This window comes from Buteo buteo, chromosome 20 (genome assembly GCF_964188355.1).
Source record: "Buteo buteo chromosome 20, bButBut1.hap1.1, whole genome shotgun sequence".
Taxonomy (NCBI): domain Eukaryota; kingdom Metazoa; phylum Chordata; class Aves; order Accipitriformes; family Accipitridae; genus Buteo; species Buteo buteo.
Genome location: NC_134190.1, coordinates 10,323,713 through 10,597,694, shown reverse-complemented (window position 1 = coordinate 10,597,694; position 273,982 = coordinate 10,323,713). Strand labels below are relative to the sequence as shown.

General features: G+C 44.6%; 8 protein-coding genes across 18 annotated transcripts; 4 read left to right on the top strand and 4 right to left on the bottom strand.

Moving 5' to 3' along the window:
- Positions 1 to 47,582: 47,582 nt before the first annotated feature.
- Positions 47,583 to 68,530, bottom strand: TFAP2A (transcription factor AP-2 alpha). 4 transcript variants are annotated; one of them, XM_075052251.1, is made up of 8 exons: positions 64,960 to 65,119; positions 60,196 to 60,253; positions 59,819 to 60,094; positions 56,800 to 56,851; positions 54,718 to 54,949; positions 53,682 to 53,800; positions 51,237 to 51,378; positions 47,584 to 49,668 (listed from the first exon to the last, which is right to left on the bottom strand). In XM_075052251.1, exons 1-8 carry the CDS (start codon positions 64,971 to 64,973, stop codon positions 49,380 to 49,382), a joined length of 1,182 nt encoding a protein of 393 aa, XP_074908352.1. In that variant the 5' UTR covers positions 64,974 to 65,119; the 3' UTR covers positions 47,584 to 49,379. The 4 variants fall into 4 exon arrangements, with proteins under 4 accessions (XP_074908350.1, XP_074908349.1, XP_074908351.1 ...); XM_075052249.1 differs by lacking the exon at positions 64,960 to 65,119 and adding an exon at positions 68,337 to 68,530 and having other exon boundaries at positions 47,583 to 49,668; positions 59,819 to 60,253; XM_075052248.1 differs by having other exon boundaries at positions 47,583 to 49,668; positions 59,819 to 60,253; positions 64,960 to 65,010.
- Positions 68,531 to 85,551: 17,021 nt separating this feature from the next.
- Positions 85,552 to 99,035, top strand: GCNT2 (glucosaminyl (N-acetyl) transferase 2 (I blood group)). Of its 2 annotated transcripts, none has more exons than XM_075052046.1 (5): positions 85,552 to 85,624; positions 89,815 to 89,946; positions 90,812 to 91,968; positions 96,680 to 96,772; positions 97,903 to 99,035. In XM_075052046.1, the coding sequence occupies exons 3-5, from the start codon at positions 91,047 to 91,049 to the stop codon at positions 98,091 to 98,093; spliced, it is 1,206 nt and encodes a 401-aa protein (XP_074908147.1). In that variant the 5' UTR covers positions 85,552 to 85,624; positions 89,815 to 89,946; positions 90,812 to 91,046; the 3' UTR covers positions 98,094 to 99,035. The 2 variants fall into 2 exon arrangements, with proteins under 2 accessions (XP_074908147.1, XP_074908146.1); XM_075052045.1 differs by having other exon boundaries at positions 85,572 to 85,624; positions 89,848 to 89,946.
- Positions 99,036 to 102,725: 3,690 nt separating this feature from the next.
- On the top strand, positions 102,726 to 106,464 carry LOC142042506 (transmembrane protein 14C-like). Its single transcript, XM_075052508.1, has 4 exons — positions 102,726 to 102,885; positions 103,250 to 103,351; positions 105,335 to 105,419; positions 105,645 to 106,464. Exons 1-4 carry the CDS (start codon positions 102,810 to 102,812, stop codon positions 105,700 to 105,702), a joined length of 321 nt encoding a protein of 106 aa, XP_074908609.1. The 5' UTR covers positions 102,726 to 102,809; the 3' UTR covers positions 105,703 to 106,464.
- A 704-nt stretch (positions 106,465 to 107,168) lies between these two features.
- Positions 107,169 to 139,391, bottom strand: MAK (male germ cell associated kinase). 7 transcript variants are annotated; one of them, XM_075052502.1, is made up of 16 exons: positions 139,287 to 139,391; positions 135,022 to 135,354; positions 133,641 to 133,664; positions 133,203 to 133,257; positions 132,140 to 132,261; positions 131,989 to 132,032; positions 129,057 to 129,189; positions 128,794 to 128,965; positions 124,321 to 124,488; positions 122,229 to 122,552; positions 120,987 to 121,177; positions 120,316 to 120,446; positions 118,519 to 118,650; positions 116,520 to 116,594; positions 113,657 to 113,785; positions 107,169 to 110,400 (listed from the first exon to the last, which is right to left on the bottom strand). In XM_075052502.1, exons 2-16 carry the CDS (start codon positions 135,120 to 135,122, stop codon positions 110,246 to 110,248), a joined length of 1,956 nt encoding a protein of 651 aa, XP_074908603.1. In that variant the 5' UTR covers positions 135,123 to 135,354; positions 139,287 to 139,391; the 3' UTR covers positions 107,169 to 110,245. The 7 variants fall into 7 exon arrangements, with proteins under 7 accessions (XP_074908603.1, XP_074908601.1, XP_074908602.1 ...); XM_075052500.1 differs by lacking the exon at positions 131,989 to 132,032 and adding an exon at positions 130,990 to 131,069; XM_075052501.1 differs by lacking the exons at positions 131,989 to 132,032; positions 133,641 to 133,664 and adding an exon at positions 130,990 to 131,069.
- A 6,680-nt stretch (positions 139,392 to 146,071) lies between these two features.
- Positions 146,072 to 150,868, bottom strand: GCM2 (glial cells missing transcription factor 2). The gene is made up of 5 exons (XM_075052404.1): positions 150,827 to 150,868; positions 149,303 to 149,555; positions 148,784 to 148,896; positions 147,183 to 147,308; positions 146,072 to 146,953 (listed from the first exon to the last, which is right to left on the bottom strand). Exons 1-5 carry the CDS (start codon positions 150,866 to 150,868, stop codon positions 146,072 to 146,074), a joined length of 1,416 nt encoding a protein of 471 aa, XP_074908505.1.
- Positions 150,869 to 154,528: 3,660 nt separating this feature from the next.
- Positions 154,529 to 181,434, top strand: SYCP2L (synaptonemal complex protein 2 like). Its single transcript, XM_075052263.1, has 32 exons — positions 154,529 to 154,564; positions 155,840 to 155,864; positions 156,866 to 156,951; positions 157,082 to 157,170; positions 157,271 to 157,305; positions 158,032 to 158,174; positions 158,624 to 158,676; positions 159,043 to 159,088; positions 159,809 to 159,901; positions 159,991 to 160,051; positions 160,482 to 160,627; positions 161,466 to 161,526; positions 163,913 to 164,031; positions 164,472 to 164,550; positions 164,709 to 164,754; positions 165,355 to 165,400; positions 166,423 to 166,511; positions 168,104 to 168,152; positions 169,286 to 169,341; positions 169,957 to 170,011; positions 170,568 to 170,724; positions 171,810 to 171,859; positions 172,953 to 173,049; positions 173,481 to 173,572; positions 173,737 to 173,800; positions 175,492 to 175,623; positions 176,338 to 176,462; positions 177,773 to 177,867; positions 179,346 to 179,445; positions 179,526 to 179,584; positions 180,063 to 180,132; positions 181,375 to 181,434. The coding sequence occupies exons 1-32, from the start codon at positions 154,529 to 154,531 to the stop codon at positions 181,432 to 181,434; spliced, it is 2,514 nt and encodes an 837-aa protein (XP_074908364.1).
- Positions 181,435 to 186,339: 4,905 nt separating this feature from the next.
- Positions 186,340 to 250,524, bottom strand: ELOVL2 (ELOVL fatty acid elongase 2). The gene is made up of 10 exons (XM_075052165.1): positions 250,384 to 250,524; positions 244,123 to 244,413; positions 241,759 to 242,211; positions 214,421 to 214,484; positions 208,781 to 208,968; positions 195,165 to 195,242; positions 193,855 to 194,026; positions 191,786 to 191,910; positions 189,537 to 189,671; positions 186,340 to 188,908 (listed from the first exon to the last, which is right to left on the bottom strand). Exons 3-10 carry the CDS (start codon positions 241,759 to 241,761, stop codon positions 188,780 to 188,782), a joined length of 894 nt encoding a protein of 297 aa, XP_074908266.1. The 5' UTR covers positions 241,762 to 242,211; positions 244,123 to 244,413; positions 250,384 to 250,524; the 3' UTR covers positions 186,340 to 188,779.
- On the top strand, positions 249,936 to 262,936 carry SMIM13 (small integral membrane protein 13). The gene is made up of 2 exons (XM_075052166.1): positions 249,936 to 250,436; positions 259,276 to 262,936. Exons 1-2 carry the CDS (start codon positions 250,361 to 250,363, stop codon positions 259,467 to 259,469), a joined length of 270 nt encoding a protein of 89 aa, XP_074908267.1. The 5' UTR covers positions 249,936 to 250,360; the 3' UTR covers positions 259,470 to 262,936.
- Positions 262,937 to 273,982: the final 11,046 nt, after the last annotated feature.

Below are 273,982 nucleotides of genomic sequence, written 5' to 3'. Positions count from 1 at the left end.
AGAGCACATCTTACCAGTAAAAAGTGTGATTTTACACAGGCTGCATTCACCTAGCACAAATGCCCTTTAACTTCCACTTAAACCCAAATGTGAAATGGGCCTAGCTGTACCAGAGGAAAGCGCCTTCACTAAATGATTAATAACACTAGTTTAAAAAATGATTTGAAGGGTTGTGACAGCTCTACCTTTAGAAATCGCACCTGGCTTGGGATTCCCATTCCCTTAAGTAAGGCAGCTACCCGCTGGCTGAGTGGGTACGGAGGGAACCCTCTCGTTGGGGGCTTCAGCTGCAAAACCAGGCAGCGAAGAGGGGGGTCCACTGAGCCACAGGTCCCCTTGTACCAGCCCCGCTGCCTCTTGGTGAAGGGGTGACATCTCACAAGGTTCGTCAGGACCAATATGACAGACCCTAAAGAAACATGAATGTTGTTTTCCTGTAGAAACTGTACTTCAGTTATCCAAGTGTAAAAACAGATGATGCTTCAAAGGAGTGTTTTATTGCTAAGTAAACATCCATCAGGTTTTTAGCTGCTACTGACACCAGGCTAAATACATCCCTCAGCAAATATATGCTTACATCCCTACATGTATGTTAGACCTATACCTAACCAGGAGTAAAAGCCTGGTAAACATTCCCCAGCACACACTACACATTGTCCCAGCAAGCCACATTTGCTGTACACTAGTCCATGTTTACAGCAATGTCATAACATTTAGCTGTAGGCATGAGAGAAGACAGTCACAGTGGAATTGTCAGTCGTGTTGGATGCACGGGGAGGATATTAAACCTGTGTGAATCTCCTATGTCACACATAAACACTGAATGGCCCTTTTTCAGACTTCATCCCTGGCAATTAAATCTACCACGGCCTTACTCAAAATGTCCCTTCTGATGAAATCAAACTCCCAGGGGCGTGGGACCCCTTCATTTCACATTCAGATCATGGACACAAGAAAGTGTGTGCTCGTATTAAGAGGTGTTTAGGAGCCTCAGCATTGCCTAAGAATATTATCTTGCTCCTTATAAGCAACATGAACCAGTCACCACAGGTGCCCAGATACTATACTCCCTAAGCTTGAAGATCATAACAGAGCTCTGAACTCTGTTGCATTCTACTTTCCTCTACACTTCTTTGCAAACTTTCCATTTACCACAGGAGAATAAATAACATACCATCCCCGCTGTGGAGGGACAGTTCGGTGCCCGAATGCCTTAAAGAACCGTACTGTCCTTTCTTGCCTTCTCTACAGTTAGTCATGGCTTCTACTTCATATGGCTGAACCATTAAGATAAAGGTTAATATGATGCGCTGTAACAATGTGTAGTTGCTCCACTTTAAGCTGAAATAGTTGGTCATATTCCCACCCCATATTTCTGTCATGCTATTGGCACTGGAAGCATTAGCTTTGTAGTCACAATTACATGAGAACCAAGTAAACTGCAGAAATTTGTAAACTGTTGCATTGCTAAATTAAATGCTGTTTTAACTAACAGTTAATAGTGTTTACTGCTGTGTAATAGTAATTTTCATTTTTTACTGTATCTAATGACTTTCTGATGACTCAAATTCTCTGTAGGGATACCAAATCATTACATTAAGGATGAGTGATTTTAGTATGCAATGACTGATCAGTACAATAATATGTAGACTCATGCTTCAGCTAGTAAATTAAATCATTTACACCAGAGCGTTTGTCAACCAGAAGAGTTCTATTACACTGCTGCATTATAATGTAGAGTCTGTTCAAAGTAAAACACATGCTATATTAAATCTGTGCTACTTTACATAAAAAAACCCTAAGGAGCAAGGGTTTATCATATAGTAAGGCCATGGAGAAGGACTGGTTTTCACATAGACTGGATAAATCCAGAAATTTTGTCATTAATTTGGAAAAGCACCACAGTAACATACAGGTATGAGCCTACTAAGTTGCATTAGGCATCCAAATATCACTTGAACACTTCATTTGGTACTAACAGGACCTACGGGAGTGAAAACAGCCACAGACAGAGTTTGTGAACTTTCCAATAAACATACAGGTAAGCCAGCATCAGAACTTGATGTGATCACTGCATCGTCCCCAGCCATCGAGAGCAACAGGGCAGTTTACTTCAGGATATAAACACTTGACAGGTAGGCTGAAACTGAGTAGTAGAATGTCTCTTTGGTGAATAGCTCATTATGATCTTATTTTAAGAGACTAGATCAATTCCTTGCTTGAATAGAACTTAAAATTCAACCTCTCCCAGCATTTAGCACAGTTTCCTAGTGTAGGTTTTGGGTTGGGCCCAATAATTATTTTGATGTCAAAATGTTCAGAAGAACTGAGAACATGCTTTAGTGTTTTAGAAACTTGTTTTAGGGTTTTGCATGAGACATCAAGGGGCCTAGTTTCCAGTAACATGAAAGCATCAGAGTTTCCATTCACCATCATTTGAGCGGAAAGTTCTCTACTATTTGGAAAAAATCAGACCCCAAAGTCTCAAGGTTATCTCCCAAAGGCCATGCACCAATGTTAAACCATTGACTCCATTGACTTTGACCCAGTCATACTCATGTAAATATATGCAATGAATCAGAACCCCAGTTTCTATCAATATACAATTATGCCAGCCAGAAAATACCTGTAGGGATATAGTGTTTCCTTGGATGAATTTTCCCTGTTATCTTGTGACACATCCAGTGACACACTCAGGAGAAAGCCTTGGACGACAGTAGGAGATGCTGCATCATGTTTGCTGAGTTCATCTCCCAGATGTGGCAGCTCTACTGTCAGCAGAGGACTCTGAACTTCTCATAATGGGAGAGAGTCGTGACAGAGGGAAAGGCTTGCTTTGTGAACATATTTAAACACACATGAATATATTGTTTTTCAGGAATTTAATGACTCATTTGATTTTTACCCTTGGGATATCCAGAGTCACAAAAACAGTGGTATTTAGACTTGTGAAGCCTTCATCGTAAAAATGTTTTCTGTGCTACTGCATAAGAATTAGGTTTCTCTGGCAAGAGCTAAAAAGTCAAGTTATCATGACTGGTTTACTACTTGGCATGCTTCACTGAAAGGCACTTAATGGATGAGTTTGGTAGCAAGTCAACAGTCTTCAGTGATGCCTTAACACCTAATTCAGTGGGCGTCTCTTGCGCAGAGCATGAGCCCACATCCATAGCACTGTGACACATCTGAGTATAACATACACATTCTCCTCAGCAAGACCTTTCATATGAGCCAACTCGGGCAAGATTGGCCCCTTGAATTTTTTGTTGTTGTTTGCCTGAGCATCCTTAAAAAAAAAGGCACAGCAAATGCTTTTGAGCTTTTTGTTTAAAATATAAGAGTGTTAAAATGTCCTAATAATCTGGAGGCTTGCCAGCTTCTAGGCAGGCACTAAGCGAGGTTTAATTTTTGCACAGAAATCAAATATTAGCAAGGGGAACATGAACACATACAAAAAGACTGCTCATCTGGCCAACATCTGGTTTGATGGGGCCATTATTTCAACAAGTACTTACAAGCAGTTTTTTGTTGTTGTTGCTTCCTCCCAGAGCAGCAACAAACTAGTAGTAGAGATTAAAATTTCCATATCATTCCCACACACAGTCATGCTGTACAAGTTGCCCAGAACTCCTAATACTTCCCCTTCCATTTTTTCTTTTTTTTTTTTTTTTTTTTGTTTAAAAACCACTATTCCATTTAAATAGATGGGAGGGAAAAGTGACAATAGCGGTTAAAATTGTTACTTTCCAGTACATTCATGCGTTACAAGTTATGACAGTGTTTATTACATGTGTTTAGCAAAAGAGCTAGAATGCAAACCTGAAAACTCTTCCTCCAGGTGTAGGCTGGGAGGTGAAATCAGCCATCTTAAGACTCGGTGGCTCTCAGTTTCACAGATGCACACATATTTGGAAGTTCAGGGTGTCCCATTGCTCATGCTGAGCCTATTGATCCCCGTCTGGAAAGGTGTGTCCTTTTCTTCCCCACCAGAAGAAAGGTATTCTTCCTGGAATCATTTATGGCAATGGGCAGATTTAAATGTGCAGATGTATCTGTGCTTGTTTCCAGAACCTCTCTTCTCTCTCTCAAGACAGTGGTAGGTGTGTACCTTTCTAGGTAAAGTGAGAGCCATTACCAGTCCTGTGGCTAAACCGAGCCTGTGACAGCCACATGTGCTCTGCTGGATGCTCTGTATCTACCAGGTCTTCCAGTGACGCAAAACTTTCAACAGCTTCAAACAACAGCCACGGTCTCGAAGTCAGTCAGCTATGGGGAAGCAACCAACCACCCTCCACATAAAGAAAAAATATAAAACCCAAGAAGAAACCTGTGTTATAGGTTGTAAACTAGTGACAGAAAGAAGAGCAGTGCTGGAGCCCATCTGTGTGCAAAAATGGAAATGAGAGATTTATCTCCATCACTGCCTTGATTAAGCTGCTTTTCATGGTAATGTCATTTTTTCTTTTCCTCTGTGGCGTGGATGTGACCATTTCTGATGTTTCCCTAACAACATAAGTCAAAGTTTTGGTTAGACTGCCCCAAAAGCAGTTGCATGGTAAGTATGGGCATCCATTTACTACAAGCCAGCCATTCCACACAACTTACAGACAAAAAGGGTAATGAAAGCTGGTCTGTCTTGCCACAAAAGCTCAGGACTCTAGATTCGAACTGAAGCTCTCACCTTCTATCTCAAACTCTCATCTCACCCAGAGCAAACCCCTCAGCTCACCACGGAGTGATGCAGACCATGTCACACTCCCTGCCCGCGGTGCAGCCTGGCTGTCAGACATCTGAGGCAGAGGGTCTCCTCTCCTCTCAATTCCGCTGGCTTTCTCCAAAACAGGCCAGATTATGGTTCTAACACTTTTTTTGGGTGGGGAGAAAGGAGACAAAATGAAACTGCATCGTTCTTCTTGTTCATTGGTTCGAGACCGTACAGACCTTGCCTTCTGAAGGTGCAGCTACATCTCTAACTGGTAATAAATAGTCTCAGGTTTGGGGAGAGCTGGCAGGTGCCTGTTTGTATGGAGAGGCTTGCATGGGGCAGCAGGTGGGAAGGAGACGACGTGCTGCTGCCAAAGAACATGAGAAAATAGACGGTATGTTCTTCCCACCCCAACCAGAGCAGCCACGGGGTCAGCTGGGAACACAAAACCTTGGCAATACGTGGCAGGCTGTTTCGGCAGCAGGAAGGGGATAGTGCAGCAGCAGGGCTGAAGCTTGGAAAAGAGCTTAGTGGCTGTCTCTGCAGGCCTGGGTAAGGCTCTTTGCTGCAGGGAAGTCTTCTTTCAGCCTTTCCTTGCATAAATAAACCGCGAACACAAGAGGCCCAGAACACGCCTGGGGATCAGCTTTTCTTCAACTGCCTTCGTACAACTTTCTACCCTTCACTCTCTCTCCGTGCTTTCAGCAGGCCGCCTCGCTGCTTACAGCAACTTTGGCAGCTCCGTCAGCGGCCAGCTCTGTTTTCTGTATGTCCCAGGAGATAATGAGTTGGTTATTTCTCGTCTCTGATTGACATAGCTCCTATTGCAGCGCAACACAGAACTTGTTTTTGTCACTTTGTGACTTTCTCAAGATGCCATTAGTGGGCAAAGTGACACTCTGTGAGGTAAATCACACAACAATGCCATAAACACAAGGGCAGGGCTGGAGTCACAGCTCCACTGCTGCAGGAATTCTGTTGAAATGAATCTTGTCACACATAAGACCGGAGTTGCCTATTCAGCCCACAGCATGGTCATGAGACAACACAATGGAAGAGCACTCATTTCTGTTACTAGAGAGCACTTGTGCCATACGACTGTATTTATGTTCTGTGAACAAGTCAAGATAAGGTAGAAATACATGCACAGAGAGGAACAGAGTTGGGGTTTCTATGGAAACTCAGAATTTCCTGACTTGTATAATTAAAATTAACCATATTCCTTGTTAATGGAGCTGTGGAGACAAAGAAATGTTGGTTTTTTGGGGTTTTTTTTACTTTATTATGTGTGAATATTTTCAGTTATATTTCTCCTCATCTCTCACCCTTACGTGTCCATGCCCAGTTTTTTACATTATATATATTTTATATACACTGTGCACTGTGTAGCTTTCCTAACTCCCAATAATATTAACAAGAGTTACTCATGTAAATCTCCCATTCATTGTTGGGACAATAAACCTCAGAGAGTGTGAAAGCACCACATTAAACTCATTTTTCTCAGTACTGATACGAATATAGGATACTAACATCCAGATGAAATGGCACACATAAACCTAAGGACCCACTATTGCTGGATATCATGCATCATGCACTTATCTTTCTGTCTTATGCAGTGCTGAGGGAGAATGTTTTTAACAAAATACATCTATATTTCCCACAGCAACATCCCTTGCTAGGAAGATGGAAGCAGCACCAACACCAGTACTTAAAAGCTTTCCAAACTAAAACACCCAGTGACTGCCTGTAGCTTACAACCTTTGGCTCCGATTGTGCCATATATCACATGCTAAGTAAAAGTGGGACTGATCAGAGCTTGGATAGAGGACCTCCAAGGAAAGCTTCAATACGGCAGAACATGGGGTTAGTGGCTCACTATGCGGTGCATATCCTTAACACTTAATATTGAACCAGTACTCCAGCTGTGACCCACTGGTGCTGGTGAAGGTGCTAGTTTTTAAAATAAAATCACAGCTCCAACCTTTTTTCAGGAGAAATAATAATATATTGCCTCCATTTTTGCACAGAGTTTGGCCTCAATTGCATTGCCATGTATAAGGCACAGAATAAGTGCACAGAAAGTCCATTAGTAGCTGTAAAGTACTGTCAGATAAGGAGTAAACTTCGGGACACCATTGCTTCCACCCATAAATGACCACAGACAGAACAATAAAAATCAAGAAATGGAAGGATTTTGATGCCCTGGAGTTGGGAAAGAGAAAATTCTTCCCGATAAAGTCACAGACATGGTCCTATTATCATAATAAGGCAGGATGATAGCCTTATTCCAACCTCAAATGGTTTATTTCAGCAGTGGGCATAAAGTGAGCCCTCGTCGTACCATCTGCCAAGTACCTTTGGGATCTGACAGCATGGAATGATCATTAAAAATGTAAGAAGTTGCTGTTTACATTAATAAAAACACAGGTTCAAAAACTGGGTTGAAAAAGCAACAACATTGTAAACATGCCTTTAAAATGAAAGCCATTTCCTCTTGTAGTGAAAGGCATGGTTTATTTTCATCTTTTAGGATGTGACTACGCCGAATCCGGCTTCTGCTTCCTCGCTGTGCCACTCTCTAATGGAGTTTGCGCTCACAGAAATGAAGTGTGCATTGTACATGGGACTGTCTCTGCTCTTTCACCTGGACAGAAATAAAAATAAAGCTCTCCTGTTAACTGTATTTCAACCCCTGTACCATTACTTCCAGCATTCTTATAATGAGGGTTGGGTAAAATTGAAGCCTATAACAAGAGTATACTATTCCTTTTTTAAAGGCTGACCTGCAGTTCTGGTTTACAAACCAAATGACTGTAGTCAGGCATATTAGTGCTTTAACCTTTTTATTACATTACATACATGAAAACAATTAAGGCTGGGATTCTTTCCAATGTATTATCATTTTCTGTTCCCTCTGGCCTTTTTCCATCCATTTCAAAGAGTGTACATAGCATCAACTGAACATTCTCTCATGTTTTATTATTTTGTTTCTTTTCTTCTTAACAACTGTCATGCTTTCAAGATCAGCCAACTATAGAGTATCATGCAACAGCAGCAGCCGACAGCAGTGGCGGCAAAAAACAACAAAAAGTTTGGGGGTTTAAAACTCCTCATAAAATTAAATCTGAGATTTAAATTCTCCCTCATATTTTATTGTCTTTTCTTTTCTTTTTCCTGTGGTAAATGGTAATTAGAGTCAATAATCTTTTGCTGAGAGAGCACCTTGTCCTCACAGTGTTTATATCATCATCATCAAAGATCTGCCTTAAGGCCCTGGCGTGTTAATAATTTAAGGTGTGCACAGCCTAGTTATAGCAGGAAGCCTAGTTATTGAGTTTGTAAACCAGCTGATGATTTATGGGAACACCTTGCATGAGTCATGCTCATTAAATAAAATACTTCAGTTTAATAAGGAACATGGGGTAAACAGTTCTTCCCGTTACAGGGTGACTGTGCAATTGGAAATTGCTGAGTTTTGTCACCAGCTTCGCCACTGCTATTTTGTCTTAATTGTAATGTCAGGGTCAGCTTGTCTGTATGCGTGTGCATGCGCGTGCATGTGCACACACATTTCCCCTTGAAGTACAGATAGAAAGTCTCTCACCGATGCTCTTTTTTTCTCCCTCCCTCTCTGTGTGTGTCTCTCTCTCTCCATACAGCTGTTTCATAAGTTACCCTCTGATAATGAAAATGTTAAATCTCTCTTTAAAAGGCTACTAATTAAGAAAACAGAAATGTTCACGGAAATAAAATTACAAGGGAAAAAAATCAATATATGGTTGTTAAATGTAGCTTGCATTTGAGAGCCATAACCATATTTTACTTTTAAACACTAGAGTTAACTCTGACTCATTAGAAATTCCTTGGGAAATTGAGGCAGTAAAAGCCCTACACATTGGCCTCTTCTGTTTTACCAGAAGCAAGCGCGCTCTGCCCACCGCTTTAGAAATCCACTGAATCTCCAAGAGATTTTGGTGGGATAAGGTAAAGCGTCAGCATCTACCCTCTCATGGCAAACATGCAGACAATAGCATCCTCTGCATCATCTACTCCTTATTGTCTGAATTTTTCAGCTTTTCGGAAACCAGGAGGCAGTTCCTTAGAGGCACTGGAATCCCCCCGTTCCCACCGAAACTGGTGGCATTTGAGCACTGGGAGCAGAAGGAGCCGGTGCAGCCAGGGCTGGAGGCTTTACTAGGTTGGAGGCTGCTCTGGGGCAAAAATAGCATTGTCTTCACTGGGGGGAAGGTGGGACTCTCGGATTTACAATATTTCTATGGAATAAGGGGAGAAACAAATGGAGGAATAACAAAACCAGTACATACACTTTTCTTGATGGATTTTAGTCTTATCACCCCAAACCAAAGGCAACTCAACGGGGTTTAGTTAAACTGATAAACAAACAATAAGAAATTAGTTTTCAAAAAAGCAGTCAACTTTTGCCAGCAACCAAGTATTAGCAAACATGCCATTACCCCTGCAATATTGATTTTTGTGTTCTTTATGGTTCCTTTTAGATGTACTTTTCTGTATTCTTTTCACATGGGTGACACAGCTGTAAGTTTAATTTTCTGACTAATAACTGAACATCCTCGAATATAGACAGCCTGCCTGTCAGGCATCATTAACAAATTTATTAGAGAATACTGGGCCAGACCCACTTGTGGTATAACTTTTTGATTTAGCAGCACTACACAAGCAAGTGATCTGACTGCCACTTGTAAACAATGGGTTGAGTCCTCCCTTTTTTCTGGGGAAAAAAAAGCATGATATAACAGGGTATATACACCAGTCAGGCCACCTCTTTGAGGTATGTAAATGCTTTCCATCACTCTAATATTTGCATTTCGCAATCCTTTGTTTGTTTTCACAACACTCATGCCAGCAGAGGGGAGTACCATGATCTCGTTTCGCAGTGAAAGAACAAGGCACGGCGAACTGCTGGCGAGACCCACAAATGAAATTAGGCACCCCAGCGGTGAGGGTTTCAGGACTTCCCACTGACCAATGCAAGGCAGATGTAGATGCAGAGGCAGAGCCCCTCAGAGATGGCACTGGCACCGGCCAAATCATGCAAATGATCAGCCCAGCTGGCAGAAAGACTCGGCAGCCACCCCACTGCAAGGGATGCAGCCCCGTGGTCCTGCTCCGAGGCGTCCACCCAAAGCCTTAAACAGGAACAGCAACATTTACAGGAGAGCAGAGCAGGCGAATGCTCACTCTGGATTCACCTCTTTTCCTATAGTCTGCCCCAAAACAGCCACTGCTGGTCAGTCGTTCTTAATAAGAGCACACGGAGCTGGTCAGACCTTCAGGGATTCGAGTTGTTCCTCCAGGCATTGGAGGGACACCCAGAAGCTGACTTCTTGGTGCAATAGGGCCTCAACCACCAAAACCAAAGGGTTTTTTTCTGCACAGCAGGCTCACGTAGGATTACTCAGCCCTCCCTGCAGAGGCTGCTGGTTGCACAGCCGCCACAGCCCCAAGTGGGTTGCGCAGCTCCTCAGCCAAGTCCAGGGGCTGCTCTGAGCCCCGTGCTCCTGCAGCGCCTACCTTGCATGCACCGAGGTGTCCGACCTGCAGCAGCTGTACTAAATTGGGTGCTTTCAGGTTTCAGTCGTCTCCAAGTCAGGCGGCAGCTCAGTGAGGTGCTTGAGAATGTAAATTTTGCAAGTAGTAGGCATGTCCTCCTCACCAAAAATGTCCAAGTCACTGACTCAGAGGCATACGAGGAGCCTGGGGCAGAACAGAGAGAAAAAATCAGCTTCTTCAAGGCCCAGAATAAGTGCCCTAATTCATAAACTTGTCTTCTAAAGGGAAAAAATCTTTACAATCTCTCAACCATGACTCTCCTTACTCCCGGAGGCTATAGCAAAGGTGATGTGGGAAGGAAAGACACTGGACTGGGGAAGGAGTATCATTTTTACAATTCAGTCATTGTATATGACTGCTTTGGACTTTTTTTTTTTTTTGCTCTTCAACTTTATACAGTGTGGGTTGTGGTTGCTTCTTCATAACCACACAAAAAACAAAATATGTTTCCTTCTTATCTTTATGCTGTGCTTAGTTGATGCAAGAATTGCATCAGCTTCACCTCCACTGGAGTGACCACCTCCTTCCCCAGCAAGCTCCTACAGATTGTATTCAATTGCCCTCTGCACTGTGAAGGTGCTGGCAAAACACATTCCTGATGCTACCTGTAAGTGGTATAGAAACTACCACCAAATTCAGAAAAGCAGTTTTATGGAGCTATTTCTATTAGCACACTGGTCCGAGGACATAACAGGTCAAGGGAGTTCACTTGGACAAGGGACTGGGAAATGCTCCCAAATCTGGTAATACAGACCCAGACTGAAGTATGATGCTCTTGACTCCATGTGTACTTCTGCCCATCTTGATTTCAGATTATATACAAATTGTTTAGATCCTATTAAAGTCAATGAGATCTTAAGCTCAAGCTTAACCTTAGGGTGAGCTGAACCAAGGCCATACAGCATCTCTAACTTCCAGCTCCCTACCACTCTTCACTTTTTCCTTCCTAATGCTAAGGCTCAACACCAAACCTAGCCATTAATATTTTGAACACCAGCAGATACTAAGATTTTCCATTGCAAACATCAGGGCTCCACTTCCCTCTTTTTGGCTGGAGTCAATGGCAAGAATTTTGGATGACCTGATTACTGACATCAACCAGAAAGAGCGATAATCTGAACTAACTGTCTCCCTCCCATAACATTAATACTGACTGCTGTGGGTTCCTGACCCTTGTCATGTAATAAAATGTAATCTCCAACCCTGCCCCATACCACGAGATTGGAGGCATGATTAGTTCCTGGTATCTCTCCAGAGTGACATTTTCTTATTGCCTTGTGCCCAGAAAAAACCAATTGTTGGTAAAAGAGGACCAAATTAAACCAATTGCATCCTTCTACCTAGAACTGGTAAAAACTAGCAGAGGAACTCATGCCCAAGGTGCACTAAAGAGGAGTACTTCCACTGCTGGACGCCAGTAAATGCCTTTAGCCAATCTGATTTGCTACATGAAAAACATACCATTGCTTCTTCCCCTAATGGTAGGTATGGTATGTGGGCAAGTGGCTTCCTCTGGAGATGGGCAAACCAGTAATTATGATTATTTGCACTGGAGTAATACCTAGAGACTAGATCCCTACTGTTCTAATCTATATAGCAAACAATCTGTACTGCCAATGTAAAGGATTTTCAGCCAAAGTATAGAAACACCATGTTTCACGTCTTGGAGGTTTCAGATGAGCTGACACAATTTTGGATGATCCTTTGAATTGAGGTCAAAAAGAGTCACAAGATGTAGAAAAAGGAACGAGCATGAGTGTGGAACTGAAAACATAAGAAGAGGAAAAGCTAAATTAGGCCACTAATTTATAAAGCAGGTATTGACTGGAAAAGGAATTTGGCAGGATCTGAGCAAATTGTGGATTATATAATGGAAAGATACCAAAACAAGGCAGTCTCCTATACATTCACAGGCAAGTTAACATACCTAAGCAAATTCATCCTCTAATTGGCTTCAGTTAAGTGCTCTATTCAGAGGCCTTGGGGATAATTCGGAGTGCCACTAGGATGCCTGGCAAGTGAAAAGCTTCTGGGAATTAAGCAAAAGAGTCACAGAAACTTCCTTAATGAAACATCTCAAGAGTAACAAAGAACATGATACAACCTCACCTGGTTTTGAAGGCTGTTTGTCAGCAAGGCACAGCTGAAACACAATAGATTGCACTCCAATGGAAAATTGAGAAGAAAAGAAAAAAGGGAAAAAAAAAAAAAAGAACCTGCTGATGAAACTCTTGGATTCATGAATATGGGCAGAAATAAACCATGGTAAAAATAAGTAAGTCCATAAAACACTGGAAATCGTATTAAGGACACCATTTATCATATTCTGCCCAAAATGCACAAATCTGTCCAGAAAATTGCAAAATGAGCTCATGCTCAATATAAAGGGAGGAAGGAATTTCAAAAGACTAATATGAAGCAAATTTTAGCCCTGCATTTCCTCATGTCCTGTTTGAATGAAAGTCAACTTACATCTCTGCTGGGGCAAACTCAGAACTTGACCCAACCTGACTGGATTTTGAAAGCACGGCTGCAGATGAGCAGCCAGCAGACAGGGTCTAGGTACCTCCAGATAAAAATCTTTCCCTTGGTTAACAGAAGATAAAGGCACCAAAGAGCATGTCATCCTAAAACAGTCAGAAACCTTAGTCATAGCCTTCAGTGTTCAGCTGAGGCATAAAAAACAGAGCTGGAGATGTTCCTTTGTAGATAGCAGTGCACCCATCAGAGATAAGATAACCGAGTGAGTGACTCCGTAATAAATAGCGGGACCAACATACAACAGAATCAGTGAAACAAGATATTCCTGAAAATTTTTGGTACATGACTGGAGGATACCTATGTGAGTTAAACCAGAAATGTCACCGACTAAGCTGCCTCTTACTTGCTGTCTTCTTCTGGCTCAGTTTTGGGTGTTTTGATAAGGTGTTGCACAGCACACAGCAATGGATTAACAAATTATAAATCCTAGTTTGCTTTACATGCATTTCCAGTTAAGTTAGAAACAACTAGCGTTAATTATAAGCGGTTCATCTGACCAATTCTTTTTAATTTATCAGTCAGGAACACCATGCCAAGCCTACTCTGCGCAACGTCAAACAGCATGGCAGATGGCAAATGATAAAGAACTTGATAACAGAAAGTCGTGGTTGATTAAAAAGGTTGATATGTGTCGTTGTTAAAATATCATAACACACCTCACAGCACTTTATTAGGCTCACCAGTTTGGGGCAAGTAGGCAGAAGGCAAACCACAATCCTGCCAACTTCTTGAGCAAATACAATTAATCCTGAGGTATAGTTACAGAAGAAGGTTATGCCAGGACAAAAGCAACATCCAAAGTTGCCAAATAGCTGCTATCTAAATAGGAGAGATTTCAGCGAGCAAGTATTTGGGAACCTGACATACTTACGACTATTGTGGCCGTGCCAAAGTCAAGTGTGAGCAGCCTGCGTTACAGGAAGGCCTGCAGGAGGACCTGGAGCTGCCGGCTGTACCTTGAGGACATCCCAACGCAGTTGGCATGGCTCCTGCGCTGGCAGAAGCGACACATGCCCACCCCGCTACTGACGACGAAAAACAAAATGTGAAGGCGACGCAGATGCCAGGTGCTGCTGAACAGATGCTGGGGATGAGGAACGGAGCACATGACAGGAAAGTCCCGAAGGTGCTCGGGATGTGGTTGCTAACCCAAGCCCTGTGAAGCTGAACAGCCTCTCGGCATCAAGGGGTTTCTGGTCTTCTCCCCCACTCCGTCCCCACATGCAGAATGTGTGCATTCATTTGAGCACGTGCTTTGGGGGCAGCAGGAGGAGGTTGCTGCTATTTTGTCACATTTGCTTTCAATTTTTTTCCCCTTTTCAGAGGTGTGGTTTAACAGCAGCCACGGGAGTGAACAGACATGGACCCTGCCGTGTGGCCAGGACATAGTTCTCCTCGCCCTGGCCCAGTGCAGGAGCTCAGGGCACAAGCTTAGCAGAGTTCCTCTCTGTCAAAGATATAAAGAGTGGCATCCTCCAAAGGCTGGCGAAAGGCATCAGCTTACGTGGCAGAAGCGGCAGTGTGATGGTTCAAGGCCTGAAAAAGCACTTACATCATTCCCAGACGAAAGGGACAGTGCTAGTGATCAGCTATTGCTACCAGGGAGGAAAAACAGCCAGAGAGTTTAGCTCTCAATTATTATTTTAGAGGACTTCCTTATAATCTGACATATGATAGAATGAAAAGTAAAATGTAAGGTTTTTTTAGAAAAAGGACCCTGAGAAGGAAACATTATGGCAGCCAGTTGGATCTGACCCACCGTTGTGCAAGCACGTCCCAGGCACAGAACAGGGACAGTGCTCTTACTATCAGCCATGTCACGAGCATGAGACACGCAGGCTGCAGCGAGGTCTGCACAGCTGCACCCACAAAAATACCAACTGCATTGTAAATCACTTTGAATTATCTTCCTGGAGATTTCTGAAGGATTGAGCTGCTCAGGGAAGGAAAAGCAGACAGGGACACGATTAGCCCAGAGTCCTGCGGGAAGAGCAGCCGCAGAGCATCACGGGGCAGGGATGGGGGGCAGCTTTTTGAGGCATCCAGCCAGGGAAGCACACCAGAAACCTGACAGGTCGTGCAGAGTGAACTGCATGGGGGTTGCCCATGCTGTGATCAGAATACAGCGTGCAAAGAGAAATTAAAAACCCAGTAGGTGCACGGCACGTGGTTGGGAGGTCGATGCCCTTGCCAATGCCATGCCTTAGCAGTTAGGGACACTCCAGCTCACTGGATTAAAAACTAATGCAGTACTTGTGCTGAGGTCAGACTCCTAGTTGCAATGCAGATATACTCTGACTCAGACTGGGGAAATAACTGACATGGGAACAATAATGAGAAAATCAATTGCTAAGTCAGATATCATTGACTGCAATGAAAATTTTGTGCATGGAGGATTTGCAGGATAAAGACCCAGGCTTTCTTTTAGGCTAGATGAGTTGGTAGAGATGCAAGAAAAGATAATGTGGTTAATATTGCTGTCTTTGTTCCCCTGTACTTCCAGCTGGAATTCAAAAGGAGCATGGCCTGACACCTTCCCGGGGTGGCTCTTCAGCCAAAGTTTTAGGCTGCGATTCTCAAAATGTTCATAGATGTGCACGATTCAGACCTTGTGAGACTGGAATGTTACACTAATGGTCTGGGCCACTGCACGGTTTCATTGAATTTAACATTAGAGCTAATGTATTGGCAAAAAATACAGCTGAGTGTCGCCCTGTATATCTCCGCATGCATGTGGGACACTTCACCGTATAAGGCCCACAGTTCTCGTGCTATTATTTGCAGCAGTTTGCAGCTGTACTCAAAGCCTTTAATCAGTGCTCCATTAACGCAGGCAGGGTCCAAAGTGTAAAAAACCCACCCTTTCCCCAAAATGAATACTATCTGAGAACACTTAATACCATCATGAGCCATTCCCTCTGTTTTGCACGATGTTATCTTCATCTTCTGTCAACAGTATCTCCTGAAAGATCGCTAGCCATCTTAAAGAAATGTTTATTATTGTCTTGCCTCTCACACCTGCCCCGTCTTACCTTTGCTCTTTGTCTCAGAGGCAGTAAAAGTGCGGCAAACTACAGCAGAGACATGCCTTCCTCTTACGGCGTTGTGGTTTGCGTTGCAGGATTACGGTGCTAATTAAAGACGGTGCGTAGATTCCCCCCCCCCCCCCAATATTTCTCGACTTGGAAGAGGGGAGTCTTCCTCCTCCAGGAGCCCCCTACAAAATAACATCCGTAGGTACTTGCGCACGCTTGACAGAGGCGTAACACAAAAGACACCAGGCGTGCTTTGAGCCTGGATGTATTTGCGACCACGAAGCGCTACGATTAAAATCTTAAAATCCTTAACACACCAACACGCCGCCTTTTGGGGTTCGCTCCCTGCGCCCACGCTGCGCGGGTGGGCCGGGCCGGGCTGAGCCGCAACAGCCCCCAAGGCTGGGGGGGGGGATAGCGGTGGAGGGGGGGTCGCCACCGGGACCGGTGTCCGTCCGTCCGTCCGTCCCCCCAGCCCCGGGGTCGGGCGGCGGCGCTGGCGGCCCCCGCCGGTGGGAGCGGAGAACAAAGCGGGGCCGGGCGAGGGGAGCGGGCAGCGGCCCCTCCTGTCCCCAAAAAAAGCCCGTATTCAGAAATCGGAGGCAAATTCTGGGCCTGACGTCATCTTATCGCCGGTATCTTTTTTTAATTAGGTGGCAGCTAAATGAAGAGTGATGTAGAACGTGGTGAATATAATTATCCATTGTGCTGCGGAGAGCAGCCTATAGATCTTTTTTTTTTTTTTTTTTCCCCCCCTCCTTCTCTGAAAACTCCCAAGAACCTGGGGAATTCAAATAATCTTGCGATCCCTGTGCGTGGATGGAGCCTGTCAGACCCTGTGCACGGGCTGCTGACAAACACAAAGGAGCAACAATAACTGCGCACCACTTACAGCACTGCGAGACTTATTCAGTCATCGTAACATAATAATTTTAGATGGTCGTTGAAGAGAAGCATATGTTTCAGGCGGACATCAAAAGAACAACCAGGCGTTTAGATAAGACAACTAAAACTCAGTTTTAAAGTTTCAGATCTAATCCTGGGTAAAGACTGAACAAAGAGTCAGAGAGCAGAAATTGCGTTATTTAAACTGACACTACCTAAATCGGATCCTTTCTTCTGCGATCTCACACAAACACAGCGTGTTCATCACATCCAGCCAGCTTCATTACTATTTATATTACCGTACACTGGCTGTGTGCAGTCAATTCATAATTGTCCAGTTTTTCTAATTAATCACAAAAGATTTTTGTTTTGCCTACAGCTAGTTCTGGGGTGACTCACAATGGCAAGCCAAAGCTCATACATCAAACACAGACCTTCTTTACTCCAGCCTTCTGCTGGAGGAGGCTGCCGGGCTCCCCTCGCCACCGCGCTGCTCAGGGGGCATGCGCGGCCCCGGGCGAGAGAGAGGAGCCCTGCGCTCTGTCCTCCACCGTGTGACTTGTTATTTTTATCTGATGCTTGCATTCTCAGCCCAAACCCAACCCGGAGATTTTTGGCAAGGTTGCTTAATTCAGAGCGTTTGATTTCCCTCTGTCTCTAATAGGCACGCGCATGCTCCCCTCTCCTGCTCTAGCAAGCTGTTCGAGACCTGTGCAGCTTCAAAAGAAGCGAGCTGGATCAAATATTGCATAAACTTCTGCGCTATCCGTATTTTCTTAATGAGCTCGACGTAACCCGTGGATGCTAGCAGAGAGGCTGAGCCAGCTGCTGGATCTCTCCAACTCCGAGAGCGACAAGGCTGGTTGGTGACATTTGCAGTAGGCCAGGTCGCTCGTGCCTCCTCCGCCCGCATCTCGAAGAGCAGCTCCTCAGATGAGTAAATCCTTTTGGCTGCGAGGCGGCTACTTGCGTAAGTCGCGGCTTGCCAACCTGAGCCAGAGGACAGTGATTTGACCTCTAATTCTTGTGCTGCTAGAGGTTTAGGCGCGCAGAAGCTATTCCATGAACAAAGAAATGGGGCAATTTGGCTGATAACGGCACAACAGTATGTTCTTTCTCCACACATGTCAAAAAAAAATGTGATTCTTATTTAAAAAACCTATCACTACTTTTTTTCTTTTTTATCAGTGATGAAGCTGGTAGTACCGAAAGTCAGCCCAGTTAAGATCAGCTGGATTTGTGTGAAGAGCAGAAAGCAATAGACCCACGCTGCCTCTAAAACGCACTCCAACTTAAGGCTACAAATGTTGTTCATTATGTGGAAGCTTTCTGGTAAGATGCATCTATCAATGCGATCTTCCTTGATCACATTCTGCCCACTGCTGGGTTTGCAAGGAGTCAGCACAGTGGTGGGAGAGGCGCGTTTTATTAATAAACCATGCACAGAACCCTGCGCTCAGCCTGGGTATTTTGGAGTGGAAATGGCTGGGAAGCCAAAGCTGGTTTCTGTGCAAGGAAGCATGGGCAAGCAAATAGCTACCGAGTGCAAAATAGGTAGGTTTTTAACAGCATGGAAGAGAAAAATGTGGTTTCGTATCTGATGACATAGAAGAAAGGGTATCTCTGATTTATTACAGGAGATTTCAAGTGGAGTTGTTTGGGCAAAAAATGTTACGTTTAGAAAGGCTGAAAAAATATGAATTAGCAAAAATCAATGTTTTCATGAACTTCTGTCATAGATTATTTAGCTGGTAGCAGACCTCTTTCTCTGCAGACTATGGAGTTCAAAAATATGGGGGGGGGGGGGCGGGGAGAGAAGGCTCCTTTTCTCAGGTCACCTCGGGGATAAATTGTAATGTACGATTTCTGAATGTACAGTCACTCCTCCCAGTGCGGCCCAGTTGAAGATACCCTGGTCTCCTTGCTTGGGAACTTAGAGTACCCCCAGTAACCTGCTGTCAGGGCAGATTCAAAGGCCAACCCATGAGAAATATTTGGAGGGAGCAAGCCAAACTGTTTTATTGCCAGTGCCAAACCCTAGTTTTCCACCACAGCGTCTGCTGTTTCGCGTGAATGTGCGCAGGGACTGCATGTGACAGGAACACGTCCATCAGCGGCCTCTCAGATATGCTGCTCTGATGCCAGGGACAGCCCTTCAGGGGCCACCGCAAGCCCTGACAGTGCGCTTTGCTTTCCCCTTTCCCACCCGCCATCCCAGGAATTAACGATAGCAAAGTCTCCCCTCCTTCTTGTCAGCCCCTTGCTAGGACCCCCCTTTGCTGTGGCGTGTCGGCCACCATCGCAGGTGACACCTGGGGCTGCTGAAACCCTGGTGATACCCTGGTGATAGCAAGGCTGGAGATCCTGTGCTCCCTCCTGGCTCTTTTCAGTCGCGGGGAGCCAGATCCAAAGCTCACTGAGCCCAGGAGAATATTTTTCAATTGGCTTCGGCAAGCAGGTGAGGCTCCCGTGGTCTATTGCCACCTCGCTGTAAAGACCATAATTTTGCTGGGACAAACTGCTTATTACCCAGTTGCAAGCTTAATAATAACCATGGGCTGTGATTCCTCCTAAGGAACTGAGGACCTGAATTAAGTATTATTAATACCAACAATATTGCGCTAACACAGGAAAAATAACGGTATTAATAATAATGTTATCTTAATGGCAGTGTAAATATAAGGTAAGTAGTGTACCTGGCTTCTGAGGAGTGTGAAGCCAAATGATGATTTCCTCTCAGGGCAGTGATAAACAACTCAGTCATACTGAGTTTACAGTTTTAGTAATAATTGGCTTGAAGGGAAAAAAAATATATAAAGCGCAGTCACATGTTAACTACATTATAATTACAGGGTGTAATTTCAGCCCCTGCTCCTTGAGTGGAAGGCACAGTTTTTATCTGATCAGCCTCCATGTGTAATTCCCTACTAGGTTTGGGGCTAAGCATTGCTGTGCTGGTTTTAAAAATGACTAAGCGGATATACAGAGATTGCAACCCGCCCCGGGTCACGGCGAGCTGGCAACAGGCTCGGGAGCGGAACCGTGGGCACACGGTCGCTAGAGAAAAAAATTGGTGTGGTGGCCAGCAGCACACGTGGGTCCCCAGCCCGCCTAGGCAGGGGTTTGGAGCTAAGGCTGGTGGTGTTGCCCAGGGTTCCTCCAGGAGTGCCCGGGCTCTGCGGATATGGTGGCCCCAACCAGCAGCAATAACAGGTCCTGTCTCCCTGCCAGAGCTGGGACAGGGTGTCTCCAGACAGCTTAGGAAATCCTGATGCCTGGTCACCTTCCCAAAACACTCTGCCTAATTTCTGCCGAAACCAGCAAATAATTGGTCACACCACGTGATTGAAAAAAGGGGCCTCCCAAAAGGCTTGCTTACGAGTAGCTGCAATGGGCAAAACTGAAAGCTGAGAGCGGCATCAGGCACCAGTCGTGACTTGGGTGATGTGTTCTGGAGAAAGGGTAGAAAACCATCTTCTGTTGTTGTTGCTTCTTGAATTTTCACACGGGCACTTTTCTATTTGCACTGGAAAGCTGATTGTGAAACCAAGCTCCAGACAGAGGAGGAGGGATGGAGGCTATTTGCGTTTTTCAGCTCACCAGCCCCTCCCCGACAGAAATCTGTTCAGCTTCCACAAGGGTCAGCCTAAAGCAGGGGGAAAGGTTACCTCTTTTGCCTTTTCCTTTTTCAACTGTGTCAGCCCACACGTTTTAGTTAGGACAAGTCAGACCCCTTTTAACGTGTTATCGGGTGCAGGGACACCCAGAAGCATCGGGTGGCTTTTCCTACTGTGCTCCCTACAAAGTCTCAGCTAACTTCCCCAGCCTCTCATGGCCTGCTGCACGCGACAGTAGATAGAGAGCCCAGGAAACTGAAATATCTGATTGTGCTCCAATTTCATGAGTTTGTCCCACGAGCTGACTCAAGGCATTGAGCAAGAAAGCCAAACATTTTCTCGTTACACAACTAATGCTTCTGTGTCTCCTTGGGGAAAACAGAAATGTTACAGAGGTGTGCAGTACCACTCCTCTCCTGTCAAACCCAAAACCTCTGTGTCAAGCAACGTCCCTCTGTCCCTCACCGCTGGCGCTTCACGCAGACTGCAAGGCAGGTTGGAATAACTCTCAGCTTCGCTTTCCAAGGGGCCGAAAGGCACGAGACGCTCCCTAGTGAGCAGAAACGTGGGTCCTGCGTTGCTCGCTGTGCAATACCAGAAACACGAGAAAGGTTGAGGGGAAAAGGGAAGCCCAAAATGGTAGAGGTGTCTGTTGGCCCTGTGGGGCAGGGTTATCGTTATTAAAGCAAAAGCAACCTCCCTATCCTTAAATGAACTGCACTGCAGACGGAAAGCTTACTTGGGAACCACTATAACTGCTTCCCAGGGGCATCATATCAGCTGCAGCGTTAAGTTATTCCCTCCCAGCCTCCGTGATTTGGCTCAGCGCTCTCCTTCGGGATGCCCCGGGTCCCTTCTTGCTTGGTCAAGGCAGGTCCAGACCCGGAGGAATTATTCTGGCAGTGTCAAAAGGTCCTGCTTGCTGCATGCTTTGAGATTGCTGTATTGGGGTTGCGTGCCAAGGTTTTGATAGCGGGGGGGCTACAGGGGTGGCTTCTGTGAGAAGCTGCTAGAAGCTTCCCCCGTGTCCGATAGAGCCAATGCCAGCCGGCCCAAAGTCGGACCCGCTGCTGGCCAAGGCCGAGCCCATCAGTGACAGTGGTAGCGCCTCTGGGGTAATGTATTTAAGAAGGAGGGGGAAAAACTGCGCAACAGCAACTGCAGCCAGAGAGAGGAGTGAGAAGGTGTGAGAGAAACAGCCCTGCAGACACCCAGGTCAGAGCAGAAGGAGGGAAGGAGGGGGAGAGATTCCCCTGCAGCCCGTGGGGAAGACCACGGTGAGGCAGGCTGTCCCCCTGCAGCCCAGGGAGGTCCACGGTGGAGCAGATCTCCACCTGCAGCCCGGGGAGGACCCCACGCCGGAGCAAGCAGACGGCTGAGGGAGGCTGTGACCCCGTGGGAAGCCCACACTGGAGCAGGTTTGCTGGCAGGACCTGTGGCCCCGCGGGGGACCCACGCTGGAGCAGTCTGTGCCTGAGGGACTGCAGCCCGTGGGAGAGACCCACGCTGGAGCAGTTCATGAAGGACTGCAGCCTGCGGGAAGGACTCACATTGGAGAAGTTCGTGGAGGACTGTCTCCTGTGGGAGGGGCCCCATGCTGGAGCAAGGGAAGAGTGTGAGAAGTCCTGCCCCTGAAGAGGATGGAGCGGCAGAGACAACGTGTGATGAATCGACCGCAATCCCCGTTCCCCATCCCCCTGTGCCACTAGGGGGGAGGAGGTAGAGAAAACCAGGAGTAAAGTTAAGCCTGGGAAGAAGGGAGGGGTGGGGGGAAGGTGTTTTAAGATTTGGGTTTATTTTTCATTATCCTACTCTGATTTGATTGTCAATAAATTAAATTAATTTTCCCCAAGTCTGGTCTGTTTTGCCCATGATAGTAATTGGTGAGTGATCTCTCCCTGTCCTTATCTCGACCCATGAGCCTTTCATTTTATTTTCTCTCCCCTGTCCACCTGAGGTGGGGGGTGATAGAACGGCTTTGGTGGACAGCTGGTGTCCAGGTCAACCCACCACAATTGCGATGAAGGAAAATGTTTCTCCAAGAGGCACAAAAGCAACTCTCCACATCCAGGCTAGCTCTGGTGATGGACAACCCGCAGGGAATGGGAGCAGGGACAGGAGTGGGGCACAAGCAGCAGCAGGAGACACCCCAGAGCAGAGCAGAGCTGCCCTCCAGAAAGGGGGAAGAAAGCACAGAATTTACAGAAGGACCTTTTTGTAACAATTTGGGAACGTCTACCGCAGAGCCACGTGAAACCGGCTTCCATATTTTCTTGACTAAAGCATCTTCTGCTTGCGCTGTTTAATAGGGAGCAACCCAACATGTTGTATAAGCTGGTAATAGGTGCGCTTAGTCCCCAGCATCTGTACCTGTAGATTTTTTACCTCCTTCTTGTACATGGGCAAGTCTCTGGGCATTTCCTCACCTCCTCTTGTCCTTTACATCACTTTTCTCTCAATCTTCATTTTGTGCTACAGAGAATCTCCATGAAAGGGGTATCCTTGCCCCATTTATCATTACCCTTGCTAGCCTGTTTATTTTGTAAAAGGACTTCAAAGGTTGACATAAAGAAGGCATTAATTTGAACAAGCCATAGCTGGGTGAGAACGAGGAAGCCTACTCAAAATGTTGTTATTTACCCCCTTGCTAAAGGCACTCAGGCAGCAGCGGAGCCCGCTCTGTCGTAACGCTGCCAGAACTGTGGGTTTCCTCTTATTTCTGTGAAAACCTTTCACAGGAACCCAGGTAGTACAAGCAGCAGGGGAAGTGGCTGGAAGTGACTTTCTGTCACTCGTGTATTAATGGAGTGGTAAGACAAATGTAACGTCTTGACATGCTGAACATTTTTGCCTGCTGGTGCTAAGCTGGCTGCTCTTCGACAGGGCTCAACTTGTGTAGGGATGCCTGCTGTGCTGTGTTTCTGCCTCCCTGCCCTCGCCCCCTCCCTAGTTAGTCGTCCAGTCCCCTTAACAGATTTTTTAAAATCCGGCATTTTAGTAAGACCCTTGGTCACACCTGGAGTGTATTTATATTGCCAAACACAAATAATTTCAAATAGATGGGGTGACTTGGGGAAAAAGCCGGGAAGAACTTCAAATGGACTCCAAAATAGCAGTATGGAGCTGTGGGGCAGGGAAGCCGCTTTCTCCAGGATGCTCAAGAACAGACCAAGACTGATGCACTGCCCAGAGAGAGCTGATTTGTGCCCTAGATGTACCCCATGAAGGATGGGGCGTAATTCTGGTCAACCCTTACATCGCTTGCAGTGCACACAGGACACTCCCCGCTACACTTGGTGTCCTTCCTTGGAGAGTAAGCCCTACGCTGTGATTTTTTTTTTTTTTTTTTATCAGGCTAAAGAGGATATATTTTATCATAATGGTTTCAAATCCAATGTGTACAGGCCAACACAAATAGGGTATTACAAGTTGAAGAACTGTACCTCAGGCACCATTTTATTAGAACTAGTGTTTACATCAAACAATACATCCTAAGTACTTCATATTAAGCTTGGACAAATCATTTGCCTGAGGATTAGGGTGTTGTGCCATTGAAATGTAATCCTTCTGTTGATTTTTTTTTTTTAAACTGCCAAACCAAACATGGTAAAATCAGTAACTGTTAAAAAAACAGAAGGGTGAAAACCTTAGCCTCAATTTGACATGTTAAATAAAACAAAGGAAAAATCACCAAGGTGGGTTTGCACACAAGTATCAGAACAGTAGGTCAGATTTTCCCCTGCATGGATCAGCAAAACTCCGTGGGGAAACAAAAAACATAATGGTGGGTTTCATTGTTCCGCCATGGGGGGTGAGGAGGGAAGAGGGGGCTGGTCCAGCTGCTCCCCATAATGCAAAAGTGACCCTAGCATGTGGGCATTTGTGCTGAGCAGAAAATTCAGGGAGCAGAGCCAGGAGCAGGAGCGGTGGCCAGAGCAGGCTGTGTCCCACGAGGCGATGCCTCGTGCCCCGGCAGCGTGCCCTGCCCCAGGAGAAGGGCAGGATGGCACGAGGGAGACCCTCACTCTGCAGGGGAAGGGGATGGCCCCTGCTCTCCAAAATGGAGGAGCGGGTGTTGAGACATGACTCGCAGATGTGTAACACCGGCTGTGAGGAGCGGTGGGCTGCAAGGACCCAGCCTAGCCAAAATTTGCGTGAATTGGAAGCAAGCTCATCCCTGCTGGCTTCGCAAAAGCAGTGTGTGCCCCACATACACACCTCATCCCTTTCTGCTACCCAGGAAAGCACATTTCTCCCCGTGTCTTACACACACGTGGTTTTGGTTTTTACAGGCGTGCACTGCTTGGGCCCTTTTTAACAGAAGGGACCCCCAACGGATGAGTCCTCAGGCACACAGGACACCCCTGGTGGGAGCTGCCATCATGTACTGGAAGGCCAAGCTTGACATCAAGTTGATCAAAAACACCTTCCTTCTCCTCACAGGGATTTAAGCTCAAGTCAGAGGCAATGGGACTATTACAGAGACGCAGTCCCTGAACCAAAAGCCATAGTAATGCTGTGGAGACTGTTCTCAATACAAGTCCCACAGCAATGGCCAAGGAGGATACATTTCCATCCCAGATAAATGTCTGGTTGTATTGAGAGCAAGGACTGGAACCCTGGCTCCAATGAAGGGAAAGAGAAAACTTCCCTGGACTTCTGTAGGACCGGCATTTCACCTGGGTGGTTTCTCTCACCTCCAGCAATGCGGTGGCTCTCACGCTCACCCTTGGGCACCTCTTCCCTGCTGTCCGTCCCTTCCCTCCTTCCAGAGCCAAGTCTCGCTTTCCCTGTGGGTGCCCTCCATCCACCCCCACACTTTTTCCCCAGCTGGGCACCCCCAGACCTTGCTACTGAGCTGCCAGCTGTTGGAAGCTTCACGAATCAAGAGGGAACAAGGGGGGCAGCAATTCCCTGTCCCAGCCTCTGCTACTCCTTTGCCAAGCAGCTTCAGGCTATTCAATCCCCCAGTTTCTCTAGAGAATCAAGAAGGCGGAATCGGTGCAATGTCAGAAATCAACATCTTGGTTTGCGTACAAGTGTGCCACTAATGACTTTTGTTAATAACTCCAGGGGAGTCTGTATTTGGGAAATCTAGCACCTGATACCTTACAGGAGTATGAGATAATGAGAGGTGAACTGGGCTGTGCAGCCACCAGCGAATGCCAATACCAGTGCACAGTGCACTGGTCACTGGCCTTCATGACTACAACTACAGCAAAGACCGGCTCAGAAGGAACTGAGACCAGTGAAACTGGTCTAAAGGCATCACTACTAAAGGCATCTGCACTACACAGCGGTCAGAAACAATGACATGGATTGCTCACAGAATATGCCTTGGGAGATACTGATACTTGGTATCTAAGCATATTCAGGTTTCTCTAAGACTTTACAGCCAGAATTCTCCAACAAATTACATTTGTATACTTTGGTTTTAATTACGTGTGTCTGTGTCTATTCATTTATCTGTTTGTGCGTAATACTGCGTGTTTGGGAATGGCACACTGAATAGATCTAGATCTTGAGAGAGATGTAGATACAGATATAGATATGAGACGATCTAGATCTTGAGAGAGATGTAGATACAGATATAGATATGAGACATCTATGAAGAGGTTACCCAGCACTGTGACAAGCGATGGCATGTGTGCACATCCAGAATCTATGGGGCCAATCCGACTGACAGGTAACTCCCAAGTTTTAAGCTAAGGACAAGTTTAAGTGTTTCTTGCATAAACAATTTAGCCATCACTGAGGCAACCACCTCCATCCCTTTGGAAAGAGAGTCACTGAAGATGACAAGAAAAAAAACTACACAAAGGCTTGCACTCTTGCATCATTGGGAAGAAAACCAGGGGTTATATCTAAGAAACTAACTAGTAATTTGCTAACATGCTCCCATATATGCATGTGCGCACACCAAACTTATTGTTTGTTTTCCCATCGTTTAAAAAAAAAAATAATTAATTGATGTTCTTCTACCAGCCGTGAGTTACAGGCATTGCTAACTAAACCCAGCAGCAGGTCTTTGCCTGCTGAAGTTTGTGGCTGCTGAGACATGTCACAGACCTGTGAGGGCTCAGCAGCTCAAGCCGGGTGTGAGAGCCACAGAGGTCTATCACACCCTGCAACGCACCCACCCTCTCACCAGCCTCGTGGGCAGCTCGTGCCTTGCCATAAGTGGGATTGAACAGAGCGGGCTGCAGAGTGCCCACTACCACGTACCACATCCCCATGCTTCTGTCTAGAACTTCTGGATTCACCAGATTTTGTGTAGGGGCACAAAGCTGCCAGTTTCATTGAAAATCCAAAAAGTTCTGCTCAGGCAACACTCGCATGGGGCATCTAGATGCCTAAGCATTTGAAAGTCTTACGGCTGGGATCATGCTTGCAGGATCTCCATCAACGCATCTGGTTTGACGGGGCTCCACAAGATGCAGCAAAAATGCTGCCCAGTCCCTGCCCATAAAGAAAAATACATTGATGAGTATCAGGGCATAAGAGAGCTGCAGCAGTGGCAAGTACCACAGTTTTCTTGCAAACAGCTCAGTTAATCTTTTCGAAAACAAATTTCAGGCTCAAAATTACGCTCTCAGACTCCAAGCATTTTTCTGTCGCGTCAGTGCTGCTGCGCACAGCTCAGCATTTTGTTAAACCAAGCCACGTACTGAGAGGTGTCTTGATATTTCCTCTCCTTATGGGCCCATTCAAGAAAGCCATGGCTCCCGAAAGAGCGGAGGAGAAGGGGAGCGCTGACTCGCTGAAGCAGGGCTCGTACTAATTGGATCTCCCAGTAGGTCCCATCCCGTCTGCAGTCTCAGCGTAGTACCTCTGAACAAGGCACTGCTTTAAGAGCCCCACTTCGCCGAGGCTCCAAGTAGCACTGGTGACTGCTGCTAACTTTGCTTTAAGCAGAAATTTCACAGAGATCACACATGGGTGAGCAGGTTCAAAAAAACCCAAACCAACCAAAACAAAAACAGGAGGTAGAACCTGAAAAATTAGGAAATTATAAGCAAATAGGGAACACAGGCAGGAGTATTGCACACAAAGGGCAATAAACATATGGAATAAATTAGGGGAGCAGGCAATGGAAGCAAGGCATGTAAATGAGTTCCACAGACACCTAGGCTTGTTGCTGGAGAAGGAGGGGATGGGGGAGGAGGATGGAAAAGCAGGAAGGTGGAATTAAAAGGGCCTTTTCCTGTTCCCATGGCCTTTTCTCCCGGTTCTTATACTCTTCGTATGCTTAGGTATTGCCGACACCCCGAATCAATAGGTGTGTGATATTTGTAGGCACCATATGTACAAGCATACCTAGGCACACAGTTTCTCCTGGTTTACATCAAACGCCCAGCCCACCTTCGAAGAATAGTATTAGGGTCTCTATTGGAAATTAAAATATAAGTGTCTTAATTTCCCTGAAACCTCGAACTCTCAATTTTACTGTCCTCCTGAGAGGACATGGGAGAGTATTGACATATCTAAGAAAAGAGAAAGCAGAAGAGAAAGTAATTCACAAAAGCGTGTTCTGACTTGAAAGAGCAAAATACAGTATGCCTATTCATGGGAGGGGAGCAACAGATTTTATAATAATAAAAATAGCTTGGTCACAAGATGGAGCTGCCAGAGGTAATCTTATAGCACTGGTTTTACTGGCACTTTGATGTCTTACCCAGAATTTAACACTACATTATTCACTAAGAGGTTTGTTCCCACCGCGGGACATACAAACATCACTGCTATTAGCACGAACAGGAGAGCCACATAAACGCAGCGGAGAGAATAGCCCCTTGTGCACATATACTTTTTACGATAATGCTGTGGAGTTAAATCTCGGGGGGCTTTTTTTTTCCCCTGGAGCCCCCCCAGGTCCACTTGCGGTGATGGGGTCGTAGCTGCGGCCGGGTTTGGCTCCTGGCCCCGGGCTCCTGCGCCAGGACGGAGGGGACGTCGTCCCGTCGGCAGGGCAGAGCCGAGGCGAGACAGAGCTGCCCGCTGCAGTGGAGGAGACGCTAAATATAGGCGGGCTTTCTCCTGGGTTGTGCAGGCATTTTAATTTATCCTGGTGCTAATAAAGCATTTACTGTAGCCCAGGCAGCAGGCGGGGCTGGGGAACGGCGGTGGCGGCTGCTGCAGACAGAAAGAGCCGGCCCGGGTTGTGTAAATGGAAGGTTTCACGTGCTCTGCGAAGAGTTTCATTTGAGCGATATAGAGAGGTAGGAGACCACCACAGACAACCTAATCCACGGCTTGCTGGAATGCCACGCCAGCCCTTTGCAAAGGGAGCAGCACTTTGGCACGCGGGAGGCTCCTCAGCACTGGCACTGACCGCAAGGCTGGACCCGTGCCTTCTGCAACGCAGGTGACCGGCGCTTCACACACTTCAGTTAATGCAAGCCTCACAGGTGGTACCTGTTTTCATGCACATTCTTACTTTCTTTTGCTACTAGGTGAATTTGGGATCAAATACAGGAGATTTTACAATCCCGTTTGAATTGCATCTTTAAAAAGCAAGCAGTGCAAAAGAAACATCCACCACCAGCAGCACCATTTAGGCACTGCCAATTCACACGTGAAGCAGGAATTAAAGTGGAATGGGAAACCTCTGTTCTCACCTTTTGCATTTGCAATACCCTTATATTTAACTTCCGCATGTCTTGAGCAGTCAATTTATAACTAGTCTACCTCCTGATATCAGCAATACAAGCACACAAGACTGGCACATTAGTGGGATTTAGTTAAAGCAAATGTTATTCATGATTCCATCCATGGGTACAGGCCAAATTCTTCTTTGCACCCAATAATCTAAAAAAACGATTACAAGGTGCTGGTATTTTGCTTCCTGAAAATTCACACCCTAGTGCAAACTCCTTCATACCTTCCTTTTATTCTGTATGTCTATAACACGCTTATTTCCCCCAGTGCACTGGAAATCCTATATCACTCTACAGGGGGAAGCAAAGAAAAGTGGTTTACACCACAGTTTGAAAGGCAAGAGGCTTGCATTTCTTTCCAGCTCTGTGTGGGGAGGGATGTTTGGCCTTAAACAACTCCTTTAACAACTCCATGCTTTTATTCCCATCTCACTGAAGGACTAACATCGGCACTGTCCTACAAGCCTGAGACGGAGGTGTCGTGTGCTGTAAATGCACTCATATGGCTTTCGTTCCTGCTGGAACTGCTCTAATGATGAGCAAAACAGCAAAAGCTCCCGCTTCCTCCCTTCAAGGCTGCTCCTCGCCCCAGATCCCAGACGGCCTGATCCCAAGGCCTTTTCCTGCTAACAAGAACTGCCCAAATAGAGGCTAATTTAGCGGTAAGCCACCTGAGTGGGATCTGCGGGCCGTACATTTCCCAGGGAAATTGCTTCTGCCTTCGTAAGCCCCAGCACTGGTGAAGTTTATCAGCTGTCCCGTCTAAGATGTATTATTGCAATGGGAGGAGGAGTAGCATGCTCAGCTGTGGTTGGGGTTAATCAAGTATCTCGGTGGACACTTCCCCTAAAACCTCTGCCCAATCACTGTGCCAAGTGCCAAGCTAGAGGAACTATTTTTTAGGAGACCATAGGATATGTGTGCTTTCTGCTGCCTCAAAAATAAATAACCATGGAAAACCCCATCCTTTTTTCCCTGTCTTCATTTCATACAATATCCTGTCCTGTGCTTAACAGTGGGTAAAATAAAGCCCAATCTTAACAGGATTCCTGTTGAAAAATGAATGGATTGACTGAAACACCAAGTAACAATGGAAAGAGAAATTACTTTTTTAGAATAAAAACTCCTTCCTACCTTGGTGGCAACTTCATGGTAATTGGCAGAGGAGTCACTTATGGATTTCGTCATACTGTTACTAACATATCCTGTATCTCCAGGTATCGACACTGTTGCAGAATGTACAGCTAGATGCAACAACAGCTCTACTCTTACAGTCAAGGTACCCACGGAAAATCACTAAATTCAGAGCCTGCCAATCTCCTAGCCCAAGATGTCAAAAGTCCTAGGGCCAGGGACACCAGAATATAACCCTAGACCAATACAGAGAGATACAGATAGACACGTTTAAAAGAGAACAGATATTTGTATCACCCACTCTACAGTCAGTTTTAGGTAAAACCAAAAAGAAGCAAAGTCTCCTGGTAGCGAGACCCCCTGACATCAGCAGGGCCGTCCAGCTGATTTCATGGGAGACACGCTGGAAAAGAAACAGGAGCAATTACGGGGCTTGGCCACCTTACGCTGCCCAGGTTACGAGCGCAGGTGCCGGAGTGTTGGCAGTACCCCCTGCACCCCAGCACCACGGAGGCTCTCGGGTCCATGGCTCCAGGAGCAATTTTCTCTCTCCAAGCAGAGCTGTGAGGGGCACGTAAACACTGCAAGCCAGCGCTCTCCTCTGACTTGCAGAACCTCTCCTTGCCTAGCCGACTTATCTGACTCACTCAGAACAAAATTTGGAGGCGAAGGGCTGATCATGCCCTCACTTGCCTGGGAGGCATTGCTGAACCATCATCGGAAATGGCATGATTGCTATGAACAAGGGGAAGCACATTTTGAAGAGGCCTAGGCAGGGATGCCAAGACACATCACGCTGCTCAGCTATGTCCAGAGTCCTTTTGTGGAAGTTCACAGGAGGCGCTTAGGGACAGGACGAAGGGCAACCGTTGAGGAACCACAGGTCTGTCCATCACTCAGAGGACCCCACGGAAAAGGCCACCAGGATGCGTTCTGCCAGCAAGATTCATGTCGAATACCAGCGACTGGGTCTGGGGGAGGCCATCGAGTTTAGGGACAAACAACCTCTTTGAGGAGCAGCCAGAGAAATGTGACACAGCCGCGGAAGAAACGCAGCAGTAGATGCATGCAACCATTCCCACCCTGGACACTGCCAGGGCGGCAGCGAGGAGGGAATCTGAAGTGACAGTACTGCTTTCTCGCTCAGCGGGGTGAATCCAGGACACAGGCACAGCTTAAAATGTGACTTCCCCGTCACTTTGGGTTCAAACTTCGGTGTTATTTATAAGCAGGGTTGGGGGGGTTGTGTCCTTTCCTTGAGAATTTTTCCTTCTCAACAATTTTATCGGTAAAACCAGAAGAGAAGGGTCTGTTGGTAAGGGTGTGAGGGATGACACGAAGCCTCAGCAGCTCAACCTCTTTGTGCGGATCTCCAAATGCTGAGGCCTGGGAGCAGCATTCCTAAAGTGAGGAGTCCCTCCCAAATTCAGTGGGTGCAGACTGCCCCATGTATCATCCTCTGCAGGATCCAGCTCTCCATCTGGCATTATTAGATGCTCCCCTGACAAATGTGAGCTTGAATAGCATAGACTCAGAGTACTCTTTTTGTCTTTATTTTCTAACTTATACTTAGAAACAGGCCAGTGAGTATTTTTGGTAAAATTTTCACCTGCTTCCAAGTCAGTTAGGCTGATCTTAAGATAAGGACATAGACACACAGGGAGCAGATTTTTAAAGCACTGAAATACCTGAAAGTGCAGAGAGACACCTAGCTGTTTCCCATTGCTCTCAGTGCAAAAGAACTGGGTGCAGACTAGTGAAATTAATCCCAGTACCTCTATACTTGAAAAATGTGAAGAACAAATCGTAGATTACAGAAGGGACACGGTGCCTTTCACTTCTCCAAAGTGTCAACAGCTTACAAGTCATGTTTTGCAACTCAATCCACACTAGACAGCCACATGTGTTAGGGACAATCTTAGTACAGGAGCCTGTGCTAATCAGTTATAATCAATTATATTCCTCAAACAGACAACAAAAGCGCAGTACCTGTGTACCATGGTATGATCCCATCTCCTACCTATTCCCTATGACAGAAGTAACAGACGAGAGTGTAGGTCTTTCAGGTCCCAGTCTGGTTCCCAGTCTCCCCAGCACCATCACCTCCATCCCCATCCCAGCACACGTACCAAGCCATCAAGCTGGCCAAGAGGTGAATGAGCAGCCCCACTAAAAATATGCCCATGCAGAACATGTCCTGAGTGTTTGTACTAAAATGAAATGTTGACAAGTTTGGGCCCTAAATATGTCAGCATTTATTCTTATGGTTTAACTGATCATTGTGTATAATGTTGGTTAAGAAAATTTACACTTCCCAGAGAGTCAGATATAAACCAAGACTCACATGAGGGCCAATTTTTACAAAAAAAAAACAGTAAAATGCTTCAAAATTTTACTGGCAATGGAACTGCATCCAGCACAGCAATTAGACACAGTGTTAATCAGATATGAGCAAAATGAACCAGAAGATTATTTTATTAGCCTGGGAAAGGTGATCAAGCTCCTTCTGGCTCTCATTTACCATTTCCTTTAAAGTGATGATGACGATAATTTTATTATTAGATTCAAATTCCTCTTGTTTTTACCTCGAGAGTCCAACTGTCTTTACAATAGTGCAGTTACTTAAGTCACTTTCTCAAGGAATTGTGTACAAAGCTGCTGCTGCACTGCATCGCTTTTATTTTCAAATCTACCTGTCCGTTGCTATTTTTAATGCACATAACTTGATGAGAACTGCAGCCGCACCTCCACACCATGCCTCACGCAAAGGGGACTAAGGAAACACTTCAGAGCATTTCTCCAAAATCAGTGTTCTAGGCTGTGAGCTTCACTTAAAGCCTGTTTTTAGGAGAGAGGCAGAGCACTGTGGGCACCCTCCTAGCTTCCCACTCAGCTCCTAAATCTCTTGGGCACCCTACCACAAAGAAAGCCATCACGGTGTCGGGACTGCCTCGCAGCACATAGGATGCTCAAAGCCCTGTCTGAAGTAGGACTTCTCCCCTTTCGAAACCTGATAGCATATCCTCAATCAGCGCAGGAGCCTGCACGCCCTGGAGGGACGCAGAGCAGCGTCCATTCCAGGGAGTGTGTGGGGAGCACCCCGGTGATGCCAAATGTCGGGGTTCAGCTCCCCCAGCTGCACTAGCCAAAGACCTCTGAAGGATTAAGTAGCGCGAACCTACACCTGCAAGCAGGAACACAAGCTATGGCATCCCTCCCTCTCCGGGCCAGCCAACGCTCCCTGCAAAGGGCAGTGGGATCGCTCTGCAGGTGTTTGCTGAAAACAGCACATAAATGTTTCAAACGCCGCTGCATAGGTGTCATTCCAAAGCCATAAAGAAAACAGAAGGTGGAGAGCCCCAGCTCAAGCCCTCAAATATCAGATATTCTTCTCCTCCCTATATGATTTTACAGGCTGAGGAGTGATGTTAGCTGAAACCTCTGTTTGACAGCTTTTTCTCACAAACTCGGCATAAAACCAGCCTTAGAAGCGTTAGCGATGTTGCCTGGAGAAGACCTCTTGGATTTACGGGCAGTAATTCATACTTAACCTTTAGCTCCAGTGAGGCAGCTGTGCTGCGGGGTTAGTAGGAGTCACCGTGTTGGTAAACGATAATTGGACTGCACGTACGGCCCGGAGCTGAGCACCCTACAATTATGGGGGGAGGTTTCCTGGGCCTCTTGCAAAGGCCCTCAGGGGAGGAAGGTCTCACCAGACAGGCTGGAAAGACCTTTCTTCTCCCTGCGAGACAGACTCTAAGGCCAGGGTGGCCCGGGCAGCTGAAACCTCTGAGGTAAGGCACAGACAGCATCTAAGAAAGAAGGATCCATCAGGCCTCCCATGTCCTGCTGGTAGCACAAGTCAGGGGTGCTCTCTGCTATGTTTTTATACACTGAAGCATATATTCAATACCTTAAGGCACTCCGAGTTGGTCCATCAGACCAGCTGAGGAGGGGATAAATGGGACACTGAGCTCAGGTATACTTTGCTCCCTGTGATTGCCATGGGATGAGAGAAGCACTGCTCCCCTCCCTCTCTGTTTTGACTTCCACCCCAATTATGTCCCTTCTCTGGGGTGGGAGTACCATCTGTAGGTGTCCTCAGCTGCTTTGACTGAAGGAACCCCTCCTCATCACTTGCCACGCTGGTGGATGGGAATACCTTGGGTGCAGCCCGAGATGCCTGCTGGCCCTGAGAAAATTGTCCTGTGAAGATGGAACAGGGTCCGTGGAGAGCAGCAACGCTGGTGACTCTTTACCGAAGACTCGTCTTCTTGACACCTGTCCAAGTCTGGCTCCTCTGGAAATAAAATAAACAAGCATTAAAAGAGGCTGTCTTCCATACGAGCCAAGGAAAAGACAGTTTGCCTACTGTTAAATATCAGTAATACCAGCCAAACGCCAATACCAGCAAAACACCACTATGGATATTTGTAAGAGGCCAAATCACAAAGTCTTGAATTCATTCATGAGTTATGGCTGCGAGGGCTTCATCTGACCTCTCTCCTACTGCAGGCTGTCGTGTTTTACCACGTTACCTCTATATTGAGCCCAGTCACTTGGATTAGACTCAGCCACATCTTCCGTGCGGACATCCACTCCTCTGCCAAAATACAGCGAGGAACAGGACCCACTGCTGCCCTCAGTAGTTTATTCAAGTGGTTAATCGCCTGCATGTGCCTTATCTCGCATTTGAATTCGTCTGGCTCCAGCTTCTGGCCTCCAGTTTTGGAGATGGTCCCTTCTGTGCGAGGTATTTTCTCCCCGGGGAGGTATTGTCATGCAGGGCACTTGTTGCTCACCGCAGGCTTCCCCTCCCAGCCAGCGGCACCAGCCCCAAAGGCAGAAGCCGAGTCACAACCTGACACTAAGTAAACAGCCCGGCTCCATTTGAATGGAAGGGCTGTGCAAGTGGCCTCCAAAAAAAAAAAAAAAATTAAAAAAAAAGAAAAAAAAAAAAGACTTGCGGGGCTCTGCCATATTTGTTTTAGTCCCCCCTTTGCTGTCTGGGGGAAGGGGAAAGGAGAGGACAAGGGCCCTTCAGCCCCCTTCTCCCAGCCCTTCCAGCCCTGGCCGGGCGCGCATCCATCCCACCCTCAACCCTGCGCCGGCTTTTGGCTCCCCTGGGGCTGAAGAGCGAGTAAGACCTCTCGGATCTGGCCTCTAAGCTGATAATTGCAGCCCCTTCACTGGCACAGGGCGGCTCTCATGCCATTTTGACCCAAACTATGTCTTCTTTCTGTATATTTTTAATTAGACTCAAGAATGCAGAAAAACCAGCGTGAGATCCTTTCATTCCCCTTTGTTTAATATCTGTTATTATGACATTAAGTGTAGGGTTTTGTTGTGGTGGAGAGTTCAAAATCCCCCTCGGTTCTGTTGCTGTAGCCATGGGTTCGTGTACATTAAAGTGGTCATTTTCGGATTAGCTCTTGCTTTCCCTTTGATGCATATGAAACGCTGAGCCAGTTAGTTGGAGAAGGCATTTTACCTCTTTTGTTGCCCTTCCTCGCAACCAACGGCAGGGAGAGGACGAAAGCCCCCTGGCTCTCTTAAATCAGAAAGGAATTTCCAAAGGGTTTAAAGCTTTAGTTGCCACTTCTGTCTGGGGTTGCCTGACCAAAAATAGAGCGGGTTGGTTTTCAAAGGAGCAGGCGACGAGGAGCCTCGCGTTTGCTGCTGCTGTTGTTGTCGTCGTCCTCGCTCGTGTGCCTGTTCCCTGGGAATTCAGGAGTCCCGAGAGCCGAACTGGGGCTGAGCAGCGGCACAGCTCAAAACTTTTCTCTGAGATACGTGTGTATTAGTGGTGGGAATCAGAATTTTGGGGCAATCAAAGTGGGGGTTTTTCTCTTGTCTCTTCCTTTTTTGTCTTTTTTTTCCCCTTTTCTTTTTGATTTGGCAGTTAATGGGAAGCAGAACGAAGGTTTGATTGAACAAATGCTAGATTTCACGTACGCTTCACATGACACCGACAGCCCCATGATTTCTTTCCATCTACATAAGACCTACACTCTGCATGGTTATTTCTGCGGGACGTCTGATATTTTCTTCCAAGGAGAGAGCATTTCCCAGCCTTCAGCCCTTCCCACCTTAACCATTCGTATCATTACAACTAATGCTAAGGGCTCCCGATTAAGATAAAATTGAGTCAATTGGGAAAAAAAATAGGGAAAAAATGGTTAACTAGAAAAAAAATAGATGCACACGCACAACTTTTCTGCCACCCTAGAGATCATCCCAAATATTCCCGTGAAAGTCGGGCAAACGGAGGGAGGGGGTAGAAGGGGGGGGGGGGTGTTTATCTCAACACCGCTCGGGGATGGAATAATGCGCCCCACGGTGAAGTCAGAGCCGCGGGGCGTGTGAAGTCACGACTTCTCCAGGTGACAGGTGCTGCAGCCGTTCCGGTGCGGGGGAGCCGCTCCCGCTCCCCTCCCGCCCCCGCCGAAGGCATCGATAACCGGGGAGCGGGGGCTGCCCCTGCGAACGCCGCTCCTCTGCTTTACATACAAATAGGGAAGCAGGGCTCATGAAATATTTCTGATCCACCAGAATTATTTTTACCTTGGGAAACCTGCTTCCTTCTCTCTTTTTTTTTCTTTTTTTCTTTTTTTTTTTTTTCAGGTGCTAATACGTGCCTAATCAGCGAGATATGTTTTAATTTAAAAGCCAATAGGCTGCAGCTGAACTACGCTACAGAAATCCGATGTAAGGATAATTTGGAGTATTCAAAACCGCTGAGTCAGCGGCGGAGCCCATCTCCATGGCTAGAATATTGTTTCTAACTCCCGCTGCTGTGTTTCGCTTACTGTTATACCGATTGTATCGTGTAATTATTGTTTGTTTTCCAAAAATGTAATTACTTTTTTTTTCTTTGTTTTCTTTGCAACGTTAAATCTGCCAAATGCCTGACTAAGGCAGCTCCAGAAAAATAAAAAGAAAAAAAAATTAAAAAGCTAATAAAAGGGGAGGAGGTCTCTTTCTCCTCAGCCAAAGATTTTCCTCTCTCTCAGGCACCTTCTTGCATCGACGGCTTAATAAAAATACCGGCACGTGTAGAACAAAACCTTTGGAAACACCCAGCCCGGTTTGAGGAAGGCATCGGCTCCGGGGCAGCCCCACGCGTTTCTCGGGTGGCTCTCCCTCCTCGCCGCGGGCACGGGGGTGGGGGCGGCGATTCCGCACAGAGCAATCTGCGAGGGGGTTAATAGTAATAATACCAATAATACCGATAATAACAATAAAGCCGCTGAGCTGTTTCCAGCCTGGCGCTGGGACCAGGCTGCCCTCCATCCCCAGGCGGGAGGCGACGGGGATGGGCGGAGATGCCGCCCGGAAAACCGGTCCCTCGACCCGGGTACCGGCCCCTCGGTTTTAAGTTTGAGTCCCGGGCCGAGGAGCGATGGAGGATGCTGAGCTGCCGCCCAAACGTCGCGTTGCTCTTCTTGGAGCGACTTTTAAGGGTCGGGGCGGCCCGGGGGTGTGGGGGGGGGGGCAGCGTCCCGAAACGCCGGGGGTCCCGCGGCTCTCCCGGTGTCCCGGTGAGAGCCGGAGGGGTAAAACGCCCGGACTGGCGTTCAGCACCGCGCCGGGAGAGGTTAACTCGCCTTCCCCTCTTCTTTAAATGTAGGATTCGGGAAGGTTGAAACCGTGTAAGCTCAGCTCTCCCCATCAATGATCCCCTGCTTTAGTCAAAACGGTGCAGGAGGGCCAAATTCCACCCACCCCCTTCCCGGCCAGCAAACCTCCCCTTGATTTCCCCCCGGAGCAAGGGCTTGCGGAAAAGCACCGGGCAGCTGGAGGCTCTTCTCCCCGCACCAGAGCGGCTTCGAAAAGGGGCGGTGGGGGGGTGCCAAGGGTGGGAAAGCTCGCCCGAGCCTTGCCTGGGTAGGAGGATGAGCCGCGGGAACTCCTGTCCTCAGGAGCGTGGGTCGGGGGTTCCTCAGCCCGGAGAGACAGATAGTCCCTGAAAGCGCAGATTTGATTTCTGGCAAACAATGCTCCCCCAGCCAGCGGTTGTGTGCGAGACAAGTAATTGTGCTCCCTTGCTTAAATAAATCATTGATGGGTGAAATTACACATGCTCACTTAAAATGTAATGTGATTAAGAGATTATGGGATCGCAGTTAATATGTTGCCTCACAGCTTCTGGACCCAATTCCTGACACCAGAAATCTATCAGCCGCAACTGTCCCTCCGTGCGGGGAGGCGGCTCCTCCTGCCCCCGGCAGCCGGGGGGGGTCTGGCCGGGGGGGTGGGGGGGGTCCTCCGGCCTCTGCTCCCCGCGGGGACCAGAGAAGGTGAGCGGGAGCGTCGGCTTTGCCTTCAAATAAATAAATAACTTGTTGTTGTTTGGGGGGAGGAGGAGGGGGAAAAAAAAGTTAAATGGAAAGGCAGGAGACCGGGGGGGGGGGGGGGGAGCGAGGGGCTGCGCCTGCAAGCTGATTACCTCTCATCTGAAAGCTGCTCCATTTCCTCACACATCGGGTAAGTCCTTTATCATGAGGTGGCACAAGCCCTGCCGGGGGCTATTGGTCGCCCCGAGGAAGGAGCCGGGATGGCAAGCGGGATCCTATCATCAGGCTGCATAATAACCCCGGGCTCGCCACAGCTGCGCTGTGACCCTTTGTGATGGAGCCGATAGCTCTCCCGTGAAATAATGTCCTCCTTTTGGGTGTGAAATCACCATGTTTATTAATTGAGCTAGACACGAGGGTTACCTTTTTCTTTCCAAGCCATGAAAATTTGCGATTCAGGGCAAATGGTTCCCCCTTCCCCCCCCCAAATTGTGTTGCCAAGGGGTTGAGAGAGCAGGACCAGCTGGGGAGAGGAGCTATTTTGGAGGCTGGAGCGGGACCGGGCTCCACGGCAACTTCAGAGCAGATTCACGCCCAGACACCCCCCACCTCGCTCAGCCGCCAAAGCAGCCCCTCACCCCGGGCAAGCACCGCGGGGAAATGCAAAACGCCCCCCAAAAGGATAACGGGGGCCGGGGTGTGCGGAGCGATGCGCGCCGCGCAGCCTGCCCGGGGATGCGCGGCCACGCCGCGGGCTGCCGCGTAACCCCACGCACGCACCGCGGGAGGTGGGTCGTGACGAAGGAGTACGGCTCTTCTCTCTCCCCACGCACTTTTTTTGTTCTTTTTTTTTTTTTTTGCGTTGCAATTAGGCTTGTAACGAGCTTATTGCAGTATGTGTTTCTGGGCCAATAATACTTGTATTTAACCTAATTAAAGCCGACCTTTTAAAAGATCTGAAATATAAACACGCCTTTTTTTTTTTTTTCCCCTCTTCCCCCCCCCCCCCCCTTTTCCTACTCTGGTTTAGCGATTTAACGTTTGAATCTCTGGGCTGGAACATGCAACCTTTCACCAGAGCACGGAGGGAGGGAGGGAGGGGGGGAAAGTAGCAAAAACCTGCGGATGAGGCGGAGGGACTGGCTTTGCCCGAGCATCCGCGACAGCCTTCCAGGTAGGCAGCTACCCCCACCCTCCCCCGCCTCCTGGGACCATATCCCACCCCCCACCCACCCACCCCCTTCCTCATCCTCCTCCTCTGGGCAGGAGGCAGCAGGCAGGGAGCAAACTGGGTGCCCCCCACTTCCCCTTCCCCTAGAAGTTGGGGTGGGCACCGCTGCCCTGCCGGGGACCCACGCGGGGACACCCAGTTCTCGGGGCGGGGAGTGGAGTGGGGGAAGAAGCGCTTCTCCCTGCGCGCCGAGAACGGCGCGATTTTCAGCCGAGCGCTGCCTGCCGGGGGGCGGGCGCAGCTGCGTGGGGGCAGCGGCCCCCCCCCCGCCTGCCGAGGTGAGGCTGGGGCAAAGCCCCTGAAATAAGGCAGCGAGGAGGGTGGGTGCATTTGTGCCTTTGACGCCCGTCACACAGGAACCGAAGGAGCCGATTTCCCGTGAAAGCCCACCCTCGCAAAATTTCAGCGAGGGTTTTTCCGATCTATGGGAAAGCTAAACTTTTTTTTTCCAGGGCAAACCCGAATATGCTAAATTTTTAAAATTTTTTATTTTACTTTTTTTTTTTAACTGGGTAATCAAAAGTATCCTGGGATTTTTATTTTTTTTTCCCGCTGAATGACATTACAAAGAATTTAGTTAAAGAAAGCCAGACTAATTGCTGCCAGAAGAGTCTTTTCATAGAAAAGTCTGGTTTTCATAAGGCAGTTTTCTGTGGGTGTTGCGGTTAAATCCAAACGTAGTGGAAAGGGGATTTTTTTTTTTAATTTTTTTTTTTTTAGGCGATTTTTCTCAGCAGCAGGAAAGACCCACGCTTTAGTTAAAAACTATTCAGGGACTCACGGGGCAAACATTGCGAGGAGAAAACGCCGGCGCACTCCGAGCCGTCGCATGTTTGCCGGGCGGCTCTCCCCTCTCCCCCCGCCGCAGCAGCTTCCCCGGTGCTCTCGGTGCCCCCCCCCCCCCCTCGCCCCCGGCCGGGCCGGTGTGTCCCGGCAAAGCCCCTCGCAGCTCCCGCGGCCGTTTCGCCCGGGTCGGGGCTCTGCGGGCTCCTGGGGCGGGGAGGATGGAGGGGCGGCGGGGGGCGATGTGCGGGCATCCCGGCGGTCCCCCGACACCCCGCTCTCCTGGGAAAGCTTCGCTTCTCACCTGCGGTGACCCCAAAGAGCTGATGGGGGAGGCAGGAGCCCCCCCCGGAGTCTCCCACCCGGGACGCCTGGCAGCCCAGCAGCAGCGAGGTGGGCAGGTTAGCAGGCACCCCCCCACCCCCCGTAGGGAGCGCAGCGGCCTTCCCGGGAAAGGTGGGCCCCCACGCCGGGCTGGCCCCCATCAGCCATCCCAGGCAGCTGCGCAAAAACAAGAAGTGAGAAAGAGCTAAACAGTCCCGCAAGGATGTAAAGATGCGCACATCTTTCTCCTTCCCCCCCCCCCCTAATTTTAGATCTCCCTCAGTTAACCATCCTGCCTTCCTCTCCTTTCGCTCCCTCAGCTCGGGGTTCCTAGGAGGAATTTTTAACCCTCTTTTAACTCCGAGGGTCCCGAGCCGGCCGGGGAGGGTGGGAGCATCCCTGCCCCCCTGCCGCGCCCAGCGGCTCTGTCCCGCCGGGTTAGGGCCGTCCCTGCCGGGCCAGGGGGGGAAAGCTGGGGTGAGGGCAGATTCCTGCAGCTCCCCCCTCTTCCCCTGGCCACGGAGAGTCGCGGGAGTTTTCCGGCCGCTAATTCCCAGCCCTTGCCCTCTCTCACCAGCAGCACAACTAACCGAGAGGTGGGGGGTTCACACGGTCCGGCTGGCTCCCGGAGCTGCCCCCTTCACCGCACCGGGGAGAAGAGCTCAGCCACCCGGCGGGATGGCTTTTCTTTCTCTTTTTTTTTTTTTTTTTTTTTTTTTTTCCTAGCAACAACAACATACTCGAACGCCTTTGCAGGCAGAGAGCAAAGTCAGGCCGGTGCTGCTCGGTGGCCCTTTTGTTCCCGGTGGGGGGACGGGGGGGAACCCGGCCGGGGCTGCGGGGAGCCCGGTCCTCCCCTCCCTCCTCTCGCCGGAGCGGGGACGTGATAAAAGGAGACAGGGCTCTGAAAGGATTTGATTGAAATGGCGTGTGCCAAGCTGATGGGAGCCAGCGAGGGACAAAGCGCCGAGGAGCCATGGACACTCGAGCAATTATTCCTCCACGCTGAAGGTGGATTAGTGCAATGGAAAGAAGCATATGTTCGGCCTGGGGCGACACTCCCCCTGGCTGGGTTTAGAGAATGAGAGCGGAGAAAGAGGCTGAACCTGGAATATCAACTATCCGGGAGACAGCCCACCCCACCCCCTCTTCTCCCAGCCTCTCCAAAAGTCTCGGGGATGGAGAGATAAATACACACGCCCATAAAGATAAATAGATAGATACGCACACACGCATGAACACCCATCGAGACAGATGCACGCACACCTCTACAGACAGCCGCATCTCTACACACCGGCACACAGACAGGCAGGGAGAAAGGCGCCCTAGGTGAAAAACCTCCCCGGGTACAACAATGCGAACAAATAAACAGCCGGCCTCCGAGAGGGTCGTAGCAGCAGCCAGTTCTGCTGGAGGCTCCAGTTTCCCCAGCCCTTTCCCAGGAAACTTTCCAAAAGCAGCTGCAGCAAGGGACGGGGTGATCTCCATCCCCCCTACCAGGGCCCTGTCCAGGCTCTCCTGGAGACAGAAGGCAAAAACCTCAATCGCCCCTTTTCCATCTGATTTTCTTCCAAGCCACATCCACCTCCGGCTTTCTCTCCCTTTCCCCAGCTCCCTGCAAAACCCCATCCCTTCCAGCAGGATAGCTGCAAGCTCTCACAGGGGCACGGGGATGGGAAGAAGCCCCAGCAGCCAGCTTGCCAGCCCCCACCCCAAACACCAGCACCCCAGGAACAGCCCGCACCCAGGCCCTGTGGCAATGAGACACCCATCAGCTTCTAGACCTGCGTCATCGACACCCGTACTAAGAGCCACAGGCTCCAAAACCTGAGCATGGATTGCAGGAGCTCCTTTTTAGCACTATGATAGTGTAGCTCGTTAGGCCTAATGAGGAAAGGAGCTCTGAGGCCAGGAGCAGACCCTGCCTTCCCCCCAGTGCTGCCCCACTGCCCTTCCCCTGCCTGGACACAGCAGCCTGTGCCACAGCGTGGGGTGCCTCCCCCAGCTATCGTCCAAGCTGCCCTGTTTGCAGGGCAGAGAGATAATCTCTGTCACAGGAGAGGAATGGCCACAGCATCAGAGGAGAGACAGGACGAGCACAGGGAGCAGCATCCAGCAGCAAGGGAGGGGGCAAGGAGGGCATGCTGGAGGGAGGGGAGGCTGTCTGCCGGCTTGAAAGGAGGGAGAAAGAGAGAAGGAAAGGAGGAAAGGGAAGGCAGCTCTCCCCTTCTCCTGGCAGTTCCAAAAAATATACTGCTCTACAACCAGAAATGTGCCCCAAATATTTCACACCTCTGCTTCTTTATCCTCAGCTTTGGGGATCAGGGCGGATCATACACAGAGAAGAGGGGGGCAGCTGTGCCCAAAGCAGCGCCGAGGCATGAAGTTTTGCAGGATGAACAAGCGGGTAAGAACATAACCAAAAACATCATGTAGAAGAAATATACATCCCCCAGCCTGTAAGTGTAACTGCACAGCCCACACTCCTGCTAGAAAACAACTCTCTATTCAGAGCCCCTGCATCTGCTTTCAATAGAGTATTACAAAGGGAATTAACTATACTACAGGCAACAACAGCAATGGGGCTTGAGAGCATCTCTGGATGGCGAAGGTCTTCGTGTAGATGCTGCAGATCTCCTATAGAAACTAGGATGTGCGTTTGTATGTGCGCGCAGCATGCTCGAGCAACGACGCGGTGAAATAGCTCGCACTTCGCACCCGGCAGTCCTCCACCCTCCTGCCCCGAACACAAGATAAATTTCTTCCTCACCTAGGCTGTGCTTTTCCAGTTTACCCTCCTTACCCTGGTTTGAAGGTGTCTGCGCAAACGAGCTCCGTGACTACAAACGGGACAATAACCATGGAGCTTAGAGTCACGTCAGGGCCCTGGTTTTGAGAGGGAGGGACTCACATACTTGCACGGGGAAACCACAGGCTTTGGGTGCTGGCACCTGCCTTGCAAAATCAGGGCCTGAAAGAAAAGTGCCACTGGGAACCAACCACCCTACCAGAAAGCTCTCGCCTGTCTGATTTCCACCCTGTGAAAGTGTGGTGCTCAGTGAAGGTGCTCTAACCAGTCTGTTGGCTAGATAAGAAATTTTGGCCCTCTGAGCCACCAAAGTTGAACTCAGCATCAGAGAGACGTGGCTACGGTGATTGTAAGAGGGAATAAAAGACCACAGATCTGTCACCTTTGTATCTACAGCACCAGGCACCAGACAGAGGAGCTGCAGTTCAAGGACACAAACCTTTACCACCACCATGAGCTATATTTTTATTTACCCTGCCCGAAATATCAGCTGTTTCAGCCACCCAAGAAAGCCTAGAAACTTCAACTAGAAAGAAGAGAAACAAGCCTATTTTGCTATTCAGAAGCCAGTAAGGTTCCGCTAGTAATGGGTCATGACAGACTTTTACTTTTCCTCTGTTTCCAATCACTTGCTTTAAACTACTTGTTTCTGGGAGTTTGGGGTTACTAAACTAAATATTGCAAACAGACAGGCTGCAACCTATGCAGAATAAATGATTTAGGAACTGGTCTTGGCTGATTTCTCTTTTCCTCCATATTGGAGATAAAAAGAAGGAGCTCGTTCTAGTAATCCCTGCTCATTTTCACGGCCATTCTTGCACCTGTAACTCAAATAATGAAGCCATTTGTTATTTATATTGCACTTTCCCCTCTATTCTAGATTTCTAATGATCTGACCCTATTTTATGGCCCTGACAAAGCCTGAAACCAGTGTGGACTTCCAATAATTGAACGATATAGGGAAAAATCTTTAGCTGGAATGAAGCAGATGTTAGCTTCATGCAGTCCCCTAACTTGATTATTCTTTGGACACGTTAGACAAGCATTAGTGATTGATAATGACGCTAATTAACCCCTTTCCTTTCCAAAACAGCAAACCAATGCCAGCAGGATTCTGCAAACACCACACACAAAGTACAGTGTATATCAATATCCGTTCAAAGTGGATCTGTGACACAACTTCATTGCCCACTGCTCGACAAAAATCTTCTCCCGCCGACGCCGAGCCGGCTCCAAATCCACTCTAAGAGTTAACTGCTCCCACTGCTTGCAGGGCAAGGAGCAGAGACAGAGCCCTTCGATTCAGAAAAGGTGCACGGGACAGAATCAGAGGCACCATTTATTTTTTACACTCCCGACCTTTCGTGATTTGATTATCGAGCCGGTTTAAATCACTCTGCCCTCACTAGCTGGGACGGGCGTCGCGTTGCTCCCCGTCGGAAGGGCGCTTGTTATTTTAGCTACACTTTGCGAACGCGAGGGCTGATGCTCTGGGAATCTGGTCTGGGCTGAGACATGCACGTACCGAGGAGGGAAAGGGAAGTGCACATTCTGGAATTTAAATGCGAGGCAGAAGACGAGTAAACAAACAAGGAGCTGATCTGATTACGCAGTCGAATTTATCATGGACAATAAAGAAATCGCCTTTAAATGTAAGGGTTTGGATAAATGAATACTCCTAGCAAGTGAATAAAATGTATTCAATTAACTAAAAACCTCGTGCACTTCTGAACTGAAGTGGAATCGACTGTAATTGATTTATTTGAAACCAGAGGTTAAGGACTGAATTAGCTAAGTACAACTGGGTATTTCAAGCCACTGACTTCTCAAATGTCAAATCCCTTCTATTTTAAATATTATTTCAGCTGCGGGGCATTGCTGTCCTGATGGCTGTTCCACCAGTTAAATCTCAAATTATATTAATATTCGATTTTTGGAGGGTGGGGTGAATTACGGTACAAAGAGGAGGGCTGTCCTTGTTCATGGTGAAAGAGCACCGAGCTGTTTTTTGGTTCACATGTAGGAATTAGCTTAGCATGGCAGCAACGGTCTAACATTCAGCCACCGCTCACCCTCATTTCAGCCAATCTGGGGGAAAAAAATAACAGCAGATTTTGTTTAGTGTATAAAAGCATGACCTAGAATTTCACTGCTGCGCCTTGATCACAACGTTAAAAACGCATCCAAAGAACGCTAAAGTAATTAGCACGTTTTAGTAACTGCATATTGGTCACAGCAGAAGAGGCTGAACCGAAGCTAGTCTGATTCCCATTATCGCCTGTAAAATCCTTCCTTAGAAATAATAGTAATAAAGAAATCTATGCAAGGTCATTTCATTTCTGTTTTCTGGTGGCTTGCTAATGCAGCAGCAGGATACTTAAAATGCACTCTCCTAGCATAAAGTAGCTAATTATATCTTTAAAACATTATTTATTATGACCTTATAATGTTCTAGCATAAGACTGCTTTATACATTGCCCAGTACAAAACGATTATATGGAGTACAGGTTTCAAAAAGTAACAAGCATCTGTAAATCCAGATATGAATGAATGGTATTTAATAAGATTGTTTTCGTTTAAAAATGAGTATTTATGTGTTGCTGTAGAAAGAGCAGCAATGTATTGCTGTTTATGAATGCTATTGTGCCTGAGGTTAGGATCCCACACACAATCTGAGATGCAGCCAAGAAAAACAGCCCTGATAGACAATGCTTCACTTCACCTGCTACAATACTGTGCATTTCATTTATGTCAAGAATATGTACAGTTAGGGTTCATTCACCTCATTATTTTGTTACATCTACTTTACAGTTAACCAGTCTCTCTTGGAAATAATAAATAACTGTTTTTAAAACAATTGCAGCTTTGCATTCAAAAGATCCACTTTCAATTTATAGGAAAAAAATATTCACCATTTTTATAAACTGGCTGGCTCTCGAAAATAGAATTTAGACTCCACCAACTCTCTTTCTGCTTGGCAAGATTGATTTTACACTGCCTTCCATAAGTAGATTACCAAAGCAAAATGAAACATCTTGGGCTTTATCTAATGCTTTGCTTCACCAGCCCTACCAAACGTCAAAATATATGAGCAAATGTTAATTCTCTTTGCAGCTTTATTGTAAACACCTCCCTCTTAACCTCCTCAATTTCTGCCTGAACAAAAAGGGGGGAAAGGAGAGGGAGGGAGGGGGAGAGAGAGAGAGAGAGACTCAGGGAGGGAAGGAAAGAGAAAGAGAGAAAAATCAGCCATCACCACCAAAATATCATCAGCACTTAAAGGAGACCATCTCTTTAAAATGCCTTTACATTCGAAACTGCATTAGCCTCCCTTCCTATGATATAATATAATCCAGCCTGATCCTGACTTCACCTACCCCCTGGGCCAAAGAAAACAGATTCAAAGTCTGAATTCTCACGTTTTTACAGCCCATCTTCAAGACGCACACTCCATTATTTTTTTTTAAGCAAACTTCCCTGTTTTACAACTGGTTTCCACAAGAAGCAACTCAAGATAAAAATTTCAGTCCCTTATAAACTGACACAACTGTCTCAAAATGTCAATCTGTGCATTCCACTAAAACACGAACCATCAATCAGAAATAATCTGTCTCCTGCAAGATTTCACTAAAGTTCACAACCGTGAGATGATTTTGTTGGCATCGACTATGGAGCTTTTCTTTTTTCTTGAGGGGGAGGGAGCGCCCGGCTCTGATTCACCAGTATATAATTTTTTTCATAGCACCTAATTTTCGGTATTTGCTCGGTAATGATTCTTTTTAAAACATCGTTCTCAAGATAATGTTTTTTTTTAATCTCCGCTCTCCGTTAGGACAACTACAGGTACAAAATTTTATAGGCTTATAATTCTGCATGCTATATATAAACATAAATAAAAACCTAGAGGTCAACATAAATAAAATAAAACTTTATTTTTTAAATAAAATTATGTTTTGGTTAAAGAAAAGATAGTGTGTCATTTTGTTAGTAGTACAGACAATTTTTTATCCAAAAGAATACATTGTGCTTTATTGTGTCATTTGTCTGAATACAGACTCAGTGGAATATCTAAATGATACCCTGCTCTGAACTCCAAGTTGAAAGTAAGTTTTTATTATACTTGAGGGAAACAATGGGTTCAGCTGCTTATTGCAAGGAGCAATTGTCAAGGGAGAGTTAAACTCAATTACTGTAACCATACTGAATAAAAAATACTGCCAAGAACAAAAATACGCCTGGGTAAAGACAGCCACTGAATAAAAAAATCGACATAAAGCGTATCAAATATTTATTTATCTGGGCAACAAAGGACTATGATACATTGATAGGCATGGAAACTACTGCCGGCACAACTCAATACAATACAACTATAACTGCTTCCAATATGGCCAGTGGAAATACAGGATACCAGGTGGTCCCGAATGTTTGAAGTTCTTTGGAAAAAAAAAAAAAAAAAAAGACAAAAAGGAGAAAAAGAAAAACAAAAGAAAGGGAGAAAGAAAAAAAAGAGGGGGGAAAAAAGGAAAGAAAAGCTGAATCTTGTTTTAAAAGACAATATTAATTTATTGCTCTGATGGTGCTTTCGGGAGAAGGACAGTGGATGAAAATATCTTCTTCTTTCATTTTCCACAACACATAAGGGTTGTAAAACCACTAACATGTTTAAAAACCTTGCCAGGGTCCAACATCACTTTATTTTATCTTCAATGAGAAACTAAATGTCATACTAATTATATATAAAAATTCATGGTTTTTTATTTGTTCAGCTGCTTCATTGTCGCCTTTAACATGCTACAACAGGGCTAAAAATGATGAATCCCAGAGAAAAACCCCCAAAAAACCTCTGATATCTAAATAAGTACCATGAACCACATGATGAACTAAGAGGGGAAGATTTAAAACCCACTAAACAAGAGGTAAACGAGATCACCAGATAAATAAAAAAAGGCTTAAAACAGACTCACCATATTTACAATTCCCATTAAATTACACATAAATAAATATATACATACATGAACACTGATTCCCTTATATAATAACCGTGAATCGTGTTGCAATAGAAAGTTCAAGTTGGTCGCTTTACCTTGGACAGGAAAAAGTTCTACAACTGAAGATATGACATGGAACTGCTTGTGTTTTGTGTTCAAGTTTATTCACAATACTGATAAAATGTCATCAGTCCTTTTTGCCTTTTGTTTGTTTGCCGTTGCTGTTGTAATTTTTTCGCTTTTTTTTCATTTTTAATATGGCTACAATCTTAACTGAAGTTTATGTAAGGGAAGGTGGTGATTCAGTCCGGTGAAGCTCATAGAATTTTTTAAGTATTATTTATTTCTTTTTGGTTTTTTTTTAAATTTTTTTATATATTTTTAGAAAAAAAGTCCTTTTCTTTTTTTGTTTTGTTTTTGTTTTTTTTTTCCTCCTTTTGTTTTATTTAAAAAAAAGTTCACAAACTCAAGACAGAACTTTTTTTCTTTGCTGGCTCCGTCCCCCTGTTCTGTTCTCTTAGGCTCCAAACTGGGGTAAAACGATGGTGGCAGCGGGGAGAGGGGGGGGAAGTTAAGAGGGAGCAAATGGAAATGTGGATGCTGGGAAGGGGTGTGGGGAGAGGGCAGAGCTGTCCTGCAGAGTCAGAGAACAGGATTGGCAGAAGGACGCTCATTCTGTTGCTGTAGCCTGGGGTGCTGGGTGCAGGGGAGAGGGAGGAGGGAGATGAATGGATCGATGGGCCACGAGGGGGAAGGGAGAGGAGTTGGGGGGGGGGGATCCTCACTTTCGGTGCTTCTCCTCTTTGTCGCCGCTTTTGGTGCTGTTGTCTGTGTGGCTGTTGGGATTGTTGCTGAGGTACATTTTGTCCATGGCCTTGAGCGCCTCGGTGAGATAGTTCTGCAGGGCGGTGACGGCAGCGCACACTGCCGGGCTCCCGAAGCCGTGCGAGATGAGGTTGAAGTGGGTCAGGCAGCTCTGGATGCCCGGCTCCAAAATGGGGTTGGGCCGCGAGTTCCCCAGGGGAGATCGGTCCTGAGCCAGCAGGTCGGTGAACTCTTTACAGATCTGTCTGTAGCACAAATGGAGCAGAGAGACAGAGGGAGGGAGGCAGGGAGGGAGGGGAAGAGAGAGGGGGAGAAATGAACCATCACTGGCGGCAGCAAAGCCTGTGTGCATGCTCCCTGCTAGATTACACAAGCCCCTGGATCAAGGGGGCTGCTGCCCCTGAGCGCACACGCGCTCTCTCGCCTCCCCCTCTCCTCTCGACACATCCTTCCCCCTAATTCTCAACACTTGCCCGGCATGCACAAACCTCTTCCCTCCGCCTTGCGTGCACACACGACTGCGCGCACGCATCACGCCCCGGCCAACACGCAGACAAATAACAGGCACACAGATACACACGCCTCCCGTCTACCCCCGCCGATCTCCGTGTCGCAGCCCCCCACACCCTCCCCACAAATACACGTCCCTGCCCAGCTGGGTTTTGGAGCAGACACGCAGTTTAAAGTTCCCCAGCAAGGCGGAAGGGAATAGATGGGGTGTGATATCCAAAGGGAGGTTCGGGGATTTATCCGCGTCTTGGAAGACGCTTTTTTGTGGAACCGGAGAGAGGCACGGGCCTCTTCCTTCACAAGGCTAAAATACGCCCGTGTGTCGGGAAGAAAGAGCGAGGGCAGAGAGGGGAATCGAGGCTTTAAATTAGGGTATTCGGAAACATTTATGTATGTACATCTATATCTCCAAATCCAAAGGGACCTTCCCACAGAGGGGAAGGCTGACGCTAACTGGGGTCTGGAAATTTCCTTCCAAGGAGGTGGGAAGAGAGGATACGAGGGCACGGTGCAGAAGTTAGCTTATATCATCCACTCGCTGCACAAATGGTTGGGGAAATAACACACCTTATAGCAAGAGAGCTCAGAGGCGTGTTGAAACAGTTTGTATTCTAAAACCCACGTTAATGTCTTCCAGCCATAAAGCGGCTCCCATCTTCTGCCTGCGCCCTCTGGCACTGTGCCCTTTGGTGACACCTCCATTGGTAATTAAGGGCTACTAAACAGCCCTTTTAATTTCCACCAAACATATCAAAACAATCATTTTCTTTTCACGCACCACCTGGAAGTCTAGGCAGCCCCACCAATGATAAACTCCGCTAGCATTTTAACTGCGTACAGATTGTCATTTAAAATATATTTTTAATATCCCTATATTCACTAAGTAACAGAGCTGCTTAGGCAGAAAGAACCATTGCCGATTTTAATGAACTGAAATCAGTTTAATGTGCCAGTTTTATTTTACTGTCAATGGGAAGCCTTCCCCTTCTACCTAAATTGATAAGCTAAGTGAAAAGGCCTGGAAAATGTTTTGCTCTGAAGAATCACTGCTTTTTCTTTAACTAAACATACACCCGCAATTTTCATGACTCGCTCTCAAGGTAATCTGCACAAACTGACTTGATGGAAACCAAGCTGGGTTACAGAGTTCTCCTATAGCAGGAGGGCAAATACACCCCCTCACAATTTGCAAAACCATCAGCCACTGGCTATGTGGTAAACGCTCACAAATAAAAGCCCCAAACCCGGGTTTGTCGCCCTCCCCTCACTTCTGAGCAACATGCCAGAAAGGTAAATGTCTTACTTTGTAGCTAGAAGCATGTTTTTTCTTGTGACTTGCTCGTTTGGATCGGAATGTTGTCGGTTGAGAAATTCAGCTACTGCTTTGGCAGGAAATTCTGTCTCACAAACGTACCCAAAATCTCTAGCGAGATGTACTGCTTCTCCTGAAAAGGGAGGCAGAGGTGGGGATGGGGGGGGGGGGGAACACACAGCTCATCAGTACACATCGCACAGAGGCAAAAATCCATTAGAAAAAAGAGCACTACATTCTACTTGGGCTTTTCTTCTAAAAGGCTTGGACTTATTTTCTTTGAAAAAGGTAGGGTAAGAAATGCTAATCACATCTTATCTTGCAGGAGTTTTCTTTGCTTCAGTCGAGGGCAATGCAAATGTGTATTTTCATGACAATCGTTACAAGTGAAATCTCGCATAAGAATTTTTTAAAGTTTACACTGACTAACAGATACTTTTAGACAGGCAGGCTCCATCCACCTAGAATGTGTGCTTAGATTTACATATCCATACCTATACACTGCCATTTACGTACATTTCATTCACAGCTATTTACTCTGGAAATGTTTGTTTGCCTCAGCCACATCTCTATATTCTTTTGCAATGCATCAATGATTAATATTGATCATAATTACTCCTAGAGCTCTTCTAAATAAAATGCATTAAACAGCTAAGTGTTTAAAATTTAACTTGATCGCATATAATTATATGTTCACCCCCAAACGATTAACCATGAGAATTTTAGGGTCATTCCACCGAGTCTGTCTGTTTTGTTGATTTTCAAATCTTTGGTTTTAATTTCCTGAACCAGTTGGTTTTTACTGCAGGGCTTCCTGCCATTAGCTCTAGCTCCGGAAGAACGCATGCGCCAATTAGAGCTTCAAAGCCTCAGTCCAGTGAGCTTGTTTCCATAAAATGGAGCGGATCATAAACAATAACAGTACTCTAGAAACTGCCTCATCGCTACAGGACTCAAAGACCCGGCAATGTTTATACTATCATCCCCCCAAAATTAGCCACCATCGCGAGTTATCTGGAGATCCGGCCTCCGGTTTTGTTTTTTTTTTTAAAAATCATTCTTTTAAAGCCATTGTATGTGAAAGCCAAACAGAACAATAGATTACCATAAAACCTTCTCCATATTCATTAACATCACAAATAATGTTAAGCGTCTACCAAATCTAGACTTTTTACAAGTTTTCCCCTCGTGATTTTTTACTACAGCGTGTCGATGCAATTGCAAAGCCTTTTCAAAAACACGAAGACGCAGTAATTTTCATGCAGTATAAATACAGTGCAGCCACTAATCCTGATGTTTAAAAAAAATGACGCTTGGCATTGCGCAGCGCTTCTTTCCCCGACCCTTTGAACATGAAACATTTCTCACAGAATGCGAAGCAACGACAAAACAAAGCAACAAATTCCCTCCTACACAACCAAACTTAAGCTAAACCTGTGCAGTCCGGGCTGAGCTTAAAAGCGCTTTACAGACTGAACCGGTCTAAAATGCAGTCAAACCCGTAAGTGAGGGGAAAGGAGGAGGATCTATTTACTGGCCTTGGGCTTAGTTTGTGCCAGTGTGACACAGCAACTGCTTCAAAACTAAATGACTGCAAACTCTTGAGCTTCCCGCCTCCTGGTTCTGACAACACAGGGCGTCCCAAGGTGTTAAAAGTAAGTCGCACCTTTTCTGGCCAGAGCAAAATAGAGGAGAACGATATAGCCAAGGGAACACGTGTTCTGAAAATGAGAACCAAAAGGGAGTGGGGGGTGGTGGTGGTGCAACTTTGAGGCTTTCAGGACACCATTAATTCATGGCTGAGGTCAAGGATTCCCAAATTAATTCAGGAAGTAATGGTCACGCATTTCTCAAATGCAGATGTCAGAAAACTTAAATGATTTACTGTTACGTGGCTGCGGGCTGGGAGGGAGAACAAACTTAAAGTAGCTGCAGTTTCTGACAATTAAAATTGCTTGGTTGTCCACCTGTGGCAGAAGGACGGCAGTGAAGCATTAGAGGCTCTGCTCCCCGTACCTTCCAACTTGACACTCAGGGGTCTCTTAGGGGCTGAGCCCCCATTCACAGGGATCCTTCCCATGCTGCTCCCAATGAGATCCGCTTACTCTAGGGAGGGATTACTCACTTGAACAAGGGAGCAAGATGGGGCCCTGAAAACATCTAGCTCAGAGACTTAAAAGCAAATGAATGGTAGAATGCAATGCTGAGTCTGCAGGACTCACAGGAGCCAGTTTCAGGTTAAAAAATAAAGCAAAGGCACACAATTAACATTTTTTTTTCTGAGGCACAGAAAATAACACCCTTCCAATTTCCAACAAGCAGCAATGACTCCGGGGGAAAAAAACCAAAACAACACAACACCAAGTCTTCTCCCGTTAAGCAAAAGCAACAGGCACATTTTCCAAACGAGCCCTCCCGGCTCTTTGAGTCACTTACCCTCCACGAGCGACGTGAGCAAAGTAACGTTAGCAGCTTTACGCCTCCCGGCTGGCAGGTTTAATCCTATTTTGTCCAGTTTCTCCCTCAGAGATCTCCCTCCGTTTTTCGACTTCGCCCTGCTCCGCACAGAAAGGAATTAAGAAACGGGGCTGGCCAGGGGGCACCTGCTCCCACCCACGGATCACCCCCCCGTGGAGGGGAGTAAAGGGCTTGGGGTGAGTGGGACGTGGTTGGGGGGGGGGGCTGAAGAGGCAGCGTTGCTGAAAGCTGAGTCTCGGGCCTAGGGATGGGGCTTTGGATGGCGCCATGCCTAGGGAACGGGGGCCCTCACTGAGGCCCGGATCAGCCCCCAGGGCCGGCGGGGAGCCCTGGGCCCGTCTGGACCCCCGAGGCAGCCACCTGAGCTGCCACGGACCCCAGGGGCAGCTTCTCCCCACAGCCCCCCCGGGGGCAGCGGCGCAGGCGTTACGGAAGGAGGCCGATTCGTAAGGTCGGCAGCCCCCCGTTACCGCCACGGAGCATCGCCTCCCTCACGCTAATCCCTCCGCGGCCCATCTGCGGCTTTTACACCAGAGCCTGGACCGAGCCGGGCCGTGGAGGAGGTGGGAGCTGGTTTAATTAATCCTGGATTGTTATTCCCTACCCGGGCGCTGCGTAATTGCCTGGGTGAGGTCACAGGGCCGCGGGCGGCAGGGTGGGTGCGTGTGTGTGTGTGTGTGGGGGGGGTTTCCCCGCCGTGACGGGACGGCGCGGCCGTGACACACACACACACACACACATCGCCCTCAGCCCAGTCACGGAGGGGAAGGGGGGCGCACAAGGCCGCGCGTTGCCATGGCTACAGCCCGCCACCGCCGCCTCACAGCGCTGCCCCGGCGGCCGCGCGTGCCCCGACCCCTAGCGGCGGGCGCCGCGCGCGCCCGCCCCCCCTCGCGTGGGCTCCCGTCCTCCTCCTCCTCCTCCTTCTTCCCTCCCTCCCTCCCGGCCCGGCCCGGCGGCAGCGGGCGTTATCGGGCGCCATCCCGCCCCTCACCTCCGGAGCACTCCGCCCAGCAGGGAGGCGTTGAGGCACTCGGGCGGCGAGAGGCGTCTCTGCACTTCCGCCACCGTGACCTTGTACTTGGAGGTGGAGCTGAGCAGCGAGAGGCGGCCCGGCACCGAGCAGAAGACCTCGTTGGGGTTCACCACCCCGCCGAAGAGCGTGTCCTTGTTGATGGGGATGGAGGAGACGGCGTTGTTGTTAGACTTGGAGAGGGACACGGGGCCTGCAGGGAGGGAGGAGCAGGGAGGTGAGGGTGAGGAGCGGGCGGGGAGGGGGTGATGGGGGGGGGGGGGGGAAGGCCGCCGGAGGGCAACCCGAAGCCGCTCGCCGCGGCCAGCCCCGGCCCCGCACCGCCTACGGGGCAGGAGGGGGGCAGCGGGGGTTGGGGGGAGTGGTGGGGGGGTGGGGGCAGCCCTCCGCTCGCCGGGGGGGGGGGGGGGAGAGCAGGGAGAGAGCGGGACAACCCTCGACCCGCAGCGACGGCATGAAAACAGAACCCGGCGGCCACCCGCCCTGCCCTGCCCGTCGGGGGGTGGGGGGTGGGGGGGGCAGATGGCTGTCGGTTAAAGCACGTCAGTACCGGCCGTCTTGGACGGAGGGGGGGGGGGGGCAGGCGGTGCCCGGGGGAGCGACAGCACCGGTGGGCCGGGCCTCAGCACCGCGCTCCGGTACCGGCACCGGCTTCCCCCCCCCCCCCCCTCCATTCCGCCGCCTCCCCAGCGCACAACTTTTAACGTGGGAAAACGGTAACGCGGCAAGGAGCCGGCAGGCGTCCGCACCGCCGGTACTCGGCGCCGGTCGCTCCCCAAAATACAGCCCGGGCCCTCCCGCGGGCGGTTTTCCCCGCCGTGCCGCCGGTCGGGTCCCGGTGGCCGGGTCCGGCACAGGGCGGGTGGTCGCCTTTCCCTTCCTTCGTCCTCCGCCCCGAGCCCGCCGGTCTTGGCGGGCGCAGCCCAAGCGAGCGGGGGGCTCCCTCGGTTTTGGATAGATCGCTTGTGACATTAATAGCTCTGGGAAGGCTAATAGATACAACAGGAGTTAAACGAACTCTTGAGATTACTAATAAAAGAGCCAATTATCATGTCGACTTGGAAAGAGCATCTCTTAAGATTTATCCCTTGCACATCTAATTTGACGTGACAAAGGCTTTACAGACGGGGGGGGGGGGGGTGAAACTTGGAGCTCGCTGGCTGTGCAACCGTTAGGGTTAGAGAGGAGAGCGGCTCTGCTCGGCACCTTGCACCGGCCGGGGTAGCCAGATTCCCGGCGGCTGCACAGCCGTGGCACCCCTCGGAGCAGGCAGGAGCTAGCTACGCCTTCAGCCCCCGACAGCAGGCGTTCCTCCCAAAAGCAGCTCCCTACAGGGGATCCGAACGCAAACCAGTCGCTTTCCACCGCGCACCTCCTTTGCAAACCGCCCCGTGCCACCTTTCCCAATCCTTCGCTCGTCCGAAGGAAGACGGGAAAAGAAAATCGAGCGTAAACGCGCCATAAATATTTTGCACCGTTTGGGGACCAGCTTCCAAGCCATTCGATTCCAAGTGGAGCAAAGCACACAAAGCCAACGAAAACCAAACCGCCCTGACCGACAGACATCAGTTTCCAGAAACTCGCCCTTTGCTCTCCGACAGCCCACCTCATCACCACCGTCATTTAAATAAGAAAACCCGAAGAAGGAGGAACAACGTTTTCTCTTTCACAGCCCAGTTTACCAACAACGATTAAACCCCGCCGCTCAGCCAGATGCATGGGGCAAACCATGAAACCGAATTGTTCGCTAATGCACTAAATTACCGGCTCGGATTTTCTAGATCATCTGCTAACATTTTACCTCGTTAACGACAACAATAATTAAAATACCCGGCAAACGTGGCCATTTAAGAGGGCGGATTTCAACCCGCATCGCCCGTTTTCTTTCTCAGCCTCCAACCTTTTGGCCACCAGTACGTGCCAGAGGAAGGAGCCCGGGGCCGGGGGGGTGGGGGTGAGGGGGGGGGAGGCCGGGTAAGTCGTCCCTGCGAGCAGTCCCCAGCCTGTGACGACATGTTTGGTATGCGCAAGGAAACGGCTTACCTTTCTTAATTACAGTTTGGTCTGGGATGTTAATACCGGGGTCTTCTACGTGCTGCAACAAAAGGAACAGGCAGGGATGTAAATGTACAACCACAACAAAAGGCAGGGAGGGCCGGGGTGGGATGGGGGTGCGGGAGAAGTTGTGTCCCCCCCCCTCCCCAGGCACGGTGCGGGGAGGGAAACAACAGATCCAGCGGGGGAGACGGGCTTTAGGGGGGGGGGGGAATTTCCTTTATCGGGAGGAATCCTGCTTCCCTCCCCGCTCTTCCCCCGTTCCCCAAGAAATAGTAAAAAAAAAAATAAAAAATCACCCCCACACGCCCGGGGCTTGCCCGGCCGAGCCCCACACCCGGAGCGGCCCCCAGCTTCTCTGCGGGCTCCCTCCTCTTCCCTCCCCGGGAAACAGCCCCGGCCCGGCCCTTCCCCGCCGCTGCTCCCGCTCCCGCGCCCGCGGGGGGGAAAGCACAAAGGAGCGGGGACCGGTGCGGTGCCGGGGAGGGGGGGGGAGGTGGCCCACGCACCCCACGCGGCCCCGGGCTCCCCCACTATTGTCCCCTCGCAGGTTCCGCGGTGGCGGCTACAGCTGGGGTTCGCGCGGCGGAGTCACGACGTGATTAGAAAGTCAAATGAAATCATGTTTTCTAATTCCAAAAACTGACAGGCAATATAATGTCTGGCTGTGTTTACAAATTAACACCAGTGCTGCTGAGATAGAAGATTTCGCAATCGTTACAAAACCCAGGCATTACCATTTAAAAAACTATTACTTCCTTCTCTAGTCTTTGTCCAACAATAATACTGATTCTAACATTTTCCATTCTGTCTTGGATTTATGCTCCTGTTAATTGTGCCTGATCTCAATGATTCCGGGTGGATGGTACTAAGTTGCTTTATTACAGGTTTTATTATACTCAATGCTCTCATTTGTAACTTGCCTAAAGTGCTTCTGGATTTAAGTATAATTAAATTGAGAAATGTTCAGAAATGACTACTGCTGCAGTTCTTGTGTTTTAACTATATGGGGAAATATGATCCCTTTATGCATGCACCCTAAACCCATAAAGTAAATGTAGTGTGGCATAATACTTTTATTTGTGTTATTTCTACACATATTCCATACAGGGAGGACTGTTAAGTTTAAAATCCCACAGAGATATTTATGATTAAATAATTTTCACCGTCTACTTGATTTTCTTAAATATTCAGCGGTCGTTTTTATTAAAGGTTAACTGTTGCAGCAACGGAAAAATTCAAAAACGACCTTTTCCCGACCCAGATTTCTGCAAAGGATTTTTTTTTTTTTTTTTGCATAACTAGATAAAATACTCTTAAAAGATACACCCTCTTATTTTTATGCTTTCCTTCATGCAGCCTGCTGATTCAGTTTTACAGAGAGAAGGAAAAAAAAAATTGGCTGGGCTGGTTTAAGGATTTAAACCAGATGGCATTTGGTTTTCACGAAGTATAGCAATGCTATTAATTCATAGATCTGCAGAGGAGGCTTCCCGAATCAGCCCACTGCCACGGTGCACAATTGAGGAGAGGGAGAATTCAAGAGAACATTTCAGGTCATGTTCCTCCTACAGCAATCAGGGGCTTGCAGTCAACAAATTAGTTTATTCTTACTATTGCCTCCATGTTATTTTATATCAAGATTAAAGAATCGACCTGCTTTTAACGGATCCAAATTGCTTACTAAATCCTCCACTTTGGGAAACGTATGCGTTTATTGCAAAACTGCTAAACATAACCAGCAATTTTCTGTGGCTAATTTAGCCAGATGAGGGCTGTAATAAATTCACTATTTTCCCCGAGTATAATTTACAAAAGATTTCAAAATGACCCCCAAAAATAGGTAAGTTCATCTGAACATTATCCTTGCAACACGAAACTGTACTCATTAAACTGTCAGCGAATATATTGTTGTAATATTTGATCCTGTAATTTGGGATGGCATTTCAGCAAAAATCACATCCAGATACCACAGTTCCCTCCTCCTCTTTCCTCCTGCAAGTCGAGCAGCTTCAGCCCCTCAGCATGAGCTCTGTGGGCTTTAATAAATTTATTGCCATGTTCTAATTCCATTTTCGGGGAGAAACTCAGAAAGATGAACTTTGATCACAACCTATCACATTGCATAAGGCCACTTTCCTAACCGAACAATAGCCCCGGCTTGCTTTGTAAATAGCCCGTGCGCTAATGTCATGCTTAATTAGGAATCATTTTTTAATCCGTATTTATCGATAACAGAATTAGGTTCCCCAAATAATGCACCCTCCAATAGGCTCCCAACATTTAATTTAATAGAGGGTGTAGCAGGTCTGCCTCGAATTTGATAACCTATAGCTAATGATTTATGAGGTCATCCCTTTGCAACGAAAAGAAGGCGGCAGCGTTTTAGTATACCTCTTTGCTGATTTGTCAATTAATTCCTTTAGAGAAGAGGATCTGCCCGTACCCTCTTACAACTTTGGATGTCGTTATCCCGCATGCCAATTCTGTAATCACGGGAAACCGATTTTTCCTTCTTAGGCCACTTTCACCCACTTTTTTTTTTTTTTTTTTTCCTTCCCCCTTTACGTTTGCCTGGGAGGACATTTAATGAGATCTCGCGTTTCAGACTCGTGTTTTTCCCAAGGCAGTGAGAAATCCCCAAATGCACGGCCCTGTGGTGATATTATATATTCTTCCAATCGTAACAGCTTATTGTCATTGAGGAGGAAAGATATTGTTAACGATGACAGTAATTTGATTTATTTATATTTTAGCGGGCACGTTAGCGGGGAGGCGTCGCGCAGGGATGAGCCGAGAGAACCTATTGTTCTAGGTGGGGGCTTCGCCTTTCTTCGGGGGGGGGGGTGTCTCATCTTCCCTCCCCCTTTTTTTTGGGGGGTGGGGGCGGGGGTGGGGTGGGGGGGTCCCCCTCCCTCCCCCCCGAAGTTCAGCTCCCGCGGGGAGGGGGAAAGAGGGGAGAGCGGGCCCCGGAGGTGGGACGGGGGGGGGGGGGCTCTTTGCTTACCGGCACGTCCTCGATGGCGTGGGGGATGGAGTGGAGGGGCAGGTCGGCCAGCCCCGAGCCCAGCCCGTGGGGGGCGTGCAGCAGGTCGTCGTGCCGCCGGTAGTCCCTGCGTGGGTCGAGCCCCGAAAGCTGGTGGGGTAAACCCCGGTGCGTGTGGAGTAACCCAGTCTCCTGGCTCTGCCTCTGTCCCGGCCATCCTGGGTGTTGGGGTTGCGGCTGGGCATGGAGGGGGTTGAGGCTGTAGGGGTCGTTCACGTGGGAGTAGGGGTCCTGAGACTGGGGGTAGATGGGTTGGTAAGGGGGGGGGAAGTAGGGGGGCTGGAAGTCGGCGTTGGGGGTGTGGGAGAGCGGCGGGGCGCTGGTGTAGGGAGACTGACCCACGGTCCCCAACTGGGGTAGCCGGGCTGTCCCGTTGCTGGTACTGTCGTGGCGCTCCTGAGGTTGGGGAAGGGGGGGGGGGGCGGGGGGGGGGAGGGAGGGAGGAGGGGGAGGGGGAAGGAGGGGGAAAAAAGAAAAACAAAGATAAAATCAAACTGTTTCTCCTCAAAATCGGCTTGCGAATTTCACCTATCTGGGCAAAGATGGGCAATTCGTCCGCTCCGAGGCGGAGAAGAGCAGATCTGGGGGTTTCTCTGCCTCCGATTTCCCTTCGCGCACAATTAAGAGGCAGTCTCGCTTTTTAAACAATAATAATAATAATAACGGCAATAATGATAACAGCAACGGCAATAATTATAACAGGACTGCTTATAATAATTAATAAAACATTGCGGCGATACAGCGTGGATTCCCAACAGATCGCGCCCCGGCATTTCAGGAGCGGGTATTTCCCACAAATAAAAAGAATAATTCATAAACGGGCATTATTAAAATAATAATTCTACCACGACCCCAAATCCCCCCACCGGCCCTGGCCAGAACCGAGCCAAATACTGTCGCCGGGATTACCGATAACGCATCCCAAGAAAACCCTGGAAAATCCAAGCCCACTGCCATTTTGTTACCAGAAGACGCCGAAATAGGCTCAAAACAAACCGCTCCGTTCCCCCCGCGAGTTTTACAAATGTTTCGGGGCGAAGGCACCGCCACCGTCCCCCACCTCCGGGGAGAACCCACCCGGTGCCCGGCCGAGCTCCCCGCTCGCCGGCGGGCGATTTCGGAGCGGAGGGGGCAGCGGCGGCCCGGGCACCGGGGAAGCGGAGGAATTCGCCGGGCATCCGGGGAGGAGAGCCGGGCAACCGACGGGCGAGAGGCACCGAAATGCGCCCGGGCGTTTCGGTACGGTTCTGCCGGCTTCCCGCAGCCGGGCAAGAAGAGCCCACAGGTATGTCCGGGGAAAAAGGCATGGCCTCCACGCAGGAGGAGGATTTAAGGGAAAGAGCCACGATCCCGAAAAAAGGGAAACGAGAAAGCTGAAAATATCCCGTTTGCAGGTGGCAAAGGGAGGAAATCGAAGCGGTAAGGTCCAAGCAAAGCCTTTTGCCGTTCGCTCGAAGCAGACAAAAAAAAAGGGGGGGGGCAGAAAAAAGAAAGAGAAGGGGGGGGGGAGGTAACCCACGGAATTTATAAAAATGAAGGAAAGGAAAAAAAGCCCTCTCCGGAAAGCTGGGTGCGAAACCCCGACCGCCACCGCCACCGCCGACAACAATAGCAACACCCAGCACACACCAGACCCCCTCCGAGAGAAACGGGAAGCAACTCACCATAGCCGAAAAACTGTGTACTAACATCTGCGAAGAGTCGGGGGTTACAAGTCAAGGTAGAAAAAAAAAAAAAAAAAGAAAAAAAAAAAAAAAAAGAAGGCAGAGGAAAGGGACCGGCGGAGCGCGCAGCCCCCGGCGGAGCCCCGCGGGTGCGGGCGCGGCGCGGGCGCGGAGGGAGCGCGGCCGGAGCCCGGCGCTAGGCGCGGGCGGCGGGACCGGGGCGCCGGGGCTGCTCCTGCACCGCGGGCGCGCCACTATAATCCATCAGAACTTGCACCGATCTCTGCTGCCCTTCATCGGGTGTTGCCAAGGCGAGCTCTCTATCCTGGCGTGGTGTGAGGAGTCAAAGTTGGTTGCTTTTTTTTTTTTTTTTTTGCCTCTTTTTTTTTTGTTTTGCGCTTTTTTTTTTTTTTGCCTTTTTTTGGTTTTGTTTTTAGCGTGTGTATGTTTGTTTCTTAATCCTTTTTTTTTTCCTCTGTCTCTTTCTTTCTTTTTCTCCTTTGACTTAGCTGCTGCTTCACTTGAGCTCCTAATAACAGATCTGCTGCCTTCCTGGAGACTCCTAATAGCAGATATTCATGACTATTAATATTACACGAACACTTAATAAGGGAAGAATGGCTGGAAATCGAGCGTGAAGCGAGAAGGCAACTCAAGGCAGAGCCTGTTCTAAATGACGTCCATTGAATGAAGAATCAGTGTATCTAATCAGAGATGGGGGAGAGGGAGAGAGAGACAAAAAGGGAGAGAGAGGGAGCGGGAGAGAGAGAGAGGGGGGACATGCTGCTGCGTCTGACGAATCACAGGAAAGGGGCAACATTTTAAAAGGTTGCAGGGCATGCAAAAGTGAAAGAGAAAGAGATCCGGAGAGAGGGAGAGGGTGGGAGCCGGGAGGGGGGTGCGGAGGGAGGCGGGGGGGGGGGGGAAGTGTAGGGGGGGGAGACGGGCAGAAGGAGAGAGGGGAGGGGGCGCGGGATCCCCCCTTCCTCCCCTTCCCTTCGCTTCCCTTCCCCTCCCTCCCCCCCCCCCCCCGCCGCCGCCTCCCCCAGCCCCCAGCCCCGCGGTCCTTCGCGGGCGCACCTCGGGCTGCGGCTGCTGCGCGTAGCCGGCCTCAAAGCCCAGGGAGGAGAAGAGCGGCTGCTGGCTCCCCGCTTGGCTCTTGCCGCCCTCGGCCCCGCCGCCGCCGCCTTTGCGCGGGGTGGGCTCCGCGGGGCCGCCCGCCGCCGCCGCCGCCGCCCCGTCCATGCCTCGACGGCGCCCCGCCGAGGGGCTCCCCGCGCCGCTGCCCCCGCGGCGGCCGCCGAGCCGGCTCGCCTCCGTGCCCGGCGTCCCGGAAACCGGCTGGGAAAGTTTTTTTTTGGGTGTCTCCCCTTTTGGGTGTCAGCCCTCCTCCTCCTCCTCCTCCTCCTCCGGTTCGAGCCCAGCGCCGAGGTCGGCGGGCGCCCGGGGCGGCGGCGGCGGCGGGGGGGGTTGGGGGGGGGGCTGGGGAGCCCAAGGAGCATCCGCCGGGCTCCCCGCGGCCCCCCTCTCGGAGGATCCGGGAAAAGACGGGGGGAAAAGGCAGGAGGCGGCGAGGCGGGGAAGGAAGGAGGGCGGGAGGGACGCGGGGTGGGGGGGGGGCAGAGGGAGCCGGGAAAAGAGGCAAGGCGAGCGCTTCTCCCGGCCCAGACAAGCCGGGGCTCCGGCGCAACCCGTCGGACTGGCTGTGCAACTCCCAAACAACTCCCTCAGACAGGCACGGCACGGCTCGGCTCGGCTCCGCTCGCCGCCGCTGCCCCGCCGCAGCCTCCGCGCCGCCGGTGCCCGGCCCCGCGCTCCGCCCGCCCGCTCCCGGCCCCCCCGGGCGCTGAGCGCGGCTTGCCGGGCTTTTATTCCGCTTTTTTTTTTTTTTTGTTCCTTTTTCTTTTCAAGGCAGGTCCTATCCCCGTCAGGGTACAGCCACCCTCTTTTCCATCCTCTCTACGAGTCACCTCGCATCCGCTCCCGAGGAAAACACGGAGAGCCAACCGTACAGGCACGCAGGAAAGCCGGCGGGCTCCGGCGGAGCGGCCGCTGCCTCCCTCCGTGTTTGGTAGCACCTCGGTGCAAAGTCCCATTAGCGTAAGGCAACAAAAGCCATTTGCGATGAAATCCACACGCTCGCACGTGTGCGCACTTGGAACACCGATCCCGGGGGGAGGGAGGGGGAGAGACACGCTTTCCTCCCGAAATCCAGCCGAGGAATATATATATATTATTTTTTTCCGGCTTAAAAAAAAAAAAAAAATTAACCGCCCCGACACCTCATTCCTAGAAACCAAGCATCCGCCAGCGAGTGGATCTAAGAGCTCAGCTCCCGCACCGGGAGACAGCTTTATCCCAAACTCCTCCATCCGGGACTAAACCACCAAATCGTTTAGTCGGCGGTGAGTCTGGCGAGTCCTCGGTCCCTTTCCTAAGCATCGCCCAAAGCAGCGGCAGGGTCGGCTGGGAGAGTGCCCTCCCCACCCCCCCACCGCCCCAGACATGCATGTCGGCAAGGCTCCGCCGAGGCTGGGGGGACCTTCCCGCGTGGGTCACGACCAAATAACTGCGTTCATTTGCCAAGTGGAGTCCTTTATTGCGCGGTTGAAACGCACTGCACAGGCAACTTTTGCGAAACGGGTGACAATAGTATTCGTTGGTTTGAGACTAGGCATGGGTCCTGGGCATCGCTCTTCTTTTTCCTCTTCTCCTCCTTTTTGTCAGATTAAAAGACACTCGCCTCTTTCTAAAAATATGGATGCACACGCAGACACCGAGAGAGATGCGCGCATACGATCTGTGCTGAACGGCTCCAAAACCAGATTAGGCGGATTCTGATTTTTTTTCAAGCGGTTAAAATGTTATTGCTCAAAGCCGTGGGAGTGTGGCCCTGAAAATTAGGAGTCTGGCGGAACACCGCTCCCAAACCCGTGATTTCACTTCGGCAGCTGACCCCTGCAAATTTGTGCAGCGCGGTATAATCAACCCGCAGCTACACCGAAAAGGCTGAATTTAAGCGTCGGTCCTGAGCCAATTTATTGGGATGCCTCGGGTACCTGGTGTGTAAGAATAATTCTCTTCCCTTTGTCTCTTTGCCCTTTCATTCATTCATTCATTCAGCCGTCCATTCATCCAGCCGTATGGATGAGTGTAGCATCCTACAGAGCCTTATCTACGGAGGATCTACCTATAGACCAGGCCTGCTGCTGGATCCTGTTTGCCTTTCCTCACACACTTCCGACAAAGCCGGCTTTCCACAAGCCCCGAAGTTCCTGGGGAAGGACCCCAGCCCCTCTCCAGCTGCAGGACCGCAAGGAAGCCTGGCGAAGGAGCAGAAGTTTTCCTAAACGAAATTGAGAGACGGAGGGATGCTGCAGGGCTCCCGCTCGCAGCTGCGGGGCCGGGGCTCTTGCCCCGGCCGGGGGAAGCGCTTACCTCACATTCCTCATACTTGATATTATCCGTCAGTTTCCAAAGCATTTTCATGGATTGGCGTGAGAGAAAGAGAGAGAGAGAGAGGATTTGGTTCTCCCTGCCTTTCCCTACGGCGGCGGCGGCGCCGGGCGGCGTGGGGAGCGGGGCTGGCGGAGGCTGTGCAGCGCTCCCGTCCGCGCTCGGAGATCTCCCTCTAATGGTGGAAACTTTTCCCTTTTCCAGCTCTTTACCCACCGCCTAATCGCCTCATTAGCATATCAACAACAGCCCAATTGCTCGCCAGCACAACAACCTGCAGCGATGGACACAGGTAGAAAGGACCCAGGAGCAAAAAGAACAAAAAAAAAAAAAAAAGAAGAGGAGGGGAAAAAAAAAAAAAGAAGAAGGCTTTCTCTAACCCGCCGAGCTCCGGTGCGGGGGGGTACCGGGGGGGGGGGGCAGCGGGCCCTGCCTGCCTGCGGGCGGGCGAGCGGGGCTCGCCGGCAGCCTCTCCCCCCGCGCCTCTGCCTGCCAGCGGGGAGGAAAGTGGCCAGCTAAATCAAAGAGGCGACCGTCCCTTCATCAGCAGAGAGTTTGGGGCTAGCCATGAAGCCATCCCCTATTTTGGGTTTGGGTTTTTTTTTTTCCCTTTTTTATTTTTTTCCACGGGGTTTAAAGAAACCAAAGCGAGGAGAAACGAGACTCGGGTCTTGCTCTAACGAGGTTATTGTCTGCGGAGGCTTCTGTTGCCCTCTGGATTTGATTTGATCTTTCTGGTGGATATTTGAAAAGCTTCTTTCTTTTGCAAACTATTTTGTTCCTCTCGGCTCTGTTGGCTATTGGTCTTCAAAAAAAAATAAAAAATACCAACACAAAAAAACAACCCAAACAAACCCAACATAACCTCCCAGATAGAAGTGGGCGAGCGGTAATGTGAATGCAGCAGGAGCCAAAAAGTCTTTTGCAAGCACTTGAGCGAAGGGACAAAACAATGACCATAATAAAACTTTGGTACTTTCTTAGGTGGAGCGCTTCGTTTGCTTAACAATGTGCCGCTGAGCGAGCGCTCAGCCTGCCCTCCTGGGGGGCTGCTTTTCCACCCTTCCCTTCTTTTATTCCCCCGGGTGCCCAGGCACCGAAAGGCGTCCTTTTTCCCCGATTTTTTCTCTTTTTTTTTTGCTCCCACCGATCCCGCGCCGCTCCTAACGGCGAGGCACCCTCCTCTCCGTGGGGCCGGCGTGTCGGGCCTGGCGTGGGTCCCCACGCCTGCCGGCCCCCCCCCCCCGAGCCGGGCATCCCCGCGGGGGGAGAGCTGCCCTGCCGCTCCCCAAAACTTCCCTCTGCCAACCGCAAAACCTGCCCTGTCGGCCTGGGAGACCCTCCCGAGGGCAACTCTCGACGTCGGGGGAAAATTTACTGCCTCCAGGAGCAAACGGCCCTTCCACTCGGTGGGGGACCCGCAGTGGGCTCTCGGGGCTGTGGGGGGGACCCGGCACACGCGTCCCCACGCCAGGAAGGGCAGCAAAGCCACCAGGCTCCCGGGCCTGCTCCTTCACACACACACACACATCTATATCCCCAAAACGGATTTTTTTTTTTTCTTTCCCCTTCCCCCCTCCTCCACCCCCCGATGCTCTTTTTCACCAGCGCTTTTGTCTGCAAGTGGCAGGAGAGTAAATTGTTGTTTTTACTCCCATTGAGGTTCAAATGGAGCTGGCAGATTAAGCCTAGTTAATGCCCCCGGGGGGGGGGGCGAGATGAGAAAAAGAGGAGGGGAGGAGGGTAACAAAGGGGCCCACCGTCCCTTAGAGCCGTCCTGGCGGAGCCGGGCCGGCCGGGAGAGCCTCCCACCCGGGACAGCCTCCCACCCGCGGCCGCCCAGGACTCCCGTGGGCCAAAGGCCCGGCCCTTGTCCCTCCTCTCCCCCGGGCCCGGGCCGGCTGGGGTTGCAGGGACAAGAGGGGAGGGGGTGGTTTTCCCCAGGAGACCCTCACGGGGCAGCGGGAGGCGGCTCTTGCGCGTCCGCGGAGGGTCCGCCCGGCCCGGCCCGGCCCCTCCGGCCAGGAACGGCGGGGGGGGAGGGGGGGGGGGTCGGAGCGCCGGGGAGCAGGAACAAGGAGGACCGGGGTGTAAGGAAAAGTCGGGAATAGATTTCAAGGCAGATAGCCCGTAAGTGCGATTACATAACAGTTGACTTCAGTGCAAAAAAAATAATTTTAAAAATCCTCTTTTGATCGCTTCTCCGCACCGACCTGATAAAAAGACGCCAGTTCTAACCGTAAAAATGATTAAAAAGATACTTTTGTTTACTGCATTTTCTTCCCCCCATTTTTTTTTTTCCAGACGATTTACTACTACGGAAAAAAAAAAAAAAAAAAGGAAAAAAAATTGAATAAGGCAGTCCGGAGAAAGACTTAGTCGAAAGATTTGAAAAGTTGGGAGCAGAAAAAGAAGCTAGGCTCCCGTCTTGAACTGGACTGTCCTGAAAAAAAAAACAAAAAACAACAAAAAACCCAAAACACCAAACAAACAAAAAACCCAACTCGTTCTCGGTAATAAAAGCCCGGGTGTTTGAACAGGACTGTTCGTCTTCCCTTTCATTAGCCGGCAAACCGCGGCGATCCGGCCCGAGCGGGCGGACAGCAGGGCGCTGCAGGGATTTCCAAGTGTCTCCCGGTTTGGGAGCCGCCGTAACTCCACACGTGTCGGCTCGCCCGTGGCGCGGGTGGGTCCCCCCGGGTCCGCGGGGCTGGGCGAGGCCCCGGCCGGCCGCGTTTTTCCCCGCCTGGCCGCTTTCGCCGGTGGGTGCCGCTTCTCCCTTCAGCTCATCCCCGCGGGAGGGCTTTCCACGGGCGCTCCCGGCGCGTCTGCTGCCGGCCGGGACCCGGCAGCGTTATTTTTTTTTTCCACGGGACGGCCTCGGGTGGGAGCTCACAGCCGCCTTTCCACCCCCCCCCCCCCGCGGCCCGTCCCCGAAGCGCGGAGGGCCCACGCCGCGCGGTCCCGGGCCCTGCCCCGCGTGGGGGGCCCGGCGCCCTCCGGGGGCAGCCCCGGGGCTCCGCGGCAGGACGGCCTCCACCAGCCCCGGGCTGACGGACGGCAGGCGGGCACAGGGCCGCCCTTCTCCGGCCCACGCTGCCGGACGGCTCACCCCCGGGCCGGGACACCCCCGGCGGCGGAGCAGCCCTCTCCCCTCCCGGCCCCGACCCCGCTCTCTACCTGTTGCGGCCGGGGGGCAGCTCCCAGCACGGGGAGCCGCAAAATCAACCCCAGCGCCAGGTTTGCCCCCCTCTCCCCCCTCCCGGCCCATCACCTTTCCCACTCCAGCCCTACCTCCCGTCCCAAAATAACAATACCCCCTTCCTCCCCCCTAACCCAGGGCAGGAGGGTCGCCTTACCTGCCAGTCCCCCATTTTGGCAAGGATAGACATCCTGGCTGCGGGCTCCGGATCCCCGGGTCCCTGCTGGTCATGGACTAAGCGAGGGCAAAGCCACCCGCCCGGGATGCCTGTGGGTAAATCCTCCCCTTACCTGCGCCGGGACTCTCTCACCTGGCCATAAAGAACTGGGTGCTCCCTGCCCGCGCCTGCGCGCTGCCTCCGCGCTGCCTGCGCGCTGCCCCCCGCCACCCGCACTCCCACGGCGCCCCAGCCCGGCCCCGCCGTCTGTGTGTCCCCCACCCCACGGGGCTGCCACCGTCGCCGAGCCCCCGGGGAGCCTCCCGGGCATGATGCAGCCGCCCGTTTCGCTGCCCCCCCCCCCCCCGCCCCCGACGCCGAGTGGGGGGCAGCTCTGCCCACCCGGGTGCCTGCGGCCGGGGGTGGGGACGGGCGAGACCCCCCCCCCCCATCCTCACCTCCCCCCGGGGTGGGGGGCCCGTAGGTTTCCTCGGGGGCGAGTTGCCAGCGAGTGCGTGCTCGTAGCGGCGATAATAATAGTAGTAGCAATAATAATTGCTAATAATAGCAGCAGCAGCCCAAAAAGACAAAGCACCGGGGGGGGGGGGGGGGCTGACCTAGCCCAAGTGGGTATCGGAGGTGCTGCAAGTGGCCGGGGGAGTCCAGGGGGAAACAAGGGCCCCCTCCTCAAGTGCAGACGGTCTTCCCAGCCCGTGGTACGTGGGGCGAGTGGCAGCGGCCGGGGGGATGCGGCACCCGGGGTGGCAGCACCCGGCGGGCCGGGGTCTGGGCTGTGCGGGGCGAGGGATGCTGCGGTCCCCCGGGGGAAGCCGGCCAGCGACAGTCCGTAGCCCTTGGACCTCTCGGTGTCCGCCCCCTTTTGTCCCCCCAGCGTGGCTTTTTTTTTTTTTTTCCCCTCGGGGATCCAAGTGCCGAAGTGCCCTGGAAAGTTGCCAGGGCGCAGCGCAGCTCTGATTTCACACCCCGAAAAAGAAGGAGCACGGCCCCTGCCTCATCTCCAGGGGCTGGGCACGGGGGGGGGGGGGGGAAGCATTGCTCCAGCTCCAGGATTTTGGGGGAGGGATGCAATGAATTTCCACTTTGCGGTTGCACAGCAAGCCCTTTGCATTTCAGAGACGGGGGAACGTGGCATCGTGTCCCAGCTGTGGGTCACTTTGAGGCTCCCTAAAAGCCGGGCTGTGTTACCCCCCGCTTATGATGCTGTGCTGGGTCGGGTCCTGGGGTCCCGGGCTGGTCTCAGCCTCCAGCAAAGGGAAGGGCAACGCACCCCCTTGCCCCAACGCTAAGAGCCTGGGGACAAGGACCTCGCAGGAGGGAGGTCAGGCCCTGTCTCCAGGCGGGTGGGAAGGGGGAGGCGAGAACCGCCACCCGCAGCCGTTCGGCCCCGGGGGAGCGCCGGGGCCGCGGGCACTTGAAGCTCCGGCTCCTGCAGTGCCGCGGGGCTCCGCTTCCCACCTCCAGCCCCCCCCAATCCAAAACGAGCCGAGGTCGGTGGCGACCGGGCCCCCTCCGCGGGCACCGGCGGGGCGGGACGCGGTCAATGGGCCGTGCGAGGCGCGCTTCGCACCGCCGCTCCCAGCGCCTGCCCGCGGTGTACAGTTAGCGTCAAATTACGGTAATTAGCCGGGCACCGGAATTTAATTACCCAGCCCTGCCCCTTTCCCACCCCCCCAGCCCCGGTCCCAGGGAGGCTCCCGCTCCGGGAAGACGCGGAGCAAAGACGGCCCCGTGGAAAATGGGAGAGGGATGGGGAAGATGAGCGAAGATTTCATGGCTCCGGGACTCTGCCGCCTCTCCTTTGCCCGCTTCCCGGCCGCCTTGCCCCTCCGGGAGACGGCAATTTTGGCCCCGTAACGACTATTTAAAATGTTCCTTATTATTATTATTATTTTGCGGGGAGGGGCGGGGAATTAATCCGATTTGAAGTTGGCCTTCGGCGAACCGTTCCCGGTAAACTTGGGTGCCACGTTTCTGTTGTCCTCCCGGTGGGATCTTTCCCCTCTCCCTGCCTCCAACCGCTCCCCACGCAGGGTTAAATCTCCCCGGGCAGGACTCGGTTCCCGCAGCCCGGCTCTGCCCCGCGGTACTTGGCAGAGAGGCGGCCCCAGCACAGCCCGCCTGCGGGGAGGGAGCCGGGATTTTGGGGCTACGGGGCAGCCCTGGCTCGCATCGGGCTCATCCCTGCCCTTTTTTTTTTTTAGCCCAGGGGAGGAGGGCATGGGCTGGGCGTGCTGCAGAGCCCGGGGTTGTGGGGCGCTCCTTTTCCCCTCCCTGGGGCGTTTGGTGACTGCACTTCGGGGGTTAATTCGGCTTCCCTGGTCCGGGCGTTTAGAGGATTCCTTTCCCTCGCAGCCTTGAGGGCTAATCCGGCACGTAAAGGTGTAGGGGCTGAAGCCACCGCACCCTGGACTACTGTCATCCCTGCGGTGCCAGCCCTGCGCGTCTCCCTCATCCTGCCTGCCCTGCCGCCTGCCTCCTCCCCGTGCGAAGGGAAGATGAGGCTGAGGAAACTTCTCTCCGCTGAAGAAACAGTCTCTTTTAAAGCAAAGACACGTGTAGCCATTTTTTTCCCTTTTTTTTTTTTTTTTTCCTCACCCCTCTTTGTCACACCGGCTGGTTCACAGCTCGGCAGTGATTTTGGCAGGTGGAACGGAGGGAGTCACGGCGGAGCTCCATCCCCTCTGATTTATTTCTGACGGACGCGCCGGGTCCGTCCCCAGGGCAAAGCCCTGCCCGCTCCCCTTCCCCTCCACCGGCAGCACCTTTTGGCTCAACCCCGCCGCGCATCTCTTCCCAGCCGGGAAGGGGGGAAGAGATGCTCTTGCTGGGGGGGGGGGGCTTTCCCCTGCCCGGCGTCGAGTTTCCCCAGCCGGTCGGAGTTACCGACAGGTCCTTGCACGGTGGGATAAACCCGGCTCCCGACGCTCTGCGGGGAGTTTAGGGTGGGTAATTCCTCGCACTGTTGCTTCTCCCTTCTCCCTGCCCCAGTGCCGGGGGGGAGACTCGGCGCGGCTGATTTCCACCAGCTCGCTGCCACAAAAATAACTTTTTTTTTTTTTTAATTAATTTTTGGCAGTGGCCGGCCTGAGCCCGTGGGGCCTCTTGCAGCCGGGGCTGTGGGGTGGGTTTGCTCCCCGCTGGGGTCGGGGGGAGCCTCCTCCCTCCTCTGCCCAGGCTGAACTCCTGGCGTCGGTGTTTTCGGAGGGAGAAAGGAGAGGTTCAGGTTGGTGTGGGTCTGCCTCGGCTTTACGGGGGTTGGGGGGGAAAGGGGGGGCAGCGACTGCCCCCGGGATGAGGGTCTCCTCCGGCCCGGGGACGAGGCATCTTCCCGGGTGCACCTTTGAGCAGAGGGAGGAGCAGAAGGGAAGAGGCAAAAACCGGCAGAACAAAAAAAAAAAACCCTCCACAACCCCAAACCCCAACACCCCAAACCCTCCAAAACAAAGACAAAAAGGAAAAAAAGAAGAAGAAAACAGACACTCCCCGCCCTTCCTTGCCTCGCACTTTGCGGTCCAGTATGATTCAATTAGTTTGGGGAGGCCGGTACCGGGGAAAGGGAGGTGCTGCATCTCGGGTGTTAGCGGAGAGGTTTGTCCTCGGATGGTTTGGGGGTTCGTGGCTGGTTTTTATGCCCTGCTGCGGGGGAGCTGGCTCCCGGGGTGGAGCAGCCTCAACCCTCTCGCCGGCAGATCCGGGGAAGCCCTTCCCACGCTCGATTTGGGATGGGGTGAAGGAGAGGAAAGAAAAGGATAAGAGAAGAAATCCACCCGCGACTGGCCTGCCCGCGGTGCTGTCTCCCGGCTCCTCATTCGAGCAGAGTTTGTTTTCCTTCAAGCCTGTTTCCCACGGGAGAGAAGCTCACCGAGTGCAACAGGTCGCTTCAGCCGCTCCTGTGGACCTCAGGAAACCAATGTCCCTTCCCTCCCCTTCCCCTCCCGCTCACCCCGTCGCGACTTTCCTCCGGGACACGCTTTGGAGGGGGATGCGGGGCGTCACGCGTGGAGCAGGCGCCAGGACGCGGCGTGGCCGGCGCCACTGTGCAGCCCCCACGGAGGAGCGGGAGGATGAGGATGAGGATGCTGTGCCCTAGTACGGCACTGCGGTACCTCTTCCACGCGTTTTCTGCTGCCCACCGCCGCCCAGAGACCCCCGGGGCCCCCGGCCCCGGCGTTTGAAGCCCCAGAGTGGGGGGGCTGATCAGCTTGGGAACCAGCTCTGCGTATAAATAGCTTTTTTTTCTTGTTTCTTTCCAATGCCAAATGAAGGAGCAGGAGGTGTGCCTGAGTTCAACTTCTTGGAAGCGAGACGAAAACTTTTTCGGGAGGGGTGGAGGGGAAGCAAAGTTTTTCCAAGGAGCCCTCTAATATTTGTTTGCTAAACTAACTACACTAAAGCAACTAAACAAGCAAAACTGGGAAGTAATTGAGAGTTAAAACTGAGCGCATGCTGCGGCACCAATGCAATCCAGCTACTGAGGACTGGTGGTGTTTGCATGAGCAACCACATGATACAAATTCCCATGCCGTAGACGTCCTAGGAAAATGTAACAGGTACATTCTGCTTCACCAGATACCTCTTTCTCAACCTAGGCCTTTTAGGGCTGGGTACTGTCATTGCTGCCTCCAGAAAACGAGCTCCTAAAAAGATCATCCCTATGAATAAAAGCATCGGTGGGGTAAAACTGCGTTTCAGCTTTTTTGGATGACTCAGGGAGCAGTTGTATGGTCTAAAATACGAATGTTTGTGAGGAATTTCTCTTTTTTGTAAGGCACAATAAATCCATGCTAAAGCCACCAAGCGCTTTTGTCTTTTTCTAAAGAAATCTGTCCACTGCAAGCATGTCAAGATCTGATTGTTTACTCCAACTTTTTCTGTTGTACATTTCATTTCCTAAACAGAAAAAAACCCACCCAGTTTTAAGAAAATAGTTGCATTTGCAGCTCGGACATAAAATTGGAGTATTTTCTGGGCAATTCTGACTGCTCACATGTCCTCCAAAAAAGCTTTTGCATTTGAAACACAGGCAACTATTTTGCCAACAATCTCGTAGCTGCAGTAGACTGCAGTTTTACTGACCATGCCACCCCAAAATAGTTACAAATAAGTTTTATTTGACATTTATTTTTCATTTTTCATCAATAAAATTGTCAGATGAAATCCAGAAAACAGTGTGCTGCCTAAGGTCCTTCAACATGACCTGCCTGATCAAAGCATTATTGCTAATACAAATGTTCTAGGAAGGGCTGCTTTTCTTTATGCAAAGCTTCACTGCCTTCACTCCCCCCAACTGCCCTAAAATCCACTGATGCAACCGCACATATCCACCCAACTGCACGTATCCTGAGTATGAAACACAAAGTTACGCTCTAGTGTTAAGTCTCTACACGGGGAGTTTTGCTTGGATTAAGATTTCGAAACTGAGCCCATAATAAGATATGCCATAAAACCTCAAACAACGCTCCTCCCCCAGGGTTATTTATCTTACACATTTAATTGCCCAGTAAAATAAATTCTGTATGTGTACACTTATATGAGAAGGATTTTGATCTGGTAATTTCGGTGTATCTTCTGATCTGTAGCAGCTTAGAATGAGTCTGTACTAACATCCTTAGAAACTGTGGAGAAGCAGAAACTGTACCCTGCTAAATAACACCTATTCAGCTGCTAAATATTTACACATAGGCAGGAATGAGCTTTCCTTGTAATGTTATCTCTTAACTATGTATTAGCATTCAAGAAGAAAAACAAATGAAAGTCATTTAAGCATAGGCCAAATCCCTGCTTCTGCTAAAGCAAATAACTGACTTGTATGGAGCAGAATGGGGCTCCTTCATGTTACCTTCATGTCATATTAACATGCCGTTTTTATAATGACTTCCCTCTCAAAGCACTCGCTACTGTATAATAAGCTTCGACAAACCCTCGAGAGGTGCAGTGTTATTAGTTTATCTGCTTTACAGATAAGTAAACTGATGTAAGGGGAAGATAAGGAATTTCCCCAAGGTCTCGCAGCTGGTTTGCTGGAGATCAAGGGAAGGGAAGGAAAGGAAACCAAGAATTGGGACTGAACTAACCACCAGACTACTATCTACTCTTCCTACTGCTGGTGACAACATGTCCCATAGCCGGGAAAGCAATATTAAGAGGAGCAGCAGGTGATCAGGATCTCTATAAACCAGGTCATTTCCAGTCAGGTGCCTAGTTGTGCTCTTTGACAGCTAAACTTGGGCACCCATGTTTGAGACTCTCAGCTTCTCTAACGATACTTTGCTGTTGCGTCCATCCTCGCATATTATGATACATTGGAAGTGGAATTTAATTCTTTAGTGCATTGAATAAAACACCCTAATAATTCCAAGGCATGTTTTAAAAAACAAAGCCTGGTATTACCCACAGCAGAGTTTAAATAAAATCTACTTTGATATGTCTATGCTAACATTAGAACTGCTGTCTGCAAGGCATATATTTTAAAGTGTTGAATAATTACAAAAAGCCATATTACTGGAAAATGACTGTTGGAGGCTCTGATGTCCAAAACAATATTAATCTGCACAAAAAAACTCTTAGTGATTTTTTTTAACAAGAAACTTCCAAAGCTGTAGTCTTTAATCTAGCCCAGCTTGCAGGCAGCTGCAATACATTTAGCCTTTAACATTAGCTCTAGCCATTGTCCTAGCACATGCCTACACCCCACGACACTTTATGGTATTAAAAGCAATGCTCTATGGCTAGAGCAACTTGTCACTAAGATATATCACTCGGTGGAGAGCAAAGCAAAACAAAACAGTGAAGAGCATGGCTTTTTTTCCATGGCAGCCTATACTACGGGTCTAGTTTGCTTGGCTCAGTTGTGTTTATGTGGTGTTTTATACCAACATCTCCTGCCTGCCTCCCGGACAACTATGGAGTAAAACCTCTGGAAGTGAGTGAAAGAGCAGGCCATGCACTAGATAATCTGGTATAATCGTTCCATATAGCCATTGAAGGAATACCAACCCGCTATATGTATCACCTAATGGCAGTCAAGAGCTGATGTAATCGCTTTTAGTCTCCTCCCTATGTCAAAGGGAAACGAGGGCGCGGTTGGAGGATGGAGGTTTTGGCTGACACGCACCCACATTACAGCCATCCTGGGGATTTTCACCTTGGCGTCCATGACAGCAGCTGCAGACACCACCACTCCAGATCCACCTCAGGAGGACAAACCCACCAGACAGAGATTCAGACCGTCATCCTCACACCCAAGAAACCAAACAGTTACTCGGACACTGGCCAGCAAACTTTTTATTTTCCCGAGGGTGGTACTACCGTGCTGATACAATGGAGCTTTTCCAGATTTAGCAGGGAAATTTGTTCACAGCAAGTTTGGGACCGTGCTTGCGAGTCTGTGCAAGAAGGGCAAAGGGGGTGCCTCGGCCTCCCACGGGAGTCAGGCCCCCCACACCGGAGCTCGCCCCATCCCTCCTTCCGCGGCAGCTCCGTAGGACTCCCCTTGGGAGAGGCGCAGGGTTGTTAGCAGCCAGCAGCCACCGAGCCTGTTTTCACCTGGCAAGTTTAAGCGATTGCGAAGCCCCAGCGCCTTTCCAAATGAAATCAGGCCCGGGCTGATAAGCTGCTCCCTTAACACCACCCGCTCCGCAGCAGAGCCCTCTCATTTCCCGGGGTGGGTGAGGAGCTTGCTCAGAAAGGAGCTATGCAGGAAAAGGCTCAGGCTTCTTTTCCTAAGTCTTTGGCGCCCCTGTGTGTCTTCTTTTTGGGAAATTCCGTGGCAGAACAACCCCAGAGTTTTCTTCCTCTAACCTAGCACCAGAAACGCAGGGCTCACACCTGGGAGAGCCCTGCAAGGGCAGCCTGGACAACGCTACCCAACAGCCTGACCCTAATCTGAGCTGTGCAATTTCCCCTCCTTCCCTATCCTCCTTTAGGTGCCGGAATTGCCCTCTTTGGTAACTTTATCCAAAGTGACTAATGTTTTTAAAGCGCCACTTCCTGGAGTCATGACATTTATCTTCATCATTTCTACATCCCTCTATCTCCCAGTACGCATGAGGTGCAGACTGGAAAGAGCCTTAAAGACAACCAGTAAAAATAAAGCATTTGAAGTACCTTAGGCTCTCAAGGGGTCAGATTTACAAATTGGACAGGCAATACGGTACTTGCGGGGAATACATGTCTACATGTCTGCACCAGGATTGCAATATAAGCCCCTGTGTTCTTCAAAGGTGAAGGCAGAAGCAGAGGAAATTCAGCAGAAAAACTTAGGAAAATCCTAAGAGGAACTGTAAATATTTTTCTGTGAGGTAGGTGGCATTATTTATCCCGTATCTTCAAGATAACTGGGACACAAAGGAACGAAGTGAGTTGCCTAAGGGTACAGGGATGTAGTGAGACAGCTGGACAAAGAGGAAGGAATCTCAGCCAGCCTGAGTTCTGGCAAGATTTACTCTGTTGGATGTCCTGGCATAAATGAGAACTGCAGAAGCAGTTCTCCTAAGTCTTTGCCCACTTTCCTGTCTCCCAGCTGTCAGTACTTATTTCAAAACACGTAAGAGACGTGCACATCTGAGGGGTGCAGTGCTTATTTGGGGCTATTCTGAAAACACACACACGCTCTGCAGAGTGTCACTGGAAAAATATGGCATGCAAATGCAGACAGGCTATCACTTGCCCCAGAGTCAGCATCACCTGCTTTGCACTTAACCTCACTAACCTGGAACAAGCCCTCATCTCCTGACACCCTTCCCTGCCTTTAGACAGATGGCCCCAGCTGTAGGCAATGTAGTTGTAGGCCTGTCCTGCCTATATTTATGGGTGGGTGGTTGACCTGCTTTTGTTTTCCACCTGGAGTGCTTGCTATTCCTTTCACCAGCTCTTCTGTGACAGCCTCCCTTGTTGCAGGTAAATCTGGCCCCTAAGGCCACAGCTCCCCACACCAGAGGAAGCTGTCCCAAAAGGTATCTCTCTGCCTCTCATTTCTTATTCTGTTTCCATCCTTTCCTCACTCAGTCTCAGGTTGCCCCACCAAAGCTCTTGGGGCAGCTTGGATGCTGCTGAAGTCAGGCAGCTGGCTTAAAAATAACCCTAGAGAAAAAAAGGAAGGGGGTGCTTAAATCAGGGGACTTGTCTTGAGTCCTTACACAGGACATCTGCTTGTTGCCTGCTTCCCTGCTGGATATGGGCATGTCTTAACCCCTGCCTGGTCTTGCACGCTGTGGGTTGCGTTTCAAAACTTGAGAATAAGCTACTTGTTCATCTTCTTTTACACCCATTAATGAACCTGAGCTTTGTTAATAGTCCAGTGCTCACGTGGAGCTTCCCCAGGAGGAAACCCTTTCCCTGTATTCCTGGGAATCCTGCTCCTGGCAGCATAAATGGTGGGACGATGGTCTTCATCTCAATGGGGTGAAGCTCTTTTGCTTACCTCCGTTTTGTGCTCTTCCTGCCCAGAGGGAAAGTGGTGCTTCTTCATTTTGGAAGGCCAGCATTGGTTGCAAAAACTGGTGGCTAATCGAGTGGGTGAGTGTGGGGTCAAACTCAACCTTGTGATCGTATGAAATTGATTTACAGCGCAGGAAAAGGGTTTCTATATTTTTTTCCCCTACAACAGGGCCCATTAGCTAAATAGGGGATATATCCTGCTTGTGAGGGAACACAGCAAAAATACAGCTCCTAAGGGCTGTAAGCCCCAACTGCCTACACTAATGGGTCATGTGTTGGCTTGACCCGGTTTACAGGCTGTTGATTGAGCATAAGAATTTAGAGCAGGAACAAAAAATTGTCCCATAAATAGGCTGTCTGCATTTTAAACTAAATTAGCCCCACAGTGAATGGCCTCCTCTACTGAATTACAGCATGACTGAGCCTGTGTTGGGGATTGAAAGGGATTCATGTGGCTGGTTAAGAGCAGCATTATTAAGATTATTATTGGGGGCTGGATCAGGCCCAATATGAACGCAATTATTCAGGACCTTTGAGCTACAATTATGTGTGACAGAAGAAGCCTACGTAGCTGATGGCAGAGAGTATTTGGCCTTTACGGCCATGTAACTCATATACAAGCAGACAGGGCTTAGGGCACTGACAGACGGGTTGTGGTGAAGCTTGCTGTGCTGGTTGAAGATGTTTCCATCTCCAGCCGCTCACTCCAGTAAAAGAGCTGGCAGAAGGGAATTGGTTCCTGAGCCTCAGTTGCTCTGGGGAGAAGCTCAGCACCTCGGGCTGTGGTTTCACACCACAGAGTTCAATGACAATAGCAGCCTTAAGGGATTCACACCCTCTTCCTCAGCCTCCTGTCAACTTTTTGCAGACCTGCTGGACTGATTCAGTTCATTAAAGACCATAAATAAAGGGGGAGTGGGGGGAATTATCCTCCCCTCCAAATGTAACCGGATCAATTCCTGAATCTGAGTATAGTCTGGCCCAAGCTCTCCAGCCCATGGAGTGGTGTAGGATGGGGACAGCTACCAATTGGGAAACCAGGGCCTTACCTTAGACTGCTGCTGACTGTGTTTTTTTTCCTGCCTCCCTTCCATTCCTGTGCCTGGAAGGCAGCTTGGCTCCTGCCGGTGCCCGCAGCCCTCCTTGGAGGACGGGAGCACTTGCCCTTGCAGGCAATCTCTTCTGGCTGGACTGTGCCCTGCAAGCAAGGAGACAGAAAACAGGTATGAAATCAGAGTGGAAGCAGTGTGGAAAAGAGTGTTTGGAACAGCAGGAAATTTCGCATGCGTTTTCATCTCCAAGTTCGTCCCAGCCGGTTTACACGCAGCAGAAAACACTACCTCTTTATAATGGGTGACTACCTACAATTTATTGGAACTGAGCTGTTGCTAAACACATGGAGTAGCGATGTATTAACACATTGTAAAAGGCTGTTTGATCACCATGGGATTCCAGATGAGCTAACAACAGAAAATAAGCCGTGATTCACAAATGACTCATTTCAGCATTTCTCTTTGATGCAGCAGTTCAAGCAAGCCCTGTCTATGCACATTCAAATGAGTTCACTGAATAGTCATTGAGCCCAGCAATGCCATGCTTACAAAGTCGTTTTTACAAAGTGTAAGTACAGTTTTTAAGTATAAAAATTGGGCAATTTCTAGCAAGCCGTGCCAATGCGTGACTCTTAGTCACTCCTGCAGGCAACCCCTTCCTACGCTTGAAAAACCTCGGCACCAGATATCAGCTTTCCGTGATTCAAGCCCTCCAAAAGTGGGGGTCCTGAGACATCACCCCCCCGCGAGTGGTGCATCTCCTGTCAGCCTGGAAGCAACAGCGAAGGGGGCGATGTCCCAGCGGGACGCGGTTTCCCACGGACCCTGCCTGTCTGCCGGCGCTGCGAACCTTCCTCCTCCTCCTCCTCCTCTTCCCCCAGACTCCGCTACCGGCCGCGAAACCTCGGCGATGCTTTAGGCAGCATTGCCATCCAGTGGTGCAGGGGACAAATGACAGCGGAGAGGCTTGCGAGTAGGGGGGGACACCTTCTTCGCTAGTTTAATCGCTGTACCTGGTGATGATGTGGCTCGACAGGTTGGCCCAAACTTGGGCACCAACCTAATGATTGGCTGTAATATATCATTTATTGATAGCTTGCAACGTCGCTGTTTAATTCCAGCTTGCTGTTAACTGGGATGTTGCAGTGAAGGCGGTGAACATTTCACTGAACCAGGGGATGGTGTGCTCACTGAAGGGTACCTGGCCCGTTTCAGAGAATGACTCCCAGTGGATCCTAAATCCTGCCTGTATTTGAAGTTGTGGTTTGGTTTTTTTTCTCTTTCTTTTTTTTTTTTTCTTCTCCTTTTTCCTGGTGTAAACTCCCAGTGCTTTAGTAGGCAGAACTTCGCTTTGTTATTGCTCTATATAGATTGCAGAGCTGAGTAAATTACAAACTGTCTCTCTCATGCTTTCATCTGGCCATAGAATTTTTTTCTGAGATGCTGCTAGGCAGGATGCTCCCCAAAACTTCAAACATTAAGTAACCAGTGCAGAACAATATTGGTAAAAATAATCTGCAAAAATATAGGGTCATTCTTTTCCCAAGAAAACTTGCAATATTTACATTGATCTGGTCTGGACTTTGGAACATATCTATCTATCGCCCACCTGCTCTTTGTGGCTTGGCCATGCTGTCATCTCTTGTTGCTCAGAGGGAAATCCTCTGAATCAGCTGGGTCACAAAAGACAAAGCTCAACCCAAAGAAGACAATGACAGTCATTTTCCACTACTAACTGGATAAAAGTCCAACCAAACCCTACTGCTTGGATTTAAGTGGTTGCATAAGAAGAGTCAAAAGGACTGTTTTCTTTTTGCAAAAGCCAGGTAGATGGGACAGCACAGAGGTTACTCTGCAAGTCCCAGTAGAGCTGCTGGCCCCATGTTGTGCCCCAGGTTCTGCTGCCACAGCGGAGATTGTCACCACAGGACAGAAGGTGCTGGCTGGTGAATGCCAAGGACAGACTGCTTGGGGATGGTATGGTGGCCTGCAACAGTTTTGCCAGAGAGCTGATACACAACCCCAGCATCCATGCAACTGAAACCAGGGTGAATACGTGATACTTAAGACCAGGCAGCCATCAGGAAGAGGACCACCCTCCTGGTGGCCCTGTGGAAGCAGTCAGGTCCCAGCAGAAGGTGAGAACCTGCAGAGGCATCAGCCGTAGCTCCCCAACTGGTTATGCAGTTTTCCACATTGGTGTGGCCACAGCAGGACTGGCTGAAGGAAGGGAGAGCAAGAACCCACCTTTGCAAGAGAAAGGTAAAGCAGGGGGACATCGACAGACATGCTGTGCTTCTAGACCCCATCAAAGAGGATATAAGACACCGCAGATTTCATGCTGTACACACAGCGGCATCACTAGAGCTCAGTCCCCGAGCAGGCTGGATATTAAATTGATCAAACTGGTAATGAAAGTGGGAATTACTCCATCTCAGCCGACACAAGGCAGGTGACCTTATTAAAAAATATGCCAGTGTATTTAATGGGGTAGGGCAGTTTCTTGGGGAATTCATGATTAATGTGGCTATAACTCTGGAGATCCCACAGCTAATGCCCCTGGAAAAAGTCTTACTTCCACAATGAGATGGCCCGGCTGAAATGTTTGAGATAGGACTGTCTGCATACAGGTGTGTGAGTTCAGCCACTATTTTCTGACAGAGAAGCCAAGTCACTCAAGAACTGCTGCATTGATTAGAGGACGTGGTGGCCTCATGCTGGATGCAGCAAGCTGGGTATGTAGGAAACCTCAGAGCCTGCTGAGGGATGCAATGTGCCTCTCTGCGGTCTGTTCAGGCTAACCACTAGGAACAACTCCCGTACTGTTTAGTCATCACCGAAACAACAGAAGCCACTGTCTGAGACACTGACTGCATGTAATGCCCTGAGCAAGATCTGACTTGGAGAAACCTCGGTATCCACTGACGACCAACGGCCTGGAGCAGGGTAGCGTTTGCAGCTGCCTTGAGCTATATGCATGTATATGAAAAAGATCTGAGTGTAGAAAAACAATTGTCTGTGCACCTCTGAGAGGGAGCAGGAACTTAGGAGGGTCATAACATCCCAGCCCAGTACTTTGTCCCCAGCAGGTGCTGAGGCCTATGGAAGAGCAAAAGAGCAGGGCAAGCAAATGTGGCATTTTTCCTGACACCCTTCCGGCCTCCAACTGTTTGCAGACCAGGGTCTTGTGAAATGCACATAGTTGTTGTGTATCCGAGAATGGTCCTCTCTCATGAACTTGCCCAGTCACTTGAACACAGCCCAGACAGGGATGGAGTAAGCAGAGGCTTAGGAGTAAAGCTGCCTGTCTTCCGCTTGCTGTAGGTGCAGGGACAAGAGGCCTTCATGTATGTTCTTTGCAAATAAAAAGGAGTATAGCAAAGACTAACTTAAATATAGGCTTGGGGTTCAGGCTAAGGAGTGTTATCAGTGTGAGGAACAGGCAAGAAGCTGTAAGTAGTTCCCAAGCAGAGAAATTGAGCCAAACTGGAAGAAAAGAAACAGACACTTGCAGAATTTTGAGACTGCAGAGTGGAATTGCAGTTCAAGGCAGGATCCAGGCACACTGCAAAAGGAAGGTCCCAGAAAGCACCGTGAAATAACTTGTCATGGGACAGAAAACCCATGCCAGGGTACCAGCTGCCAGGTATGTATGGTAACTGGGGAACCCAGTAAGAAAACCCTGGCCTCAGAGAGGCAGTTCAGCAGGAAGAGACCAGACAAGACGAGGCTGGCTGCAGGAGCTGAGGAATGTGACGTTGTGCAAGGCAGGAGACTTCCAGTAGTTTTCTAGCCTCTTTACAATCTTCCAGTGACTCGATATGGGGAGACTAGATTGTCCCAGCTTTGGTAATGCCATCAGGGTCTGTCTTTGACCCCATGGTGACTGGTGATTGCGGCCACTGCCCTTCCCGTAAGAGAGCCATAAAAAGTTTTTGTGTAAGCAGTAGAACAAGGGACCAAAACGTAAGCATGAGCCTCCGCCCAAAGCAAAAGCAAACAGGAAGGTGCTTCGCAATTTGAAACACCCGGGAGTGGAGTTTGGGGCTTTTGCTGAGCACTGTTTTAGGTGTGCATACATCAGGAGCTCTAGAAGATAATCAGGAAAAAGACGTGGAGATGGATATGAAAACTTGATAGAGCCTGAAGTAGGGCTCCCTCTGAAAAGGGTGATACTGGTTATTTGGTGTGGACGGCAAGAACAGGGGCAAAAAAAAAAAAAAAAAAAAGACTGTCTTCACAGTAGGACAGTGGCAATTTTAAGCACAAATTTGGGGCTTATGCGATGTGAGGCAGGTGTCTTACCAACACAGATTGCTTTGCCCAGACTGTTGGTTACGCAAGGAGGAGACCTTGGCATACAGTAAAGCCTCCGAAGGGAAAACAAAGCAACAGAAGTTGAAAGTCTTAGGCAAAACCTTAAGAAAAACATGGTACTTTGGGCTACTAAAGGCAGCATTTCTGCTGGTGGGAAGAAAACTGCAGCTGTGCAGCACTGGCCAACTTCTTCCCTAGGCCAGCAGCCAGCATTTGTCACTCGTCACAAGTTACTTCTGCCAGTGGCTTGTTGTTACTCACGACGAAGCTGGAAGGCTCTAATGGTCATGGATGTCTAACCTTATCTCCTGAGCAGGCAGGGAGTGCAGCATGATGGGGACACTTTTGATCCTAAAGCCCTTTGGGAGGCTCTGGAGCCCTATAAACCAGGTGGCACCTCACTGCTGCTCACAGCCTGGGGGGCTGGGAAAGGGACTTTTTCAAGGCAAGTCCTGGCTTGGTTCTGCCTAAACCCAATAAAAATCTGTCCCAGCCAGGAAGACTTTAAGAAAAACAGATACCTTCCACAGCCCTCTGAAATAGGATCCTGATAATTCACTGAAAGGAAACTAATTCGTGTTCTGATGAGAAAAGATGTGAGAGGTGTAATACCTGTCAATAGGTAACCAGTTACAGATTTATCATTTATTAAATGATTTTCCTTTATGCTTAGGATGAATCACAAAAGTATCATACAAATGCTTTTCCTTCTAGAGTGGTCCCGGACTATCCTGAGCTTACCAAAATTGCAATGCTGATGGTAACTAACAGAGATGACAAGCATCTTTCTAAGTGATGACAAAATCCTTTGTTAACAGTTCCTAGATGTAACAGGATCCCCAGCCCAGCTACAGCCGAACTAAGAGATACTGTAATACAGACAATCATAGGCAAGTGAGCTGGAAAAGACCTAGAAAATTACCAGGTCTGGACCAGTATGACCTGCAAAACTGCTCAAAATGCTATGCTTAACCTGCTCCTGAAAACCATCAGTGGGGAAAATTCCAGCCTCTCCAGACAATCTAATCCACATTTAACTGTTTATCACTACAAAGCTTCCCTAACGTCTGATCTTCACCTCTCCTGATGCTATCTAAGATGATTAGTTCTTGTCCTATGCACAGAGAAAGTGGAGAATCAGCTACTCCCTTTCTATTTGCATCAGGATTTGCTTCTGGTTTTGCTTTTTTACATATTTGAAAACTTTCTGTCTTCCTTTATTTTAAATGGCAAAATAACCATATATTTTTCTGTCATTCCTGACAGGTGATGTTTTCTAGATCCCTATGGACTCTCTGCTCATTTCATACCTGGCAACAAATTATACTGCCAGAATAAAGAGCACCGTAATGTTAAACGTTTAGTGGAGCCATCACAAGTAAAAGGAGCGATGCGTGTAGCTGCTCTCTCTCTGGCATAGCCAGACACCCAGTAGCAGCCGGCAAGGCTGTGGTCAGCCTTGCTTGGCAGAGCAGGTCACTCCCAACCTGCAGCTGGAGTTGCTTTACTCCTCCGGCTGCTAAGGCGCCTGCAGCTGGGAACGGGCCCTTGGCCCTGCAGAGACCAGGCTGCGGGCACCCTGCCCTGCCCTGGCACTCCCCGAAGGGTCTGACACCAGCTGCAGCGCTTCTGGGGAACACCTTGGGTTCACGTTCATACAGTTAGCAAGTGCCCCCATGTTTGCAGAACCCAGTGTAAGCTACCTTTGGACCCTCCTCCTGCGCAAATAATAGCTGCACGTGTACATTTGTACTTTACTGTACACTAATGCATACATTAATCTGCAGTAAGAAAACAGGTCTCTCTCCATGCCTCGACTACACCAGTGTCACCTATAAAATCCAGTCATATTTAACAGAAGAAAAACAGCTTCGCCACCACAGCCTGCCTGTCCCCTATTAGGACATGTTTAATTACGTCTTGCTTTCTCTGTGCAGGAGGATAAAGGAGCAGGGAAGAGAATGCCGTGCTGTTGCTCCTGAGCAGCTGATGAGAAGTAGTTTGCACAGAGGTGAGTACGTGTCCCTGTTGGAAATTAATTGGAGAAGGGAGCAGTAGAAGTGCTCTGCTTTGGCCCAGCAGCAAGTCTGACTTGCAAAATATGCTCTGCTAGAGACTAGGCAGCTTACCTATTCCTGAATCTTTTCTATCTAAAAGTTTACTGCAAATTCAGACAAGCAGTGAAGTTCCTGCAGGGTAAGAGGCTCTGCATCTGGAGCTTGAGAGCACCACAACACACAAGTGGATGTGATGGTATATTGTCTGGCCCCTGCTGTTTGTGCAGACAGATGTGCTCACTGGCTGCGTACGATTAGATTACGCAATGATTTTACTGGACCATGTGAGCTGAGCTAGCGTTTGCCTTGATGTGTCATTTCATCTCTCCTCCCATTTGCTGCCAGTGCTGCTGCATTGTGACTGTCCGGTGTCAGTGTGTCTGCCTGGGAGCTCCCGTTTCAGGTAGGTTTGTATTTTCTTCTCTTTTCTCAGATTATGCCTGGCTGGGAAGCGCAGGAATGCCAGTGACTGCTCTGAGCAGGAAAAAAGGGAAGGCAGAGCTGAAGAGATAGGAATAATCTTTAACTGCTCCTGCGCTTAGACTCTGCTTTCTCCTTCCCTGTGTTACACAGTGCACGTATACCCCTTTCACGACCTGACCAGCACGCTACCCTGGGTAGTACGGGAGGTTGTGGAAAGCTCGAAATCCCTTCAGAGTAGATTAAGGTGAAACGACGCTAAACAACCAATCAAATTGTTTATTGAGCACAAACATAAATAAAACTGAAACAATCATGCAATAACTCAAGAAATAGCTCTCTGCCAAGCGAGTCACAAAATCAAAGGGAAAGGGGAGGGGAGAAGTTTACCTGATTTTACCAAAATGATTCAACGTGAAACTTTTGTGTGTGAGAGAGAGAGAAAAGGTATCACCCCCCTAGGACCCAGTGACATTCCTGTTGATTGCCAGAGTCCTGGTCTTCTCGGCTGGGTGGTGGTGGTGTCCCCCTGCGTGTCGACCTGGTGATGGAGGTCTCCCCAGTTCTGTTCTCGATGATGGTGTCCTTTTATGCAGTCCGAGTCCCCAAAATCTCCGCCCAGTTCTAACTTGAGTAGTCAAGGCAATGGAGACCGACGTGACGATCGTGTGGTGTCTCCAGTCCAACGCGCGTGTCCCCGCGACTACCCGCCGAACCTTTGTTGCGCCTGCGCCGTCGAGATTGTGATGGATTGTGCCAGGCTCTGGGTATCGTTGTTGGGGTACAGGTAGACTGCAGGGCTCTGCTCTGCCCTCGTGGTTTCCTTCATGCCAGGAAATGTTTATACAGTCTCGTGGTTTCCTCAGTACTAAGAAATGTTTAAGACAAATGTCTGACACCTGTCCCTTACGACCTTCCAGCTCAGGCAGGGCACATAAGGCATGTGTTAGAGAAGATTGCTGCCAGGCAGGATTGTTCTAAGAGGAGAGTTTTGGGGAGACTGTGCACATTGCGCAACACCCCAGAGCAGTGCAAGACCAAAGAAGTTTCATCTTGGCGTGAGAAGTTGTGGGGGATGAGGACATCCTTTATTTGGGCACAAAACAGTGGACTGTTGCTACCTGTGCTTCCTAACCAGAAAAACCATACTTAGGAGAAATTGTTTGCTTGCAACAGCCTCGCTGTGATTTTAATGACAGTGCCAATTCAAACCAACAGCTTTGCATGCGAAGGTCACGAAAAGGAATGTCATGATACAGATGGTTTTGTCCTAACAGAAATGCCAAGTGACTCCAAATGGACATGAAATGCATGACATTTGTCACTACTGAGCGAGGCCAAAAAGGAACTCAAAACTGATGTGCATCTTGCTTTTTAATTAGCTAACAAATTAGCTGAAATCAATTACCTATATTTATTAAGGCCAGGAGCAGTTTACTGAGTACTAACTACATTCCTAAGATAATATTCTTGTTGACTGGAAAGACCTGTTCCCATTCATCAATAGGGAAGACATTTCAATCACTAATCCTACTGGGGAGTGTGTTTCCACTACAGGAGCCACACCAAAAGCTCCTTTTATGCTAAAATGAGAATTGCTACAATGCAGGTCCAGGGAACAATAGCAAGGAGTGGCACTGCAAGTATCAGTCGGCAAGTTTTAATTCTACCAGCACAGACCACTTTTACACAGGCTCTGTCAAATAGCATTGTAAATTTGGTCTTCTGTTATCTTTTTGTCCAGTAACTCCTGGGTTTTGCACACAAAATATGCTGAGGTCCGATACAATCTACAACAGGAGAAGCCAAGGGCATCATGAGGTCTCCTGCCACTTGGCTGCTTTTTCACTGACATTTGCTGTAATATGGTTCAGATTTATATCTAGATTTGGCTGTTCCTTGCCTCTGAACTTCAGATGAGTCTGTAAAATTGACAACTCACCAATACCTGAGAAAAAGTTTTTCCGTTGAGGTGGCTTATGTGACTTGTACACTCTATTTCTTTGTTTCACTGCTCTATTTTTTTTTCTTTTCCTTTTTTTTTTTTTGAGATTCCTGCCTTTAATCCAAGGCATGGATCTCATTTCACAAAGATCAGCACAAGGTGGAACTAGTAAAAAAAAACCAAAACACAAAACCCCAAAGGTTTTGAGAGCTTGCAATCCTTTGCATGTATGTTCTCAGGTTTTTAAATACTAACTGTGCCAGAGAACTGAGGCACCAGGATTAAGAAGTAGCACCAGGCATGCAACCTTCTTTCCCTGAAGGCTAGTAGTACCAAACGATCGTGGTTAGTCTGGATTGCTGCAAGAATGTTACAGCAATGTCTGTGCAAGAAAGAAAAAACAATGAAACACACCGAGGAAAAGTTAAATTTTGCATTTCACTCCTATGATGAGCAGGCCTATCTCTTGTTTTCTGCATGTAGCTTACTTGTCTGCTACAGACCATGCTAGTAATGCAAACTTCAACACATAAGAGAAAACAGTCTCCTTAGAGATGCATGTAGCTTTTAAGAACTCTCTCTCTATATATATACATATAAGTTTTCTTAGCTGTGTAGCAGGTTACACAGTACCTAAAACAGTTTCAAAAGCATCTTAGGAGTTTCAAAGGCATCTAAATGCCTTGGGGGATCTCAGCCTTTGGTACTTCAGAAAAGCTATCTGTGCTCTCTGCCCCCAGCTGAGACTCCCCCAAGGAAATCCTGGCTCCTGCAGGAATGCTGGCACCTACCCCTGGTTTTCCTCCTTCCACATTTTCCTAACTCTAGCTGGATGGAGGTCTCGTGTTAAGACCATGGTGCAGGAGAAGGAGATGGTCTTGCAGCCAGCTGGCCCAGTGTGCAGAAGATGTTGAGCTCAATGGTCTATGGAGCACCCAGAGGAGAGCAGGAGGCTGCTGGCCTTATGGTCACCTCTGGTCACGGCAGTTTGCGTTATTGAGGCGTCAGGTGGGTGAGTGTTGTTCGCTCCTGCATATAATTCACTGTAACAATCAAATTAGGAAGGAGCAGTGGTTTGAAGCACTCCGGGCAGGTCTGTGCTCCCTAGGACAGCATTCACCGGTAACCGAGCTGGGACATGTTTTCTCCTCGTGGCTGTGTTTGCTGTGCGTTTCCTTGCTAGACTCGGGTAGGGGGTCTCAGCTCATCTCTCTGAATCCTCTTTTAACAAGCTGTACTGTTAGGCTGTGGCAGCGTTTTCAGATGACTTCTCAGCGGTGTCAGGCGAGTCTCCGTTACTCCCTGGGACTTTGCACACCTCCTTTCCAGCCCCTCAGCTCCATTGGAGCCATCCTCCTTCTGAAGGCGCTGGTGTCCGTGAAGAAGGCTGCACTGGATCTCCACCATGACCACAGCTATCCCTACCTCTCCCTGCTCACTCCCTAGGGAGGAGCGGCTCTGCTGCTTGCCATCACTGGGGAAGCTTGACTGCCAGCTCTGTCCTGCACCGGTGCCCCTCTTGGGGGACATTCTGGCCACAAGACCTTACAAAGCTTCTCCAGTGCTCCTCTCCTCATTACAGCTTGTGACTGTACCTGAGCCAGCAGTGTGCCCAGGTGGCCAAGAAGGCCAACGGCATCCTGGCCTGTGTCAGAAATAGTGTGGCCAGCAGGAGCAGGGAGGTGATTGTACCCCTGTATTGGGCACTGGTGAGGCTGCACCTTGAGTCCTGTGTTCAGTTTTGGGCTCCTCACTACAAGACAGATGTTGAGGTGCTGGAGCGTGTCCAAACAAGAGCAACGAGACTGGTGAAGGGTCTAGAGAACAAGTCTTATGAGGAACGGCTGAGGGAGCTGGGGTTGTTTAGTCTGGAGAAGAAGAGTCTGAGGGGAGACCTGATCACTCTCTACAACTACCTGAAAGGGGGTTGTAGTGAGGTGGGTGCTGGTCTCTTCTGTCAGGTGGCTGGAGACAGGATGAGAGGAAATGGCCTCAAGTTGTGCCAGGGGAGGTTTAGGTTGGATATTAGGAAAAATTTCTTTACTGAAAGGGTTGTCAGGCATTGGAACAGGCTGCCCAGGGAAGTGGTTGAGTCACCATCCCTGGAGGTATTCGAAAAGCACATAGATGGGGTACTCCATAACATGGTTTAGTGGGCATGGTTGATGGTTCGACTTGATGATCTTGAAGGTCTTTTCCAACTTAAATGATTCTATGATGGGCTGAAGCCACTGCCTGCAGCCTTCAATCTGTTTGAACAGAGAATCCCGGAGACTATTTGGGGCCAGGACGGGAGGAAAGCGCAGCTTCTGGGAGGGACCTGCCAGCGCCTGAGGTGACTTGTCTGCATGAGTTGGAAGGTAGGTGATGGTATTTCTGCCTCTGTAGCATGCTGGACTGCCCAGTCAAAACATTTATTGGCATAATCTCAGATTATCTGATATTGCCTCAGCATTAATTTGCATTGGAGCGAAAGGACATGATGTTGGAAAAAATTTGTATGCCCCAAATGTGCTGTCTCATGGCAGGAGATCCACATGAACAGAGTCCCAGTTGAAAGAGAGAGAGTTACCAAGTATTTCACTTTAGTCAGAGCCATGCCACAAGCTCTCATTGCATAAGCATGTTGTTATACTAAATGCATGCACGGCTCTTAGAAACAAGAATGTCTCATCAGAAAGCCTAAGGTTAGCTTAAGTAGTTTAAATAGCAGGTTTCACTAACCCAGTTCCTTGTGATGGATGTAAGCCCGGAGCTCATCACAACTCATCCATGACACTTAGCAGAAACTATTTGGCAGATTTCAGATTTAGAAATGAAGAAAACATTGCTGCAAAACCCTGATGGCTCTGATATAACTCTACACAGAGGCAAAAAAGATTCTCCTGCTTCTTATACGTGAGTGTCGGTGGCCTTACATGGTAGCACGGTGTGCTGAACAAGCCTTTCATAATTCTGAAGCAGTGATGAATGATACACTTGGGTGGTTCAAAAAAAGTTCCTGTAAGTCAAAAAATAGAATAATACAAGAGGTAAATATGAGATTTTTCTGTCACGGAGTGTATACACAGGAACTTTTACAGCTATATGATACATGCAGGGTGAGGGGGGAGGAAGCAGTTAAGAACACACCCAAAAATTGAATTCAGGGACATTGTGAAATATGTAGTGCCGGCTGTTCATTGCCAAGCCAGTAATTTTGCAATATGTCTGTTTAATCTTTAGGGTGCTGTGCAGCAGCTTCCACCTACAAGTTGTTCGCTACTTATGCTTCTTCTACATCAATAATGACTATGAAAATATTAATACTGGAAGTAAGGACTGCAGCTGCGTACTATGCATCAGACGGACGTGTGTGTTCCCCAGCAGGAAGCAAGTGCAGCCAGCAAAACAAGCCGCTTGTGGTGTCTGATCTGACTTCTTTGCAATATTTCAAGTGAGACTCTTTCTCTGAGCAGCAATGAATACGCTCAGATATTGCTTCTTTGCTGTCCTGATTCTCAGCGTTTCACTTCTGTTTGTTTTCTATGCCGTCAATTTGCGTGCACAAATACCTCTTAGGAGGCTGAACTTCTCGGTGAGCTCAACGTTAGCAGAAGCCTGTAAAGCACTAGTTGAAGATAAGGCGCCCTTCCTGAAGGAAAACGCTTTAAAAACATCGTCCAGAGAATCCAGCTGCACGGAGTACATCACGCAGAACCGCTACATCACCCGCGCCCTCTCGGCCGAGGAGGCCGCCTTCCCCATCGCCTACGTCATGACCCTGCACAAGGAGTTCGAGACCTTCGAGCGGCTCTTCCGCGCGGTCTACATGCCCCAAAACGTCTACTGCGTCCACGTGGACGCCAAGGCGCCGGCCCCCTTCCAGCAGGCGGTCCGGCGCCTGGTGGGCTGCTTCCCCAACGCCTTCCTCGCCTCCCGGGCGGAGCGGGTGGTCTACGGCGGCGTGTCCCGCCTGCGGGCCGACCTCCGCTGCATGGCAGACCTGCTGGCCTCGGCCGTGCCCTGGCGTTACCTGCTCAACACCTGCGGCCAGGACTTCCCCTTGAAGACCAACCGGGAGATCGTCCGGCTGCTGAAGGGCCTCGGGGGGAAGAACGTCACCCCCGGGGTGCTGCCGCCCCCCCACGTCGTCGCCCGCACCAAATACGTGCACAGGGAGCAATCGTACTCTTTCTTTTCTTTCATGCTCTGGACGTTCGTGCGCAAGGCGCCCCCGCCGCACAACATCACCCTCTACTTCGGCTCCGCGTACGTGGCCGTCACCCGGCCCTTCGTGGAGTTCGTGCTGCGGGACCGGCGCGCCGTCGACCTGCTGGCCTGGTCCGAGGACACCTACAGCCCCGACGAGCACTTCTGGGTGACGCTCAACAGGATCCCGGGTAGGACATCAGGTCCGGGGAGGGCACGGGGGTCCCCATCCTGGCACCTGCCACCACTTGGCCGTCGCGTGGTGCCAGCTCTTTGTGGTGGCCGCCACGGCTCGCCTGTCCACGGAGGTGTTTCCAGCTGTGGGTCTTGGTGGTGCTCACCAGTGGGTTGTCGCCGCTCCCATTGTTTCACGTGGAGAAATCTCGAGGCAGAAATATCCAACAGCCCACGTTGGCGGCACTAGTGGCAAGTGAGGAAGGCATACTGAGCCTCCTTGAGTTTGATGTCCTGGAGATTTATCCACTGGGCTGAGTTGTTTTCTGGCAGGAACAGCACCCATGACTGGGTAAGGGAGGTCCCCAGGGGCAGTGGGCTTCGCAGTGTGATGGGTTCAGGGATGCCACATGCCTTCCTGCTTAGCAGCAGCTGCCCTGCCCCATGAAGACCCAGGGACGCAGCTTGGCATCCACTTGGCTTCCACCCTCTTAGGCCATACTGTCTCACTAGTCCCAATCTTGTATGATCTTGCTTCTCCAAAAGCCACCAAAGGGGTTTGTGAATTTCCAGGTGTCTCTCACACGCTGGTGGGCTGCGCGCCTTCACTTGTAGGGGAGAGGCTATGTATTTGCCCACCTATACGTGGCCCACCCCAAGCCCTGCGTGTTTCCCAAACGTAAGTACATGGCCCCAAAGTCCAGAAAAAGTTATTGTTGATTTCAACCAGGTCTTGCAGAATAATATGTGATATATACACCACTTCAGGGAGATTTCTGAAGTACAGACTCCTGGGCACCAGCTTATAAAGTGCAGGAGAAAAGCTCAGATCAGTTGGTGGCAGAGAAGTGTAAAGAAATTGTCCGCTTCCCTAGCAAGAGATGCCGATGAGGAAGCACGGGCTGCTTCAGGGGACTGGTGAAGACTAGCCTGTTGGCAGCTAGATTTTAACCGATGTGTTGGTTTGATCCTGGAATCACAGGTACGGGACTTGGAAGGTCGAGGCAAATCAGGCAGCCTTCTGTGCTGCGAGATTTCCAGCCCAGTGTTGGTGTGTGTGCACATGACAGAAATGCCAACGCAGTGGCTTATTTTGTGTAAGCTGTGGATGTTTGTCTTCATAATATACGGTAGTGATGGAAGAAGGAAAGGGAGTGGGCTGCCTCTAGGAGCCAATGCATGCGGATCAACACTCACTGGAATTACAAAGGCAAGAAAACAGGAAGGGTTGAGCAGGGAAGGAGGTTGTGTTGCCTTTATCCAGTGGATGAGGTCCAGGCTCTGAAGCAGTGTTTTTCCTGCCTCCAAACCTCTGCCACCAAGGGAAGATGTGAAATTAAAGGCATTGGAAGGGCTGGCCTGTCTTTCCAGTCACTTATGACTGTCTTCACACCTGAGCGGTGCAGTTCTGGTGGCAGGAAATTCGTTTCCAGAGCAGTGCTCAGTACTGCTGCCCACGAGGTGGCTCTTCCCCCCTCCTTGTTTTCTGGGACAAAACTCTGCTAACCTCTATGGCATGGGAGACAAGAGCTGGACAAAAGTAGAGTGAGCAACTCGTGCTGAAGTTTATATTAACTTTCTCCATCGGCACCACTTTTCAGACAAACTGCATTTATAAGAACAGGACCCCAGAACAGCTTCTGAATCTGAAATCAGTTGTGCAAACAAATATTTAAAGGAAAATGTGATAAATTCATTTTTTTTTTCCCCAGTGTTGAGCTACACTTTACCCACTCTTTAATTAACTTATAAAAATGCCTAATTTACTCAATTTGGGAGATGGCGAATAATGTGAAGTCAGTAGCTTTGTATTCCTTGAAGGCAGTGCCTTCCAGTGCTTTTGTGGATGTCCTGGGGTCATTCCTGTTTTGTCAGTCATCATTCTGCTTTCCCACTGTGTCAGCACTTTCCAAGTCTTTCTGCACACCACATTTACTGCCATCTGTTATGAACAGGTTTTTAATTTGGGATGGTAATGCATGTCCCAGGCCATTTAAAGTGTTTATCCCCTGCCATCACTGCCTCTTTTTGTCTTTTATAAAGTGTTATCTTTAGCTTAATGCTTTCTGCAGAAAAGTAACATTTTCTGAATTTTCCCCAGGACAAAACCACACTTCTTGGCACGTTATTTTATTTGATAACAGCCTAATATACAGAGGGGGACAAATAAAGTCATGAAGTTCTGGTTATAGCTGCCACATATCTCTGTTTATGGGAAAGTGCTATGGTGGTTCTGCTGTTGGATCATATGGTCTTTTTGCATCTGATATAGAAGTCATGACTTGGTATTTGCAAACAAACATCCTTATTTATCAGGAGCAAGCTATCCTTAAAAACACAGAGCAAAGCAAGCAAAAGAAAAAAATCCTGATGTTTAACTTTTCTGCCATCCAATTTCCCCCCCCCCCCCCGACATTATACAGTGCCTTTAGAGTCTTGTTTGTCCTTCACTGTGCTTCTCTTCAAGCTCACAAGCAAAACAGTTGCTGGGTTATGATAACTGTAGAGGTACTGTACTTGTTGCCATCTTGGAAAGGAACAGAAAAAAATGAAATAGTAACAAAACCTCACCTTGCTTTCACCTTTATTTTTCAGAAAACACCAAGGTTAGGATGATGACACTCTTGCAGCTACCATTTTGGCACTGAGGGCTTCTTATGTGTGCTGCAGTCACCACCTGAAATTGTGCTTTACAGAGCTGCTGGCAAATCACTGCAGTTAGGATTGTGGTTAACCAGCAAAATAAATAGCCTATATTAATACACATTTTAAATGAAGTTATGAAAATCAGGAAGATGGGCTAATTAGACTTAAAAAAAGAGAGAGGTCAGAACTGGAGATTAAAATGTCAATTTTATTTTAGATAAAATCATATTTGAAGGGCTTATGTTCCCTGTCTTTGCACAGGTCCTACAACTCCAAACCAGTGCTATCGTGCATTTTGTACAAGCTCTAAAAGGCTTTGTTCTCATCTCATTGTAATTTGAGCAAAATGGCTGTCTTTTCAGTATACAGAGTTAGTACAAATGACAGATAATAATACAAATATTATGAAAATGTTTTCATAAAAAGCTGCATGGTTCCCTTCCTGCACTCATACAAGTGTTTCCTTTAAAAGGAAAATAGGAGGAAGTAGAAATAACAGGCTTTAAATATCCCTATTAAAAATCTGGAAGAAAGCCACTTGAACTTGTTTAGCTGTTAAACAGCTTAACTTTTGCATCAGCTATGATTAGGCTATTACCAGGGGTTATTAGTGTTTATTAGTAGTAATAATACTTAACACCGTTATCACTATCGGACTCCCCACCTGCTGTGTGTACAACAGCGGTTGACAAAAATCACAGAGGTTTGCTAGCGAGCAGGGCTCTCCGCTACGAGGGGCTCTGGGGTTAGGGCTGCGCTTCAGCTGTGGGTGAGCAGCACGGAGCAGCGATGTCCCAGCTTGTCTTGTCACCCCCTCGGCTCCAGCCTCCCGCTGCGTCGGGGTGCGCAGGGAGCAGCCGGGTTGGTACAAAGCCTCCCCTCCCCGGTCACCGGTACCAGTCAGTGCTGGTGCTTCTGCTGCATTTGTTAAAAAGCTTGAGTCCCAGCTGCTCCTCAGCAGTAACGCTGCTGTAATTCCTTGCATTTGAGGCGGTCAGTCTTTTCCTTTGCTTTCAGCTTGGTTAGGAGAAAGCAGAAGTAACGTCTGCGTTTTTGTACCTGCTGGCATGCACGTTGGCTCCCCACACGTAGCCTGTTCTGCCATTTGATAGCTCAGGGGCAGCACTACGGTCATTGCTTTCTGGGCAGGAAAGAATAAAAGACGGTTAGTTTCATCCGAGCAGGCAAGTTACATACAAGTGTTTGTGCTACAGTGAGAAATCGGGGCTTTTCCAGCTTTTCTTAGAAAAGTGGTTTGTATGGCGGGTGGCGGTTACACAATCTGTATCACTGTTTTGTTCTCCAACAACTGATTGAGCCAATAAGAAAGAAAAATTGCTGAAAGGAATGAGTTCATAGAAAGCTTTTATTATTTTATACCTTTGCTTTTTTTTTTCCTGTATTCTGAAGAGCATTTTAAGAAATACTTCACCAGCATCTCTCCCTTAATTATTTAAAATGGATGTTTGCCAGGTTATAGCAGGACTTGATCATTTACTGATGAGGAGAGTTCCTTTTACCAGTTTATCTCCTAGATAGGCCCTGTGATCTGCCTAGACTTATATCTATCATTATATAACATTATAGACTATAATTGAATTTCAACAACTCTGTCCAGTTATATCATGCTTGAATTTGTAATGTTAGCCTCTTTTCTTAAAAAAAAAAAAAAAAAAAAAAAAAAAAAAAAAGAAAAGGAAACTATTTATCAGTAAATTCACATGAAGGTACTAGGTGTCAGTGGCCCAGTGTTCAAATAGCCCTTGGAGGGCACCGCTAGCTGGGAAGGTGACACGAGTGATTGTGCATGCATGCAGTATCATACTGAGGCTGTTGCAAAAGAGGGATTTTATTTCTCAAGTGAAATGTTTAGGTCTGTTGGGCTGACATCTTGTTTATGTCATGAAATCTGCTTTCAATAAAGAAACCTGACAACAAAGTTGGCAGCCAGGCATCTGTTGATGTATATTCCTGAGTGTTTCATCCCAGTTCTGTGGAGAAAGGTCCCAGAGAGTGAACATAAACCTGAATGCATAGCTGTTAAAAGAACTAATTATTTGATTTTCTGTTATCTAATTGCAGGTGTCCCAGGCTCCATGCCCAACGCAGCATGGGAAGGTGACCTGAAAGCAGTGAAGTGGATTGATATGGAAGAGAGCCATGGAGGTTGTCATGGTAATTGTGTACATTTTTCTCCATTTCTTCTTCCTGTTCATATAGTGAAAAACACAGCCTCTAATCATAATGTGAGACAGTCTCTAGACAGCACTTCATCAGAGAGAGAAGATGTTAAAAAGGGGTCATCTCCTTCATAGTCCATATGCGAATGATAGTAGCCACATGAACAGTGAGAAAGCTGGAACAGTTCCTTCTTCATCAGGAATTTTATAGGCTATATCAGTGTTGGAAAGGGGGATATTTGGCAGCGCTTAGGGCTCACATGAGTTAGCTATTTTCTTGAAGGCCTTGAGGGAATTTTCTTGCAGGTGGGTGGGAAGTGTATGTCCCACACCGGGATGCAGATGTGCTAGAGCCGGCAGCAGTGTGCAGGGCAGATGTCCTGCGTGAACTCGGACAAATCCCAGCTCTCAGCCGGGCACCGATGCCTGCCAGAGCCACAGCTGACAATCAACCTAAGGAACTGCAGGCTGATGATGATGGCTGAGCTTTGAGTTTTCCTATGTCACGTTACTTTACGACATGACATTAGCAGTAGATAATCTTCTGTATGGCACACTTAATTTTTCAGTCACTGGTTTATACATTGCGTACTTGTCCAAGTGGGACAAGAAAGGGAATACCAAAATGCTAATGATACAAATTTTATTTCAAGAATTTTTAATCCACAGCGTAGTTGTTTGTGTTGAGGAGAAAAATTTTGAGAACTTCAGTCAGCTTCAATTACAGCAGTTTCACCTTGGCATAACTACATTGAAATCAGTGAAATTACAGCAATATCATCCAGAATTAGTTAGTGGAAAATCTAGTATGAGTAAAGGTATTGGTTTCTCTTCACTGACAGAGGAAATTCCACTTTGCTGTGTTTCAGCCTTGTCTGAGAAAGAGTCTCAAGTAATAACACTTCCTTTCCTAAGCTTTCTCCTTATTTTGCGCATTATTTATTCTGAAGTAACTTTGCTTGTTTCAACCCATTGTTCATACTTATTCCCATTGCATGTGCAGTAGGCTTTTCAGCATGTTTGTTGTGCAGCAGATTATTTGTAGTGGCTTTGCAGATAAAACTTCTCAAAAAGAATCACTTGGATCTTTGATTCTGACCGCTTTTTTCCTTTTTCTTTTGGCAGGCCATTATGTCAGAGGCATTTGTGTATATGGAACAGGTGACCTCAAGTGGCTTTTTAACTCCACCTCTATGTTTGCAAATAAGTTTGAGCTTAAAACATATCCCCTGACTGTGGAGTGCCTGGAGCTGAGACATCGGCAGAGAACCTTGTCCCAGAGTGAGGTTCAGGTGGAACCCAGCTGGTATTTTTAGCTAGCAAAATCGCAGGCTACAGCATCAATAAAAACAGTCAAGAGAATAGCAGCAGCAATCTTAATTTCTGCTGTGCCAGAAGCATGAACTCATGAGATGGGTTTCTTTAGGATGTTCTGTAGATGCAACTTGGGTCGGCTTGTCTTACGCTGCTTGTAAACCTCACCTTCCACTTAACACCTGGAGGCCAAAGCGCAAGAGATCCAAAAAGAGACACCAGGGCAAAGCTCCTCATGCAGCTGTAGGTGCTTTGCACTTTTGCCTTTTTTAATGGGCTGTTTTCCAGCCCCAACTTTTGTCTTGCTACATTGTCATTGCTATCTTTTTCTATAAAAATATAAACTGAGTCATGCATTCCTGGCACTTCTCGTGTCTAAAAGACAAGTGTGCACATTTGGTAAGCAAAAAGGTAATGAGTCACAGTCAGCAAGATCTTAAAAGCAGGAACACAGCTGCTGGCTATGCATACAGATACTGTTTTGTCAAAGATACTAATAGTTACTGCAGAGAACTGACAGAAAATACTGGAAATGGAATAAAGACGCTGCACTTCCCAGATCTTACCTGTTCTTTAAATATTTGTCGGGACAAGGTTTGTAAGAGAAAACAGCATCTTTTACAAGATCAATGGGTATGGTTAGAAAAATCAGACAGGCTTTCAGGCACAGGAGCCCTTCTCCATGTGTGAAAAACAGGGACTTGCATATTTGTCTTACTTGCCCAACTAACAGAACTGGAAAAAAATAAAAAAAACTTCTCTACATGCAGATTTTGGCCCACCAGTGTCCTTAGATCATCATGTGTAAGGACACAGAGGGAGAGATGGAAAGAGGGGAAGGAATTAGCAAGATAAATGTCTTCAGGATTGACAGAGCAGTAACTGAGCTTTGCCAATAACTCAGTAATTCTGTGTCACAGTTTGATATGGCGTAAGCCTTCTTCCCAAGTTTACTTCCTTTCTTTTTAGTATCATGGTTAAGGCACATACTTAACCTTGGGGTTCACTTCATCACAGCCCTATTTTTATTCCCCAATAACAGCCACTAGAGGGAGGCCATCAAATATCTGAGCAGATTTTCCTTTCCAAGTCTACATAACCCTTTAAAGCACACAAAATCTCAACAGACTAGGCATGCCGCAGGGAAAAAATCAGTGCTTGGGAATGTTTTAGTATGGCAAACAGAAGGTAAAAGTTATAGGTATCGGTCATCGTGTCCTAAAACACAAAGCAAGGAAGCAAAACTATGAATGCTTCTTCCTGTAGCTGTGATGGTCGTATTTACGTGGCATTTTAGCAGCACTGTTGAGTGACCTAGTCACCAGCATAGAGGCAGTATAAATAGAGATGCCTGAATCTAAGGAGAGTGTGTGCTGCTCTCCTGTCTCTCTTCTGAACAAGTGATGATGGCTCAAAGAGTACCTCTTGAATAACAGCACTTTACAACCAACTTTATTAAAACATTGCTAATTTCAGGGTCTTTTAACAAACTGGATTGCAAACTGCAGCAGTTCAGAAACAACAACACATCATATTTAGATGTCCTGAAGCATGGCTGGTAAGCCTCAGGGAAGGTTCTGAACAGGCAGGATCTGCCTCAGTCAGCTTATTCTGCATTAATAGCTGCGAACACCTAATAAAGCAGATCCCTGCAGAAAGGCACCAAGAATTTACCTCCAGAGCAGAACTTTGGTGAAAAAGCTGTTCAGTTTTTTGGGGAGGGGAGAAGAAGAGGGCTTTGCTAACTTGCTGCCATGGTGGCAGCTGAAGAGAAGTATTTCAGAGAGAGTCATCCTTTGAAAGAGGGAGTTTTAGGGTGGCCAACTTGAGAGCCCTGGAATCAGCCCCCCCCCCCCTTGCTCTAACAAGCTGAATATCCCCCAAATTGAAACATCCCAAATAAAATAGAGGTGTTCGCACCATTTTATGTGAATATTTAAAGTAGCCCAGAGTACAAACAAGATTGTATTTCATTGTTCAGACTCCACAGGCAAATGGCAAAATATCACCCAAAAGCAGGAGCAATAAGGTTGGCTGTTTGAAACTACGGACATAAAAGGGTGTTGTACTCTGAGCCTGAACAAATATAGATATTTTAAGACTGGATTATATTACTTGTTTAAGTAAGAACCCAGAAAAACATCACAGATTTCTCTCCAGATGTGATTTAGTTGTTTTTTTGTTTGTTTGTTTGTTTTTCTTGAATGCTACTCCAGCTTATGTTTTTCTGTAGGTAAATTAATATGTTTTCACTGTGTGACTGATTTTTGGGTGCAACACCTGCTTCATCAGTCTCTTTTTTTTTTTTTTTTTAAAGAAAGAACATTACAGTTAATCACTGTAGAAGACAGAAAAGAACAATTTCTGGCAACCGAGCTTAAGAAATGCATCTAAACCAATAAGACTTAACAGTACTAGTGGTACTTTAGAATAGCAGTGAAAGACTTGAGGAGGGGGCTGGTAACAAGGATGTTAAACAGGGTTAGATTCCTGTGCGCAACAGTAACAACAGTGATTCGGTTCAGCAACTGTGGTGCAACTGAGTAACCCGTATCTGTACCTCCTGATTTTCTACAATTAGGGCAAGGCAAAAAAAGGCAAACTCTCCCAGTGCTCCTTGTAGCTGCCTTTCCGAATGAGTACAAAGAGAGGAGAAAAGTTTTCAGTTGTTCAGTCACTCACTGAGACGCTGACTGGAACAGGGCACACAAAGGACATGCTCTCTCTAATGGGATTTCCAAGCAAGTCAGACTTTCCACTGAAGTCAGCTTGACTTACTTAGACAACCCACTGGATGCCTTTCTGCTTATTGAGCTCCTAAAGACTTTTATACACCTTGCCTAAAAGGAGCCAAAAATCTCACTGTAAGGCAAGGCATGTGCCACCGCTGCCTTTTGAGGACAGTGAAACAAGGACAGGAACAGGCTGCGCAGAGAGGCCATGCAGTCGCCATCCTCAGAGGAGCTCAGGACCCCACTGGACAAAGCCCTGAAGTCATGGCAAGTACATCTGCACAGGCTGTCATCGCTTTGGGATTAGGATTCATGCTTATGAATGAAAATTGTCAGTCCCCTTTCCTCAACCTTTGTGCAGTCCTAACATTAAGGATGTTTTTACATACTGTATCATGCTGTACCAGCACCTTCATGACCCTGCAAACTTCTGTGCCTGTTCTAGATGCTGCAATGCTTTTCCTCCATTCCCTAGCATCTCAGATGTTCAACATGTTAAAAATGAAAGGGAGAAGCAGCATGCATTCCTTTTTTGTCACTCCATATGTGAGGTAGGGAGGAGAGGACGTTTGGAGGAGCTAGCATTGCACCTTCTGTCAGTGGTAGGGAAGGGATGTCACCATTGCTTCACCCCTTGCTTGCTATCATCTTAGCCTGGGACAAATCTTGGACTCATCATCAGGATTTGTTTAACTGGTCTATTAATGCAGGTAGGTAGTCGTGCAAGACATGGAGTACTCTGTGGCTCTGCAGCATAGCAGTTGGGCTTGCAATGGGACGTATGAGCTGACAGGGCTGGTGCTTGCCAAGTCTCAAATTAAGCAGAACTTTCTCCTACAGGGTTTCAAAGTATCTGTCGGGTGTGGGAGTTGAGAGTTTCTCCCCGAGCTTTCATCTTCCTAAGGCACGCTCTTTCGTCAGGTCCAGCAGGCGCCGTCGGGTGCTGGTTTCCCACCCCACCGTACAGTTAATAGGAGAGCTGAGGCACCAGCTGGCTCCCAGGTCCGCAGGTCCGGCCGGGCTGGTGCAGTCTGCGCTCAGCGTGGGCCGACGAGCGGAGCTGCTGCAGACGGAGACCCCGCGGCCACGCGTTCCCCAGAGCCGGCCGACACCAGCTGCGGTTTCGGCCTCGCGCAACGCGCGCCGCCGCAGGCCTGCCGTTCCCCGCTGCGGATAACTCGCAGGTTTCCCTTGCGGCTGAGCACACCCAAAGACTTCCAAAAATCCCCTTCCCGCCCCTAGGAAGACGCGTGTTCCTGCAACGCCGGAGGTGTGCGCGCCAGCCGAAAAAAAGTACACAGCAGCCGGGCGGCAGGCGTGGGTCCGAGAAAAGCAGGAGAGAGCGCCGGGCCTCCTCGCCTTCACTGCGGGGCTTCAGCCTGCTGCCGCGAACCAGGCACCGGGGACTCTCCTGCTGTGTTATTAATTGGCAACAGACCAAATGAATCTCCGGTGATTAAAGCACCGCAGGACGGGGGTGCGCCGCGGCTTCCCTTGGCCGCCTCACGGCTTCCCTCGGCCGCCTCAGCCCGGGCCTCGGCCTCAGCCTCGGCCGCCTCACGGCTTCCCTCGCCCGCCTCAGCCCGGGCCTCGGCCTCGGCCCCTTCACGGCTTCCCTCGGCTGCCTCAGCCCGGGCCTCGGCCTCGGCCCCTTCACGGCTTCCCTCGCCCGCCTCAGCCCGGGCCTCGGCCTCAGCCTCGGCCCCTTCACGGCTTCCCTCGCCCGCCTCAGCCCGGGCCTCGGCCTCGGCCCCTTCACGGCTTCCCTCGCCCGCCTCAGCCCGGGCCTCGGCCTCGGCCCCGTCCAGGCCTCGCCTCAGCCTCCGCGCTGCCGCCGGCCGCGCAGGGCCGCTGCCCGTCTGCCCGTCACCGCCGCCGGGCGGGACCTCCGGGGAAGGCGGTACCGCCGCGGGGAGGGCGGCCCAAGGTCGGAGCGGGGGGCGGCGGGCGAGGCCGGGCGCTGACCGCGGCCTCCGCTGCCCGCAGATGGAATACGACTGGCTGGGCTTCGGCTACGCGGCGCTGGTGGCGGCGGGCGGCGTCGTCGGCTACGCCAAGGCAGGTAGGTGCCGCCGGTGAGCCCGGTGCTGCCCGCCGGCCGGCCCTCCTCCGCTCCGCCCGGCCCCGGCCCCGGCCCCGGCCCCGGCCCCGGCCCCGGCCCCGGCCTGCTCGGCGGGTGTGCGGGCGGGAGGGCTGCGCCGCTGCCCGGGCCGGCCTCGGGGGAGCCCGCCGAGGCGTGGGGAACGGTGCTCGGCCGAGCTCTGCCAAGTTCCTTGCTAATAAAAAAAACCTCCTCTGCGGTATCTTTTGTTTAGATGGGGCTTGGGGGTTTTCTTAGTAACGGAAACCTGCAAGTGCTTTTGTTTGGGTGGCAGACTAGCTTTATATGTGTTCTACTAACTGCTTTATCTTTCATTTTATCCAAGGCAGCGTCCCTTCTCTAGCTGCCGGGCTTCTCTTTGGTGGCTTAGCAGGACTAGGCGCTTACCAGCAGTCCAAAGATCCAAAGAATGTGTGGCTTTCCCTCGGTAAGTTTGCTCAGCACCCAAGTACTAAGCCTTACTGGTGGCAGTGGGAATAGTAACCTTTTTTCTAGCGCGTTTCAGCTGACCTGTGCCCTTTTTCTTTGTATAAATGTTGTAAGCGGTGGCAGGACCTCCTGCCCGCAGCCAGGAGGTATTTGTGTAAGAGCACGGTGCCCGCTTCTAAAAGCCAGGTTGTGCATCTTGAAGCCAGAGTTGGTGAGAAATATCTATATCTCCTCTGCCAGGTTAGATGCCATGTTAAACTAACGTAGACACAGGAAACATACGTGAAAAATGTTTGGTTGTGAAGCAGCATTTTTAGCCTATTGTCGTGGAATAAGCATTTTTGCAATAGTGACAGCACTGTGGCAAGCAGTATGTGGCTTTAGTTGGCACAAGCATCTCAGAAGAGCAGTATATGTTTTAATGCATCATATGCTTTGGAAGAAACAGTCTGAAGTATGTAAAAGAAAGGAGGCAATGATCTATTACGCTTCCTTGCAGTAGATGGGACAAGAAATTATAGGTTTAGCTTGCAGTTAACCCTTCAGGTGAAGAAGGATAAAATGACAGTGCAAAGTATTATAAAGCACTGGAAGAGACCAGGTGAACCTCAGGGACTTGCATCACGGCAGGACTTAAATAGCTGGTTAAACCAGTATCTGGCAGGAATTGATCTTGCCTTTGGGCACTAGGTTAGCCTAGATGACCTCCTGAGGTTCCTTCTAGTTCTGTAACTATGTCATAGTATTATTAGTGTTACGATACTATAGCATTACAGTGATTTAAGACTATTTGAAACCCATAGGACTTTTATCACGTAATGTGCTGAAAGGCTTTATGAAGCCCCTGGTAGATACTGCAGAGGACCAAACTGCCTTGTCAGTAAGGAATGAAATGTAAAACACAGCTCCATGTGAAGCAAAGCTTTCATTTGTGAACTGTTTCTTCCACTCCAGCATGCCATGGGAGTAGCTGTGCATCTCTGGCATGAGTGTTTAGGCAGCATCATGACAGAAAGATGGGCAGCTTCCATGTATCCTGATGTAGTGCATGTACTGCTTTCAAGTGGACCTCTTGAAAGCAGCATTGTGTCCCAGTCTAGTACAACTCTTTATTCGTCCATTCCTCCTCAGCCCTGCCGCAATACGCACTTGTGGCTCCTGCTGAGCTTTAGGTTGGTGACAGTACATCCACGGGTAGAAATCCAGAAAAAGAACCTTGACAGAATATCTTTAGAATATCTTTTGCCCTGTCTGATGCAAATGAACTTGAAGCTTTGGAGAAAGGTATACAACACCTCCACCTGCCTTTTTTCTTTGAAGAAACAATGGCCCTGTAATTTTTATGTTAATATTGATGGGATTTTTTTTCCAGATTTGGAGATTAAATAATTTGGAGTGATGTTTAAAATGTTAGTCACTTTTTCAGTTTGATCCCTTAGATTGCTTTTTGCTTGCTAATTCATATTTTCAAGTGGGCTTGTTTCATTCCTGGTTGTAGTATTTAGTGCCACCCTCCATTCACTTCAGAATGTCACAGGGAAATGGGAACTGTAATTATATTTGCTTCCCACACATAGTGAACTTTGTCACCATGCTAGCTTTCTGGCAGTTTTGAGCCTATCTGTATTTGAGAAAATAATCATTCTTCTGCAAATAAGGAGAAACTGAGGGAGAGTTAGTGATGTGCGCAGAGGATTGGAGGTTGTGGGCGATTAGCCAGTAGTCTCAACCCTGATGAGATCTACTCAATTCTGAGCAGTGGAGCATGCTTACCAAAGCTGCTGAAAAGCTTGCAACAGCTCTACTGTTTAACAAAAACAAGTAAAATGTTTGCATACACTTCCTTCCAGAGAGGAGGGAGGGGTTCCTGTCTGTAGGCGTGGGTGGGCCTGTTTAGTTGGCACTGCTGAATGTCCAAGCGTCGCAGTGCTGCGCTAGGATTTCTGTTTCAAATAGTTCTGACTGGGCTTCTTTTCAACAGTGGCGTCTGGAACCTTGTCTGCTGTTATGGGAATGAGATTTTACAACTCCAGGAAAGCAATGCCTGGGATAATTGCTGGTGCCAGGTAGTCACCTGTCTTTTGTTCCTGTCTGTATTTTTGAATAGGCATTTTATTTAACTTATTTGTGGATTATATTGTTTTAAAAATGTTATGTGGTAAGTTCTGTGAAAAAAGAAATCTTCTGGTGGAGTTCAGCTAAATGAAATCATGTCAATGTTCTTATTCTTTATGGGATTTTTGCCTTCATTTTTTTTTAATTTATTTTATAACAACCATTCTGTTCAACAGTTTACTGATGGTTGGACGGCTTGGATTGCAGATCATGGAAAAGCCTATTAAGTCATAAGTCTGCATCAAGTCACTTGAAGATATGTGATTGAGAAGCCTGAAAATGCAACTGCCTAAATGTGCTACACAAAAGTGGAAAAGGCACTGCTGTCTATGCATTGTATTTTTCATATCCTAATGCACGTGGGTTGTGTTTTTAAAGGACCGACATTGAGAGCCCTTGTTATATCTTCCAAAATGGTATTTGTCTTAACATTTCCTGCACTGTGAAGCAAGAAAATATGAGTATAGCATTAGTTTAGCTTCTGGTCCTGCAGCTTCCTGTAGGCAAAGACCTCTTGGCACTTGCATACATTGTTGCAGGATTGAAGCTTAAATGTACGTCTGGACTTATCATTCTAAAATCATCTATACCTCTAAAACAAGGGGAGAGGAATTGCCAATTTGTCATTAGTAATTAATATAACAAATGTGCTTATTAGTTACTTCTCTCTTTCCTTGCCAGTTTATCCAGTCATGATGTTTGTCAATCAGGGACTTTGTTCTCCCAGCACTGTCTGTTAGAACCTGGTGCCACAAAACACAATCACAGAGCAGACTGTCAAGATTCTGCTGTAATGCAATGAATGCAAACCTGTTACTTGCAATTACTTGTAAACAAAAGTGTCCAGCTAATTGTCATTCATTTCACTTTTACAGATGATTATTCATAAATCAAAAATATGATTTATTAGATAATGCTGAATTGTAGGCATAGCTCTTGGCATTTCATGAGAATTAAAATGCTATTCTAAATAAACCAACAAATTATTATTACAAACTTTCGTGTTCTACACAACTATTTCTTTAATCGTTCATCTGGATTGATACAGTTTGATGCCTTTCCTGCAGGGTGTCTGGATATATTTGCAAACATGAATTGTATAAATAATTCCTATTCCATTCCCTGAATCTGGTGAATTGTAAATGTAAAAATCCCATGAACTAGGGAGAGGTGTAAAGAAAAAAAGCATACAGACCACATATTTAAGACAAGCGTTATATTGGTAAGTTTCATGTTGTGTGTTGTTTTGGTTTTTTGTTTTTTGTTTTTTTTTTTTTTTGAGAGGAATCTTCTATTTTAGATTTGAAAAATGCTCTATGAAAGTTTAAAGACCAAAGGGCTCAGTTTATCAGTCTTTGTCCTCAGTTGATTCCCTTGATGCCTGAAATCATTCTAAATATAAACCTGCTGTGCAGAAATAATCCTGGGAGCTATGCATTGATGGTAATGTATCTCTTTTTTGGTCTCATTTAACTTATGTCCCTTTCTGCACAGGTCCTGAGCTTTGATTTCCTCAACCTTTCTTTGGTGGCTGGTACTGGGAGAGATGGAAGCAGTGGGGTTGATCCACTAGATTGGTGAGACTCTGCAGTTGCTCAGAGTTCTCTAAATAGCAGGCTAGTACCGTAGCAGGAGGATGACATTTTGTGATCTTTCTTCCTTCCCTCCTTCCTTGTTGCAGCAAAACAGGCAGGGCAGTGACCTTGCGTTGCCTGAGCAGGAGGCGCAGAGCTAGTCTGATAGCAGTAGCCAGGTTCTGCCAGCAGGGCAGTGGGTTGCCAGGCAAGTGGCAGGGATGAGGTCAAGCCAAGATGCCAAGTCAAGCAGGTTGGGTTCCAGATCAGCAGGGACATGGCCAGGCATGGACACAGCTGCAGCACAGCTCTGGCAAAGGCAAGGGTCTCAACAGCCTGGTCCCAGGCCATGCAAGTTGAGTCAGAGCTGGCTTGAGCACAGACAGTGAGATCTTTTGAGGGGCAACTCTACTTGGGGCACCTTCCTAGAGCCCTTATTCATCATCCTGCAGAGTTCAGCTTCAGGTGCTCACCCATATTTGCTTTTCCCTCTTACCTCCCTGTGTAGAAACAAGGGGTGTGCAGGACAGCAGATGGTCCTTTTAAGTGTCAAATCCCAGGCTGTGGACCCAGTGTTGGCGGACAGGTGTCTGAATGCCTTTGCTCTAGCTTGAAAAGGTTAATAAGCCAGACATTGGCATTTAAGACACTTCTCTTTAAACTACCATATGGGTTATTTACCTCTTCACATTGCTTTTGAAGCAGTTATCTTCTGTGGAAGTAAGCTGCAAACATAAATGCATCTCTTGCAATAAACCGAGAACAGCCACAATCCAGCAGTTTTCTAATTGTATAATGCTGGTCTCAAATCAGGTAACTTGCAAATTTGGGCTGCAGTTGTCCTTTAATTGAATAAAGACAATGGAAAGCAAAGGGAATTGGACTGATAAGCTTTTAAATTCTTAGACCAAAGTGTTAAGCCTTGCTGCTGTTTCATGAGCTTTGGAAAGCAGTAGCTTGAATTGAAAACTGCTGGTAGAACTCCTGATACCACTTCTCATGTTCGGGAGAAACAACAGTAATCCAGACAAAAGGCAGAGAGAAAAGCTTTAGCCTTATGTACTTTTTACCCCCTTGGAACTTTATTAGCATCTACTAAATTTCTTAAGCATTAGATGGCATTTCTGTACTAACAGTTCAATGTGTATCAATGAAATGACTGTACAAAGCCTATTAGTCTCTTATTACTTTTTTTCTTGCTGTTTGCAAGAATATCTTAACACTTGTCATGCTTTGATTATGGACAAGTAAAGGCTGTTATGGTTACGTCAAAGCCATTTCAATGTTCATTAGCATGTGGTAAGGACAGCATGTTTCTTCTAGCTCTATTTAGTGCCATAAATAGTACCTATTTATTTTTCTGCTCTAGGTGACTTACGGACATGTGAGCTATGGACACATTATTAGTTAATTCCTTGACCAGACTGTGATTTTAACTAAGTTACTGGCATCTTGTACTACAGATGAATGATTCATTTCTCATTTTTTTAAAATTAGAAAACCAGTGCATATATGCCTGTTATAGAAAGTCTGAGGTTGTCCTTCATTGCCATAGCCAGTTACAGATATATTCTCCAGATAAATTAAGATGCATTTAAATAGCATAGGTACATGTGTTAGTACTAAGGGAATGACAAATACTGAAGCCTAGACCAATGGCAATTGAATTAAACTCTCTAGTGCATTACTAACAAGATATCCCTATCCCTGTATAGCTCTTTCAGTACTAAAATGGTGTTTTCTTTGGGTGCAATTTTCATAACAGAATACTCGACTTTTTGGTACCACTGTTGTAGATTAAATTGATTTCCAGTAAGTTAACATAACCCATATATTACAGCACATTAGGTCAACAACAGGAATTTAAATTTTTATATGCAGTTATAAAAGCCATACAAATAAATTTCTTTCTTTTTTACAATGCTTAAAGTAATCATTAACAGCTTTACATCTTTAAAGAACATACTAATTTTGTACTTTAAAATGGCAGGTTTAATGTAACTACTAAGTCTAAAGCATCTATTCTAAATGTAGAAGTAGCCTAGCTCAACATCCTAAAACCAATTTATTGTACATTGCAAGGTCATTTGCAGAATATTACTATAAAACTTGGCATAAAAGCCAGGGAAAGTACTGAATGAGCATATAGACAGTGAGGTATTAAAGTTTGTGTGTGTTTTCAGGTAAGTTGGCCTTTAAGATCTAAACCAGAAAGCAATGTCTTTGAGGAACAGCCCAATATCCTCCCTCATGTAGCTTATTCAACTTCTGTACTTAAGTTTGATCACCCAATAAAGGTATGTAAAACCAGGAGTTTACTGATAATTTATGCCTTTCTGGCTAATTCACCATTAAAATGACTGACAAGACTGCAGTAATTCAGGCTCCTTAAAATGTCACTATGACATTCCCTTGACAGGACAGATATAAATCTTCACAGATCTTCAACCAAAAATGGACATAAGTTAATTATAACAGTAGAATCTAATTTTTAGGCTCTCTACAGCTTGGTGAGGTAGGTCTAGCATTCAGTACTTGTTTAGGTATTTTCCAATATTGCTTTATCATTCTATAGCCATATATGGGCCAAGGCTTTAGACCTTCCTTGTGTAGTATTTATCAGTAGATTGCTTATATTCTACTACCAGGAGTTAAGTTCATATTGCTATTATAAATATTTGCACATTACAGACCTTAGGTAACTCTTAGGTAGAAGTAAGTTCTGAAATCCTTGTAGGAGAGCGTGGTGTTCTTCACAAACCCTGATCTGTGCTTTCACTCTCATCTTTGTGGTAAGGAACCAGCCTAATAACCTGAAAGCCTGGTGCTGCTCTGCTTTAGTCCTGCTTTTAGCTGCTTGTGTGCTTCAAGCATATGCCAATAGTGGACGTTGCATTGGGCAAACAACTGTAACGGTTGTTTTAAGAGTATGAGGCTAGGAGACCCATCTATAGAAAAATGTCAAGTGAAGTCTACTTCTCAGTAGTTTTGGCAATATGTGTTACTCAATACTTCAATAAATCCTACTTTATAGCCAGTATTTTATGTGGTATTACATGTATTATACAGGTAATAGATCACAAGGTCTTCTTTTCTTTACTATTGCATAGTCTTAGGAAAAGTTATAGCAAATAGGCATTTCAGGTTTCCAGTGCAGGAGAATTGAACACAGCTCACATAGTATCTATAAAGGATGGTGTTTTCTATCTGTTTCCTCCATATTTGGCCACCCAGTCTGTTCTTCCATGTACTGGCTGAATTGTTGGTGGGCGAGTTAAAATACTCATGTTCTTTGCTGCTGAGTTGAAAGTAGGACCTGGTAACTGAGCACGAGCAGCTTTGGTTTTCCAGGAATAATCTGAAAGGAATAAGAATTCATAATTAATTATGTCTCAGAAGGTATTTTACTCCTTTACAGATAAAAGAATGAGAGCTTAAAGGTGACTTGTAGTACTCAAGGATGCTAACACAGCAGGATGCTTTGGTCTCTGATATGCTGTCCATGCTTGTTTCCAGATAAAGTTAATGTTTCCTATAGCTTGTATATCTTATTAGTAATTCTCATCTACTGGGTACTTGTTTTGCAGCAATCCCTTGAGAAAACATTGAGGCTGAAATTCAGAAAAACTAATGTGTATGTCTACAACTCTATCTCCTATTACAAAACTGCTACAGAATGGAAGTGTTCTTTCCTCTATCTCAAATATTTAAAAAAGCATGTAATTATAACATTGATAAACTTATTAAGACCCAAACAGCCTAGACTGAAGGACAGCTTCTGGAGATCCTCTTGTTCCTTTTGAGATTTTACGCCTTTTATTCCTCTCCTGCTTAGCTGAGAACTCCTGGTGTACCTGGTGGCAAGTCCTCTTCATCTCTATTTCATGTTTCTCTATTGATTTCATAAGATCTGTTCCAAGTCCGCAGGTTTTTTTATCCCTTAATATTGGCATTCACCTGGTCTCAGGCACTGGGTGTAGTGCACTACTGTCTTCCTGGCCTCCCTACTCAGATTTCCCCTTTCTGCATTTCAGATGATAGTAACTATTTCCTCAAGCTTCATGTGATTAAAGTAATTGTCCTGCTGCAGGGGCTGACAGCTCATGGTTTTCTTCATGTTCATCACCAATTCAGCCATTTTCCCAATCTTTAAAGTCAGTCATTTGGGACGTCTCTTATCCAGACTTCTGCTATACCTTACCATTGTTTCCTTAGCATTCCTAAAGTATATCCTGCCCCTTCCATTCCTACTTCCGTAGTTTAGTCTTCTTTTTATAGGTATTACTGATACCTTTTTTTTTTTTAATTTAAGATGTTATGGATAAAATAATTTTGTGTGTGCGTGGCTATGTATCATTCTGTTTCTTATGGAAAACCACCTATTTTTGGTGGTATTTTTTGAATTTTTGGTGGTATTTTTCAACAGTGGGTTGAACCTGTTAAGGAACAGGTGAGAATCAAGACATTTAAAAAGGGAGGAATCTCAAGGAACTGAAACTGGGGGTCAGGTCTCCACCTCTTTGAAAACTAATACTGTTCCTTTTTATTGTAGGCTGACATTCCCTATCTTTTACCAGCAAGTAGCATTCCAGCCTACCCTCTCTTGGCAATGAAGGTCACTTTTCTCAGGTCTTGGCATTTTCCTCAGAGAGACTGATCTTTTATACTACATTAAATTATTTAAATTATGGCATTAACAAATGAAGAGAGCAAAAACAATTAAGAGCATAACTTATTTCCATTTGGATAATACAAAGCAAAGGGTCACCAAAAATGTTAATTTCAAATATTGACAGATAGGAGATAAAACCTGCCATTTGCTTCATCCTTATCTCTCTTCCCATGCAAGTCTGCAGAGTTTAGGCTAAATATGAGGGATTTAAGCAATAGGATTCTTGCTCTTCTACAGGACATGGAAGAGTCTCTTAATTGACCTCCATCTGCCAGCCTTTCAGACTTTCACTACACATTTTCCATTTCTAATTACAGATTAACAGTGAATTTATTTCCCTTTGGATCACCATACGTAATTCCTTTTCATTCTCACTATTCACAGCAGTCTAGAGATAGCTGCAGATTTTGTCCTCCTGTGAACTTCTTGATCCATGCACTGTGACAAATCAAAACTCTCGCTGTTGCGTTTCAGCAGTGAGTTGATAAGATAATGAAGTGCAGCTCCAGCCTTCCCTGGTGGGCTTGTGATGAACTCAGACTATGTGTACATTTAAGCATATTTTATATATGAGTGCCATATCCTTCCTTCCCTCCCTCTCCTTCTCAGAAGTCACCTGTTCCCCTTAGGAACTTGCAAGTAACTCAAAAGAGCAAGTCAGCAAAAAGACAACATCATTAAGCAGGACCATATCAGATCGGTCTGCCATAGGCCTTTTAGTTAAACAGTTCGTAACTAGTTTAGGGCCTTGCTATTTCCTCTGAAGTAACTAGAGAAGCGTGCTGTTGGGTTTGGATGACAGCTCTAAAGCTTCACGTACAGACCAGTTTCTCCTGCATCGTGAATACTTCTGTTCATCTTCTCTGAATTGGAAACATGTCAGTGAAGAAGGTGCTCAGAATGTCATCCATACCATAGAGGATCCAAGGTAACAGTTACATTCAGAACAGAGTTCACATTGTTTTTAACTGATGAATGGAACAGTCTTTTAATGTGTTTGTTAATATAATGTACAGCTACATCATTACTATATCATAGCTATTAAGAACTGGTCATTTGTATTCTCATTTGGCTTTTACCTTCTACAGTGTAGCAACATTGAAAGTTTCACTTCACAAAGCACTCATGGGTACAAGACTAGTATCATCTCTGTATCCACAGACTTACATAGCTGACACAGTAAGATGAAGACACAGTGAAAAACTGCCTTACATGACCACTGCAGAAACCACAGGGCCAGTAAATAAGAGAAAATAATTTTGATTTACTGCTTATACCATATCTGTAACATTATTTGTGAATTTGCTAAGTTGCTTGCTGAAGTTCTTTGCCTTTTTTGAAATTGAGGCCACTGTAAGCATGGATCAGCATCATTCAATTGCATTAAGTGACATTAAACTGATTAAAGACCCACACAAGACAGCCCCAAGCTACACAAAAGTCACTGTCAAGAAAATTCTTCCAAATCCACTCAAATATAAGACTTTTTTTAAAACTTGAATTTATCTATTTTGCATACTTACTAGTTGGTGACTGTATCAGTTCCTGCTAGCTACATAAATCATGGATTTTTGTGTCCAGTCTACATGACCATTTACTGTAGAGTTGTAGGGTTACGTATTTTTACAATTCTGCTTAGCCGTTCACCACTAATGAACAGTAGTTTAGCAAATGGTTCAAACCTTCTAGAATTACAAAAGGTTTGCACCTTTATTTTCTCTTTTTACCTAACAAATAATAGTAGCAATAGTTTCTCTAGCTATCAGGACTGCCTCTAGACACCTACATTCATTTCACTTATGTTAAGAACAATTTATGCTCAAGAATTTTATTTATAAAACTTGAGGAAAACCTTACTAAGGGTTAATAAGTCTTTCAGGAAGCATGGGAAATGAACATTTTTCTTTGTCTCAGATATGTGTAGTAAAAGGATGTTTCTTACCTGATACAGGTGCACCAAGAGGAGCTAGCTGTATCCGTTGTCCAGCTGATCCAACTTCTTTTTTATGAAAGGAAGGGATATATACTCCTGATGGGTTGTAAGTAGCACCACTTACAATGCCAGGATTTCCTGTTGACATTATGGAGTTTTAGTATTTTCATTTAGATTCAAAAAACCTTGCCTACTTTTTATAGTCACTTCAAAATATATTTGCAGTACCACAAGAGTACTAAGTAGGAGTGTTCTTTAAAAACTCCCTAGTGCTTGTCTGTTGGAAGAAAATACATATTCATTGTTTGCTTTGTATATTAGCTGGACCCTTTACAGCACTTAACAGGCTTGCTAAATTGCAGATCCAGTACATCTGATCTGCAGTTCAGCAGGAATAAAGACAACAGAGCAGGATGAACATTTCATTAGTACCTTCATTAAACTTAAACCATATAGAAAGGTTTACACTGAGTTTGAGAGAAAGGTAGGATCTTACCTTTTGCTTACAGCTACTTGCTTTACTGGAAGCTCATTTAAGTGCTTCAGTATATGAAAACTAGTGCTCAACAGTACTCCTGTTCAACATGTTTGGCCTAAATCTATCTGAAGTAATGGAGCCAAACTTCTCTTGTGGGAAGTGGTGCATGACTTGAAGTTGACTCGGCCGGTTCCACAGTTAAAGGCCTGCTATGAAAGTCAGACCTAATTACCCTCTTTTTTCAACCCCGGTTATAATTCTATTGTGCCTAGTTTTGGTCCAGATCTTTCTTTAAAGCAGTGCTACCTTGGGAAGGTTGACATAACCATCCTCATGTGGAAGCTGAGAAACATTGAGCATTTACAGACAAAATTAGTACTGAAATTATTGTCCAATGCCAGAGGGATCTGTTACAATACTTAGACTCCCTGCTCCAAGGAAATTTCTTACCTTCTCTATGTCTGTCATCACTTGGGACAGTGTTAAGACCATGCTGGCACAATGTCCAGAGAGAAATGCTTTTCTCTAGTGATGTGGTTCTATATTCAGTAGTATTAAATTTGTGAATTACAAGGCCATACACAGTAGTTTTAATTTGATCTTTATCAAGTGTGAGCATTTTTATATTAATATTCAGCATGGTTTCAATGGTAGTTTCAGTAAAACATGCAATATCTGATTTGACAGTTTTTCTGTATCCTAAACACCTGGCTTCAGTACAATCCCAAAACATTCCTCTTCACACAAACACTCCCAGTCCTCTGTGATAATTTCAGAGCTCAGGGCAGAGGATCTATAAGCTGCAAAATTGGTCATGTACAAACTCCAAAAGGTATCCTCAGCTAGTTACAGCTGTGTTCGGTCATTGCATATGTCCCTGTTCAGGAGCATTAACAAAAAGCATTCAGCTAACTCAGTTTTGCCAGTCTCCCCAAACTGTCACTTCTGTCAGTTCTGCAGATAGTTAAATCTCTTTGTGGCTTCCTTGTTTCCAGTTGATGCCAGTCTCCAGTACAGTAAAGAATGACACAAAAGTCCTGGTGAAAAATACAACTTTAATAAAGTATTCTAATTAAAATTTAACTTTCTTGTAGTCTTTAAGTTGTTCTTCCTTTTCAGGAATTTGCCTGAAAAACAAAACAACACAGTTTTAGTGGTTTGTTCACCTGCCTGTGCACATACACACACATATTCTATTATTCCCCTAGTTCCTAATTATTTCACTGGGAGTGGTTCATACCTCTGACAGTTCAGTAATATTCCTTAAAATTCTGAGGTCTGAAAATAAGAACATGACAGGCCTCAACTAATATAACCTCAAAAAGACTACTTCTGTCTGCTTCTTATCTACAGCTCAGCAAAGCTGCCTATCTGTCAAAAATTGCTCACCATTTTTTGGTTCTCCTTACCTCTCAGTGTCCAACATCCTTTATGAACCCTTCTGCAGGAAATGGAAGAGTGCAGCCAGGAGGAACAGTCTAGGTGAAACAGAGGGGTCTGGAGGGGTGATATTCTGTTGGATGAGAACAAGGGAAGGAAGAAATAAAAAGTTCAATATAACAGAATAACTACAAATAAATAAATAAAAAATCTTATTGAAAAGCACAATTCCTTACCTCTGACCACTACTGTGCAAAAGTTGCTATAGAAGTATTCATCCATCATGCATCCAGGAGGTCTGGCAGCAGGTGTGTAAGCAAGCACTCATGGCCATGTCAGCAAGTGCGAGCATGGCCCAGGCTGTATCCCCTACCTCAAACAACACGCACCTGATTCTTCATAAAGGATAAAAGTCCTTGAGTTGTTTGAGCTGGGTGGCAAGTTCAAAAAACTCTATGAATAGTCGCAATGAGACATACCACACAGGCAGGACACACCAGAGGGGCCAGAAACTCAGGGGGAGGTGAAACATTCCAGCAGCTTTACAACACTCCCAGCGAGCAGTGTGTTTAGACACTAACTAGGCTGCCTGGAAACCTGAGTTTCCACCCTCTTACACTAAGGTAACTTCACCAAAATCAATGCAACTACAGCGCTGTAAAATCAGTGTTACAGATAGAGAATCAAAAATGCAGTCAATGGTGCAAGTCCCAAGTGCTATTACGAACAAGCAGTCCTTCAGGAGAGATGCATATGCTTCTTCACGATCGCTTCTTCACCATTATCCAGCAACAATGCAGTGACATGCTGTGGATTATAATTAGGGTAATAAAATATTCTCTGTTTTTTAAAGCACAGTAAGTGCTAAGAGTCCAGCAAGGTTTGACAAAACAGATTACAACTGAAAATGAAGTATATGATTGTCTGGAATCTGCATAAGTGCACTTTTTACAAGAAAATGTAAAACAAAACAGGAAATGTGCAAAGAACCAGGCTATAATTGCTATAAATTACCTTTTGGATCCTCTAATTTTTCATTCAACCTTTCTTTGCATGATAGCTTTTCAATAGGTATGATTAAGTTCTCATCTGTAGACAAGGAAAATGAAAGGAAGAAAAAGATGGAAAGACAGAACTTTAGAAAAAGTGTATGAAGAACATGGCTAGGTGATGTAAAAGAAGTGAGGGAAAACAAAGCAAGAAAGAATAAATACCTGACATTTTTGTAACTATAATGTCTCATTCCTATGTTTTCTCAAGCAGGAAATGTTACTCTAACAATTTACTTTACAAGGTCCTTTCTAATAATGGAATAAAAATGTCATTTACCAACAATGCAATCACATTCCAGTCACACAAATACATAGATCACAAGTTTAAGCACTCAGGCATATCTGCAAATTTGACTGATCATAACCTTACAATTCTTCATAAATAAAGCATTTATAACTATTTGCTCTTATCTTGTTTCACCTTAGAGCAATGTTGTGGATGAGATAAAAAAAAAACCCAACACTTAAATAAACTAAACATAGTTACTTAAACAGTAAACAGCACAGTGTCAAGTTTCAGTTGTGTCAATATGACAACAGATTATTTACAGGTGTTGTGTTTTCGTGCTCAGTGCACCAGCCATCCTGGTTTCATGTGTGTCTGTCTTAAATGTTGTTGCCTCCCCAGTATATGAAACATCACATGCAATTTAAGATACTGATGGAAATAATACCAAGTATTTTCAAACATACAAAAATGATCAGGTTTAGAGGTTTTTTTAAACTTTCGGTAGATATCTAAAGCAAGCCAGTAAAACAACAACAGGATTTTTACCATTAGCATTCATCTTAATTTTATTTTCAGTGCAATTCAGTAGGAACACGTCTAGCTTATTGATGCATGCTTTTGGAAACAGCTCTTTGCTTTTTTGTGCCTAATTCTCTTGCAAGACTATCATTAATTACTTCTGAGGCACACAGATACTGTATTTCAGAAAACAAAAAGGTACATATGATGATTGCTTAAAAAAGTCTGTTCTATTCCATCAAAATTCTGGTAGGTGCTGTTATTTTTCCACTTCCTAAAATCTTTCATATAATTTCAGATGAACAACTTGCAGCTCGCCTGACTTTCAGAGGGAAAATCAGGTTTGTTGACACTGGAGAATGGCTATTAAAGTTCTATTAAAAAGGGGTGCAGCATCTGTATGTAAACAAACCTTCTGAAGTTCTTTCTGTACAAGCATGTAAGGCTTGGCAGTTTATTGGGATTAAAGTATTTGGGAGTGACTCATGCTAGCTGGACAATGACTGCAAAGTTGTTAACAAGGTAACTTCCCATAACAAGGTGATGGGACTGTGTACTTAAAGTGTAGGGCTTGGTGGTCAGAAGACAGATTTTAGTCTTGAGACTGATGCTTTCCTCAATGAAATCTTAGATAAGCTGTTTAACTAGTCTTAGTCTTCACTCTACAAAATACTGATAATAATGTTCTTCACAAAATGTAGTACCAAAAGGCACCTTACTGGAGGTTCCTTGCTGATGATAAGGGTACTTTTCATGCAGCAAAGTATTTAGGACAAGGCTAGCAGATTGTTAGAAGACATGTTTAGAATATTAGGCAGAACTTTTATTACATGAGCACACCACCCACTATCTTGTTTTCACATGTGAGACTGCTGTTTGATAGTGTTCCACGGCACGCTGACCAGGCAGTAATGAGGTCAAACTATTTGCTTAAATTAACACAGTAAAATAGTGGTCTAAGAGGTTTATGGACAAAGTTTATCTTGACAGAACTTTATAAAAGGGGCTGCTCTATCTTCCTTTATGCTCTGAAAGCAAAATACATAGTTTACATATGAAGAAGCTGTTATTTTAAGAGTCTGTCATTAAAACAAGAAAAAAAAAAACCTAGAAGCTAAGCCTGACAACAGAAGTTAAACCAGATGGTCTTAACTAAATTAGTTAAATAAAGTATGATGAGATACAACGTGACCACTTTTAATTACACTTTTACCTGTAGTATTTCTGTTGAAAGTCACTCCTCCTCCAGTATGTGCCAGCGGTTTAGGAAAGAAGTGGTTGTTCCAGGTTCCATGCGATGCTTCTCTATTGACTGCTGCTAAAGAGACACTCTTGGGGTTTACACCTTAGAAAACAAATTATGGAAAATGTTATAAATATTAATTTTCAAACATAATTCAACCAATGAAAAATTGTCATTTCTAGAACAGTAAAACAACACTGAATTCTTTGTGGTATAATGTAAACACCATTAATGTAAAAGAACAACGTCCATTGATTAGGTTAGATTTTTCAGCCAAACCATGAAAACTAGAGACACTGATTTAAGAACAGTTCTCTTGCTTTCAAGAGAACTTTTAAAAGCCTTTTTAGTACAGTTACTTGGTTTCTATAAAACCATAATCTCATTATTGATATTTTTGACTCTCAAACAATTAACACAAATTAACAATACCTATCAAAAACTAGGGTTCTCAAGGCTGAAAATAAACTATTTCTTCAAGGGATAAGTTAGAAAGCAGGACAAAGAGGTTCTTGTTACTTCAGCATGTTACGAGCATTACAAGAGTTAATGGGATTGAACAGCACGAAAGCAGCTCCTAGATCTAGTGGTAACAGAAATAAAGTAATATGGATAAATAACAAATATGCTCCTTGGAGCTATTATTCTCTTAAGTGCTGAAATTAATTATTTTTTACACCTATGCCTTTCTCATTGAAAACTCTACTAAAACCAGAAAGACATTAGAAGCATGCTTAAAAAAAAGATAAGAAATACAGATGAACTTCCCATTTGTGTTACCTTTAGCTAGGGAACCTCCCCCCCCCCCCCCCCCCCTTTTTTTTTCCCTGTTTTTCTTTTGGACTTAAAATGTTGAGTCTCTGGGCATCCTATATTTAACATTCAAGAAGTGATTTCATATTCAGAAGTCATTACTAGCCTAATGAATTCCTGAGAAATTAGTAACAAAACAAAACAACTTGCCTGACAATCGGGAATTCTCTGTGAGGCACGTAAATTCTCATACGTGGATTACAGTAGAAGTCACAATACACATACTGTAATTGTGCAAACCATCATGGTAATAAAGAAAAGATACTGAGACACCAAGGAAATCATTTGATTATAGACTATATTCAGATACTAACTGAAGGAAACATTCCCTTTTCTCTCTCCTCCTTCCCATTCTTATTCCTAGCAATTACATCATTTCATATTATTTTCCTGATAAAATCACCAGATTTAGACTAAGCTATCTATTTATTTTTAAAGAGGATGACTGCCTTGGGAAGGGAAGCGAGTGTGTGAATTGAGGGGCTAATAATTCTAAGCACTTCCTACCAAGAAGGCTAACTGTGCTTATCAGAACTTTAAGTTAAAAAACCCCCAAACCTCCTGACTCTGCAAAACTGAGAACTATGCACTATATGTAGTTTCTTTAGTCCTCAGATACACTTGCTTATGGGTCAATTAGGATATATTCCTAGGAGTCCGAGAGATGTTGCATTCATATTACTGAGGGTTTTACATGTTACTGGTCATAAGAAGGCCTGTGAACTTTTATGGTGTACAAGCAGTGTTGAGCTCCCTTCCATGTTTACATAGCCAGGAACTTCTGTAATCAGTTGTGATGAGATATGTTCCGGGAAAGGCATTTAGTCCAAAACTTGAAAATTTAGCCTGGTTATGAAAAACAAAATTATCCAGTGTGAAATCTAAAGTTTAAATGTACTGTACGTAGATTGTTCACAGCTTGTATTTTGCATATGTATTGACTTTTACCCTTACCAGGTAGATATCTTGATTGTCTTAGATAGTACTGTTTTGCTGATGTATTTGATCTTCCAGAATCACTTGTCATCAGAACCTTATTTTCCTCTCCTGGCTGGATACAGTATGAAGCTTTTGGTTCTGGCACACTGAAAAATCAAAATGTGCAAACAATGTGACCAACAACTCCAGCTCAGAATACCACAAGCTGACCCTAGCCTGAAGAGTACAGTGCTCTTCTCTTATGCTACTTTTATCAATAGAATTTATTCCCACAAAGTAACAGCCAAATCTCATACCTCATGAGAGTTTGACCTGGGACTTGGAAGAAAAACGTGTATCCAACACTATGGAATAAAAGCAAATGTGGATAACTGTGGCAGAACTTAGTACCAAACTTAACCAACAACGGAAATGAAGTTGGTATGTCTGATTTCAGTAAAACACATAGTTTCTTAATAACACAACAAACACCTAAACTGTACAGTGCCTGAAAACAAATTTGATTCATCTTGGATATTACTGGCACTGTATCAACACCACACCCAAAGCTGGTTTGCTCGTACAGCTCTTTGCATTCTTGCAGAATTCTGGTGACTTAAAATTTAGCAGATTAGTCTTAATCAATCTATGAAGCTACTAGACGTTATTTACTAAAAAAATTGTGATTTTATAATTATAGGACTTACCTGAAGAGACATTCCTTGTTTTTCTTTTCTTTTAACAGTGCAATGCTAGGCTTCTTTGAACATGACATTCCAAATTCAGTGTCATCCAAGTCATCCCAGCTATCCATAGCCTTTACCAAAGTCTGACCCCATCGTCTTCTGCAGCTTTTAGGACCTACTGCACCATTCTGAGGGCCGCTAGCTGCTTGCTTCTATTTTAAATAGGGGAAAAAAAGCTTCAATTCAATTCTAAAATTTTATATTTTGTATCTAGTTTGCTTCCTGACTATCGCTTAAGAACTTTGAGGGAATTTTTCCCATTGTGTTGTGCCTATTTTGGTCATAGTCTCAGAATGATTTTAAGCACAAAACATAACAGTAATGCCGGTAGGCATTTTGAGTGTAGCTCTTTTGCACTGCCATCCTTAAATTGCTCAAATCTACCTGAAGTAGTGAAGTTAATGTTCTGTTTGCAGACCCAGTTCAGTGCTCAGCCTCTGCTACTGGTACCTTGTTGAACTCATGCTCTCAACAGTGGTAGATGAACTGTCAAGAGGTAGGGCACAGTGGTGCAGAACATTCATGGCAATCATGCTCAGGATTTAGGAGTGCTAATTGCTGTGGCCCCAAAGTAAATATAGCAAATGAAAGAAATTAGTCAGGCCTTTCCTTAACATTCTCTTCTAAAGAAATTACTAGATTTTAAAACTATCCTTTCATCTGACTATAGTTTGCTTTCCAGTATTTTCTGAATATCTATTATTTTTAACATACTTTATTGTAGTTCAGTGAGTATAAGTGGAAAGCAAAATGAAGATTACAAACCAAAGTTTAATATTCATCTTGCTAAAAATCTTACTTGTTAAATTCTTACAAGCTTAGGAATTGGATGGACTTTCTCAGGTATTTTCCTGCTTGAGGCAAGCGGAGCTCTCCCTTTCCACTTCTCTATTATATACTAACAATATTTTTGTGAATAGTTTCTCCAAGGTCAATAAACGATAGCTGTCATAACTACATTACTACATAAGCATGTCAGTAAAGGCTATTATAAGTGAACATACATTGTTGTTACTAGCAATCTATTCTTCTAATTTGCTGTAAAATTTCAGTAAGTGGCCAGTTATATTCTTAATTAGTCCCTAATTTTATCTATCTGTATGCCCTCTAATAAAAAGTATGACAATTTTCAAGGGATCGCTTGGTTGAATATAGTAAGAATTTTTAATAAAACCACCCAAGTATTTATTGAAGAAAACTTACCGGTGATGAGATTTTATTAATAGCTGGAAAAAATGGTTGTGCCTGTTGCTGCTGCTGCTGTTTTGGTACTTGCTGGTTAGCTGTATTCTGAGGCAACTGAATTTGCTGGAGAGGCTGGTGGTTAACCTTTGACAGGGGTTGTGGCTGTGTTTTGTCAGGGACATCAGGTGAAGACAGAGGTTCTGGCTTGGATATAGCTTCCAGTTTTGGTAAAGCTGGCTTTGGCTCTGTCGGCTGAACTGGTTTAATAGGCATCTGCTTCTCCAGATACTGTGGAGGAGGTCCTAGAACCTGGCCAACTTGAAAGTAAGGGTACTTCAAAGCCTAGAGAAGAAGATACACTAATTTTACTTCAAAAAGTTGACTTTGGTAACCTCGTCAAGGATCTAGGCAGGTTTCTGAAGCATTTGAGCAAGCTCTACAGCACAGATGCAAGATGGATGCATAATGAGATCATATGTAAACAGTGTGTATTGATAACTGTCAGTTCTGCATTTTAAACTCTTCCCATAATATAATTTAGTAAGATGGATCCACTTGTACATGTTACAGCAGTCATGTCCTTTCTTTCCCTCCTTTACTTCTAGGTTTTGCGGAGTCTTTGTTTTGAGGTGCATTTTACATTCAACACCATTCTACATTCATGCAGTAACAAATTTCAGTCTTAAAACAGGTAGTCTCCACTACCTTTACCACATGATTTATTACATGTTGCCACTGCTAACTATGTTTTGGGAACTTGATGAACGGCTTTTTTTTTTTTTTTTTAAATGATTGCCATTTAATATTACTGGGTTTTACAATTAGAGGATGTTAATGAGCAAAGTTTCTCCTTCATTTTCTTATCACCAGCTTTCCCTGTTTTTGTTTTGCTTTTAAGTACATTAACTGTGGTTGCTGGGCCTTCATGGTGTTTATTAGGAAACTCCAGTGTCCGTCTTCAGGCAGATGTGTATTTCATTCTTTTTCTCTGACCTTTTCATATCCACCACTAGACACACAGCATGGACATATCTTACCACCACAGCTCCTCCTGTGTCAAAACAACACATTCTGCTACTTCTTCTGTGTAGGATCCTACTCTTGTTAGTTCTCAAAGAGATGTTTTGCCTCAGCTGCACTTGAGAATTGCTGCCTTTGTACACATTTCCATTTATATGCATTAAACTCTCCCTTTTGGCTGTGGATTACACAACTGCTGCAGCTGCTTCCTTGACAACTCATTTGGGCAAAAGCTGGTTATTTGCTTTCATAAAGCACCATGCAGTATTCTATGTAGGGATGTATAGCACCGGACTACAGTTAGATCTCAGTGACTGTAACAATAGATATACTTTATAAAGAAGAAAGAAACGGTTGCTGTATTTGGTTCCATTTGCTTAACCACTTCTGAATCACTTACATTACATCCACCTAGGATAACCTGCAATATGTCCTTTTTCTTTCACAATTGTATTCCCCTTTTATACCTTCTAAAGAGGATTGCATTAGGTATGAATACTAAAAAAAAATAAAAAAAAATCAGTAGAATGTAACCATCTTTGGTACTTGAAATACGTTTTTAAAAATTAACTTTAATTTTAACTGTGACCTTTGTGACCTATTGGTATGTTCTTCACAAAGTTCTTTCCTTATGACTTAGTACAGTTTACATCCCATCTCCAAGTAAAACTAATCCTTAGCTCTTTCATACTGCATTCCATCTGCAGCTTCACAAAAAAGCAAAGCTTAATTTTCAATATCCCCCTTTGTACAGATGGGGGAGGAACAAGAAAGCAGCAGAGGTGACTTAAAGTTACAATTCAGGAAACTTGCTGCCCCAATTTTTCTCTATCCTATACAGAGAAAGTTTTAGAATGTGCCAATACAGAAGACAACATTGCAGAAATAACGAAAGAGTTTATGAAGTGTGCTGAGCCAGGTTTAGAACTTTCTTTCCTCACTACTCAGTCTCATTCCCACCAAAGCATTCAAAATGAGGAGACATTTCTCTGGCCATCAGTGTTATGACAATCAATTGGTTTCTGTATCTACAATTTTTTAGCAATGCAAGAAAATTCAGTCTTATACTTAGTCATTCAGGTGCTCAGACCTGACTTGCTGTAGGTCTCTTCTTCGGATTCCAGTTCAACATATCACTCATAAGCTGTATTGCTTCATTACTTGCATTTGGGATGAGAGTTTTTAGGCTTATAGGGACACATTGTGGGAAACGGAAATTCATGGCAGAAGCAAGATGGTACCCTTCTGGCCAGTCACTCTGTTTCAAAGGAAAGAAAAATGAGTACCAAAAAAAGAACAAAGACTATGTACCTTTGATGTATTAGATCAAATTTAATTTTATGCATCTTGAGCCACACTTCATCTGCGTAGCTCCTTCCTATATAGTGGAAAACAGGCATTCCTGTTTTCCATTACAATTATTACGACACCAGTGAATGCAGCATCAGTCTCCAATGGCAGTCCTTCTCAAACTCTCCTGTAGGTAAAGGTGGAACCATCATTGTGGAAACCCTACTTGGACATATTCTATCTGAACAAGAGCGCAGCAGTACCAGGAGCAGTACAGAACATCCCATCTACTACAGAAACGAACTCAAACACCTGGCTTCAACATACCTTCTTTATGGGAATAGTAGAGCTGAGGCCTTTCTATCCAGCATACTATGGTTGTGTAACCATGATGCAGCCTATACAATACACCACTGATTCCACCTTTAAGATAGTCAATGATTAAATTACAACTAGATGCTATTGCAACAGAAAAAGCACCATGACCACCAGAAGAAAAACACTCAAAAAAAAAAAGAGTTAACTTTCCAAAAGTAAACCCTGAATTCCTTCATTGCTTGATAATTGCATTGTTTGAATACAGAACCATAGGATTATCAAAGACCTCAAGAAATCATCTAGTCCATGTCCTTGTCCCTGCCTGACAGGTGTTAAGTCTCAAAAAGCTTCCAGTTGCTGGCACTCCACAACTGCTCTAAACAGTCTATTCCAGTGCTTAATTATCCTCTAGATTAGAAAACCGTAGGTTTCTCTTATGACAATAAAAGACCATTGCTGAGTGTGCTATCATCCACGGATACCAAGAAGGACTATTTCTTTCTTCTCTCTAGAACAGCCTTTTTATACATTAGAAGATACATTTCTTTTTTATTCCGGTCTTCCTTTGTGTAGGCTAAAGGAACCCAAACAATTGAACTCCTGGGTCTAGGCTTTTTAAGTTTTTCTTCTCTGGACTCGTGATTTTTCTCTCTTGAAAGGCAAAACTTTAAACTGGATGTAATACAGCAAGTGGAACAGAAGGATTAGTTCACGTGTCAGTGGACAATACTCCCTTCTCTAGACACTGGTATGGTGTTTGTTGCAACAAAATACTGTTGACATACAATGCACTACATCCTCTTCTACCAGATGTCCTAGCTGGATAGTTATCCCCAGATATTTATGCGATTGATTATTTCTGCCTAAGTACAGCACTCTACACACTACTAAAGAATTTTTTTTTTTTTAACTATTAATTTTATAAAGAAACTGAATTCTAATCTTGTCTTCTAACATACTCAGTCCTTCCCAGCCTGCTATCTACCAACTTAGGAAGTAAAATCTATTCCATCAGAAGGCCTTTAATACAATTTTAAAATTTCATCAGATGCAGAGCCACTCAAGAGTCCTATTCAATCTTTCATTTTGAATGCTAACCAGTAAAGCTTAGTCTCTGAATAAGGCTTTCAAAACAGGTATGCACTCACCGTGCAGTTTGTTCATATAAATATGCTGATGAGAATGTTATGAGGGACAGCATCAGAAACCTTACTGAAGATAACGTATGATATTAGTGCTTCTCCTCTATACGCAATGCTTGTTACACTGCTACAGGAGTAAATTGGATTGATTTGATAGAATTTGGTCTTAAGATACCATGTTAGCTATTACTCACCTTTTTATGTACAACGGTTTTAGCTCTGTTAAAACAGTCTATGGTAATCAAAGAACTCAAATATAATTATAAACCACGTCTGGTTCGAATAAGTCTCAAGACTTCAAGTGACTTCCTATTCCACCTCAGAGAATAATTTGTTCATTTAAATTAATGGAGATAGACTCTTTCCTCCTCCGCTGCATCGCCCTCTTTTATTGGAGTTGGTGCCATCCTGTCTGCCAGAGGTAGTGATAAAGGAACAATTTAGAATGAAGTAGCAAGGGCTGTGTGTTGAACTGGTGAAGTACAGGGATAGGGTGAAAATAGTACAAGTGCAAAAAATGAAAAATACATTTCAATTTATAAAAAAATGAATTTGGAATTATTTAAAGTGCCATTGCCAACCTTCGACTAATGAAAATGCATTTCATTAATCTCTCCTTTTCAGATGGTCATCACCTTTTTCATTGAATTGGCATACTACAAGCACACCATCACTGCCAGTACTTGAATGGTGCAATGTATTTATAAACAGTGCAACTATTTTATAAATAAAGCAACTTCATTTATAAAATAAATTTTATTTTGCCTGTCACTATTTACAAAACCCAAACTCACATAAGTCATTAGTATGGTATTACGGACTTAAACAAAGGAAGGCAAATTGGAATGAAGGTAGCTTCTGGGCATAATTCCTGTAATTCCTTATTGCAGGATAACGGAATAAATGAAAATGTGTGTCTGAAAAAAAAATACTATTTGTAAAACTATCTGTAAAACCAGACTATTAAAATAACTGCTTATGTTTTTCAGAATGCAGAACAGTACTTCACTTGTAACAAATGCATCATTTGTTGCAATAATTCCTATCATAATATTTAAGTACTTTTCTTACACAGTGATCTCCCTGAAGAATGCCTTAGCATTATTGTAAGGAGATAAAATTCCCAAGTCTGCCCAGCAGATGACAGGGGGCACAAAGGAACTAATTACAGCTTCCTGATCCTAGAAGGCTGACTTACAGTCTAACCCTTAGGGTCTTTAGGAGAGACTACAGTTTTCTCTGAAATACTCAGCTGGTAATGCTCTCTGCTTTCCCAAGCAATCAGCTTGCTAGTCAGGGAACGACAGAGTGTAAATAGTTATGATTTGCTTCTGTTAACTACTTACAAGGTTAGAGAAGAACCACAGCAGTCAGCTCAGCGCTGCTCTGCTCCTACACACAGTGAAAATCTCTCTGATCTCCCTGCACTTCCAGAACTTGGTTATGTTATACGTTGAAAATGTTCCAGAAGCTAGCATGTTGCTCTTTCACAGATATTCTTAATATACATCAAAATGTTCTTCTTACTATCCTAGACTTGTGAGCTGCTCAAAAAACTTAACATATGTGTTTGAAAACTCAAGTCTTAAATACTGCCCATACTACACATTATTTCTGATGCACAATTGTCATAGCAAGCACTGTTTTACACATCATAGCAATTTTCACTTAGTCCTCTAGACTCAATTTTCACTTCCACAACATATCATCTGTAACTCTCCACCTCTGACCTTTTACTCTGTGCTCTGTCATGAGTTTGCACCTGTTTCTCAGTATGTTCTCTTGGACGCTTTTCCACCACTTAAAGCTCTGCATGTTCCTAGCTAAGCTTAATCTATTTCTGTTTTCTGTTCCTCACTTCTTTATTGATAACAGGTCCTTTGCTGGACAAGAATTATGCTATATTTTGTATCATTAGAACACTAATGAAATTGATGTTTTTCTCTCCCAACCTTAGGTTTTCCAGATCTAGATACTCTCTGTTCAGTTATTTCACCAAGTTATGTTTGCGCCCATAAAGTACTGATACACATCTGCCATCTCTTACATTATTCTCCAAAGAATACTTTTATTATATGGGGCTTTTTTCAATTTATTCAGAATTTTGAAGGTAAGCTTATTCTTTTATTGCATGTTCATATATCCATTTGCTAAAACAACTTTTTAGCTGAAGTAAATATAACTGCATACATTTTTATACACACTACCCAAACCTTCCTTGTAAGTTTAAATAGTATTTAGGCTGTCCAGAAAATAATTGTTTCCTCTCTAAAATACTGCACATTTCCCTGCATTACTTTTTATTGCTAATAATATTTATGAGAGATCTGTGTTTGAGATCAAATGTTTCCTTTATGCTTTAAAAGTAAGAAAAACATAATTTGTCTTATTTATTCTATCTTCTACAAGCTCCAAATTCTGGGTGCCAGCCTAGAAGAGTTACACTTTCAGGAAAAGAAAGCAAATTGGCTGTGGCAAAATGAAATCCTAGGAGACTTCTGATTTTCTTTCCAATATGCATAGCTTCAAAAAACTAAATTAAACAATTTTATCTGTCTTTCATCAAAGGAGAGCAAGGCTACACATAATGGTATGACATATAGCAGATGCTAATATACAACAACAGACTAGCATTACATGCCTTAATGGAAGCTTGAGAGAAATACTGTTGAGAAAACCCTAAGGCTGCAGGAAACTTACTAAACCAATAATTTATATGTATGTTCTGAAAGAGAGATAACATTCAATGTTTTATAATAATTTTATTTAACTTTCTTTTAAAATACATTCATGTGAGTTTTTCTAAGTCTTACCTTCTTTGGAGTCCCTAATACTTGGCAAATTTTGAAGATTTCATCTACTTCACTTGTGCCTGGGAAAAGAGGTCTTAGTGTGTATAATTCAGCCATTATGCTGCCAACTGCCCACATATCAATAGGTGAACTATAAATAGATGATCTTAGCAAAACTTCAGGAGCACGGTACCTATGAGGATGGAAAGAAATAACAGATAAACTAAAATAGTAAGAGAAAGGTAATTAATTAAGATAAAGTATTAACTTCTTAATATACTTACCACCTGGTAGAAACATAATCTGTATAAGGTGGCTGAGACCTTAGTTCTCTAGCCAAACCAAAATCTGCTATTTTCACAAGTTCTGGTCCAATACAGAGAAGGTTTTCAGGCTTCATATCTCTATGAAAAAATCCTGTAGAAGACCAGACAGAAAAGAACAGCAAATTATCTTGTCCTCACTTCTTAAACAGCAACCTCTAATAGAATAATCCAAAATTTACTTTGGGATGTTTTGGAAGAATATAGGGGTTTTTTTTGTTGGTTTTTTTTGGTTTTTTTTCAATTCAACATAAAAGAACAGTAACCCTTCCCCCAACAAGCACACACATTTTTCCTCCAGTGATTATTACACCAAGTGCTCTTAAATTAACAAATGTAAACTGAAAATGAATTGGCTATTGCAGCAACATCAAATAGCAAACCAATTTCAGACTGAAATCTTTTGCAAAAACTACAACTGCTTTGTCAGTTTTGGATAATGGAAAATCGAGCATCTGACACACTTGATTTATAAAATTCCTTGAATGATTTTTAACTAGTTTTTTAATCATTGTGACAACAATTTTCAGACACAGACATATAAAACACATCAAAATTCTGCTCAGGAATGCCAATACTAGTAATGCAGGCACACGAAGTTTGTTTGATGCTTGCTGCCGGCTTGAGCACCTATATACCTGGACAGCAATTAAGTTGCTAAGCAAATCAATTCTGCTGTTTAATTGGTACACACAATTTGTTAGAATATAGATAGATTTGATTGAAATCCACTTGCTACAATAAAGCATTCAGTTTCTGCATGCAGAAATTGATGACCACGGTAAGAAATTGGCTGAAATTATTAGTAAAATGTAAATGTTCAAATTTATCATATCCGTCATTCCCAAACACTTATGGTCAAAACAAAATGTTAAATATTGTAACTTAGAAATGGCAGTTTTTCTTAAATTCTAATTTTCTCATTTATTTCATGTAGAAATGAGGAAGGAAAACAGGATACTAATAATCAGAGAACAATATATGATCTTGATCAGAAAGACATGAAATGGCAATTTCTGGGTATTTGGTAGTACTGAACAGAACTAATTATTTATCTGAATTCATCAACAGGCTTCAGCAGGGTACATGAAAGCCCGAGATCACTGGGAACATTGTTTCTTATTTCATCTTCAGTTAATATTTTTGTTGTCTTTCGAAAGTTTTAAGGATACCAATGTGATGTGAAGGACAAGTATGAAATAAAAGAGTTGAGCAAGAAAGTAAATTACTACTTTTCTAAATGCAAAGGAGCTTAATACCAGTACTTCAGAATGCAGTTTGCAGACGGATATTAAACATGAGTATTAAAGTTTTGTAAATGCTGTAAAACTTGTTGTTGTTGTGAGCACAAAGCACCTCTTATTTAGACTGTGCTTGTAATTCCTAGAAAAGTCCCATCTCTTAAAATATTTAAATCCAGGTTGTATTTGATAAAGAGACTGTTTGAATTTCTTCGTGAACAAGTTATTTTAATATTGTTTTAGATATAGGGTATCATATTAGTTTTAGCATCTCAAGACAGGAGAAACTGCCATCTGTAAAGTATATCATAAATGCTCCTTAAATAGATCTTTTTGAGGAAACAGAAATGCATAGTATAGCACAGCATACAAGTTGCTTTAGTTTGTTTATTCATCTGGTAACTAAGGTGGAAAAAAAGTACTGAACAGTGCATGAACAGTACCCAACGCTTTCAAAAAGAAAGAGGAAAATCTGAATATAGGAAAACAAAATGTAACTTCAGGTGTGGTTTAAAAATGCACCATACTTGAAACAGGTAAGAATAATTTTTATTACAGATAATTAATAGCCTTTGCTAGATACTTTTGTTCCTGTGCATTATCTTACTTTCTAAAAAAAGTGCTACACAGTTAAACTCTAATATGAAACCTACCGTGTTTATGGATAAAAGCTAGCCCTTGTAATATCTGATACATCATGTTTCTGATGACTGACTCGGGAAACAACTTGTTTCTGTGAAGAAACAGATTAACAACTTCACATAATTAAAAAAAAAAGTGTATTTTCAGCACATATGTATTTCTTCATTTTGCACAACACATCATGAACAGATGAAAACAGACCCGTCAAGTCTTGCACACAAAGTAAGACAGATGCAACTAGCTCTCATCTCAAAACTTGCTTGCTGCCAGGCCTTAATTTCACTTACTTTAAGTGCTGTAGAGGGACTTCTCTGCAGAGAGGTTCATGATACTGTCTCTCTGTAGAAGGTGGTTGGCCAACAGTGCGCTCGACCAGATGAACGTGGAATGCACAGTAACGTAGCAAGGAAGAGACCGCACAGCACAGCACTGGGGTAGATGTGTTACCCAGTGGTACCCTTAAGGGAACCCTGATGGAGAGCAGTGCTTCTCAGCTGTAGGGTAACATTATGCTAATATTACTAGCAGCTAGCTATCTCGGGATGCGAAGCCAAGAGCTTTGCACATTAGGAGATAAAGGTGCATGACAATGTCTGAAGGAAACACACATTAAAGGCAAAAGAATTCAGCAAAGAAAAATGTTATTGAAGTGGCAGGTCCTATTCCAAAGTCCACCTTGCAAGCCTTGCTACGTACTGTTTGTCCAAGATTGCAACGTCACACAGTTAGTCCATATACAGGTCTTTCTTATAAGCATGCATGCGTGTACATGCAGATGACCATCCCCACCTTAAGCAAAATCCATGAGCAAAAGCAGAACGAACAATATTTATCCAATCCTTCATACATTAAAGTGAAGGCTAATAAAGGAAAAAAAAAAGTATTTGGAATTTCTCTCATGGCTCTACACACCAAAGACATGCAAACTGTTGTGTTAACAACAGAACAAACTTATTTCCAAAAGCATTACAATATGCAATATTGTAATGCAGAGCAATGCAGAATTCTACCCTCAGATAAGCAGGTGCAGCAACTCCTGTTCGCATCAGTGGGGCTGCAAGAAGAGCCAAAACCAGAAATTCCAATGTGTTCTTCAAGATAGCATAAGAATCATTAAATAAAGCATGATAGCACACTATTTGTTCTGTGAAAAAGACATACCTGTCCTTCATTAACTGATAGAGATTTTCCTTCATGTATTCAAATACAAAGTAAAGGTGGTCATTTTCTCGTATGACTTCTTTCAATTTTATGACATTGGCATGATTCAGCTTCTTCAGAGACTGTAATAGAGAAAAATATGTCTTCAGATAACTCGACAGTGACTCTGATTCCTTATCAGAACTAACTTTTTAACATGTAAAAGTTTCTAGCACAGAATTTACAAAACATGTCCATCTGATAGTCCATATTTATCTTGTAATCTCCATTTCAAAGAACAACAAAATAGTATTTTAAATTAATTTCAAAATAAAAGCAGCAACAATAGAAATAGTAGTTTAAAACATCTATTTCTAGGGTTTACATCATAGCTGGGGTGAAGATTAACACAAAAACCTAATTCCCTACAATGAAAGACAGTGCTGAAGCTGTAACAGCTCTTGCTTACAGAGCTGAATAAGAAAACCCAGCAATTTTTTTGTTATGAAACTTTCACGAACAAGGATTCTCTTACAGGAGTTCTTTTTGGAGATACTGATTATGTGCAATCTCCAGTAAGTCAAACCTAAATTGTGGATACCCAACTCTTTTGATAGGGAGTTTTGTATAGACAGAAAATCAGATGCCTGATGGGATGACTTGGAATTTAAGCCCAGGAATTCAAGTGTTATTCTATCATTTGACTAGCCAAAACTCCCAGTGCTTTCTACAAATGCCCCAAATACAGGATATAAGGACTGGATATACACCTAGAAATCTGCCATTAAAATGAAAGAGCAAGATGGAAAAACACACACGCACACACAAAATCAATTTCTATATCTTCTCTCAAAGGCAAGAGGCTTGGCTATGAGACATGGCCACTGCTTGAGAATAGTGGGATATTCCACAAAGCAGCAGGAGCTCTAGGAGTGCCAGCAGCTCATGGTTTTGTGGAATCCGTCACCCCCATTTAAAGAGTTCACAGAGTCTGGCCTTATGCTCAGGTATTGTAGATGCCCTTTTCCTTCATGCAAACGTAACCAGACACTTATTTTTAAATGTGGTGTGTTTACCACTTTACCTTGACTTCTCTCAAATTCATACATTCATCCCATGAATAGAACTTTCTTTTCATTCTGAAATACAAGTCCGAGAGAAAGTATTTTCAGTGAGCACTACAAAATGCTTTTAGAACAAAAAATCTCAACATGTTATTTTCCAAGTGTAGCATTAGCTGTATTAAACTCAATTTAAAACATTCCAGAATACCCATCAGCAACATAATTAAAAACAAACTCAACTCTTAGAATTGCTAGAAATTTAAGTGTTTGATGATTAATCACTGCAAACATATTTTTAGAGGAGTAGTTAGCCAGAGAGACCATGATACTCCAAGGTATTTATAAAAACATCAGGGACACAAAATCCCTTTGTATCATTTGACTTGTGCTCTTAATAACAAGGAAAGCAACAGTGACACTGCACATAAAACATGGCTATTTCAGAGCAGAAAAATCACCTCTTTGTGCCCAAGTTGCACATTCTAGGAAAAAGAGAAAATTATATTTTTGAAATCTGCTTATTTTGACTGCTTAACATTATAATTAAGCATCTGACTTGATCAGTCATTTTTACAAACCTGTTCCAAGGTATTAAGTACCAAATGAAAAAGGTTTCATTTTTTCAAGCAATACTCATATATATACACAACAGTCTCTAAACTAATCATTATATGCAACAGTGTAATACATTTATTTGTAAGTCATGCGCAGATAAACACATGGATATTCGGTGTTGCTCAGATCTTGGGACAGGGTTGTGAATGTCGTTATTTGCTGTGTTTCTGTGAAGTTCTAGTGCCTAGAGTGAAGAGATTTAAACCCAAGATTTTCATTTAAAATAAACACATCTTCAACCAAAACTGTCCCCCCTCAAATCCCAAACTTAAAAATCACACAAAAGAATTCCAAATCCTGAAATAATGAGAATGAAAAACACTTCCCACAAAATGTTGTTCCTTTTGCCTAAAAATAATGAAAATAATCAATTGCAGATTATTAAGCTTAGGTTAGTATTATTAACTTAGGTAATGGTACTAGCAGTATATGGAGAAACCTGAAATTCTCAGAAATCCTTAAAACAAGAGCCAGTCAATTACGTTACAATTATCTTTCTACAGTAAATCCAATATGGAGTAAAAAAAAAAAAATCTCAGCACATAGAATTTCTGGTATTTCAACTTACGCTTTACATCCTGCTTGCAATTCTGTAGGAATACAAGGAGAACTTCCCCACTCCTCTAGTACAAGTTTTGTTGTTTTGTAATAATCTTTTTAGGCAAGTATGACAATGCTGACGATTACGCACAACACAACTTTATTAGACCCAAGGAGACAGCCTTTGTTTAGCTGACCATACTGTTACTTGGTAGTTATCATTGTAGCAATATCTGAAACTTAATGCAGTACCTAAAAAGATTTGGGGGGAGGCGGGGGTGTGTAGGAAGGTATTTCTAATTCTTACAATTTGTATAAATAAACAAACTCCCTAATTAATCAACTGCAGATTCAGTTTTGCTTTTCCTTTGGTGTTAGCCTGACAACATTTTTAGAAGGAAGCATGTCTGAACGAAACAAAAGCAGCATGCAATTTTATAAGCCAAGATAAATCAGTAACTTAGACAAACTGATGTGTCTCTCTATTGATCTGTTAGCTGAAGTCTGACCCACGATCACCTTGTTAAGCATCTTAATTAAAAAAATTAATTTTGTTATGTTGATTTCCTTAAAAAAAGAAAAGGGAAATTTTCTTCTATTATACAGAGACAGCAGACAACAAAGTTAAAAGTGAGAATCTTTAAGCTTTTGCAAGTACCTTTGCTGAATTTAGATGTTGCATACCTTTTGATAGCCACAAGTTCTCCTGACTCATTGCTCTTCCCCATCAACACACTGCCATAGGTGCCATCACCTAGTTGTTTCATGATTGTGTAACGGTTCATTTTTTTGAGACCTGGATAGCCAAAAGTTTATGAATTCTAAATGTCCGTTTTATTAAAGGATTCTATACTCTTTGATTTTCTTAGAGAAATCTTCTTCCAGACTGTTTTACGTTGATGAATGTCTTCTCATAACGGAGCAGGATATTCACGAGTCTCCTCCAAATTACAGCTACTTTGAGATCCAGATATAAAGTTTAAGTGACAGAAGAACATGGTCATTCTCACATAGATCCTTACAAAAAAAAAAAAAAAGGAAAAAAAGGAAACATGTAATTTTACAGTATTTTAGGAAGGAGACACTCTACTACTTGTATCTAACAATAACAACCCCCAGATCCATATGTGTTCTTTAAATAGAACACTTCAATATAACTAGTTCCTTTAAATCCTTCAAACCACAGAAGGTGCCTAGTCTAGAAATTAGGGTTAGAGTAAGCAGGGACTGGAGAATCAAGCTCAAATCAACTGGCATCTATTGTCAGCCTACCTCTATAGGAGATGCAGAATTCAGCATGCAAATCCATAGTCCTTATCCTTATGCCTGAATTAGCTACAGGCTTGTGAGACTGTCCAAACAGATTAACGAACTCAAATTCAGCTGGTAACAAGCCTCAGGCCTGAGATTCACAGGCTTGGCAAAATTCACCAATAAAATTGGCCTCTTATGAATGTGAACGCAGCATTCTCAAGTAGACTAGTCTGCTGTGTAAAGGAAACATCTGTGTGGACAATACACCAATGTTTCTAAGGTGTTATTACTTGAAATGCTGCTTCCATGGAGGAGTCGTAACATGTACCTTGTTACACACTGCTGCCTCTATTACCAGGGAGGAATCTTACATCAGCTGTCAAGATGCCAATAACAAGTGACCTAGTGGACATCTCAATTTATAATCTTTGCACCAGACAACCACCAGTTTGGCAGTGAAAAATATAAAGAAGTTTTTATTCATCCCCCCCCAAAAGCCATCGCTACACTAAAATAAGATCACTGGTTGATAACGGATTCCGTAACAAAGCTAAAAAATAGATTTAACAAAAAGTAACAATCGTAGACAATTCAAATTATGACTGGGTTTTAAATTGGACTTTCATATATTTAGGTCTATTGTTTTTCTCAGAATTCAGCTTTATATCTTATTCCCCAAAGTGCCTGCATGGACTCTAGTCTTTACTACCTTCAGTAATGCCATTTCTTCAACAAGGCTATTTGTTGACTCCAGTAACAAGCAGATGATCAAGTGTTTATGCCAAGTTAAGATACATAACTTGCAAGATATGTATGTAGTATCAGTTGTTAGTTTTATATATATATTAAAAAAACAAACCAAACCAAACACTTCCTGAAAGTATTCTAATACACATTTTACAACACAGCATCTGCAACTAAAGCATCAGCAAAGATAAACTGTGTATGCATTTTGCATCTAAGTACACATAGGCATATAACAAGAAGTGAAGTTAAATGTAACAGGATTTGGGTGCCTGTGTTTCTCTGTTTCAACAAATATCATTGTACATTGTTTAAGACATGGTTTTCAGATGGGATTCAGCAATATCTGCCAAAGATGGCCCTGGCCTGAACTCCTAGAGTTACATACATTAAAAATTTGGAGAACTCGCATGCATTTCATGCCAACCTTTTGCTCTCTAACAAAGTGAACCAAAATATCAAGATTAAAACCTCTGTTTTTCTTGTCTTTATCACCGAGAGAACTCACATAGTGAGACATCGCCAACTGAAAACTAACCACACGCAGTGAAAAAAAGGACTGCAGGTATCACACTTAACTCAAAGCTCTTCTCCAACTTTTTAGAGAATTCATCCTTCGTACAGAAGTATCTAAAAAAATTGATAAGATTTCTACGGACAACTAAACAGTCAATTTTACGGCAGTGCTATGGCGTGCGGTAGTCCATAGGAAATGCTGGAGGGTGGCAGAGGTTTGCTGACCAAGAAGTTCAGCACTGGATCCTGCAAGACACTAACCGCCACCGTCCATCGATATTAGAATAAATGAGGCTGCCAAGTACTTGCGTTTATCAGCCTGGTGCGGCATCAGGGTCAGGGGCTTCTTTCGCTTTTACTGGAATTACAGAGCATGATGAGTTAGAACATAAATGCCCTAGAGATTCACATTTCACTACAACAGACTTTGGCACACTTTGTACTTGGCACCACACATACCCAGCTCAGGTGTGCAACTTTTTCTCTGTGGTCTCTTATTTTTTTTTCAAATTTGCAGTTCAGTTTTCTCTTTTGTACCAACCCAGGGAAAAACAATGGCTCAATCTAGCTTTTCTGGTTAACGCAAGCCTCTGAAGTGGCCTTTCCCATCCTAAAGCTTATATGATATTATTTCCTCAGCGATATGAAGCTCTAAAATGTAAAATTGTCATAATAGTCAACTACCAAACTGAAAAGAGAAATCCTACTGTAAACAACAGCTTGTTTTATACTCTTAATGACAGACTGTCCATAATCTCTTCACACAGGATTAAGGAAGGATTAAAGCAGGGGGCAAATAGAGGACAAAATACAATAACTTGAAAGAATCTAGTAATTTGTGGAAATTTAGAGAAGCTGAACAAGTACTAAATAATTTAAGCAAATTTTCACTTTTACTGTATTACTGGTGTTTTAAGCACTAGCAACAACTTTAAGTTATTTCAGATGCCTGAATTACATTTCAAAATGTAATGAATAACAGCAAATCATCTGCATTTCTGCTGTACAAGTATTATGCATTACCAAAAGTTTTACATTTGCATGCTAAGTAGGCTACTCTCAAATTAAAATACAAACTAGGATATATGACCTGATAAAGACCTCCCACACAGATAAGCAAGACACAGCCCAATTTCACCAACCTGTTTACAGTAACCGCTGAAATCACCAAAAGCGTTCACAGAGCATGGCACTACTCTCAATGATCCAAACTGGCAGTATTGCACAGTACAGAATGTATGCCGATACAAATTTTAGAAGTTAAACCCACAGCCACAAACCAACAAACAAATTGTTGCTACAAGAACCTGCTTTGTAGTGACTGTATGTTACTAAAGCTGACAGTAATCAGGTCCATGACAGGTGGACCCAGTTCTCGAGATTAACTACAAATCCATTACTCTAATCAAAGACCAGTGGTTATTTAAAAGCATGACTGCTCAGCTGCAAGCAAGAAGTTAACAACATGGTGATAAATATTTGTACTTTCAAATATAATGCCTTAGATACGTTTTTTTAAAAAAATCTCTTCAAAAGCCTACAATGTTGTTTTACTTATTCGTATCGGGCGTTCAGGATGGGGCATATCAAAAAGCAGGAACTCCAGTTTGCTGGAAGTATTTTCCCTTATGTTGTTCCAAACCGGCCTTGGCTTCGAACCCAAATGACCCACACCAACTTTTTCAGGATGTTTCTTAACAGTGACCCGCCCGTGCCGCTGCTCCGTGCCAGCAAGGTTACCTCTTCCCACCCCCGCGAAACCTCTTCCCGCAGTGCAACGAGCGGTACGGCCGGTTTCAGGACAGTAATGGTTTCGGGGAGACCTGCTGCCAGGCTTTCAAGTCTCCAGCCTCGGGCGGTGTCCAGAAGGAACACAGACGACTCATCTTTCAGCACCGCCTCACCCCTGTAAGTTTCCACGAATGCCCATTTCCATGCCAATTTTCGTTTCATTCGGTTACCTCTCACGAGCGTGCGGTTACCTTCCTTCAGACACGCTCACGGCGGAAAGGGGAGCGCAACTCTCCTCTCAGGCTACGAAACTCAAGACCGCCTGGCCTGGCAGTTTCACCCTGTTTCTCATAAATAAAAATTCGCCTCCTCTCATTAACCCTGAACATTTCAAGGCCCGGACCTGCCCTACTGGAGCCGCAGCAGGCGGGATCCCAGCCTCCACCGATCCGGAGCCCCCTTTTACTCCCGAGCCCAGCACGACAGAGCGGGCTAGCTCCTCACACACGCGGGGGACAGGCCGCTAGTGACCGGTCAGCCTGGGGGGCTGCCAGACACCGTCCTCTTCAGGGACGGACGACGCACCCCGGCCGCTCCCTTCAGCCCGGGGCCACCCCAAACCGCCCGACCCCGGGCAACACGGACGCCCGCCGCCCCCTTTGGACACCCAACCGCCGAATCCCCGAGCGCGGCCGCCCACTCACTGCGGTGCCAGCCGGGGAGGCCGAGACACCGGCCCGCCCGCCCAACCGCCGCCGCCGGGCCGGGCCGCTCTGCCGCGTCGCCGGGGCGACGGCGCCGGGGCCGAAGGGGGAGGGAGGGGCCTGCCGCTGGCCCCGCCCCTCCGGCCCTGGTCACGTGGCGGGGGAGGGGGGCGCGTGGGAGCGGGGTTGCGTGGGTGGAGGACACGGAGGGCGCTGGGTGTGCGGGGGGGGGGGGCAAGAGCCGCGCAGCGGAGGGGGGGAAGGCCGTGACAAGCCAAAACGGCGTGGGGAAGCGTGGGGTGTGCAAGAGGGGCCGCGCCTGACGGCGGGAGCCACGACACCCGTGTCCTGAAGGTGGCACCATGATAACACGAGATAATCACCTCGATCATAACTGCCACTGTTCATGGTAACGGTAATTATGTGTTAAGTAAAGCCACCAGCTGAGCCGCCGTGTAGTCGGGATTTGTAATATCCGTAGCGGTAACGAAGTCCGAAGTTACTTTTTCCCCTGATGGTTTGGTTTTTTTGTTTAATCATTTATTGTAAGCAATTTATTAAAATGCACGTTGCTAATACTGATGCAGGGGGGAACTTCGAATGCTATACGTACTCTAAAATATGTGTGTTTCTATTATAAAAATAATTGTGAATTTTCTTCTCAGACCTTTGTAACCCCCATTTTTCCAGTGTGTACAGGAAACATGGTTAATAAAAATTGCATATTTAGCGTCTGAGTCAGAGAGTAGTTTTGGCAGTGAAGTCTCATCGTAACCTTCAGTTCCCAACATTAGTTTCAACTTCCTATTTTTTAACGTTTTTGAGAGCGACAGGCAAGAAAAGGCGATCTTTTCAGCACGGTAACTACTAGTGGTACCATGGATGGAAAGGCAGGAAATTGTTTTAGAAATTCAGATTCATATCTGCTTCGCCAAGCTGGCAGCTCAGGCTTGCTGAGCAAAAATGGGAAGCTGTCTTAATTACACCTTTCCCCCCCCCTGCCCCCAGCTCCCGTCCTCATTAACTGGTGTGGTAACTTTGTGATGGTTTAAGCACTGTTGACAGATTAATTGGTTCTACCTCAAGTCAACTGGGTGGAACGTGGGGCTATGGGAATCGGTTTTCTGGAATCCAAAGGATTTGACCACTCACACGTAGTTTGCTGAAATGAAAGCACAAGAAAAGAACAGTATATTTTCTGAAACAGAATATGCCCATTTCCTTTATTGAAATAAAACATCAGAGGTGCCTCCCGGGTAAAATGGAAGTTCAAAGGTGAGACTTGGACGTGAGAAGGGAGAAGGTACCATCATCCACACGGGCAGAATTCAGGCAGCGATCCAAGAGGAGTTGATCCTACGTAGCAAAGCACTGAACCGTGCATTCAGCTGTAAGGATGTGTTTGAACGCTACTGTTACATGTATACGTTACGTGCATGGAAGTACCTCTCCACCGTCAGTGGAAACGGTGTGATGTCCCCTCCCTGCCCTCGTGTCCTTTCCTCTCCCTCTCCTCAGCTTAGCCTTGTCCCACTGCCGCCCTTCTCGCCCAGTGATGGGCTCCCTCCTCCTCCTCTGGTGCTGCCAGCCAATTTCCACAGATACCCCCCGGCTACCTTCCCCTGCAGGGCCGCGGGGCTAACGAGAGGCTTCCTGGGACCTTGCCGGGCTTGCGTACCTCAGTGTTATGTGGCCTGTAAGACTGGTTTGTGTAACTGTAATCCCTTCTCCAAGGCGATTACACCGTGGAAGGGAAGGAAGCTACAGCTGCTTTAGCGCTCCTATCTGGGAAGGCCGTAGAATAATGTTCTTGGTTGCTCCTGGGGCATTTTTAGTCTAATTACAGTCCCTTATCAGAGATCTGGCACAAGCAAGGGGTCTGATGTTTAAATAATTTCAGTATTAGTTTTTGCACAGGTGCAACACTTAAGTCTAAATTCTGTTGTGGGGACCTTGTGTCTGTCAATTGTTGGTGCTTTCTGTAACACTCCCCAGAGTTTCACGCGTGTGAAGACAGAAAGGCTTGTAGACAGCACTTGCCAGTGTTTAAGCCAAACTGCAACATGGTGCGGAGTTGCAGGACGAGCACTGCAACCCAGTCACTTAACACTTCATTTTGTCATAACGACAGGAGAGAGGTGCCGAGCTGTGCTCTTGCTATGAACCAGGAAACCAAAGGAAAGGCAACAGGCTGGAACAAAAAGACCCAGGAACTGCAGCCGCGTCTGTGAGCCTTGCGAAAGGACCTCCAAGAACATCCTCATGCACCTGCTTCCCTGCTCGTTTTACACAACAACATGAGCAGATCCACTGCTAATTTTCTGTTGAAAGAACCTTCTTTGGCTGTGGTCCTTAAAGGTGTTGATGCTTTGCTCAAATGCCAGCCTAAGTACCTGAAACTGGCTTCTCCTAAATGCCATCACAAGTGCCAGCATGCATGTTGAAGCTAATAGGGGCTGTGTAAACTTCATTTGGTTCCTGTTTGTTTGAGTTTAAGCCAAATGAGAGATGTTTCTGTGCAATACTTATTTGCACCTGTATCATCCCACTGATCTTCGTGTTGCATATGGACTCTTGTGAGCCCACAGAGGTGTCCTGCTGAAATGCATTCGTTTTGCACAATCCCAACTGTAGTGCTACATAAACTGTAACTGGTCCACCCTCCCCTTGCTTGTGAGTGACAGGCAGATATTTACTTTACTCAGCTAGAACACCGAAGGCAGTTATCCAGACATGGGATATCACCGTACACCGGTCTCGTTACTTCTCATGCAGAGGGGTTTTAACAGGCCTGGACTAACTTCTCACTCTGTGCGTTGGGAGGAATTACTCCAACATTAAATATCCCAGTTCTCCCCTTTTCATCTGCATGTAATTGCTACTGATAAGTGTGGGAATGACATGAACTTTCCTAAATGCATCTCTAGAAATGCATTGTGCATCCTGCTAAATGGTGTCTCTCAGGAAACACGATCTACTTTTGTGAATGGGAGGAGCTCGGTTGTACTAGAGAGCTTCCCCAAAAAAGACACAAAGAAAAACCCTAGAAATCCAGAAAAAAATCCCAGAAAATCCCCAGGAAAAAGCCCCAACCAGTCTCAGAAATCATATTCTGTTCTGTTGCATCATCAGTGTCTGTAGAATACCTCTGGTTTCCACCCGCAGAGCTCGGAGGAAAGCTTGCCTCTGTCTTTAGAGATGATAGTCTGTACCCCAAAATGAGGAGACCAACTACTTCAAGCACAGGAAGCCCAAACCAGCCAAGTTTCTGCGTGCCTTGTTTATAGCATTTAGTGTATTTGAAAAGCTCAGAGGTAACCTGCTTTTTGAAGAGGAGCACGGGCTGAGCGAGTTGCTCAGACTCTCACCGGAGATCTTTGGCAGGACTGGGTGGACACACGTGGCCGCGGCGCGGGACAGCGCGCCAGGCTCCATCCTCCCAGCACGAGGAGATGGGACCACAAAATGATGCCCACGTGTAATTGCACCCGTCAGATGCATGATATATGGCTGTGTTCGGTGGGTACGCGGTTGAAAAACATTGTCACACAGCCTTTTGTCTCTGGGAGACATCCATTCAACACTTGGGCTTTTAAACTTTGCCATTAAGAGGCTGCTATTTTGGTACAAAGGGCAGCCTCCGCGTGGGGACAGATGGCACTTTACCTCAGTAGGGCCCTTGTAGCCCATGTGAAGCCGGAGCCACAGGTGGCCAAGGTTTGAAAGTGCCTTTTCCCCTCATCCCTCTGTGAGTTGGCCATAACAACTGGAATTTTTCAGATGAAGACGTCTGCCGCAGTACAGGATGCGGGCGGGCAAGGGGCTCCTCTCATGCTCAAGGCAGGACCAGAAACCACGCTTGAAGGGGACGGTTAATGGAAGAGAAGATGCTTACTCAGGGACGGAAGGGAGCACATCTTTCTTCAGGAGGCTGCTTTGCTTGAGAAACATGCTTTTAAAGTCAATTCTGCAGCTATAGAAACCAACAAGGAGGCTTTCAATTTCAGCTTTTTTGTTACAGAAGCTCACATTGCCTTTACATTTCTATATTTTGGAGAGAAAATTAGGTACAACACTAGACTTTGTCCATCTGATCTTTTATCTGAAAAAGGTAACGCACAGATACCTTGTCCCAGACACTCGTATGTGAAAAGGAGCAAAGTGAAGAAAGACTGTAATAACATTTGGAGTGGTTTTATTTGTTCTAGTGTTACAGATGATGCGGTGAGGTAATAGCTACTGTAGCTTTTTACTGCACTTAAACAGTTGTCAAGTTTATTAGGAATAAGTCCACACCCAAAAAGTAGCATCTTAACACAATTGGCTGCATTTTAATTGATGTACGAGGTTCTCCTTAAACAGCTATGTTTAAGAGCATAGCATAACAATGTAAGCATACAGCTACAATGACAACTTTCATACCAGCAATATTAACAGCACAAAACCCCCACGGCTTGTCTGAATGTTTTAATACACTTGAACCTTGAGTTGTGGTTGTCTAACTCCTCTAAAGTTAATATAAATTGGAGCAATTTACAGGTTTAAAATTTTGACTTTTGTGTCTGCTCTGAATCATTCTAGACTTTTTAGTCATTTTGTTTAGCCTTATTCCCCTCCAACATGTTTCTTTTTCTTTTAAGCTTAGAAGGCTGTAAATCTTAATTTTTATTCTACACACCAAACACCTCAATATGGTTTGGAATACAGATGAGAAATCTCAGGGCATAGTGTTATATATTCCTAAACTCTAAAGCTTTGCATCAGTCTGGGCGGTAACTTTTTTCTTTTTGTTTACTGTATGCACTAATTATCAAACTGAGGCTGCTCACCTGAAAGGTCTTGTCAGTAATTTAGAACACCTGGTAGACAAATTGCCATAAGAGTTTAACAAAAGCCAAATGATGTATACAGCAAATAGCCTAAAAGACAAGGTGAACATGCTGCAGATGAATTCATTTAGTCTTTTTGTAAATTCCAGCTTCACATGGCTTGAATTTTTAAAATGCTGAACAATCCAGTGCAGAAACAGAATGCTATTAGCTAAATTCCTGTGGGGCTCAATTTCACATATCAGACTGCATACATTGTTTTAATAAAAAATACAAACAGAAAGAAAATAAGCTACAGCAGAAATAATGATTTTAAATACTCAGGTATTTGTACACTGTGCTTTGCAAGTAAGATTTGTTTACCAGTTTGATGATAGCGTAACAGGGTTCTGTGTGTTGAAGCCAACTAGCCTGCTGCTCACATTTGTTTACATGGTACTTCATTGTCAACCATGATTTCATGTTTATTGAAAGGGTACAGTACCATACCATTACTCAAAACATAGGAAAAATAAACATAAACCAAATATTTTTTTAAAAAGTGTCCAAAAAGTTAAAGATACATGGTAACTTAATAAAAAGAAGAAATTTTGTAACCCTGACCAATCCCCTGTGCCTATAAAGCTCCATTGTTCAGCACACATGGTTTGGGTACAGGTTCCATTCCCCAGTACTAGGCAGCTTTCAAAATACCTAAGTTTTAAGCCAGCAGTACCCCTCTGTTTCTTCTTCTTCCTGGCCTAATGGAGAATTCGTTCAATTAGCTAAGAATCTGGGGATGCAAGTCCCTATGTTTTCTTTGTTTAGCGAAGTGTGTCCGAAGATTTTGTTTCCTGACCTCTCAGTTTGTTGGTTGCTTCATTTCCAGGACAACAATGCTGTCATGGAGAGTTACGATAGCAGAGAGAAAAATGACTAGAAGTCCCTTGGAGGAAGGAAAAAGATCTAATGGAGATGCAGTGCAGAAAGGCAACCAGGGAAGGTGCGGTCAACACTGACCTGTACTGCTAAGCAGCTAGGATGTTCCATTTCTAGACAGGATGGAGTTGTATTTGTGGGTAAAGTGCATTTCTGCAGCGATACCTGTGCAGTATTGGTCTGACCAGCGCGCCAGACCCTTTCAGACAAGAAGCAGTTTCACTGCAAATTGTTTTCAGGACCATATACGTAACCCTGACACCCACACGACGCCAGGCGTGCTTGGTGGGGGTCACCTTACCCTTCTTGCCTCCAGGTCGAGCGTTGCAGGGGGTCGGTTCTCAGTGGCAGTGGGGCTATGCCTGGGCTTTCCTTTTTGCATAGAAAGGCTGGACAGTCTCTACTCTTGATGCAGGGGATCAAAAAGCGACACGAAGTCGGCGTGTAGGTTTTTCATTTCTCATTTCAGAGAAGCCTAGCTGGTCTTTCCATTCATCAAATGGGTTATGGCAGGTGAATGGACCATTCAGGTGAATTATTCTGCAAATTGTCTTGCTTTCATTTCTTTTATTTCTTCCATTTTCTGTCATTTGTTCAGTTGACTATAATCTATAGCTGCCTGCCTTCATCTTTTTTCCCCATTACCTGGTAAGCATTTTCTTTTTTACAGATGGAGCGTTTTCTCTCAAAGCTTGAGGCATCTGGCAGGGGTTGTGGCTATAAGCAGATCACACCTGCCGTCAGAGGAGGCTGTTGACTTCCAGAGGTGCTGTGTCTCCACCTTGCCTTCTCCCAGGTGTGTTTGGGGCTCAGGTCCTCATGCCATTTTAGAGATTAGGTGAGGCTGGCTTGAAATCATCTGCAAAATATATGTCATCCAGCATAGCTCCAGAAAAGCACTTTTGGGGAATAAGCTATCATGATGTACTGCTTCCTCACATCTCCTCAAATCCCAAACCACTGGGCTTAGCATGCACACAGTCAGCACAGGAATGTATTTTCTCATTTGCATGTATTTGCCAGTTAGGCAACATTTAGTCAATATTCAGCACTCTCAAACCTTAAGGTCTGACCTTCGTGCTCAGGATAGTTGTTCCTGAGCGGTGGCCCATACCGATAGGTCTCCACACCCTCAGCTGGTTTGGACTTTGTGGTGACTGGGTCGTGCTGGTAGAGCAACGCTGACTTTATCATCCCAAAGTCTTCCTGAATCTTCATTCCTGAATAGATTGCGCCCGAGACGTTTTCTGCCATCTGGGTATAGCTCTGAAGATTTTTCATATCGCAGAGGTCGTCGCTGTATTTCAGCGCGGATGGCTTGTAGGCCTGGTAGGACACCTTGGTGGTGGTTGTGATGACCGTTTGCAACGGTGGGGCTATGGGAGAGGGGCTGGGACCATACCTGCAGGGGTAGTCCCCACTGTAATAAGGGTGGTTAGCGCTCGTTTGCATCTGTCCATAGTCGCTCCGGTCTCCACCGCCAGTTTTCCCCCAAGCTGGTTTCAGCCCATAATGTCTGCCGGCGTTATCAAAGCTCTTATCGTGGACGGTCACAGCGTTGTAGTGAGATCCGTTCAAGCTGAGGGGGTCTGCGTCGATGGCAGGATTCGTCAGATCTTTGTAAAACGTTGGGTACGGGCTAGAGCTTATAAAGGTAGGAACCCCAAACTCATAGCTGCATGGCCTGGGCACATAGATCCTTGGATTGGGGCACTTTGGGTAGGGCGATAGCTGGTCCTCTTGGAAGCTGGCCGAGTCATAAGACGTTTTGTAGAAGTCAGCGTTTTGCAGCAAAGGGTAAGACTGGGCTGGAATCGAAAAATTGGTGTCTGTGATGCTACTGACCCTTTCTGGGCCATCCATGCATGGCAGATTCTGTAGGTTATCGGGATAACCGCCGCTGTCGTGGTACCTTCCTGCCTGACGAGGACAAGTAGATCTTTGAGATTTGGGAATCCATACCACCCCCACACACATATATGTCTCAACACTTGTGCTATTGCTCATTTCAGCCCCAAATGAACAGATGTAGTGTGGTGTAAAGCTTTGTTTTGCCCTGGGATCCCCAATACTTGCTTATGACACTTTTTAAACTGTCTAAAACCTTTACTTGTGACACCTTTTTAACTGACTAATGACTTTGACTTACCTCTGAGTTTAGAGGTCTCTTTTTCTGGGAATGGTGAAAAGAGGACATTTGCTTCTTAATTGCACTTCGTCTTGCCTCTGCCTCCAGTTTACTCTCTGGCCTGGGGTGGTCATGGACTCCTTTAGCCTAAATTAGGATTAACAAAGAATTAGGTGTGAACTGGAAGGGGGTAAGAGAAGAGAAAATGCAATAAGTAGAATGAGAGGTCGCCACAGCATCGTCTGTGGTTTGGCACAGGAGAACAGGGAGGAGAAACTAAACAACAAGGAGGGATTAAATGTAAAAGTAATAAATCATTATTTGCAGGTAGGTAGGAAGGAAAAAGTGAGGGAGAAGTCAGTGAGGACTGCAGAGCTGATGAAGGAGCAAAGGTGTTACCTATGTTTGTGACATTCAGGAGTAGCTAATTAGAGCCAAGGGAAAAAAAAAAAAAAGATTATGAATTTAGTTTGGTTGGTTTTCTGCAATCCAGGATCTCAGTTCTGCTTTATAGCAGCCACCGCTAAAACACTATAAATAGGCTTTAAAGAGGTTTCACGCCACCAGATGACCAATACTCGCTATGCTAAAAACAATAAACTTCTTGAATGGGACTGAAAAGTATATCCTGGAAAGCCATCCAAAGATGCTCTGCTATTGAAACATCTGTGGATATGCAGATCTGTGTATCCAAAGCTATACTGATATGTGCTGAAACAATATATTCTACATGTCCTTACCTGTTACATTCCCCTGAATGGGCCTACATATAGTCCCTAATGTAAAGTAGGAAACTTAAAATTGCTTTTAAAATGCTGCCGTTTCTCAAATAGAAATTAACTTCTAAGCGAGGATTTATCAACTATTTTGATGGTAAAGATCCTCAGTTTTCACATGTCTGTAAGATAATATCTTAATAATAATTACAATAATGCAGATGAGAATTTGGGAATGTGGCCGGTTTGCTTCCATTTACTGACTGGAGAACAGAATTCACTGCAGTGTGGGTCGGGGGGGGGGGGAATATCATCCAGCAGCAAAGAATGTAGTCTCATAGAACAGAATCTTTTTGTGAAATTCTTGTCCTAATGTTGCTAAAAAAGATCAACATGAAATTTCAGATTTTAGCTTTCTAAATTTCCTTTTTTTTCTGGCAAGTTTTTAAATCCTCTTAAAATTAAAAGATTATTTTCAGATGAAATAGAATTTTCACATTTCAACTTGTACAATTTAAGTAAGGATTTTCTTTCCCCATTTATTTATTTTAGTAGCAAATAAATACTATGTCCTCAGTGAGATTCAGTTGTCAGACACACCAGGGCGCAGGACAATGTTTTTGTTCATATTTGTGTACTGTAAACAGGACAATTTTACACCAATAATGATGTTACATTTAAAACTGAATATAGTTAACTCTCAAGTACTGTGTTTAAAAAGACAACCAAATGTTGTTATTTGTACTTGCCATGTTGGTACTACAGAGGAATTCAGTCATAGACCAGAACTCCACCATGCTCAGTGTGACAAAAAGAAAAAGGTGGGGGGAAGAGAGAGAGAACCACCTCTCTCTCTATAGCTATAACTCATATATATGTGTGCACATATGTATGCATGCTTTTTACCTGGAAAAATATTGCTTTGCCGTCAAGCCTCCAGAAGTTAGTGACTGGATAGCCACTGTGTCCTCGGCAAGGAATCAGCTCAAGGGCTGAGTTACAGTTTGGGCAGGCTTTCTCTGCGAATAGAGAGAAAGAAACTACTGAAGACGCTAGTTAAAGGCGAGGATGTTGTCTGAGAGTAAAATAGAGCTCGAGAGCGATATGATCAGCCTTTGCTGAAATTCAGATTAAAATATGACGTTCAAGGAAACCCAACATCGACTGCCAAGCATAACTGAACAGTATGAACTAGAGCGGCATACCCGATATAAACGCTAATGAGTTAAAGGCTTTTAGATACTTTTCCCCTTAAGTATTTACAGACAGACATCGATGAAACTTGGGAATAAATGTATTCATCACAGCCTTTGCAATTATGCCTTAGTCCGCACGCAAGCAAGGGCGATCCCAGTTCAGAAATCAAGCCCAGCTGAAAGAAACGGGGTCCCTTGGGCATCCCACCTCCCCCCGAGCACCCCTCACTTTGCTGCTTCTGCCGAGCCTTGTCGCATATGGCGGGGCGAAGCTGCAGCCTGGCCCCGTCGGGCAGAGCGCAGCTCCTGGCACACACCACCACCCCCAGGCAGGACTTCTTGAGGATCTGGCAGTTGTGGTTGTTGGTGTTGCGCATGGCCCAGCCGCTGAGGTGTCTCTGGGCATTCTTCTCCTCGCTGGAGTAGATGAGCCGCACGTAGCCGTCGGGCCATTCCTGGAAGGCATCGAAGTGCTTGGGCTCCTGCGGCAGGGGGTGGGAGGGCAAGAGTATTAGCAGGGTATCGCAGCCCGGTGGGTTTGCCCTGTTACACAATACGTAATGAGGAAAAAGGGCTTTTTCTATGCCCACCCAAGCAGCAGCAGAAGAAATATTGAAAGAATAGCTTATTTAGAAATGCTCTATAAAAGGGGAAAGCCCGTCTGAGCTTCCACATCTCAAAAGAAAAATCAGCATCCTTTCCTCTTTTGCATCACAGTCATAATAACACGGTCTGTTGTCACAGATGCCCCTTTGCAGTGAGGTTACCCAGCCGTAAGAGATCAGCCTTGTTACCAGAACTTACTGACTGGTCTACCAGTCGCACAGACAGGACCGAAGTTATCCTGCTCATGTGTACTATTAAGTTCTCCTCCTTGTAGGACCATGCACCTGCAGGATGGAAACTAGAAGTTTTAGCTAAGGAATGGTTCCTTAAAGGTCATCTAATAAGAGTTGAAAAAGGCTTCTGCCAAAAAATTGAAATTAAAAAAATTGCCATTGCAAATATACTTCCAATATATGCACAGTGGTTCAAAGAAAGAACATTTCAATTTGCATTTCACTGGCTTTCTGGAGTTCCTTACCAAAATATAGTTACCAGAACAAAAAAAGAACGACCAAGATTTTAGACTCCAAGTATTTACAGCGCAAGTAAAGAGTTCCTGTAACACTCATTTAACATATATATATATACACCACAAGTGAGCAATCCCGGTGAATGCAGGTAAACTACCAGCATTTACAGTGTTAAGCTATTCTGTAATTGCCTGGGCTCTGTAAAATTAAATAAACTCCAAGGTAAAAAAAAGATGCGAGTTAAAAATGCATTCAGAGCTCACAACTAGAAAAAAGTGAAATATGCATTGACAAAAAAATGTCACATCAATAAACCAATGAAATACTTAGGTAGCTCAAATTGTATTAGCAGAAAATAGTCAATCCAAGCTTCTCTTCAACATTTCTTTAAACGGGGAACGAGGGAGAAGGAAACTAGCCAAACGCTGGAGTTAAAGATTGGTTTAGGAAAGCATACACACCTGGCCCAAAGTTGTGTATCAAATCCGAATTTTTATTATAAGCTTCCCAAGGACTACTGCAGCCCCTCATAACCCATGGAATTACATTTGGCAAGCTGCAGGAGAAAGAAACCGGCCACAAAACAAAGTTTTGCTCAGGGGGAAATTTTTCCCCCCTGGCCCCGCGTTATAGCCGGCCGGGGATTTTTTTTCCACCGCCCCCCCCCGCCCCGGTACCTGCGGCAGTTTGGGGTCGTTGATGTCCCAGGTGAGCTTCATGCCGGGGGGCAGCGGCGGGCGACGACTCGGGCTTTTTTTAAGCGGTGGGGACGGCCCCGGGGCGGGGGGGGCTCCCGGCCGGCCCCCAGGCGGGGCAGCAGCGCCGGCCCCCGAGTGGGCTCCGCTGCCGTTACCTGCAGATGGATGGGGGGGGGGGGGTGCGTGTGTCTTGCTCCAATCCCCCCCAACACTGGGGAAAGTGACCTTTACAAATTTGGGGATGGTCTGGCAGGGCTCTGCCCCTCCTGCCCCCCCGGTGCCGGGGTGGGGGTGACACGCACCTCTGCCCCTCACGTTGGGTTTCGAGCGGGGGTCGGAGCTGCTTTTTGGCTTGGAAACCCCCCCCGGAGGGTGTCAGGGGGACCAGGCAAGTAACCTGCTCCTCCTTAAATGCACGCGCACACCTGCTCTTTACGTTTAGATGTGAACTAATTAAGCGTTAATAACGCTTTAAGGCACGTTCTTCCCTTCGCGCTGTGCTCCGCGACGCGAGGTTTAAAACACGAAGCTGGGGTCAGTGGCTTCTTATTGATCAGCATATTTTAACTTATTAGAAAGTTACAAGTAGCATTTTTTGCTACCTTCTTTTAGGAAGAGATAGCCGATTTTTTTAAATTTTTTTTTTTTTGGAGGAGGGGAGTTTGCTTTTAGCTCTAAACAGCAGAACGAAAAAAATTAAAGCATGCATAATATTATAGATACAAACCCGTTGAACGCCTAGTGCTGTAATAATCCTTTAAGCTATCCCACCTGTTCTGGAGAATTTTCCCATTCGCTTTCACCTCCTCTGGCCCCCTCTAAAAATTTGCTGAACTTTACCCTCAGTCGTGCAAAATAAAAAAAACAAAAACCAATTTGTAGCAAAAAACCACCAGCCGTGGCTGTGCCCCCCCCCCCCCCAGCTATTGGGCTCCATCTTTTCCACCCTCCTGCTCGGACCTGGGTGCTGGGGGGTCCCCTCCGAGCCACCCCACAGGTGCGGCTTTTTAGTGCGGAACTTGCCTTCCCTCCCCAATTCTTTTTTTTTTTTTTTTTTTTTTTTTTTTTTTCCTCCCTCCCTCCCCCCCCCCTCTCTAAGGGCTGGGGACAGAGTTAGGTTTGCTGAGGAAGGGGGAGCCGTGGGAAACACCGGCGAGCATCTCCCCTTCGCCCCAAACGCGGGTGTATCCAGCAGCAGCCGGGCACGGTCGTGCGAGGGTCGTGGGGAGGGGGTGAAGCAGCCCCAGGGTCGCCGGAGCCCCCCTGCCTCTCTCGCACCATGGCCCAGGTAAGTGCCGCTCCCCGCGGGGGGGGGACCCACGCACGGCGTGATCCCCCGTGGGGCTCCCCTACGGCTTCCATAAAACCTTTGGGGTGGAAGCGTGGGGTGGCTTTGGAACTCTTCTTAGGAAATAAAGGGGGAAAAATCAGCCTTTTGGGAGAGAGAGGGTGGGTAAACCAACCGGTCTTCAGTTTTGGGGCAGGAAAGAGCGGCTGTCTTTCCCTTTTCTTTTTAAAGGAAGAAAAAAGCAAAGAACGGAATACAGAGGTGAACGGCAACACAGCAGCCAGGGGAGAAGACTATGTAAATATCTTCTAAACACAGCCTTTGCTTTATCTTACAAATAGTTGCATATATGTTGAAAGGTGTATTCTTAAATGGATAGGGTATGACCTAGCATTTTTAGTAATTTAATGTAGTGTGGGCAGTGCAGCAGACCCCTTAATTTTTTCTTTAGTAAGTGGGAAGGAACGATTGTAATAGTTGTGGGACATGGTAAGGATTACAAACTGAGTGGACTAAAGGAGTTGCTTATTTCCTTGTTCAGTATCCCTTAAGATTACTCGGTTTCAAAGGTCCTGCCTCTTTTGGAGGTTAAGACTGATGCTTCACTTTCAGATGTAACAGTAAAATGAAAGCAGAGAAACAAATGAAGTAAAAATCAATAAACAAAACCCCTACAACTTTTAAAATAGCATTGCAAGTATTTTCTCATAATCAGTGCTGCAACAATCTAAATGCCCCCTTATTTCACTTGCTAGTTGTTTGCTTCCCCTCCCTCTGCAGCTGGAATCGCTTCTCATTGATGCTTTCAAAGGGAAGGGGTTTGAGAAAATAAGTGAACTGCTTGAAGAGAGAGAAATAGAGCCTCCCCAGAAATACAGCAAGTCTCTCTTCAACCAGCTAGACAAAGCACTGAGGAAGGCAAGTACCATAAATAATCTTAACCATCTTAATGCCCAGCACTATGGTTATCAGACTAACAAAGCACAGTGCTCTGCGTTTCTGTAGGAGCTGGACAAGAATGAATTCCAGAACGTTTCGCTGATGCTGAAATGTATTCAACTCTACGTTAAAAGTGATCTTCAAGAAGGGACAAATTTGTTTATTGAGCAAGGACTGGTAGCAAAGATGAGTATAACACTGTATACAATTTACTAATGTGATTTAAGGTTGCCTGCAGTGGGAAAAGAACTCCAAGGAAGTGAGAACTGGAGGATGGCTTGTTGGCCATGCAGAAACAAAATATTTTTTTAGTTTATTGCATGAGCTGAGTGGGAAAAAAATGCTTAATTTCATTGCATTACTTTCAGTACAGCAGCTAACATCATGGCTTCACTTATTACCTGACTTAATGGGTTTGTGGTGGTTTTTTTTTTTTTAAAGCTGGCAACGGAAGGAGAGGATGAGTTTTGATGGGTCCCATTTGTGAAATGACACAGAATTTCTAAATGCTCCGGCAAAATACAGTTTTAGTAATAGAATTGATGAGCAGTTTGTGGTTTTACAATTTTAAAAACCTGATAATACTCGTTATGATGGTCCCTTTCTAAATACATAGTAAACCAGCTGCATTTAATCTGCAATTGCATTTTATCTTCTGGCACAGTACTGATTTCAGCTGGTGATACTTGTAGTAGCAGAAATGCATTTGTGCTGAAGATGGATAATACCTGGACCTAGCATAGCTACGAGGGAACAGTTAACACTTGCTCACTGTTAGCAGAGTTGTACCAAGGCGTCCTCGGTCCAAAATGTTGTAATCTTGCCTTGTAATTATGCTTTTTGGGGGATACTGTTGTTCAAAATTCCTGCATGGAGATATTATTAATAAAGTTTCACCAATCTGAGCTCTGTACCTCCAGGGAAGTGTAGAGTTCTAGCTGGCCATAGGTGTGTGCTGCTGTGCAATATGTTTAGAAACACAAAGTATTAAAATAATGACTTTGAAAAAGCTTGATGAATTTTTATAACATTATTTCACTGTGAAATGTTATCCTCTAGAAATTTCCATAGGAGTTACGGTGCCACTAGCAGCGTGCGTTGTGTCAGAGAGGTCTGAGCACCACGAGTGGGTGCCTTGAGATGAGGAGGGAGGGCTGGGGAGGGAAGGGGGGGTAAGTCCTGCTGAGTGGATGTGAGTGGCACTTTTCATGTCCCCCTGGCAAAATTTGAGCTCCTTAATGCCGTGTAGCTTTTGACACAATACATGACTCAAGTTCAATGACTAAAAAAACCTGTCTATGTGTGTAAGTTTTCCTGCAGATATATCTAGTTTAAGGACTATTAACTCTTCTTCCCAGGTTTTAATTGATTCTTTTAACTTTTACCTGGTATCTTGGTTTGAAAGAGCAAGAGCTTTTGTGATCCTCATCGACCCAAACGAGAATAAGTTTTTGATGTTACTTCTTGAAGACTTCTTTGACGCTGCATTGGTATGTACGTGCATTAAAGGGGAAGAAGGGTTGCCTTTATTGGATAAGAAAGCTGTTCACAAACAGTTTTCTGTTAAAAAATAAATAGTTATGCAGACCTTGTGCCCTAGGACTGAGGCTGGGACGCAGCTCAGGTGGTGTGGACAGGCTGGCGTTAGGCTGAGATTTGACACACCTGGGAGAAGCTGCCGTGAGGCTGCACAGGGCTGCAGCGTTTTCTCATTTTCTAAGATGAAGCCAAGTGTTTGCTTTTTTAGGAAAATGTGCAAGAAGGTCTGATGCATTTTGTAAACAAAAGCTTCTGTGCTGAAGCCCTTATTTAAAAACTCAAGTTACCGCTGCTGAGCTGCACCTTACGTGCAAACGTGTTTGCCAAGGTGGTCCTGGCGACGTGTTCCTGTGGTGTTTGAAACGGCTGATTTACTTGTAAAGAATAACCTGAACTGCTTACAATTCTCATTTAGGTTTCTATTTCAATTATTCATAACTTTAAAGGTATTGGAGGCCCGGTGATGTAAATTTTCAGTAGGAAGAATACTTTCAGCTTCTTTCCCTGAGCTGTTCTCCCAGTCTTGTCTGTAGCTTCCTGAAACCGTGTCACTTTGTGCACCAGAATTTATTTGAATACTTATGACTCTTTTTAGGACACTTGATAAAAGATATTTGAGTAAAATAAAATTTTCTTCTTTCTCTACTAACCACATTGAAATTATATGAAATACTCTACAAATTATTTATTTGTCAAAACTTGATTTCTTTGTCTTCCTGGTCCATTTCTTCCATATGCTTTCACTGTGGAGGATGAAGTGTTGTTTTATTTGTTGTGGTTTTTTAAATTATTATTTTTAATTTTCCTCAATGGACTTTAACACTCTTCAGGTATCATATGTTATGATATCTAGTACTGTAGTGTGTAAACATCAAATATGTTTTTACATAGGCCCATATGTGCAATAAAAGTAACGAAGCGATGCGGGTTTTCCAGGGAACGTGAGGGCACCGCACTCTGGAGCGCTGCTGGAATCCCTGGGGGAACTGGGTGCTTCACTCCCTTTACCCTCCCTGCACAACGCCAACCTGTACGATTGGGGTGACCCTCTGTGGCATACCTGTATCAGGTGGCGTTGCTTTTCCTGATGTGGGTACACTAATGTTTTATGGTATTTAGTCCCTGAAAGTTGTAATGGTGGGGGCATAAACACCTCAGCGCTTTGAGTACTGCTGTTCTTGGGCCGTGGTGTGTTAACGAAGGCTTCCTTTACTTTTTTCCATCAGGTGATTTGCAAGTGCAGTAATGAAGGTCAGTATTTATTTTTTTTTTTTCCTTCTATTCCTTGATATTCTGAATCTCAGTCTCAGGAGCACATTTCTTAATTCTGCTTGAACTCTATCACCTTTCTCTTCTCCAGTCCCTACCTCCTCCTTCTTTCTTCAATGTTTTCTTAAAATCCTTCTGCTGATTTCTCTCCAGTTAATTTTCATTAACGTTTACATCAGAGCACAAACCCTTTTATTGTTTCTCTTTGCTTGTTTTGAATATGCTGGGAAAAAAATATCTAGGTGTGGTATTTTGTTTAAACGGTCGGCATCAAATATTTCACTTGGTCAGAGTAAGTGGTGCTTCTGACAGGAGTTTCAGGCTAGACCATCTGCTCTTGCACATCTATTCGTACTGGCTTCAGATGTTATTCCCTTGCTGAAGGCAACCACCTCTGCAGAATAACATGGTAACTCCTTCAGCCATCCTAATGAAGCAGAAGGATGTCTGTCTGTCTCAGTCACTTCAGCAGCAAGATTTTTGTCTGTGGCTGCAGCTGGCTTTCCATTAGGGCAGGGGAGCAGGTGCTTTTGGAAAGAGCAAGTATCTGTGTGCCCAGATATCCAGGCTCACAAGTAACGTAAAAATGAAGCATTACATTGTGGGCCGGGTAACTTGAGCTTATTCTAGTGGGAGCAGAATGGGCACGAGCATCTTCTGGTTAATACTCTAGTGGTTTGCTCTGTTGACTTTGACAAAAGCTGTATATTACGGATTTATCTCTTGTGGTTGGTAAGTAGCTTCTTTCTGTGCCTATTTAAATAGTTACCCAGGTCAGCAGTAAAGTATCTGGAGCTTTTTTTTAGAGAAGTTACCAGTTCCCTCTTCTGTCTAGGATTAGGTGGTTGGAAGCTTTGGTTTCAAATGAATCCATAGCTGGGATATTTTTACTCCTTCAACACAACAAACTGCAGTTGCTTCAGCTATCTTTTATATGGGTACCAGCCCATTGCTAGCTGTAACTTTTCAAATGATTTTTCTAGGGAAGAAAGAGCTGGTGAATTTATTTTTACCTGAACTAGGGCATCTAGTAACAGAAGCAAATATTTGCTGCGCTCTGCGGCAGGAGGTAAGTCTCCTAGTAGGAGAAGAAAAATTAGACACGTGCACGCACAAGTGTGTGTCATTAGATACAAAATGTGAAAAATACATTACTGAACTATTTCCCTTCCTTTTCTGCCCCTTCTGTGGGGGGAAAGGCTTTAAGGACCCTCAACTCTATACTTGACAGTGTCCCACGGGAGGAGAGAAAGAAATTCCCTCTGTCTGAGGAGATGTGCTCACTCACGTAAGTTGTTTTCCCTCTGACTCCTGTAGCTAAACACAGTCTCCTTGCAACAAGAGTTAAAGTTATTTCCACTTTAACTCATTGCATTATGTTGTTTCAGGAAAGACATTGCAAAAACTATACTGGAGGTTGGTGGTAAGAAGTATTTAGTGGTTATTCTTATGAAGCTGGGGTTCTCTGGCTTTACGTCATCTGCTTATTTCTTATAGATGAATTATAATTTAAATTATATTTCCTTGCTGAGACTTGATTTTGGGGGAGGAAAATCAGATGGTACTTTAAGAAAGTATTCAACAAAAATTGTTAGAAGCAACAATGCAGTAGTTCTTTCTGGTTAGTATTAGTAATTCCTATTAACTAATAAGAAAAGCTAAATCAATGTATGTAGAAAGGTAATTAGATCAGCTTTATGAACGTGTTTATAAAGTATGCTGGCTGTTAGTCTTTAAAAAATAAATTTTAACTACTTTGCCACAACGTGGACAAACTTCAGTGAATAAGGTTTATAGCCTTTTGAGTGAAATCTTTTTTGTTTTCTCCTAGCAATAACACTTTCTAGGGTGTTACTGTGGTATGCGAAATTAACTTAATCCCAGTGAGTCAGTGACGAGGCTTCACTCTGATCCCCAAGAACCTCTCCTAAGGCATGCACGTGTCGTGGTTAGCAGGGCTCTGCACCTCGACCGCGCTGAGCCGGGGGAGCATCCTCAGCTGTTACCCTCTGCTGTTTTCCTGGGTGAAACTGAAGCTAGCTGAAAATACGACTGTGTAGTATATAAGCGCAAGCAAGAGTAGCGATGCTATAACCCTCTGTTGTGCTGGGGGGGTGATATTTATCCTGTGCTTATGTTTACCACATAGATTATGACCTTCAAGTTGCCCTTTCAGAAGCACTTTGTAGGTTAATGACAAAAAAATGGCGGGATGACCTTGTTCACCACTGGTTTGAAGATAACTATCTTGCTGAAGCTTTCAGAGAGATCAAGGATAGAGAATTTGAGACGGTGAGGGTCCTTATTTTGAAAACAACATACTTGACGAGTCTGTATAGGGGCTAGTTTTGGCTGAGTTCAGTCAGGATGTCCTTGCAAGAAGTTCCTACAAAATGGATTTTATAAATGCCCAAAGTTATTTAGTTATTTGTAGATGGTGGTGTTTTTTTTTTTTTTTTTTTTATCTGGCAAATATAAAATGGCATATTATTAGAATAGCTCTTATTTACAAGTTATTTTACATCTAAAGCATAAATATGTTCATCTTTGCAGTTTATGTTTGGTGGCTTGCTGGTCATAAAGTTGGGTCCAACCTTTTGTAGCAACCTGAGTGTTTCTTCCCTGGTGGCTCTGACTAGTTAAAAGCTTATGGCTGGAGTAGAGGTTACACGGCCCAGCAGAATAACTCCTTGCAAAGGAAATGTAGCCTGATTTTTAATAAGATGTCATTTGTCTTGAAGGACTGCAGAAAATTTCTTAACCTGCTAAATGAAAGGCTTGGGGATGAAAGAAGGTAAGCGGTGAACCAACAGAATAAACTGGTGCCATTGTTACTGCAGGGGGCGGGCGGAGACTAGGATTGTAAACTGACTTGGGTCATATTAAAAAAAAATAAATTACATCACATGTGAATAATTAAGTTCTTAAGAAAAAGATCTTATTTTAATGGTTGTTCTTTTGAAAGTAAAATCAATGAAGACAAGGCATCACTACTAAAATACTGTATTCTCTAAGCTTCTCCTAGTTTTTCCTCCTTAATTTACCTCTAGGAATTATTAATTTTTTTGAACAATAAGATTAGTAACCAGTCTTAATTTTATCTCTCATAAAGTTGGACTCTGATGTTGAATGTATCATGTGAAGTCTGCTTTTCTTCCAGAGTCTATTCATTTCCTTGCATATCTGCTTTTGCTGACACGGATGAGGTAATAGTCCTTAACACTGTGACACCTTCCCTAGAGTGTGTTATCGCTGTTTAAATGTTACTTTCTGTGGTATAAGTTTTTTGGTTTTTTTTTTCTACCTGTTTTTCATTAAAGAGCTTAATTTTCTGGAGTGTAGAGTGTAACCTTCCATTCTAGCTGGAAAGTTTGCTTGTTTGTCACGTAGCTCCCAACTTACTGCTGCTGACTTTGCTTTTGTATCAGCCAAATGATAAAGGCAGTGCTTCTCTTCATGGTGATGACAGAAGAGAGATCTCTAAAAAGAAACAGGAGGACAGGACAACTCTGATTCCTCTGGCAGAGCTGCTCCCAGACTGCCAGAAAGCAAGATTAGCCTGATGCCCGTGTAGGAGAGGTCATGGTTGCAGTTATAGATCCTGCAGATTGCTTTACTGCTCGTTAAGTAAATGTACTTGTGGCACTGTTCCTGACAGTTATACCAAATCAAAACCAAGTTGATGGAAGCTGGTTTCACTGCTTCTGGTTATTTCAAGTGCTCAGAAACACAGAAGACTTTCACAGACTCTTTCCTACCACAAACATGCAGCTCACAGGTTGATCCCAACTCTTATTTCTGTAAGGGATGTGTACATACATACGTAGGACAACTTTTTCCAATTTCGTCCTGTTAGAGAACTGCGAATGAGACAGCAGTTGTGTGTTTTTTCTGGGAATGGCAGCACTGCTGTTGTGCTTCCCCAGGTGAAGAAGCCATCGGATGAGAAGCTGGAGGAATTCTGGATCGACTTCAACACTGGTAGCCAAAGCGTGACTTTCTACGTGGACAGTAACGAGGTAACAGCAAAGCCCACGTGGCTTTGTGTCAGCCTAACGCAGCGGGTGCTCGCTCAGCCCTTCTGATGTGGTGGCTTTGGTTTTTGAAGGGTGCTCTTTGGGACTCTGTGAGGCTGTCGAAAGAAGCAGTCAGCGGTTACAGCCTGAAGGGTAAGGTTTTCCAACCAGCATTATCCTCTGTTTGGCTGTGGGTCCACAAGACACATGGAGCCAACCTAAAACGTCACCATCACCAAAGAGGGGTCCTGTGTCTTCTCCTCGCTCCCTGTCATGCCCTTGGATCGTCACTTTGCACCACCTCTGCTTGTTGGACACTCTGTGGGCCCGTTTAGCACAGTGACCGACCCTTCTGACCCAAGCAGGACGTGTTGAGGGGTCAGTTTATAGATGTGCTGGGGAATGGCATAATCATCTAGATCCTATGAAAAAGAAATGGGTGAACAGAGTAACTGGAAATGCATGGGCAAGATGAAAAAGAGATTGTTTTAAAACAAACCCAAACACTTATTCAAATTTTTTTGTGGTGATAGGCTGAATGTCTTGCTCTAAAACAGATTTAACTGCCTTTTTTTTTATGCAGAGGGTGATGGAGAAAAGACTGTTAAAATTTACATGAAGATTCCTGCTACTCTTAACAAAACAGAAGCAACAAAAATCAAAATATCTTTCAGTGCTAAGTTTGAAATCTTAAGTATACTTAGAAAAGTCCTGGGAGATGAAAAAATGGTGAGCTCTTAGTATGAGTTTTTTTCTTTTCTAAACTGTATTTTACTTGATATATACTGGGCAAAACCATTCAGTGAGTTTTTTGGTGTTGTGCTTTTTTTTTTTTTAATGTCTGTTAATTAAATACCTGTCTTCCCTTTGAGGATTTGTGACTCTCCATATAGATGTTCTTTGCTTTGGCCTGAAAGAGAGATCAGAGACTTTATGAAAGAAGTTTCAGGGGACTCAAATTTATGGTTTAGAAGCTGGAAGGTTAAACTGGTTTGTTAATCAATACAGTGTGATATGATTATTTTTGCTGAGTTTCTGAAGTAGGAAATAAAGCCTATGGCATTTAATTGCATAACTTGCAGTATAAATGTTCTCTTACGTTAGCTCAATGTTTTACATAGTACAGGATGACACGAGAACCTGGAGAAAAGGGATGCTGCAAAACACAAATCTTAGATTGACTTTGTAAATGCTACTTCTAGATTAAAAGTAGACTACTTTTACAAGTTTTTTATAAGCTAATGTGAAAACATGGGGGATGTGTGTGTGTGGGGGGGGTTGGTAAAATTAATATGGTTAGTTTATTTATACTTGTGATTCATCCACAGACCATGGGGTTTGCAGAAAACCTTACATGACAGTAAATAGCCATAGTATAGCAGCTGTCATTTATCCTTGCAGGAGTGGAGACGTTTCCAAATGGTCAAATCAACTAACATCCAATGGTTTGCCAATGATTTGTTGCTGGCGATTAACAACTGTTATGTTACTAAGTAGCTGACTTTATTAGATAAAGATTCTACTTTTTTTAAGGTCACTTTCACATGAGATTAATTCACACCAACAGATAAATGTGGCTGAAGAGAAGTCTGTCCATGCTGGGAAGCAAGCCAGGCAGAATGAAGCAGGTGATTTTTTTTTTTTAATTTAATGAAATTTAAATTGTTCAGTTTTAAAATGAGTACCTTGCAGTCCACAGCTTGCAGTTAACCACATTTAAAAAAAAAAACAACAAAAAACCCCAAACCAACAACAAAACACAAAGCAACCCCCAAGCTCAATCTTCTGCTGTTCTTACCTCATGAGCTTGGTAGCTGGTGTCCGGGGTGGATGCCGAGTCCCTCTAGCCCAGGGAGTGAGGACGGGGCACCGTGGCCATGTGCTGCTGGGGTTGCAGGGGCAGGGGAGCAGCTCATGGAGGCTGGATCCGCGGGTGGCAGGTAGCCTGGCAAGGCGCATCTCAGCTGCTGGCAGACCTCTGAGACGCACAATGTGTGCGGCAGCGTTCCTCCGCCCGCAGCTGCGGTGCAGTGGGATGCACGCATCCGTCCTCCCTTGCTTGCCCCATGCACGGCTCCCGGTTTGGCTGCGCTCTCCGGGTGCCTGTGGGAGATTCCCTGCAGGAGGGGACGGTGGCATCCGTGTGCCCGTGGAAGCGCAGGTCCTCTGCTGGATCAGTGCCTGCACCTTGGCGCTCCGAGCTCTCCTCTGTGCAACGGGGGGGGTGTGTGGCGGTGCAGCCCCTACCAAGGCGTCCTGCAGGGAGGCGACTTCTGTTTCTTTCCGACAACATGATGCGACAGAACGGTGTGCTCCGGTCCCATTACCCCACACAAAGCGGGTGATGCCCTGAAGGTGCCAGGAGCTGTTGTGGAAGTGGAGCTGGGGGAGCAGAAAAGCTCACCCGCAGTCCCTGTTTGCAGAGAGACGAGCAGCAGCACAGCTCCTCTCGCAGGAGGGGACCCGCTGCTGTGTGCAGAGGCGTCGTGGGCGCTGCAATAAATACCTCGTGCCACGGGGCTGTCTCGGTGTGTGCCCCAGCTACAAATATAGCTGCATGCCTTGTGGTGGGAAAGGCTCTTAGCTGGACCCGCAATAGCCGTTATTTCCTTCTTCTCAACAGCCTACAGCCAATGCTTTGTATGTCTTTGAGTTGGGCACGTTGAATTTTCTGTCATCAAATGGTGTCGCTTCCCGTGCTGCTGGTGAACATCTTCTGCAAGATGTTTCCTTCCAGGATCGTTGGGTTGAGTTTAATTTTGTTCCAAATATGATAGATGTTGAGGGAACACAGAGCCTGAAGAACAGGCATGATGCTTGGGTGCCTGACCCAAAGGAAGGTCCAAGCCCAGCGCCTGTCCAAGGGGGAAGATAAAGTAGCTCCTTCCTTTCCCTCTACCCTTCCTGAAGTTCTTCTGTAAATGCCCACTAAGGCTGTGACCCATAGTTTGAGGAAAAGCTGTGTTCAGCACAAAAGCAAGACACGCACGATCAAAATTGGCCTTAAACAGGAAATGTTTCCTCAGCTCAATTTCAGGATCAAATTATTTGGGAGATGGCTTTTTTCTGTGTAGTGATCTTTTCTCTTGGAAGGCTGGGATATGTCCTTGCTGCAAAATCCGCTGTACTTCAGTGTTTAAAATGATGAACTTTGGTATGGTTTATTCCTTGGCGTAACTTGCTTAACAGATATTTCCAGGTCTTCTAAGACAATGAACTTGCAGCTCTCTTTCTACTGCTACCACCCACCATCTCAGAAAATTAATCACAAGTTTGAAGATCCCTTAGGTTAGGTAGCATTCTTTCTGTGCCTATGTTAAAAACAAATTTAATTACATTCCACTTAGTCACTGTGCGTTTCAGATTCTTCCAGGTGAACACCTGAAAGAACTACTTCCAGCTCTAGATGTCTGAGACAGTAACTTCTTCAGTAGTCCTTCTCATTTTCCTCCAGCTGCAACCCAAAATGAGCTAGAATGGAAGTCCTCCAGATTCTGGAGGTGCAGGTGAGGGAGAAGCTCCTTCATCAGTGCCCACCATGAGCACACGCAGAGGTACAAGGTGGGCACTACTGCTCGAAGCAGTCAAGGAGTAGAAAGGTAGTTCATCTGTAGTGAAACAAATTTTACAGTCCCTGGTGGAGATTCAATTGAGGGAAATGGAGGTGGTGGAAAATCCCGCTGGTCTGTTGCTTTAGCCAGACAAAAAGGGTTGTTCCGTGCCTTCCAGAGCTAAGAGTCAAGGTAGCAATAAGATGATAAACTTATGCGTATTCATACAGTCCGAGGGGCTTAGAAGGTGTAGGCTCAAGATGCTGTTTATTCAGTAATGCAATTCTGTACTAGGTGATTTGGAGATGTTTGATGTTTTTGTTCTACTAAACGAGATCTTGAGATGTTTGCGCCTAATAGGTTGTACTGTTATGCTTTCACGTATGTGCGTAAGAATGGAAAGGAAATGTGTGTGTGTGTTCGGTTACCACAACCACATTCTCACCCCAGTGCTGTTCTGCAGTGATACCCGAGTCCACCAATTCACAGGACAAGAAAGATCCTTCAAACTCTGAGAACATGGACTCTCTATCAGACAACTTAGCCTCTCAGCACAGCCAAGAGTTAACAGGCACGATACCAGTAAGTGTTTGGTGTACGGTGAAACAGTCCTTGTGCCTCTTTTCCCCCCTCCTCCAGTCTGCTTTTTTTTATAGGTATGGTTAAAACCTCCTTTCAAAGAAAACTAGTTTGTACCCACATCCAACAATGTTTTCAAACTCCATCTTATATTGGTGAGAAGTCAGCCCAAATATTTGCCTCCAGAGCTGCAATTTTGGCAAAACTGCGTTAAAAAGAAGGAAGAAATTTTACTCTCTCTTATAAGGGGATGGTGGGATGCTCTTAGCGAGAAGCTCGTGGTATCACTTATAAGCAGCCCAAAATGTTTTTGTGCGTGGCTAATGATGAATCTGTTATCCAGCTGTTGCCACAGGCTAGCACTGAAAAATATCTGTTCCTAAAAAAACCCCACTTCTTTACTGGTCATGTGCATGTTCTGTTTATGGTTTCATGTCTCCGAGCAGAACATGGTTAACTCTGGTGTCACCATGATTACAGTGAGCCAGCAGACCAACATGGAAGATGCTAACCAAGCCTCAGGTCAGGCATGGCTCCCTTCAGTTCCTCAAATCTGACCCAATTAAGTGTCACCCAGGTGACAGGGTGAAGGCTCTGCTTTTGTGGGCCTTACAGCAAAAGCAGATATTGTTTAACAGAAGCTCCAGAGGGTGAAGCTGTAGTTTCCTTGCCTCCTTCAGCAAGAAAGTCCAAAACTGCATCTCCAAGGATGAAAGCTAAGCATAGGTGAGCGTCTCGCAGACAAAATGTCTCGCTGGGGTTTTAATGTGTGCAATTTTGTGGTTTATTCCATCAATTATTAAATGGAAAAAAAGATTCTGTTTTGCCACCCTGACTAGCAAGGCTGGTTGCTCAGAGTGTAACTGCACGTTGCGGTTGCAGAATGGTGTTTAGTTACTGGCTGGGCTGCTACTTTGGTGTGACTTTTTCATCGTTGATTTAATCCAAATAAAAGATGAGCATACAGCTCTATTACAGAGAGCTCAATTTGAGCTGTGTAAAGAGAGCTCACCAGATATGTAGTTATTCCTAATGAGGACCATGACTTTTATGAAAGATTGTGTGAATTTGAGTTCACCTTGGACTTAGTAATACCTTTTTCCCAGAGCTTTGCAGGACAGCATTTCTTATAGTTAAGGAGTTGGACTTCTGTAGAGCTATTGATTAGCTTTCTTCCCTACACACCTTTTAAACCACTGCTTTGATGCTGATTGGTGCAAGTTGTTTTTTTTTTTCCCCTCTTAGTACTGCACAAACTGACTCTCTGGGCTTTAAATGAACAGCCCCTCAGCACTGCATTCCTCTCACGTGTTCTCTCGTCCCCAGTGAGAAGCCCCTAGAAGAAGAACCCATGGAGGAGTCAACGCCAAAGGTATGTTTACCTTGAGGTCCACCTGAGTGAAGAGACATGGGGCAGGGAAGAGATGCTCTGGTGGAGTTGCAGGAGAAAGCTGGGATGGGTTGACCCATTCCTGCCCTTGAGCAGTGTCCTGAGCCCATGTAGTGTCATATCTGATGTAACGTGCCATTTAGCACCAGGAGCGAGCTGTAGAGTCAACAGCTGCCAATCTTATTCTAGCGTGGTCCAACCAAGTAATTCAAGCTCAGCTGTTTATTCAGTGTATATACCCCCTGGCAGCAGTGTGCTGTGATAGTGTCCAGGAGCACAGCGTGTGGGCAACCAGCCCGGTCCCGTGTGGGACAACCTTGCGTGTCACAAGACTTAGGCATGGTCTGCAAGAGCGAAGGTTTGCTTCCTGAAAGGAAGCAAGTCTTGGAAGTGTACAGACACATTTGTTCAGTTTTGCATCTGAGCTCTAATGATCCTCCCACACTAGATCTGTCGCTGTACTCTTGGCATAGGACCTTGCAACCTGGGTAAATGAACAAGTAACTGAGAGCTATCTGTAGTTGCGGTTCTTTAGATGACTTGAGCACTTGGAAATTCCTATTGATGTGTCCAGGTATAAAAAAAAAAAAAAAAGATTTATGCACTACATGAAAGAAATTAAATTCCCAAAGCAATAAGTTTAATTTGGAGTAGGTACTTAGCTTATATAAGAACTCACATTTTAGACTTGTTTTTGGGTTTATACTTCCAGGTACTAGGTTTAGATATTTTTTTTTTTAACTGACAGTTCAATGGTTTTGTAACACTTGCCCACTGCACAATGAATTCAAAGCTTTTGAACTACTTCTTTCTGTATCCTCACCCTCTTGGCCCCCCAATTTCATCTCTGAGCATCCCATACTTTCTGGTAGGAAAGAACTGCAGGAAACAGTTGCACCTGGACAGTTGTTGCGATAGGAGGAATGGAGTTTCCTGGCATGCTTTATCTCTGCTTTCAGCAGGCTCTAGGATAAGAACGTGATTTTGCAGATTTGTGGTTTTAGATCCTGCAACTCTTTTCTTTTCAGGAGGATGTTACCTGGGAAAAGAGAAACAGAAAAAAAAGTTTGGCCAAGCAGAGGACTGAAGGCAGGTATGACATGTGAGCCCTGTGCCCATGCAGGGTCCGGTGTACCAGGTGATTTTAGACCATTTCTAGCACAAATGTGTGAGGGTGTGCCCACGTGGTAGGTTGTCTGAACAGAGCAGACAGCAAAACAAGCAGGAGGTTAGGAAGGGTCATAACTTGTCTCAGTGGGAACCTTTGGGCCCCCAAAGCAATAAAGACTGCAGAAGCTAACTCTGGTCTCCCCAAAATGCCCTCACCTCTGATACTATGTGATGTTGACTTCTCCATTCTTCCTCACCCAACCATAATCCTCCCACCTTTCAGTGAGTTGAGTGGCAGCTTCTTTCACAAATAGCTAAGCTTTTTTGGATATTGTCCCAGTTCTTTGGCATTATGCATCCTAGAGTTTCGGGATGGTCTCTTTCTCAGTTTTTCCTCTTCCCTCACAGCCATACGTCGGTCTGCTCGTGTTCAAAGCTAGTGGCACTGTGGGCAGAAGCACTCAAGGATTTGAGGGCCGTATGCAGTCTGAGGCACTGGAAGTCTGTGTGTTGCATCCTCCTCCTGTGCTCTCTGCCAAGTGTTGTGTGCAAGTTAATGTCTGCTGCTGGGCAGGAGAGCAAATGAACTGTACCGGAGGATCTCTGCTGCGGTTCGGGCTGTTTCAGGGCTTCCTTGGGTGTCCTGCTTCAGTCTACTGACTCCCTGCTTAAAAAAAACAAAACAAAAGCCAAGTGTTTAGATTAATTTTTTGATTGCTTGTAGAGAAGAATGGGAAAACTTGATGCAGGACTTCATCATTGCTACACATTCTGTGCTTTAAGACCAAATAACTTGATGCAGCAAATACCGGTTGTAAAACAGCAGCAGCAGTGTAGAAGTTCGAGGTGGAGAAGAACTTCTTAGTTTGGTCATTCTGCTCCCTCTAGTGTTTCACCTGAAAGTGAGCGTTTCTTTCTTTCAGGAAGTTTTAACGAGGAGCTCAGTTCTTTAGTCTTCCTATTTTTCACTAGTAAGAAGGGAAGGGTGTATTGTACGTCGAGCAATAAATGTAGGATTTTTAAAATAGTTATGAATTAGAGAAAGAAATAAAACTACAGTTAAGTTTTTAAATGTTGAAAGACATGAAAACAAAATCTAGGTACATACAGTGAAGTAATTAGAGAATAAACATTAAAAGTTAAAATTTTCAAAAGGGAATTAAATGGATCTTTTTTCTTTTAAATGCTTCTGAAATTATCTTTCCATTCATGATTTCTTTCTACCACATACTATTATTATTGATGATGTGGGAACAAAATGTCCACTGCATGAACAGGGATAGGCTAACTTGTATCTTCTGAATATTTCTCTTAAAAATTTACAGTTGAAAGAGTGAGAATCAAGACAGAAAATAACAGAGACTAAGTAGGAAAGAAACAAGTGTGGGGTTTTTAGAAGTTGAGAAAGCAGCATTTTTAGGCATATAAAGTATCTGAGTGTTTACTGTACAATGGAGTTCATAGGGGAGGGGGGTGGAAACAAACCATGTTATCTGCCCCCATATTCTTAGTGAAGTTCTATAGGGTTGACTCTTCACAATTGTATGTCACTGCCACATATATGTTGTCTTGCAGGAAGGAAATCTATGACTTTGAGAACTCAGACTCTGCAAGTCATGAAAAGGTAAAGTTGGGAGAGAAGCTGTTAGGGGATGCGCTAAGGTCCCGGTCCAGTGGGTAACAGAGTAGTAACTTGCAGCAGGGGATATCTCTTACTGCAGAAATGCAGTAAGGATGGACACGCTGTTACAGCAAAACCACTGGGAATCTGAGGTTTCTGTATTTCTGTGTGGTGCTATACATGGAAATATTTTGGGGGGAGTGGAGAGAGTGCTCATCACTTCGTGAATCTTGTGGTGGTACTGTATGATAAACCCAACTGCAATAGGAATTTGAGCTGTTGCTTGAGTGAGGCTGTGGGATACCTTTGTGATTGAAGGCCAACTTCTGTTTGCATTTTAATGAATATTGAAAGCAGATTGCTGAGCGTGCTTCACTTTGTACTCCTAGGCTAAAGCAGAAGAGACTGAAATCTGCTTTGAGCCACACTTGGCACATTGGGAATCCCTGTTTAAAGCCAGTCATTGCAAAACTCTTGTTGGAAATTCAGCTTGACTTATATTTCAAACTGTGAGGGAAAAACTGAATAAAAATTAGTTGCTCTGCTTTGAAATTTTGACCTCTGTGGGTTTTCCCAGGAAGCTGAAAACTTGCTCCTGATGGCTTCGTACAAACCCTTCGGCTTTCAACCTCTGCCTTGGTGCAGGTGCTGTCACTGCTGCCTCTTAATTTGGAGGCAATGGGTGCTTAGTGGGACATCCCAGATGTCTGTTATAAGGTGGACACTGTCCAGTCCTTGATACTGCCACTGGGTGTCAGCATAAAACCCTGCTTCATGGTACCCTGCCCAGCAGCCCTGCCCAAAGGCTGTCCAGGTACTGTGCGCTGCGTTGACAGCACGCTGCTGCTAGCTGTGTTAGTGCTTAAAATGTCATTTCTTATGACATTATTGCTTACAATGAGCAGTATTCATAAAGCAAGGAAAAGAGAAAGTAACTCCATTTAAGAAGACAAAAGTTTGTCTGTTTATGACACTGCTTCAATCAACAAATCCCACTCCATTAAAAAAGTTGAATTTCCATGCAGGACTTGTAATCCATTCCTCCTCTAGCCTTTTTGAGTCCTGACAGATTTTAATTATGTAGATTATTTTACAGGGTAATCAAACTTTAAGGCAAATACCTGCTTCTGTTTTAGGTCTCTGAAGCCAAAGGAAAGATTCTTGGCCAGAAAGTTTCTTCACAAAATCAGAGGTACAGGGTTATACATGCACCATTTATGAACCTTTTGCTCTGTGAAAGAAGAGTTCATTGCCTTAGTTAAACTGTTTTAAGTTGGGATCAAAAAGGTTGTGTGATATTTCTGATAAAATAGTTCCTCACTTAGCTGCCCCAGTATCTGTGGATGTTATCAATACTAATATTTAAACAGTACCTGAGAATATAAAAGTTACTAGAGAGAATAATGACTCCTGTCCACTTTGACAATAATAAGACTTTAACCCTTAAACATCCCCCTTCCCTGATCATCTGCCTAAATTACTGATTTAATTTTTGAAAAATGCTTAAACTCTCCGCCTTTCTTTGGTCACCTCCAGTTATAGCAAGCTGCTAGGGACTTGCATCTTCTAAGTATGTAGCCTAAGTTTTCTTTTAAAAGGTGTTGAATTTCAGGTATCCCTGATTGCTACTTTCAGAAACCAACCAAAGAAAAACTTGGCTAATGACTGCACATTAATGGTTTGGTGGTCTTGCTGATCTGTGAAGGAGCTCTGCCATTGCTATTTGGCTCTGCCTCTTCTGCACCGCTGCGATGTGCTGCTGCAGCATCTGCTAGTCTAACTTGGGTCTTTATGGGTTATTTGGCAGGAATTATGAAACGGAGAACAAGAACGGGGAATCAAACAAGCTGAAGAGAAGGCTGGTAGGTTGTGTGTGCTTTGACTGCTGTGTGTATCTGCCTGTAGGAATCAGTTGCGCCCTTAAAGAGGCTGAAGTTTAAGGCTTACCTAGTGCAGAGGTGGAGGAACGTGAGACTGGTAGCCTCAAAATAGTCCGCTTGTTGCTACTGAAAGGGTGCTCAGGGTCCACCAGTACTGCCAGACCAGCAAGTGAACGTCTGTGTTTGTTTTTCTCTCTCTCTGTGGTCTTGGCTGCAGCTCGGGCATGCTGAGCCTTTCCTCCTTGGAGAACTGTCTTATCCAGATGCAGGAGAGAGGGGGAGATGAGGATGGAGGGTGCTGTAAACCCCGCGTTGGCAAAGGGCAAGCATCTGCCTCTCACTGTTTTTATTCTGCTGATTTGACAGTCAGCTGTTGCTGTTTTGGCAGATTTCATGGCTTAAAATGCTTTAGGTGCTGCACTGTGGGGAGGAAGAGATGGAATAATTTGGTAGTAAATGAAGGGGAATGGCTGGGGGGGGCTTCTTGGTGGATGGAGGGAGCTGAATGACGAGGACTCACTCTTAGTAGTGTCTTTAGTCCAATTACAGGAAACATCTTTTCTCTGAAAGCAACAATGATAATACAAGCACTGGTCAGAGTGAAAAAAGCTGGATCCTTGATGCTCAGAGAGAGTCATTACCAAAATCTCTTGACTATACCCGGAAAAGATCCAGGGTGAGAAGTAAATTAAAAGGTAAGCTTGGTGCCCTGTTGACACATAGTTATGTATGACGTACTGTACTGCAGATAAGCAAATGCTGATGATGGTTTGAGAAAGGAGGATTCAGCTGAGTCCTGGTCTGAGTGGGAGCGAGCAGGCTCGAGGCCGGCAGCGATGGGTGCCCTGTGGAGGAGGAGGTGTATCACACACCCTTGCACTTGAAGAGCTGGGCTCCTGTCCCCTTTCTGGAGTGGGGTTCAAAGGTCCAGGTGGAAATTGGGCACCTAAATGTCTGCGTGGGTGCAGCGCTCTGTGTAATGGGGCTGAAGAGCCCATGGGTGCTGAGCTGATGGCTGTGTTGGTGCTTTTGAACGCAAGAGGACAAGATCTCTCTGGAGCTGACCTCCTGCCTACAACTTTCCGCTCCTCATCTCTCCAGAAATACAATTGACTTGGGGAATAAACCTTGAAAAACCACATGGTTTGCAGACCATGGCACTCTGCTGCCCTTTTTATCCACCAATGGGCCAGTTGTCCTCTGGGTGATCTACAAAATCAGATGTGATGATCTCTGATGGCATTCTCTGCTCAAGCCTGACCAATAGCAAACCTCCCCTGCGGCCATGCTCCATGGCTGTGTCAGCTGCTGGGACCTCCAAGTTCCAACTAAGTTGCCCTGGAAGAGCTGGAATGTCTCTGTCCCCTTCATGGAGAATGAGCCTTGTTCAAGTAGCTGTTGGTTTCTGTAGGGATGAAGAAGCAACAGAAGGTTGAGGGAAAAATTATGCTTTATACTGTGTTTCCATGGGAATTGTTGTTCTTACTCCAGTGCCAGCCTGTGTGTCCTGGTTGGGACTTGGGGACCATCAGATCAGCTGCTGAGCCTGCACCTTTTTTTTGGCAACTGCTCTGGATGCAGTGAGTTGTATATGTTTGCATCATTGCATCTAGCTTTGTTAGAAAGGGGTTTTTTGAAGCTTAACACAAGGATTGTGAAGTTTTCTCTTGTAAATGCCTAGAAAACCAAACTCAAAACTGAGTCAGCCGTGATGCAAACCTTAACTGGGTAAGGCAGGCGGTTATGTTGTCAGTAACCTGGTAAGCTTTTCTCCTTGCAGTGCTTCCAGTGTCTTCTGCAAGTAGTGGCAGTGACTACCAGACGAAGAAGGTAAGGAAGTGTCAAGCTTAGGTGCCTCAGATTTAAAAACATTACATATGCAAAATGTGTGCAAATGAATGGGAATTAAATAAACTGGTGTTATCTTTCTTAAATGTTCTGATGGACAAATGTGTCTGCTAAATATTGCTGAGACTGCATTGGTCTACTAGGGAGTGGGAAAACAAGGTCGTCTTAAGAAAACATGGGAAACTCCATAGAAACACCTGTGTATGAGCCCTAAGCATGTTGTTCTGAAACAATAATATTTATCTTTGATAGACAGAAAACTGGGCAGGAATTGCCTGGCGTGACACCTGCCTTGGGTGACGCAAGTGTCACTCCATTGGAGCTAATTTGGCTCTAGGGACCTGCCAAGAGCTAGAGCTGCCTATCCAAATACCTGCAGAGACCCCAGCCGGGTCCTACCAGGCTGTGTCCCCATGCTGTCCTCTGCCCTGTATTCTGCGGTGCCTTGGGAAAGCTCATGTTCATCTCTGCCTTTTGCTGGCAAATTTCAGGGCCTTTATTCTAAGTCCTATGCTCGCGCCGAGTCCTGGTTCACACACTGTTCTTCTCTGCTTTCAGCTATAGCTCTGGGAAAACTAACCGTGGGTTATACTGATGGGGGAGTTAGTGGACCAGACATACATCAAGCAAAACAAAACACAGTTTAGCAATGCCAGACTTTTCTAGTGCTCAGCTATTAAGTGCTATGTATCATATGTTACCGAAAGGTCCCCACATAAATAAAGTTTGGGGAAAAAACTCCAGAACTGGTAGTTGCATTGAAAGCTTTTATTTTCCCCTGGAAACCTTTTCTCTCTTTGATTCTGCTTATGAAAAACTTTATCTGCTATACAACTCTAATGGCTAAAGGGAGAACTTATGCATGCATTGAGCTTCAGGGCACAGATCTCCTTCAGTGTGGGAGAGAGCTATCAATATATTGGGCATATTTCAAATGTATCTCTGCTCTTAGTGGCTCTAAAAACCAAACCAACCAACCAACCCCCCAAAAAATAACCCAATCCCACCAACCCAAATCCCTACTTCTGTAGTAATGTTTAAATAAAATACATGCTTAGACTTGATTTCGTTTTAGGAGGGAGCATCAAGGCGAAGAGCTCGAAAAGAGATGCTAAGGAAAAAAAGCACATCCAGCCCCAAGGGAGACAATTTACCTACAGTGAATCTTGCTGGTATTTCTTTCTTAATCTTCTTCAATGCATTAGAAAAGTTGTTTTGATATGTGTGGGTGTGTGCTTTTTTGGGTGGGTTTTTGGTGGTTTTTTATTTTGCCTTTTCCCATCATGTTTTTCTATAAGCATTCTGTTTTGTCATATTTCTTGTAATGGCTGTGAGGGCTGCATGTTTTTTGTAGACAGATAGTCTCTTGAGCAGGGAGAACACTATCTGGGGCTAATGAGAGGTGAAGGAATGAATTTAACTGACAGCTGGAAATAAAACAGCCTTTGGACTGAGTTTGAGCCAGTATCTGTTTCCTGCATGAAGAGATAAAGGAGAGGGTGGTGGTTTCTTTTTCCTACGTATTGTCATTAAAATTGACGTTTCTAGTCAATACAGGATTCAACCTCTATTGCCTGTGTTGTTTGGCTGATCTCTTGTGCAGATGAAATGCTCTCAGAAGAGCTCAAAGGGAGTCCACTATTACTTGACGTGTCTGCCGAGGGCTACTCCGGTGATGAGGAGGTGGCCACACAGGTGTGCAGTTATACAGCACTTAAACTCCTTTTAATCTGCTGTCAGGCTACTTCTCATCTAAACCCAATGTATCATGTCACTTTGCTTCCTATAACTAGACAAGTCCCTGACAGCTTGTCTGCAGTGCAGGGTGGATACCTTCTTTGTTTTCCTTCTTTCCTTAGGAGTTTCACGATGCATCTGCCAAATTGTCAAAAGAAGAAGAAAGTGTTAAGCGGAAGGACTCAGGTTTGTTGGTCTTGGTAACATGGAAGAGTTGTTCAAAAGTAGAAATCAGTGTTGCCCAAGTTTGTCTTTTTCTTTCAAAGACAAATAAGCACTGAGTTTTTTAGATACTTTTTGCATAAGAAATATCTTCTATTTCTGTTTTGTATATCATGACAGACTACAGTAAGATGCTTTTATATACATTCCTGAATTCATCACTAACTCTTAAATCCTGTCCTTGATCACAGGGGAACTCATAGTGTAGCTATTAAGAGCTTGGGATTTACAAACCAGTGACCCAAGAGGCACACAAAAACTAATTTTTAATGATTTGAACGTACAGTGCAACTTCAGGTTAAAAAAACAAGTGTCCTTGAAAATTAGTGACTTTATACCTAAGAATATAGATGTAGATTGTTGTTATAAGCATTTGGTAAATGGTGACTTGTACTAATGCTTATTACTGCGGTAGCTTTTTTTAGGTAAGTGGCACTTAGGGACTTTTTTTAAAAGTGAAACCAAACTTGCACAAACTATTAAAAAATGCAGCACAGTCTCTGTGTGATTGGAAGGAATCGTACTTCAAGAAAGTTGAACAGTAATGGGCTCTCTTCATCCTAATAGTCTTGATGGTGAGATAGTTCTGAGAGACTGTCTTAAAGTTATTGTTGTGACTGTGGCCTGAGTCACTGAAGCTTTGGTTTTGGACAAAAGCATCCCCTTTCCTGCGAGCTGGCTGTGTTCATGTTCCCAATAAGTCTCTTACCTGTCCAGTATTTGCAGAATATACCTTCACTGCACCAACACATCTGCTTAATTTTGGGGGGAAGGTAAGTGCTGAGGACTTAATTTTCATCACTGTTTACAGTCTTAAAGTTGGAGAGGAGTTGATGCCATGCGAAGGTATAAGTAGCATTATGTTCAGAAATGTCAGGTGTGGTCTGTGACTGCAGTTGAACTCTTGCTCTGTGAACCCTAAATCTACTTCAGGGTGCTCCTCATGGTCCGACTGTCCCCTTGTCCGGGGCTCCACCACCTTCCTGCCCTCTGGAGACTCCAGAGAGGTGGTTGGTCAAACACACACACCTTGCTGAGCTCAGAAAAGTGGACAGTGAGACAAAGGGATGATTTTTTGGGGGTAGGTTTTCCTTAAAATACAGGCTGCAGCCTCCCTCACTGTGTTCCTAGGGGTTTTCCTGGGTTAAAAGCAATTGTATGGTAACTCTAGTGCAGTTGCAGAAAAGGGGGCTGTTATGGGTGTGGTTAGTTTTTCTCTTCTTCTGTATTTATGCATTTTTTAAATTTATTTTTTTAAGGAGCAGCTGAAATTGCTTAAGAACAAATGAGCATAAACAGATTGTGAGCTTGGGTTGGAAAAGAGAATGGGAAGAAGCTAGACAAGAGGATTTTTTTATGGTTAGACTAGTGGGCCAAGAAATGAAATTATCTTTAAGATTGAGATATGGTAGCTTTCCAGTTATCTGCATAGCACTAGGCAGTCTAGTTGCCTGCTTTTGTGAGGGAAGAGATTTGTTGGTGAAGTCTTATACTGTCCTGTAAGTGTGATGCCAGACCCTAAAGTGAAGTTGCCTGCTCTTCTGCAGCATTGGTAATTCCAGTGGTGTTTTCTGTGTGAGTAACTGGTAGGTACTGCCACGTACCTCGTGCGAAAGGACAGGTCTTTTCTGAAACATCTTCTGTTCTCTTTCTAGATGTATTAAGTGGCACTGTCATAAAAAAGCCTAAATTTTCCAGTTGGGAAACAAGTCATTTGTCCTCTGACACTTCCTATAAATCAAGGAAACATTTTGATTCAGTAGAGAAGGAAGCGGAGATCCAAACAGGTAAAGTCAGGCTGGCAATTAAGGTGAAGTGTTTAAATCCTTTCAGCTTTTCTTTTTTGATGGTAGAAATCATAGTCATGTGGAAGCTTGGAAAGAGGTATTTGGAGGGAGGGTATCTTCTCCAAAAGTAAAAACGTAGCAGAAGGTGTGTATTGCAGCACTGCCATTGGATGCCATGCGTGTAGAGTTGTGAATAAGGAAATTTGGGTTCCTTAAACACAGTCCACTTGGGAAGCCACTTAATAATGTCTGCACTTTCTAGTCTTTCTGAATAGTGATTGTCTAGAGCTATTAAAAAAAAGAAACTGAAAAAGGCATGCAGATAATGGACAAAGTAACTATAAAACACTGCTAACTCTGAACAGAATGGGGTTAGGCTTTCCTTGCAATGAGTAAGTAGAACACAGGAAAACAGTGGCCTGACTCTTCCCCTCCACCCCTGTGCTGTTCTTTTGCCACATTATCTGTAAATATGTTGCTCTTTGTGTTTGGTTAGTATTGTGCCCCTTCCTCCATGCTGCTTTCTAACAAGTCTTTCCTAATGCATTTTGGAGCAGTTTCCCTCCTGCTTGTGAGCTCTAGAAGAGCAAGACTCAAATTCCAGCTCTATAAAAAATGTTGTTCACATGAATGACAAACCTTTCAGTAGCAGGAAGCTTTATGTTCCACTAAACCCTCCAGCACAGTACTAACTGGGCATACGCTTTCTCCTAGGTCAGCAAATCGATGATAGTGTGGATGATGCATTTTTTTCCAAGATGCTGAGTGAAGACTTCAGTGATTCAGGGGTGATTACTGCATTTGAAAGCTTTATCAGCCGGCTAAAGAAATTGTTCTCGGTAATGTGGACTCTCTTAACATGTGTGCTGTGTGTGGCATTTTCTCATAGTATGCAAAATTACCTTTTTATCACCAGGAGAGTTGGTGCAAATATCCCATCTATATTTTGCACCCAAGAGCGGGGTTTTGGCTGCAGTGGCTGTTAGCCTGGAGCTCTTAGAAGTATTCTGCACAACCTGTATTGAGAAGTGTTACAGGAAGGGCATCAAGGAAGTTTTTTAATCAGGTTTTACCTTTTTTGTCTTATTTATATGTTGGAACATCAGATTTGGTTAGGCATTTCAAATACTTTCCTCAGAGGGAAGGGATCAAAGCTTTTTCAAAGGTAATCCAGTGCAGCGGCAGTGTACCTACATTGGACCTGTGGGTTGTTGTCCTCATGTGTATGTATCAAAAATACAGAAGCTCCCTTTTGGAGGACAGAGCAGTTTCACTGCAATGTAAGACTATGCAGTTTTTCATAATGAAAACCAGAAAGCAATACAAGCTGTACCTATTGACTAGAATATGTGTAGATTTATAAGGACACGCTTGCATCTTTGAGATTAATGGTATGTGGAGGTGTTGGTTGCACAATTGGTAGTATATAAGTTGTGTACTCTTGGTTTGCTCAACTGTATAGATATACTTGAGATGCAGTGCAAGCAACAAACTGCTACTGTTGATTTAGCTATAACAAGTAACATAGGCATTAAACCAAGTTTAATATGAGAGGACAGTATCTGACCCATCACAAAATCTTCTCATGTTTAGAAGCTTTGAACAAATCAGACATGGCAGAGCAGACTTATACTGGATCAGCACTTTGTATTGTGCAACCATGATTTTTTTTTGATTTTTTTTTTTTTTGAGCTGGTGCTAGGTGTTCACACTAAACTTTTGGCACTAAGTCCTTGAATCAAGGCTGGAGGTGGTGCATTTACAAATCAGTTATGATTAAAATGCACACAGTTTGCATTAATGCTGAAGTGGTGCTAACAAAGACCTGGTTTTGTGCAGTTAAGTGTGTTGGAGTATGGGTGAAGCTCCCTTCTTCGGGGCTAGGATAACATGGCCCTGACCTGAAGTTGCATGTGTTACATAGAGGTTTGTTGGTGTAACTAGTGTGGCTAAATGAAATCAGTTCATATTTGCAGTACCCTGCCTATGTGCCATCTCACTTCAGTTCAAATTTGACTTAAGATAGTTTCTCCTAAGCTGAACGGCAGCATGTGGAAGGATTTGTGTTGCAGGGAAAGGTTTTGCAAACTAGACTTCTAGGTTTTGGCTTGGGCCGTTGCCCATCCCTAATGGTGCATCCTATGGCTAGTCCCGCTACCAGAGGATGGAGACCAGTGCGCAGAATGCCCTGAGGACTTCGGAGAAGAACGTGTCTGCCCTCCTGAACCAGATACACAAGTGCAGGTAAGTTGCCTGTTGCTGGCTGAAAACAGCTTCAGCTTTGTGTAATTTTCATTGCTATGAAAAGGAATGCCTCTTTGGAAATGAACCTGACAGTAAGCCACTGCACTTATTATGGTTTGTAAGACAAAATAGCTTGTGTGTGTCCCTTTTTCTCTTCTGTAAGCAGAGTTTCAGAAGCGTAGCTCCTGTGATTTATCCTGCTTTTCTTGTAAGGGGAGAGTGGATGGATTAATGAATGCAAAGCAAGCTTGAGTTAGGAGCAGTTGATGAAGCAGTCCTTGGACTGTATTCTGATTGTCATCAGTGTTCACAAATCTGTTTAAAAATCCTCTTGTTACACTTAGTAGCTTCTCTTTCTACATGTTTTGAGAAAGAAGCCAGACTCTGATTTACTTAATGAAGTGGGGGAGAAAAAAAGTAAGGGGTCTGTTATAGACCCATTTCTGTAGATTGTTTCCATGTGCATGAAATAAGTGCCAGCTAGTGGACTTTACAGGCACTCACTAGATGGGGCTTTAAGGTCCTTTTACTCTACAGGTTGTCAAATTTCTCGGATAGAAGCTAGACAAGAAAAAAAAATCAATTATGATAGTTATGGATTTGTTATAAGTGAAATGCAAGCACAGCCTAAGATATAAAAGTCTAATCAGGCCTCTGTATCTACTACATGTTCAGTTTGCAGGATTTAGATCAAATGCAGTATGAAATAATAGCCTTTAAAATGCAAAATCCCTGGTATCAGTAGAATCTCTATGAGCAGAATTTGCCTGTCATTAAGGTACATGGAGAAGTTGGTGTTCCAAAAACAAAACCAGGGGATGTTTTGGGGTGGAAGATAAGAGTTGATGGCAGTGAGATGCTGCTGTGTTTTGATGTTACTAAGTAAGTAACCTGGAGCCAACCAGAGCTGCAGTATACTGGGGACAGAGCTGTGCCAAATCTGTCCTACCCTAGAAGGGTAGTTTCTAAAGTCACCGTCAGATGATGACTTGGCATCCCACTGTGAGGGGAAAGGTGGCAAACCCAAGTGAAGAAGGGTGCTGGTGGTGAAGGTTTAGAAATCACTGGTATCCTGTGGCAACACCATATATGTATATCAAACCCATGGTAGGAAAACCCATCGGATGTTTTTTGTGCCAAGATGCTGTCTTCGGCTTGGGAAATCTCCGCTGAAATCCCTGGAGGCTGGGAGATTATGCAGGGCAAGTATTGCACTGGGAACCCTGATGTACGCTCTGTCCTGGGCCTCTGTTCCTGACTGCTATGAGACAGGCTATTTGGCTAAACTCATCTTCAGTTTGACCTGGCACAGCTATTCATGTGCTCTGTGACATACCTGAGAACAAAACTGCCCTGTGTTATTTCAGCAAGGACATTTGCTTCTGCCTAAAGTCAGGTTTGGTGCTGAAGGGGTTTGTCATTTGCCTTGTGCTGCTGCGTATTAAAGTGTCAAACTTGTTTCTGTTCTCCATCACTAGGCTGAGTAAGCTGGAGACCTTCCAGAAGATTGTTGTTGAAGAGCTTGCCAGTCTTGAGAAGGAAACCCAAATGTTGGCAGACATGGAGAAGGACGCAGTGGTGTGTAGGACTTCTCGTGTGCCAACCGGCGGAGGTACCCCTTCCCAAATAATGAGGGTTTTCTTTGGGGCTCTTTTTAGGACTTCTGGAATGCACAGTTGCTCAAACTGAATTCTTTCTGCAACCAGCAAAAGCAAAGGTACGTGTCTACCAGCAGTCCTACATGCTCACAAGTCCTCTGATGGTCAAAGAGAGCACTAGTTAGGCTGGTGTTACCCTCGCTGGTATATGGGGAAGTATTCTGAACTCAGTATGGCATCTCCACTTGGTGTCCATTGATGAAGCCTTTGCAGCCTCATGGGGTTTTGAATTGGGACTAGGGTGCAATGAGGGACTCTGCATGGGAATTTGTGCAGGACAGGCACACGCTTCAAGAGACCTGTACCAGCATCTGGAACAAGGTGCACCCTCTGGTCATGTCTGTATTCAGGGGTCAGAGGGGGTGGAAGGAGGCGATCGTTTCCTATACAAAAGATAATGTCGGTGCAAATGCTGGGCAAAAAGCTGCAAAAGGGGGAATCCTCAGGTTCATTTTTATGGTAAATATCTCTGTTCAAGTTTCATCAGTAAGAACTAATGCTTCACAGATAAACTAGCCAAGTTCACTTTTCTTCCAGAATTCAGTCTGTTGACTCGGCCCTGGGTGAAACGGCAAAGAGTTTTGCTGACAGTATCCAGAATACAACGGTACGTGCAGTATATAAGCAGCTCTGTATGGGTGGTGGACTCTGAGCTGAGGCCTGACTGATAAGTGTTAGAAGTGAACAACTGAAGTCTGGGAGGGGAAACCTTTGGTTAGCTGATCTGTGGGGCTGGTTCTTTGTGGGTCCCCTGGTCCTGATGCACGGAAAGCATTGAGAAAGCAGTGTTTGCCCTGCTAGGGACTAGGGAAAGTGGTCAAAAAGCACTTGCCTAAGGAAGAGGGTAAGGACAAGGACCATCAGGTAGTGATGCTTCTCCCGTGTTTGTATCTTGAGGGTTCCTTCATCCTGAGACTGGTTTCTGCATAGTTAGTGACCCTTAATGCAGTTCTCTTCTGTCACTTTGTCCCACTTGCCCTTGGAGCTGTGCATCTGTGACATCCTGTGGCTAGAAGCTTTGCAGCCTAACACCACCTTGCATGCTTTCTCTCATCTGCTTTTTGGGTCTGGCAACATCTAGCCTTGATGACTCCAAGTCTGATTTCTAAAAACCAAATTTATTCATTTACCTTGTATCCCAGTTAAATAATCTGTTCAAGTTCTTAAACTCTTCGGAGTCTAATCACTAACTTATGCCCTCATTTCAATTTGTAGATTAAGCTGAAGTCTCTGTTAACTTTGATACAATGCTTAGTTTCCATCTTGTCCACCCTATAATGTGTACATATATTTTTGCTACTGCTGCTGTTCCAGCTTTTATGCGCAGATCTGATGGCTTTCGGGGTTTAGCATTCCTGCAAGGAGACTGATGGATTACTATGATGTATGTGATGCCATGTGTCTGCACTGCACAGAGCTGAAGAAAGCTCCCTGTGTTGAAGGAACAACTGTGCCTGTGGTCACTACAGTAGACTGGCCTGGGATTTTAGAAAAGATGCTGAAAACTAAGAGCTTGTTTCTTTTATCTGTTAAAGCTGGAATCCTGAGCCTTTCCATAGGGAAAAGTTTCCATTAGGAGCACTAAGTTGCTTAGGGACATAGACCTTTCCCTTACCAGAGGTCCCCCTCATGAGGGACACCTTTAAAGAAAGGCAGGGCTGAGGAAAGAGCGATCGTATCATGGGAGTGGCTCATCCTGCAGCACCTTGTTCCAGGGTGGGTGCTTAAGGATTAAAAGGTGAATTTAAATATGCTTCTAGAATCTCTACAGTTTCTGTTCTTATGCAATATAAATGTTTGTATAAAGTTTTGGAATGTTTTTAATGATCTCTTTTTTCCTTCCCTGCAGTATGAACACCCAATGAAGAAGGCAGTAGAAAACAACGTGTTCATTATTCCTTCTGACTAGCAAACCCCTGAATTCATTAGAGCTCTTTGACATTGGAGCACCTTATGCAGTGTAGAGAAGATGGTCCTGTGAAGGATGTTAATCTATTTTAAATGGAAAGGGAAAAAAAGGGGAGAAAAATCACATTGATATTGAGCCTTTTTCTGCTTAAAAAAATATACACTGCTGAGTGGTCCAGTTTTGACCCCTGTGTTGATAGCATCAAGTTTTTCTGCAAAATTGGTCCATTAAATATCAAAGAAATAGAAAATGAGCTAAACATCATGATTTAGCCACCAAACTGATTCATATATTGCCTTTCTTTGAGTATTCTGCTATACCTTTATCAAATGTAAAAGCATTTAATGATTGATTCTAAGTAAAATATTGTTCGCATAGGAAAACTATCTCCTCATTTCTTTTGAATTGGTCCACTGTGCGTGCCTGTGGGAAGGGACTCTAGAGTCCTGTATACCCTGCATAGGGTGTGTTAGGGGTAGCCTTTCTCATGTGCATCCAGCACTGTGGGAACTGCTGGCTTGAAACCAGAGGCACTCAATTGTGGATTGCAGAGATAAAAAGCACAGAGGGATATACTGGATATTGGCCAGGTACCTGATGGCAAACTGGAGACTGTGGAGGGCAAGAAACTTGGAGCATTGCAGAGAAAAATGGCAAGTGATGCTGGAGAAACTATTTTTAAACCTAGTGACTATTGGCTTCTAAGAGAGTTTAAAGTACAGTGAACAGTGTTAGGATTAGATAAACTAGCACCAAAAGTATCTCGAAAGTGAGTAGCAGTTAAACCATGCTATTTAACAACATCATCTTCTTTGACAGAGTTTCGTAAATCACGGTTGGTCTTCACAAACTGTCTTTAATGCTGTGGCAGACTTCATATATGCTCGTGCATCTTACTGAATTTGTGGGAACATGGCAAGTTTCCGAGCTCTGTCTTTCTATGTACCTTACAAAACCGATCTCAGACTGCTGTGTGGGTTGGAGTGGAGGGAGTCATTCCCTGCACACAATGTACCTTCATGACGAAAGTCCACTTCTGCCAGGGTTTGTTTCACCACTGAATGTCCTTTGGGGGGCTGAAACTGTTCCTTCTTGAGAAGATCATACAGGGTAATGCGACCATGAGAAGCTGTGGTTGCCATTACACAATCACTTTCTGGAGGTTATGCTTATTCCTTTAGCTTAAGTATTCCTGACTGGAGTTGGCATGAGTCAGGACTCCATCTTCATCCATGTCAAGGGATGGTTGGCTCTTTCCTTCTGGAGTGGTTTAAAAGAACAGGCCTCTTGATCCCTGCCCTAAAGCTCCAGGTCCATTCACCTGCTCTCTCCTGTTCACAGTGTGAAGGGCTGAAGCTGTGATTTTGCATCCACTACCTTGCATTTATTTCTGAGGGCTGGCCCTGGTGACCTGACTACGCTGCATCCTCCTGCTGCTCTTCAGTGTCTGTCCAGCTGCCATCTGAATCCAGTCTCTCAAAGCACTCAGCCAAGGTGGCTGTGTCTTTTGGGAGGTGAAACTGTAACTTCTGTGAACAGATCTGCTTGTGCCTGGTAAATCTGTTTAGATTTGCAGCCCATTAACAGAGTTTTTGGCATGCTTTATGTCCCACTGGTGTGGTGGTGGTATGCTGTGGTTGCACCAGCAGTGTCATTAGCCAAAACAGGCTTTAAGATATCAGCCTGAGTGATCTGAGCATCCCTTCCTATTGCCTGGCTGTACTAGGTCCAAAACAGAAACACATTTGGGGCTTTTACTACCTGAGTAGTAATGTCAAGGTGCTGGGTCTAGGAGTGTGGTAAGGCCTTGAGCTGCCCTGTTGCTTGTTATTGTAACCCAGAGTTCACAGTAGGGAATATAAAGGGATGCTTTGTGCAATGTTGCTCCCAGTTCTAAGTACCAAGGTGAGCCTTCTAGTAGTTCCTACATCCCATGGTTTTATGGTCCACAACCTGGCCAAACAGGATGGATGCAACCAGGACTACTGAGGTGCCTGATGTGAAGCAGACCTAAGAATTGAGAGGAGAGATCCATGCTGCGGCTGCTCTTCTATACTGAACTCTGCAAAGCCACAGAAATACCCTGATACCCTGCATCCCTGGGGCACGTGTCATCACCTTCGGGGTGGATGTTGCCTTGGCTGGTGTAGACTTGCTCACCTGCACCTCCAAGGAGCTTACTGCCCAAACGGAAGGCTTGAAATGGGAATAGGGTGAGATGTGATGGCTGTCTCTGGTTTAAGTATTATTTTTTTTAACTTGAATTTTTTTTCAAACTGTGACAATTAATGGTTGATCTTTCATTTCTGAGATGTTGTTTGATGGCTTCATTGCTCTCTGCATTAGAGCTGCTAAGCATTTAAGCTTTGTCAGCACAATGGAGTAGATGTGTAGCAAGTCTTGTTTGCTACGTCCCCCCACCTTTCCTGTGTGTTGGCAGAATGCTCTCTTGGCATCTCCTGTGACTAAAAATTTATGAACGTTTTTTATCGAAGTACCTTTGCTAGATAATTTACAGAAACAAGACTGATGCACACTGTATCTCTTACTGTTGAATTTCCATGTAACCTGTCACTACAAAGCCTGGAAGGTGGGTGTTGAGCACTTCAGAGGGCATGGATAAAGGAGAAATCAGGATCTATTACTCATTAAAAATTATCTTAATATTGAATGCATCTACACTTGCTTTTAACTGTTTTATTGGAAAAATCTGAACCCTAAAAAGCTGCTTTTAGTGATAAGTATGGTAGAGCAGAAACAGATGCCCTACAGATTAGATGTCTCTTATTCCTGCAGTTCTTTTCCTATCCCTTCATCTAAAAAGCTTTACGTACCAAGAAGCTCAGCAAGTTCTAGCTTGGTAACTTGTGAACTGCCTGAGCTGGGAGCACATGCTGGAAGTTTGGGGTTTTCTTAATGGTCTTTCCATCTGTAGTCAGTAGCTGCTGTGTTTGGAGACAGTATCTTGGACAGCCCATCTCATACTGCTTCCTGCACTGTTGGGTCAGTCCAGCATGTTTGAGCTAAAACCCCCTGAAGGCTGTAAGTCCATTTGGCTTCTGCAGATGATATTTTGGCAGCACAAACCTGTAACTGGGTTACCCTGACATTTCATTTTTGGAAGGTAGGTAGTTGACCTTGGCAGGTTTCCTTTGGCTGCTCACTTATGCTCTTTTAAGTGTTATTTATCTAGCTCTTTCTTTTATTTTCTTCCTTTCAGTGTAAATAGATAAAGCTCAATTTTCAACCTGTTCTTCTGAGCCAGAAAAACGAAGATAATGGGCATGCTGAAGTGCAAAAACCATGCATCAGTACCCAGAAAAAGAAATGGGAAATACAGAGTGCAAGTTAAGGACAACTGCTTCAAGCATTTTAAGCTCTTAACCAGTTTGACATTAAACCCTGTTATAACCCCTGCTATCTTTGTCATATCTCTTTCAGGGGATGATGCTGTGCCAAGTGCTTGTTTACCTGCATGTTCTGTATCAATGCAATGATCCATCCAAGCTCTATTGGGCTACTGTTACCTAGTGGCAAGGCTACATAAAGGTTGCGCAGTGCCAGCGAAAGGGGTGTCCTCTATGGCTGGAAAGGGGCAGAGTGACCAGAGGAACTGTGTGTTTGTGTTTGCCCTGACCTGGGGTCGGCTTGCCCTGCTCTCAGTAAAGGCTGCTGATGTGGGCTGGAGTGTGCTGGGACAGGTCCCACTTCTGCAAGTGGTAGGACTCTGAGAGTGATGCACTAGAAAACAGATGTGTTTCCAGGAAGAGCTGAGAGCTATTGTATATTGGAACCAAACACAGCAACAGAGCCCTTCCTGGTCGTATATTACAGGGTGGTTTTTGTTTGTTGTGAGCAAGAGTTGAGGAAGCATTACTTATAGTCAGACTGGTATTGTGCGTGGGACACCACAGAATGCATTGAATTAAATGAATAAAAACTGGGAGTCAAACTTGCTTGAACTAACGAGTGGGATGCAATGGTTGTTTTCCTGTGCAATATTTGGAAATTTTTCTCTATCAGAGCTGAAACTGCTCTTTTTACCCATTTATAATAGATGAATCAAAACAATCTCACCAGCCAAAGTCTGCAAGGCAAGAGAGCCTGGGAACAGGGAGACACCAGAGCCAGGATAATTTTAACAAATCTGTTTGGACTGAAGTTTGGGCTGAAGGTGCTTTTTCTCTGATCTGAATACCTCATACTGAGCTTGCTTTTTCCATCTACTTCATGTGTCTGAACTAAAATCCAGAGGAGCTAAGGGTGGGAGCCTGTTTTGCCTGTAGAACCACCGTTAAAAAGCAGGACTGTCTAGGAGGGATAGGGATGTTCAGTCTACCAGAGAAACGTATCTTAAGTAGGAAGCGTAAACATGCTGTTTCCTTGCTGTAGAAAACTGTTTCCTATCAACCTAATTAGTTTGTGCATGTATATGAGCATGATATGCAGAAATACCACCTGCCCAGTCAATGAGGTGGACAGAGTACAGCCAACAGTTGCACAAAAACCACAGGGGAGCTTTATATCAACACCAGTGAAGGTGGTATGTAAAGTTATGGAGGTTGTTTGTCAGTTTGAGCTGAATGCCCTAACAACTTTCTGAAAAAGTCTGAGAACAAAAGTAGCCTCAAATAACCAGTTCCCAGCAATTTGATGCCTTAAAGAGGAGTGGAGACAGCCTGATAGTAAAATTTGTTTATTTACAGTGTTATGTATTACAGGAAAATCAGATTAAAAAGTCAATGCTCCTCTTTCTTCAAAGTTGCAGCATTTTGAAGATGTTAAGACAGATCTGAAGAATTTTAAACATACCTGATTCCAGCCTTCCTGGTTGGATCTGCAAGGTGAGACTGTCTTGGTTTTTTCCTTTTTTTTTTTTCTTCTTTTTTTTTTTTTTTTTCCCCAGCCCTTTGAGTTTCAAGTAAGGCATTTATTTCTTTTTCTTTCTTTTTCTTTTGAATGAGGTTTCAACAAAACAAAAGACAGTATCCGTGGGTTTGGTTGCTGTAGTGAACTTTAACATTTAGCACGCTGACGCTGTCCACCTTGATAGTCAAATGCATGCTTTGCCATCAAAAGGTTACAGACTCCACTCGGCCTAAAATCCACACTGGGCCACGCAACCATTTTGTTGCCCACCTCAGATGCATGGTTCAGCTAGTTGTCTTGTGTGATATCTTGTCAGCTCTTCCGATTCCCTCTGCCTTTACCCTGGTTTCCAGTATCAATCTGATGTCTGCAGAGCTCTGAAGCTCTTCCTTAGGACCATGTACAACACCTTCAGTCAAACCCACTAATTTTTTATAACTTGTGAGTTTTACAGTATCAACCAGAAAGATCTGCAAAGCAAATGTTCTGGAAGGGCCACTGAGAACTAATATATGCACAGAGCATCCAGGCTTTGTGACTGAGGGTGGTTTGGGTTTGGGTTTTTTTGGTTGCTGCCTTCCCTCCTTATTGAATGTTATATAGAGCAAAACACTGCCTTTCACTGTGGCCAACTTCATGAAGAGGGAGAAAATGTGAATACACACCAGTTAGATGCATGTCTATGGTGGTGGTGTAAAAGCGTTTGAATATTGCAGTTATTTTGGTTGCCCCGTTCATGGGGATGCAGTTTAGCAGCCAGGCTGCTCAAATGTACTGTTTGTGCTGCAGCATTTTGGGGATTTCAGTTTTCTGCTGGAGCAGAAAGGTTTTGTCCACATTGTGACAGAGCTGGAACTGGCTGGAGACAGATGGGATCCGATGGGACTTTTAAGCACAATTCAGTCTGAACTCTGACTCGAGACACCCTTCCCCATGCCATTTTCTCCTCTTGCTTTTGCTGGACAAACCTATCTGTTCTTCCCCTGTACAGTACCACGTCCTCAGCCCCTTTCCTTCTTCTCCACGAGCCCCCGTGGCTGCGGTCTCTCCGGCTGCTCCTGGTGAGGCTGGCTGCCCCGCACCCCCCCCCCCCGTTCTCTGGGACAAACCTTTCTGCCTTTGCACCTGCAGCCTCCGAGACCCCCTGATGACAGCTCATCTAGAGGGGCGATGGAGAACAGTTGGAGGAGCAGGATTTGGGACAGCCTCCTCTCCACGTGGGCCCTCTGTGGCTGCTTGGTCCCTCTGCACTGGCTGGGCTGGGGTGACTCCAAAAGGTGGTTTTGTTGAGAGAATTTGTACATGCTGGGCTGGAAGAGACTAGAACTATTTCATTGTGAAAAAGGGCAAGAAAAAAGTCTGTGTCCACTTTTTAGTAGAGATTTTGAAAGGGGCTAAATGAGAAAAGGGCGAGGGCAGATCCCCAAAGCTAACCTTGGGTATTCTTCCTTTCTAACCATTTAAATGGGAGGTAAATGCAGCTAACAAGCAGAGAAGATAGTGACTGGCTATTGTGAGAGACGCACCATTACAGCTGCAGACAGCAAATATCTCCTTGCTTTCCCTACAGAGGATTGTGCCTCAGTCCCATCTGTCTCTCCAGTCAGAGACCAGTCTGAGTAAGGCTCACCTAGCACAGAAATTCCTATATAATGTGCTTTGCTCATTGCTGAATTCACTTTTAAGACTTTCTATGTCTTCCAGTCTATTAGTATGTGGCATGTCACTTTGCTTCAAATTAGCAGTGGTTGTATAGGATTAACCTTGTGCACATTTACACTCAGAGGATTTATCTTCATTAAGTTGTTGAGCTCTTATTTCTTTCAAAATCTATTTACTCAGAACTCCTATTAACGTAGCACATCCGAAGTGACTTGTTTTGCTCTGACTAGAGTTCAAAACCCCCTATCATCATGTGATACCATGTATTCTAAATACCACTGGTGTCTATGGGAGGGAGCGTGCTTTGGGGAACGGCTGGGAAGAAGCAGGGGGGTATGGTGTTGGAAAAGGTATGATTCTCAATTCCCGCCCCCCCCCCCCCCCCTTCCTTTTCCCGACCTTGGCCACAGTTTAGCTGAAAGCGTTGGGTGCACTGTGAAGCCTTGCCTCAAGACCTCTTGCACACACAGAACGTGCTCACTGTGTTAGTCTGAACAGAGTCCTAACCTGTTGAAGGCATTGATGGGTTTATCCATCAAGTGTTTTATAAGGCGTTTTTATGTCGTCAGCATTAGAGATCAGAAAGGTTTGCTTTTTCATATGAGAAAGATCTTGGCCGCCTTTGTTCCAATGGTGATCTTCGACAGGACAAGTAATTCTACTCGTTTGGTTAAAACCTAAATAGCAGTACATTAATAAGTGTCTGGTACAAAGAACTGATAAATGTAATCAAATAGGTTTTAAGCTAAAGCTTGTAATTCCGTCTTTTTTCTTCTTTTCTTTTTTTAGAAAAAAATCATAGGAAATATTATACTCATTGTGCTTTCTTATTGTTCAGGAATCCATTGGCAGCAGCAAAGTAGTCCTTATGGAAACCGTTCTTTATTTCTGTTGTGATAGGGGTTTCCTTTATAGCTGTTCTTGAAGGTGCTTTCCGGTATGTCTATAAAAGCAAAATCCAAAGTAAATACTTGGATTTATTTAGTGCCCCCCAAACACTACTTATGGTTAACTGTAAAATGAAGCTGTCTGGTGGTTGTTGATGCAGATGTGTATATTCGTTTCAGACTGCGTTAAGGGAACTGTATTATTTTCACTGCCGTGGGTGGTATTACCTTACTAGTATTACTGTAATGCTTCTTGATGTCAGAAGAGACTTTAAGCCTTTTTCACTAAAGCCCTACATATGCAGGCAGGCTGGAGCACTCCTTACTAGAAAAGGCTGAAATAAACAAGGCAAAGACAGAGCTGCTTGCTTCCTTTTTCCAAGGAGGGAGGAAGACTCAGAAAGTTGCCCAACAGAGCAAATTCAGACTTCATAAGTTCTGAATGTGGTACCTGACTTGCTATACAAGTGCAGAAGAGCTGAGCTGCAAGGGGAGGTCATCATTACTGAATAACTGCCTCTTGCAGACATTACAGTATCTATCATTCTTAACTGACATATATATTTTAATACAAATGTATTTTAAGTACTGATGCTTATTCTACATGTGAGTTCATCAAGACTGCTGTTGAAAAAATTATCCCCCCAGCCCCTCTTGTCAGAGAGCTCTTGGAAGACTGCTTACCTTAATGTAGAAGTTTATGAAGAGAATGACCAGTGTGGCCATGTAGGAGGACTGGAACATGAGGCAGCCAAATGGGAATCCACATGGCTTCACAGCTGCACTAAGTGTATGCACAATAGTGAGCAGAAACTGAATCTGTGGAGGAAAGATCATGCATGAGTATTTGCTGAGAAAGGGTCGATGCTAGCTATATCAGACATATGTCACCTAGTCCTGCTCTTTGAGTACTCTTGAAAACTATCCTTTCTGAACCTGTGAATGTACTGTGAGGGTTAAGTTAATGGAGCTATTATGAAATTTAAAAAACCCTAAGGGGTCAGAGATTTCTAAAAATTTGAGTTTATAGGCCTAGTTGGCAAAACAAAAGCTTTTTTTTTTTTTTTTTTTTTAATTAGGGGTGATTCTATCTTCCAGACCGTGTCATGCCAGGGAGTGCTGGCTCTGTTACTAGGCAGAAACTCGAGAAAACTCTGAAGACTCCAAGCAATAGCTTTAGAAGTCTGAACAGAAAATGGAAAACCCAAGTCTGAGGAGAAGTTCAGGTAGGCTGGCAGTTGCATTAACAGAGTTAAGATGGGGCCAAATGAAGCAAAAATGAACATGCCCTCAATCCAGTGTACTGGGGTGCATTTCAAACAGAGGGCAGCTTCTTTCAACTGCAGGGATGGTCTCAGCTCAAAGAAGCAGCATTTGCTAAACACATTTCTACACAGGTATTTTTAAGCTTACTGCAAACGTCTGAACCCCCAAATAATATTAACAGGCCCTAAGATAAAAAAGTGAAAGGAACTTAATTTCATATCAAGCCTTGTATCTTGTTGATAGAAGATTTTGATGTGGCTCAGCTCTTTGGGTACAGCAACTGCTGGAGTAGAGTTTTAGAAGTCAGACAACTTCTGTCTTGTCGAAGAGTTAGTTTACATAATTTTGCATTTTGTAGTTGTACCATGGTGTGCTGGGTTAAGCTTGGCTGGCTGCCAGGTGCCCACCCAGCTGCTCTCTTAATTCCTCTCTTCAGTAGAGTAGGGGGAAAATGAGATGAAAAAACTCATGGCTTGAGATAAGGGCAGGGAGGATAATTGGTAAAACTTACTAATTACCATTACAGGCAAACCAGACTTGACTTCAGGAAGATTAATTTAATTTCTTGCCAATTAATAACAGAGAAGCATAGTGAGAAATAAAAACCACCTTCTGTTCCGCCCCTGTTTCTTCCCAGGCTCAACTTCACTTCTGGCTCTTCTGCTTTCTCCCCTGAGTAGTGCAGGGAGATGGGGAATGGGGGTTGCAGTCAGTCCATATTGCTTTGGCTCTGCTGCTCCTTCCTCCTCATGCTCTTCCTCTGCTCCAGCATGGGGTCCCTTCCATGGGAGACAGTCCTGCATGAACTTCTCCAACATGGATCCTTCCCATGGGCTGCAGTTCTTGAACTGCTCCAGTGTGGGCCCTTTCTATGGGCTGCAGTCCTTCAGGAACAGACTGCTCCAGTGTGGGTCCCCAGCAGGTCCTGCCAGTAAATCTGCTCCTGCGTGGGTCCTGCCAGGGGCCTGCTTCTGTGTGGGGTCCTCCACAGGCTGTAGCTTCCTTCAGGGCATGTCCACTTGCTGCAGTGTGGGGTCCTTGACGGGCTGCAGGTGGGTATCTGCCCCACTGTGGTCTTCCATGGGCTGCGGGGGGACAGCCTGCCTCACCATAGTCTTCCCCACAGGCTGCAGGGGAATCTCTGCCCCTCCTCCCCTCCTTCTGCTCTGACCTGGGTGTCTGCAGGGCTGTTTCTCTCACAATTTCTCACTCCTTTCTCTCAGCTGTTCCGCAGCATTTTTTACCCTTTGTTAAATACAATATCACAGAGGTGCCCCCAGATTTGCTGATGGGCTCAGCTTTGGGCAGGAGTGGGTCCATCTTGGAGCCAGCTGGAGCTGGCTCTGTCAGACAGTTTTTATAACTTTTTAATCAGTCTATTTGCTGTGATTAAGTGGTGTCCATTTTCTATGCAGAAGATCAAAAATAATGGAATTTTATGGACTCTAGAGTTTCTACTGTGTTGTATAAAATATTTCTGAGTGTTGCTTCCTCTATTAAGTTACATGGGGCTGCACTAGTGACTTATTCTGTACGATAGCTTTATTATATTTGAATTCTAACTGGCTTAATTCTGCAAATGACAATGTTATCTATCAATCATTTTGCCCTCTCTGGCATTTTGAAGGATTTCTGGTTGTTAAATTGAGAGTAAAATAAATACATACCAATTGTGCCTGAGTGAGGTATTTCTTCCACCAGAGATACTTGCGCATAGAAGGGATGACTGACAGTCCATAATAAGAATACATAAGCACATGGATAAAGCTATTCAAAGTGGGTCCAAAGAAACCTATAAAAATCCACCAAGGAAAACATTTTTATATACCAACTGCTAAAAAGTGAGAGAAGATATTGCTAGCGATGTGTCTTGCACACGGTAAGTCTTCCCTTCATGCATATCCTTAGCTAAAGACATTCTTGATGTGAAGAGATGCTGTTGTAGGGACAACTGACAAACTGAGTGATACTTCCTAGGGGGGGTTTCTCATGCTGAATAGTTGTATTTTCATGCTGTATTTTTTGTCTGTTCTACTTTTCTATTCTGTAGTTTACAGGTCATTGCTTTTTTCCCCCTCCCAAATGCTATTTGCTTGAGTCTCTCCATTATCGCTGTAAGTTTTAGACACCTCTGTGGGTGACTGTGCTGCTGGTATCACAGCTTAGGGCCCTGGGAGGCACATGCTCTCCTGCTCCCTGATGCAGTAGTAAGGGCTTTACTCTGAATTAAACTAGCCTTGTGTGGCTGTGTTTGAGCACTGCTCTCATTTTTTTTTTTTGGTGGCTCTTCTGCTAAACGCAGATTTCCAGAATTTCACCCCAGATAAAACCTTGCCACTCTAATGAGCTACACTTAGTAAATACTAATTCTGGAGCAAATGAATTACCCTCTGTACCTTATAGACTATTGAGAAGTAGCAGCACTACTCTTTCTACTGTATGGCTGTATGCTCATGTGTTTGATGGCAGTGCTTGACAACTACAAGATGGTCTCACCAATTGTTTTGATTTTTCAACAGATTAATTACTTAATAATTACTGATTAATTTCTTAGCTACCGATTTTTCCACTCTGTTAATTACCATAGTGTAAAGCTAGTGCAAAGTATGGGGAATATGTTCAGACAAAATAGAAAGCACAAATCCCTACTAATTTGTTTACACCTCTGTTAGAAATAGCTCGTGACTGCGATGAAATCCTTGATCGCTGCTTCTACCCATAACAGCAATTTACTTTGATTTTGTGCTGTCCATAATAAGTGCCAACAAATGTGAATTCTGCTCTTTGTTCTGAAAAACACCTGCAACAAGTTGCTTTACAAAATATTACAGCGGACTGAGGTGACTCCCTTTAATAGCTCAAAGTAGGAAAACTGATTGTCTTCTCAACTCTGATAATAATCCCATAGGAAGCCTCTGGCTGTCTGAAGCCCTGGAAAAGCGTACATGTCGTGAGACGCCTGAAGTAGTCCTCTGCTGTTTGGATTTAGTGTACAAATGCCAAGTGACCAGCCTGTGGTACCATACGTCTTGCCACCTCAAGAGGGGAGATGATGGCAATTACCGTATCCTTCTAAGAGCCAAGACATTTAGAGATCACTGTTGCAAAATATATTGAACCCAAAATATAATAAGGCAAAGGATGCTGCTACTTCTGCTATTTCAATATGAAACGTAAGACCATATCGATCAGTTCTGGCTGTCCAGTAGTTCTGCTACTTGAATGAGATGTATTCTCATTTAAAACAAAATAAACTCAAACTGGCATTTTAATTAGTGATTGTGTAAGTAAAGTATCTCACTAAAGCAGAATGTCAGATTGATGTATACCGGAGTCAAACTCGTAAAAATACTATTGAGTTTATTTGTCGTGATTGACACTGACTTTACTAGGGTCATGATTTCTTCCTACATCTGCTTTTGGAGTAGGTCTTGCATGTGATCGCTCTTGCATACCACTCAGCAGTGTTATGCTGTCTAAAAGTGGTTCGAAGAGAAGTAAATATGAGAGGTTGTGGCAGCTAAGTGGAAAATCTGGGGCCTAACACTCAGATATTTTTGGCCTGAACTTTTAACCATGCTTTTAATTTTACTGCGGTTTTCAGGTGTTCAGCAGTTCTGAAAGGCTATGAATGTTAATGAAGCAGTCAGTGATATACTTGCTTTGCATGGTGATGTGATTCTCCACCACCAACAGGTGAGTTATACCCCAGGTGATGAAGCAAACACAGACTTACTTTGCCCACAAGGTATCCAGTTCAGAACACACCACCAAATGTTAAACATAGTGGCATGGTGATACACATGAAGGAAGGTGATCTGGCTGCTTTTCTTTCTCAGTACAAAGAAGATAGTGTCCGTGAATTCAATTACTTTGGAAAAATAATACCACCACAGCACCTTGGCTACCTGTACAAGCAAGAACAAAGGAGCAGGAGATCAATATCTGTCCATAAAAGGGCTTAAATATTGCTGTACTTCATCAGTCCCTAGGCATGCAATTTCCCAAAAGGCATTAATAGCCTTCTGAAGGAGGAGCACAAGCTCTTGTTTCAATTTTATTTCCCTTTTGAATAAGGCAGTTTAGAAAAACTGCATTATTTTTATGTGATTGTGTAAATATACAATTATCTAAATATAATTTAAGAAATACAAACTTTGAGGGTTTTCTAATTGTTCTATTTTTTCATCAGAGATACAGTTGTGTGGGTTGTTGTTTTTTGGGTTTTTTTAAGGGTGTTACCACTTATACTTTCTTGGTACTGAACAAATTTTGCTGGCAGCTGCTTCTTTTTAAATAATCGAACTTTGACACTCAACATCATAGACTGGATCTTCCTCTAGAGTTGAGACACTTTATCAGTGCTCAGGGTATGTCCCAGGACAGTTAAAGACAGTTAGTTAAAACAGAAAGGGGGAAATATCTTGTTGATGGGGAAAAGGTATTTAACTGACTCTTTCCTTGCCAAAACACAGGTAAATTTGGTGGATTGGGGGAAATGATACAAGTTAACCAATCTTTCTGTCTTTGAGCTCTAACTTTATCTGGAAAGCAAGCCTGAAGTGGGGAATGACAGACAGTTAATACATGGAATCTCTGTAATGCAGAAGTAAGGGTTGAAACTAGAGATATGCCAAGCCAGCACAATGTCGCTGCAGTTTTCCAAAGTTTAGAATTGGGTTTAAATCAGTTTCCAGCTAGAGCCCAACAAGTGTTATATCTTAGATGACTGATTTTTCTCCCAATTTCTTAAATGATCCATATTCTCTGTTTTAATAGGCAATGCTGTTTTGATCCCAGATCTTGATACACGGCCCTTCAAAATACTCCATCATGCATTCTACAGCAAGGATGCATCTATATCGAATCAGAAAGATAACGCTTCTTGTTTGCTACCAGGTGTTGGGCAACTGGATTAAAACTCTCATGTTACAGATGTCATCAGTAACATCCTTATAACTGCTGTGGGCACAGAAGCGTTGCACCGAGGACGCGGAGGGAAGGACTGCTGCGGATGCTGGGAGCTGAGGAGCTGCTGCATCTCACCCGGAGGTCGGCCTCCCCGGCGCTGTGGAGGTTCTGGCACTGCAAGTTGTAGCCTCCTTCCCATGTGGCAAGGATGAGCTGGAACAGAAAACGCAGCAATTACGTTCACGAACAGACGCAGCAGTTTGCTTTTACCCCTGCAGTTGTTCTGTGTTTATTGAAAAAAGCAGCACAGAAGTATGGTAAAATCCCACTCCTTCCATGAATTGATGCTCCTAAACCAGACAACTTGCTAGCATCCCCTGTTTTGAAATAGAAAAGGCATCAGGTCGTGTTGGAGATATACACTGAAATGGTATATCTTTTATATTTCTCTAGCTTTAGAACCTTCAAGGCATCTGTTGAAATCTCTCATTACTTAGTGCAATGATCCTCACTCCAAAGCTCGTGCTTGAATACTGTATCTTTGTCCTGAAGCAGTATGAACAGAGCTTAACATAACTACTTGTGCAAAACCAGCCTTGAGAGAACTTCCCTGACGCCAAGCAAGCAAACAGAAGGCAAATCTGAAGTAGTGCAATGGGAGAAATATTTCCTAATGCCATAAACATGTCTCTTTATCCTGCCCAGTTAAATGCAAGAGGAAGTAGAGGAGAGCGGGCGTAGTGCTGAATGGAGACGTGAATAGACACGCAAGCAATTTCTTAGATTTAGTGCATGTCATACTGGGAAGCAGACAAAGCAATGAAATGTGAGGCTACAATACTGTGATGGAACAGAAGGTTTCTAGACAGCCATATGGTGGATTCTGATGTGGAATATTTTTATAGTAATGACTACCTAAAGCACTCAGCAGCCCTTTTGGAAGACGGAGCCTAATCTGTTGTCTATAAATGCTATGTAGAGTCCATTGATTTTAAAAAGGTCTTACTTATTCTTGAATGTGTCAAAAGTGGTTTTGGGGGCCAAACTGAGCAATTCATGTTCTGGGGTCTGTCTCCCTCTCTACAGAGGATGCAGTGAGTGATGGTGGGAGAAATACATCAAAGTGTTATGCTGTAAGCAGAGTTGCAAGATGCTGTGAGAAGTGGGTTGCTTTCAACCCACTTCTTCAAGTCCAGGCTGGATGGGGCTTTGAGCAATCTGCTGTAGTGGAAGGTGTCCCAGCCCATGGCAGGGGGGTTGGAACTAGGTGATCTTTAAGCTCCCTTTCAACCCAAACCATTCCGTGATTCAACTCTGGCACTACATTCGTGGGGAAGGTGTATATCAGCATCTGTACAGACTTTTCACTCCGCTTCAGACTGACAAGTAGTCTCCTGTGTTGAATGTGTGCCTGTCTATACAAAAGCAAAGCAGAGATATTCTTAGTGATCGAACTGAATTAATTCCTAGAGCAAACACATTAAAAAAAGATTATGGAGAATATAATCTGGAGAATTAGCAAATAGCACAGAATGTCCATTATAAATTCACATTAAAAAGCAATAAAACCTGGAGAGCCAGGGGTTTCTATAATTTTTCCTCTAAATTGCAGTTCTGTGATTGTACCTGTAAGTCTAATGTAGCTGGTGTATGTGGCCAAAATAACCCATAGAGATTGCAGAGAGCTGAAAAGACAATAAATGTTTTGCAGATAACTGTTACTTAACAACCAAAACAAACCCACTCCTTTTTGGAACAGCCCATGTTTTGGTGGATTCACCTACCATGTGTGCCAGAGGTCACCAAACCAAACAGGATGCGATCTGAGTCTAAAACCAGGGGAAACCATGAAAACCCAGCTAGAGATCCTCATACAAATGCTCAGTGCAGCTGGGACCACAACTTGTCTTGCCAAACTGGCCTCTGTTTGGGTGTTGTGCCTGCAAATGTGCAGGGCTGGGATGTCTGGGCTCCTCTCCTTTCCCCACTGTGCAGGCGGGTGGGAAGGAGAGGCATGGGTCACACCTCTCCAACTAACTTAACCTAGAGAGGTGCTGAAGAGAAGGGAGTGAAAACTCCTTGAGAAAAGCAAATTATGCTACTTCATTTCCCTATTAGCTTTCAAAAAGCAGCTTCGTTTCTGCCCTCTGAGCAGAGGGCATGCAGCTCCCCAGCTGTCCCTCCTGTGACATGTCCTTGGTCCCCAGATCTGTGCCTGTGCTGTAGCTGGCAATGTGTAGCAGCTTCGTGAGGGATGGGGAGACGTTACTGCGTGGTTGCTCTTCTGGGTAGCTCCTCTTAGTGCCTTCTTTGTGAGCTCTCCTGCCTTGGATTTTTCTCTCCAAATGAGAGGTGACTGAGTAATCCCCAAACCGAGACTTTTGGAATAGGCAGGTACAGCTTCATCGACAGGCTGTTGTTGAAGATTTGCTCTCAACTCTGTCTTGTTGCTTAAGAAATGCTGAAGAAAATGGAATTGTCATCTTGTTCTTGGCTGGGAGCAGTATAGTCAGACAGTGCCGGAGTATCGGGAGCTCATCTGGAGGCAGAATCCTGGATGCCAGCAGGCTGCAGTGGTGGCATCTTGGAGCTTTGATAAGGCATGGCCTCAACCATGGGCACTAACAGCTCTGCCAGAAACCTCTGCTGCTAGTTCTACTCATAGGAGCAGGAAGAAAAGGATATTGTTTCTTGCTATTTTATTTTTCTCGCTCAGCTATAATGAAACCCTCATTGGCTTTATAGGTGGGAAGCGGTGATAGCAGGACCATCTCTAGCTCTTGTGAGTGCAGGGAGTTGAAATCATGACCCACAAAACCTCAAAACCCTAAAAACAAACGAAGGAGAAGAGGCGACTGCTTTTCTGTTCTTGTGCAAGGCAATGTCACAGACTGGGGAGGACCCTTCCTCCTGATTTTACTGAGGAACTATAAATTGCTATTGCAAGTGCACTCTATTGTTTTCTTAAGGTAAGAGATAAAGTTTGCATTTTGTTGCGTTTGTAGTTTACACGATGTTTTGTAACTTAGCTCTGTGATATAATGTGCCTACAATGTATTTTATCTAAAGATCTTAAACAATTTTACTTTACAAGAGGTTTGCAATTTTTAACATTTTTTCTCAAGATTAATTAAAACAATTTCACCTGATTGATTCTATTGCAGTCTATATCTGTAAATTAATACCTTTCCTATGCTTAAATTGGTCAAATTTGTTCATTTCTTTTTTAATGTATCTTTAGGAACCTTCTTTTTTCAGATTCCAATTGAGAAAACTCTTTATTCTTTCAACCTCTTTTTCTCTTCCCTTAACAACTAACTCATTTTTTTTGGTTTGCTGAACATACCTAATCTCAAAATTTCTGTTACAGTAGGTGAAACATTGGTTCACAGAAATTTGCTTGAAAAAATTGCTATTTTAAATCTTTTGATTAGTCTGTTTTACAAAAGTTCTGATTTGTGTATGATTACAATAGACTGATCCTCAAAAATCTCTTTTGTGTGTTGTTTTCTTATGTGTTAAAGGTTAGGAAACTTTTCTGCTGGTGCTGAACTGGCGTGCTTGGTCATATCTCAAGATTTTTTTCAGGTATTCCATTCATAGCTCTCATGTTGGAAAATGAGACGAGAAAACCCTTAAAGGCTCAGAAATAAACTAAATAAATATTTCTTTTCAATAGCACAAATTTTTAACATGGTGTTTGAGAAATCTGCAACTCATCACAATTGGTCAGCGTGCAAATGGAGATCAAGGTTTGGGGTAAGAATACTACTCTGACTGTAGGGTTCTCTTTGCGTTCTTTCATTTGCTGTTCCATGATTCTGTATAATGCCAGATCTTGCAGATCATACTATGTGCCTATTCCCCAGCCGTTTGACTTGGCAGAAGATTTCCCTCTGATTTGTGTCTGTGTTTCAAGAGCCAGCAGCTCAGAGCAAAGATCTGTTTTGACTCTCTTAACCTTGCTCTTTAACGTCAGCTTTTCTTTAGCTCAACATTTCTATTCTCCATCATAGGGACCTTATGTACTGCTGGGTCTCCTTTAGGGAAAAGTGGAGAATCCACTTCAAGTTTTGACTGCTCTACTTTGCAAGCTAATTTTCAAGATTTCTGGCTAACTTCCTAATGAAAAATTAGTGGGGAAACTTGGAAGGCAGACAGTACTTTTGGGATCCTGATGATGCTAGGCCATGACTTTCATATTGGGTATCAGTGATGTAGAAGGTAAGCAGCTTACCCAATGATACCAAATGAGCCTGCTGCATGTCGGGAGCAGAAGCTGGTACCTTGATACAAGATGTTCAGTTACTAGGTCTCTTTTTCTCTGATTCCGAACTCATATGTTACTTGTACTGTTTCAGTTATGTTCCCTTTCACATGCTGAACGCTCTCAACTCTGTAGAGCTGATGGTATTATTAATCATGCAGAGGTGGTGCAAGTGCAGGATGTATTAAAGAGATAAGAAATCCCCTCTATTTCAAAATACAAATACTCTCTCTCTAGAAAACAATGCTTTGAATGCTTTGCATTCTTGGCAGCCTATCCTGGAAATAATATTAACACATGTATTGTTTAAAGCTATTTGGAAAAGCAGATCACGTAAAGAAGGAAGTTCTGCCTTGTGAAAAATTTCTATGAAGTAGCAACATCCTGTTATTAGTTGCGTTTTCATATTTTGCTTGTTGCTCTAATGTTCTTAACAGATTACAGTTGTTACACCAACAAATGACCTTTACTCATCTGCTTGAGTATAAACAACATAAGGATTCATAATACTTGCTTTACTGTAGCTGTGTAACTCTTGCTTTTTTTTTTTTTTTTAATGGGAAATCACGTTGTTCAGGAATAAGAGCTGGTTCCTCTGTGAGAAATCTCAGCAGAGGGGGGTCAGCAGGTGCCAGAAGATGGTGCCAAAGCCTCTCACCTTGCTGAGTAGCAGGCTAAGCGCCAGCAGCCTGAACCCAGGGGCCTGTGCCCTGCTCACTTCAAGCTTTCAGCCTCAAAAATCTCACAGCTGTGGCTTGTTCCTGTTTCTGTCCTCTACAGGTAGGCTAAAAAGGAAAGCAATGTGATATGCTGAATGGATATTCCTATTTCTACTGGCTGCGATTTCTCTGTGTTCTCCGAGTTCTAGAAAAAGCTCTGTGTGTGTTGGGCTTTCTCAGAAAGAAAATGCCTGGAAGCAACAAGGTATTCCCCCTTGTCCCAGGGCAGGAGAAAGACAGAGAGTGAGGCACCAGCACTGGGCTGCACCTGGTTGGCAACTGGTCACCAGTGGTGTTCCTCAGGGCTCAATTCTAGGGCCAGTTCTGTTCAATATATTTATCAACTATCTGGATGCAGGAGTTGAATGCACCATTAGCAAGTTTGCTGATCGTACCAAACTGGGAGGTGCTGTTGACTCTCTTGAGGGTTAGGAGGCCTTGCAGAGGGATCTAGTTAGATTGGAGCATTGGGCTATGATTAACAGAATTAAATTTAACAAGTCCAAATGCCAGATCCTGCACCGGGGACGGAGTAACGCCGGGCACGAGTATAAATTGGGAGAGGAGTGGCTGGAGAGCAGCCCTGCAGAAAGGGGTCTGGGGGTGCTGGTTTGACAGCAGGCTCAGTAGGAGCCAGCAGTGTCCTGGGAGCCAAGAGGGCAAACCCCGTCCTGGGGGGCATCAAACACAGCATGACCAGCCGGTCAAAAGAGGGGATTATCCCACTGTATTCACCATTGGTGCGGTCTCACCTTGAGTACTGTGTGCGGTGCTGGGCCCCACAATTTAAGAAGGACGTGAAGGTCCTTGACTGCGTCCAGAGGAGGGCAACCAAGCTGGTGACGGGGCTGGAAGGCATGTCCTGTGAGGAGCGGCTGAGGACTTTGGGCTTCTCTTGTTTGGAGAAAAGGAGGCTGAGGGGCGACCTCCTTGCTCTCTGCAGCTTCCTGAGGAGGGGACGTGGAGAGGGAGGTGCTGAGCTCTTCTCCCTGGGGTCCAGTGACGGGATGCGTGGGAATGGTTCAAATCTGTGTCAGGGGAGGTTTAGACTGGGCATTAGGAAGTGTTTATTTACTGAGAGGGTGGTCAAATGCTGGAACAGGCTTCCTAGAGAGGTGGTTGGTGCCCTAAGCTTGTCAATGTTTAAGAGGCATTTGGACAATGCCCTTCATACTAGGCTTTAACTTCTGGTCAGCCCTGAAGTGGTCGGGCAGTTGGGCTAGATGATCGTTGTAGGTCCCTTCCAACTGAAATAGTCTATCCAGTACATTGTCTATGTGGAAACAGTTCAGAAGGGGAAGCCAAAATCTAATAATGGAATTAGTATTCAAATAATTGAAACTCCTCTCAAAAGTTCAGAGCAGGAGGATGAGTGCTAGTGTCCTTCTTGTGGAAAAAAGAGCAAGAAGCCTCTTGATGTTGTTATGTGTATGATGTTTTACTGGGTTTTTTCTAGGAGTCCAGTCCTCAGGACATTTAAAACAACTTGATCTGACTACTGTTGTCAAGCAATAGAGGTCTTGCTAAACTAAGTAAGGAGACTAATCTGTCAATGTAGTGGAAAGAAGGGTCTAATTTGCAGTGCTGTGAATCGCCTATTTCCCTTGGCTGTAGGAGGAGATTTTTATTAGTCCCTGTGAATGGCAGCTCCTCCCTGGTTCTGTAGACCTGGGCAAAACAGTCCTAAAAGCAGTTATCTGCTGGCCACATCCCAAGGAAAAGGAGTCTAAGCAAACACTCAGGATAGTGTCTCAGGAAGGAGAGAGGTATGGCTTTGTTTTCTTTGCATTTTTTATTTTAAGTGCATTTTAGAATGAAACACCTTGGAAGATTATCAGTGTCTAAAACCAGAGGCCAGATATTTATGATCTCACGTGACTTCCCTTTTTTTAGTTTTTAAAGGGAGAAATCAGCTTCTTTACTGTAACATGGCTCAGTTCCACAAGCATGCAATGTGTGAATTGTCTTCCCATCCCCAAGAGGCTGGGGCGAAGGCATGCTGCAATGCTACTGAGGCCATTGCACTTTTACATAATAAGTAGAGGAATAGAGGAAGGTACCATTAATCATTCTTGATTTATCATTAAATCAGTCTTAAACAATACCTAAAAAGCTTTCAGGCATGTTTTCTGGCTAGGATATTCAATTGTAAAATCATCTGTGAATAGTATTTGTTGAAGAATATCTCTCTACTTAAGTTGCCTATTTTTAGATGAGCCCCCAAGAATTGTGGTATAATCCCAGATTTTAGATGGATAGCTGAGATGCAGAACAGCTGGTGTTTCCAGATTGCTGCTCTTGTGTCTTGGAGAGCTCAAATAAGCTGTAGTCTGGCAAGACCATAAACCCTATAGGGAAGCAGCATGGGCTAGATTGTTCAGCCCAGGACTGGGGGATTCCGGGAGCCTCGTCCCAGCCCTAGTGTCAGTGTCTCGGTTTCCCCGAATGTAACAACTTAGTAGTGGTGTCATGCCAAACAAGAAAAAAGTTTTGAATAGGAAACGCCCCACAAGATTTTTCTCAATTAAATATTTTGTTGTCTCTCTATGATGCAGTCGAGAGATTTTTCATGGGAACAGAAATGTGAAGAGCATGCTTTGGGCTACTCCTTGGTGAGGCTCTCCATGGTTCTAGTTAAAGGTCCAAGAATTGCATGCATAGTGTCCCCCCAAATGATTGGCTGATTCTGTAATACACCAACTGGGGTTTGCTATCCTGACCTGCAATATGTACAGCTGGACTCCCTGTTGGATCTCTCATTCTGCTGGAGCATTGTAACTAGAAGGATACTGGTTATTCCAGAGCGGAGGAAGTAAGTGGTCCCATGCTTTCTTCTTATTTTGAGGTCAGAAAGTTCATATCACAGTGACAAAAAAAAAGACCCCCTTCCCAAATGAAGTTTTGATAAATGTCTGTTTGTTTGTTTGGGTTTTTTTGTCAAGAAGCTGTTTCAAACTTAAAGCCATGTTGTTGAGAAACTCCCAGCCAGTTCTATTTAATACCCCTTAAGTAAATGGGAGATTGCTAGAAGGATTAGTGAACTAGTGACTTCAAAATGACTTGAACTTAGTTATGAATGATAATTCCTTTGTGTGTTGCTGTTGTCTGGGATAGTGGAATAGGCTAAAATAAATCCCTTCTAGGCTTATTTCCACGAATCTTTGGCTACATCTCCTATTCTGAACAGCTCCCATATGTTACTTTGTGGTACCAGTGATGGTATCAGAAGCTTTGCACATGTGAAAAACCTCATCATATGAATTTTTACTCTTGATTTCCAATAATGGTCTACTGAATTCTGTTTGAATGTGCAGGTGAGATCCAGAGCACTGCCTTTTTGATGAACAGGCTAAATGTTCTACTGAAATGCGGAGCTCAGAAAGGTCAATAGGAAAGACAGAGAACTCGGAGGATGAAAACTGAGAAGCAAGGACAACAAGTCTAGCTAGAATAACTGCAGGCAAGGACAGCAAAGTCAGCTCCTCAGCTCTCCAAACAAATTATTTGATTAAGATAGAACACCTGGCAATTTAACTCTATTCAGACAAAGTCCTTGCTTGCTCAAAAAAGCTGTTTGCTTTTGTCCTTACACTTCACTGTTTTACGATGCACTCTCAGTGACCTTTTGTTGTCTTTTTTTTTTCTCACTTCTCCCTTCTTCCAAATGATAGAAAAGTACACCTGATCTCTTCTGGTTTCTTACTTTATTCTTTTCCTCTTGCTGCCATAAGGTTAAGACAGTCTTTTAGTCCTAATTAAAGAATTACTTCAAAGGAAGCCTTCACCTGAAGCACCAATCCATATGGATCTAGAATTATTCCTTACTTCTCTGCTAAATTTACATTTGTTAACTACTGAATGATTAGTGAAGGAGTAAACAATCATTTATTACCATCTTAAAAAGAACAAAATCATTATGTTGAAGTTGGATTTCTATAGTAAAATTCCAGGACAGTTCAAATCAGCTAGGATATGTGTCTCTTTTTACCTCTCTTCATCACCTGCTCTATTAAAACTTTACTTAGACCTTCTGCTACTCAAGCTCTATCTTTTTAACACTTGTGCAGTTAGAAAGCAAATCTTTCTGATGTCAGCCATTATAATGATGGAAAAAACCCAGAGTGTAAGTGCTCCTTCTATTTTTGGTTTGTTCCTTTCGTTTTGCCCACTGTTATCCCAAATCCAAGCATTATACTGGGCTTTCTAGTAATTTGTGAGATGTAATCCCAGTTGCAATGTGGAGGGTTAAAAATGGTGGCCAGTGGCTCTGACTGTGCCAGCATTGTGCTTCTGACCTTTCCCTGCTCTCAGAAGGTATAGAGAAGGTAATTCTGGTACTCCTGGGAATCCTTGCATCGTCTTGGCACCTATGGATCTGCAAGTTATGACTATAATTCAGAAATTGGACTTAACTGTAGGGTGAATTTTCAGGTCCTAGAAACAGGTAAAGTGAAGGTAATTTGCTCCTCTTTTCTAATCCTGTAAGGTAAAAGACTTTTCTTCTGGCTTCACTAGAAAGGTTAATGCACTAGGCTTGCAGTACTTGTGCAGTTCTGCTCTTTCCCCTTTGCTCTGAATCGAGGGGTCCTCACACGCTAGTCCTGCTTCCCCACATGGATGTGGTTGCTTGCTTACAAATCCTATGGATTTGTAATAAATCTGTGAAGCTACCTGGGGATACAGGCAGCTTGAGACATCACGCCACCCCTATGCTAATGACACGTATCTCTAGATCTCTTTTTTAATCTGACCCAGATGGTGCCAGTGTCCTGGTTTTCTCAGTGCCTGATCAACAAAAGGACTTGGGTGAGACCTTGATGACTAGCTGAGATTTAATTTAAATAGGGCAGAGGTGATTCTTACTGCTGGGGAAAGCAGCCTAACACCATGGTAGAGATTATGTCTTTTCCTATTAATGAGAGAGTATCCTTATCTGAGTAATATCACAATTCAGAGATCAGCATCGGTCTCCTTTGTTTCCACTTTTAATTTATCATTGTAGTTGTGATGGTTTTATCCCGTGGTAAACCTTATCTTTAACCTTATCTTGGCCTCTGGCATTTCAGACTGCATCCCTGGAGTGTGGTTTGTGAGTTGACTTGCACATGAAATAATTTTAAAATATACAGAGACCTGATTGCTTTTCACAGTAAACTGGTTTTCTGCTCACAGTTGGTACTTTTAGGATCTTGGGCGGAGATTTGTGTAGAGAAAAGGCATGTTTTTCTTCAGTGAAATTGCTAAAAGTTTTGGTTTTTATTAAAATAAAAAGGTGGTGGTTGTTTTTCTTTATGCAGATTTTTGGCAAAGTTACTAGAAATTGCTGGATCTGTAGACTTGATCTGGGTCTATGAACACTTAATGGTACAGAATAGTACACGACCAACAACAAACCTCTCATGCAGGTTTCTCTTGTAGCAGCAAGGGTGGAGGGAATTGTCTTCTGGCCCCTTGTCAGTGCACCTGCAGCCTGCCTGATTTAAGCACAGGACTCGCGTCTAAGCTTCAGGTACTTGAAAAAGCCATGCTTGAAAACCAAGTGCTCCACTTCTCCATTATATTTAATGGCAAGAGGTAAGTGCCTTTGATGATTTCAGGAAAATCTATTTGCTAATTCAGAAGTCTAAAATAAGGTCTAATAAACTGCCATTCTGGGAGGCCTTCAAAGGCACCTAACTCTTTCTTGACACACAAATGTTCAGACATCTCAGTAGGATGAGGGCAGCTGGGCAGAGCTGTTTTTCTTTGGACCTTGTCCTTCGGGGATAGAAGGGGTATCTGACCTTATGCTAATGGCACGTCTTAGAGTTGTCCTGGAGCTGTTCCTCCAAGTACTTTAGGGATTGGTTGACCTCAAAGCTCATGGAGCTAAAATCGGCTCCCAGATACTTCACGCCCATGGTGCAGTGCATGGAGCTCTGGCTCAAAAGAGGAATCTGTCCTTGGAGACTTAAAAACAGCCCTTTTGTTACAACTCCTTGCAATAACCTTTGCCTTCTTGCCTTGAGGTTGTACAAATCAACTGTAGTCAAGGGACAGCTAAACTAGGCCAGGAGATGAAGAATTGCAGCACAGGTACCCCTATCAGCTGGTTTACCATGTTTCTCATTAAAGCCATCGTGTGGGACAGTCTGCATTTGGAGATACACCCCTTCTTTTGAATGAGATTTTTTTCTTCTTTTGAATGTCTAAGAAGGACCCACTCCATTCTGGAGCTATCACAAGAAAAGGTGTGTGGCACCTTATAAACAAAACCAAGAACAGATAAGAACAACAATGCTAATAGCTGGTGGTGTTTTTTTTTTGTCTTTTATCTCTATTATAGAGCTTATTTTGTGATTTATCTCTGTTACAGAGACCAGAGGGGTTCAGGTGCAGTGGGAGGATGGAGGAATAAGACAACCGTTATAGACGTCTCTGACTAGGAATTAATCCTGAATCATACTCACTGGAGGGATCAGCTGTGTTTACATAAGAAACCACTGTGCAGAATGCTCTAAATATAGGTGACTCTTGCCTTAAAGAGCTTACTGTCCATAAAAGACAGAGAGAATAAGGGCCAGAGAGAAGCTTTGGAAATGAGACATTTTGAAACATTGAGTCACCTTAACTTTATTCAGTACTGAAGATGATTTCTGCTCTCCCATTTGCCTGTTTTCCTTCAGCAGGGATGTGCCAGCTACCTCAGGCAGGTCTGCAAGTCTTAACTTCCATTCTGTTCCTTCACAGGAGAAGCTGTGATAGGAACCAGGCAAGTAGACTATGAAAAAATACAGAGCCACTATTATGGAAGAGTGTTTAGTACAGTGTAAAACCAGCCTGGCTGACAGTCGAGAGCTAAGGGTAAAATCTGCAGGAAAACAGCTGGTGGTGCAGATCAGTCATGATGTCCTCCAGGCTCCTGAAAAATGCAGAATGTGGAGCTACGAGCCACTGCCAGCCATGCCCAGCTGCAGTCTGGGAGACATAAATCAGCGTCTTCCAGCTACAGAATCAAGGTGTAGAGGGGCTAATCTGAGGACTAACGCAGCTCGGTGATTGTCTGCAGCAGAGTTAGCCTCAGGAAGGACAGAGCGGTGAGGTGGCTGAACAGGAGCTGGCTCAACACAATTCATCTGAGGACGTGAAGGTGGCAAAAACCATGTTTGCTTCATTCACGTAAGTGAGACCTGCTAAAATTCTCTTTGTTCATTCATTTACTTGCGGCAGGCCAAATCAGCCTGCCAAGGGGAGGGGAGCAGTATTTTTGTTTTCTCTTCAGTTAATCCTTTTTGCTGAGTCCTGCTGCTGAAGACAGTTATCTGCACAGCTTCAAGCAGAATGGGGATTTAAACATCAAAGTGCTGATTTAAATTCCGGAGGACAATCAGTATGGAGTCATCAAGCCTTCCAGCAATTGTGCTGGTTTCTCCTTTGCTCTGGGCCTGATCCTGCACACTCAGATGCCCACAGCAACCGCTGAAGCCAGATGGAGCTTTGACCAGGATGAAGCTCTGTGTAGCACGACTGGTTCTTTGCACAAAGGCACAAACTTAAACTGCTGTTCAGTCTTTTGACCAGGCCAATCACCTCGTGTTTAGCTCAAATTAATTTCAAACTTGAAATCTTTTGGTCCTGTTTGGCTTCTGCAAAGTTTCTTTTCTGGCTGACAGAACAGTTGGTCCTTATTTTTCTCATGGAAACTGCTGTAGTGTCCGGCAGCCCAGGGAACAAGAAATGCTGTGACACTGTGCAGATAAGGCAGCAATGTCAGCTCATGCCTCCGCAGGTCACACTGTGAAATCAAGCACATCCTTCAGCCAGGGCTTCTGATGCCTGGGGTCACTTTTTAAGACAAGTTGAAAAATGTTTTGTGTTTTTTTTCTTTTAGTGTTTGTTTTTTAGGGCTGTATGTGATGGATGTTAACACTTTAGTATTAAAATACCTCAGTTATCACAAGGCTGATAATGGGAAGCTTTCAAATAGTATCAAAATAGTGACTTTTGGCTTCTGCTCCCCACCAGGAGGGGTGTGTGTGTGTGTGTGTGTGTGTGTGTGAAAACACATATGTCTTTGCTGAGGAGCACTGTTTGAGTCCTCTGCTGCTGCAAAATCGTCAGGTGCATTCGAACCTCTCTTCTGGTTCTGAATGGATCCTGATTTCTGTAAGCATGTTGCTTCCTGATAAGTACTTGGGAAATAATCTGCGTGACTATATTTAGCCTCCAAGTCCCACAGCACTTGCTTTTGGCTGAAGTGGCAGGTTTTTAACATCTGTCTCTTACTGTCTGACTATATGAGGAAATCTTCTTAGGAGAGCAAAAAAATAACATTGAATTGCCAATACCATAAATAAATCAGTACTTACTCTCATCTATAAATCTGTTCACATTTAAGTGTGGATATTTGTACATAGAAAAATCATTCCATAGACAGTCATAAAAATAAAACTCAATCCATGGGCATATTCATGGGTGCTGAAGAGTGAGGTGTAGGCATGTTTGAGCTGAGCAACTGCTGCAGATTCAAATTCAGGCTTGTAGACACTGTCCTGGTAGCAGCCAGCTGTCCCCAGGCGTGGACTGTAGCTCAGGAAGGACAGTCAAAATGTGCTGAGATCTAAGCTGAGAGAAGGTACTGTCCAGTTGCTAAGGGACTTGATCTCTAAATTTCCTTTGCTGTTGATGTTAAATTTCCTAGCAAAACTATCTGTTGCTGAGGTATTCCTGCGAAAAACTGTATATAGCTCACCTTTCTCAGCCGTGCTGCATGGAAGAACACTTACCTCTATAAGCATGTACAAGGAGAGCAGTGTAATCCCAAGGTTATATACAATGAGGTGAGCCCTGAGCGAGAAAGGAGGCCTGTCCTTCATGAACTTGTTGCCCAGCCATATGCAGAGTAGGTATGCTCCGGTAAGGAAAAATGTGGGAAGGTAAGAGTCCAAAAGGAACCATCCTCTGACCCTGGCATCTGAAAAGAAACACATGCAGCAGGCAATTAAGAAGACTATGGTAAAGCATTGCTAAAATAAGGCAGATCACATACTGAAAAAAGTCTGCTAAAAGCGCAAGAGGGAATCTGCCATGCTTTGCTCGCAAGAGTGATCCATTGCTTTTACCCTGCCCCGCCAAAACTGCATACTAATTCAGAGAATGTGTGCTGAAAACTGCATGGAATTCCCTAACAATTTAAGGTCACTTAAATCTTCTCCTTTTAAATGGAAAGAGAAAATGAAAAGAAGAAAACATTCCTATGTGCTTTTTAAAATTTAATTTAATGTTTTAACTTAATATTTAATTAAACCATATCTTAATCTGCTCAATCAGCAGTCTGCAGATAGTATTAAATACAAAGTATGTGTGCAAAGTTGCCAGTTCATATATTTTTTTAATTCTGTATCTGCCATATAAGTATGAAGGTATATAACACTTGCTAGAAAATATATATACAAGGGGAGGATTTTTCAAAAACATTAAAAATGAAAAACAAATGGCAAATGTTTACTTTGACTGTTATCTAAGATCTTTGGTAAGGCAAGGGCTTGCTTTTTCACAGTTTCTGTCCCATTTGCCTGGTCCTGAACTGAAATATTAAGGTCAAATCCTGCTTGCCTTATTCACACAAGTAATCCCATTGGCAGTAATCAGATAGTTCAGTGTATATGAGCAAAGCCTAATCCTATATGCCAATCTGGAGGCACCACTTTGTTGTCCTATGAGCAACTGGATGTCATGAGCAAAAGGAGTGTGGGGTTTTTTGTTTTTTTTGTTTTTTTTTTTTTTGTTTCCAAGATGGAGCAAAATTTAGAGTTAATTTTTGCACAGTAACAATCTTCAGACATTTATGTATAAAAAGAACAAGGGGCATCACGGCTAGTTTTTCAAAAATGTTACTCTAAATCTGTCATGATTTATGGAGTAAGTGAAGAAATAAGTCAGTGAGAAGCTATTATGCAGGTCACAGTAGTTCTTTCTGCTCTTAGAAACTGTTTTAAATAGCTTTAGTTTATTTTTTAGATTATTAAAAATTGTAAAAGAAGAAAAGATATTCATAGTGTATGGAAAAATCATTTTACTATTTTTCTGCCTGTGTTGATTTTGGAAAGGACTGGGCAATGGGTGATGCTCAAACCAAACGTGCCCAAGCATTTAACAAACTGTTGCCGATTGCAGGTTTGCTGTACTGTATTCTTTCTGACTATTCTTTCCTCAGAAATATATGCATACAGCTATACTTAAAGTGAGATTTTAAGTAAGTTAGAGTAATCTGCTTATGAACAGGGCTATGAACATCAGCTTTCTTTCTCATTACAGTATTCCTCCCCTTCCCACCTTGCTTCCATCACAGTGGCTGTAACGCTCATCTGTTGGATTTGGGCTCTGCATGGGATGTTATCTCTTTTGCAGGAAAGACTTTTAACCAGACCTAAGTTACCGTGGAAGTCCAGTACTCTCCTGGTTTTGACTCTCACTTCTGGACTCCCTAAAACCTCTAGGAGAGGAGAGGTGCAGGATTAAAGCAGTCACGACAGCACAACCACCTGTGACAAAGCACCATCCTTGGTTTAGGGTGGCCTTGCTTTGCTGTGCATTACCAAGCTAGAAGGCCTGTGTTCTGTCTTCAGATCTCAACGGCTACTAAAGATCATCTTGGTGGTAGAGTAAAACACTTCCAACAACCCTCTTAAAGTTCACAAGCCACGTGTGAAGCTCTGGAATAGTTTTTGAGAGAATTCTGCTCCCATGTGGGCTCCAAACAGGTTCTCCTCCCATATAGGCTCTAAACAGGACCCAGGACCCATGGGACAGGTAAAGGTTGTGTGTGTGTTGATCTAGTGTATGGTTTAGGAGCATAAGGATTTAATTTATTTAATTGGCATCCCAAATGAAGATGTAGAAAGCAGTCATGTCAGCAAGGCTGCTATCCAAAGAAGGGTCTCCCCATCTGAGGGTTGCAACACTTGGTGCATAAAGGTTACTTGCACAAAGGCCAACTGGCATCAGTAGATAACAAAACAGCATGTTTGCTCAAAGAGGAAAAACAATTGGAAGAGATGAGAATACAAGTTAAACAGCATTAAATGCTGCCCCAGTATGCCCTCTGAAAGTATTCACTCTGCTGTGAGTGGCCACAAGCAGGTGGGCTGATCCATGCAAAAGCAGAATTTGTGTCCTTGTTCAAATCAGCATGTCGAGTATTTTTAAGATCTATATTATTTTCATTTCAAGAGAAATTATTAAAAAGTGTACCCTTACTGATTATTTTCCACCCCAACCTTGGTACCTTGAAGGGTAAGATGGTTATTGGCAGAAAGTGGTTTATAAATGGCAGCCAAGGAATGTGACTATTTTGTTTCCACTTACACTTATCCCTGAATGACAAGAAGAGGGAGGCTTTTATGTGGCAGGAAGGGAGAGGAAAGGGAGTGTATTTCAAAAAAGTTACTGGAAGAAGGAGAGATCAAAAGTATTTCTGTTGACTGACAGTTTGATCTCCAAGTTCAAGTACCATAAAGGTACGCTGTCAATAGGAGAAAGGATTATTTTTCCAATGTTGAACCCACACAGCATCTGAATTTGAGACCAAGGCAGTGAATAAAGCCACAGTGTGAAAGCACTGGACTACAGCAGGGGAAGGAGCAGGCGCCCACAAGCTCCGATTGCTCGGTGAATAAGCTCATTCACAGTCACTGGCCACGATGTGCCAGACCCTTGGGGTGAAATCTTGGCTCCTTTGAAATGAGTGGCAGGCCTCCCAGGCTCTTTAAAGGTATCAGGCTTTTATCAGTGAGGTTTAGAAACATTTTGATTTGGGTTTCTGTGTAGCTTTGGCCAGCTGGCGTCTGAGTAGATTCAGACCTTCTTAAGTGCAGAGGATAGATGGTTTTGTACCAATGCCCTGCTACTGTTCATAGTCAATTGAGGCGAGGAGGAGTGCTTATTACTTTATCGTAACTTTATTAAAATATATTTATTCTTGACCACCTGTTTCTTTCACATAAAACAAGCAACCAATTAACTAGATTAAGCTCCTGCAATTCAATATTCCATAATTTTGTGTAACACCAAACAATACTCTGGTGACCCTGGAAAAATGCTCTCTTACCGAACAATATAGCTATTTCACTGTTTCTCATTTTGCCTTGGTCCTAGATAATCTACCTAGAATGTTATGGACCAACACCAAATTTTAAGACCACTTCTTAATAAGAGTTGCAACCGATGGGCATTTATATGGCTTCTATTCCCTGATTCAAAGGACTTGGTCTGCTAGTTCAAAAGCAAACATTGAGGTACAAAGTCCAGCTGACACTAGTGAACAAAGGCACAAAGTATGCCTATATATAGATCAAATTCAGATCTTTGATAGTATATCCCTTATTCTAGTAGCGCAGTACTGCAGCTGGTGTTAAGCTGGTACTCCCAATGTGAGCAGAGGTTGCCTCCAGGAACTTTTGGTCTCTTGTGTTCTCAGCCACATTGGGTAATGATGACTAAAACCAGTATAGTAATACCAGTACTTCAGGAGTTACTACCTAAAATATAACCCATAAATATGGGATTGATTTTTATAAGAGCACTGTTATCTATCCTTTTAAGCCGTCTTGCTGCTGAATGAAGTGTGCACTGTGGATGAAAATTGGTGGAGAGAAAGAAGGGGAATGGATTGCTGTGTTTTAGACTTTTGGGGAAGCTCTCAAGAATTCATTAGATTTTCATTTGTGGGATCGTTCTATTCAATTTTAAAATGCTTGCAGTTTATTGTGAATTATTTATGTGTATAAACACATTGGAGCAAGCTATGTTATTCACTAAATGTATGATACTGTGTCGTTATACCATCAGTTAAATTAAAGATTGTAGTGCAGAGGTATGGACAAGCAAATGCTATCTTCAGCATTGCTGTCTGGAGAGGGATGGTGATGTACTTGGCAAGTAGTACAAATAATACTTGTTTAACTAAAGTGCTTTCTAAAAGCCCAGAGGGATCTGTGTAGTATTCTGCATTGAATTAACTACAGTTCATGCCTTCAAACAATTTGTTCTGGACCAACAAAGAAAGAGGAATGAAGGAGAACATCATGTCCATTTGAAAAAACCAACCAACCAAACCAGAAAAAGTACCTTTATGCTTGTGATCACGTTTCTTTGTTAATATTAAAATGTACTATTGTAGAAGCCATCTCCGTTTTAATCACTTCTACTGCTGTTCCCAAGCTGTTCAGTTTTTCTTCACCAGAAATCTTTCTTTCACGCTTCACATCTACTGCAGAGATGATGGATAAGATTTTGCGGCTGGCCAGCTAGCCAGCTAAGAAAAATGAGAATTTCTTGCTTTTAAGAATGCTACAGCTTGCTTTCCCTTGTCCTCCTAATTAAGCAAGGATTGTTTCTGGGACCTGGAGAACATTATTGTAACAAAATGAGAATACATAAGCATATGTCCATCCACATAGGCAGCAGTTCTGGATTTAACCACAGGGAAAAGTTTGCAAGGCTGTTCCTGAAGTTGAATGTTTAAGCCCAGCCCTAGCAGCAGAGAGATGGCCTTACAGGGACTTTCTCTGAAGACTGTCTGCTGTCTAAACTTCTATCTTATCCCTTTCCTCTCATTGCTTGGCTCTCTTACCCTGACTTTGATGCTCCATCCTCACCTTGCCGTAGCCTTTTTCTTTATTTCTGTGATCCTATTTCAGGTTGGGTTTTTTTACTATTACTTTTTTCAGTCCTAACAAATCATGAGACACCTCCAAACTACAGTTATTCCAGTTATTCTTGTCCAAAGTGTTTTAGAAAGCAAAAGTAGGAAGTAGAAAGATGCATCTGTTCTCCCACCCAGGTTTACTCAAATTTTGGATGTGATCCTGCAGGGTGCTAAAATCCCTTTCCTGCTTTTGCTCTGAACATCCTTCTGAATTAGGCTGATAGAGAGCTGGACCAATCAATAACTGGATTATGAATGAGAATCAGCCTCAAAGCAGATCTTCCATTTTCAGAAAAACCCCAGCTTTCAATTTTTTTAACCTACATTAGGATATAAAACTGAAATCCTTTGATATTCTCAGAAACAAAGGACTGTCAAATCTAGTGACTTTTTTTAAGTTTCAGGAAAAAAGGTAATTCAGTTTCACTACTTCTTTCACCTTCAGTGTAATCTGTGATTGGTTTTGATTTGTATTACAGGTAATAATAATGTCAGTCAAAAGAAAAATGTATTGGCTTTCTATAAATGCAGTGCAGTGATAGATTTCCTCCAATAATGGTATGTTCCTGCAAATACTGTGATTCTGCCTAGTCCACATTTTTCAGTGAGAAATTATTCAGATAGAAGATTTTTGAATGCTTCTATTTATTAAAATATTTTTGAGTGATAATCTGGATAGGTATTATTTCCTAAAAAGGCTAAAAGTGGAGCAGCTTACCTCGAGGTCCAAACATATAGTCCACAAATGCATTTACTTCCCGGTCAAAAGCTTTCAGGTGCTCCTAAAAAATATAAAAAGGATATGTGACAAACATTATCTGATAGCTCACATAGAGATTAAAATTTAAAAAAAACCAACAAACTGGCAAAGAGCATGTCATGCTAAAGTATTTCCAAAGTATGCAACATCATGTCTACTGCAAAAAAGCCAAACCTCTTTAAAAATTAATTTAGGGCAGATTGTGGTCTAGATAACAATAGAGACCTCGTTACTGGAAACTGCCCAAACCAGAACTCTTTAGGAAGGGAAATTAAGGTTTTACAAATTAAAAAGCACAAGTATCATAGCAAACCTGTCTGTGATAGAGTGAAAACAACACCTAATAAAGATGCTTTTTTGTTTGTTTTTGCTATGTTTCCTCAAATGAAATAAATTTTTTTGCAGAGAAGAGCTGGCGCTTCCTTTGGTAAGCTTCACAAAGCTGCCTGGTTCCAACTGTGCATCAGTGACATTGCATCAGCTGAATATCTCGATGCTTTATAAAGGAAACCTTTGGGGTGACCCAACTGAGATTTCTCTAAATCGGGCACTGAGTTCCTAAAAAAAGTCTGCAGGAGAACACAGACCTCTTGTAATGAAGTTCAGACTATGGAGGGAGGGAGGAAGAAGAGGCAGGAGGAGGAGGGCTATGCGACAGAGGCATTGTGTTTTGAGGTTTAAGTCAACGGAGCTGCTCAGCTGGCAGGCCTGGCAAGTTTGTGTCTGTTTGTGACCGAGCTGGGAGCTAAGCCATGATGGGCACAGTCCTTCCCTCTGTCGGATGCGGTGGCCTCTCCAAAATACTTCTTCTCAGACTCCGGTTCTGGGCTGTGGCTTCCTGCATGCCGGTGCCTGAACAACTCTTTGCTACAAGCCTGAGGTCAGCCAGGTTCTTCCTCTGTTCCTTCCAACAACACCCTGCTGCGTTTGATGAATTAATTTCAGCACTGAGCAAATGCAGCCAAGCTGAGGAGAAAGACGCAGAGTGATGCTGAGCATCTCCATAGGGCGAGAGCTGCCAAGGGCTGTGTGTGCCTTTGAATGCCAGATATCTCCACCGCAGCCTGGGCTGCAGTCACCATCAGCAGATCTGCTTCGTGAAGAACCACATTTGCTCCCCAACATTCCCCTGCTGTGGCCGGATTGCAGTCTGGGCAGGCAGAAGCTCCTGGCACTCCCAAGCCCCTTGTCTTTCTTCCCCTCTTGCGTTTTGGTCCTTAGGATGTTCAAAGTGGATGGGTTTTGTGTGAATACATGGCAGCAAGAGGTTTTGCAGCATCCCAGGCTGCAAAGGTCTGTCTCTGCAAGATGCTGCTGTGTTCATCTTATCTTAAATAAAAACCCAACAAAACCCCCAAAACTAAAACTATGTGTAGTTTTTTTAAAACAAAAAAAATAAAGGACTTGCTCTGAAAGAGGACAAAATGAAGCTAACGATTCACGATACAAAAAGATTCCTCGTACTTTGCAGCACTGAGGAAATTAAACTAGCTTTTAGGAAAGGGTTCCGACTACTGCCCCTGGAGAAAGGTGTTTTCTCAATTTCAGACATTTTCCTCAACAGCCTAAGGATGTCTTCTGTCATAGGGGGTTGCTCTGTTTCCAGGTGTGGGACCTGTGCAGAAGTTCTGCTTCCATTTTTACATCCCGAAGCTATGTAATTTTTCTGCTATTATTTTATGATGAAGGTACTGCCATTTGGGGAATGCCACGCTGCTGTTTGTCTGTGGTATGCCCACTCGCTACATTAATTTGAAACAGAGCTACTCCTGTGCTTGATGGTTTTGTTGTTAGACTTAATGGACTGCTTTGGAAAAAATACTTTAATGGATTCAAGTGACTTGTAGGAAAGAGCATGCAAAGCTACTTGCTTTCATGCTTACATTATATAAACAAATCTTACGTGTCAAGAACAAAATAATAAACTGTGTATATTCCTTTTATATTAAAATGCTGTAGATAAATGTACTCTCGGCTGCGTTGAAATGAAAATTAGGGACTGAATTCTAACAGTTAGGTGGCAGAATTAGAGTTGTAGAATAATTATTAAGGAGAAAGAGCAGAATGAAGACTAAAAAAAAATAGAATCATAGAATCATTTAAGTCGGAAAAGACCTTTAGATCATTGAGTCCAACCGTTAACCTAGCACTGCCACGTTGACCACTAAACCATGTCCCCAGGCACCACATCTACACGTCTTAAATACCCCCAGGGATGGCGACTCAACCACTTCCCTGGGCAGCCTGTACCACCTTCTTTCGGTGAAAAAATTTTTCCTAGTATCCAATCTAAACCTCCCCTGGTGCAACTTGAGGCTGTTTCCTCTTGTCCTATCACCTGTTACTTGGGAGAAGAGCCCGATCCCCACCTGGCTACACCCTCCTTTCAGGTAGTTGTAGGGAGCGATCAGGTCTCCCCTCAGCCTCCTCTTCTCCAGACTAAACAACCCCAGTTCCCTCAGCCGCTCCTCATAAGACTTGTGCTCCAGACCCTTCACCAGCTCCATTGCCCTTCTCTGGACACACTCCAGCACCTCCATGTCTTTCCTGTAGTGAGGGGCCCAAAACTGAACACAGGACTCGAGGGGTGGCCTCATCAGTGCTGAATACAGGGGGACGATCACCTCCCTGCTCCTGCCGGCCACACTATTTCTGACACAGGCCAGGATGCCGTTGGCCTTCTTGGCCACCTGGGCTCACTGCTGGCTCATATTCAGCCGGCTGTCGACCAGCACCCCCAGGTCCTTTTCCACCAGGCAGCTTTCCAGCCACTCTTCCCCAAGCCTGTAGCATTACATGGGGTTGCTGTGACCCAAGTGCAGGACCCAGCACTCAACCTTGTTGAACCTCATACAATTGGCCTCAGCCCATCGATCCAGCCTGTCCAGATCCCTCTGTAGAGCCTCCCTACCCTCCAGCAGATCAACCCTCCCTCCCAACTTGGTGTCATCTGCAAAATGTACAAAGATTGCTTTTTGCACAGGTTACTGTTTTCATTGATCCAACTTGTGACAGTTGACCTCTGACACCTGGCTAAGGTGAGCAGACAGCATGCTGATGTAGACAAGCCAGCCTAAAGTTAAATCCACCTCCTTACGAATGTGCTTAAATGACACAGTGGGGACTTTTATCAGCTCCCAGCCCTGTTCCAGTCTATCTTAATTAGCACTAGATCAATTCAGTGCCTGGTTTGCTTTCATAGGTAATTTGAGTGTAGAAATTTTTCTAGGAGGTGCAGCAGAAGAAACAAATATACTTAAGAGTTGTCCCAGCATTTACCTCCCTTTTAGCTTTTTTACAGCTTATCTTAGTTTACAGGAACAAAGATAGATGTTTGCAGGAACAAAAATAGAGATTTACGAGATATAGCTTTACAAGGTTGTTAAAGACAATACATTTGTTTATATACCTAATACTAGTACTAATGTTTGGGAAAAAAAATTTCTTACTTTAAAACAGGTAGGTCATTTTGTGTGACTGATCTTGTCACCTTCCTGTCAACGCCGCTACAAGAGACCATACCATATTTCTGGGTTTTAGAACATGTCCTTAATAGTGCCTCTAGGCAGATTAGATGTGAATGTCTTGCTCTTTTCTAAAGAAAAGCAAATAAAAACAGCCTGAACAAAACCACATGCTCAGACTACTCACTTTTCTCTGCCTAATCACTATAATAGCCTTTATCAGTGAAGGTATTTGAGTTACGAGGCTAAAGATTAACGTGTATTTCATGTTTTTCCTTCTGTTGTACAGGACACTGCTCTGGGTATTGGCAATGCTAGCAGTTTGGCAGAATTTCACACAGATTTGTGGAAGATTTATATACCTACACCTACAAAAAAGACATTAGGTTATCTGAGCAAATCAAATCACCCAAATGGAAAGATGAGGAGAGGTCATAAAGCCAATGATGATAAAGCAACATAGAGGTCTCTAATGAGTTGCAATATCTTTGTAACAGAAATGGAAATAAGTGAATAAGTAGCACAGTGCGCACATGTGAATTACTGTTTTCATGCTGATTGCACTTAAAACACTATTTCAAAGTCAGCAGGTATGGGAGAAAAAACCACTTCTCATTCTATGCGTATACAGCTTTGCTAGTGTTGGTTTTCAGTGAGAGACCAATGTCTATTGGTTTCCTGATAGTTTTAGTAAAAGTAATATAAGCTATGCAAAAATTATGTACATGCTATCTAAACAGTGCAGGTATCAAAATACCTTTGATTTCTCAAAACACCAATGATCTGTCTTTAGGCATTATCTACTGCCCACTGAAAACATTGCCACAAGTGATTTAAATTTCTCTTTATATAGCAATATAAACCAGGCTACCTGGATCCAGTATAAACATGAAAAAACTTCTTTCTTTTACAGAAGCAAGCGGATGGACTTGTCCCTGTCAGCTATTGTTCCCAGTGACAATCTTAAAAAATCTCCCAACTACTACTTTAGCAAATTAATACTGCAGTCTAGAAACGAGGAGTTTACAGCCAAAGTAACTTGTTTGATCCTTTGGGAATAAGAATGACCACCAACAGGCTAGGGAGCCCACCGAAAGGCCTAGGTCCTAGTGGCTGCAGTCACAAACCCCTCAGAAGGAGAATTTGCCCACAGGCACGGGTTCTCCATAACCTGTGTTAGTCTAAGGATGGATATTCTAAAATTAAAGGCTCCTTGAATTTCAGAGACAGCGATATCAGTCTTTTCTGAGCTGGGATGAGGAACTCATATTCAAAATGTTCTTCATGTGCATAAAGTACTGTTACAGACAATAACTGCGATTAAAAGACAAATAAAAGGCAGTTATTAAATGTAGGCATACATGATGATGTATGTTTGTGAGGCTTTTTGTTTGATTATGCAGATTTTAAATGGCTTTCTGAAATAAACTTCCTACAGATGAATAAACTGCATTCAATCTTACTTATACTATCTGGAAACCTTTTGTATTAGTGGGGTTTTTTTCATGCAAAAGCCTGGAATGTCATTCAGTATCTCAAAAGTCCGATATAATTTGTTACTTGTTCTTGCATAGCTATACAGAAACTATAATACTCTGTATAAAAAGAGATCTCATTTCAGGCCTCAAACAAAAACCAGAAGTGCGTGCAGTCTCTGCTCTTTGGTACAGCTCCTGGAAGCAAATGTGATATTTGAAACAACCATGATGGAAAACACATATATTAACAGTATGGTGATTTTTATTATCTAGATGGCAACTTTTGCTTAATTCCCTGAAGACTTCTGCTCCGTAAACAGTCAGTGACTGAGCAGTACTGGAATAAATCTGAATTTATCAGCATGTTTAAAGAAACTAATTTTAGATGCCTGCGCATATTTGAATATACAAATATTAAAGAAGTTTTGGAAAACTGTAGTGTTGGCTCCAGAATAGCTGAAGTAGGGGATGAAATGAAGCAAAGGGAAGTCAAAGTTAAATCTCAGGACCGTTGCGTAACTGCTTATAAAATAAATTATTTAGCTTTTTATTGCTTGGATTAATTAAAATTAATCTGGAACGAAGACGTACAGTGGGGGACAATTCTTCATCACAGATTGTTTCAGACTACCTTTTAGGTTTTTGTCATCTTTATCTTCTATGATTTGTGTGTTATATCTGTAGGGGAAACGTGTATAACAATCCACAAAGAAAGCACTTCTTTGGGGATTATTATACACAAACAGCAGAGGAAGACGAAGCTGAAGGCAGAAAGGTGAGCCAGAGGTTGCTATGTATTGTGTCACTATAACAAGGGGGATATTCAATTAAATTGGGAGACAGGACATCCAGAAGTTGATAATAAACTGTTGCTTTATGTAATTTATAATTAATATATGGAACTTGCTGCTAGATGATCTCACTGAGGGCAGGAACACGCTGGAGTGAGCTCATGAGAGAAACAGACAACTAGCTGGGTGATGAGACTGCTGCCACGTCCCATGGACACACAGGGAGGGAGGGAAAAAAATTAGCTAGACGAGACATTATCTCAGATCTTCTTTTTTAGCATTTCAGATTAATTGTTTCAAGAAACAGAAACTGGACTCCTTATTTGATATGGTAATGTCTGCATCCCATGTTCTGGGACATTCTTTCAAGTCTGATGGCTGACCAAGATTAGGGGCTGGCTACATTACAAAGCTTTAATTAGCACAGCTATATTGCCAGAGCTCCCAGTAGAAGCACAGCCCTCTGACTGTGGTAAACTGGGCTGGCTAAAGGGCTCTTTTGCCAATGTCCAGTGCATCCACTTGGGATGTTTTTGCTAGCGCAGCAATCTCAGTGCCCGATTCCTTCCTAATGAGCGGCATTGCGAAGCTGGCAGACTTTTGTAACTAGATCTGTCCTAAGAAGGCAAGTAATTTGGTGTGACAGAAGTGACCGAAGCTAAGCAGTACTGCAGCAAGGCAAGTTCTGCTAGTGGTCTGGGTCCAGTGAGGTGCCCATATAATATGTGAACAAAGTTTGGTAATGCCCCTATTTTGTGGAAGATAACCAAGTAGCTAATACAAAGAACACTGATGACTCCATCTAGAGATACAGTTATGAGTTCCAAGAGAAGAGAGATCTGTATCTTTGTTTTGGAAATGCAAGTTGTACAATACATTTTAATTTAATGCAAAAATCTCTGTTTGAAAAAATCAGTATGGTGGAGAAAAATCAAAGGAAGGCTGTTCCAGCTTCAGCACAGGAAATAAAAAATGAATGCTCTGCATATATTTCTCTATTTCCTTTCTTCTAAAAGCTTTCACAATAAACTGTAAGCACTCCAGGTGAGAAAGATGTTATTCTGGTTAGTAAATTATTTAAAAGACTTCAAGAACAGCTTTGAAGGTAACAAAGAATAGCACTACTTACAGTTGAGAAACACATAGTATTTCTAAAAGGTTTCAGTAAGAGCCATGTCTGGTCTGAAAACTATTTGATTTTCAATGTTTTTCAGCCAGATTATATTTTCTTCCTATTGTTTTCTCATACTATGCAATATATGCTCCATTCCATTGCTAAAGCTTGCATGCATATGCGCAAATGTCTGGACATTTTCCAGTTGATATTACCAAATTCAGCACTTTGGTGACAAAAAGGGCAGTATCTTTGCAGCTGAGGGTTATTTTTGTATGTATGTGGAAATTACCGACTGCAGGTTGGCATCCTGTGCAAGGCTGGTAGCTTGCAGGCCTGCCTGTTCTCTGACAGAGTAAGCCAGTGGGGGAGCTGATTCATCAAATAGGCTGGTTTTCTCTAGAGGGGATTGAGAGCAGCTGTTTGAACAGTGATTACAGCCAAAAGTGCTGAACACCTTCTCCTGTGCTGATTTAGTCACTGCAGAGAAAGCTGAGTTGATGACGGTGTTACTGAGGGGGAAAAGATAAGGGGAAGGTAGCTATAAAGAAAAGAGAGGCTCACAGATTTTGCCTCAGTAGCTGCTCAGGTCACACTACCTGCAAGAAAATGCTCTTTTCAGTGGCTTCCTTGATAAGAAGACTGGCTAACAATTTCTGATATGAAAAATGAATGGAAGGATGTAAAGTTTGGTAAGTATGGGAAGACACAGCTAAAGGTAGCCAGAGGTTTTATCTTCAGTAGTTGCTGCATTTGGGCTAGGGGCTTGACTTTGAAGAACAGATAAGACGTTTTTTCCTGAAATATATAGTTACTCCTCTATCCTATGTTCTTGCAATTTTGAAGTGAGGGCACTTGTGCCTAAAGGTTCTCTTATTTTACTGCTATTCAGAGAAATTTACCATGTGGTTTAGCAATGCCTACAGGAAAGGGGTAGGCTGCCAGCAATATCCGTACCAACCCTGAAGTAGAACGTTTGACTTGCCTAAGTTACCAGGAGCATGCTAAAATATGTTACTTACACAGGCAAACTGAATTTCTTCAATTTCATCTTGATTTTTAGTTCTCAAACATATCTTGCAAGGAAGAGTTAAATCTTCAAAGACTGCTGGGGTGTAGTGTTGTGTTGCATGATGCTGAGGTGCCCTGATGAGCTCCGTGGCCCCAAGTGAGATGTTCAAGCTCCCTACACAAGGCAGAAGAGCTGGCAGAAGACTGTGCAGACAGATGGCCTTGGTGAGGATCCAGGAGCTCCCTTTCTGGAGGGTTGTAACTCAGCAGCTGCCTGCCTCCCCCTGCTTGCAACTTCAAGCCAGTGACTGTTTCTGGAGCTGGGTACGTATATAAGTCTTTCCTCTTGCAAATGCAGCCAAGATAAGAAAGTGGTACCTGCGTACAAGCAGCAGCCAGTGTGCCAGATGCTCCTGTGATACCGGTGTTCACACCTGCCCTCTGGCTAATCTGTCAGCAGGCTTTCAGCTTGTAGTCTCCATCTGCCCTGAGCCTTAGACTAGCTGTTGACTCTGGAATTTATTTTTCTTCATTTCTACTGCAGTTCTTGTCTCCCCAAGAAATACTTCAGTATATGTCTGAGCAGGGACTAGAATCTGGATGTTGAGATGAATGACCTCAGTTCCAATTTTTCACCTTTCTTTCATGCTGGTGATGGCTGACGATGCTCAGACATTTAGGGGGATGTGCCAGGCCAAGTGGTTAGGGAAGTCATAAAAAGATGTGATATGAGTTGAAGTTACGTAGAAGAGCAGTTTGAAGCTTGGTCTCCCATACAATAGGTGAGGGCTGTATACATTGAATTAATGGGAATGATAAGGTAGTGGACTTGGCAGCATCACAAGTACCTTGTTTTGGTCTATATGTGGCGATCTCAAACCCAGGCTTAGAAAACCATGTCCTGCAGGGGAGGGAGGGCAAGGAAGGCATGGCTTGAGAATGCTCCCAGGGTTTAGGAGCTTGGACCAGTATAGTTATATATAGAAATACAGGTGTTGTTACTACTGGAAACATGCAACACCTAGAGAATTTAGGAGCCTCCAACATCATGTGGCACCTGGGTTCTAAATTTTGGGCATAGGTACCCTGAGAAAGAAGTTGAATGATTGAAGGAATAAAGCCAACAAACAGCCCTGTGCAGCATCTAGTTCTCCCTTCACATCCACCCCTGCTTCGCTAGCAGTTTTGTAGGGCTCAGTAGTTTCCTAGCATATGTGCTTCAACCAAGCAAAAATCTAGTGTTGTGACGCTGATACGTGTCAGATTTAAACTGCAGTTTTGAAAAGTAATCCAGAAAAATGGCACATCAAAGCATAAATGCTAGTCTGTTGGGTTTTTTCTTGCTCTGCTTTGACTTAATGTTAGCCATTTGCTCTATTTTTATTTTCAAAGCCATTCTGCTTTACCTCTAGAAACAAAAGCATCATTGAAACTGCTGCTTCCATCCTGTAGTTACAGTCAGGTTAAAAAACAACAAAAAAAGAAACCAAACTGGTTAGTATTTTGTTCGTTAATTACCCTTTCTGCAAGCTGTCTTTATTAGGCCTGGGCTTGTAGAAAAATCTTAAAATGAACAGGAATTTTTCTGTGACACCAATATAGAGGATTCATAGAATAGATTCCTCATTCCAGTCTGGGCTGAGGACTGCAGCACTTGTGCCTGTTAGTGTTTGAAAATAAGGACAGTAGTATGTCATCCCATATTGTAAAATTGCACCCTCAGTATGCCTGTGCTCTGTAGCAGACTGCAAGGACTGGGGTTGGGGTCTGCTGTACAAGGAACCTCTCCTACCCCTTCTTTTCTCCCACTAGTGTTTTTCTGGTGGCATTGCTGGGTTACAAAGGCACCCTGCATAGTACCTGCAGGGACACCGTGTAGACTACTGATTCTCAGGTTAATTTTCTAGGGAAAAGCAGTTCTCCATCAGTTCTCTTTTTATCCCTATGCTGTGTGATAGCAAGGAGAGTGGAGTTCTGCGTGCTGCCTTCCATAGCTTGCCTGCGAGTCCTAGTATGCTGAAGTCTTTGGAAGGTATTTGCACATCCCTCTGATGGGAGAGGGCTTCTTTGGGGCCTTAACGGCTTAGAGGTGTAGCCACTACACATTTAAGCAGTGGCAGTCTTGAAACCTTCGACTTTTTCCTTGGGGTACAGGCAGAAAGGAGGTCCTAAATGTGCTCTGTTGCAAGGAAGGGTGAGGCTTTTCAATCGGTTTCACGCACCAGCTGCTCCCTGAATGTTCAGGAATAGGATTTCAGAGTGCCTTTTCACCTTTATCAGTTGTTTTTTTTCATTATTTCATGTAATCTCAAGCTCATACTTGATTTTAAAACAGTCTCTGCCCTGCCAGAGTTGATTGCAACAGTTCAGCAGAAATCTTTCCAGTTGATAATATACCTCTGTTCTTTGAGGAGTTAGAAAGTGGTCTGTCAGGAAATGTGTACCTAAACCAAGTTTCCCTGTGATCTCCGTATATCTCTGGTGAATAATGTCACCTTTATGCAGTTCCACTTATGCTGATGGTACTTTTTGTGGGTGTTTCCATCCACAAACCAGACTGGAATATTAAAGCAATGGGAACTGTGGGCCTGAGAAACATCCCTCCCCACTGCCCAGGGTGGAGAAACAGTAGAGTCTCAAACCAACAGTTCCCATGGGCAGATCTAGATGCTTCCACAGAAAAGAGTAAGGCCAGAAGGGACTTGGCACAGACCCGCCCTGAGTTAATTCCCATTTTCTGCTAAAGCAGCTAGTAGCAGAAAGCCAACCCCATCCTTCAGTATCTGTTCCTGTGTTATTTTCAGTATTTTAAAAGTGCTTTCCTTCTGGTGAAAGGGAAGCAGATGACTTTGAGGCTTGAAGGTTGAGAAACTTCCATGTCCTCCTCTGTGGACTGTGAGTTTGGGTGGCCTGCATAAGAGTCAGAGGACAGGGCTCTCTTAACAACCCCCTGCTTGGGGTTATGACTTTTGGAGTATTATTCACAGAAAGCATTAAGAGAAATGGTGGCCTACTAAAGGCAGAGCCTTTGCCGTGCTGCCCATGTGGCACTCGTACCCCCTCACGCTGAGGAAGCAGAGCCCTTTGGTGTGCTTGTCCCCCCAAACAGTGTGCCCCGTGCAAGGGGCTCCCTTTCTTCATGTGGACTGAAATGGGTGCCTGGCGCAATTTGCTGTTTGTAGCGATGCATCTTCATCGCTGAGTTTAATACGAATGAGCGGATGGGGATGCTAGGAGCAGAAGAGGGCTTGGGGATGGGAGAAGCAGCATGTATCCCCATCTCCCTCCTGCATCTTGGACCAGTTTCCAGCCATGCTGAAGTCAGTCATAGCGGGGAAAAATATACATAAAATACACGTGCAGAGCTGTGCAGCTACAGCATTCCCTCTGACGGGAGAATTTGAAATACAGCCACAACCACAAGCTCCAGGTTAATGTGCTGAATGCTAACAGAAAGATAGCGTGACATACCAAAAATAAGTTCAGTGCATGTTTCTCTGAGGTTCAACACCTCTGATTTCTGTACAGAGACGTGTTGTTACTGATGGTTACCAGTGAGCCTGCCCTGTCTGGGAATCTCCTCTGTTGGAGCAGGAAGGAAAACACCTCTCGGGCTTGGCTTCCCTGCCTGCAGTGGTTCATCCAGGAGTGGAACGGGGCACACACCTGGGAGACTGACCCAAGGAGACCAGCTATGCTGGGTCTTTTATACAACACACCTGCACTCCATCCTGCTTGCACTCACAACCACAGTGCAGACGCATGCCCTGTGTCAGCTGCAATCCATCTCATCCTTATCTATAGCTGCAGTGCCCACCCTCAGTGCTGCCTTTGTTTCTTGGTTTTTAGAGGTGAGAATCTACAGGCAACCCTTGCTGCTGCAGCAATGCTTCTCTAAAACAAAAGCTTACGGAATGATGAGGTGTTCTTGCACATAAGGTGGTTTGGGGAAATGCAATAGACGATAACCAAATGCAATGGAAGGAAAAAAATTAAATTTATTTTGGGCTTTCCTAACATTCACCTTTCTAAAAATTGTCATAAAAAGCTTTGTGTGTGTGTTTTAATTCTCTCTTCCTAATTAACAAAAAATGCCCTGCTTTTTTTTTTCTTCCCTCTCCAAAAGACAGGGTTTTAACTGTCGATACTATAAGGCTTCACAAACTATCACAGTTCTTATGTCTCTCTGAAAATTCTAGGTTCTAGCTGTAGTGAAGTAGAATAGCAAGTTCTGCCTTGTACTGCTAAATTTATAATCGCACATTAAGAAAAACCAAAACCCAGCATGTATTGCTTTAGCGCGGTTCCGTATGCAGAGAGAGTTGTGCAGCATTTTACTCGGTGTGAAACTCCTGAAACCAGATTGCATGGCTTCAGGGGTTGCCGTCAGGAGCAGGCACTTTGTGAGCACCTCAGTTCTGCATGACAGGCCTTTATGGCCAGGAGACTGTGGAGAAACACTCGTCTCTCAAGCCTTATCAGCTGATGGTTGGTGTGCTCCCATAGGAAATGGGAGTTTGAGCTGTGTTCAGCTGAGGAGCCAACATACACCAGGCTTTTCACTTCTGGAGAAATGACACTAATATTTGGGGTCCTTCTGCTTTGGGATTTTTAGTTTTGTTTAACAAGAGGTCTCCTTTCACTTTGTTTTGTAGTCCTGCCCAGTGCTAAGCACGCTAATCCTGCACGTGGGAAGAAGGACTGAGGTGGAGGAATATCTGCTTAATGGCTTCTGTCAGGACTCCAGTCAGGTTGAAGCACCATCAACACCAAAGGTGAGTAAGCCTTAAGAAGCAGAACAATTTCCGTGAAAACACTAAGTATGTGAGTTATTTCAGACATCAGTCTTTGTTTCTGGACTATGCAACCTGTTAGGAGCCATAGAAAATATTAATATCTTGCATAAAATAAGGTAAGTCTTATTTTACCAGCCATACTATTACTGTCAGATCATACATCATTGTGAGATAAATTGTTTTTGCGAAATTAGCTGTTTGGGGTTTTTTACGAGTATAAGGAAAAGGAATTTGGAAGGCTTCTGCACTACAATTGCATGGGTTAGCATGAAAATGATTTAAGAACCCATTAATATTTACTTGGTTTCCCAAAATCTATTCATAATTTAAATACTTGAAAGCATTCAGCCTATTACACATTTTTCATTGTTTTATCTTGAAAAAGACTGAGTGTTATATCATCTCCAGGATGAAAAATTCCCTTTCTGGAGTCACTGCTTGCAGGATTTCCCTTCTACAATTTCCAAACTTTTTTTGCTCTGTTCTTTACAATCATATTAAGTAATTGCTAAAATAATGCATGGCAATCATAGTGCTCAAAATAGAACTTGGCTAGCCTTAAAAGAAGAGCAGAAAGGAAGGGTGGCTGCTGTGGCCCAATTTGCAGTATGTGTCAGTTGTGTACGCTCCCAAGAACCGTATCTTTATAATCCATCCTCTTGCTTGTTATCAGAATTTCAAAATGAAACTGTCACCAAAGCAGATCACTGCAATCCTTTTAAAAGTAATCCTGCTCAATTCTACCTGCTACACAGGGGAACATCAGCTTAACTTGTAATTAAAGAAGATTTCTCTAGGGAGACCTCAGATGTAGCATGTCAGTTCCCAAGAAAATGGTAGAAATTATTGACCTCATTTTTCCTTTGCTCTAAAAATCAGATTTAAAATGACAGTATGACCTGAGACAGAGCATAATTCCTGTCAGTGACAATGTGACAAGACTGTATGACTGTGAGGGAATAAACAAAAAGGAAATTAGTCAAAAATGAAAGGATAGATAAAAAATTCTGCCTCCTCCTAGTAGCCTGAGTGAATAGATCACTTTCTCAGGCAAAGCAACAATCCTTGGGAACTGGTCCTGGCTTGAATAAGAGAAAGTTTCCTTTGGAGCAGCAAGGTCCTTAAGTTACAAGTGAAGAACCCCAATGAGGTTGTTTGGTTTTGTTTTGTTTTTTTTAGTTTGGGGTTCTTCTTGAGAGAGAGATTAATACTCTTATGGTTGCTTCCTTAATGGTCTGTTCAGCTCTTGTTGACTTCAGAAGGTGTTGGGAAGACAGCAGTATCAGAATTAATTTTACATCAGCAATACAAAAGCCTGCACAGCTTAACATACCTGCGCCCTAACAACTAGACTTGGTAAAGGATGCCTAACCAAACTACATAATGAAGAGGCAGTGTATCACTTCTCATTTTAGAAGAGCAAGACAGCCAGCTGCACTTTGAGAAGCATGGGAAAATAATTCTACCAGAGGAAGGGATGGTAATTACCCTTTCAAGGCTTTGAATTTACCAGGTTATTTCATTTTGGAACAGAATATTCCCCAAAGGCACGCCTGGGTATACAGCATCTGCCCAACATATGCCATATCTGCAACTACACAGTTTTTGCAGCAAAAGGCTTAGTTTAGACCCATGCAATAAATAAACAAGATGGGGATAGGGAGCAAATGAAATGGTAGGGGAGAATTACAGCAGCAAGTTTACAAGGCAGCTCAGTTTTCTCAGTATGCCATATCTTGATAATTTTGTTTTCCTCGCTATTTGTAGACAGATTTTGTAGCTGCTGAGAAGCCGATTTCGTAAGTTAGTATAATGCATGTAGGGCTTTATTTTGTACTTGGCATACACGTTTGGACATCCTTCTGGAGAAAGCAATAGAGACAAACAGACAACATATCCTTTCTAGTACTGTGAAAATCTCTTAATTTTCTACTGTAGCAAACTTCAAGGTCTAAGATGAATAGAAGATCCTAGGTCTCTGCACAGGATTGCATGGCTTGTTGGACAATGAACGTTAAAAAAAAACAACCCCAAAAGCAAGAGCTCTGGTTTTCCCACATCCTGGCAGTGCAGTAAGACAAAGGGGACTCTATGCTGAAGAAGTAGATTTCTTGGTTGCCGTCCCAGATGTCTGCAACGTAACACTATGTCCCCATGGCAGGGATTAATGTGCAAGGGACTGCCTGCCCCTCCTGTTACAGGCAGGGAGGATCAAAAAGGATTTTCTAAAATGTCTTCCCTGATTGGGGCTCTCCCTGGCTGAATGGTTTTGCCTGAGTTTCTTAAAAGGCTCATAGTAGTGTGGCAGGGCTCTCGCCTCCTGGGGTTGGGGGGGGATGACAAGACAGGAGTATTTGGAAACGTGGTGGGTAGCATTTCTAGCTGCTCTGGGCTGACATAAAAGTAGGGCTGTGGGGTTCTCTCTTTAAAATACAATAAATTAAATAAAAAATAAAATATTAAAATATAAATATACAAAAAATTAAAATAAAGCCTTAGGGTTTTTTCTTTATATCTTCTACTCTTTGACAGACAATTGTCAGCAGCCCTTCAGAAAACTCTAAGTCACAAACTTAACTTGTAAAATATTTACTATTAACTAATTCATTAATTAAGACTTCTTCCTGCAATGCTAATTCCCTTTATAGACACACTTTTGCTAAGAACAACAGTCTAGAAGATTGAATACAGCCTGTGAAGCATATAATGAAAAAGAAAGATTGAGAGCTGTTGGCAAAACTGACAACTTTGTACATATATGGAATTAATACCTGTTTTCAAACCAAACCAATAACCAATTCACCTAGTCAGGATGGAGGTGATAAAATAGGCTTCTAATATATATATAATGCTAAAGGTACTGTACATAAGAAAATAAACAAAATGCAGCATGTTTTGTTTGCATCACTTAACTGTGTTCTGTATTTATAGTCAATGTATTATGAATTTCTGAAGCTCACTACTATTAATCTCATGCTCCTAAAGTATTTTAAAATTGCCATAGCTACTGAATTATGTACAGAAGAATATTTTAAGTATAAAAACTTCTAGGACCAAATAGACAATTATAACATAGGATACCTTGGTTTTTCAGAAAAAACAGTGGTCCTGAAAATACTTTCATCCTCATGAGCAAAACCATCTCCAGCTGATGCAGTTATTCAACTGCACTGAGCTCCTTATAAGCATAAACAAAACCCAAATCAGAGCTAGAGAGCTGCTGGATTTCAGGCAACATGAAAGTCGCTGCACACTGGCTTCTCAGCTGTGCTTCCTTTGGGCTGGGAACACCACCGCAGACCTCTTGCCAGTGCTGGTTGTACAACTGCCACGTATTCCTGTTAAAGTGACTCTGGTTAATCAAAACTATCCAAGTAGGAGCTCTTTGGCAACTGGGCTCACCCTGAGTAAATGAAGTTACGCAATGTCCATGTGAGGAGCTGTGCAGGATAGTGACCTGCAGCAGAGGGATGGTGCTGTGTGGCTGGGAGTGGTAATCTCATTTACTGGCACAGCTGGAACAGGATCAGGCGTGTTCACATCCTTGCTTTGCTTTTGTAGTAACTTCTTCAGGATAGATCCCCCAAACTGAAGTCCCTCCATCCAGCATTTTTACTGAGCTAAAACACTAAGTTCTTGTTTTCATGAATTAACGTGTGGTAGAAGTTAGTTACACTTTCACTGCCACAGTAAAGCTAGAATTATATCTAAAAAGAATATGTGTAAATTAAGATTATTACTGACTTCTGTAAAGTCAGAAAACCCAGAAAGGAACAATATGGGATTAAAACCCACAAAAACATATCTATAATAATGCCTATGTGTTTGCTTTGTTTCCCAAACCTGCTACTGAATGTCTTATTTAATCTTCATGTAAAGCTACTGAGATGAATTCTGCCCAGCTGTATTGCCTTTGTGGAAAGTTGTACCTGTAAACATTTAATTGAACTGGGCTACCCACCTTCCCAAAGGCACAATGCATCCAAATCTACCCTGATATATATCCCGTGTAACCTGCTCAAATTATTGAATTATACAAGGTGTAAACCAGGACATATTCCCGTTCCCTTGCCACGTGGGAATGGCCCTGGAAGAAGCAGGAGATTTACACGGGGGTGTGTTCATTGCATAATGATAACCCACCAGGTACGGGTAGATGTTGTGCTGGCTGCTGAAAAGACCAGCAAAGCTCCACATGGGCACAATGGTCCACTTGGCCAGGCTCACCAGATCCAATGCCAGGAGCAGAGCCCTTGTATTTTAATTTCTCGTCAAAACTTGGAACGAACGAATCTGGCAAAGTAGCTTAGTGTTGCAGGTTAACGTGCGTGCGTGTTTTCTTTCCGTTGCTCTCCATTCAGAGACTGCTAAGATAGGTCACGTTGTAGCCTGCTTTACCCACATCCTTAAGAGTAACAACACTCAATTTACAGATCTGTTCTTGTTCTTATGGTCTGTGTGAAGGAAGTCTGCTCGTGACTATTTGCCCATCAGAGAAATGGGTTGTTCTTGTTTTGCAGTTGTTTGCTATACCATTTCTTGCCTAGTTGCTGCCCAAATGCGTAGACCCTTTGCTGAACTATTTATAGGGATGCAAGTGGAAAAAGGGGAAGGAAAAGAATGGAAGAGGAGGAGGTGTTTGTAGCATGCTGCTGTGGATTAGAGAGTCCAGATCCCAGCTTCTAAGGTTTCAGGCTTAATCTTCCAACACATGCAAAGCCTTTCAATTTTACTTTGAGGTCATTACCCAAGTACAAAACAGTCTAACTGCTGTGTGAGGAATGCAGGTACAAAACTCAGTATAGGAAGCTATTCAATTAGGTAGTTATAATTCACTCTGGGAAAGAAGCCTGAGATTTTAGGGCAAAATATCTGCTTCTAAAATCTGTACGTTAAACTTAAAATCAAACAGATTTCAAGCTTATGGGTTTTAATAAACGTTTATCTTCTAATTTATCGGTTTGATGCTAGATTTTGCTTCTAAGTAACTGCTGATTTAAAGAAGAAAAGTAAACCCAGGAAAATTCTAAAGGATGAGCATGTCACAACATCTAATATTGTGGAAAGAAAGCACAACTAGGAGATGTTCACTGCTTCAGTGGGTATGCTGGTCTTGCAATACATTTTGTGTTTTCTTGATTATGTCCAGCATTAGAAGATCTGCTTTCTTGGTAGAGGCTTTTCACACAGCTTTCTTCATCTTCGGGGAGATCATCTGATAGGATCAGCCTAAGCTGACTTGTAAAATCAAGTGTCATCAGAGTTGGGAATTTCCATGTGACATCACGTTTACATGAGAACGCTGCACCGCAGTGACTGCCGCACCTATCTGGACTTATTAATTATTAATTGATTCTTAGAGCAAACAGCCATTAGAAAGATAGAGATCGTGTGGAAAAATATTGTTTCCCTCGATGGTTAAGTATCGGTGAGGTTCAGCGCTGCCCTGTAGTGGACAGATAGTTGACAAGAGGAAAACAGAGTTGCTGGCAAGGTCAACTTGAACTGTCTGAGACCTGATATACATCACAGGCACTGATCACGTACCTTTTTCCAGAAAATGAATATCCTCATGAGCTCAAGTTTCCAACAGTGAAGGAGATGGTCCAAGTCTCTTTAGTTTTACTACTGTTTCAAAGAAGGAGAAGCATCACTTCTTACTTTGCATTAAAAGTGTGCTGTTGGGAATAACTATTTGAAGAGATGAAAATTTCTTAGAAGTAAATGTAATAAATACACTTGTTTTACAGGACAAGGTAGAAGTAGCATTGATGGCACCTGCAGCTGCTTTAAGTATCACTACAGATATCCTTAAAGACAGATAAAATGGGAAGCTTCTATCCTCAAAAAAAAAGTATTAAGGGAAGAAAAACTAACTAGCCGACACAGAATAATTTGATAGCAAAACATGTTGTCTGACAGAAGCGGCAAAGGATGGTAAATCTAGTTAGTAAATATAGAGAGTTAAGGCATTACAGAAAAAAAGCAGCAACAAGAGAATTTCCCCTGGAAAACAGCCTGTAGTAAGAAATATATATTTCTGTTTAAATCTGTGCAATCTGTAAATGTGGTGAGAGAGCAAATGTGCAATAGCTGTGAGAGTTAAGTAAGCAAGTAAAATAAAAGAATTGCAAGTATTATTGGTTTTAAAGAAACCCACCTATTTGAAATGATTTCTTTTAGGAAGATGCTGAGAAAGAAAGGTGATGTCTGAAGATGTCCTTTGGTACTTTTCCCAGCTAGATGTAAGCACTGTGTTATTTAAGGGCTCTAATGGATCTGAATGCTTCCTTCATTTTGACTCTGACATTTCTCCTTCGTAATTTAGACGCATTTACCTGCAGTATTAACCTGAAGATCTGATCAACTGAGTGTTGATCAAAATATATCCCAAACTAGTTTATTGAGTCAAGTGCAAGATCATTTCAGGTAACAAATGCTCAAACCTCTTCTAATTCTGGATTGATGAAAGATGTGTCATAGGTGTTTAATGATCTTGTTTTGCTTTCTGCAACACAGATGCCCATGTTACAGTGAGTACTTTGTTAATTTACATGACACCATTATTTCAACAATGTTGTATCCTCTTCACTTAAATAACCACCTTATTGCGTCCAATGAGAACTGCTGAGAATCACGTTTGCATCAGTGTCTTAACAATGCCGTTCATATTTGGAGGAGGAGCACTGAGGGGTGTGGGGACACCTTTGTAAAAGAAACAGGAACACGTGAACCCCTGAGTTTACTGAAGGCTAGGGGACTGGTACAGGTTTCTTGTTTTCAGCTCATCAGGATGTTCCTTAACCTACTGAGTGCTCAGAAGTTGTTGAGTATTTTTGAGTGCTTGCAGCACGCGTACCAAGTTTCAGCAAAACCTGAAGTGTAATGAGCCAGAATTTTTAACTACTTACATTCCTTTAAACTCATGAAAACACACCTAGAGGCAAAAATGGGATAGTGCTGTGTTGCTTCCCTTCTACACCCGCCCTCATGATATTGTTCTCTGGCTTGGCTTTTAACTTTGCACCTTTCCATCAAAACACTTTCTGATCTGAATTCTGCCATCTCCCAAAGGTGTCTGGCAAACAGAAGGAAATAACTTTCTGCTTGATGAAAAATAAATCATTTTGTGAAAAAGTTGTATTAAATGTACTCCTGAGGGGACATTTCAGTGATACCTGATTTGAAATAAAATTATGCTGGTAATTTAGTAAATGTAAAGGGGGAAAAAAGCAGTGCTTTTCCCTCCAGGGTAGGTTATGGGGAATATTTTTGAATTTTTCTTTTAGTTATTGTAAGCAGAATAACTCTCATGTAGTCTTTTATCTTTCAAGGTTTTTTGAAGATATTATTAAAATGCAGGCTTACAAAGTCTTTAGCAGTAAGGAAGAAATAACTGCATTAAAACCAAAAGGTTCTCAATATTGCTTTTCACTGAAATGGAGAGCTACCAGTATTTTGCAGAGGAATAAAGCTAAATGCTGCCTTTTCTATTTCCTTGCACAAATCACCTATTTTTGAGCCAAGTTTCAAATGTGTTTTAGCACCAAGAAATCACAAGCTGTATCTCAGCATTCAAAGGGGAGCATGAACATCCTGTGATGCTTTTGACGCATATCAGAAAAATAAAAAAAAAATCCTAGGATATGTAACTAACCTTCTGCCAGAAAAAAAGAGCTCTGGAAATTGGAGAGAATGCCATAAGACTAGAGATGTGATATACTTGTCTGGTTTTGGGGATGGACTGATTCGGTGCTACCTTCTCACGGCTCTCGCTCATTGAGCTTCCAGATAAACTCAGTAGCTTCAGTATTCGAAGAGGCAAAATTTCCAAGGGTGTTTTTGAGGGTGGATCCAGAGTCTTCTAATATCTTTTTCAAGGGAAGGACCTGATTTTGGGGAGACTTGTTTTTCTTAAGTAACTCATATGAAAGAAGGTGTCTAGTATTTGGAGAGTGATAATAACTGTTGAAATCAAAGCCATCTCCATACTGGTAGGTTAGAAGACATCTCTCACTTCTGCTTTCAGCAGCAGTAGAAGGTGGGAGGAAGACAGGAACCTATAAACACTTTGCTAATCTGAACTGGGGTTTGATGTTTGTTTTCTGATGTCTTTTGATTTTTCTTTTTCTTCCATAAACTTGAAAAGACGGAGGTTTTGTCTGGCTTCATGCATAGCCTTCCATCAATATTAAAAGATACATCTCAGAAGTCTAGAAAAGGTTAAGAAAGTACTCCTAGGCAAGAAGGGCTGATTTTAAGCCACAGTTCAGTCTCTGGTGTAACAGCGAAGTAATGCTGAAGTGTTACTCTAGGAAGGCAGGTAACCCTAACAGCTGAGAGGACAGACACAGCTCTTTCTATAAGCATTGCATTGGATAGTTTTCATACTAGACAAGCTTCTGAATTTGAGGAGGAGTGTAATTTTGAGCAGCCAGGCAGTAGTGCAAATCGATTAAACTACTTGGTACATAAAGAGATTTAAATAATAGATTGACAAGCATATAAATATGAAAACAGACTTCATGGTTTTTTCCCCCTGGAATTGCATGGACTATTGACAAACACTGAAAAAACTAAACTGTGTACATAATAAAACACTGTTCTGTCACAAATACCAACTTCTAGCAGATGCAGAACTTGCACGACCCCACACCTGACCTTTTAAACTGCAATAGAAGGAACTTGGCTGGCTGCAGCCAGCAGTTGGAGAGAAAGCAGGCACGGATGGTATTATTCAGAACCGCCTTACCAAAAGATGTGCCAATTCCCTGACATGGAAATCACCCTCGACAACTTTGCCAACCATTTATTCCCTGCCAGTTTGAAGGCACTTTCTTTTTTGGAACGGTTTTATCCATGCTCACAGCAAAATGCTAGAAACAAAGTATTTTTCTACTTCAAGCTGGCTGTGAAAATGCATATGTACTATAGGGAAATAAAGAAACAGAATCTGATGCATGTTTTCCAAAGTGTCACTTGAGAACACAAAACAACATTTGAAGAGGAAAATATCTTCTTGTTCTGTTGACTGGTCCTTTATGTTTTTTCTTCCATTTCTCCCTTAAATCCTTGAGGGCAAAAACCTGGATTTCAAATGCTAATTCATGTTTTGGACTTCAATCCTGATTAAAGAAGACTGGGTGAGGAGAGGAAAGGAAATGACCGTTGATTTTCAAGTTTAATAAGGAAGACAAAAAGAGAGTATGGAAGTTCTCTTATGTCTCCTTGTCCAAAACAGTTCTAAATTTACCTCTTTTAAAACCCTAAGTCAGGCTAATGAACTCCAAGGACACCTTTTCTTAAAAGTGTATGGAACCCCACTAATCGAGCACATTCTGCTGGCACAGGATAAGAGGGTGCACAAGCTAATTAGCTCCCTTCCTCTGTTAACCCCGACAGTAGGTATCCTAGAGTTTATTCCACATATAACTGGAATTTTAAAGCCCAAAACTCTTAAACCCATTATACCATGGAAACACCCAGACTGATGCTTTTCTCAAAATAAAATAAAAATGCTAATGACTGTGCTGTCTGGTAAGGCCCCAATGACACAGAGTGTCTGTAAACTGTATCAGTTATTGTCACAGAGGAGAAACAAAACCAGCTGTAGGCTTTTCTTCCTGTGTGTAAGTTATTACCCCCGTTAGGTTGCTGTACCACATTGTCTTTGCTAGCTGCAAAGTATCATGAATGGTAACTGCTGACTAGCGTACTTTAGGGGACCTGTAAGAACCAGGGAAAGAATGGTTTTATTGAGCTTCCTTATGCTTGGTTTTAGGATATTTATTTAGAACTTGGCCACTCTACTTCCAACATCCATTTCTTGCTGTGTTTGACTCTCAAATAATGACACAGAATATGAAGTACTTCTTGCTTCATTTCTGAGTCTGTCCTTCTTAGGGGAAAAAAATCAAAATGTCTCCTAACGGTGATGAAAACTGTCTCAATTTTTTATTCTCTAATTACACATCTTCATTTAGAAATATCTGCCACATGGGGTTTAATTTCCTTTGGTTTGGGACATCTGACCTTTACCAATTTATCATGGTCAGTTTTGACTAAGGAAGAGGAAATGCAATGCAGTTTAAACGTCACTACCTAGGTGAACTTAGTATTTAAAAAACCCACTCAGTTGTTGTTAGATTGACATCAAATCAGAGTACTTTCAGTATTAATGCCAATATAAAGTTAATTGTTATATCCTTGAAGATGTAAAGTGTTCCCTCTTACCCTCCTAGATCTGAGCATAACTAGCCCTCAAGAACTAAAGTGTCTTTTGATGTTAGTTAGGTAGATAAGAAGACATAAATATTCACTTTATTTCATGTTGAACTCGTCATCTGTGCAGCAGTCCTGGGGGTAAAGATGCAGTCGCTCAGATCTTGTGGCCCATGTATTTAGCATATGATCAGGCAAGCCATGGGGTGTGTACGCAGATAACGGATTTATAAGCTCAGCTGTTGCCAGGCACTTAGAAAGGGGCTGATAAATTTGATACACTTGAAGTCTGAAGCGTGGCATTTATAATGCAGCAGAGCTGCAGGCCCCAGTCTCGCAAGGTGTTTCTTCTGTGTTGCAGCTGGGCAATCCTCGTGCCCTTCTACCACTGCCTCACAAGGCAGACTCATCCCAGCAGCTTTCTGGCTCTGAACAACCAGTGGTACACTTAGTTTCATCCTCCTAACTTCCCTCCCTTCTCCTTTACCTTCTTTAATTATAAGTCAGGCTGCACTTGTGACATACTACTTTAGGATTGAATAGGGACTTCAGACTCAATTTGTATGAGGCCTATCAATGCCCCAGCTTCTAAATCAGTTTTACAGGCGGTGATTTAACAAAACTCTTATATAGCATGGCATGAGAGCATCAGGAAAAATTCCTACCTGATATGATTCTGTTGGTTTACACTTGAAGCTGGCTTAGATCGGGGAATAAACCAGCCCTTTATATTTACATTAAACTGGAGCTTACTAATACCTAAAGAAAATACTATTGCAGGTTTTTTCCCAACTTTTAATTGAGTCAGTGGTTCAATTTTAAACTGTTTGCATCTGATTAACCTTTTTCTTTAATAAATCAAAAGATGCTATTAAACTAAATGAATGTAAAATCAAGTGCCTCATGAACAACAGGAGTCTGTTTCTTTTCACGGGTCAGACTGCTTGTAATGAAGATACAATGATCAGCCTTAAAGAATCAAAGGATCTTCCTAGACATGAAAGGGATCAACACCAAGGCCAGCGTGCAGGTTTTGATAAGCAGGTATCTATAACTAACTAGGCAAATGAAACACTGGACTCTTACTTCAGGTCCTGGAGGTTTGTTTTAATCAATCCCATCATGTGCAAAAGGCGTCAGCGCGTCTTCTTGAGTTTCTGTGCAAGTACTTATGTCCCTTTGTTCTATATGCAGTTCCGAGCATGTTTTCTCATAGCTTATTAATGCTGTATCAGCTGGCACAACCCTGGCTTGCTGTCGTGGTTCTGGATGGCAGGGCTGCTGAAGTCTGCTACCTTTTCACTCTGATGGAGCTGGAGAGATCTTGTTGGCAGTGGGTGCTGTGGCACTGGCTCCTATGTCAGTCATGGATTTGTGCTGGATTGATCTCTGTCTGCAGAAAATGTCCTCTTCCAGTTTGTGTGTCAACGTTCAGGGGCTGGACCACTGTCTTTGCAGTACTCTTCTTCAGGAGGGGCTCAGGGCAATTAACAAATACTAATGGACAATTAAGCAGGGTTTTATTTTGGCTACTGCCAACAAAGAGGGAAGATTTGTTGCTGTCTAGGGTCCTTTCTGTATGTCCTGCAATCAATGTGTGCCCGCATCAAGCATCATACGCTGATATGGTGGCCACGATGCTTATGAATGCTCAGAAGAGTTAGGTGTCTTTCTTCATTGATTTCAGATTACGCCAGTTATCAAAGTCTCTTAGGGAATTTTAAAAATATTCTAGCTCCTGCCTATATAACCCCTCTGCAGCTGGATTATTGTAGAGGTACAGATACTTGAACTTACTAAATAGAGCTTCGCACCGTCCTCATGTTTATGCTTACCTTACTGTTACCTAGCCTTTTTGTAAGTATTAGTTGCTGTGCACTGTGCAAGGTTATACATGCTCTTACTCCGTAAAAGTGGGATTTGGCCCCATGGAAAATACACTGACAAATCAAAATTTATAATCGGTTTAAAGTTCAAGGGTGCAGCCAAATCCTGAGCCAGTGTAATTTGACCTAGATTCACTGAAGTAAGTAGAGCTGCAGTGAACTACATAAACAGAAGAACCGTCCCACCGTGGTTGCCCTCATATGGTGAGGATGCTGAGGAAACACTTAAAGCCTGATGAAGGCCGTGGTTTGCCACTTCAGCAAAATGAAGTTTCAAAAAAAAAAAAAAAAGTTTCCTTGTACTACTTTCTACAAATATTAGTGATTGAACACCCAGGATGCTGAAGAAAGTCGCTTAGCTGAGTTGGAGAGACACTAGTGACATATATCTGCTTATTTCTATGCTACTAGAGAAGGGATTGGCAAAATACTGTTCCCACTACTTGGGCCAAAATTCTATGTTTGTCATTCATTTGCTCCGGATACCTTCGGTAGTATCCTCCTGTGTCTGTGTGTCCCCCCACCCCCGAGCTCCAGGTCCATCTAGACATCGATGTGCTGTAATTTTTAACCCTGCATTACCATCATTGCAACAGTTTTCATCAAAAGTTCAGGGTTTAGATTCAGTAGCTGATACTCCAAGAACACTCTTTCAAACTTTTAGAGCCAAAGCAACCTTCAGCCTTTATACCACCTGAAGGATTTTCCCAAATTGGCCATTGTCCCCCCAGAATGCCTGTACGTATGAGTAACAGGGCTTGGGAAATCTTAGAAGCTTTTCAACACTAAGGTTATTGGGTATACAGAAGAGGAAAACATGCTAATAGAAACCCCTGTGTAACTCTGAATGGTGATTTCTGGATATTGCTGCCAGCTCTTTCAAGAATAATTTCCAGGTTAATGAAATGGCTGTAAACACCAGAAATAACAGGTTAAGGGTAGGTCTCAGCTATCATTTCCATTAGTACAAAGTTGCCAATGCCTTTGTTACCAACGAATTTTTCCCTGATTTGCACCAGTATAACTGACTTCATCTCAGTCCTAGAAGGAGTCAAAATGAAATATTTTAACTGGTTCAGGCTATTTTAACTTCCTTTCCAGTTGACTCAGCACTTCTGAGCACCTGGATGTTAGCTGTACCAGTTACTGATGAATAATGCACGTTACCTTCTGCAACACCTGGTGTCTTTGTAACTGCCTTCACTATATCAATAAGGAAGACATTACCAATGGCTGGTATTAACTTTGGCTTTGTGCAGTCATGGTAATTTAATCGTATATTTTGTGTATGTGTTCCACCCTAGACAGTAAGAAATAGGAATTCAATAATGTAGTGGAAAGTCATTCTGGGGCTCCTAGACAGCATAAACTACTGCAACGTTTCTGGTCATCTTCAATATTATTTTCAATATATGTTTTCATATCTATCAGCCTAAGTCTGAGTTGTTTGCAAATAGACTGAATAGGAGAAACAGATTCAGACTGACAGCAGATGGATACAGGACTCATGTTAATTCATGGAAAGACTATTTGAATATTATTCATGTCTGAATCGCTGGTGGGGAATTCCAAATTCATTTTTATGCAAGGAAGGCAGAATTTACTACATATGATGCAAAGACATTTGAAAAAAAGTATTTTTGATGTTAAACCATATGAAAGAAAAACTAGGTTCTGTTGTTAATCACGTCCCAAGCTTCTGATACAGCAAGCTTGGAGAGGTCTCTCCAGCCCACTGTACCTCAGACTTTAAGGCTGCAGAATACCTGTACGATGCTGTCCTATTTTGTAAGGTGTTGCACTTAATGCATTACTGTTTATAAACAGGATGAGCTCCTTTGGGAGAGTTACTATGACTGCAAAGACACGATGCGCTGTGGGGAAATGGTCCTGCTTGCTAAGTAGGTGACCGCATTGTTCCACTTCAACTCTCTTAAACGCAAACCTGGAATCTAAAACTCTATTGTTCATTTTTTACGTGGAAAAACAGAAAGTGTTCCGCTACAGATGGTGTGACTAACACAAGAGCTTCTATTAACACACCGCCGGGAATAATCTGTTTATGTAACGCGCAGAAACGCATCTCGAAACGGAGGAAAACGCACCCCCTCGCAGCGGGGAAGGGCAGAGGGGCTGGGGGACACACACACCGCATGCTCCCCCATGCCGCCCGGGGAACTGCGCATCACTTACTCCCCCCTGCCCGCCACCCCGGTCCCCCCTTTGAGTGTCCCCGCACGGCTCTCGGCTCCCCGCGGGGACAGCGCGGGGGTCCCTCGCCGTGGTGGGGGGGGGGTAGCTGAGGGTATGTCCGTCCCCCCCCCGAAAAAGCACACCCCGAATCTGCCCTTTAGGAGCGGTGGGGGGGGGGAGCAGTGCCAGGGAGGGCAGCGGGGCCCCGCTTGCAGCCGGCCCCAGAGGAGCTGGGAGGGGAGCAGGGAGGCGAGAAGGGCAGCGGCGGCTCGTCGGCAGTCAGCCCCGGCAAGGGGGGGGGGAGGCGGGCAAGGGTCCGCGGCCGGGCCGGGGGACACTCACCATGGCGGCGGCAGGCGCTGTCCAGGGTAGGGGCGGCCCGGCCCGGCTCGGCTCGGCTCGGCTCTGCCGGCCCTGCCCGCCGACACCGCCCTATAAGGCGCCGCCTCCTCCCCGCCCCCGCCGCGGCCACCGGGGCGGGAGGGACGGATGCCGGATCCCCGCTCCCCGGGGCGAGGTGTAACAGGGCGTCCCTGCGGGGAGCGGCCGTCGGGCTTCGAGAACGCCGCCGGGAAGAGTCGATGCGGAGGGGGCTGCGCTGGCAGGGCGGTTCGGGGGCAGGCGGGGGCACCGGCCGGCTGCTGCGATCCCGACGGGGCTAACAGAGGGTTCGGTCTCTAGGTCAGCACTCGTGTTCGCGGCTGAAGTTTCTCTGAGCCGAAGACCCGAATCCTCCACGCGTGGTGCCAAAGGAAGAGCAACGTCGCCCCGCCACCCAGCTCCCCGGAGATCTGTCTGATAGGGAGGAATTGATAAGCAGAGGTTTGTTGAGGCTGGCTAGGGCAGAGGTGAAAGCTCACACAGAGCAGGAGCTACCGACCCCGTCACAACCCTGCCGCTGGTTTAAAACCGAAAAAGGTCAGGGAGGAGGAGGGGCTTTGTGCTTGGTGGAACAAGCACAAAATTTCGTGCCTTCAAAGCTTAGAACAAAAACTTTAGTTCTAAAGCCTTATTACCTCCCATAAAACATTTATTTAAACTATCGAAGCTTATTGAAAATGTCCTGCTGCTTTCCGCCTGTTTTTAATAAAACAGTCTTTGCCACGCAAAATCAAAATAATCTGTCTTAAAATATTAAAATTCTTCATTTTTATTTTATTTGCTAAATGAAAACTTGTCAAAAATGACAGGTTCATACATGTGCTCCCGTTGCTGCCCTTTCAATTCTGGCTGTTCACACTTTTGTTGACCGGAGCTCAGGGAACAGTCTTTCCCGCTTTCAGTGGCACAAGTGGTGGAAATAAGCTAAGGGGACCATGTGTGGTGCAGGACAGGAAACATCTTCACAAACCAAAGTGTACTTGATGTATAGACGCGCTATATTTGTCCAAAATGTAGCACTGATGTTCTAAATCTCAAGTCTTCCTTCCTGGTAGGCTCAGGCCATATACTACTTCACCTCTTACCTTCTCTTGGACCTAGATGCAGAGATACACCGAAGGCTGTGAGAATGGCTATCATCCCAGGGCTGCCTGCCCAGAAATGACACTGCCAGAAACTTCACGTGAAACCGCGTCCTCATGTAACTTTTAGCCCACTTTTATAGACGCAGACTTGTTTGCTTGAGCTTCCAAATTCCAGCATGTTAGTCTACACTGAACTGCTGTAATTCCTGAGGTTGACCTGCCAGCCTTTCCTCTAATTAATCTTTTTGATAGCTTATTCATTTAATTCTTTCTGTGTTACTACAGACCATCTTGAAATATTGAAGAGAAATACTTATTGATTTCCCTTCTGTCCCCAGAGAAATTTTTCCCTAAGCAGAAAATTGTCCTCTTTGTCCAAGAGATTACTCTTTAGGTGCTGTAGAGCAAGGAGCAGTTTGGAAGCTGACTGACAGAGAAACATGGTAGTGACTCAGTGCGTTGGAATGCTTCATCCTCACAATTTTTATTCCAATTTCTTTATAGTCGAAACAGGCTGGAGTTAGTGTGTCAAGCCAAATCCAGACCTAAAAACATGGTAATACAAAATATTTTTTTCTTTATTCTTGTTTTTCTCTGTCTAAAACAGAAAGGAAACCTATGTTCAAGTTTGGTAAAGATGTAACATTTCTAATTTCTCAAGTTCCTTGTACCTGACACGTTATATTAATACTAATTAATGTAGTTTCCTTCTATAGTAACAACTTTATTTTTTATCAAAACGGTAATGTCTCCAATGAAGACATACATAGGAAGCAAATAGGATTCTGGTGGCATCTAAAAGAAGCTGTAATAGTATTACGGATATTTTTAACACCTATCTAATGACCTGAATTTGGAGATTTAAGGGCTGTGGCAGGATTTGGATTCATCTGTTTTGTATGGAGGGCAATGCCATGCACTTAGTTGGATCTCGGGCACTGAGCACAGCAGACCTCTGCCATGCATGTTACCTTTGAGTGGCTGTTGAACAGCATGTTGTGCTGAGAGGAAAGGCAGAAAAATAAGTCAACATGTGGACAAGTGGAATTGCCTAGTTCCAGTGGAAATTCTCTGGAAACAAGGAGAGGAAGTGGAGACAATTATAACAGCACCTCATTCTGGGGCAATGCTGTTATACAACAACTACTGCTCACAGTGAAATACCACAGGGAGTTAGCTTGAGTCCTGCTGGTGTAGGGGTTGGTATAGGTTGGACCTCCTCACAAACCACTTAACTTACAGAATCACAGACTGGTTGAGGTCGGCAGGGACCTCTGGAAGTCATCTGGTTCAACCCACCTGCTCAAGCAGGGCCACCTACAGCCCATTGCTCAGGGCTGTGTCCCGTCAGGTTTCGAATACCTCTGCATCTTAGGAAAAGCACCTTTGAGTTGCAATGACTTTAGAGCCGCCAGGTCCCACCGGGTTTGCAGCGCAGCAGGAAACAGGGTGGACAAGGTACCTCTGATCAGGCAACCACCGGCAACTCTCAGCTCCTGCTAAGTTTCAGTCAATACGATAAAGTTTCAGTCTGGGGAAAAAAAAAAGTGAAATAAGACATGTCTCCTATTACCAATCACTGCTCTTGATCACGATCTCCTCCAAAACTTGGAATTTAAACTGCCTGTTTCACAAAATTGTCCTGTCAGTAGCATCTGTCCAACTCACTGGCAAAATATTTCTTTCCCTGAGCAGCTACCTCATATGAAGGAGGTAATCTTTCTTCTGTTATATGTTCTTTTTCTAGTTTTATTGGCACAGGAAAATGGTTATGTACCTAAAGATCTCGGTTCTGCTAGTGGGGAGTTATGAGGTCAATGTGACAGAATTTTTGGTAGCCCTCAGTGAGTGCTTAAGAACTGTCAGTAATAAAACTGTGTTGAATCAAATCTGAGTAATCAGGCTAAAGCAAAAAGACTTTGTAATTTATCAAAACAGATTTGAAAGTTTGTCCTCTTGTTTTTCTCTGGTATGGTTATTTCTTCTAATTTCATTTTTTCTATGCTTTTCAGTTTTGAAGCTATAGCTGGTAAAATATGTATGTGCAGCTAAAGCTAAAACTTGTATTAAATTGCCAGCTGCGAGCACGCAAAATAAAAACCAAGCCACAATAAACTTATGCTGGAAGTATTGAATTCAGGAATTGTGCAGCTTTGCAGTTTTTGTAATATATATTATGTTTTAGCACCCTCTTTCGGAACAAAGTAATACTGCCGGTATTTACTCTTAAAGGCTTTGCTAAAGCTGGAAAGTAATTGCAACGTGTCCAGGAAAAGTCCTTGGCTGCAGTCACAGATACAGTTTAGTTATGTAGTTTGGTATTCTATAAGTTTACAGAAATAGAATTTTCTCATCCCTCTTATGCTTATCGTCTTTATATAAATAGTCTGTATTGTTCATTTAAGTCAGCCAAGAACTGGGAAAAGATTGATGGCTCCGAACCAAAAACTGAAGCCGAGTTGCTCCAAAAGACCATAGTTAGGTGCGCTCTTCCTCACTGTCTGCACGTCTCCTGCGAGGAGCCTGGTGGCGTTAACGTGCTGTGAATTGTGGATGGACCTGAATGATCTCTCTCATACCCGCTAGTATTTAGTGTTAGGGTAGCATGTGGAGGTCCCAGTGTGGGATCATCGTCTTGCTGTTTTGAGACCTACACCAAAGAGCTCAGAGTGTGATGCATAACAGTGTAACACAGAGGGAAAGGGGTGGAAGGAAGCTGTTCTCTGTACTCCTGCACTGGGAAATAGAAATGTATTAATGCCAAAAGAAAGGTAGCAGGGCGAAGGCCACCAAGTATATTCTGAATAGAAGAAAGGGCTACACTTTGCACCTTCTGCATGAACTATCACTACCTGGCTAGCTTCTGGGGTACAAGTGACAGGCAGCCAAGCTCCTATACGTTGTTTTGGCTCCAGTAGTCGGTATGATTGCCAGATACCTTCAAAGATATTGCATGTGCCAAGAAAAGGATTAAAAAATTAGAACACCATGGAACAAAAACTGCCTGGATTACTGTAACTTGCTCTTCTTGTGCATATTCATTTTAATAAGCCTTATTTACAATAATAGCCTTCAGCAAGACTCCTGCTTCATCAATGCATGGTGCATATGATAATAAAGAAACAGGATGCCATGAATGATGCCAGGGTCTGGAAAAGGAGAAAAGATAATCTTGTTATAGTGGCTGAAATTCCTTTTCAGGACTAGAATACACTCCTTATATAACATCATTTCTATGTGGTTATGGGAGATCATTTAAGTATCTTTTTTCTGCAGCTAGTCAATGATTTTATTCTTTCTTCTGCTGTCTGCTTCAAGGTAACTGAGTGTAGGTTTGTCAAAGTGCTGAGCACTTACAGCTGCACCTGACATCAGGGAAAGCTGTGCTACAAATAAATTAAATGCAAGGGAAAGATGAGATTTTCCCCATATACCAGCTGAAAAGGGGATGAAAAGGGGCACATCCAAAATCATTTGGTACTTCAAATGTGTATTTCAGCCTCAGTCCTCTCCCTGGTGAACAAGGGATAACAACATCCCTCACCTTCTCTTGCTACGCAAACACAAACATGAGTTAACTGACTGCTGTGAAACAACCGGTTAGTCTAGATGCATTGGCTCTCACACCCTGAAAGCTAAGGCTTGTGCCCTCAGCATCTGCATCCCTCTTTCCTGCCACTAGCCTTTAGCTCTCTTTATTCGCAGCATCGCGTGGCCTTGCTGCTCTGTGGAAGCATGTCAAATGCTGCCACTTTGAGCCTACCCGCGGTCTGCTGCACTGTTTGGCAGAGGCCCTCTAAATGCCTGCTCACCAGTCTTGTGCTGCAGCCCCTTTGTTGCTTGATGATGCCTGACCATCCTTTTTCCTCCACCCCCAAAACGTATCTCAGTGCGTATGCGGTCATACACACTCAGAGAGAAGATGTGAGAAATTTGATCAGTGTTGAGCACCGTAGGAAAAAATATTAAATGAAGAATATTGATAGTATGCTGTGAGCAAGTGTTGTAAGATAATGGATAAAAGTCCATAATGACATCATCAGTGAGTTTTTCCATCCTCTTCAGGGAATGGATGAGCTATATTCAATTCTGTTTCTCCATATTGCGCATATACACATAAGGAACTGGATAGAACAAGCTTAGATTTGTATGATCAACCTTATTTCTGAACTCCAGTGATTAGAAAACCTCATCTGTCCAACACTAATCCTTTTTTCTGTTGTGTGATTTCACAGGCTTTTGAAAAATAACAATACCCGCATTGTAGCTCACTTACCCCAAATGCATCATTGTTAGTATTGGTACAGATTTCTGGCACATTAGCACATGAAATGATAGCTTGCAGGATGGATGTGTACGTGTTTGTATAATTTGACTCTGGTGTGAAGAAAAGTCTTAGATAAAATACATATAATATTATGTTTGGTTTTTTTCATTCAGATGGAAATCTGTCTATATGTTTCAATTGACACAACATGTTCCAAGTGGCCCAAATAAAAGGCTTTTTTTCATTTATTAGGAAAAACAGGATAACAAAGATTGTATTCACCAAATCGTTGGAGAGGAAGTGTTTCTCCTTTTATCTCATGGCTTGATTAGAGTGTAACACCCATAGTTACCCCTTGCCTACGTTTGTGGGTTTTGAACTTCTGCCTAGTATTTGTTTCAGCCATTATGCTAGAAAGTCTTTTTTACTTGGTGGTTGTCTGTCCTGAGGACAATTTCAGTAGTTCATGCATACTGGCCTTCAGCAGTCTTAGGCCACCAAGACCAGAGGGAGTCTGGAGCAAGGAAGATTTACCCTCAGTGGAGGAGGACCAGGTTAGAGAGCACTTAAACAAACTGGAAATGTGTAAGTCCACAGGGCCTGAGAGGTTGCGTCCGCGGGTGCTGAGGGAGCTGGCTGATGTCACTGCGAGGCCACTCTCAATTATCTTTGAAACACAGTGGTGACCGGGAGAGGTTCCTGAAGACTGGACAAGGCCAAGCATCTATCCTATCTTCAAGAAGGGCAAGAAGGAAGATCTGGAGAACTACAGGCCAGTGAGCCTCACTGCAGTCCCTGGAAAGGTCAGGGAGAAAATCCTCCTGGAAATTGTCTCCAAACACATGAAGGTCAAGAAGGTGAATGTGAGTAGTCAACATAACATTTATGAATGGGAAATCATGCCTGACTGACCTGATGGTCTTCTGCAACAAGGTGACTAGGATGGTGGATGAGCTAGAGAAAGGGACACTTCCTTTATGTTCTAAAGAAAGGGACACTTAAATAAATAAAATTAAGGTTTTCCAAACTGAACATACATTGATTAAAAGGCCCTCTACCTGTGCAGTGCAATATGAGAAATCTAATTGCTACCTGTTTTCATCTTTATTTCCTAGTATATTGCCTTGAATGATATCATGTATATATGATCCATGTATATATATATCCATGTATATCCATGATCTATGTCCAGGGATCATATATATTTATCAGTCCAAAATTACTTCATTCCAAGGTAATTCTTTCTTCAGTTACAAATGCTGGGTGGTTCTGCGATGCTTGGGGATGTGGTGTAAATTAATCAACTACTATTAGTAAACCAGTTTGAAACCATAGGATGATGTATATAAAATATTTTAATAGCCCTAAAATGTGACAGCTATTTTACAGGAAAGAGAAAGTGGTGGTCCCATACCCAGACAACTTACTCTAACTGTAGATGGTAAGTAAAAAATCAGAGAAACCGAACAGTGTAGCTAGGAAGGAGCTCAAATATTTTTCAAAAGTTAATATTGCAGTAACTGTTACTGGTTTGCTGATTGTTTGCAATACAGAAGAAACCTTGCTTAAGTATGTGTAACAGCTCTTTAGGCTAGAATTAGAGTGACATTTAAAGATCGGGAGACATATCAGTGTACAAAGTTATTGAGAAATGACAGAAAACATGTTTCAAATTAAATGATACTTGTAAAAGGCATGCTGAGTGGGTTAGGCAGAGTATTGAACAGGGCCAGGAATGTTGGGAGAGAAGGCTAGGAATGGAAAGAGAGAACTCCGGTTCGACTTGGTGAAGTGACAGCAAATTTAAGGATGTGAATGAGGGACTGCATGCGCAGGTAATTTTGGTTTACAGGTATCTTGAAAGGAGGAGGCATCAGGCATGCTCAATGAGCAGGAAACGCAAGAAATTTTAGCTTCACTAACAAGGGGAGCTTTTTAAATAATCCATAAAAGAAACACAAAGGAGAACTGGATTAGCCTTCTCTGACATCTCGCTGCAATGGTGACATCGCCATGGCAAATTAGGCCTCTGTAGCAGTGGATTTAAACACACATTTTCAGTAGTTTTAGGAACACTAACCAGCGTGTCTTACACAGCAAAGGAAAGTTATGACTTTATTCTGGTGCTAAAGGCAAAGTCCATAAGAGAATCAAGATTACCTCACACTTATCTCACGATTCCTGGAAGGTATCATTTCCTCAGATTCCTCTTAAGCGGGAAAGGCCGGCTACGTACAGCTACAAGGTCCACAGAGGGCAAGAGCCCAAGTCATGTGGAATGTGAACGACGCTGGGGTGGCACAGATGTAAGAACGCTGCCTCGGCTAAGGCCTGGTAGCCCTGCCGTCCCCTGATCCATCACACAGGGGGCAGCGAGGGCAGCGATGACAAGAGGGAGAAAAAGGAACGGGAGACCGGGCTGCCCCATCCTTACTGAATCACTGCCCGGGAACTCATCTGTCCTACAGGCTTTCTGTTCCGCTCGGGCCTTCACCCACGGCCTCTTTTACCACACCGGCCGCTCCCCTCTTCCTCCTCACACGGCCTCTCCAGAGGAGCCGGGGGGGGCGGCGCACGGCCCTGCACCAGGGGCAACGGCTGCCGCCGCCGCCGCTTCGCGCCGCGAGGTGGGCGGCCGCGGGGCACGACGGGACTTGTCGTCGCCGTTGGCGGGGGCGCCCGCCCGCTGCTGCCGCTGGAAGGAGGGGGGGCGAACTACAACTCCCGGCATGCACCGCGCGCCCCGCCCTGCGTCGGCGCGGAGGCCCGCCCCGGCTCGCCGCCGCCGTCGCTTTTCACGCCGGGTTGTGAGGCGGCGGGAGGAGAAGGGGCCGGTGTCGCCGCCGGCTCGGCCCGGGTCCCCTCGGCTCGCCTCGCCCTCCCGGCTGGGCCGCGGAGCTGCCTCCTCCCCTCCCTTCCCCGGGGGCAGCGATGCGAGGCGCGGCCTCCTCCTCCTCCTCCTCCTCCTCCCCGTAGCCGCCGGCGGGCCTCTGCCCTCACCTCAGCCCCGAGGCGGCCCGCCGCCGGGTGACCCGCCGAGGGGCCCGGCCGCCCCTCCCGCAGGGCTGAGGGGGGCCCTGACGGCCGACGGTGGGACTCGGCTCAGCCCGGCCGAGCGGTTGCCGCGGCGGGGAGGCGTCTTCGAGGAGGGGCCCCTGCTGCTGCCTTCGCCGGCGGTGGCGGGGGGGCGGGAGGGGAGTCAGCCGGCGCCATGTGGCAGAGCATCGGACTGACCTTGCTGGTGATCGTGGCTACCCTGGCCTGCGTGCTGCTCTTCATGCTGTGCGGTGAGTCCCGCCCGCTCCCCTCGCCGGGGGGCGAGGAGGTGTGTGTGGGGGGGCTGGGCTGGCTTCGGGGTGCGGTGCTGGTGGCCCCCCCCGCCCCCCCCCCCCCCCAGCCCGTTTTCCCAATCTCTGGTGGTTCCTCTCTGCTCAGATTGACCGAAGGAAGTGGAAGGGCACCGTGCCGCGGGGGGCGGGGGAGGGTGTGTGGTTCACAGCGCCCTCTTCTCTTTGTTTCCGAATGTTTTCGAGCCTTGAAATGCTTCCAGAGCTTAATTCGGTGACTAATCTGAAGCTGACAGCTTTTGTAGTGAGCGGACTACTGAGCAGTCACTCAGTGCAGCTTGTACATGGGGCTGAAATGCCAGCGAATGGAAGAAGTAGACTTCCTGCTGGTACCCTTCAGCTTTTGACATCTGTTTGCTAGAATAGATTGAGGGCAGCTCTTAGGAGGCTTTTTTCTTGTGTGGTGCATCCAAGACTTGCTTTTTTTTCTTTCTTTTGATGCAGAGGGAAGGGTTATTTTAATGGGGGGCACGACTTGCAGGTCTGTTGGAGTTCTTGGAAGGAATCAGCAGTGTAGTACGTGTCTGTGTTGTGATCGATATCCTGAACTTGGAGCTCTAAAAAAAAAACTACCTCAAAAAAACCAGCACCACCAAACTCAAACTACGCCATAGCCTGTGCTGAAAGACTTGTGAGATAAAAAGCAAATGCCAGGTGGATTTATGAGTGATTTTTGAAAACCAAGGGAGCGAAATGAAAAGTCAGCTGACATTTAATACTTAAAAAAATTGTTAATTGTGGTCAAAATGGCAAAGTATTGTGAAAAGATTTTGCAATATGAAGGGACTGGATGGTAAAATGGGAGGTGAAATCCAGTATTAACATGTATGGAGTAATGCACATAAAGTGTGAAATGTATTCATGCATAATTTATGTGAGGAAATATAATGGCTTCAAACTGAGCTGTTAGTATCCCAAAGAAAGGATTAGCTGAAGTAATTGCAAGCATTTCTTCAAAATATCTGTTTAATGCTGTGTAGCAAGCACATAGGCAAATCAAACATTACAAGTTTAAAATAAAATAGAAAATGTCATTATATTGCTACAGGAATCTACCATGTCCTTGTGTCTCAGTGTATTTTCTTGTTAAAGTGTATTACCTTATTTAAAAAAAAAAAAAAATCCTAGTTTCTTTTTAAAGAAATAGGATGGTGAGAGCTATGTAATGATTTTTGCATGAAAAAACTCTAAACAGGTTAGATCTGTCTAGCCTGGAAAATAGATGACTGGAGGAAGGGTGATGGTTATAAAACTGAGTAGAATGAAAAAGGTGAACTGGGAGTGGTTGTGAAATTGCATCATTACAGAGGAACTGGAGTGCATAAAGTTAAATGATCAAGCAACAGGCTCAAAACAAAAAAAATTTCTTTTACACAATGGAGAAATAAATGGCAAGCTCATTAACAAAGAATATTTTGGGTTCTGAAACTTTTATCATTTAAAGCTCATGGAAGAAAGGTCAGCATCTTTAAGCCAGAGTACTAATACTCGGGTAAGGAGACTTCTGAAATTCAGGTAACTAGAACTGTAAGGGTATATGAGGGTGCACCTTGTATGCTTTCCCTGGTCTTGTGATCTCTTCCTGCATGTCCTGTACTGTCCGTTGTTACAGACTACTAAATCGTGACCTAAGTGGATATTTATTCAAGTTTCTATATGCTCATTAAGTGTTGTCTGGCCACTTTTAATCTTTTAGAAGATGAAACGTGGTACTTGCTAGGGTCTTTATGTTTTCAGAGTATGCATATAAGATCTTTGCTTATTCTCTTCCTGAAAGATTAAAATGATTTGACAACATGCCATTCAAAATCGGAAACGAGGATCATTTTCTCCAGACCTTTCTGCTTTTCTCAGTATGTGACAAATGGAATTGAAATGCTAAGGATCTCTTTAACTTTGCCTGCTACCTTAAACACCTCTCTAGTGCTTTCTTGCTTAAAGAGATCAAAAGTAATTAATAAATGGCTTTATTTTTAAGTGGCTTATAACTACTTAGCAGTTTGGAGTTCTGTATTACACATTCGACTTGCATTCAGCAAATACTTTCCTTTGACTCCTTCATTGTATTTTATTTTCAACAGTATCAGAGCTTATAAAATGATTGCTAAAAGTCACCTAGATTTAAAAAGTACTGAACACAGGAAGCTGACACGTTCATTGTTTTTTTAGGGGTGAGTTGAACTGTTACCATGTTAGAAGTGACTCAATAGGATTTGATAATGATTTACAGTATTGGTAATGATTTTTTCCATCATACAGCATTTATTGATTAATATTGGTACACTTCTAGTTCTCGTGCCATGATTATTAATGGAAAATATTCAAGGAAAACAATGTCAAGACCACTACTAGAAAAACTGAGTACAGGCTACTTCCAATTTAATTGCTGATCTGTGCCAGTGACGGGCAGTTTCTTAAGCACCGTATTAGCTATATGTCTCTATTCTTTACAGCCTGTTGGACTCCCAGGGAGACTGAGTGCTGTGTATGACAGGATATGAGTAAATGCCAGCCAGTGAGACATACAAATTAATGGACAAATCTGACACAAGAATGACTGGATATAATCTTGAGTAAGCTTGATCTGATGATAAGAATATTTTACAGCCATCTGAGGAGAGGTATTGAAACAGCCTTGTGAAAAGGACTTAAAGGGTCAAGAGCCTAAATAGCTGTAACTTGGATTTTGAGTGGCTTATAAAGACTCATGGTGTGAATGCTTGCAGAGAACAATACTTAAATATCCAGGAGACATCCTAGGATCATGTGGATTTCTGCTGCTTATCACAAATATGATGTGATAAGTGCTATCAAATCATTGGGGGGGGGATTAATTTTATCATTTTTCTAAAGTGAAAAGACAAAATTCAAAGCACAAACTATCAGAAGTTATTTGGACCAGTTCTTCAGACATGTGAAAAGCAAATGTTTATGCCTGAATTAGGCATCTATGTCTATAAAAGTACTTTGAATAAATGACCTGATTTCTTTTTCTTTTAAACATTTCTGGATGCTTGCAACTGGTACTTTCAATGTTAATCTGAATTTGTTAAGAAGCACGGAAGTCTTGCAGCTAGCAACATCTCTATTTGTAAACTGATCACATCTGACATAGAAACCATTGAGGGACTGTAAACATAGCAATTTTTCAGTTGATCTTTTAAAAGTGGGACTAAGGTAACTTTCTTCCACTTTTTTTTTTTATTCTCACCTTTTCTAATTTCCTTTCTCTGGTTTCTCTCTGGTGATCTCACTGCTGCTTCCATGTTCCTCTGCAGATGGGAGGAACTTATGCATAGTCAAGGATATAGGATAAGATAAAGTACCACCCAAGGTGAACTCTGGTACTGCTTATCTCTGTGTATTTGTTTTATTTTCCCCATGTAGAAATGCATGGAGCCATGTGAAATTGCGGAAGTGCCTTCAGTGGAACAGATGGAAGCATTCATCTCATTTGGCAAGAGAGGCTAATGAGATGTGGTTTGAGAGACATGACCTTAAAACAAAAATCATGTAACTCAAAGTGCCAAAACAAATGTGTGGTTTCCTTCACAAGTCTGAATTTAGTTGCAGATAGGAGAACGTTTGAGCCCTAACTCTACCTGAATAACTTTTCTTTAATGCTTTGTTTAAACAGTTTTGTAACTGTCTTAAATAAGTGAATATTGTAAAATACTTCAAAAGATGAGAAAAGCCATGCTTGATTAGACCAGCAATAAAGAGAAAATACCCTTTAATTTTAAGCTGAGTTTTGAAACTGTTACAAATGGGAGGTCGAAAGAGAGCAAGTTTCCTTGTGATCAGTCAGCAAGCAGCATGTGGTAGAGTGTTGTTTTAAACGGGACCAGGTCTAAGGAGCTGTGCAGAACCAAGCACCGTGTCACCTGATGTCTTCTGTTATTCCAATATCAGAGTAGTGTATGCTTCCTTCAGTCTGATCTTCTCCATAGCAAAGCTGTGCACTAGGGCAGTATATTATCTATATCTTAAAAATGGTGCAGCATTAAAGTGACTTGTCTATGGTCACAGAAGACATCTGACGCAGAGCTCAGAGTAGAACCCTGTTCTCCCAAATCTCATGGTAGCATCTAGAGCTCTGTGCTCCTTTTTTTCAGCTGTAGCTGCTTAAGATTTTCTGTGATGGACACTTCAGCATTTGAATACAGGCAACATTCACCTTGGTGATACCCCAGTTCTAAATTAGTCTTCATGTGCTGGAGTAATAGCATTCTATTTTCAAATCAGTAGGGACACAGAGGTAGAACGATCTTGCATCCTATTTTCAAATCAGTAGGGGCACAGAGGTAGAACGATCTTGCAAGACTGCACAGGAAGCCCCATAGCAGGGTCAGATGTAGAAGCCAGATCTTCAGACTCTGTCTTGTGTTGTTACCGCATCACCTTCCTTCCTTTCTTGGTTTTATTTGTATTTCACGTAACAAAAATCAGATTGCTTTACCCCAGCACTCCATAATAGCCCTGGATTTTTTTGTTTTGTTGGCTCTTCCTGTTTCAAATGGAAGAGGAAAATATGCTCCAATAAAGAAAACCCTCCGTTAGCTTTTGCGTACAGGCCAGTATAAGGTGAATGAAATACATGATCCTGAGACTTGTACCCCTCACCTTTTGAGGAGTAACATTGTAGTCAGATCACTTTGTTTCTTTCCCCTTTACAAAGAACTAGGAGTAGGTGTGGGAAGTAACAGTAAAGGTAGCTTTAGTGAAGCATAGTCAAATCATAAAATCTGTTTAACATCCTGATACAGCACAGATGTTACATACATCTATATATGAGTCAGTAAAAGAGGCTTTGACGCATGGTCCCATCTTCACAAACACGTTGCATCATGATTTATAAGAGGGGTTGACGTACTGATAGCACAATGCCAAATGTGGCTTAAACGTTTCTGGATGGCACCTGACTGTGGCATTTTAAGTGAGACATTGGCTCCCAGCTTTTAGTGAATACTAAACTCTGCAGGACTGAGACCTGATATTTTGCCTAAATGCTAAATACTGTCTGTTTGTGGTAGACAAGATTTCCTGACTTTCTCTGGATTCAGGTATCTGCTACACCAAGAGCTGGAGCCCTTGCTTTGCATTGTGATGTTGTACTGTTGGACCTGGCTTACTCCTTTGACAGGCAACTTCTTTCACCAATTAATGTAGAAATATTATAGTCTGCATGTTGTCGCTGCTTGTTTGCTGCAGATACATTGTGGGTATGCTGTTTGACTTCCACAGGTTCAATCAAGTTAAGGATGAGGAAAAGGTAAATCAAATGGCTGAAGAAAATAAAGCAAGCACTGGAAGACTGATTCAAATCAAATATGTTGTGTGTGGTGAAGTTAAACCAGTAGGACTTCTTTGAGAGCAGCTTACCTGAACAAAGTGGAGGCATATGAGATACAAACTGGTGGTGTCAGTTACCTGACCAGGGAGAGCTCTACAGCAAAAGAGCTGCGAAGCTAAACGGAGCTGCATAAAGACAAGAATGCATGGAAATGCCCATTTTCCCTCTTTGTATATTTTAAATTACCTTACAATTATTTTCTTTTTAAAAATACAGTATTACATAACTTACAGTTCTTCAGTATGGCATGATGTTGGGTGTTACCACTTTGCAGTGTTCTTAAGAGGCTGAGAAATAAATAGAAAATGCATTGTCTTCTGATTCAGAAGTAACTCAGTACTGTGAATTTGCCTCCAGGCTTTGTGTGTATGGTTTTGTTTAATGGCGTATTTAGTTGATATTGGTTTTGGAGAGAGTTTCTCTTACCCAGAATAACTTGTTCTTTAGTACTCTGGTTATTTCCAAGGGAATTTTTACTTGTTTAGTAATCGTGAGGTGACAGGGAGTCTCAGCTGAAGAGGCAGCCTTAACTTGATTCAGACAAGTGTGTTTGTTTCGGGGATTTTTTTTTTTTTAACTTTCCATCCAAGCTGGCACTGTAACTAGAGCAAGTGAAAGAAAGAAATCTTTCTACTCAATTACCTTACACCTAAATCTCTTTGCTACAGGCTGGGACATCTTCTGAGGTTTTGAAACTCTAGTTTTCAAGCCTGGCTTTCCTCCCACTATTATTGGCTAAGCCTGTTCTAATTTTCTTTTCAATCCACTGCATCGTAGTTCATTTCACCTGGCTATTATCACTGGTCTGGTTGTTTGTTGGCTATAACCAGTCTTGTTGGCTGATTATTTACACTGTCTTGTTTGTAGTCCAGAGCTGGAGAGCTCTAAAGTCTGTTTATGGTACTTGGTATTTTGGATACTCAGACCATTGTGTTCTAACTCAAACAAAACATGGAAAAAAGTTAATGCTGCTTTTCTTGAGAGCATCCAAGAATGAAATGTGAATGTTCTTTAGTATTTCTCCCTCTCCATCCCCCAGTAATTCTGCATGTTAAATGGCCTGTTTGTAGTGACAGAGGAAGAATGTGGTCTGCTTTATCTAGCATGACTTAAAATACCTCCCTTAATGGGTTATTTATACCAAATATACTCAAGTCATGCTGTAAAGTGCCTTATAACTCTTTTGGGAAGACCTTGAATATTTTTGGGTCTTCCTTCCCCCTCCCCGTTCCGTGGTACTCTCTGGAAGTCATGTGTCTCTTTTGCGGTAATTCACTTTGCAGGTATTTTAGGTAGGACTTTAAACAACCAAACAAATAATTAAAAAAACCCCAACCAAACAATTTGTGGCTGAGAGTTTCTCCCCCCACACGTATGCTTAAGTGGATTTAGTAGAAGGTACCACATGCTTTTCATGTACTTCTAAGTCTAGTGTCTCAAATTTTGTTTCTGTCAACAAATTGGGGAGTTGAACACATTTTTGAATGACTTGTAATATTTTGCTTAGGTGTCCCTTTCTTGCAAGTGTCCTATATTCACTTGGAATATTTTATGCCTTTTTTTCCCACGTGGACTAGACATTAGCTAGGCTTCTGGAAATTTGATTACTTCTAATGGTGCTTAGGCCCATGAGAAGAATGGATTGTCTTCTGGTCTTCAGAATGCACAAAGCATTGAAGGTCCCAGAGACCTGAAATACCCCTCAATAGAAACAACTTTCAGAAAGCTGCTTTTTCAATTTTTACTTCTAGATCTGAAAGAAAAAAGATGCCAAAACCAGACATCTGCCATTGAGGTTTTTTCTAGGTGTGTGGGCACTTAGTGCATTTGTGGGACATCAAATTCAATTTAATCACAAGTCATTTAAAGGTTTAGGTATTAATGGAAAAGGAAATACTAGGTGTAGGCTTTAGGAATTAATTTAGATCATAAAAGGTTGTCATATAAAAGCTTTCCTCCAACTCTCCTCAGCAGCCAAGAAGTTAATGGAAATTAAAAGTCTGCAGGATGTGAAAAGTATTCCAGGAGGGAGAGGAAGGGTGGGATGTTGTTGTGTCCTAAGTAATGGCCTTCTCGTATTGGCATGACTCTGGTTACAGGAGAGGAAGAAACACAGTCATGCTGTGGTTACATAAGTGCCACTTACTAGGCTTTCTTCCCCTTCCCTAATATGCCCCTGTTGTCCACGCTCAGAAGTTTGTTTCTGCTGACAGCTGTGTAATTGGGAGGATGGGTTTCCCTAGCTCTGTAATATAGGGCTCTTAATATTTGCATAGGTCAGCAGTATAGGCTAGAAAGCTAGCAAGACCTTCTGAACAGAGAATGGGAGTATTAATTTATAGGTCTGTGCCAGACAGATGGTTTTTGGTGTTGCAAATGATTCTTATATAGCATATGTTTTCAAATAGCTGTTTAAATTTTATGCTACTTCACTGTGTATTTCACAGATGTTACGTTCCTGTTCTACGGATGATGAAATTTGGTTAGCTAGAGGGAAAGCGATATCACTAGTTCTCAGCTGGGTAAAACTCCAGTCTTTCTTGACCTAAATGCTTAGATAAGGGATGCCTTTTAAAAGGGAGACTTTGGTTTATGTTTAGATATATTTGTACCTGCTTTAAGTTTCTTGGCTACCTGTTGTAGAAACCCTTATACAAGAGAGAGGAGAAGCTGGATCTTAAATATTCTTCAAGAGAGATTCTAGAAGTGTGACCATCTCAGCTCATTAGTTGCATAGTTTTTGGACCCAGAGCATTTTAGCAGTGGAGCAGAACAGAAATTTACCAGAGAATGTTAATTTTACTTTAATGGCATTTGTGCATGGTGAGGAAACACTTTGAATTTGGGGGATGTGGTTGGTCTTTTAGTGCATATAAGGGAGACCTTGTGCATTTCAAAATAGGATTTATTATAAAACATGGTATTAATTTTAAGATCTCCACAAGTGTGCTTAATAGTGATTATGTAATGCAGCTTTTAAAATGTGATTTTCAGAATGGTGTGTTTGCTGAGTGAGGGTAGAAACTCTAGTGCTACCTTTTTACAGGGCCTGTGTAATGAATCCTGAGTCCTTGTTTTGGTATAACCACAGAAATTTGTTTTCTCCTGACAGCTAAGACCTTTATCTGTGCAATGGGATCACCCACTTACTGCTTCCTATGGCAGTACAATTCAGAATGTGTAGGTCCTTGCCTGTAGCTTAAATGTTTGCTTCTGGATGAAGACAAACTTTATCAAGTTGAATTGGTATTTACAGGACTGTAGAAAGGAGTGGGTGTGCTGTGGAGGGGTGTTGGGGTTGAGAGTTGGCAGTTAGAGGATGGGAGTTGTTAAAATTTGTTCTTACTTTTCTGCTATCTTTGCCTGAGAGCTGACTATCAATTTGAATGAAGTAACTAAGCAGTACCTTTCTTCTTTCTCCTGCAGGCTGGTACGTGGTCTGGCAATTGTTTTTGTCTAAATTCAAATTCCTGAGAGAATTGATAGGTGATACTGGGTCCCAACAGGGAGACAATGAGCCTTCAGAGACTGAAGCTGAACAGGAGACTCCACCCTCGCCTCAGAGAGGTAGACAGAAATCTGCTCGACAGCGAAGGGCAGCTGCAGAAGAGACAACTTAAAGTACTCCGTTGAACTTCTGACTAACTATGAATGGTTAAGCACCTCTGCACTGTGTCATTCAGTGGTTTGATCTTGCTGAAAAACTGACTTAAGAGGTAATATTAATACCTGTGGACCTTTACTTCTGAACTACCAATGTATGCTACTTCGATAGAGGTTCAGTGAGAGCTTCAGCAGCTAGTCATAGAATACTGGAAGAAAGGAGGGGTGGAGAGAAATATCCATCAGAAAAATGTTGAGCTGCTGTAGCTCTTACCTCTGCACACAGATTAAAAACAGGTCCTGGACCACAGGCTTAGCCTTTGCATTAGTCTGAGCATAGTAAACATTTCAGACTTGAAATGGTTTCTAAATTATTTTTTCTTTTCAGCACTGTAACTACATATAGTGAAATTGAGTTTTATTTCCTTAGCTATATATGAATATCTATTTTTTTCTTCAACCTTGAGAATGCACATGAACTTGAAAAATGGTTGAAAGAATATCCTGCTTTAGAAAGTATTCTAAAGTGAGATTTTAGTTATGTTCTTATATATATAAAAAGTATAAGTGAAATATGAAAAATCAATATTAGATGCACATGATTTGCAGGTTTTTATTATCTCCTTTTTTAAAAAAAGGGGGCAAAAAAAGGAATTGGATGGTAAGACCTGTGTTCTTGGGTTTGGCGTAAGGAGGGTTATAGGTTAAACTGTCCTGCTAGGTTTCTGTATGTTTTTCCTGAACCTTTTACTCTAAGTCCAACTTGTGTTGGAGAGGGCAAGGTGCCTAGGTTATGTACTCACTGTTTAGTATTCTGAAGTGTCATCCTTGGTTTTTGGATACTAAGCACATCTCTAGTTCGCTTTGTACACCTTTACATCAGTTATATGGTACCTGACATAACTTCTTTCTTGGAACCAGTTAAGGCATTCTGACCAATTTGGTAGACGTCACTGTAACGCTTTGATAGTGTTACAGTAATCAATTTGGTACCTCGTGTTTGCTGGAGGACTTACTGATTTTTACCAGTAATAAGCAGTTGCTCCTGTTTTCTTTGAGAATGAGTTATACAGCTGTTTTGACATTGCACGTCAGAATGGAGAGCTCCACTTCTGTTTACCTAGCAACTCTGAAGATTGATGCGTAAGATCTTTGGAAAGAGGAGGAACGTGTGTGTACCACCTCTTATGTGTGTATGAGAGAGAGCTACCAACAGGTCTTGTCATGAACAGTTTCAGTTTTCTCTCAAACCTTGGATATGTGGTGGTGTTTGGATCATTGTTCCCTGTATAAAAAGTTAAACAGGACTACAAAATTGGTCTTCTACTTTCAGCTGTTAAGAAGTTTAAACCTATGACTTCCAAACTTGTGGTTTGGTTCAATTATATGGCTAAAAGCAGCAACATTTAGCTTTCTCATCAAGTAGTCTTACGTCTGGGAAGAGAGCACTCTTTTAGCACCTTTATGTTTTAATTTGTCATCTGTGAATACTGTTCAAAAGCTAATGAGAGCGTTCACTTCCTAAAATGATTTGGATGTTTCAGTATTAAAATATATAAGATCAGACCTGACCTTCCTTTGGAGTCCAAAAGTCTTTGTTTTGTTTACTAGCATGTATGTATAAGCATGCTTTGTATTACAGGGTTACATTTTCAAGCATGATTAGGCAGTGCGATGCACATATCCTTTAAACACACGTAGAAATACTGATAGTCTCCTTCCTCTAGCCTGTCTGCTGGCAAGGGAATGTCTAATAATGTTTTGGGTTTTTTTAATTAGTAAAATTCCATTTATTCAAACTGAGCAAAAGCAATCAGATTCTATTCCCTGCTGCTTTCAGTTGTTTGCCTTGCACAACTTAGTGTCACAAAATATTGTGTCTGTATGTCTCTTCACATGATGAGACTTTCAGTTTAGCAGTGCTAACCAAGTACTGATACATTTTCCTTAAACACCTTTAGCATCTTTCTCTTGAGCTTTGCTAATATAGGCTTACAAGTAAATTTTTTTTGTACTGACGTAGGATATTGACACTCGCTGCACTCCACTTTTACCTAGACTTTAGCACACAGAAGATGTCAAAAGGCTGATGCTTGTAGTATCCCTGTTACTAAGTAACTGTTAACTCAGTCTCTGCTTCTAGTAGCTGTGAAGAAATGTGAAGTTACAGCAATATACATAGCTAGTCAGTGTAGTTCTAAAGGTGCAAGAATCAAGACTCTGGAGCAAGATAATGAAGGAAAAAACCCATGTGGGTTTGAGTGCTGACGCTGATCAAATATGCAATAAGATGGACGTGGAACCTCTGGGTAGCTCGTCTGCTCTAGCCAAACAACTTCCTTCTCCCTTCCTTGCTGTATGTAGGTGTACATTTCACTCCCCAAAGTAATTTTCAGTCTCTCTTTTTTTTTTTTAAACAGCTGATGCTATTTTTTTAATGTTGCTTTGACATAGCTGCCAATAGGGCTGTCTGCCTAGTGTATAACTTTAATGACCTTATTAGTAGCAGGTCAAAGGTTTATATTATGTGGTTCAGAAGAGTTTGGGAATGCTGATGTCTTCTGTCAATGCATAATTTTTCCTGAAGGAGTCTGTAGTAAAATCTTTGTACAGGGCTCTTCATGCAAACCTGTAAAAGCGAAGCTGTATGTGTGAAAGCGTACTTGTGATAAGACCTGGGTTGTGATTGCTGGCAGTCCAATATACTCATGTCTTTGAATATTTTTACCAATGTACTTCTGAAATGTTACTGGTGGGTAAGCACTTAACTTTGAATTGACCCATTCAAGTCTGAAACCTTATGAAGGCAACAGGTTACACAGCTGGTCTTGTTTAATAGGATCTATTTTTAAAACTGTTTATTGCCTTATTGTTGCAGCCATTCTCTTGAATGTATTTTGGGTTCTTACTTTAAATATAGTCATATCACCTTCGTTGCAGGGGCTGTGTAACTTTGAATAAGCAGTAATTACCTATGTTGTATGTGACAGTTAATTGAAAACAGTTAACTGCAATGAGGGCTGGAACAAACACAGTGTAGACTGGTGGAAAAAATACAAAAGCTATTTCTAAAAATTGAGTGGTGTAAACAATTTTGTTCATGCTGAATTGCATAACTCAGACCTCTTAGGGAGCCACTAAGGTTGTTATCGTGGTGATTTAATTTTGCCTATGAGGCTAATTCTATGCAGTTCATCCACTAAGCACTGCTGCTGTAGCTATTTGCAGTAAATGCCATATACTGTGCTGCGATTTGTGAGCAACTTGCTGCTTAATATCAGGTTTTACACTGAACTAGACCTGTGTATGGACTTCTGTTTTGTTTGGAAATGACCAGCATAAAGAATGTGTTCAATGTGGTCATTTGCTTCTTCAGTGTTACAATACTGTACCTAAAGCTTCTGTGGTTGTCTGTTTTCATCGTTAACTGTTCTTTTGACTGACTGCACAGATGGAAAAATAAAGTAACCAGACTTGATATGAATATTTGACCCGAGTGGTTTTCTGACTTTTTCTGAATGGGATTTTGCCTGTAGAATGAGACTTCTTGTTTGAGTGTGCAACACTACAAAAGATGACCTGTCAAAAGTCATATTCTAGCGGGTGTAATATCTACAGATGACTTCATTTTCAAGTACACATTGGTATGTATCTTTCAGAGCAATGTTACTAAAGGTGGTTTTTCTGCCTTATCCTTGAAAGTTGGCATTTCATTTTAGCAATTAAAAAAACCCCAAACAGACAACAAACTCGACAAAAATAAAACCACCTCCTCCCTCCTTTGTTCTTGATACTTTTTAAGATTGGTTGTAGACTTCTTAGTTTTTCTGTAAGTATGTTGGTAAAGTGGGAAGTTCTTCGTCTTCTGGAAATGAAGATGTACAGGAGGAGGAAATGAGAACGTGCTTCATCCCTGATTGCTTCTGTTAAGTAAAATGCATAAATTGAATCCTGAGTTCTTTTATTGAATAATAAGAGATTAAAAGAAGATTAAAAAAAAAAAAAACCACCAAAAAACCCCACCAGATAAGATCTCTTTAATCTTGAGTGAATGAGCTGATTTGCTATTGTCCTACTCTTCTCACTTGTAAAAACGGGCTACTAATGGAGTACAGTAAAATGCTGTGGCATTATGTAAGTTGAGCACTTGGGTCTTTTGACCTCAAAAAGTTTGAGTTGTATGGTGGGGGTGTATTTGGGGGGCTAATGTAAGTGGGAATGCTTGGTGATGGGCTATTGGTGTCATCAGATGCTTGTAAAACACACGCTTGCTTTTCTGCTTTGGTACTGATCCCAAGGAAATGCTTCATGGTCTGTTCCCCTGGAATGGATAACGGTGCTGTTGTACAACTCTGCTCTGCCCAAAGTTACACCAAGGGCTTTTTTAACTGATACTGCACCTTCCCCACACGCACTCATGTGCTGTCAGGGGTCTCCTGTGGCCTTGATCCTACACAATTAAAATAACACAGTCTTTGTAAAATACAAGCAGTGTTTCATCTTGCTTGGGTAATACTTATATGAAGATATTTTTTTTTATGTGGGATTAGACTGGAAGTTGGCAGTGTGATTATGCTGGGTTTTATATAAACCTTTGATACCTTAGCTGTTATCTTCATGTAGAGCAGAAGCTCGTATCTTTTGAGCATCTCTGTTATCCCTGTGGGTGTTTGTAATCAATAAAACGTTATCTCTGAAAGCTGGATGGAATGGAGGCTCTTCCACCCTGCTTTGTATACTGCCTTTTAGAAGGGTTTGCATCTGGTCAAGGGCTTATGTTGACACGTAGCAATGTTGGACTTGGCTTCAGGCAAAAGGAATGGCAAGATGAACCTGTGGGTGGACAGAGCAGCATCATGGAGCGAACAGAAGAACTAACCGGTGCTAATGTCTGAGAGCTCTTGGGGTGTAGTCACCCTTGGAGGAGGTACAGGTGTGGAAATCTGGGGGAGAAGTCTCTTAAAGGCAGGAGTGCTCATCAACAGAACTCAAACCAAGACTTATGTCCTGGTTTTACAAATGGGGACACTGAGATGAAATACATCTTGGGCTTTATTTTCCTGCATTCCTATTCACAGGGCCTTTCAGCTTCCACAATGGGAAATGAATAATACAAATATTCCTTCAACTTTGGTAGCAAAGAGACCCTGATATCTAGGGGAGGATGGGATGGGGCCATGATATGGTCACTCTGGGGTCGTTGTCAAAGTATTGCACACATGCTGTTTGTGGTGTACCTCCCTCTGCTAGCGTGCTTTGTGTGTACTCCCACAGGACTCATCCTGAATGCTGGCAGTGTACCTGAACTCAGAAGGGTAGGAAGAAGGGATCCTGTATCGGGGAGCTGTGGCCAGAGAGGTACTTACCTGTGAATCCCTCGTGCCTGGGTTTGTGTGCTGTACAATTCACAGGGCTGACTTTCACCCTCTTAGAACTTCCAGCCTCCTATGCGGATGACTGCAGAGCTTCAAAAGGAGAAGCTATGTGTAACCTGTGTCCTCAGAACTTCAGAGGAGGATAGTTTGCTGCATGTCATATCAATTTCCTCTCCTCCGTGCTAGACTATTTTAACATCTTGTATGGGGAGTTGAAAGTGTCCTATCAGCAAATGTGTCTGTTCACAAATAACACTAGCTCTGGCTTGAAGCAAGTTTTGCTCCTACTGTGTGCTATATTAAACCACTGGAGCTACATTAACACTGAATTTTTATTACAGTCAGTCTTGAACTTCCTAGTGCAGTGCCCTGCTCCTTCTTATTTGAGAACCTAATCAGGAGCCTTCTGTCTTTCTGAGAACCTCTTGCTTATTTTGAGTTAATTGCAGTTCCTGTGTCTCAGCCCTTCAATGCCAGCTGATCAGCTGTTAGCCTTTTCCCTGTTTAAAAATGTCAGGCAACATCCTTGCCACGGTAGAATGCATCAAAATACGTCTCTCATGCACCAGTCGTTTCCAATGTGAGTGGTTTCAGCTTTTAAGAATGTGAAGAGTTGCTACCCTCAAGTTCTGTAAGACCCTGCTTTGAGAGCCGTCTGAGAAGAAACAGGAGACGCTGCCTGCGGATCTGGGCGGCTGCGAGAGGGCTGAGCTTGGTGTGGGGTGCTGGTGCCCGCAGGGCACGAACAGGCGGCTAAGACACGACGCGGTTAGCTCAAGCTCACCAGGTCTGCAGCATCGACTGCGTTCTCCAACGCTGATCAACCCCACGAGCCCACTTGGGCTTGCGGCTGGACGGCACCGCATCCGCTGTGACTTCTGATCCTGGCACAACCTGACCTTTGTCTTTCCAGGAACGGAACTGGTCCGATGGACCTCTGTCCCGTGCCAGCGGGGTGGTGGCAGGTTTGCAAACAACCGGCACCGGTGCTCCGGCCACGGGGGAGAACGCTCATCCTTCCTCCAGCCCAGCGAAGGGGGTGCACCAAGGCGGAAGGCAGGGAGCTGGGAAATTCACTTTGTGGCTCTGATGTGCAGGTCTTCTGCTGACTTTCTGTGTTACCCTCTTTATTTTCCAAAATCACAAGGTTCATTTAACGAGCGCAGCATTTAAGCACTCCAATGACGCTTATTGCAGCCCTTTTTACACTTTACAAAGGATTCAGATACTGAGGGCAGACCTGATTTTGCTTTCCCTTGTCCCCGCTTCCAGGATGTCCTCGCGTTTCTCCTGAATCCTGGAGTGACGGCATGGGTAGGGGAAAGTGCTTATCCCTGGACTGGCTGCTTCAACAGGTGAATTGCTCGCAGTGCAGATCCAGTCTGAAACCCCGGAGGTTTTTAGTACCCAAGTCGGGTAGAAGGGAGCTTTGGGGCTGGCTTTTCACCACTAGATGGCACGGGCCTTCAAGCTTTGCGGTAGAGGTCCACCTCCCAGGAGAAACGTGGAGTCCATCAGGGCCAACGCCGTTGAGCTCCTTTGCGTTTGCTGTCGCTCTTTTTAGTAATTCTGCTGGTTTTTAGTGGGATTGGGAAGTACAAGGGGAGCTCCTTGCAGGGGCTGAGCCTGGTTCTTGTCTGGCCGTATGCTTCACGCCAAAAAAGCTGTGTGACACATGGAGTCCTGTGCCTAAGGGGGACTTGCACGTTGCTCTGCGGCACAGGAGGAACATTGGATTTTGCTTTGTAAAGTGACCTTAAAAATTATCTGCCCCAAGAAGGGAGGTCTCAAAAGTGCCAGCAGGGATCTGCTTTTCTTACCTCTCACCGTGCTTAAGAAAAAAAACCCCAAACACACCACAGCACCTCTTCAAGTCTCAGGGTTACAAACATACTGTAACGAGGTGAACAGGAGCTTAAGAAATGGGTTGGGGTTTTTTTCCCCTGTCTAATCGCAACGGCAAGCTGCCTGCCGTCCAGATCTCTTCAAAACCAATTCACAACTGTGTGTCCTCACGCTTCTTGTAGTTTCACTGCAGAGACGTAAGGTGAAATGCCACCCCGCCAGGGCTGGTCTAAATGCTACTGGTTACTGAGCAGGTAAAACAAAGGCTCATGATCAGCTAATATTAATATTAGACCAATAGCAATCTAATCTTAATAATCTAATATTAATATTAGACTTGGGGACAGAGAGCCTGTGTCACAATTTCTTTGCATTAAAGACCAAAATCCTTGAGGAGAGCAGTAAAAAAGAGATACAGTGGGAGTCTTTTTGAGTTATCCTGCTGATGAACCTCTGTATTCAGGCTAAGGGAGAAGGAGGGAGCACTTTGTTGCACAAGGCTTTGGAGAAACCTATTTTCCCTTTATTGAGCCCCTCATTTATTACCTAAGAGTCACAGCAAGTCCCCATTAGCAGATCTAACATTTATACACTTGGAGAGCTGCTGGCATTTAAAAAAAAATATAATTAATTCTTGTTTCAGTCTGTGTGGCTTGCCAGGGAAACAAGGCTTATTCCAGCTGTGCGGGTGCGTGCCTGAGGAGTCCTTCGTCTGCTGTTCGGGTCCGGAGGGCTGCTGCTCTGCTGTTAACGGTCCCTAGCGCTTGGCGAGGCCGTCCAACTCAAAACTGAGACTAAATGTGTTGGGATTAAAAACTGGGCTGTGTGTAATCACCTAGCAGGGCTGAGGATGACACTGGCTCTTACACTGCTGCTCTGCCTGGCGGCAGGCAGCTCCACGGGGAGCAGGAGCGTTGCTGGGGGCATGGGACCACCGCTGGAAAGGACTTGCTTGCCCGTGTGCTGGACCACTGCAGCTGTGGCCACCTGGCCGCCTTTGGGGCTTGGGCAGGAGGAAGAAGCCTCTGCCCTGTGTCCAGCAGGAGGAACAGCTGAAGCCAGCCTCTTGCATGGGCGTTAAGCCCTAAATCAGACAGGACTTCTATTTTTTTTCTTGTCTGGACTCCACCCCGATGCTGGCTAGCCAGGATCCATCCATCACATCGGGGACTACAACAATCACACTGGATTTTTCTCCCGACTCCAAGACCCTTCCCCTCAGTTCATGTTAGGTGACGTGCTCGTCATCAACACTTTAACCAGGACTGGAGGATGCTTCAAAAGGAATTGTGAGGGACAGCGGGGTGAGCCTGGCCTAGGGAAAGGATGAAAGCGTGCTGAGAGGAGAGCGTGGGGCTGGTGGGGTTCCGTGGGTGCTTCCAGCTCTGGGAAGAGGACACAACAGACTGAGGACGCTGTTTCAAGGTACAGGTACGTGACAGGAGCAGTGTTTTTTTTCTAGGAACGCCAAGTACTTCAGTGGTGGCTGCAGCAACAGGTTTCTTGGGATGTGCCACACGGAGATAAACAAATGCACTTCATACAGGAGGTGATGAAAGCGTGCACCCCGCTGCCACGGGATGTCATGAAGATACGTTTGGGAACCTGCAGATACAGGCTAATGGAGACTTCCATGGGCAAATCCCAAGTTCACAGGATAACAAGAGGTAGAGGCAGGGCTGTATTTCCTAACAACCCCGGTCCAACGATTGCGAGAACTAGGGAGAGTCAGGTTGGTGAGTTTACCCTGGACATACCCATCTGCCCCTGTTAGAATACGGGGCTATGTGCACCACGGCCTGAGCCAACAGGGCAGTTCTTACCTTCTTAAATGTTGGCAGGCTGATAGCTAGAGATGCTCGGATTAAAAAAACAATGGAATATTGCACACACACCTCCCCTCAACCAAAAAAGTCTCCAATGTCCAGAATGAAAAAAAAAAGATGCTTTGTTTTACAAATAGCTGTCATGTTTATGGCTACAAATGACCAGCAGGAAACCAGCATTCAGTGCAGCACATGGGAAGAGATCACAGCCTTTCCTGCTCACCTGTGCCCGTGGCCTGGGACGCTCTGCACGCTGAGCAGGGCCAGCAGAGATCCGAGCTGGGCTCTGCTTTTGGGCTTGGTGCTGCTCTCGGCAGGTGTCAGACTGTCCCACCCTCCGTGTAGTTGATTTCATCTGTGTAAGAAGCTGTGAAAAGCTAATTAGTTCCTACTTGTGCAAAAGGTAGGGTTTAGAAAGGCCCTTCCCCCACTTTTTTTTTTTAAATTTGTGTTTTTACCTAACATGCAAGGGCTAGAGACAAATCAGGCCTGGAGGACTCGCTGCGGTGTGCATGGAATGAGCTTTAAAAATAGATGCATCTCAGCTGGTGATGCGGCCACAGCTGTGGCTTTTCTGTGCATAAGGCTTGTGCCTTCATCTTTGTGTCTGTAGAAAAGCAGCAGTGCTGAGGAACGGAAAGGGAAGTCTGTTGGAGTGCTCTCCTGGCTGCTTGTCGTACAATTTCCTCCTGGGAAAGCCATGGATGTGTTCAGGTAGAAAACGCTGCGCTTCACTTTTCTACTTGGTTGTTTTTGTAAAAGGTGGGAAACTGGGTAATGTTCATGGGGCATGGAGATTTTATTCTCTGTTGCCTTGCCTGCAAGCAGAGGTTGGCATTTTCTGCTGAAGTTATTCCACGTGAAGTGGGTTGGATGGGTTGCTCCAAAGATTTTGGTTTGCTCTGGAAGAGATGCCGCAGGGTCCTGTGCTACTGCCCTTTTATGGGGCTCCAAGCAGAAAAAGTTATCTGTAGCTCCTCTGATAAGTAGCTGATGACATGTAATGGCTCCATATGAAATACATGAATTGGGGGATTTCCCCCTGTGCTAGCACAGCCTGAGGCAGATTCTTCTGCTGGAAAACTAGTCAACTGCAGGAGTCTGGATTACACGGTAACAGGCTGGTATCTCGTGTTGGCCTCCAAGTGGGTGCTTTTGTTTCCTCCAACAGTAGTATTGTCACTTTGTGGTACAGGAGCAGCTTGTGGGTATCTTGACGCTTCCCTGTCTGGTTAACTGCTAATGAGCACAGTGCCCAAATACCTGGCTGTTTGTTCCTGTGCTGCCAGCTGCCCCAGCAGTTCATTGCACAGGCAGTTCCCTGCTGACAGAAGGCTTTGCTTGTGTCATTAGATAAAGCATTGAGAACAAGCTCTTTGAGAGTTTGCTCCTAAATATTGTGAAGAGCAAAACAAAAATGTGCAAACGCTGTAGAAGTGAAAACACATTCAGCTGGATATACGTATGTGCTGTGTAAGGTACATATTGTTTGCAGTTGTGTCATCCTTGTCCCCATATGAGGAAAAAAAAAACCCCAGACAAAAATGGGATGAGGCATATGTGCTGGTAGTGAGGAAGCAGAGTAAATGAAAAAGAACTTTTACAAAATGTTCCTAACTAGTAAAAGAAAGCAAATGCACTTTGTCAGAAAGTCATTTTCAAATCCACACTTCAAAATCAAATGCTGTTCAATTGCATGGAGCTCCTTTAGCCTTCCTTGGCGATTCAGCCCTTCCTGTGCCAAAGGACGCCTGCTCCAGATGTGTGGCTACTTAGCTCCACATCTGGCACACAGTCTCCCTGGAAATGAGCACCTGCAACTCTGTACTACACTTTTCCAGCAAGGCAAGGCTGTATGCAGGATTGCTTATTGAAGGGGAGCTAAACATCACCTAAACAACCACCTCCGTGACTCTAAGAACATCTGCTTGCTTTTCCTGTCCTGAGCCCTGTGTTCCTCTGCCCCGGTATGAGGAAGAGCCACCCAACCCAGGAATGCCTTCGAGCTGTGAGCTCCCAAGCAAGACCTCCGTAAATACCTGGACTCTGTGCTGCTACGAGCCCAGGGATGGCAAGAAAATTGCTGGGAGAGTGGAGGCAGAGAGGTGCGAGCTACCTGCCCGTCCTGCTTTTCCCCTGTCCGGCACAGAGCGTGTTTTGGTCGATAGGACTTCAGGGTCAGGTCTGGTGCCGAAGCCTGGAGGCTGCCTGAGCGCAGGGGGAGGTGGCAGGGCTGGGGGATTCGGCTTGGATGTGGGTTGTGACGTTTGCAGGCTCAGGCTCCGGGACTGCTCTGACTTGCTGAACCCCCCGGACCAACGCTTTGAGGGTACTGAGACCAGCTTCAGGCTGGGTGGGCTGGGGGGAGTCCCTGAGTTTCGGCGGTGTTCTAGTGTTCAGGGTGTGACTTGAACTGTGCGTGTGGCCACACCAGCTTTCAGGAGGCAGCTGTAGGGTCTGTGGGTAGGAATTGTCATCCTCAAAATTTAGGAGCCCGTGATACGGTCATTCGCAGCTGAGCTGCTCGTCTCAGCTGCCCTTGAAGACCTGATGAGACCTAATCATTGGAGCCTGAAGAGGGTTTATCTCCTCCTAAAGTAGATTAAATCATGTGGCTTGGTCTCCAGTCACTTTAAAGGGGACTGTGATGATATCTCACATGCAAATGTCTTCAGGTAGGCAAGATGAATCACATCTGGGGTGTCTCACGCTGGGAGCAGAGATGGGTTAATCCAAATTGGGCACTTCTAAGCATCACCCTCCCCATGGAGAAGGAAGCAGGGAGCAAGAAAGAGGCTTTCTTATTTGTGTATCTTGCTGTCTTCAGCAGCTTTACTCCTCGGATGGAGCTGGTGGTTTTGTGTATTGCCCGCATTGGTGGGATGTGTGGATTTTCACCTTAACTTCTCGGTGTGCAGAGGCAGCTCCACCTGCTGCTGCTGCAGGATGGAAGTGGTGGATCCTGCATCCACCTCCTCCTGAGTATGTATGCAGGGGAATGAGGTGTCTGAGCAGTGCAGCCCTGCTCTAGGAACATCCTTTTGGTCATTGTAGCAATTCCCATGAAAGTGATGTAAGTGGCCAGCGGGGCTGTGCTCTTTCCTTAAGTAAATCTGCCAGCGGACAACCAAAAGCCGTGTCTTGAGCAGTGAGGTCTGAAAGTAACGGCAGGTCAAGCGCTGCAGAATGCACATGCTCATTCTCATTTATCAAAAATTAATTTCTCTTTGAAATGCGGCATGAAGAAAAGCCAAGTTAACTTCTCCTGTTCTGGAATGCAAGTTAATTACAGGTACCTGTTTCCAGCTCAAATCACCTCCTGAGATAAAAGGCTTTTGGGTGGGCTGCTCCTACCATCCTTCATAAAAACAAAGCACAGGGTGAAAAAACAGTAAAAGTCCATTTTTTTTCATGTTCATGGCCACTCACCCTTGTAGCTTTTTTCTTTTTGAGCTTAGCTGGGAATAATGGCAGACTTGAATCACTGCACAGGGAAATGCCCTGGAGCCTTCTACCTGCACAAACAGTTTTAAAATATGCTTTGATTCCTTTCTGCAAGACAATCTAAAGCCAGAGCAGGCTTTTTTTTTTCCTTTCCTCTCTGCTTTCCTCTTTCAGATTTTTCTGCATGTCCTTCACTGTAACCTTTGTTTAACCACGCTCAAGTCTGCCTTCATATAAATAGCAGATGCTTCTGGGACATTGTTATTGTGCCTTCCTGGTTGGCAATGGTTTGAGTAGCCCTGGGTGCAGTGTTGAGCAAGATAAAGGCAGCTAAGTAGGAAGCTGCAAAGGGCCTCTTGGATTTGGTTTCCTGCAGCTTTGCATCAGGGAAAGAGCTCTGATCATTTTTCCTGTAATTAAGGGAAATTACAGGGAAGAAGAAAAAAAAAAAAATCCCCCAATCTCAGGGACACACACACACACCCCCCAAGCAGCAAGATTTTTACATCCCTCCCTTGGCTGACAGAAGCTGATACCCCGTGGGCGTGAGCGTGCGTGGAACCAGGGAATCGTGATTTTTGTTTGGGCTTACGGTATGTGTAACCTTCTGGGAGCCCGCTGCGTGCGGCGGAGGCGGCGGCTGCTGCTGCTGCTTGTGTCGCAAAGCTGAGGCAGCGCGTTGCAGATGAGATGAGCTTTATATATCTCCTGTAGACCCGATACTTCGTGCTCCCCCGTTCTGTTCTTGCTGTAGTCAGCCTGATGTATCGAGCTGCTGCTTGTACAGAAAAAGATGCCGCGTCTTAGTGTTCAGCAGGGAAAAAGAAACCCCTGCCAGGGAGGTGGTACGTATGCTGAGTCCATGGCAGCTTCAGCAGCGCTCCTTGGGTGCAGGTTTCTCGGGCGCTGGGCTTCGCCCTCGGCAGGGACTCGGAGAACTCATGGGGATGGAGAGGTCAATAGCAACAAGGTGGACTCCCGGGAGGAACGTTGACTTGGTGGACTTTGCTTGTAGGGGTGCAGGGCCAGAAGTTAAACCCAGAGAGTTGCAGAAAGAAGAAAGCAAACTGCAGATCCGTTCTGGGCTGAGCCTAGCTCAATACTGTCTGCTGAAAAGACAGCACTGAAGCACTGTGAGGAGGTTACTATTGCAAATTAAACCCCAGGAGAGGTAGGAAAGTCACGTTCTGCTCAGCATTGCCTCTCCCTTGGAGCATTTCACCTTCTCCTGCTCAGAAATCCACGGCAACCGTGAGCCAAGACCGCATCGCTGTAGAGCCATGGGTTTGTCAGGAGGCACAAGGAGCTTTTGTCTCCTTGCTTCTTGCCACAGAACTGCCAGCTCCTGATTTTCTGCTGCCCTGTGAGGCTGAAGAGGAGGGCTCTGCAACAGCCAGCAGCGTGCATGCCCAGCCGTGCCCTGACGTTTTGACCCGAAACTGTCCTTGTTGGTTCTTTGCTCTGGGAGGCCATCCCCGCGTGGTCCTAGCCACTGACCGGGAAGGTGGTGGGATGAAGAACCCCCCGCTCTGAACTCGGCAGCTCCCCAGAGGCACAAAGCAACGCCCCGGGAATGGCTCTCCCCTGAGGTCAGGCTGCTGACTAGTTCATGCCCTGCATAACTCACAGGCACCGAAGACTAAATATTTGGTTTTTGAATGGAGAATGATGTACTTGCGCTTCTTAAGTGATTCCAATGGCCAGCAGCATGTCCAGCATGATCAGACCTCGCTAACGATGTCAGCTGCGCTCCAAATTTAGCTCTAATTTAATCTAAATAAAATTGCTTCTGGGCAGTTCACTGGAGGGAAACTGAGGTGGTACGAGTTAAAGAGTCTGTGCTAGCCCTCACGCTAGCTCCCAGGAGGTTAACTTCCATGTCACGCCTGCTCTCTCTGAAGTCAGCAGGTTTATGATAAGGCTGGATTAGATGTTTCTCCTGCTGTTGTTCACTTTATCCAGGTACTCTCAAGCCTGGATTCAACGTCCTCTTTGGGTCGGAAGAACTTCTCAGGGGACTTTGCAGCACTAGATATAACT

Bases quoted from the DNA above. Each gene is read 5' to 3' on its own strand.
- TFAP2A (XM_075052248.1), bottom strand. From the start codon at position 65,010: ATGAAAATGCTTTGGAAACTGACGGATAATATCAAGTATGAGGAATGT. The intron at 56,852-59,818 runs GTAAGCAAAGAG...CTTTTGTTGCAG, and splicing joins ACGCCATCGAGGACGTGCCG to CACGTAGAAGACCCCGGTAT. The intron at 51,379-53,681 runs GTAAGTGACTCA...CTCCCTTTTCAG, and splicing joins GCTCACGTCGCTCGTGGAGG to GAGAAGCAGTACATCTCGCT.
- SYCP2L (XM_075052263.1), top strand. From the start codon at position 154,529: ATGTTACTTCTTGAAGACTTCTTTGACGCTGCATTG. The intron at 159,902-159,990 runs GTAACAGCAAAG...TGGTTTTTGAAG, and splicing joins TCTACGTGGACAGTAACGAG to GGTGCTCTTTGGGACTCTGT. The intron at 164,032-164,471 runs GTAAGTGTTTGG...CATGTCTCCGAG, and splicing joins AGTTAACAGGCACGATACCA to CAGAACATGGTTAACTCTGG.
- GCM2 (XM_075052404.1), bottom strand. From the start codon at position 150,868: ATGAAGCTCACCTGGGACATCAACGACCCCAAACTGCCGCAG. The intron at 148,897-149,302 runs GTGAGGGGTGCT...CTCTATTCGCAG, and splicing joins GGCTCGGCAGAAGCAGCAAA to AGAAAGCCTGCCCAAACTGT. The intron at 146,954-147,182 runs GTAAGTCAAAGT...TGTCCTCGTCAG, and splicing joins AGAGACCTCTAAACTCAGAG to GCAGGAAGGTACCACGACAG.
- GCNT2 (XM_075052046.1), top strand. From the start codon at position 91,047: ATGAATACGCTCAGATATTGCTTCTTTGCTGTCCTGATTCTCAGCGTT. The intron at 91,969-96,679 runs GTAGGACATCAG...ATCTAATTGCAG, and splicing joins GACGCTCAACAGGATCCCGG to GTGTCCCAGGCTCCATGCCC. The intron at 96,773-97,902 runs GTAATTGTGTAC...TTCTTTTGGCAG, and splicing joins GAGCCATGGAGGTTGTCATG to GCCATTATGTCAGAGGCATT.
- LOC142042506 (XM_075052508.1), top strand. From the start codon at position 102,810: ATGGAATACGACTGGCTGGGCTTCGGCTACGCGGCGCTGGTGGCGGCG. The intron at 103,352-105,334 runs GTAAGTTTGCTC...TCTTTTCAACAG, and splicing joins GAATGTGTGGCTTTCCCTCG to TGGCGTCTGGAACCTTGTCT. The intron at 105,420-105,644 runs GTAGTCACCTGT...TCTGTTCAACAG, and splicing joins GGGATAATTGCTGGTGCCAG to TTTACTGATGGTTGGACGGC.
- ELOVL2 (XM_075052165.1), bottom strand. The intron at 195,243-208,780 runs GTAAGTGTTCTT...TTTCTGTTCCAG, and splicing joins CCTTGTACATGCTTATAGAG to CTCATCCTTGCCACATGGGA. The intron at 194,027-195,164 runs GTGAGATGCAGC...TTGCTTGTACAG, and splicing joins CCGGGGAGGCCGACCTCCGG to GTAGCCAAGGTGCTGTGGTG.
- MAK (XM_075052500.1), bottom strand. From the start codon at position 135,122: ATGAACCGTTACACAATCATGAAACAACTAGGTGATGGCACCTATGGC. The intron at 132,262-133,202 runs GTAAAGTGGTAA...TCTCTATTACAG, and splicing joins TGAATTTGAGAGAAGTCAAG to TCTCTGAAGAAGCTGAATCA. The intron at 124,489-128,793 runs GTAAGACTTAGA...CCTTTGAAACAG, and splicing joins TATTAGGGACTCCAAAGAAG to AGTGACTGGCCAGAAGGGTA.
- SMIM13 (XM_075052166.1), top strand. From the start codon at position 250,361: ATGTGGCAGAGCATCGGACTGACCTTGCTGGTGATCGTGGCTACCCTG. The intron at 250,437-259,275 runs GTGAGTCCCGCC...TTTCTCCTGCAG, and splicing joins GCTGCTCTTCATGCTGTGCG to GCTGGTACGTGGTCTGGCAA.